We start from the raw sequence: 288,358 nt of genomic DNA, 5'->3' as shown, positions 1-288,358 counted from the left end.
CCAGCTGGTCTCGGCAGCCCCATAAAACTCCCCACTGCACCTACTGCCGACTCACCCCATGGGCTTCCTTTGGTTTGGCCGCATGTTCTGGGCATCTGGCGCCGATCGCACTGTTCTCCCCATATTTGTCCATGTGATCCTTGCTTTTGGAACTCAGTACTACCTTCTCTTCCCTGAGAACCTTTCAACAAACCAAATCAACAGTGTATTTCCACATTGTTAAATGGTGAAGCTCTTTTTGACTCTAATAATTTTTATGTATTAGGAATTTAACATCTTATTTTAGCAACAATGCTTTTATTATTTTTTTCTGGATAACTAAAGAATTAATAAGTGTGCTTGTTGCAAAGTTTTTTAGTACGTTGTTGGTCTGACTCAAAACTCTTCCACAATAGGTTTTGGTATTATTCATTTGCAGATTCACATCATACTATTTTATAAAAAGTGGATGTGTTGCATTATTATAGATTGTGTGTATATAGTAAAGCAATTAGGACTCAAAAAAAGTTCTGTGACTCCTAGTGCTTTGTTACAATTGACATGTTCAGTGAAATCAGTGCCTAAGTGTCGTTGATCATAAATTTTCCTTTCTATACTACAGAATTTTTATATTGCAAAATCATAATAAGAAAACATACAAATATGGCACTGTAGTCTCTTTTCTGTTATTTTCTTATGGTTGTCTTTATTGATTCTGGACAATTACAGTCTAGTTAAGAAATGGAACAGAACACCTGTACCGAAAACACATTGATAGATGCCCCACCCCCAGCTTAAAAACTAGAGCTTTACACTATAGTTAGGGCCTCACAACATACCCAAGAATAATTTTATGCTACACACAACTGTACGAAATGTTGCATTCATGCTGTCATTGTGTTTACAAGTATTACCATTGGCTTTTATGTAAATGGGGAGATGCCCACGTTAAGAGAGCGGAGGAGAGAAAAATTGCTGTGATTAAGTAGAACAAAATAAGTGTCTGTCCAAAAGTCTCTGGATATGCTGATCTGAAATAAATAGGAAAGTATTATCAGTGAGGGAAAAAGTAACAGAGAACTGAGCACCATTGGAAAATTCTTTCCCATCTATCACAACCTAATGACAACATTTAAATGACAGAACTGGGCAAACCCAGCTGCTATAACAAGCTTTAGAGTCAGCGGTGGGGCTGAGAACGCCAACGTTCAGTCATTTTTTGAAACAGTGTTCTGACAGAAATGATCTGAACTCAATTTATTTCTTACCCCGAAAAGACTTTGAAAAGCTGAGAAAGAATGATACCGATTTTATAGGCTTCTGCATCTACTGGAGTCTGTCATCTCTTTTTCTCAACACAGGGGCTAACCGTCCTCCATTGGCCAAAAGAGCAGGTCTGTTATTTGGCTCCTCAACAGTCAACTGCTTAAAACGTACTCTTCGTGGCCTTGAATGTCTTCCTTCTTCTAGTTCATGCATTTGAAAATAAATTTAGATTTGGAGAATGGGTGTTTAGATATCTCCCCTAGTGACGCACTGGGTGCTGGGAATACCGAGCCAGTGGTTATAAAGACATAATTATCACAGTTTTGCTTTTATTCTCTATGGTAAATCATGTGTAAAATTTAATCTAATCCCATTAGATTTAGATTTACCATGCAAGCCAGAATGATTCGGAACCCATATTTTGATAGTTTTTCCTTGATTTGATTACTATTTAACTTACAATTCACATGTGCAAATTAAAAACTCCAATATAGTCTTCGCCCAGTTTTATGATTAACTTCCACTTTCCTCAGCAGCACTGACGTTGTAACGGATTCAGAGCAGCACCTTGGTCAGGATAATTCATTCAAGACAGTTCTTACCTCATTAGCAACGATTAGCATGATCTGCAGACTATACACAGAGAATGCATTAATTAGTTAATTAAAGTTAATTAATTCTATGAGATATGTATCTAGTATTACATTCAGTGTATTACAGATAGCCCCACTGCTTCTTTAACTTAAAAGAAATGCACCATATTTTGTGTGCATACACTAGATGCCAAACATTTCATGGGGGCGTCATTTGACACCTAATGACAAACATTTGTTAAACATTTGTGGTCCACTCTGTAAACACAAACATTTGTTGTCAGAATCTATAGCCACCCTGTCACAGACAAACAGCTCAGGCTGAATGACATTATGGTGAGGTCAAGTTCATAATGTTGACAGAGCAGCGCTGATTTAAATGGTAGACCTGGCCCAAACTGTTGACCAGCAAAGACTGATAATCATGCAAGTGTTAGTGTCAGGGGAAAAAATAACAAAGTGCAATATGCTGGTGTTAGGTTGTGCGTCCTTTAGGAATTGATCAGGTTATGACAATGATGAGCAAGTAGCAGAGGCTGGTGGAAGGTTCTTTTTAAAATTTTGAAAGTTTGTAAACACTGCCGAAGCTTCTGAAGATCAGACGGCATCATGAGTGAAATTTGAATTAGGTGATATTTGAGGGTCCCGGTGACCTCACCAATATTTTTATATTTAATTTTTTTGTATGCCCTCTTTCTCCCCACTTTGCTGAGTGTTTTTATCAAAAATGGATGCTATACCTTATCAAATGCTGTTTTTGAATTTTATGTTTAATTTTAATTTTTGTTTTTTATCATTCTATTAATGAGTAAATGGGGCTAACATGTTTTTTCTCTTTTATTTCAAATTATCTACTTGTAAGGCAGTCTCCAAATAGGAGAACAAAATATGACATTATTCCAAGAATTAGGATGATTAATATGAATTCAAAATCTACAGTGTATTTAAGCACAAATATATATAGGGAGAGATAATAAAATAAACTGTAATGATAGTGCAGGACTTATTTTACATTAATGGACAGATGGATGCATGATGCTCAACTATGCAGGGAATTTCTTTGTTGTATCCAGTTTGTGCAAATAAGACATCAAAAATTTCAAAGTGTTCTTTATATTAGAATATAGTCACATCACAAAGTTCAACAAATCAAGAAATTTTATATTTTATCTATCCTAGCAACTTAAATATTTCTGTGATTAATTTTTAAATGTTGTCTTTATTGCAGTGGTACGGCATTTTGCTGGTGGATTAACATAGCAGTTTCAAAACATTCATTTCACTGGTAGGAAATATAAAAGACAATGTTTCTGTATATACATTTCTTGGAAACATTTACTTTCATCTCTTGACTGATTAGCAATAGAAAACGATATAGCCAATCATAAACTATACTGAAATGAATATTGGTAAAGCACTGATTGATTAATTCAAATTATTGAAAACTCAACAATTAAACAATAACTAAGTTTCTAACTAAAAGTGGGATTATGAACTAAATTCTGCAAAATGCATTTTCATTCTCAGAAACTTCCCTAAATGTTATTTATACCAAATAAACATGCATTTTGGAATTAATTCACCTGACATGATTTAGCAAACAGTTATTTTATAAGGAATGGGGTGGCTTTTATGCATTGCTCACCGCCAGTGTAACCCGATGATTGGAATTGAATTTCTCACTACAGAAGTGTTTTTTACTTACTCCAAGAACTTTGATATTTTTTAACGAGGAAATACATTTTGATGGACAAAATTTATTATGGGATAGAAAATTGAACAGGATTTTAGTGTAATTCATCACAGTTGCCATCAGAAGAAAAAAAAAGAACTTCTAAATTGAGTTTGTTCACCTATGCTTATGTAGATACTAGTCCTTCTGTTGAAAAGCACTCCTTTTCCCTGATACAGTAATACTGCTATGTGCATTGAATATTTAAATCAAATGACACTTTAAAAAATTTCATTTATTTATTTTTAGAGAGAGGGGAAGGGAGGGAGAGAGGGAGAGAAACATCAGTGTATGGCTGCGTCTCATGCACCCCCTACCAGGGACCTGGCCTGCACCCCAGGCACGTGCCCTGGCTGGGGATCAAGGTGGCGACCCTTTGGTTCACAGGCCAGCGCTCATTCCACTGAGCCACACCAGCCAGAGCTAAGGACACTTTTTCAAGTAGCATCTTTACATCTTCAACAAAAGTGATATGCACTTATAACTAGTAATTTTATGGTCTTATGCAAACTATAGTTAGCTTTCATCATTTGTGTTTATGTTCTTATCCGCTAGACTGTGAGTCATGAAAGGTAGACACCTAATTCTTTTCACCCCTCCCACATGAAAACAGTGACTGGCACATACCAGGCATTTAATAATAGTTGGGTCTATCAACATGCCTATCTAGATGAAAAGGGCAAAATAACGGACACCGTCATCAAATTAATTTAACTGGAATCTTTTTTCTTCTTTCATTTCGGCGCAGATAAATCTGTCACATCCTTTATTGCCTTTTCTCCCCCAACAGTGTCCTTTTTCTTGTCTTTTCACTGCAAAATTCAAAGCAGAGGAAGGAGGTTATTAATAATTATTATAATTCCCAGCTCCAACTAACATTTTCATCTCCATTCTTAATCCCATCCTCTGTCTTGTTTCCAACAATCAAGGAACTGTTCCTGTGGCTAAGGGCACAGACAGACAGGCGTCCTATTCAAATTCACTTTGCACAATTTCCTCGGTTTCAAATGTCTGTTATCTCAATCTGTACAGAATGTAATAAACACCTGAAGAATTTTAGTAACCAAACTCTTCCTCCCAATGTTAACTTCTAAAGGGAGATAGGCTTCACTGAATTAATCATATTCAGGACTGATATTTCCTTGAGGAATAATTTGTAAACATAAAGCAAGGAAACATAATTCCAGTAATTCAACTACAATTATAAAATAATCTGCATTTGTACATAATGACACAATATGAAAGAGAAGTTGCCTTGCCTGATGTATTGCTTTCTTTGGCCACATGGGCCTAACAGTAAGATGGATAATTATATTTTATTATATTCCTTTCTAACTCTGGAATACTTAATAAATTTGAATAAGAAAACTTGCTTGTTCACTTGCCATTTTTAAGACATAGTAGGAGTTGGCAGACATGAATATAGTTAACATTCTCAGTAGCTCCCTTGTATATAGCATGTACTTGAAACTGAGTCGTTTTAAGCTTTGTACACAATGCAGTGTGTGGCTACTCAATCATTATTGCAGAAATAATAAAAAGGCTAAAATATCTAAATTTCTATGAGGTTAGAAAATGTGTTCATAGGTAATATTTAATATCATCCCCCACCCAAAGTCTGTCAGTCAGCATGGGCATTATCACCCACACCTTACTAATAAGGGCCATGAGATCAAACTGTTCAAAGACTTCTAGCATTTTAATAAAAATTAAAAGCATGAACATATTTGTTTATGGTTTAAACTTTCTTGTTTTTTATTCAAATTGTAAACCTTCACAACAAAAGTAACACCAAAAATACCAATAATAAAGCAATGTATAATTATTTAAGTATCTTTCTCAAATCAATATATTTTTTTGGATATAGAATGCTGTACTTTTAAGGCAGTTCATGTTAAAGGCTGAAAATCCAAATTCTCCCCTTCTTAGGTGGAGCTTTGGAGTGTGTGCATAGCCTATTGCTGGTTCACTTTGGTTTTTGTTTATTCATATCCACTATCTTAAGAAAAGCTTATAAACAGAACAGAATTATTCCTTCTGTATATTTAAATTTAAATTTGACAATGAGTATCACTAAAACCTAAAGGGAAGAAGTAGGTCAGACCAAGCATTCTCTCTCTTATATACTTTGGGCAGAATACTTGGGCAAATTTGGATTTACTTTTGTATATGTTGCTGAGAATCTGCCAATCACAAGACAGTGATAGCACAGAACTAAATGAACTGTAAATACACTGTTACTGACATTCTGTTATCCAGCCAAACAAACTCAATCACATATCAGTAGACAGACTGAGTCAATATATCACAACAGATGGATGCCCAAAGGTGGTCATGGGTATGATTTAGGAGCAAAAGACTCGATGTAATTGGAATTATTTTGGAGTAAGTTCCAGAGCCTGGGCAAAAATGTGTGTGTGTGTGTGTGTGTGTGTATATATATATATATATATATATATATATATATATATATATATAAAATAAGCTTGTTCTTGAATAAACACTATGTAAAAACCCCTGAGAGATTTCATGCTTCAGTTGTAGAATATGTATCTATCAATATAAATAACATTTCACTATTCCAAACTAACAGGGTTTCTGAGACATAATATAACAATGAACAAATATAATATTTGTCCATTGGTAGCAATGGACACATAAGCTAGTTCAGTTGCTATTTATACAACATTGGCAAATGTGAATAATGAGAAGTCACACAATCCTGTGTCAGAACTAATTGTTAAGACTGCTGAAGTTTTCTAGTATACAGATAGAGATTTAGTTGGGACACAAGCATATTTTTATAAAAAGGATGTTAGTTCAGTTTTGCTAGAAATTAGTACCTCAATCAAGATAAGAGATTATACATTGATTTATTCAGTAGACTTAAAGAGGAGGTGCTGTTGAATCACCTACATATATCTATGTTGTTTTCACTATAAAGGGATGCAAAATAAAATTCATACTTGAGTAGATGCTGAAAAAAATGTGTTAACTAACTGGCAGAAGAGGATTTGAAAATTAATCAACTGATTAATAGATCAAGATAATGCAATCTAAAAACAGAGAATAAAATGGAGAAAAATTAAGAGTCTTAGAGAAATGTGACATGTCTTAAAATGCCCCAAAACTCACACAACAGGAATACTGAAAAGAGAGGAAAAAGAGAAAAAAGCTGGAACAATATTTGAAAAAAATAATGACTGACAACTACATCGATTTTGCTGAAAAAATATTTATCTATATTCCAAGAAGCTCAACAAACTCAAAGTAGCATAAATGCAAAGAAATCCACATCTCAATGGAGCATAGTAAAAATACTTGAAGACTAAGACCAAGAGGCTATTTGTATGGTAGAATCTTTCCCTAGATTATGTAATATCACTAATGGGTTAATGATCCCTTTGGGATCCTCACTCGTCCAAATACTCATTCTTTGACTGCTAAACATGACCTATCATAAACATGTTATAAAATCCTATTTCCTAAATCTGTCACAGATGAATCAAATCTGTCTTTGTATTCTTTGGCATTGTACAGTTAATTCTATATTGAGTCTTGTTTGTACCTCACAGCAAAGCTTTTCAAATCTACTTCATGTTCCTTGAGCTTCTGGGCCTTCTGCCCTCTTACCACTTTTGTTATATTCAAAAGGCTGGTGTCATAAAGCATAAATTCCTCAGCTTATTTTATTTCCAACTAGAAATGTCTTTTGTGTATCTTTACTCACTGTTTTATTCTTATGTCAGAACAAAGTTTCTCTCTTCACCATGTCAAGGCTATTTTCTGAGTTCATGTCCTTAATAGTGTTTTCCAGCTTCTTCATATGTTTTACCCCACCAGTTTTCGAATACATTCCAATTTTTTGTCCCCCAGACTTAACCTGGCCATGTACTGCCTTTCATCTCCATGCAGAACCAATCAGGTTAGGGCTCTATAAACAGACCAACAAACAAACAAAAACTTAATGATATTTTTTTCTTAGCTGCATTTCTCTTGAACACTGCAAAAAAAAATGAGAATAGTCTACCAATTTCGTTTTTGTTCTCTCACCATGCACTAAGGCCTGTTTAATTACTGATCTTGTTTATATTACTTTTTTCCTTCTAATTTCTTTGATTTTTAAAATTTGTTTACTATCTTTCACAGACCAGTTTTTTCTTTTATTATTCTTTTTAGTTCTAACATGATCACAGAACCATAACTGGTATAATGACTATGGAATCCCAGTCATCCTTATATTTGAAAACCATGAGGCTTGAACTTGATTTATTTAGTAGAAAAATAGCTTTATTTAGTATAAAAAGATTGTGTTTTGGTTGAATTATTAAAGAAGTGTATTATTGAGGGCGAAACTTGTTTAATAATAAAATAATAGCAAAATATATCTGGGAGTTGTGAATGTTTATGGTCTCCTAATAAATGAATTAGTAGAGAATCTTGGAAGAAATGTCTTTGCCTTAGATTTAATTAAGTAACACCTGAACCACAGCTGAACTCAGTGTAGTACACAGTGTGAAATAGAATTTTTAATGTAAAGGTTAATGAGTTAATTAGCCACATTTAAATGTTTAATTCAAATAAATGCTCAACCAGTTATCTGTAAAGTTCAGCCATTTTGTTCCCTTTGCTTATTTTTTTCTAAGATTCCTTCCCCTCTAAAGGTTGATGAATGGGATAGCATATAAGATTGGGGAGAGGAAATATAAGAATTTGATTATACCATTATGATGAGGGATATATGAAATCCATGATCAATGCCGGTTAGTGTTAATAACCTGAGAGTGATAAAGAAGTCAAGTTCAAGTCAGCTTTTATAGTCATTGGCATATAATGTTACATTTCATTGAATTACCTTTTTTTTTGTTTGGTGGATTACAAATCATCTGAAAACTAAAGAATTAAAAGATCCTTTAACGAATCCATTTTCTGTTTGTCTTGTTCCTCAAAGTAATTCCACTCCAACCTTTTTAATAAAGTAGCATACCCACCCTCACAAAGAAAAACAAAACAAACAAACAAAACAAACAAAACAATGCTTTAATATATTCCGGGTGTTTGTTCTCTCTCTCTCTCTCTCTCATTATCTCTCTTTATTATTTACTTTTGAAATATGAATAGCTTTATTTCTAGCATAAGGATGTGGGGAAACATCTTTAAAAGTTATACCTACTGATTGTGTAGGGTAGTTTTAGAAATAATTATATACTATACATGATTTGCTAACAATGAGGAAATTATGCTTGGAACTTTTTTATTATAATATGTGAATGTGCATTTCTTTAAATTTCAGTAATAAAAAAATAATATCCTTGCCCCATATCTTACTCATAAAGTGCAGCCTAATATCCATTTTAATAAAATCTACAAATAATTTTAAATGACTACGCAGCTCAACATACCCTCAGCTTTGTGGCTGCTGTTTGTTTCAGTGTCTCAGTTCACCTCTGTCACTTGAGTTTTTGAGTGCTTGAGCCATATATTTTCTTTTGTAACTGCCAGCACCATGATTTTTCATTGTAATGGATCCACGTTAATTAACTCTATCACTTTTACCCATGGTATTTCTTTTATTTGCAAACCCTTCTTACATTTCTGGCTTAAATGAAGTTTGTTCACCAGCATTAAACACATCATCCATAATGCTACACTCAAAAACAAAATTGCAGGATTATTCAGAGAAAACAAGCACTTGACTCCTTTTCAAAACTGTCCTCAATTATTTCTCAATTCAAAAGAGAAAATTGAAGTCTCACTCTTGTTACTATAGCATGGAAGCAGAATTTCAGCAAAGCCAGAAGATTTAGTCAATCACAATTACTTCTAAAATATGATATGAATAAATTTTAAATAAAAAGACTCACTATTTCAAACACACACACTTCAATTAAGCATCGAGGGTTACATTTATTCTAGGGGATAAGAAAAACTAATTTTTGTAACTTAATTATAGCAAAAGGTAGGGCATAAGGTAATTTATCCTCTAGTTCTTTAAAATATTTTATTGTAGTCTTGAAAATTATCAATTACTGTATAGCGGTGATCAGCAGGGAATGGTAGCCATTCTAGGGTTTTCATGTAACCACCAATATGAATTAGTTAATATTATCAAAGCTTCTTATAGGGAAGGAAGGCTAGCTGAAGTTCCATCCCTAATTAATCCTTTCATTGCCACTTCAAATACGTGCAATAATCACAGGATAGGTATCAATTAAAGAGTTTGTTTTCCTCTTACCGCTTTTATTAAATGTCTTACCCCGACCTTCACATAGTAAGTGAACAAAACTCATATGTGCCCCCTTTCCTTTTAAATTTACAGCTAGCTTTCAAACTCTCTGACGTCTTTGCCACCACCAATCATCATGGAAGTGCTTATCTTCCTGTGAGTTACCCTTCTTCCCTCTCTGGCGTGCGTGAGGGAATTCTGATTTCACCCTCTCAGTTTGTGCCCCACTCGTCTCTAAGAGGTGAGCTTTGCTCTCCCAGACAGTTATCTTAGTGCTGGTGATACACTCGCTGGAGAAGAAGAAAGGGAATGAGCCATAAAGGTGTGAAGTGAGGACTGGGAGGGGGAAATTGACGGAAAATCTGGAGGCGTACTTGACAGGACTGAGCAGCTCTGCTTCGTAACGTCACTCGGAAACCAGGCCACGTTTCCCTCTCTCTGTGCCCTACACTTCTTGCCGTGGATTTTGTTCGTCTTGTCAGAAGGACTCACCATCACATCAGGTTCCGAGGCAGGGCTGGTGGGGAGAGGCAGGGAAAGGTGTGCAACTTTGTTTTGAAGATGTATCACAGAGGTTGCACCTATCAGTCCTGTTCATGTTTTATGTGGTAGAACATAGTCACCTGGTTACACAGAGATTCTGGGTGTGCTGGTTGGGATGTAAAACTCGAGATGGTAGTGTCTGTTACGAAAATAAAAATGGAGAGAATAGAATCTGACTATATATTTAAAATATATATTTTATCCACAATTACTTGAATATATGCAATATATTTTTCACTATGCATGTATTTAAAATATAAATAAATTAGTATTTATTCAGGCAATATTATCTGATAAAGAATTAATTTCCTCTGAGTTTTCCTTTCACTCATGAAGACATAAAACATCTTGATCAAAAGCATCTCATTGACCCCAGCTAACAGAGGATTAAGTCAATGATAGCAACTCCTCATAATGTTGCTGTTGATTTTATCCAACAAGAATTTTTGCAGTGGACTTACTGCAGGGACATTAATGCATAACTATCAGCTTTTGAAATTTGAGTCTCAATAGTTCATAAATATGTTTCTTAATAGTTCCATTTACAAATATATTTTATGTCCCAATTTGTCCCAGTAAAAAAAAAAAAAAAAAAAAAAAAAGATACCTGAAAGTATTATTTATTTCATCATTAAGATTTGGCATAATTTTTAAAAATTATTAACTCCAGGAAATAAGGGGCTATATTTATATAAAAATTATTTGTTCTTAATTCTTTGACATTGGTAATATCCAAACCAGTTATGAGAATAGCATGAAGAAAGGAAACCGAACTAGTAATAATATAAAATACACTCTTAAAATGCACGTCTTGTCTTTTTTATTTATTCTCTTATTTCTTGAAGAATACTTCCAGATTTCAAGTAAATACACTACGTAACATACATTGCATTTTAAATGTTAATCAGTTCTAATTTATAAACCATATCTTAATTGTGGAATATTCTGCCTACTTGTAGGTTGCTGGTCATAAAACTTAAAAAATCAGCCCATGCAAGCTCATTAATTATAACTCGCGAGCATTATTCTTCATGCCGAGATTGTAACCGAGACCGCGGATGCCCCCGGCTGCACTGGAGCGCCTGGGGCCCTAACTGAGAGGGGACATCCCTGCATTTGCCATTGTTGCTTGGTAACTGCTTCATTTCGTCTTTGACATTCCCTCATATAAAGATTCTGATTACAAATATGATGTTTTCATCCACCCTGTGTGCTAATCCTAAAATCACTCTTCTAAAAGTTTTTTATCCATGGCCATGCTGCTTTTTTCCACTTCATTTATAATAATAGAATGCGTTCATTCTGAAGTGGCGAAGGATGAATACACTAATGCATACACAATCTGACTTCTCTGGCTTCAGACAGGAATGGAAGCAGACATTGTTATTAAGAGATGATTGATGGAATCATTACTAAACAACAATTCATTCGGGTAGGCTAAAGGGTGCCTCAGCTTCTCTGTATGTTTGCGTATTATCCGTAAACTGTCTTTTGTAAACGTGACATATAGCTGTAGCATTAATAAATGCGGGCTACACCCTCCACCTTTAAATAAAAGTCAGTCTTTATTTATAAAAGGTTATGTAAACACTTTATTCATATTTTAATCAAGAACATAACTGTATTTTACAGTTTTTTCATAATCTCTCATGTAATGTATATTATTATTATTGAATCACAGTTAAAGTGTTTAAAAACATCTGTAAAAACTCAGCTCATTTAGCCATTATGATAAACACTCATTTTTCTAATAAGACTTGTTCATATAACATGTGGACTTGAAACCGGACTTTAAGTGGGTTTTAAGTAGGGGCTGTGTGGGCCTTTGGGATATCTCTCTTGGGGAGAAGGTATGTACGTGCATTTGATCTGCTGAGGAAGGCTGTAGCAGAAGCACTTGTGAAACTGGTTTAATTTCCTCATCATCATACATCGTTAGAAAGAGGTATAGAAAGACATAGGAAGTCTTCCACTGGTAATTGCTTACTATGATTTCTCCAGGGAAATTCTGGTCTTATTTGGGGGGCTTTTCTTGGGACATAGCTAAAATGTAGTGCAGGCCTCATTCATTCCTATTGGCAGACTTTGTCTTCTCTTCCATAGGTCAATGCAACAGAAGTCCGTCCGTCCCTCCCTCCCTCCCTCCCTCCCTCCCTCCCTCCTTTCCTTCCTTCCAGTCTACCTATAGGAGCCAGATTGTATGCAGGTAACTCATAGGGAGGAAGAAGGGACAGATTTCACTCAAACGGGAGGAAGAAGAGGATAGAAGGCGAGTGGGCTGGAGACAAGGCAGGGCGTGGTGAGGACTGATGACGGAGCCCATGGCCTGACGCCCTTGCACAGACCTCCCTGCCAGAGGCGGCAACGCCCACAGAGCAAAATAAGACACCATACTGGCTCGAAAATAGCCCTCAAATATTTTGCATTTGTAGGTCTGAAAGCACGTGGTCAGGGAGCAGCGCTGCGCGTAGGGTGTGAAGAGGCCCGGGACTGGCCCTTCGGGCAGTGCAGTCTTCAGGTGGGACTTGGGGCACCCCCCTCCGGCGCCAAGGAGGTGGCCCTCTCGTGCTGGGTGCTGATGCCCAGGAAACGCGCCGAGGCCTCTCCCGGTGTTGCCAGCTCCGATGGCTCATGTCTCTACTTTGAATGGATAGGAGCTGAAGATTTGCCTGCTTTCCTGCCAGACTATATTATGGTCAAGAGACTTTTCTTTAGAAAATAAGTACGGCTTAAGCCTGTTATCACTGAGTTTATTGAAATGAATAAGCCATAGCTTCAGGCAAAAGTCTATACAAATCAGTTTGATGAACCTAATTACCACTTTTTATAACACCTTTGGGCCCCTTTGAAACAGAGTCCAAGCACCATACTGTGAATGGCTGACTTTCCCCAAAAGGCACCAAGGCATCAATTTAATTGAACTTTTTCCAAACATGGAGCAGTTTCTATTTTTCTTAGATTCCCAAACTATAGGGAAAAGCAGAATTCAAGCGTGCCCTGGAAGCCCTTCGCTCCCGCTCACAAAGCCCCCAGCGCCTTAGATTAGCCTCCTATTAGCGTCTTCAGCCTCATTAGCTGGAAGGTTAGTAGTTTTAGATTGCACTTTCTCTCCGGCTTAACCTGATTAAATGCCAGACATGTGGGTACCTAAAGGGCCTGATTTAGGAGGGCGCCCCTCCGCTCCCCCACCAGCGCTTTGCCGTGTGAACTGCCGTCTGGTTTATTTTGCCAGCTGTCCCAGTGCCGAACCACAGCATCACCTACACACCGCCTGCCTCTACTGTGTCCCTTTCAGATTCATTTTGGTAAAACGGCACCGTGTTGACACCACTCACACTTGTGCATGTAATTTTGGCACACCCAGCTTCTTAGAACCGTTCTGCAGTTCCTCACACCTACCACTCCAGCTTTCGATTGTGTAACCCACTGCTATTCACTATGAATTCAGCCTGTAACCAAACTAAATATTTATAAAGTGTTACTCCAAATGTAACTGTCAACATGTATTTTAATTTTGAAAGTTATCTTTATTGAAGTATAGTACCCTCTAGAAAGCTATTTAAATCATAATATATATAGCTCAATGGAATTTTATATCCTGAATATATTTGTTAAATTAGCACCCAAACTGAGAAACAGAAGCCCCTTTATGACCTTTTTGGTCACTAAGATGTCCCCACCACGGGGGAACATAATCCACAGCACACAAAACGTTTTTGAATTTTAAACTAGAATCATATCGTATATACTTTTTCATGTCTGTGTTCTTTTCCTGAACATTGTTTCTGGGAGTCACTGACGCTTACACTTCTTTCTCTATTTCATCAGCTTGAGTTCTCAGATCTTCACGCTTGCTTAACATGCACAGTGTTCAGACTGCCATTTCTCCGCTCCAACCCCGTGGTCTGCCGGCCTCGCTGTGGGGATTCTTGTACAGCCCTCAAGTCCTAGTTCAAAGGCTTCTCCTGTGAACAGTCCCATCACTTTCCTTCTTTAACCTCTGTTCTCGGCCATAGGGCAGGCCTTGACTGCTAAATAAACATAAAATATTTACGGTATTTTTAATATGATACATGGTGTTTGCTACTCAGTGTTTCTTTGTATTCTGCATTACAAATCAGACACCGTTCTACCGACAGAAGACGGAACGCTGGGACAGGTAGGCCAGGGCCTCCGGCCTGCACTGCGGTTCACGGTCGTGCAGTCACGAGTGCTGTGTCCTTTTCTTACGGACTCAAGGCCCAGGATCGAAACAGTGGCGCTGTCCCTCAGTCCAAGGCATACCTTACGCAACACCCAAGAATACGGACAAGGTGTAATACAGCCCTCTCCTACACATTGTGAAATTTCCTAGAAATGAATCCCAGTCCAGTCAATGTTCCTTTATGGATTTTCTCTTAGTTATTCTTTCCCATCATTGGACCAAATCCAGCCCAGGTGGCCTCTGTAAATATTTTGATATTTCACTGAAGACAAGCATGACCCCCAAGATCCCCCTCCCTGCCCCTGCTACTTGCTTCGGATGTTACAGCTGTAGCAGAATTACTCTTTTACACACTAGGACTGTTCAGAGGAAGCGAGCCAGGCTCCCCAGCAGGTCAGGACCTGACTTGAGAGAGAAGGGGCAGGGGAGAGGCTTGGGCCTTGTACATATTTAGGCGGTAGGGCTGGGGTCATAACTCATGCACACCTGCTGGGACAGGTGTGGCTTCACCTTCTGGCCTGTGTCACAGCAGGGGGCACCTGGATGTTCTTCCCAGCATGCCCTGATTTGAGGAAAGCAGGGGAAAGAGATATGTTGGGGCTTCAGGGCTGTGAGCACTCAGGTGTCAAAAATCAAGTCAGGTTCCATTTCAGTTAACTGCAGTGTTCTCGTGAGGTCTCCAGAACTCAGAATCTCACTGAATTCTTTATGCTGCCATTCTTTCCTTTCAGTATCCATGTCAGAAGAGTGATCTTACTGTGCTTATTGGAGGTAATGTTTGGTTTGATGTTTCCGGTGACTCCATCCTCTAGCAATGTCAGGACAACAGGAAAATTGTTACAGAGAATACGGATTATTAGTTCTGAGAAATAGGGGAAGAGGATGAAGAGAAATTTGCTGGGTTGAGAGTCAAGAACATTTGACTTCTAGCAATAGAATGAAGGAGGTAGAGGGAAATTTTTAAAACTCTGTACTTTTGTAATAAAGTTTCATTAGAAAGTACAAATAATAAATCAGAATATAGTTGTTTGTAGAAATGTTGGGCAGTTAATACAGCCAAGCTCGTAATTTCATGCTTTAGGGCAAACAGGGTCCTTTGCTTTAGGCTAACGGTGGAGAAGTAAAATTTCTTAGTGGTGGTTATGGTTGGTTGGTTTGATTTTTTTCCGTGTGCGCCAGAATTTGGGTGAGGCACTCATGATGGTATAAAAGTTCATGCCATCGCTTTGCCATTTCTGAACTCAGTGGCAGTTTTTCAGTTGATGGTTTTTGTGTTTTGGAGGAGGGTATTTCAGTGATAGTTTTGAGTCAGGTAACTGTTTAAAAACCACACCCCCCTCAAAAAATCATGCATTGAACCTGATTGATATCATGTGCATGTTTCCATGCTGTAAATGTTCTTGCCGTGGTCTGGCTTAAGCCTTCCACCGCACCCTTTCGTATCTGGAGGGATTAGTAACATGACATGAAGTAGCTGGCAGTATTTTCTGAGAGTACCAGGTTAGCAGTACTTGTGGAGGGCTTACAGGCCACGGTAACTCCAAGTCGGGAGACAGCTCTTTGCTCTCCTGAGTCTCCGGAAGGTTCCAGCAGGTAAAGCTGTGGTGAACTGCACGCACTGTCCTTGGGCACAAGCCACATGGAAAGCCATCGAGAGGAGAGCAATGCAGAAAACACTGTGCTCCACGGTTACAGAGACACAGCCTTGCCTGCTCCCAGAAATACCTGGGGGAGACAGGCCGGCACAGTGGGGCCCGTGGGGCAGGCTGGGGCTAAGGCAATAGACTGGTGATACCCACTTTGAATCCACGGTTTGGTGAGGGGACATTTCGTTAGAAAAGTTACGGACATTGCCGCTCAGTAAAAGCAATTGAGAAAAAAAAGATGAAAAAGTAAAATTTAGATTGTCAGTGTGAGTAGAATCCTAATTACAGTTTATAATTTGTGTGCTTTCATGCCTCATAATCCCAAAGTACAATAAGGGCCATTAATTCTTTACATGTGAAGGTTCAATCCGATATTAGATTTAAACTGGTGACATATCTTTTATTTTCATAATTCATCCCATATGTAGTGTGCCCATTTGTTCATGTAATAATGTCACTGCTAATTATTTAAATATTAAAGGACAGGCAATCCTTATCAGCTGTGGTGATGTTTGTCCTTTTTGTGCCATTGGCTGTGTCAGTTAGGCTCTGGGCAATGGAGAAATTAACCAGCAGCGACTGAATAATGAATAGGAATATTTTTTCTACGCGACATGACCTCTGTCGCGAGGTCTTGCGCGGCCAGTGTTTGCTCCCGAAGCAGCACCTCATCCCCTGGGCCTCAGCTCTTCCAGGCTTTAAACCTCAAGGCTGCATGAGGCTCGTACACCTCTGGTAGAGAACTAGTGAAAGAAGGATTACAACCACCACAGAAAAAGATTTCTTCTCTCTTTTGCTTTTGTCGCATAATTTCGTCCATGGTAATTCGTAAAGAACTTGGGTTGCCAGTAAATGCCAATAGCGCTATAAATGGGGGCGGGGGCGGGGGGGGGCAAAATGAGAATTAATGCAGCCAGTGAAGAGTGGTTTGTGATAACTTCAAAAGCAGGTGGGGGAGCTTGTACTTAGTGGAATCACTTTTCAAATGAGGACCAGACTAAATAGTGAAAGGAGGCGGCAGCGAGGGTGGTTTCTGGTTTGCCGTCTGGGCAAGTTGGTAAAGGAAGGTGTCACTTCCTAAGATTAAAAACGCAGGAGAGGAGCAGCCAGCAGAGGAACATCTCATTACTAGGACCATTCCCTTGCCTATCCTAGCACGCCCATTGAATCTTGTATTTTTAAACTCTTAAAATGACTACTGTAGTATAATTTTAGAAAAATATTTGCAGCCAAAGCGAGTCTCCTCAAGTTGCCAAATTGCTTATTTACTTCTTTGGCACTGGTGTGTTGAAGATGTTTTATCATGCTATTTTAAGAAGCTGCTTTACGGTGCTGGAAGTTTAACCAAGTAAGTAGGCTTTCTACTATTCAAGCAAAGGCTCTACTAGTTTTCTGGGATTTGGATAAGATAAGAATTTCTAGAAGTTCTCAGTTTCAGTTACCCTTCTGTGATGTCATGCCTTCTCTTCATGCATGTGTCTATATTGCCATGTCTCATGCTCAAGGAAGCTGTTACATTCCCAGGCTTTATGTTTGGTAGAAACCCTTTTTCCTTTCTCTTCTTTTTAGGACATGTTTTGTATTGTATATAATAATTTTCTTTGTTCCCCAATTCTGAAACCACGTAATTTGTTGTCTCTTAGCAACAGACTAGAGAGGCGACCAGATGTATTTATTTGTGTGCTTGATTTCTGAAGCGAAGTAGACAAACTGCATATCATTCAAGGAATGCCTACATTTAATGATAAAACACCTAATAATTTTTCATAATGAATCTCTTTGAGACAATCTCAAATATTCTGAACATAATAATCCCTTATAATGTTTAATGAAATACTTATTTTTAAATGTGTTTTTCCTTAGTCTATTTTATTATTGTTGGAGAGACATTATCACTTATTAATTTTATGAGTTTTTAATTTAGAAAATGATATGTATCCTGCATTATGAACAGTCATGTAGTATTTGCTGAGAATATCTTACTGAGTTTCCTATTTGTCCTTCAATTTTGTTTTAAATGAAAATAATTTTGGTTGCTTTGTCTTGACATACCAATTTTTACTGGTTATGGTCAAATTGTTCAGTCTTTTTCAAAGCATCTGTAATTTGTGAGTTTTAAAAATATTTCCAAAATTCAACATTTAATTGCCAATCATTTTTTTAAAATTATTTTTACCAATGAATTGACTTCCAATATTAACTATTAGGACTTACGTAATATATATGTCCTTTTGTATAGAGCAATTATATGAATGTTTAGGTAAGTTTATCTTCAAACAAATTATGTCACCATTTTTATCATAAGTGAAGACTAATATTTAAAATATAATTCATTTTCAATATTTGGATTTTGCCGTAATTATTTCAATATAAAACAGATTATGAGTACATCAATTTTCCACATATAACTCTTGAATGCCACCTCTTCAATTAATAAAATTATTGAAATCTGATATCTGAAAGTTAGAAAAAATGTAGTACCATTTGTTTTTATGGGTTTTTTTGTTGTTGTTGTTACATAAATCAGAATTTCTCTGGGATTCATCTAATCCAGCAATTTTCAACCTTTTTCATCTCATGGAACACATAAACTAATGACTAAAATTCTGGAGTACAGCACAAAGGTTTTTTTTTTCCCCAGAAAAAAAAATCTGACCAGAAAATAGGCATACTTTTGATTCTTTCACACCAGATGACTATTGTTTGGTTGGCTGTTTTCATTTTTTAATTCAACAATCTAAGGTGAGAGAGGTCGGTGCTTCTGACTAAATAATCAGGGACTGCATGTTGTAAAAATTCTTGCAGTACACCAGATGAAAATCACTAGTCAAATCTCTGATCTGAGAAAGGTATCTGTTATCAACAGTAAAACAGCACATTTGATGTATGTCCTTAGAAAACTTGACCTGTGTCTCTGTCACCGCAAGTCAAGACTGTTTCTTTTATTCGATCCTGTTGTGACGCCTGTCAGTTATACCAAATGCCCAGCCTAGTTTTACCTGCAACTGAGGTCTATAAAAAGCTTGATCCATTCGACGAGAATCTACTTTATGTCCTACCAGACTGTATCTGCCTCTCACGACAGTGTGGCTAAACTGACTTAGAAAGACTAAGACATTCAGTTGAAATAATTCTGCCCTGTAAATTTTGACTCCCTGCCCTCTAGCTCCCATGATTTCTTGTCAGGTGTACCCAGTATAAAGAGAGCAACGGGGCTGTTGAATATTAGATACAGAACAAAGCAATCACTGCACTTACTAACCCTTACGACTCTCAAAACTCCCTAACAATATGATTTTAAAATGTTCCTTCATCCTTCTTAGATTTATAGATTTCTTTCATAAATTATATTATAAAAGGATTTCTCTGTGTTAAAGATTCAGTTGGTAGGTGAGGGGGTAGATTTAGCCATTTGAGACTTACTCATTGTATATCAATCAACAGTTTCCCTATGTGCACCAATATTATCAGTAAATGGGATGATTTATTAATAAGTAAGAGCTCAAACTAAGAAGTGTATCTGTCTTTTTATGGAATCAACATAGACTTTATACTATCGGTTAAAATAAAGTACTAAGACACACCAATCAGTTGAATACTTACTAAGTCCATACTAGGTAATTAATTTCTTGAGCATAAAATACAGGGGTGGGTAAGAATAAGTTTGCAATTATTCATATGGGAAATAATACAATAATTAATAAATGATAATACAAGAGTAAAATGTGTTTCACATACTCAAAACTGCAAACCTACTTTTGCCCACCCCTGTATATTGGGCAAATAAAACAGTTATTTCACTAAATATGATATGTGCAGATAAAAAAAAAATAAGGAGACTTTAAAAGGCTATTGACAATAGATAGGCATGTAGAGTTAATGGACTGTGGTCTCCACAATCCATCAATTGTCACATAGCTGCTATCTAGTGATGCAATCGATTCGCGTGCTTTCTGATCCAGTACACAGCCCCGCTTCTTTGGGAACTTGAACCTCAATGTGTCACCACACAGGTATTTAAACATCAGAAAAAATGTAGAAAAGCCTCAAGTGGTTTTGTATTTGTAAAGCCTGATTTAAAAATATATTTCTATATTTTTACAGATTTGTTTTCTTCTTACTCATATATAATTTCAAAATATATCAATCTATCAACCATTCTTTGTCAAATTGTTGTGAGTAAATTGTAGCCAGGAATTTTACCACACGTTACATCGAATGGCTAGTTAAATGAATAAATGCCCTGCCTTAAAAAGAGATGAGAAAAATGTATAGTTTCCAGAGTACAAAGAAAAGCTTCCTGTCAGGTATCTACTGTTAAGATATATGATTCGGAATTTCAAAATTAAAGTCTCAGATCTTAAAACACTTCCCTTTAAATTATGTGATTTTCTGCTTCAACACGCCCCAAAAGCAGTGATCTAAAAGTTATAGATGGGCTGAGAAGGAATGTAAATTGAAATCCGATTTATATAGTGTGAAAAAATTTTAGTTCTAAAATAATCTACTTTGGTTTAATGTACTAGGGATAAGGATTTTATAAAGCTCACCCATGACTTCTGGTATAACAAACAGAACTGCCATTTAGAGAAATTGTTAGTCCTCTGGTTATTAAATTGGAAGGAGATTGACTAGGGTTAAGATATTATTCCGTCAGGATGTACAGCTAGAACTAGAAAATTATTTTGCAGCTAATTCAAACTTAACTCCAAATAAAAATGATACAGGTACATGGAATACACCAGAGTAACACAGGACGTGACTTAGGTAATGGCGTCCATTATTTTACAGGCCTGTAATTTTTGATGCTTTCAGCTGGTGTGTGAATCACGTCAACACTCTCAACATGCGTATTTCTGGTAAGTTTGTTGTGCTTGACAATCAGGTCACTTCCCGTTTGGACAGCTTGGCTTCCTGAATACATTTTATATACTTCTCACAGTTTAATTAACTGGATGAACAGTAGTAGAATTTCTACTTCGTAGAGAAAACAGAGGGCTGATTAGAACATTGATTGGACCAAGTGAACACAACTAGGTATTTAGCAAAAACAATGCACGGAATCTCCGACACTTGGTCCTGTTTCCACTTATTTTATTACACTGTTTACCAAGAAAATGCTAACTGGTCATTTTTGACTTACTCCTTCTCAGAGGACACTTTTTGTCTATATCTCTAATAAACATACAATACAGGCAAAAGCATCTATATTTGGAAGCATATTGCTGTAGAAATGTACGTAAGTTCTTATAAGATAAAATAATTGGCTTAATGATTGGACAAGATACTCACCTTGTACTATTAGAATGTGAGGAAGTATCCAGAAAACTTGAGTCAGGATTTACAAAATAATACAAATTTAAGAATTTGATGATATGTGTTAGTTTTATAGGTATTTTCAAAAGCATTATATTTAGAACATTTTCATTATAAAGATAATACAAATAAGACTTCTGCATGTTGAAAGAAAAATAACTTAGAATGTATAAATCCACCTTATTTTCAAAGAACGCTAACTGTATTAAGATTACCTTCCCTAGAGTGTTGGCATGATTACAGCGTAAAATAAAACATTGAGTAAAATATAACAAAAACTGGGAAGCTGTTAGATGATATCTACTCTATAATGCCAGTTCATACATATGTAGAATTAAAATGTAAAATTTCAAAAAGAATGTTTTAAGTTTTAAGTATTTAGAAAATGTTTAATACTTTATTTTGATATTGTTTACTTCCCTTTAAAAATTTTGTTTTCTAAAACTTAAAGTTATATTAGAAAATGTTTTACAGATGTAACTTCTTTCCAAATGTTATGAAAGATAATCTTGGTTATTACTATACTTCCTTTTCCAATGGGCAAAAGTAGGTTTACAGTTCATATGGAAAAATATAATAATTAATAATATAAAAATAAGCTGTTTCACATACTCACAATTGTAAACTTATTTTTGCCCCACCTCAACTTTAAATGTCCTTTCTATTTAAAAAATTTAAATAAAATGCCACCCGTAAGTTTGTTTGGAATAAAATCTGCCGCTTACCAAAAATAAGGTAAAATGTTAATAAACGTATCTTTGAATAAGTTATATTGATTTTATCTAATTTCAAATTTGAATTCTTATGTGGTTTTCTGACCATAATGATGTGTGAGTGATACTATACTCACAACATGTGAATTGTACACTGGCTGTTAAAAGGAGCCGATTTCATTTCCAGTAACATTTCATTGGCCACACAAGTCAGAGTTCATATCCGACTTCCAGTTTCCACTTCAGATGTGAAGAGTTTGCACTAAAAAGCTGAAAAATTGGAAGTCAACAACTCTCGTAAAAATATTCGATGACTAGAATAGAGGTCAGACCAGCGCCCTGAACCTGGAAAGAAAGGACGGTGCGGAGCTGTGGCTTCCCGGGGCGCCGACCGCCGTAGGAGACAGAGTTTGAGGATAGCTGACTCGCCTCTGGGGACCAGTGTGGGCTGGCGTGGGACAGGGAGAGCAGTCGTGGGGGTCCCCTGCACTGTCCCTCCAGGAGACATGTCCGGTTTGCACTGTGAAGATCAGAGGCAAACCCACTCCTGCCTCCAACCGAGGGAAAATGGAACCGTTTCGGAGTTATGCTTGGAGAATCTGGGGCCTCTTAACAAAGGCCTGTCCGTGATGGGAGCTTTTTCACCCGGGGCTGACCCCTGAGGCGAAGGGAACTACGCAGCCCACACTCCCGCTAGCCTTCCTGTCTCTCCTAAGAAGCACTTGTGAAGGCCCCAGCTTAGCAGCACAGTCTTACCCAAAGACTGTGACCTGATCTGGCCATAGGCTATAGAACATGTCCCTGCAGCCTCACCTTACGACCGCATCCGCAGGCTCCTGGTGCGCCTTGTTTCTATTTCTGACTTTCTCTGCATTTCTTCCTCTGAATTTGCTTCTCTCTTCTGTTCTCTCTGTGCTTTATTTACAGAAAGTAATAAAACAATCAGAGACCATGTACTTTACAATCTGTTCTTGTGGTTTTATTCCACAATGAGTCTGCATAAAACTGTAGAGTTCCATAAGTGATTAGCTTTATTTATTTATGTGCTTGGCAAAAATGTAATTAGGATATAGATATTCTGCTATGAAGGAAGCAATGAGGAATACATACTATCTGGAAAAACACTCTTATCACCTACCCTGACTAGGAGATTTCGTAAAATGTATTAATAGATTTATACTCTTTGGGTTATATGTGGGAAAACTCATTTGAGAATAATCAAATTTACCTTTTGACCACAAAAAGTGAGGAAAAGGTTATAAATTATAAATGTCAGTGTTATTGGATAGCCAAGAAATTACATTAAATCAAGGTTACATATATTAAATATAAAGCATATCCATAACTTATTTATTACAAACCATACATTCTATTTGTTCACAGTGAAATATAAATGAGATGGTGAATTAGATATGAATCACTGCCTTTTGAATGAATGCTAATGTTATAATTATTGATTTTTCAATGATTTTTTTCCTTCAAATGTTGTAGAAAATGTTCTTCAATTCCAGTAGCGCTTCATTATTGTATTAAATTCTGTGAATATATGTTTGTGTTATTGGATGTTCTAGTCTACTGGACACTTTGTAGATAACATACCCGAAACATGTATTTTAAACCTTTAGCTCTGAAAACCTATTTTTTAAAATATCTTTTTACTATAACTCAACAGTTTAAAACTCAAATATCTTGATAAGTGCAAACTGAGAGAAGTCAAGACCATAGGGAAGGTAACTAAAAATCCAGTGGGTTGTTGATCTGATCTTTGAGGATATTCTGTTTCTGGCAGTGTTTGACTGCTTTCAGACCAACTCTTCCTCTTAAAAGTCTAGACAACTTATAAATCCTTTATGCGAAGGTAACCAAAAGCCATAAACACAGTGAATGTCTGGGGGCTGCACTCCTGGATTGGAGGAAAGCGCAGAGTGGCAGTCTGGGTGTTTGGGACCCGCCTCCGCTTTGAAATGACCACTGATTCAGAAAGTGAAGGCAGGGCGGACAGGCCGAGAGGCTGAGCAGGGGTGTCTGCAGCCTCACGGGGCCGTGAGGGCCCGTTCAAAGGAGGACATTACCAGTTTTCCAAGCTACTGACCGAAGCCCGGAAAGGTCCATGCTGGAGTGAAAGGTGGAGCATTAACACTCCCTCAGTCCTGAAAGACTAAAGCCCGACCTCACACCATGTTAGTCTCTGACTGGAAAGAGCGATGTAGGATTTACTTAACAGGGGATTCCTGCCTGACGCAAGGAACCATGAATCTCCTCTTAAGAAAGATGACAAGCAGAACCTCAACTTACATGGATTTTTTTACACAAATGAAGTCCATAATTCAGTAAAATAACACCAATCTTAGACCACAAAACTTTTTTCAAAAGGAGAAAAATGCAAAATATTAAGTGATAGGAGATATTTTTTAAGTGTTTTCAGCTCTGGCTGGTATGGCTCAGTGGATTGACCACCAGCCTGCGAACCAAAGGATCGGTGGTTCAATTCCCAGTCAGAGCACATGCTTGCATTGGGGGCCAGGTCCCCAGTGCAGGGGGCGCATGAGAGGCAACCACACGATGTTTTTCTCCCTTTCTCCTTCCCTTCCCCTCTGTCTTAAAATAGATAAATAAAATACGTCAAAAAATTAAAAAATAAAACTTTTCAGACACAGAGTTTTAAATAACTATGACAAATAAATCTAAGAATATGAGAGATAAGAGGAAACATTGCCAGGAATTATAAAGGGGAAGCAAATAATAATTGTTGAGAAATCTAATAAATTGTAAATATAACATACAAAATTTAAAGATATTTAACAGCAGATAGGAAATAACTGAAAAATAGATTTGAAAACAATAGAAAGGCAATTGTATGGAAAATACAGAAGAGATATTATGAGATATGTAAAACAATGAAAAGGCTAATACAAATATAATTCCTGTTGCACAAGAGAAAAGTTAGATTGGGACAGGCTCAATCATTGAAGAAATAATGAGGAAGAAATTTGCCAAATGGACAATAGACATCAAGTCGCACATTAAGCAAGTTGAACATTTGAAAAATGCCACATCTAAGCCTATAAAAGAAACACTGCTGAAAATTAAGTTATGAATGATTTAAGCTTTTCTTATTCTTTCTTTTGTCACATTAGTTTTTTTATTCCTTGATTACTCATCCTTGCCTTATTTTGTATTAATTCTTCAAAAAATGTTTTTTTAAAATTATACTTTAGGGTTTTTTAACCTTCACAATATACATTATTGCTTTTTCTCTGAATTCCATGAGTTAATTTTATACTGTTTCACATGTAATACAGAAATTTTACAAGAGTATATGAAAAAGATAACTCTTGGTGGTTATCTTTATTACTGTTGACCATTATTTTACTTCTTCATAATTATTTATCCCATGATATAGGTTCTTTTTTTGGAAATACAAAGTGAGATATTATTTAATTCCATACAATTTTATAGTTAAATAAATCATCAATGGGAAATGGTATATATTCCAAAAAGAAAGGAGTCTATTTTTGTAAAGTTAGTATGGCCAACTGGAAAATGAGAAAACAAACCTCACAGAAAGCTGTTCTTCGGGATGGTTCATCATAACAGTCCACTGCCTGGGTGAACTGCAGTGAGTTTATCCATTCACCTACTGAACGGCGTGATGGTTGCTTTTATGGTTTGGCAATGGTGGATAAAGTTTCTAAAAATATCCAAGTGCAGTATTTTTCATGGACATGAGTTTTTAACTCCTTTAAGTATATATCAAGAAGCACGGTTGTTGGATCATTGGCTGTGCATATATTTAGTTTTGTAAGAAACAACCGAACTGTCTCCCCAGTACGTGGTGGGTTCCTACCAGCAGTGAAGGGGAGTTCCGTTGCTCCACGTGCTCACCAACGTTGTTGTGGGGCTTCTTGATCAGCCTTTCCATCGCGTTCGCTGGTTGCGCATTGTTGTTTTGATATACAATTATCTTATGACGTTATTCATCATATTTTTAAAGGCGTACTTTGGTGCCTGCTCTACTCTAGAATTTAGTGATATCAAATGCCATAAGAATGTTCCTCCTTGTTTTGGTGGGGAGAGTAGGATCAATAAACAAGAAAATAATTAATACACTTTTCATTTTATAAAATAGCTAAGACTTTATAACCCATGATATAACCTAGGGATCCATGCAATAAAGAAAAGTCTGGGATAAGGAGAAACTGCAAAGAGATTTGTGGGAGGCTACAGTGTAAATGAGAACTGTAGCAGTGGGGCAGGTGGGGTGTTAGCTGTGGAGTTGGTGAACAATGTTTATAACTTTAAATATTGGATTATATAGGTAGTGTGAGGGAAAGAAGCTAAATCAAGGGCTAATTGCAGAGTTTTTGGTCTGAGCAGCGGGGGTGAGGGGCTGCTGTTCACTGAGCTGGGGAAGTCTAGATCCAAGATGTGAGGAAAATCCAAATGCAGGAGTTTTCTTTTGTAACAACTTAAGGTTTTGTAAAAACTAAAAATTCAGTCTAAAGTCATAACAAATTATTATTCATCATTATTTCTCATTTTTCTCATATAGTCTTCAATGATTATTAGTGCAACAAGACAGAATATAATTTTACTACAGAAATTCAAATTATTGCTAGGGAAGAACAGAGTGATAATGGAATTTAAAACTGTTGCCCTGTCATCTTATTTACATTCCTTGCCAAGAGTAGTTTGATATCCAGATGCTTGAGAAGGAAAAAAAAAAGAGCCCCCCCGCCCTCCAGCATATTTGAGACCTGAAGATTCTGTGACAGATTTTTTTTTTTTTAATTTTTGCATTCAAACTACTTCTCATATAGAGGATCATTCATGCTGTTTAAACACAGATGTCTCTTCAGTTAAAACTTTCCCAGTACTGTATTTAGCATAGTTATATATTTTCTGCTCAAATTTAATTCCTTTCTCTCTCTGATTTACATTTTAACAAGATCATCCCGGCAGTGGTTGCTGGGGACTAGACGGAAGCTCCCAGAGTGAGTGCGCAGCCTGAGGCGGCTGGAGGGTTCAGAGGTGAACAGCTCAGAAAATGGCTCAGTTTAATGGTGACAATGCAGAGGTGGAGCGATTCAGCACCGCTTATGTTCGTTGGGCTGTGTGTGGGAAGGGCAAGGAGGAATAAAGGATTAGCCCTAGAGTTTTGAATTTGAGAATCTGGAGAGATGGAAGAAGCCTTTGTATTCAACACAGTAAATTTACATTAAATTTAAGGAATCTACACAAAGTGGGATTTATCACTCATTTGGTTGGTGATAATCTCCCTCCCTCCCTTCCTTCCTCCCTTCCCTCCTCTCCTGTATTCATGTATTTATTTACAAGCCCAGCTCGGTATCCTTGAAGTCATTTCACCTAAGTGGTTGTCCAGTCTGACTGTATGCATGGTGGTCTTTGTTACCTTATTCATAGAATATTGATGGAACCGTTCTACTGCATGTGAGCAGAACTCACCCTTCGAGGTACAATAAAAATGTCTATAAGCCACTTTTAAAAACCATTCAGTGCATTTTTATATCCTATATAATACATACACCAACATTATCAAACATCTTTTTATAACAACAACATTTACAGTGGTGTAAAATTGTAAACAACCTCCTTGGAAACTTGTGACTTAATTTTCACATAACTGTGGAATTCTTCTTAACTTGTAAGTCACTAAGTCATAATGTAGAGTCCAACACACTTCAACTTTGTTTTCCCACCACAAGAAATAAACTAAGTATCTTTATTTGTTCCATTGATTGCATTAAGTAAAATTAATCTTAAATAATACAATTACAAAGCTTTCTTTTCAATCAGACCATTATCGACTTGTACCCAAAAGTGCTTGTGGTTCTGTGTGTACAATATCTAAACAAGTGTCATTATGACCTAAAAGCTTTGTGCCTTTTATGTACTTTAGTCTGAAACGTTTACTACCCCTATCACATTTTGCAATTACAGTGAAGTGAGGCAGAAAATAGCAGTTCAAAAAATGTATTCAAGTAATGAAGTTTGAACCATTAGTTTCCAGGCTGTTGTTATTTTAGTAAATATTTAATCTTCCTAACAGCATGGGTTCCTAATTGATCTTTAAGTATTATTATTCCTGGACATTCCTAATCGACTTCTAATTGCTACACTAAGGCAGTTGGCGGATAAAGTATAATGGATGGTGGAGACTTTTACAGTACACTAAATCAACAGAATGTGGAAAAATGCAGAATTCATTTTTATTGAAAATTGAAAAAGAATACACTAATGTCTACATATTTGTTCATTTTGCTATTTTGAAGAGCTATACCAGTCTCAAGTTTAGCTAATATACTTGATATATGTCAACTTAGATATCACACATGCTGTAACTTTTTAATGTGATTAAAAATATATTTGAAGAGTAGATTTTCTTGTCAGTTTCCAAATTTCTATATATTTCTTCCTAAGTTTTATTTGGGTCATTTTAAATTTCTGTCTATCTACCTGATAGCAGGTCAGCAACTTTCATTAGTGTGTGAGGAATTTATTGAGCATCTATACAATCTTCAGAATGCTGTGAACTAGAAATATATAACACAGAGTCTTCCGCCTATTAATAATCACAGTTACAGGGCCATATGAAGCCAGTTCTCACATCTTGCATGAGATCCTCTTCTGTCTTCCTTTGTAGGCGTTAGTGCCACCAGTTATTTTACCATCTGTTTCCTCCACTGTATGCAGTTGTCATAGTTACTAACCCTCATCCACAGCGACACCGTCGGTGCATCACTGTGTTCCCGAGGGTTTCTCACTGTGGTATCATTTGGCTTGTCCATGATATGTACTTCAAGCCGTAAACTTGTCAAAAATACAGTAGTTCCTTTTCTTGAGAAAATAAATAATTTCTACAGAGAAACGCTGCCTCTGCCGCACTCAGCCGAGGGGGGCTCACCTCAGAGGCATGGAGGTTTCCCTTCAGAGACGGGCACCAGGAAGAGCTATACCTCTGTCTTCTTAAAAAACGACTGTTAGAAAGGAATGCTTTGTGTTGGTGTTCCTGGGGTTCCAGTGTATAACAATGGAGTGTCTGGAACCTCTTTTGTCCTCACGTATGAAGGGTTTACCCAAAACCAACAAGATGGGAGGCCAGAGACCTGGAGCCCAGCTGGTGAGACAGGGCGCTGGGGACTCTGTCGCTGCCCGACTGGCCCCGCTGGCAGGGGGTCAGGCACCCGCCTGCCCACTTCTGCGAGTGGGTCCGTGGGCTTGCCTTTCTTATTTTAAGACAATTTTTGTCACATAAAACAGAAATATTATTTAATAAAATAAATTGGTAGTGCTGTTTAGATTGCTGGCAGGGGGCAATGTAATTTTCTAAAGCTCCTTGTGTGAAGGGCAGGACACCGAGTAGAGAATTTTGTTTTCTCAATTAGAAAGTGAAACATTCTCATCAAGCACGAAAAAGGGGAAGCGTGCGGCTCTTGCAGATGCATTTTTGTTTCTTGTTGCTTAAGTTACACCCATATTGCTGCTGCAGACTGTGAAGATATCAGAAAATATATCAAAATGTCAGGAAGGATCCCATAAGAACCTCAAAAAAGACACACAAAACTGTGGTTGGCACATCGGAACTGAGACATGGGACTGCGAAAAGAAGATAAGTGTGTTTGAACTGGTCCACCAAGATGTTCGAGGGAGAGGTGATCACACACTTTGCAGGGATGGAAGCGTGACGTCCGCCTTCCAAACCTCCGGTCCCTGTAGGCAAAGGCAGGGCGGCCGCTTCCGCCGAGGCTCCCCGGCCCGCGCGGCCGCGCAGAGCGCAGGCGGACCGCCTGTGCTCGGTGTCCGCGGGGGCTGGTCTCCCAGATTCCGCGCGGAAGCGATGCACCGCGCCCGCCTGTCTGCCTGCGGAAGCGGTGGGGGCAGGAAAAGGCACCGACGGCCGCGGGGAGAAGGGTGGGGACCGACGGGCGCGGCGCGGTGGGTTTCCGGGCGCCAAGAGCGAATCTTGAAAGTCCTCCAAACGCACGCAAGCAGGAGCCGTGCCAGGCGGTGCATAATAACTGAACTTCTTCGGGCAGTCATTCCACAACGGATACACACGCAGAACCGTGCCACATACCTAACATACGAACAGCGCTGCGCGTCAGTTTTATCGGTGAAACGGGGGGCCAGAGGGAAAGAGAAAACTACTGGGATGTGGCGAAGGGAAAGAGACAAGATACTCCATCCTTTTAAGGAAAGGGCGACAGCGGCCATGGCCCAGGTCGCATCACGTGGCTCCAGGCGCGAAGAATGAGTAGAACACCAGCACCTGCCCGTTAAGAACAGACGTCTGAAAACGGGTCTTACCCGCGGACCCCAAGACGCGGACTTCGGCTCCTGGCCTCACACGGCCTGGGGACGACGGAGGCTGAGCAGACAACTGCTCTAGCCTCTTAGGGCATCCCCGTGTGTCACGCGTGGCGTGGCTCCGCGGGGCTCCGGGCTGGAAACGGGGCGAGAGGGAGGGAGGAAGACAGAGAGCCCATGGCCGCGCCGAGCCTGGTGGCCAGCAGGGCCCCCGCGTCCTCGCCGCAGACGCGCGCGGACCCGGCCCGCCTGCCCCGCCACGCCGAGCTGCGTCCCGCCGGCCGCTGCGCTGGAACAGAGAACGTCCCGGGCGCTCCTCCTGCCCCTGTTCCGGTGCTGACCCACGCGGCCGTCTACCTGTATTCACGTCCGTCGGGCCTTCCATTCTGAATAGTCGAAAGTTAGAGGACCATGCACTGTAGAAACACAGTGGAACGGTAGAAATGCAACAAACTTTTTAACTGGCACTGGAAATGGGAGGGATTTTTTCATTGCTTTGGCATGGAAGTGGTTGAAGCATAAATACATACTTCTAATTCCAACTATTACTACTTAAATTCAGATAAAACTTTGAGAGTCTCGTTTCCCCAAGACTGAGAAGATAATTTTGGCACGTTTAAGTATGTAAGAGCACTCCCTCCTATGAGTTTATGTGCCTCTTATTATATTTCATAAATTCTTAACACATTAGTATGTTTTAGACTATTGCATTACCTTATTATTTCAGTATCGCTTACTGAAGAATTAATACCTTTTCTTATGACATGACTCACAATATTAATTATAGTTATAATACATAGAAGACATGATACATTTTCAGAAACAAGATAATTTGGTGTTTGACTTTCTTTATAATTAACCTTCACAATTTTAATAAGGATATATAAAAGTACTTGTGAAAGTATTGATTTGTTCGGTTTATTCAGTTGGACAGCATTTTTTATTTTTACCCCTGAATGTTAATTTTTATTGACTTTACTTGCATTAATAATTGTGAATAAATTACATTATTAAAGCTGTCAATATTCATTTTTAAAGTACTGATGGAAATTAGTTTATGGTTGTTTTTCATTTTACTTGAGGTCACTGAATCTCTGAAGTAGATTGTGTTTGTCAATTTTGACCAAGAACTGTAATGTAAACAAAAGCTTTATTTGTGGTCTTTAGGAATTGCAGCGTGGAATCACAGATTTGGGTAAAAACTGTGTTCCAAGGGAGAAAGAGTTTATGAAAACGGAGAAAGGGGTGCCCCCCAAGGGATCATACAAGTTGTTTTGAAGATCCATGGTAGGTGCTGGCAGACTGACTCCGTCCGTGCTGTGCATGATTGATGGCTTGTGTCTATTGCTAGGTGAAAACTTTATTTCCTACTAGAGAGTTCAGTGATGCAGAGCCAGTTCAAGGAACTGTAGCAGGATGTAGCCATTCGTGGTGTAGCCCAGTTGAAAGGTTCAGTCTCACACAGGAGGGGTGTTAGCTCAGCTTCCTGGAGACCTCCTGGCTCCATATTTGATTGCTCTCCTGATAACATAAACTCTATTTTGCTGTTTTTCTTTCATGTGTACCACTATTTTCTTCTGTGAAATTGAAAATAGTACTTAATTACTAATGCCCTCTTCATTTCGGATTTAGATAATCAAAAGTTTCTAGAAACATGACAATATATTATTTGTATAAAAATTCTTCTTTGTAATGTATTAATTAATAGATTTTACTAAACTTTAGTTGAGACTCATATTACTAGATTACAAAATTCATTATTATTATTTTACAGCTAAGTACTTTATGTTCAATTTATGGAGGCAATGAATACCATAAATCTGAAATGATGAGTTGGTCGTACCAATTGACCATTGGAGTCAAGATAAATCTAGTTTTCATGGAAATTGCTTATTAAATCTGGTCAATTTCTAAAAGGTAATTTATTTCTTCATTATACTTGTGATGAGAATAGTAGCTATAGAACTGTTTAATTATGAAAAAATACATGCTGAATAACTGGCTAATTAAAGTCACTAAACTTCTCCGTGTTTTCCCTAATTAAGCCCGGGGGAAATGGAGGGTGTGTTCCAATTACTGTAAACTATATAAATTCCCTGATTGCTTCAGTGTGAATTTTTTCTTTACATCTAAAGATTTGGAAATCATACTTGGTGCATCCAGAGAACAGTAATCCAATCTGATCATTTATTTTAGTAAAGGATAAGCAAATAAGTTTTCTTCTAAAATATGTAAATTTGAAGTGACAAGTTAAATGAAGAAGGAAGAAACATTCTGATTATATGACTCTTGACATGAGAAACAATGTATTACAGCTTTTTAAATGGACATTATCTAACCTAGGGCCTGGTAAGAATTTTTATCATTTTGTAAGGGAAGAAATATTGATCTGATTCCTTAAAATAATCAGAATAGAAGAAAATTTCCAAAATAAGAAGAAAGCATAATCCTGTTCTCAATATACATTAATTAATTAAAGAGTGACAGAATCAATTAGTTGGAAAATTTTAACAGTTTTCCAAAGTTACTAAAATTATGGGTATTTTCTTTAGTGAAAAATTTCTTGGTGGAAATACGTGAGATGAATTTTTAGGTATTGTAATTGGTGTATTTATAAATACTTATATAATACCCTAGAGCTCCCCAAAATAACACGAGATAAGCTGTTAATAGAAAAAAATTAAATTTATCTCTGTAGAGGGAAAAAACATCCTGAAACATTCTTAGCATTGTCTCAGGAGGACTAGTGGAAAGCAAGCCGCAGAAGGCTTCGCAGCCTGTGTTCAGTCTGCGAAAGGCGGGCCTTTCAACGTGGGCGACTGCTTGTCATTGGTACAATTAGTATTACTGTGTGCCATATTATTCAGCCTAAACAGAGTGAGGAAATGAATGTTGATAAACAAACTGGGTTTATTTCTTAGCTATCCTAATATTGTTGACATATAAATTAGTAAACATTTAATGAAAATAAACCATAGGATAAGGAATATTGAATTAAATAATTTATTGATGATATTTAATATTTGATTGATGATCTGATTCATCTACTGTGGAGTACTTTTGTCATCATTTCTATCCATTTAAAAATACTCAGTGAGTCTTCCAATCACCAGATATTATAATAGAACCTAAATTATGATTTAAAATAATCAAACAATAAAAATATCAACACTACTCTGCTGGCAAAAATTTTACCAATAAGACAGAGAAAGTAAACTAACTCTGTTGAAACAAAAAGATGCATTGATTAATCAATTACTTCTGATCATAGACACAGCTGCTGTCTCAAGTATAAAATGATTTGCCGTTTACATTTTTAAGATTGAAGCAAGTTGTGTTTAGGGCATTCATGCGTCACTGGCATTCATGATGTTGTTGCTGCCGATCTGTTTAAACAGGAAGAGATCTTGGCTCACTGAAAATGCTAGGGATTTGCAAAGCATGTTCAATAAACACTGTTTAACAAATAGAGTCCACACAGTCAACTTATCCATCCTGTGGTCAGGTCATTTGTAATGTCCAGAGTAAAAAGAAAACTGGAACTAAAACATTGTTTTCACGTTTAACAAGTCTAAAACACATGTCCAGTCAATATTTCCACTCATTAAGTTTCATGTGTAGAAGTTGACAGAGATCTAGAAGTTGTGCATGTGCTACACACATGGACCATTTGGTCTTCTTCAGTATACATTAAGCCAAGGCAGTTCATCTCCACTTACCATTTTATCCCATTATTAACATGCTGTTCAAGTTATATCATTTAAAGTTGCAGCCTACAAGGAAAAACATAAACATTAGTACATCATACAGTTAAGAAAACATAAAACAAGATTTGAAGTTGGTGGACAATAAACCCAGGAAGAAGAAGAATGAATTGTTGACCATTTATTCTTTCTCATATTATATGCCTGGTCTATAATAATAATACTGAAATGCAATCAATTAGAATAATTAAAAGCCCACACATCATTTTTCTAACAAATGATTTGTGTAGAATGACTCAAAACTGTTTTCAGACACAGGTATTAGGGATAAGGACTTAATGATATTTTAATATATTTAGTGCTAAAAATGCATCGTACAGGAAGAAAATGTTCCCTTTATTTTAAGACACCATCTAGAATGAAGAATACTTTTTAGTGTAGCTGCCAATAAGCTATCAACTACATAGCAACAAGGAAGCATTTTCCACAAAATTAAAACTACCATACATGAATTCTAAGCCATTCTCTGATATATTCTTAAAGAAAATCTAGAAGCCAAAAAGTCTATATTCATTCAGCTGAAAAAACAATCTAAAAATGGGATCACTGTTTAATGTGTCTGTCAGTGCCCATCTCTTCAAATGCATGGTATTTATTAGCAGAGAGCATGCGCGGAAGTCTGGTGGCTTTAGAAGAAAAGATATGTTAAGATACGGTCAGTAGAAAATAATTAATGTGCATTAAGCCTTGTGCCATGGACTATGCTAAAAGCACCACACAAACTGCTTTGTAACATCATAAAAAGTGCTAGTATTTCCTCTCTTCTGACTTCACTTGATTCAGCCTTTTCCAGGCTACCTACTACCTGGCACCTTACCATGTTGTCACTGCAGACCATGAATAGCAAGAATTTACCATTCCCAGAAGTAATTTTTCCCATGCAAGGTTTCTGTGGAGGTTATACTGGGACCTGCCAGTACCCCGTGCCACCTGCTCTTCATGGACATCCCGAATCAGGGTGTCCTGACCTTGGAATTGATGCAGAAGTTGAATGTAAAAGGCCCACAGGGTGTTCCTGATGCAATAGCCTGTTTAGTTAATGCAAGAGCTCTTCCCAGAAATGTATTTATAACCCTATCTGTCAATAGCAGTACAGTCTCAGTGATATGGCCATTTTTAGAGCAAATCAAAATGTAACTGAAATTTTGCAGGCCATGATGAAGAAATATGTTAAAACATTTATAGCCAAATCTTCCACTGTTTGTTTGATTCACCTGAATTCTTGTGGTAATCAAGTCATAAAAATTGTTTTTTATGAAATTTTTAACATGGGACAGTATCGAATATGTATTCAAGGTCTCTTATTCCCTGAATCTCAATCCATCCTCTCGTCTTGACATTTTCCTATAAGAATTCATTAATGTCACCCTATACGGTCTTATCTAAACATGTCAAATAAATTGATGTTATGTAGCTTTTCAGAAAGATCTACAGCCTTAAAATTTTTATTTTCTTCATTTTATTTATGTATTTCTAATGAAATATTTGGAATTGATATTCAAAGTTTTCTGCATGAAGATTTTTTTTAGGAAAAAAGTAATCCATTGACTCGTGTTGAATAATATAGATAACAACATACATGATAATGTAGGTTATTATTGTATGTACTGGTGATACAGCTATGAAAGCGAAACCTCTGGCTCTGCAGAGCTTGCCTCCTAGTGGTGGGGGCAGAAAGCACCTCCAACAAAGATGTACAACGCATTCTGTCCTTACATTTAATTTTTAGCTTTCTACACTCTTCTTCCCTCTGCCCCGTACCTCTGTATCACCAGCTAGTTCATGTACCCTTTTGAAATCCCTGGCATTTCATGGACAGAACCTTTTTTCTGGCTCACTCGGCATGTATGACATGCGTGATCTCATCCACTCTCAGGCCTTGCTTACAGTCCCTTCCTCCTGAGTTATATATTTATAGCCTTCTCCCGAGGCTCAGGGATTTGTATTTACTCCTAATCACTCTTCTGCATTTGCACCTCACAAAGGCATCTCTTGTTTAGTACATTCAAAAACGCACCTCATGTCGGCCACCAAAAGCTCTTGTCAGTTCCACCCAATGTCATGTCGTAAGTTATACTTTTTCCCTTCCAGGTATTCACTGAACACTGTATCTCTCTCTCTCTCTCTCTCTCTCTCTCTCTCTCTCTCTCTCCCCCCCTCCCCCCGCCCCTAAACTGCTTCTATGATCCCTTGATTCCTTGCCATCCCTTGAGACCATCTCAGGCCACCAGTATCTCTCAGTGGGATCCTATCGCTTTAATACGTAGCTCCTTTAAACTGGCCTCTCTGTCTCTAGGCTGTCCCTCTCGTCTCTTCTGTAGTCCAGTAGGGTGGCTTTTCACTGTAAACCTCTCTCTCATCATCTCCGCTTCAACCCCTTGGATGTAGTCCAGGTTCATTAAAACGGTTCATTAGCTGACCCCGGGTTACTTCTCTGGCTTCATGTTTTTTCATTTCTCTGATTTGTACTTTAATATCGGGAGGTACATTTCTCCCTGCTGTCTCTCACATCGGAGCCTTTGACAAGCTCTTTCTTCTTTTTTGGGATACATTTCCTAACTCTTTTCACAAGTCTAATTTCTCCTTAATGAAGTGTATGGCTAAAGAGTACAGAGTTTCATGCCAGACAAATCTGAATTCAAATATTAATTCTGTCATTTGTGCAGCAGTATGAGTTGGAAAAGCGTCTACGGCTCTGTCCATCTCTAAACTAAGGGCAACATGCTACCTATGTCACAGGTTTGCAGAAAATACTGCCATAAATTATGTCAAGGCCTTCAGTGTTTGGTGAAGGGGTGCGGAATATGCCACCCCAAAATATGCCACTTTGGCATCAGGATTATTTCGAGCTTTAGGCAATTAAAAATCAACATATGCAGGCAGGTAGAGTTTCCTGTCAACCCCTTTTCTGCCTGGAAGCAGGACTTTCGTTCATGAAGTGTATTCTCTGTTTGTGGTTGAGAGGAATAATAGTCTTTATTTTATTATTATTTTTTTATCTGTCCCAAGAACATTTTTTTTCATTGCTTTTCTTTTCTTTTTTTTTTTTTTTTTTTTTTTTTTTTGAAAGAGAGGAAGGGGCGGGGAAGGGGAGAGAGACTGAGAGACATCGACCAGTTGCCTGTCCTCTCCGGGGCTCCTCAACCGGGGATCAAACCGTCAACCCAGGCCTGTGCCCTGATCAGGAATCGAACCTGCGACCCTTCTGTGTACAGGATGTTCCAACCAACTGAGCCACACCGGCCAGGGTGAGAGCAATATTCTCATGCCTGGAGATGGACAGAGTCAACACAGATATGAGTATGCATAAAAAGGTCTTATTAAATGTACATAAAATAAGCCTAACCTTTCATTAGTTCCCGCATTGATTCCTGGTGAATTCCCTATGACATTTGTCCTTTAAGGCCCAAAGGCCCTTTCCTTTGAAGAAATGGCCCATGAGTCCTCAGACTACGTTGGCTTCTTTGAGTTGGTCTTCTTTTCTGTAAACTTCTGTGCAGATAATATATTAATAAAATCATAAGCATTCTTTCTCCTTTTAATCCATCTTTTGACAGTTTAATTTGCAGGCACTCCTTTCCAAAACTTAAGAGGATAAAGAAAAAAGTTTTTTTCTTTGTGACTCTTGCTTAGAGGGCAGGGATTAGATCTAATTCATAACTTCAGTGCTCTCTGTGCAGAATAAATAAATGTGTATATTTTATTAATGTCATCTATAAAAATTATAAGTTATTTGATAAAGATTATGTAGATGTTAAAAACTCCTTAAGGAAATTTTATTTCCAGGATTTTTAGCTTTAATTTTTATTTTCTTAGCTCACTAGAAAAGGCTAAAGATGCTTTCAGTAAATACATAACCAAAAACAAATCTACTTAAAACTCTGAAAACTGGGCCATGTAACAGTATCTGTATTATTTGAGGTACACAAATTACTAGGCAACTTCAGATTTTTGACAGTTAGTCAACCTCTTCTTCCGACCATACCACCTTTGAAGGATAAAGGAAAATTAAGTTGTCCTTGAAATTAATGTACCTGGGATGGTTTCTATGGATACTTAAAATAGATGATGGCTTCCTCATGTACTTCCCTCCCTACCCATTGTCACTGACTGAGGGTTTTGTAATTACCTAAGCGCAATGTAAATAGATCAGATCAGCAATTTGATATCACTGTGCAGGGATAAATAGCCATTAATGTAATTAGTGGCACCTCATACAGTACAAAATGTGATAAGATGCCTGTACCTCTTAACAGGAGGCACCTTTAAATCATTTTCTCCCCCGCCCCGTGCATACTTAGGTGGTGAGCAGGAGGAGACAGGGAGAAACTGGTGAAAAACAATACGCATCTCGTTCTAATCCCCCCTCAACAATTTTATATCTATTGTTTAATACAAATATTATCTTGCAGAAATTTTACATTTCAACAGCGCCTCCAATTTGCAGTTCATTTAGTAGCTATGCCTTTGGCTACTACAAATAAGAGGGGGATTATCTGCCACTTTAAGTGAAATTACATTGAATGTAAAGGTTTCATATATGAATTCTGTCTATCACTACTTTACAATTATCTGGCTGCTTTGGTTTCAATAACAGAATGTTTTGCCACCTTCATCCCGTGCGATTCCCCATCCTCGAGGTAACTGTAATGTACAGAGGACTCTCTTATTTCTGGCAAAATAAATGATGCTATTGAAATGCTTTCAAGACACATAGCAGGGAGTTTAGAATTATTGAAAGGTTACTTTATAAGTGAGCATATATCTATTATGGCTACACATCTCTAGTTTCGTGCAGAAGAAAGAGTGAATTTTATTACCACAAATTTAGTGGCTTAAAATAACATCAAAATGCATTTTCTTGTAATTCTGTATGTTAGAAGTCCAACACAGGTCTCCCTGGCCAAAAATCCAGGTGGCCACTGGGCTTTGTTCCTCTCTGCAGACCCCCTGGGAGGACATTTCTCATGATACCTTGCCATTTTGCCATAAAATTCCTACAAGTTAAGAACTTCTAACTCTAGACGCCGCTCTGTCCCTGGACTCTGGGCCTCTTCCCGCCTTTGAAGCCAGCGGGAGCCGGCGGCATCTTCCTTGCGCTGGATCCCCTGGGTGCCTTCCACGCTTGGCTTCACTTCGACCCTCACTCATTCTTCCACCTGGAAAGATCCTTGGGATTGGGTGTGCCATAGCCCAACAATTTAGAATAATCTCATCCGAACTTTAGTCACATTTCTACAGACAAGAGAACCAGTAGGAGATATACACACATCTATCTGTATCTATACTTATTCTAAGGAATTGGCTCACACAACCGCGGGGGCTGGAGGCCTGGAATCTGCAGTGAAGGCTGGCAGGCAAAGACGCAGGGAAGAACTGGCGTTGCAGTCCGCATGCAGTGGGAGGCTGAATGCCCCTTTTCTGAGAGCCCTCAGTATTTTTTCTCTCTGGTCCTTCGACTGATCAGATGTGACCCACCCACATGGTGGGGAGAGATCGGCTTTAGGCAATGGCTGCAGAATTAAGTGGTAATCTCATCCAAAAGATCTCTACAGAACATCTAAACTGCTTTTTGGCCCAATATGTGGTTTCTATGGCCTAGCAAAATTGACACAAAAAATTAACCAGGCAGAGAAATGTAGTCTGGGTGACTTTCTCAACAGAAATGAGAGAGGTAATCATGACAAAAAAAAAGAAAAGATGAAGATATACCCAAGAAAGTGACACTGATGAAAAACTTCCCATTAAAGGAACTGAGAGATATGTCATGACATTAAAACTACAGAGGATAAAATGTTGGAAGCTCATCCAAACTGAGAAGGGCATTATAGTTCATCAGAGCATAGAGAGACACTCACTGTGTATCATAAATCATGCGGTGAGAAAAGGAGACCATTGTTCAAACTTGATAAGGTATATTTTTCTAAACTGGGAGAAATAACCCTATAATTCTCAATGTTTCTTATGTTTAAGATTATAGTGACCTACATGTCTACTAGTTGTCCCATGGTTTTTAAATTATTATTATTCCTCTGTACATATTTGACCAGCAGTTAATGGGTTTTTAATGTCTTAACAAAAATAACCAAAACAAGATTTTTTTCTGGATACCTTTATAGTGAGGTATTGGTTTTCTGCTCACACATTCTCGTAGGTAAGTTTGATTTTGTGCATTACTCTGTTTTTCTGGTACACAACACTCTCAACATAGTTTTAGACATTACAATTGAATGACAAAAAATAAAGCAGATTTATAGATATACATGACAAAATCTACAACTTTGAATAAGGACTGCTATATGTTATAAAATAGTAACAGTTTATAACAACATGCTGGACAACATCTTTATTAATGTCAGCCAGATAAAGTCTGACAAATGAATTAAGGCTCTTTTGATATGCTTACTGCTTTCTCATAATAACTTGGAATTTTAAAAGTAAAATGCCTTGACACAGACAGCAGCGTGGCGGTTGTGGGAGGCAGGGCAGTGGGCGTGGGTGGAAGAGGAACAGGGGATAAATGGTAATGGAAAAAATACATTTAAAAAAGTATAAATAAATTAAATAACTAACTGACATAGAATGCCTACAACAACTTGACTATTTGGGGGGCCCTGGGAGTATGATTTTATGTAGCCTGTCTCACAAATCTACAGTTAGACAAAAAATTCTAATTATCAATTAAAACATGTTATTATATAATCAGAATAAAAATAATAGGATTATTATTATTCAAAACTATGGAATAACTAAGCAACCAACATAGATGCAAGGCCATTCCTTGTAAACAACAATAGAACAGATTTAATAAAAATGTATAGCCCATTAAACAATAACCTTACTAAATTTTTTAATCAAGTTACTTGTTTGAATTCAACAATCCATCAAATTTAGATTAAGAATCTATTTATAGTAAGCCATGTATTTTTTTCTATGCTGATTTTCACCCATTTACTCATATAAGACTTTCTAAATGCATTCAAATTATTTTTGTGTATGTAGTTGTGTTACTGCTTACGATTATGACTCACTGTGAGTCTCTATGGACATAGCTTTGCCCACGTGTTACGTATGCCCATCTTGGGCATGAATACAGTCTCTACAGTCTATGAATTTCCTATTAGCCAGATACAACAACTATACTCGATTAATATGAAGGCAATTGTTATTAATAACCACTAATATTCTTCATTATTTTTTTGTTTTTCATATTCTCAGCTTTGGCAAATGACTCATTTTCTCAGCTCTGAGTTTTTTCAAAACAGGGTACTTGCAATCCTTGGGACTGAAGAAAAGTATATTTCTATAAAATATATTTTCTTTAAACTCCTTTGATGTATGCAAGCTGATATTGCCTACTTTAAATCATTTTGAAAGGTCAAGTTTTGATTTTGAAGTACATAAAAATCCTAAAGAAAGACATTAACATTCCCACATGTATTTTGGTCGAACATAAAATAAGACTATATGTGGGTGTTTATATGTACATAACAGATGTTTTATATCTGTGCACATATTTTATATCTATACATATGCATACCTGTGATATATATGCATATATCGCATGTAATACAAGGAACCAGTTCCTTTTTTGTTGAAATCTGATTTGTAATTGGCCGTCAGAATTTGCAACAACTAGAAATCTCCGATGCCCAGGTTTCTCCTGGCTACATAGATAGGGCTCTCATGCCTTTGAACTACCCTGTATAAATTTAAAGATTTGCAATAGCTTACAGGATTCACAAAAGAATATACTACTGCAATTATATTTTATAGGATAATGTTAGCAATATGGTATTAGCTTTGGAGCCTAGTTTCATTAGTGTCTTCTCTACCAGTGTTTTTAAAATCCCAAGCATGTGTGTTCATCTGAAATACTGGAAGCTTTGTAGGATGTGAGCATTTGGGTTATGCAGTAGGTTTTATTTAAATGATACTCACAGACTACTATCTAAATGGGTGAAACCAAAATAAACACAGGGTGTTCTTATCCAATGATTCCTGAGCTCTGGGCAAAAAAGGTACATGTTATTCTAGCAATACTGCTAGGATCTGCACATTTTTGCTTTTAATGGACAATGTATAGCAGGGAAGCAAAACAAATATTTGACTTTAGAAGGTTTTTTAAGGCTATTAAATTTCCATTGAATTATGACTTATGGCATTAATATTTTTAACCTTGCAAAAGATCTAAAAAACAGACACCACTTAAGTTGAACAAACTACCCCAAATATCTGCTTGTCCATAGTTGACAAATCATTTATTTTCTCGGTTCAATGTGATAGTCAGTAAAAAAATAAGAATGTCTGTTACTATAATTAAAGTGTATCGCTGTGTATCATTCAATGACAGTCTAGAGCATTTTTCAATTACTCTAAGGACATATTTTTTTTGGCAATAGACTCAACACAAAGTGTAAAAAAGATTTAAGAAACGTCTTGTCAGTGCTGAGCTCGGAACTTAGCACCAGATATCATCAATCTCTATCCTCCTGAGACCAAAAGACTTACCAAAGAGTTACATCAAACTTACATAAGTTATTCTGCTTCATAAACTGATACCGAGTTGTGCAAAAATAGAAGTAGCAGAGCAGGAATATATATAGCCAAGGGATTACACTCAATTCATTTCTACTGGATTGTGCTTTGAGCGGGCCCGCCCTGCACGGCATGGTCACCTGTTCCAAGAACCTCTCAGCCTTGTGTCCTTGGCAGCCTCTGGGGCATCTCAATATTTTGTTAGAAATACATCACCAGTGGGTTTCCTTTGATTGAGATTGTCACAGCACAAAGGCCTTTTTGTGATTTTTAAATTACAAAGGGTATTTTTAGATCATTGTGTACATTAACCTTGACCCTAGGACTAAAGGAAATTTCACATGAGTAGAGAGAGAACATTTTAAGATTAAAAAAATACAGTGTGCAAAATAGACTACATGCTCAATAAAGGCAAGCACTATAAACTATACCAAAAAAGTATTACATGTAATAAAACATAAATTAAGCCAAAGTGTACCTAAAATGAACAATGATTCCCCCTCCTTGCAGATTATATTTTTTATTATTTAAACATTTTTAACATTTATTTTAGAGAGAGAGAAGAAGGGAATGAAAGAGGGAGAGAGGGAGGGAGACAGAGAGAAAGAGCTTTGTCATTCCACTTAACTTATACACCCATTGGTTGCGTCCCGTATGCGCCCTGACTGGGGATCAAACCCACAACCCTGACGTATCATGGATGATGCTCTAACCAGCTGAGCTACCCGGACAGGGCCAGAGAGCAAATTCTTAAAGAAATATAATAATTATGTAAAATGATTATTTTAACATAATCTGTTGAAAACACAAACGTCACAATTTTGAACACAAAGTGTATTTTTTTTGTTTTGCTTTCTCAGTGCTGCCAAATTTTAATCAAAAGTTGTTTGTCCATTTTTAGCATACTCCTTTATTTATTTAGGATTTAACACTTAAGCAGGTACAGCCTGTAATATATGCACTCTATTATCAATAATACATGACGCTAATTTTTTAAGTGACATTTGACAGGTTATGTCAGAAGTTGAAGACGTGATATATAAACAGATTGACGTTATGAAAGTGCCTCTCAGCTGTAATGATGTTAGATACATTTAGAGCAACGTAAAAGAGAAAAGAATGACTGCAGTTGACTTTGATGTTTAAAAGTCATAACGATGTCTTTTTAAATTTTTCTGTTATTAGGGTGACATCATTTAATAAAATTGTATAGATTTCAGGTGTGCAGTTCCATAACGCATCATCCATATATTGTATTGTGTACTCACCGCCCCAGTTCAAGTCTCCTTCCATTAAAAGAATCATAATAATGTCTTAAGATAATTACTGGCTGAAACCTAGAAATAGGAAGAAACATTCATTTTATAAGACCATGACGAAGGAATTTTTTGAATGCTAACTGCTAAGGAAGAGCAAAGTAAAGAAGTAAAAAAAAGAAAAACTCATTGATAAAGTCAACTAGATAGCTTTTCTTCACTTTTAAGGACAATGCTAAATGTTTCGCCGTGCTGAAAGTACTCTTTACTGCGATGCGTTTTCAGTCAGCAAAGGCAAGCCCTACGCGCACTGTCAAGGAACAGCGGAGGTTATGGGGCTGTGCTCTTCTGGAAGATCTTTCAAGTTTTCCATCACGAGTCTTGTGCTTTACTGGTGTCTGTTCTCTCTGTTATTCTAGTGTAGTGTTGAAAAGATCACTCAACATATTTCCTGTGTTTCACAATTTGTAAAGATAATTGTTTCTCCAAAGTTTTCTAACAATAAAAGAAAAGTAGGCTTACATATCTGGATATTTTTTAGGGTCAGGAAAGGATTTCATGGCCCACCAATACTTTTATCAATGAGAAGAAAGAGTTTTTAATGCCAGTTTTCATTGACTTCATTAGAATAAGAAGTACTTTTACATGGCTAAATAATAACTATAACTTTGTTCATATATACATGAGAATTATATAAAGTAACTACCAATAATCCCCATGTGAATAAAAAAATTACCTTAATTATTTGATCAGTTTTTGTTCAGCTTGTGATCATACCCGAAGGGAGCCTTTATTAGAGAGATGATTCTCATGATATTCTTGATGGGATATATTATAAATTTATAGAATATAAGAATCCTGTAAATTATAAATTAAAGCCCTTCAATCCAATTTGTCAATATTAGCATAAATAACTAGGTTAATTTATAATTTAGCCACTGACAGAATATGAATGATCATATTTAACAGGAATCCAAAAGTTTAGTTTTATAAATTAAGTAAATATCAGTATATGCTCAAAAGTTATTGAGGGGGAAGTTTGTGTTATAAAAGCATCCAAACCACAGTAGGGAAGGGCATATAAACATAACACAAGCAAATAGCAAAGACTGGAAAAAGTAGGCCCAAGCATTTTTACTTTGTAACAAATCTTGTGTTAACCTTTTCTTTAAAATGTAACCACGCAGCAACTTTCACATTAAGAAAGTTAATGTGAGGATATTGAAAGTAAAGAATTTAGTCTGCTAAATACAGGTTGAAAGGGAAAGAAAGAAGTATATTTTTAAACACAACTATTTGAAATACATATTCAACTCCAATTACTCTTACTCCAATCACATCTTATTTTAAGTTTAGAAGCCTTGGCAATTTCCGCCTTCATTCTGAGGAAAGAACAATTAGATCGCACAGCCTTGTCCTTCTCCCGGTAACAAGTTTAGTGCAGCATTTGGGGAAGTGCTTTGCTGTGAGTAGAATAGAAATGTTGATTTTACATTTTAAATGATGCTTTGAGACACATACAGGGAGAACAGTTTCACACAGGATGTATTTTTCTGCCCATTTCAGTTTGAATGTGAGGTAAATTCTAAATTACAGTAATTGTGAACTGTTTTCATGTTACTATAAAATGTCTCAGATTGCAAGCTAAGTCTTATTCTGGAAGCAGAATCTCATCAATAGAAAATGATTTTCAAAGCAACTCTTATTGCCCTGGCCAGGTAGCTCAGGTGGTTAGAGCGTTGTCCTGAAAATGTCAAGGTTGTGGGTTTGATCCCTGGTCAGGTCACAAACAAGAATCAAGCAATGAATGCATCAATAAGTGAAAGAACAGCTTGATGTTTCTCTCGCTCTCTTTCTCTCTCAGCGTGCACACACACACACACACACACACACACTCCCACAAGTAAAACTCTAAAAATCCAGCTCTTACTGATTTTTAAGTCAAGACAATTTTCTTTATATTCAGGGCCAATTCCAATGATCATGCATTGAATCCAAGGATTAAAATTAACACCATTGTTATACTCCTTTCACAGTGAGATAGAAAGAAATTCACTTGCTCCGCCTTTTTAAGTGGTCATGTCTAGTTTTAGATGGACACCTGTGTGGCTCCGTGCTCAAGGACAGTTTGAGGAAAACCAAAGAGATAACTATTCTAACACCGTTTATTTCTGATCAATATTATTCATCTGTACAGTTCTTTCTTAAAACTTCCACTTCATAAAACTAAAATGAAACTAAATATTGCCAAAGCACAAATTGCACCCAAGATAAATATGTCAAGACAATGTTATTGGAGGCTCTTGCAACAGACGAGAGAACATAACATCTGAACCCAACTCCTTAAAAAGGGAGCAGGGGGAGTTCTGAAGAGTAGAGTTGGGGACTCTCAGGCCCTCAGCGTGGCTTATGGGCCTTAGCAGAGGAAGCGGGAGCTGTTCCTCCAACTTAACTGTGTGTTGCACCCTGAGCGAGCCGCACACTGAAGCTAGGCCCCTCTTCGCCCACAGGGACTAGGGGACAGGGGTGCTGGCCTTCTTACTGATGTCATTCCAAAGGGGAGTGGGCAGGTTCTGGAGGACAGTCCTGAGTTATACAACTGCTAAGAGACTTTTTAAAAATAATTTTTAAGTTCTTTTTGAGATGTACAGTCATCGGTATACCTCACAGAGGCAGAGAGAATTTGCAGTTCCAAAGTTTCTACAGTAAATGCTCCAAGGAAAGAGGCAGAGGTGCTCTGCAGTTGGGCCACGCTCCGTGGGCACAGCGAGGCCCGGGCTGGGGGTCAGGGGCTGTGGGGCAGAAGAAGTCTGTCTGAAGGGCCGTCAGGCTTAGGGGATATGAAGGCTATGTTGGTCAGTATTTTTTCAAATTTATTTTTACAGCTATTGTTTTAGAGCAGATTTAGATTCACAGCAACACTGAGAAGAAGACAGAGATTTCCCACATACCCCTGCCAACACATTCGCATGTCGACGTCCCCCGCCAGAGGGATACATTTGCCACAACCGACAAATGTACACCGACGCATCGAAACCACCGAAGTCCGTAGTTCACGTTGGGGCTCAATCTCGATGTTATACATTGTATGACCCTGGACAAATGTATAGCGACATGTACACATCAGTATGTTATCACACAGAGTAGTTTCACTGCCATAAAAATTCTCTGTGCTTCTCCTACTCATCCCTCCCCCTATCCCAACCCCGGGCAACCAGCGACCCTTTTACTGTCTTCATAATTTCGCCTTTTCCAGAAGTTCATACAGTTGGAATAATCGAGTCCGTAGCTGTTTCTGACAAAGCTCAGGGTCCAGATGGAGGGGCAGGGAGAGGGCGGGGCGGGGGGCGCGCTGTGTGCCGGCGGTGGCCCAGAGGGTGACCGGACTGACCGGAACATGCAGACGCACATCACAGATGGGGGTGCAAAGGTCAGAGGTTGTCTTGTTGCCCCTGAAACTTATCCTTGAAAACAATGTTGAGTCAGGAGACAGGGGCGCAGCCTCGTAAAGGACTGAAAGGAAAAACAAAACCTGCCAACCTGAGAGTTCTGTCTCCAGTAATAATATATTTCAAACATGAGGGAGAACTAAGGATTTTGTTGCAGGCATACAAAAGCTGAAAGAAATGACAAACTGACCTATACCAGAAAAAAAATTAACTGAAAACCCTCAAGCAGAGAGAAAATGATACCAACTCAGATGAAAAACACTGAAAAGAGTAAATGTGGGGAAACAAAAAAATGTTTTTTAGTTATAAATTTCACTATAATGTAACAGACTATTTAAAGAAAAAGTAAAAGCAAAACATTATGGGATTTATAATATATGTAGAAATAAATTGTCTTACAACATAAGCACCAAAGCCAGAAAAGGCACCTGCCAATATATTGTTATAAAAGTTTTATAATTTATATGACATAGTCTATCACTTGAAGATAGATTATGATGAATTAATATGCTGCAATGTAACCCTGATGCAACCTCTAATGCAATGCAGAGTTATAGGGAAGGCAGCAAAGGAAGTAAGATGAAATAAAACATTAGTTATCTTATTCAAAAGAAGGTGGAGAAGGAGGAAAAAGAAAACAAAGATGTAAAACAGAATACAGATGCCAAAATTATAGATTCAAACCCAAGCATATTAAAATTGTACAAAATACAAATCATCTAAACACTCCAATTAAAAGAAAAAGATGGTAATGATAATTTTACAAATGCATTAACTTCACCTTAATTTCAACTGGACAGCGTAACGGTCGCACTGGAGGAGCACACTGCTGGTGGCCGGGGGCTGGCCTTCGGCGCCTCTGCAGCTGCGTGTTGGCGATTCTCCAAGGTGGTAGCTGTAACTACTGAGACAGTTTCTGTGGTCAGGATGCACTAATAAAGTCAGTGTGGAAGTAAAGGGGACCTTGTGGAACCTAATTAGATGAGCAAACCAAACGCCAAAGCACTTTGGAATGGCTCCTGCCACAGAGAAGAAAGTAAAATAATTGTTGAGAGAAATGCATTTCTTCTCAACGTGTCAGGTTGATGAAAGTGAAAGAAAAATGCACGAGTAATTGTTAAGTGCTTTTTCTCACAACTATTTTAATGGTGGCACCATCAACTCAGTAATGTCTTATGTGAATAAATACTTTTTTTTTTTTTTACAACCTATGCACCACTTGGAGACAGGGTTCTATTTGGTGAGGTAGTGGCATAGAGAAGAAACTCCAGTGTTGTAATGGTTTTGAACTAGAGTTTTCATTCCAACTTTTATGACAGTGTTTATACCGCAGTTATTTGTGAGCCTCCAAAAAAGTTCTAGGAACATTTACTTGGGATGTTACCTATGGAATTGAGATAAATGATAGACTTTTGAGGCACACAGTTCATTCTGAGCTGTGAGGCTGACTTCATGGGAGTAATGCATCAATTTTTGCTAGGAAATCCTTACAGAAATAAATCTTTTTTGGCAGCAAGGATTCAGAAGCCATCAATAAAGTCTAGTGCTTTGGCAAGACACTGTTAAATGGTGAGCTAATTGACAAGGATTTGTATAGCAGCATCAACTGAGCGTGCGTGGTTTGGGCATGTGCGGGAAAATACAGTATGAAAGAAAGAACAATCTTTAGGCTAAACTCAAACTGTTGATGCCCACATTCTTGAAGTTGCTACTAGATTTTTTAAATCTATGGGCCTTCATTCTCATTATTTTGTCTGCCTGAAACTTCCTGAACATCTTCAACTGGCTTATTCTCTTAGCTAATTCATGAACCTGCTCACATTATCATCTCAGGAAAAACTTGCATGAACTCCTGTTCTTTAAATACAGGAAGAGGGAAGTCCCTTTCATTGGCTACATGGCATCTTTTTTTTTTTTCCTTTCTGATCTTAGGTCTAAAAAATAAAATGGATTTTATTTTAAATAATTTTAACAGTTGTCTATCGTCATAGAGCTGAAATTTCACTAATGTGTTTTAAATTTCTTTACTCAGACAGAAGTGGCATTTCTTTTATTATTCTTTGGAATCACATAAAATCACCGAACACAACTATTAAATGTAATAGCCGCACACATTAGAAATTCAAGGTTGAAGTAACTAGAATGAAACAGCAGATTTTAAAGGAACAAGACTGTCACTTAGTGTCAATGTTACAATTCCATTTATCAGCTCCATTAACTTAATGGTCAAAAGAAAAGGATTCCTCCATGCTTTAGTCTCCCTGGTGCACATTCGTTCTCAGACACATCTAAACGAATGCTAATAGAGAGGAAAGTGATGCTATCAGCATACTTTTATGTAGCTTTTATTGTTTTCCATAAAATTCTGTCACGGGTGGAAAACTAATGATTTTACACATCTGGTCCGGCCTTACAAAGCCTAATTTTTACTTTTCTAATTTTCATCCACCCCTTCTTTTTCACTCCTTTAACTTCAAGTACTTTTGTCATGAGAGGGTTGAAATATCAAAAAGTCAGAAACCCCATCACATAAAAATAGGTGCTTGCCTACCTCGTGCCTCTCTGTCGCCCTGTGAACCATTCTGGACGCCCATTGACCACCCGGCCCTCAGTTACACACTGCAGGCAGCTACACAGTAGGCTTTCTGGGTGTTTAAGGCTGAGAAGCCCAATCGGTGATGTGTCGTCAAATTTTACTGCTTGTCTCGGTAAAATAAAGAGAGCAATTCCTATACGTACTTTGCAGTTGAAAAGTTCAACCTGTATCTGTTCAGCCAGCTTTAATTCAAGGATAGGCCTCTTCCCACGGACAGGGAAATGCTGAGGCCCAAGCCCTTTATAGCGACCCCTGTGCACGCTGACTACCTGCTGATGCCCTTAATTTCCTTCCGATTCCCGGGAAGTTTCCCTTGTTTTATTATAAAGGACCTTACCTGTGGTGTGTGTCAATAGCTCTTCATTGTCCGGCTTTACTAAGTTTTGTGTGTGGATTAGTTGACAAATATTAAGTATGCCATGTTATTACTCAGTTAGGCACTTCTAAAATTGCATAAAGTCTCTTGAGAGTCCTGAGTTATATCCAGAACATTTAAATAAAATGCATAAATTAATTTTGCATTGATTTGTCACTACAAATCAATGTTACAGATGTAGGTATTTTATTATAAAGGTAATTATCTCGATTTCATTAATGTTCAGCTTTTTAAATACACCAATATATTTTTGAAATATTTAACTGAAGCTGTAACCTCTTTGTTTTTGCCTGATAAGTACTCATATAAGATTTTCTAAGGATATGAAATGATAGAAAATAAAGTCAGTCGTATCTGCCGTGGCTTTATTTTCTTACCTTTTTGGTGTGTGTGTTTGATAGAACTTAATTTTTTTCTTCACCTAAGTGTTGACAAAGAATAACGTAAGAATGGCAGCCTGAAAGCCATGTTGATGCTTTCGTTCCACTGCTTAGAAGCTGCATCCCTTTGGTTCAGTCACATAAAACTTGGTTTGGTGACAGTAATTTTAACTTCCAAGGGGACATAACAACTGCTTATTGTGAGAAATCATGTGAAATAAAATGTAATTTTATTTTTTCTAAAAACCATATAGTATTATAACTGAAAGGCGAAACCTCACCACCAAAATGCATGCAAGTTTAAATATATTTTTTATACATGTAAGCTTTATATTGGATAAAAACATAACAAAATCACATAGTACGTTTGGACAACTGACACTTCCCATCACTCTGAAATGGACCAGTTGGACACAGCGGAGAACATTTCTCTTTCTTACTGAGGCCTGAAGTCTTCTTTTTTTTTTAACAAATAAAATATTTACTTACACATATTGCAGATATTACCAGTCTAGTAAATATGTCTGCAAATGTGTTTGAGGAGCCAAGATCGATGGGGCTTTGGATGGAACGCTATGAAGAATGCAAGTTCTTTTTCCTTACGATAAAATTTCTGAACCTGCATAAGCGAGAAGGTGAGTTTCGAGGAACGCTGGTCCGGGCAGTGCATTTCCCACACGGGAAGGCCCTGCGGGAAATTTGCAGTGCGGCGCCGTCCGGAGGGGCCGCCCCTTATGGTTGTGCTTCCCCTCTGCATACGAAGCAGGCACAGGAGGCTGCTTCATCTGCATTTCACTCAGATGCACTTTTCCAAATAGAGACAGAAAGGGTGAAGCGTGTCTGGTGTCCATTTTTAGTTTCTTTTACCGGGTGCTTTTGAAACTTGCCAAGTGAAATTCTAACCACCTGAGGAAGTATTTGAAATTTGGCACTCACCTGACAATTATTTAAGACTTTGGCTTGCTTGGAGGTCAAACTTTTCCTTATGCATATCCATTCTGCTCAAATATTATTTTCCATGTTTTTATAACATTTTATTCTCCAATAATTGTGGAATCCGTAATAACATTTAGGATTTTCAATTTTGTGATATACAAAATGACTTATATACAAATTTACTGTTCAACATTGAATTTATCATAGCAAAATTGGAAAGAAAAGTGAATATCCCATAAATTCAAACATCACATTAAGCAAACATAAGATAAGGATAGATATTATTACTATATAGTAGAGAAAATAGTTTTGAAAATTATTTAAAATAAGAGAAAAATAGTAAAATAAGTAAAATACTTGGTAATACTTATATTTTACTTATAATAATTATATTTTATGTATAGAAGGGAATATATTTATATTCTTACATGTTAATTCTATATATTTTCCTGGGTGTTATGATTATGAGAATTTTAATTTTTTGATTTTTATATGTAATTGCCAATATTGGTACAATCAATATGTATAAGGTTTAATATTTGAAAATAAAATGTATTTTAGAAGTATTGGGAAATCAAGTGATATGTTCTATAACATAGTGTCACATGAAGAAACGTATTAGACTTTTGTCAAAATCTTCATGTAGTATACAATGATCAGTGTCTATTATACATTTTTGGCTACATTTATTCCCAGGCTCTTCTGTTCACATGCAAGCAGTGTCTTTGGGGGGCCATTCTGAGCGTGTGCTGTATGGAATGCAATCTCAATAATTAGGAATGAGGGGGCAGTAATCCTTCGCGGAGGCTTCCTTGTTGTGTCATCTATTTCTGTTCCATCAGGTGAGGGAATGTCGAGGTGCTGGTCAAGAGGTGTAGGTTTCCCGGTACCAGATGGGCCTCTCCAGCGGTCTGCTGTGCGGCAGGGCCACGGGAGCTGGCAGTGCCTACTCCCTGCGGGGTTCTCGCTGCGTTCACAAAGGACGGCAACCGTGGGAGGTGGCAGGTGCGTTTGTTAAGTAAGGTATTGTGGTCATTATTTTATGGACTGTATGTTTACTAAATCATGTTATACATCTTAAATATATAGAAAATCTATTTAAAGTCTATAAAAATAAATAAACCCCACTAATAGAAATCCAGGCTGTGAAAATGTATTTAAATTGTGTGCAAATGTGTGTTTGTATTTGTGCGTATGTGTGGGTGTGTACGTACCCACACACAGGTATTTAAGGCAAATTCTCAATATATTCTTAATTCTTAACTTGCCCTTTCTTCTCTTGATTTTCCACTGTATCTTTTTAATCAGCTTCAATTTGTTTATTTTTTTCTAACTCGCCTGTTTTTGCATGTCCTCATATTACTAATTTTGTGTTCATATAATAAAACTAATCTTAAGCACACATGTCTGTTTGTGTGTTACATACAGTATAAAGAGAAAAAACAATAATACAAACTAACTTTACTGAAAATAAAACATGATTATTTAACAAAGTAAAATCTATTATTATAACCGTAAGATAAACCACCAGTACATCAGAAAAATAGAAAAATTCAAAAGAAAGTATATCTAATACCATTATTCTGAATCCCTAAATACAAAAGTGCATAAAATTAGATTTGAAAAATCTTTCATTTTTTATGGATGTGGAAACTGTGACTTGACTGTACTGGCAAAGAAACAAGTCTGTATTAATTGCATAAAAACAGGGTACTTCTAAATTTGCTTTACTCATTAATTTGAATTTACATTAGGCAATTTACATGTATGCCATTTTCACCCTTGCTATTTCCATGCTTTAATTAGCTTAATTTAACTGGAATCTTTAGATAGGTCACAGCTCTCAAGTTTAATAAGATAGAGTAAAATGCCTTTAATCAGAATTCATAAATTATCAGTGTTTTTTGGAGTAATATGTACATGATTTATTTCTTCTCAATACCCAGCATATTTTGTAATGTTCAGGTAAATAGAGCGTATAGTGTTATATCTAATAACCTTGTTAGCAAAATAGTGGTGTTTCTTCAGAAAAAAATCTCAGAATACAGGGACAGGGCTTGTATATTACACTCCAAGTTTTACTCAAACAGCACTGAACTAGCATGGCCTTGTTGACCACGCTAATTGAAATAACTCCTCCTTAGGGCTGGTTCTCCTCGCTGCCTTTCCTGCATTATTTTTTATAGTATGCATCACCATCTGTTATACTACAAGATGTTTTGTGTATTTGTTTTTTGTAGCCTCCCCTCCTCCTAATGGCCAGGCAGACAAAGCGGGAGGAGCGGGTCTGTTCCTTCCTCACTGCTCTGTCGCTGGGGCCAAGGACAGGGCCTGGCACAAGTAAGTTCAAAACCATCATGCAGCAGTAACTGCTCTTAACACCTGTCATTAAAAATAAGTTAAAGTTGCTAAAGTTGGAAAAATGAACGTCGTAAAAGCCTTTGATTTACATTCACTAAATGAACATCCTTTTAATGGGATTTATATTTGTTCCTGTCTTTCTGAAATCACTGCTTTTGCTTGCTATCTAAATCAAAGTTCTGCATCTATTATTTAAGGGAAGACATATATTTATAGATCAAAGATAGTGACCATGTCTGCCATTCAGAATTATTTTATTTGCAACTTACTAAAAACTTGTAAATAAAGTTACCAAAAGCTCAACCAGCTTAAAGTATGATGATAATCAATTAGCTTATGCAAATAAGAAACCAAAAGTCAAGTCAGATAAGAATTGATCTGGCTGAAAATATTATAAAAGCAACCATTTCTTTCTGGCTTTCCTGTCTGCTATTCAAAATGAATTCAGCAGTTCACTGCTAGGAACCTCTGTGTGCTAAAACTTTCTCGTTCAGTTCCAGCAGGAAAAGAATAGTTCACTCCTGAAACTACAGGCAGATTCCAACTTAACATCTCTCAAATTAGCCGTGGCTGAACTGGGTTACATGACAGCCTCTGAGCCATGGGTTTAACTGAGACCTTAGCATTGAATATGAGATTGAAACGAATGTCAGTGAAATAACAAGAGGAGAGAGTTTCCCCAACACACACATGCCCAGGGTACAGGCAACTGCGCAGGTGCGGGCGGGGCACCTGCCGAGGTATGGCTCTCCTTGGGGTACGTGGGCTTCTGTGTCCGTCCTTGTTGCCGATCAACAGGTGAAACTGTAGCTGCTAATAATTTGGATGCGATGTAAATAGAAAAGGGCATTTTGGAATTCTGAGGCATTTTTAATTTGACTAGATTTCTCATTCCTTTCTGGAATAATAAAAAGAGAGGCGAGGGGCTCTTGAGAAATTTCCAGAGAGCAACAAGACAGAAACACCTAATGAGTAGAGAATAAGACCTGTGAGAAGGAATTAAAAGAAATTTAATCTACATCAGACAAATACAGCTAATTTAGCATTGAAAAGTAATGGAAGTGTGAACTTTGCCAGCCCCGATTATCCTTTATCTTCCGTCCCAAATTCCGTATCTGAAGGCTGAGTTTTTCAGTAGTACACACACATCAAGTGAGAATAATTACAATAACAAAAATTTCAAAGTTTGAGCACTCAAGAACCATTTATTTTGCTAAGAAATGTATGTCCATTAACTCATGCTATCATTGGAACAGCTTTAGTTGCCATCACATGAAAAAATGAGCTGGAAGCGTTTTTACACTTGCGCGAATTCTGCGCACTGGTGGGCTTGCAGCCGCGGGATTTGATAGCAAATCTTTCAGGCTGCAGTGCCGACGATGCCTCTCAAAATTGCTGGGTGCGGCCGTCTGCCTAGGATGCTTGTCAGATTTCTCAGACGCCCTGTTGTTTTCTTCTCAATCATCTCTGTCCGCTGATCTTCCATTGACAACTTAATAAGTGTGTGTATGCAGTGGCTGAAGTGTGTCCATATTACTCCAGATGTGCAATATCTGGAAAGTACAAGAAAAGAACACAGCCCTTGGAGCAACTCAAAATTTACTGTGGAATCCAAGGAGGTAAACAGATAATTACATTAACAATGTATGAGAGATTATATGCCATTGATTATAGGTGAGGCAGTTGAACTAATTACCCCACTGTCACCAACCAGAAAAGCTGGAAAGAATATAAAAGTTGTACTTAAAGACATCAGCATGCTAAGTTGGTAGCAGATGAAAAGAAAAGCATCTCAGAGGAAAAAAATAACATTGCTTTTGACTTGAAGTTATTTCTGCATATTTTTATGTGCAAAAAACGTGGCCATCAATCATTAGACATATGGTGGAGAGCAAAAACTGTCATTAAAAATAACAATGCAGATGCAAGCATATAAGATCCAGACAAACGAGTAGACACACTGATGAATGTCTTCAAATATCTAAGTGAAATCAAATCACTGTATTTAATAATGTGAAGGGTTAGTATTGACTATTTCAAAAAAGAGAAAAGGAAATGTGGAGGAAATGAAAGGTAATATTCTATCTAAAAATACAACTGAACTTAAGGCCTAAATGTGTGAATGTAGCAGTAGATTTGCCGTAGCTGAAGGATTCAGACACCTGTGGTGCATGTCAGGAACAGGTAACTAGGCTGAAGCTTAGCTGAAAAGGTAGGCAGGAAAGGGGAGGAAGGAACAAAGGGTAAAGTTTCAGCAAAAGTCCAGCCTGCCCTGGAGAGGGCTCTGGAAGACAGACTTTCATACTGATGCTCTAATTATTCATGAAGACCTATCCAGCCAAGGGGAGCGGCGGGTGAGGTGTGACAACTCCCCATCTAGGTGTGCATGGGGACAACGCCACCTAGAAGTCTGGGGCTGTCCTCTGCCTGGAGCTGGAGGACCAGCTATGCCAACAAAAGCCCACCGAAGCTTGCTGAGAGGCATTTGGGAATAGTATGAGGGGTCCCAGGAAACGGGGGGAGTGCGAACAATGCTTGCTCAAGATGGGTGCGCTCTTGCATCGAGAAAGAAGGATAAAGCCATATAGACCATTCCAATGGAGAGGAAGGGACATCTCCAGGCAAAAGAATGAATAGAGAATGCGGGGGAGGGAAGAAAGCAAAGGTTTAGAAGAGAGGCTCACCAGCAGCTAATGAGAATGCTCTCTGATAAGTGGTAGGGAGGGACTTCTCATAGGCTTTCTGGAATTCTTGGAATTCTTGGTACCCAGATGCGTAAATATCAGTGAAATTCATCAGTGAGTTTCAAGAACAACATTCCCTATTCTGTTTTCCTCTACTCTGTGTCTACAACTATTCAGGATGTGTGTGTGTATATATATGTATATATGTGTGTGTGTATATATATATATTCCCTGAGGTAATGAGAAGAAATCAATTAACTGTACACAAAAGATAGATCAGCACACAAAATGAATCCATCAAAAATTGAAGGTGTTAAGGCATATTTAATCATGGAAAATAGCTCTTGCCCTCAAGTGATTCATAGCATTATAAGACAAGACAGACGATTTATATTATAATGAATGAATAAATAATAACATTTCATATGCCAAATAGTGCTGCAAAATCATATAACTAAAACGAGGAGTGTTATGAACTGTTGCTAAGAGAGGTTTCAGGGCCAGCGGGCCTGTGGCTTCATCCTAACAAAGGCTTTCTCGTCACACCCCCCGTCTAGTAGGTTGAGATATGTCAACTTGGTTCCTACTCACTTTCTGAGCATTAATCTTTAGCCTTCCAGGTGAGCTTGTGAGCTTTCCAATACGTTTCCAATAAATCCCTGTCCTTGTTCAAGTTAGCCAAATTATTTAAATCCATCTTGACCAAAGAAGAAATCAAACTAAAAAAAATATAATACATAATAATGAGTAAAATGTTACATACTGAAATCATAATTCCAAAGAAAAATGCAATCTGTATTTGTGTGTGTTGTGAATTAAATAAATTATTTTTCCTAAGAATAATAAAAACACAAAGAATAAATTTTACAGAAGGAAATGTAAATGGTAAATTAGAATTGAGTAATTAGAAAATAAAAAAATAGAAAACTAGTAACTACAAGATAAAGTTGTTTGGGGAAAATGAACTATGTACATTTATAATAATGTAATAATAATAAAAGTGATAATGCCAAGATTAATGACATAACACTATAAAGAGAATTTAGAACCATAAGACAGGACTTTTGCCAACATTTTCAAATCATATGGGCAGGTGACATCAGCCAAAATGGCACAGTAAGGAACTCCCAAAATTCTCTTCGCTATAAAAAGAAGAACTGGCAAAGAGAGAAGAAGACAGGTTGGTGTTCTCAGAGTTCGGAAAATTCCTCATCTAGTGAGCCAACCCTGAGTGCTCGCTAAGGAATGTGCAGAATCTCAGAAAGAACAGCGGGTTTTGTGTCATTCCCGTTTGCCCCATTTCCGACTCTCCCTTCTCCGCTGTGTGTGTGGTTGGAACCACAGCTCGAGCTGCGGAGGAAAACCCGCGTCCTGCGGCCACAGGGCAGGGGCGGTGGGGGCTGGAGCCCCTTCAGTGCCCCTGCCAGAGAAACCCCTTAACTCCAGCAGGGGGTCCAGCCCGCGCCCCAGGATGGCTATGAATGTGGCCCGACACAGGATCTTAAGTTTACTTAAAACTTTCTATTTGTTTTATCAGCTTTCTTTAGTATTTGTGTATTTAATGTGTGGTCCAAGACAACTCTTCTTTTTCCACTGTGGCCCAGAGACGCCAAAAGGTGGAATACCCCGGTAGTAACATGACTAATATTCTTAGATTGAATGACTTAATATATAAGAATATATTTATCACAAAAGAATCTCTGAAATATACAGTACCACTACCAAAATTTAAATTTAGATTTAAAAAAATTTAAACTAGTCTCAAATGTACGACCTAGAACAGACCTATGCATAGCTTGACAATTTTAATGTTGTGAAATTTGAAACAAAACATGGAGTAAAATAAAAGCTAAATGCCCACATGGTCCCAAACACATAGGTATCCCAATAGTTGGAATAAAGTCCTCTGTGTCAGGGAAAAGCTTAGGAATCTCTATCTTCAATATTAAAATGGCTACACAAAAATTCACCAATTTTGATAAGTTTGTTTTTAATTGCACACTGATATGACAGCTGTCACAATGCAATTTAACAAAATGGTTTCGAATGAACTTAAAGACAACTAAGCACAGCTAGAGCCATCTTTCAATAAACCAGATGAGCTTTTTGATCAATCCAATATTTTTAAAAAAAAAACTCATTCTCAGAATAATAGAAAAAATGATTTTTTGTTACTACAGTTTTTATTCATTTGATATTAGTGAGTTCATCAAATCATCTTTGTTAAAATTTACACTTCCGATTCTTTAAATTGCTTCAATTATCTCTATACCATACTCGTATATTCTATTGAATATATTTTCACACACAGAAATTAAAAAATTAGCTGGCATGCCTGTACCTTCTGGATTCTATTCCCATCTATGTACATTTTTTCAATACTTTGGTGTAGAACCAGCACTAAATTTACTTGTTACTATGCCATTCCTTACTTTTCCTTGCTTCATAATTTTTTAAATTGTTTCATGTTAGTTTTTTTTTTCCTTTGCACATATCCCCAACATGGGAAGAGCTCTCTGACTCTTAGTAGGTAGGGTGAGGGACTTGACCTTGAGTCCGCCTCCCTGTTGGCTGGCACCGTTTCCACGTTCTATTTTCGAATCTGTAACAGAAGGGAAGGTTGACGTGCACAGCTCCCAGTCCAATTTCTGGTTTCTGGCAGTTCTTCCTCTCCTGGCCCTGCTCTACTTGGATTAAGTGTTTTTTCTGAACATGGTTTCCAGGTTCTCTGGGCCTGAGCCAGAGAACGGAGCCGGCGTTGTCTGCTCTGAGGATTACACTTGTCAGCCAGCCCCGGGTCCAGGTTAGGTTTGCTTTGCCCTCATTCACAGCACCTCACCTGTGGGAGGGCCCCTGTCCCCGCCAGGCACGGAGCCGTCACCTGTTTCCTCTTCTGCTCTTCCAGTCGTTAGCAGCGATTTGAAGTCTCAGGCACGCAGAACAGCTCCAAAACAGACGGTCTCTGCTTGTCAGAAGTCCTGTGTCTTGAAATCAGTTGATCAAGTGGCGGCAAACTTACGGAGCATCTTATCGTAGCTCAGATAAGTTTTCCGAAAAGTTTAGGAATTCAGGCCATGAGCTGAAGCCTGGTCGATAGCTGCCCACTTTTCCTCCACCTCACTCTAACTCTCTAGTGTCAGTGTCGATTCCTGCAGGGCGCCAATATTGGGTTATCTGTCATAGTTACTACCGAAGGTTGCTAAGGGTTTAACAATATTTTACCGCATCTCCATCCGCATTTAATGAATAGTTGTGGGAGGCTGCCTTGGGGCCAGCAAGCCAGCTGTCATTTTGAACCAGAAATCTCTGATCATAAAATTTCAGAAGTAATGTCTTTTGCTGTAGCTCTCAGTAAATACTGATACAACTGGTACTGAAGCTCTTCTGTGAGGCAGAGATTTATTTTAAAATGAATTTGATATGTCAAAATTCCTCTTCAGCTACATAAGTCAGGGATTTTTATGTTAATTTCAAGAATTTTTCTAAAAAGAGCAGTATGAGAATTTCTTAGTGAAAAGAAATGCGTTTCTAAGAGCATCTCAAAAAATAAGTGGCTATATTGGGCATGCATATATCCTATAGATATTCTTTACATTTTTTAAATAACATTTTAAAAATAATGTCTTACATTATTATCTGTACATTATCTTGCATGTTATCTAAACTTTTTATCAATTTAATGGCTCGGTTTCACAGTACAATTCCCTACCCTTATACCTGTGTTTAAGAAATCCATCAATAAACAGAAATCAAGTATTTTATTGTCCTGCAGAATATATTTTGGAAATTCTCAGTCATGTTGTGTAAACCTGCCTCTCAAGAACAAATTAACAGTAAGCAATGCACTGTTTGGAAGAGAACAGTTCTCTTATTCTGAACTGAATGTGGCTTATGAAGTATCAGGGTTCTTTTCTTCATGAAAATGGTATCCGTCTTTCTCTGATGTACAAGATGTCTGGAAGTCGTAGCAGGGAGGATCTTAAGAATACAACTACTCTGATTTAAAAAAAAATCACAGAAAAACTGATTGTATTCCTCACTTGTTGGGAAAAGGGGAGGTGACAACGGAAAATGGGCACTCCTTACGGTGGAACTGTTTTTCTCTGTTTTTTCATACTTAGAATATATGCTTATAATTTATCCTTTATACTAAACTAAAAAACTGGTAGCAGTATATAAAGTTAACATGTGATAGAAAATAAGAATAACTCTCCAAGTTTTTTATCATGTTGTATGTGCTAAAATCTGTGGGAGGAACTCTTAGTGAATTATCTGACACTTTCTTCTCAGGCACCCGGCAAGGGAAGACCCTGCCAGCCGGGGGTGTGTTTGGATGTGGTGACTCCAAGTCAGGTGACTCCTGAGTGACGTGCCGGGACCACAGAATAAATGTCAGGCTGTATTCCGTAGAGTTAGTGTTGGCTGTTTGACTCTCTAGAATTAGGAGATTTAAAAATATGTAGAAATAATGGAAAAATACATGAAATACTGTTCAAAGTAAAAGTCTAAGCTGTTACTTCACCCTATATCAATCATTATTCACATAAATATTTCTAGTTTTATTCTTAAGTGTCCACATTTTCAGTTCAGTTTTCTTTTCTTTGTACTTGAGACTTCGATGGTTATGTGTGCAATTTAATCATTTATCTTGTAGAATAACTGCATGGAAAATCTCTAAAGTCACCGGTTAAATTGCAACATTAGTCTATTTAAAATAATTATTTCTACTTTTGATTAATAATTGCACAGATCAACTCTATTGATATATAAACCCATAACATGATATCCAAAAATGAAATAGTTATGGCGCTAAGAATTTGCAGTCAAACAGGGAGCTTTGGAATTGTCATTCAAAATATCTGCCAACTGGTTATTAAAAATAGGTATCTTAAATATAGTTGCATTTTAAGCTTTTTCATTTCGTGGTCTACAATAAAATACTTATAGTTAAAAAAGGATTTCACTCAAATTAATAATCTCCATTTTTTGAGCTTTTGGTTCTAGATCCTGATGAAGTCTCTAGTTTAACACTTACATGTACATATATTTATTCAAATGAAGAATACTACAATTCACTCTTTGTAATGTGCGTGCCTCTCTATTAACCCAGAAATCTCAGCATGTTAACACAACAAATGTTTATTTCTAGCATGTGTTATACAGTGTTAATTTCTTAACCTTCCTCCTCTTCACCTAGTTAAATGAACAGCGGTTTGATTCATTTTACCTATAAGGTGTGCTCTCTGGCTCCCTACTGACTCTGTGTACATTTTCTTCCCTAACTAGGTTTACATTCAATGTGCCCATCCCCAATTGTCCTCTAGTTCATCACCTGGTAATCCCCCAAGCCTGGGTGAAGGTAGCCTTCTTCCTTTAAAACACACACACACACACACACACACACGCACACACGCACAGATTGCAGTCATCATACATTCATAATTTGGTATGAACTGAGTTCTTCATGCTTTCTGACATGATGTTGTTCCTAAATAGCTCTTTTTTATTTTCTCCACAGTAGCCATTTCAAATTTCCCAATTCTCCTCAATTTTCAACCTGTTCTCCTACTTTCTCGGTCTCAGAATTTACATTGATTTAAAATATAAATCTCATGATATAGATCCATCCCAAAATCACTTCCAAAACTTTCTTTAGAAGATGGTGACTCTTTGTTCTTTCTTTCTATTTCTGGTGGCAATGAAAAGGGTGTTTCTCATCTGGGAAATTGTAATCTTGATCCCGTCCCCTCCTCCCTTTTTAAGGACCTCATTTGATTGATGCTAAATAATTTTATGTCGCCTTTATTAATCTTTCCCTACCTGCACATTAGCATTCTTAAATTTCTTTTGTGTAAATAAACAAAAAACAAATAATGACAACAAAAACCCAATCACCTTTAGAACTCAATTTTTCTTTATTAGAGCTGCACCCTTCTTACCTTAAGAGAAGACCCATTAAAAAAACAGGTTCACATAATCCCTCTCCTTTGCGGTTGCCACTGTTGCTCCCACCTGTCACAAAAACTAACTTTACTAATAAGCCCAGAAATATTAGCTAAATCCGGACTCACAGCGATGTTGATCAGTTTGGCTACTTATCATTTGTTTCTGACATGATCAGTTTAGTGAATTTGTTTTTCCTTTCTGGTTTTGTCATTGCCTCTGTCTTTTGATAATGAGAAAAAACATCAGGGAAGTTTGCATAATATATACCGAATAGCTCTTACTCTAAACCAGGTAGATTAATAAATATATGTAAATGCGAGTAGATGAGAGAGGATATTAATATATGTCGATGGGGACCCTACTCATCCATTTAAAAATCATATATCGCTAAATCCTCTTAGTGATTAAAAGATGTAAATGATACCTCCTCGATGGTAATCTTTTGTTAATTAATTTTATATAATTATGGTATGAAATATGTTAACCCTTGTTGTCCTGTTTAGTCAAACTTTGTAAAAATGAAGACCATGATGAAACACTATATCAATATTTATTGAGAATACTGTTTATTATTATTTAACAGGTATTGTTGTAGATATCATAAACATATGAATAAACATAGGACTCACAAGAGTATTTTGAAATAAATATCATTGTTGTGTTTGATAAATTTAGAGACACAGATAAAAAAACTGTTAGGTTGACCAAGGTCATACACACCCCCAGGAAGGGGTGGCGGAGATCCAGACCTGACCTGGGGACCATACTATTTATTATAGAAAAAGGAGCTTCTCACTTTTGGGTTTCCTGTCTTTGCTCTGTGATGCTGTGGACTTTGATGCTCTTCTGCTAAAATAAGCAGTACTTATAAAAATAGACATTTAAGTTATTTTTAAGTGTATTTTGGAATGTGGGGCTGCCTTAATTAAAAAGGGGATAAATTTGCATAAGCTTACTAAATGCAGGGCTATAGCTAGTATAAGGCACATTCATGATTTTTAAAGGTGCCTTAATGTGTTTACAGGTTAGACCTTTTCCAATTATAGTATTTATTTCCATTCTGTCAACACCAAGTTCCTTCATTCCTCAACACCAAGGTTATTATTGCAGTGTCGTATTATTTAATTCCTTTCTGTTATTTAAATTTTGGCCACTAATTAATTAATTAATTTGGCACATAACATTAATTGTTATTTAAATTTTGGCACATTAACATTCCTTAAGCTAATAATCACTTCTTACACAAAGTATCTTAATTTGCATTCTCCCATTTCACAAAATGCCCTTTGCATATCTAAATCCAGCTCCTTCCCTACTGTGCTGAGTACAACCCCCTTCATGGTATTATGTACATCTGTTCATGTTATTTGTATCTTGTCTCTTAAACACTGAGGTACTTTAACTTAACCTCATTCAGATTAATATTCCTATCAACAGTTAATTTGATTATCCACATTTCAAAAAGTACTTAGCTCAAATTCAGATTCTCATATCACAATTACCTATCAACATTTTATTCCTATTTAGTATATTCATTTTTACTTAAAAAATCCTTCTGTACAGTATTCTGTTATATGAACATAACAAGTAGGAGGATAGTTTATAATGCAAATGTACTATTGCATCTAAATCAGTGTTCAATAACTTCATTGCTGATTGATATGTCTAAGTATAAATGTATATTTTGGATGCACATATCAGCTTATTGTATTTCTCAAGAGATGTGTTTTATATGAGACTATCAAAACATTTATATAGTCAGTAGTCTTTCTATTTAGTTCCCTAATTAAGAACATTTCCTTTTTTTCTTTTCTTTTTATTCCTTACTTTTTATATATAACTTCCTTCATATTGAGAACTTCCCTGACATTAATGTTGATTCATTTATTGAGAGTAAGAGAAAAAAATAGCTTTCATTATCTGTAGCAATCATATAAATGCATTAAGACACATAAAGACTACAAAACTAAAATTCCTTGTGAGTGTCTTTTCTTATTAAGAGCTGAGCCTATTGAAAAATAAACATCTGAATCGAGAGAAGCCAGTAGCTCTGCTTTGTTTTTTTTACTACTGGTAAGCCCCTTTTAGTCACAATCACAGGCCAAAAATGAAGATGACAAAAGCTGAAATGCTTTGTTCAGAAATCAGATGACATGCTTCTACGACAGAGGTCACAGGAGGGGGGGGGGGTTTGGCTGTCTGCCAGCGTCCGGTGGGTATTTAATTCCATTTCTTTTTGGATCTTCGTGACCTATTCTTCACAGCGACATCAGTGATAAACGAACATCTTATTTTAGTAACATATAATATAGAAACAAGTATCATAGTTTGACACATTGCTAATTAAATATTGATTTGTTAAATGAACTCAGAGACCTCAGCATTTTTCTAATTAGAATAATTTTTCTGTATGCACACAGTTAGGTTTCTCTTTAAAAAATAATAGACGTAGAAACAGTTCAAAAGTATAAATTATTAAGCATATTGTACTTCAAGGTATGTCTAATAACTTAGACATATTGTAATAAGTTCAGGCAAATTGCTTTTATTGCTTATAATAAAGAAAGATTTCGTGCTTCTCATCCAGCATGGTAATGGGAAATGCGGCATTTAACAGCAGGGTATGGCCTTTGGACAACACGTTTACTCAGGAGATTTCGCTCTATTCTCAGGGAGCAGCTATCCAGTTGGGTTAGCGCATGTCATATAAAAATTTAAGAGCCCTCATTTTTTAAAGACAGAATTTTTTTTTCATTTTAAATGGTCATAAATAAATTTCTATCAATTGAATTATCCCTAAGGAAAGCATTATTGCATATAAATAGCATTCACCATGCAATGAAATCTCTTAAACAACTTTGAGTTTGGAAACTAATTAAACATGGAGAAAGTCCACCATATAATAGAGAACATTACCAAGAGAGCACAAAGATAGCTTTGTAAGGCCTTTTTTTTTTTTTTTTTTAAATACAGTATGGGCGTCCCAGGGCATAGAGCGAGCTCTCCTGTAGGCTCAAATGGGTCTTGACCATGAATTGCCCTTTGAAGAATAAGATGAAGCTTAGGAAGCAAATGCAGAAGTTGGAAAAGACATAAAGTTATGACTGTGCTTTAAAAGGTTTCCCAGCATTTATCACTTTTAATCCACTTCAGAAGTATAGGAAGTAATGTGTTCTCTTGTCTTCCTTCTTTTTAAAAACTCTACATAATGGTTTTCTTGTGGACTTTTTAGTTTGGTTGCAATTGTTTCTTAAATATAAAATAAATACAAATATATTTATAAATGATGTGAGATGTTGAGAACAAAGATACAAAAGGCACCATTTTAAGAAACAGAATGTAATTTTTGTCTGAAAAAACACCCATGTCTTCCTTTCTGATATAACCCCTTTCCCAGCCCAACATTGGAAAATACCATTAAGATTTTGTCTTTATAATCACATTGGTTTTCTTTATTTTTTCCTCAATCGTGTTTGTCTCCATAGTCATCATATAATGTCTAGTTTTTATTTTTGAATGATATATAGTATAAGTATTTTTTATGATTTATTTTTCACACAATTCTTATCCCAATTTAGCATAGCTAAATAGAACTATTTGCTTTTGATTCTTCTTTTGTTTTGTTATTTATTTCTGGATTATATTCCATTTTGTGAACATAGCGCAGTTTATCCATTGTACTGTTGAATAACACTTGCATTTTTTCCAGTTGGGGTTACAAAAAAAAAAAAAAGGACCACAGTATATATTACTTTACAATAATCTTTTTAACACACTAGAGGGTTTGGGGCGGGGGGTGTTGCATGAAAGTAGATAGTATTTTTGGATCACAAATATTGAAAAAAATCATAAAAATGTGTAACTCACTTATATCTTAAATCTTACATATCTTATATGACATATTTTTCTGTCTTGATTAGAGTTGTATATTCTGTATCATCTTTTACAATTTTATTGTATTTTTATTCTTTCACATTTATGATTCACTTCCTTTGGATTCAAGTTTTATGCCTGGGAAAAAGAAGCAGTCCAACTGCTTATTTTTTTTTCAAATAGATATGAGATATGGACATGAGTCTATTCATTAAGAAACGTGCTTCCTACTCTGCAATGCCATTTTGTCATAAAACGGTTTTCCGTATGTGTTTAGTTCTGTTTCTATTCTTTTTATATCATTTGTTGCTCTATTGACTCTACTCGTCACATAACCTCTAATCTTTGGCACCTGATTAGGCAAGTTGCTGCCTCCTGTGCACACTGAGTCTGTGGCTGTCACTAGGAATGACTGCTTCTCACCCAACCCTCAGGCTGTTTGGAAACATCTGGTGATATTTTCAGTTGTCACAGCTGAGTAGGGGCTGCCACTGGCACGTAAGAATTAGAGGTCGCAAGCGCTACTGACCCTTCCCGGGAATATCACCCCTCTCTCTACAAGGATGATCTGGTCCAAAGTACCTGTATTATTGAGGTGATGCATTGGATACCTTTCTGAAAAAAATAATTGTGTGTTCCGTGTGAGTTAGTAGAATTTGTTATGGGTATTTTTACTTAAGTCTTTATCTCCTTTTTCATTCTCTTAGCTGTCTTGCTTTTCCTCAGTACCCTTTATTAAATTTTAATAAATCTATTCTCTCTTGCAATTTAGGCTTTATTCCTGAGAGTTTTCTATTTCCTTTCCCAAATGCCCTGAGAGGGGGTAAAAAATAAAAAAGTCTGAAAAGGAAAATCACATTTTCTTTCCATTTGTTTCTTGATTTTAATCAACTCTCCTTTCATTTTCATTTATTCTTAATTTTGTTCTTTTTTTCCTGTCTCGAAGTGATTTTTCCTATCCCTAAATATATATTTGCCTATTGTTATAGGTAACTGTACTGAATATTATTAATTGTTTGATTGCTACCTTACAGTTGTCTTTTGATTTATTCAAGGAGAATGTTTCATTTCTTGAGTTGTATCTTATTTTCTGATACTTAAAAAATCACTTTTCATGGATTTATTTATTTTTCTATTTATTTGAGTCAACTTTTTGGAGTATACAGGGTTCCAACTTTAATGGCATTAATTTCTGACAAGGTAGCAAAGTCCAGATTTCATAGTGGTTAGATCTTTTTTTTAAAGATAGGGCTTGTAATATCCTTTGAATTATGTTTCTCTTTTGTGATGAGAGCCCCTGCATTTTCCCAGCTCAGTCTTGAATGCTAATCAGAAATTCTATGTTATTGGTTAAAAATATGTGTTGATTAACATGGTGGGAAAACCTTCCAAATTGAAGGTTTATTTAGTGTTTATTTATTGGGACATTTGTTCTTATTTTCTTCTCACTCCCTCTTGATATATTTTTGCATTGAAAATTATGTATATTTCTTTAGTCTACATGTATTCTTGTACAGATATGAAAGTTTTACAAGTTTTTTCCTTGTTTGGAATAATTCTTTTGAATACTGTTCATAAATCACATGTATGGGCTCTTAGTATTTTAAGCAAATTCACCATATATCAGAACTTAAAGTTTTCCATATTTCTGCTAATTTTTATTATATTCTTAAGGGAAATTATATGTGAGTTTTTTGAATAGCCTGAGCATTTGAGAAGCATTTAATATGAAAATTATTCAGTTATTATATCATTTATTTCCTAAACAATCACACAGCCACATAGGTAATTGTACCACTGATTCTTAAAGAGTTCATGAACAGTGCCCCAAAGTATTACTAATTAAAGCTTTTTTAACATAATTCAGTGAGATTTGTGGATATGGCTTATTTTCATGTTCAACAATTTACAAGAAAATTGCAACTCTAAAGGCCTTTGTGCACTTGTACAGAAGACTTTCCCATATAAGGTGTTTTATTCAAATGAAAATCAATGCATTCTGAGATATAACACTTCACCCCTGATTAAAAGTGTGCTTTATGTGGTATGCATTTTATCTTTACATATTTTATTGTGCCCTGATTATTACTGCTGATCATTGAAGTAAAAGGGGAGAAGGGCTAGTTTTACCCGTGTAGAGAAACTAGCTATACAGTGATGTATAATTTGGAACTTGTAGTGCTTGCCTTATTTTCTGTGTGTCCTGGGAGTTATTTGTGCCAAAACACTGCTTGAGCTTTATTTCCCAGCTCCAAAACTTGCACTTGAACCTAGTCTGCTGTGAATAAGTCAACTAAAAGTCATCCTTTCCCCCTCAGAAACACAGAGGTGCACACTATTTGTGTTTATTTTCTGACGTTTGTCACTTAATTTGTACTTTAGAAGCACAGACAGAAGGATACCACATTGTAGCATATTTTATAAACAAGAATAAAAAATAAAAAGAAATTTCGACACACATATATACTGCTTTTGTTAAATATTCTTCTATTTTATAGTAAATTATTTTCTATAGTGTAAGTATGCCTTCCCCGGACTTTATGGATTATATCACCATTGATTTTTGTTATTAATTCACCATTGAGTCATACACTACTATATGTTACTATTGTAATCTGCTTCTTGAATACATGGAAATATAATTATATTGAATAGACAGTTATATTAGAAATAACATTTGTTCTAGGTACTTTATATTTCTCGAAAATCAACCTGTGGAATTCTGTTCTTTCCCATTTTCAGCAGATAATGGTTGAATTTACTGAAGATCAACTTGCACTTTAATTGCCATTGAAACACTTGACCAAATAACTAAGGTGCCAAATTAATTTATTTCTTTAAATTATTCCATTTTAGTTGATCCACTTTCATTCTGCTGCGGTAACAGCACTTTAACGAGCTCAGTGCTCTGTGCCCGCTCCCCTCCCCACAGCAGCACTGTAGGCAGAGCAGGTTTTCTCGCAGGCTCCAGAGCTAGGTGATGAGTCATTGTATGTAGTTATTCAGTAAAGCCTTTAACTCAAACCTGAGGAGAAACACCTATCTTCCTAAAAACCGGCTGCAAATGTTTTCCTGCCTCTGTTTGTCATTCCTCCCAATTTACTTTGCTCCCCACTTTCATCTCTCTTCTTCTACCAACAACCCTTAAAAACCACAATGAAAAGTACACCATCCGCAGTAATAACCCTTGCCCTATAGCAGAAATATCTGGGGAGGGGGAAAAAGAAATCACTTAATGGCTCTCTTTGCATAATAAAGACTCATTATTGTTTTCTGCCTGGTCATATTTTAACCCTTTCCCTTCACAGGTTACTTACTGTAAGGGAAAGACAGAAGTGTGAATGTTTATTTTAGCAGGAATATGAACTTTTTCCAATACCTAGGAACATTGAAGAATGTAGAAACACTCTTTCATTAAAAAAAAATTACAAAATTATAGATGTGTATAGAAAATAATACAAAGAGGTCCTAAATCCAGTATCTAGTATACCAGTTTTTAACATCTTATTATATTTTATTCAAAATTAGCTTTATTTACTAGGCATATTTTAAAGTCTACATTAAAAATGAATAGCAATACAGAAGAATTGATTAATGCAGTGCAGAGTTGAAAGCTGTGCTATTCTATTCAGTAGATACTAGAATAGTATCTACTAGATGCAACTGAAATGTGCCTTAATGGATAGTATGTACAATTAAAAAGTCAGTTCCTGGTAGTAAGTGATGACTGTTGACTACTGCTTAGGCAAAGCTAGAACATGACCATGATATTCACTATAGGAATATCTATGGGAAAACACTAGTCAAAAGCATTACAGTTTTAATTTTAGATTTTTATTTTTCTTCTACCCAAATACTTTCAGTAATAATAATAAATTACTGAAATATTACTGATGATATTTCGATTACTAACCATGGGACAAACACAATTTTACACGAGAGATTTGGTGTCAGTTTATAAAATCCTAATAACAGTAAAGTGGATATTGATGCACAAAGAATGAGGAGATTTATTGTCACTTAATTACTGATGGGAGAATTGATGTGTAGTGAAAGTGAGTTAATTTCAAGTTGCAAACCTGGGATTTGAACCCCGAATTTCTTACTTCTGAGTCTTTAAATTTCATTTAATGGTGGTTATATGACCTCTTTAGCTCAACATATCACAATGCATTTGCAGGGAGTAGAGAAAACAGACCTTGCGGTTTTTTGGGTTTTTTTCTAAGTTGATGAGTTAATATGCTAGAGGATTCGGATAAACTCTGAGAAGGCTTTTGGATACGATATTACAGTTGCCATTGAGATTGCATGTATTTATAAGTGCCCTAATTCCAAAAAAAGACTCAGGAAGATGTAAAACTTAAAAAAAATATATATTTTCAAGACCAAGAATAGGTTTGGAATAGGGAATTTTGTTAAAAAAAAAAAAAAGATGGGATTTCTTTACTTGCCAAGCTTCGTAAATGCTGGTAGAATAAATAAGACCCTTGTGCGTGAGAGAAAACATTACACCAAACAATAAGACCATCATGTCACATCACTTCCCTTGTCCCCAAAGTTCCTTGGGGATGGTGAGTGGTGACCCAGGAGAATGCTTTTCCTCCAGTGGCTCGTGATTTTGGTGCAGAATTCTGAGCTTAGGGAACCCCAATCTTACACAGCGCTCCTGGTAAACCTTCACAACCTTTGCTATAAAGACATTACATTTATTCTCGGTCAGGGGGAAAAAAAAAATCTGTCCTTTGCCCAAGAGGAAGGTAGTGTCTATTTTTCATAGCTCTACAGACATTTTTAAAAAGACAGCTTGAGGGAAAAAAAGCTGTCATAAAATATATAGTGACCCCATGGAGAATTGTCCCCTAACACAGTCAACATAATGGAGTCCAGAACTTTCCTCTTAGCTCCACACATTTATAAAGCAGAATCTCACCTATCTTTCTCTATGTCTAATGAAGGAAGCCCAGCTGTTCATCAAGAGAAAGAATTTTTCCTGACCTCGGGCTGTGAAAGTATTATGTGATGAAGAACACTGTGTAATATAATGAAAACTTAGGAAAATGATTTGATTATTCTGTTAGATTAATAAAATGAAATGATATTCCACGTGTAGGAATTTTCTATGTTTTTCCTCTAGAAATGCAAAGACTTCATAGCAAAGAACAGTTGCATATAACCAATATTTGGTGAGTGCAAAAACTGATGTAAGATTTATCATTGATTTATAAGTGATTTGATTGTGTCTTATAACTTCTTTGCATCTTTAGAAAAACATATCTGTCCTTAGCTTAATACTTTCGAAGCAGTGTATTTACATAACTGATAATGTTCTTCCAAAGTAATTAAAATCAATCATCTTGATGCTATGACTTAAAATTGAATCCTGCTTTGTAACCTTTTTGTTTCTTTGCCTTGTTTTAAAGGGTTTGATGTACTGCTCTAAATTAGTCCATCTTTTTTTAAAAATTGTTGTTCGATTACAGTTGTCCCAGTGTTTCCCCTTTGCTCTCCCCCCGCCCCCCGCCCTCCCCCAGGCAGTCCCCACTCTCTTGTCCACGTGCACAGGCCCACTCCTCCCCGAGGCCCTCCCTCTTCGTTCCCCTGTTATCCCCCTCCCCCGCCCCTCTGGTCATTATCAGTTTCTTTTTTCCCTTCTCTGGTTCTCTTTTGCTTGCTTGTTTGTTGTGTTCATTAGGTTCCACTTATAGGTGAGATCATATGGTATTTGTCTTTCACCACCTGGCTTGTTTCACTGAGCATAATGCTCTCCAGTCCCATCCATTCTGTTCCGAAGGGTAGGAGCTCCTTTTTTCTTTCTGCTGCGTAGTATTCCATTTATACAAATATACCATAGTTTTGTTTTTGTTTTTGTTTTCTTTTTTATCCACTCATTCACTGATGGTCACGTAGGCTGTTTCCAGCACTTGGCTATTGTAAGTAATGCTGCTATGAACTTCGGGGTGCATAGGTTCTTTTGAACTGGTGTTTCAGGATTCTGAGGGTATAATCCCAGCAGCAGGATCACTGGGTCAAAAGGCAGCTCCATTTTTAGCCTTTTGAGGAAACTCCATGCTGTTTTCCCCAGGGGCTGCCCGGCCCGTCCCACCCGCAGGGCACGGGGGCTCCCTTTTCTCCACAGCCTGGCCCGCGCTTGTTTGTTGATCTGTTTACGGTGGCCATTCTGACGGGTGTGAAGTGGTATCTCATTGTGGGTTTAATTTGCAGCTCTCTGATGGCCAGTGACGTTGAGCATCCTCTCATATGTTTATGGGCCCTCTGTGTGTCTTCCTTGGAGAAGTATCTGTTTAGGTCCTTGGCCCATTTTTTAATTGGATTCTTTGTCTTCCTGGTGTTGAGTTGTATCTTTAAAACCATAAACATAATAATTTGAATTGCACCCAAATCTTGTCTCAACAGGAGGATATCTTTATGGTCTTCATGAACATTCTCAAAGGATATTATTAGAAAAGGAACATTTTGGGGAGAAAAAATAGTAACAGTGATAAAAAAAATAAGTTAAAAAATGTGTCTAAGATGTTTTTCTTCATAAATTAAAAGTTTTGTTTTCCTACTTATAGAAGGTATTCATTTATGACAACTAACAATATTCTGGCAAAATGCAAAAGTAACTGTCACATCAAAACACAAAATTAAAACTCTCTGTGTAATTAAATTAAAATGCCTGAAATTAGAATTTCAGATTTCTCAGATGCTATTAAAATCTCCTGTTTTCTTTTTTGTATACACAAACCACCTTTACATGATAAGGACTTGGGATCCATCCAACTGAGTGGAGAGGAAATTCATATTTAAGAGTTATTCTAATGTTCATTCATCATTGTCCTACAATATATTTAACATGATTTTATTATTTTCTAATTCCACTTAAATAAAAATATTTATAAGTACACTATTCCAAGATACAGGAGTACTGGAAAAAAATAACACACCTTTATAGGTAAGGTAGCTTTATCAAAATTTTCACTCAAAAACTCATCTAGTTGATTTACAGGGCATACTCTATTGCTTAGAGGGTTTTTTTAGCAAGAGTCACAGTTAATTTACAATCCAATAGCTGGCTGGGATTTTGTCAATAGAAGCATTAACTATACACAGAAGTCTCAATTCAGAAGACTAGAGCAGAGGTGAAATGCTTTTTGTGCACATTTTATTAGGTAATACATGAAATACACATACTACAGGCTTTAAAAGAATTTTTAACAAACAAAGAAATAAGCCATGCACTGGAAAGTACACTAAAACCTCAGGCCACTGGGCACATGTAGCTCAGGAGTGTCTGTTGATGAAATGACATTATGACCAAGTTTAGCATGCCAGGTTTCTAATGCCGTCCCTAAAAATTTGACGTTAACTGTAAGGAATAGTATATGTGATGAATGTGTTTTTTATAGATCTCACAGACAGCGCTCACAGTGGTCCCTTTCTGTACATATTTTACTGCTTACATTTTAGCAAAGAGAAAACGGAGATTCTACAAGGGAGTAATTCAAAACACGAATGTTGGCCCTGGCTGGTAGCTCAGTTGGTTAAACTAGAGCATCGCCCCCATACACCAGAGTTAAGGTTTGAAATTGGTCAGGACACATATAAGAATCAACCAATGAATGCATCAGTTGTGGAACAACAAACCCCCCCCCCCAAGTCAATTAAAAATAAAAATACATTTTAAAGGAAAACTTGAATGGTTGAGCTTATTACCAGGTTCAAGGTCAACCTGCACCACATTTAGCAGTAAAATGCGATAAGCATACACCTGTTAGTTTCTATTTTCTCAGTCTGTTGTTGGAGATGATAATTAAGCTTATAGGAATTCCTGGGAGGTTTTAATATTTTAAAAAATCTATACGGTGCTTAAGAAATGGCCTACCACACAGAAAGGTATTCGCTAATTACTACTATCTGTTTATATGATACTACTGCTATTGTTTCTGTGTCATTCTGTGTTATTTTGTGAGAAAAGAAGCAAATTTAAGACAACTTATACTTTCAAAAACAGAATATAAACCAAAATTTATATTTTCTAAGTTAACATTTTTTGCGCAAATTTCAAACTTTCCAACATATTTCAGATGCTTCTCTGCCACCCACCAGGCATCTCTCTCTTTCTCTCTCTCTCTTTTTAGACCAGTTTTAGGTTCAGTAAAATTGAGAGGCGGGCACAGAGATTCCCATGTGCCCCCTGCCCCACACATGCGCACCCCCACCGTTATCTGTGCCCCCACCAGTGCAGCACATTTGTCATGCTTGGCGGGTCCACAGTGACACATCGTCGTCACCCCATAGTTCATAGTTTATCTCAGGGCTCACTCTTGGCGTTATACATTCAGTGGATTTGGAGAACTGTATAATGAATGATACGTATCCATCGTTATGTTATAGTACCCTACAGAGCATGATTTGTCCTTTTGGGATTCATTTGCTTTACAGTGGTGTTTCTTCTTAAGTGATGTTTTGTGTATGTTTTCTATGTAGTTAGACCATTATTCCAAATGTGTTATATCTTAAAGAACTGTATGTTATAAATCTTTTTAAAATATTTTATTTATTTATTTTTAGGCAGAAGGGAGGGAGAAAGAGAGGGGGAGAAACATGAATGCGTGGTTGCCTCGCACGCACGTCCTTCTGGGGACCTGGCCCACAACCCAGGCCTGTGCCCTGACTGGGAATGGAATGGGCAATTCTTTGGTTCGCAGGCTGGTGCTCAATCCACTGAGCCACACCAGCCGGAGCTGTACGTTATAAATTTTAATGAGCCATCTATTTAAATATAAATTAATTAGTTGGATTAGACCTAGGAAACTTTTTGTTGTTGTTGTTGAATAGTAAAAAAACATCATTATTAGTACACTCAATCTCTTGTATACCAGCAGTGACAGAAATACAATAATGGAGCCAATTAACAGTAAATGTTTACTGTATTGTCTAGGAACATTTTACATATGCAAACTCATATAACTAAACACATGATAGGAAAAAATAGGGATTTTTAAAGTATATTTTCTATTACATGCAAAGTCTCCCTGTTCATCTCAGAGCTTCTTCTGTGATACTTCGCCTCTCTTGGCAGCCGGAGCTGGGCTGCAGAAGCCGTGGAGCTACGCCCCGTGTATAGTCTTCCTTCTAATCGCATGTGCGCTAATTTAGACATATGAAAAGGAGCGTAACCTGCCTCAAGAAGTACCATCTTAATACAAGCTCTGAAAAATATCCACAGGCAGGCTCAAAAATAGAATTATAATTCTTATACTTTCTCTCCCTTGAGTCCTTCTCATTATTCCTGTAAATTCCAGGATAAAAATAATTATGTATCTCACCATGGTATCAGGGCTAAACCTTGAAATGAGTATAAAATAACTAAGCCATGTAATTATCTGTCAAAAGTATAATTAAAGTAGTTTAAGAATTTTCCTTTCTTCTTTTACAAATCAATGTTCAACTTAATAGTGCCCCTTGTTTTCATTTGAAAACAGAGAATTTTAACACACTAGTTTGACCATGTGAGAGACTGCTCAATATTAAAATTATAAAATAAACATGTTTTCCTTTATTAAAATGACAAATGCTGTTGCATGTTTTTCATTTTTACCCTGATACTATAAGTAGAAGGTTCTGCTTCAGATATTTTGAAATATTGATGTTATATACATATACCTTTTTCCACACAACTAATCCTAAACAACTTGCCAATTTTAAGGCATAAGACATTTTTAGTGATATCTATAAAGACTATATATAATGTATTTAAAAGAAAAACAAATTACAGCTATGAGTAGGTCAAGCATTTTTTCTCTTAAATTGTATAAAAATATAGCAATGATTAGCACAATAACTTTTCCATATAACACTGTTATCATAAATACCTCATTTCCTGTCCCCATTTTGGTTTTCCACATTAAGTCCTGCAATCCTCCACTTCCTTCAGTATTTTCAGGCAGAATTCCTTGTATGCAAGCCACAAAGACATGTCAGTTTTCCACAGCAAAGAAGTACCTTTAAAATTTTTTAATAGGAACCCCTTACGGAGTAACTTCCTCATGTCAGGGCTGGCCAAGTTTTAGGTTTTCCCATCAACCTCTTCAGCTGTTACTGTTTCTGTTTGACAGATAAGGCCATTGAGAGTTGGAGATTTTTTATTGAACATGCTTTATAAGCAACAAACAGAGTTGCGTTCACAATCAGGCTTGATGGACCCCATAAATGATTCTTAATCACTTCACTAAACTGACCCTTCAACAGCAACCACTGCCGTGGAGTAAGCACAGTATTTGATCTTAGTGATCGTGTTTCTGTGCTTCTGGGCTGAACAGTTTGATCGCCTTGGATTCTGTGTTTAAGGCCCGTGGGGGTCTCTCAGGTGAGCTGTGGCTTGTGATGTACCAACTTTTCTTACTGCCTTCATTTCACCTCGCACTGAGGCATATAATAAATAGATAATATTACTGGAATATAAACTTACCATCAGGCATGCACTCACATGGAACCTTTATGGCAAGACTCATTGACTGAATGAAAGCCACTTACCTTGTAGAGCTCTCTTGGATCTCAACACTGTAATGTAGTAGGGGGTCAGTGATTGTTTTGCACATCGTGGCCGTGTTTAAGACTCCCATTCATTTCGGATTAGGTAAAGCAGTCTTCATGGAACTCATTTCATTTAGAATGTAGCATTATGTTTCCAAAATGACTGGCTTCATATCAGGGCAGATATAGAAATCAGTTGCTCTCCAGAATAAGAAAATTAGGAATTCCACAGTCCAGAGCGTTGGTCCCTCTCCTCCTTTGCCACGCATTGGAGCTGAAACAATGGCGACTCACACCAACGTGCTCCGGGGCAAGGCCAGTATTGGTGAGGCCCACCAACAAAACAGCATTAATCACGCCCACCTCCGAGGGACCAGGCAGCAGGCCAAGTGCTCTTTATGCGCATTATCTTTAAACTGTGAAATAATCCTTCAGTGTAGGTTATTATCCCTAGTTTATAGGAGAATAACAGAGGCCTAAAGAGAGGGAGAGATTTTTTTAAGAGTTAGTAAATTGTATGTTTGCAATCGGAGCCCTGGGACATTTGTCTCTGCTGCCTCCAAGTGAAGGGATCATGCTGGGAATGCGTGACATTCACAAATATCAGAGAGAAAGAGTCATAATGTATTCTATCACGTGGCATAAAACTCTTTCATAATTGGCATACTAGAACAGTGCTGGGTGAGGTCAAGCTGCTTCAGACAAGCAAATTTCTTCTAAACTAAGGGAAAGAATCTCCAGACCCATTTTTTTACACTTCAGCTCAGCATGTGTCTCCCTTCACCCACTCTGCTAACCCCTTTCTCTCCTGAGCCCGACCATCCTGGTGGTCATGGCTGGGCCAGTGCAGCATCTGACCCATATGAATCTCAGCTCAGACTTCGTTTCTAAGGCCGCATCCATGACTCACATGTCAGAAAATGGTTATCCACCCATGAAGGTATTCTAGTGCTTATAAGGTAAGTGACATTGATTGGATTTATCACTGGTGTCCCAGTTCTGTTCCTCCTACACTGAACATACCTCTGCCTTGTCACCCAAACCAAATATCTACTGCATATCATTAGCTCATGTTTTAACACTAAAATTTCCAATCAGGAACACAGTTCTGTCCATTTTACCTTCTTAATATTTATTGAATCCATTACCTCGCTCTCTTCCCACGAGATACCACTGAAGAGCAAGATTTTCTCTCCTAAGCAGAAGGCATTAGAAGGTTCATTGTGCAAAGCCCTGCCATGAGCAATAAATACAAAGGGTGGACGGACCATGGGATTTCCCCACACGACCTAAAAGGAAATGAGAAGTTAAAGTCCAGGGGTGAAGCTGTGAGAATTTCACCAACGCCCGTAACCTTTGCTGCTTTCCCTCGTGTGTTCCTTTTCCTGTTCCTTGTCTTTTTCTTAGTTCTGATTTATAGGACATACTTGCACTAAGGATTATGTTAGGTAAGGGAGGAGGGGGTTTATGTACGTACAGAAAAATATGGTTCAAAGTTTGGAGCTCTTTTTATTTCTGTTCACACTCTCTAGTTAAATAACGTATTTTCCAGCGAGGCTATGTTTTTAATTTCTTACCTTCTGTGTGCTCCTGTCGCACCTCCCCAAGGCGCCTCCTACCGGTGCGGCGCTGTCTATGTCAAATGGGCTGCATTTTATGCAGTGTGGGATTCTGCCAAATTTAAGTCATGCAAACACAAGCATGTTACACATTGCATTTGTGATTTAGAAATGGAGTGAGGATCTTGAGAATGACAAAATATTGCACATTTTCAAAGATGGGAGGAGGCCCGTTGGAACGGGAAGCCTGCTGGCACCACGGTCACGTGGTCTTGAGATCTCAGTTGGTAAAGGGGAACCGCCGCCGTATTTTTCAGAATTTCTTTAACCCTCCCTGTATTTACACGCATCAGAACTTCTCTGAACATTGTTGATGACAGATGTGTTATGTTAACATTCCCCGTGACTGTCATCAGTGGATTAACTTTTATGTTCTGAGGGTCTAAAAAGAGATGTTGGTTCTCATGCAGAAAATGTGCCGAAACTCAATACATTGGAGACGAAACTTAGAAGTGAAAATGCAGTGAGGAAGGTAGAATAACTGAGATTCTACATTCTATGAATAATTTAGAGATACGGTCTGGAAAATAGAACAGAGGAAGCTGCCAAAAAAAAAAAAAGAAGAAGAGAACCATGCTAAATTTTTTTTTTAACTATGTAACTTTAGGTTTTTAAAACTATCAAGACTAGGAAGAGAATATGTAAGTTTGTTTTGAATGACTTGGGGATATAAGGATGTGAATTCTTTATAAATACATTTCTCACATTAACAGAAATATCCAGCACTAGATGATTATTTTGATATATTTTTAAATAGCTTCATTATTGCAAAAATCTTATTTGACATGCATTTTGGAATGAAAGTAGTTTTCAAATGATTAAAAATAATGCTCCCAGTACGCCTGGGATTTTGCTCTCTGTGTACCTCTCCCTTGTTCTTTCTTTTTCTTTTCTTTTTGTCTTTATTTTAACACATAATTTTTCCGGGTTTTATATTAGCATAGATATTTTTAAAAGCCCTTCAGTATTCCTGCAAAAACCAACCTGAACATTCAACCTACTCTAAATTGTTATATGTAATTACCACAAGAACAAGGAACAATGCTGAAACAGATATTTCCATGAGTAACTAGAGGTCGTTCAGAGTACACTAGGATTTTAGCTCAAGCACCTGATGCCCACATTTTAAGTTACCCATTAACTTACAGATTTCTGAATTTACAAAAAACAGACTTGTCTTTGTTGCTCATGATGTATTCCAAATACTATCTGCATCTCATGGTTTTGAACCCTGGATTTCAACCTAGTGCTGTGTTTGTAATCAAAGACCCTTGTGGTGCCTAGGTGGTCATTTAAAATTGTTACGTAATATACCTCACAGCATGCAGGTTAACTCTTAAACAGAAATCGAGCTATGATTCACCAACCTTTCTATTGTCCATGTTCTAAAAATAATAGTTTTTCTTGAAGTAGAATATAAAATACAATTTAATCCAGGATTTTCTTTTGTTTTATAATTTAGCTAGTTCTTTACATACGATAAATTTTCCTTATCCTCAGATGACAGAACCTCCTTTGCATCAAAGTTTTCTTTTTAACCTTGTGAACGGACACTGTTCTGTTTCTGAAAACAGTCTTTTAGATGAGTCCCAGTAAGTAGTTTTCGTTAACCCTCCTACATATGCTTAATGATTTACTTATTTTTCTAAGGAGAAGCTCAGCCAGGTTCTAATGCTACCGGCAGCACCCAGGCTGAAGGCACCCACGTTTTGTTTTCTGGAGTCTGAGGTGTGCACGGCACAATGGCCCCTTATAGACATGGACAACATGAGCTAATTTTTATAATAGGGGAACAAGCCTCTCAGAGAAGTTTTTATAATACTATAAAACCTAATGTTATGTTAAATTATGTTTTTACATTCAACAAGGACATTAGGAGGTACCACAGTGAAAGGTGTATAGTCTCTTCAATGTTCCTTGTGTTTCATTACCTGTTAATTTGATAAATTTATTATAGGGTAATTAGAGGTTTTAAATTACTTCAAAAAGCAATATCACCCATGTCCACCCAATAAACAATATTTTTCTTAATTCAAGTTATATACCACCAACTTCAGTCCAGTTATGACTGGCATGTCAGTTACATTTAGTATCATAATTAATCCTGAGGAGCTGCTCACAGAGTAGAATACCAGCTTATATTAACTCAACTTCAAAGCCCCCCCACCAACGCACCACGCAAGTCTTACTTATCCTGAAAGTTTATATGTGTACATTGTTGTAGAAATATTAAATATCAATGCCTTTTTTAAAAAATAAATAAACCTTTCATTTTAACATAATACATCTAAGAGAATTTGAGAGATTTCAGGCTATTTGGAAGTGTCTCGAAATTTTTGGCTTATGCAAACATATATGAAACACATTCAACTGCAAGTGCTAGATTTAAAGCATTAAAAACATAGAAAGATATGTGACAAATCCAGAAAAATATTAATTACAAATATATTGTGCAAATATGTATATTTTTACTTATTAAACATATATTTATAAAGGGGCTCACATAGAGTATTTACATAACTTCCTAAAATCTCTAAGAAAGATATTTCTGGCTTTGGATAAAAAAGGCTGGATCTTTTTTTCAGTGGCAGTTTATGCCTTTTTCCCATCAATCCATTGAATTTCATTTTTCAGAGTTGATGCTATTTATGTAAATAAATATTTATGAATCTGTGACACAAATATACATTTTGTAAATATCCTCTTTGAATCTATTGCTTTTCATGCTCTTAGTGGTCTTTTAAATCCACTGTCTATAAATGGTGTATGCATCAAAATTTATTAAATATAGGTTTATTTATTAAATGAAGAGTCTCATGTACTATAAAACTTAGAGATACTTCAAAAGAGCCATTTTATTAAAATTAATTTATTTAAAATTTTATTAAAAATAACTGTAGGACAAATAAAATACCTCTTAAATATTACAAAGAGAATGTTTGAAAATGTCGCCAATCACTAATTATTATGCTAACATTTCTTCTTTTTCTTTCTATGTTGCTGTCTCTAGACCCTCTTAAGCAATATTTTCTTGATTAGAGTAGTGGCAGTCCCCACAGTCTTACACATTTCCCCAGGGTGTTTTTTAAATTTTTTTTTAACTGATCATATTAAGAAGAACCACATATGTTAAAATGTTCACATTTATGACACTCATGAGGAAAGAAAAGAGTCTCTTGGCAGAAGCCAGATGTTATTGCTTAAGCATTCTAACCCAGGGAGAGCCATTGAGGTAAGAGTAGTGTAAGTTAAACTGATTTTGGTTGCTTTCTTTTTTTCTGGTAAATACCATGTCTAGTTATTTGTGTAAAGCATATGGGAAAATATATTTCAACCTTGGATTTAATTTTCCATATGGAAATCCCAAGCATTGCAGTGAGCTCCATAGAACAAGGTGAGGAATCATATTTCTGAAGCGCCTCACTGTAAAGCCTTCAGAGGAAGGAAAACTAGTCAGAAGTTAGTGCTTTAATCTTAATTCTACTTACATGGATCCCTGTGTGTGAATGCTGGAGGTGTATCATTTCACCCAATCTAATTAGTTCTGATACATAATTAGAGATTCTTTTTTTTTATAATGAACATTCTAGAGACAAATGTATATATCTGTCTAACAATATAATATATAATTAAGTTGCTATTTCAGGTCAATGGGTAAAATAAGGCTTATTCAACAGATAAGGTGCATGGACCACTATTACTTGAAATAAAACAAATATAGAACCCTATTTCGCACATTATACAAGAAATATTCAGTAGAGTTAAAAATCAATAGGTAGAATCTAAGGAGTTTTAGAAGAAAATAGAACTAATATTTTTCATGACCTGAGGTAAAATATTCAAACCCAGAAGCTATAAAGTAAATATTGACAATATGACTATATTAAACATTTAACTATATAGTAATATACATATAAAAAAGTTAGAGGACAAGGAATAGAATAGGAAAGTATTTGCAACACATCTAAAACATGGTTCATAGGGGTTTTTTTAGGGAAAAAAGTTCTATAAATCTTAATAAATGGATAAAGAATACCAAAAAGTTATTTAAAGCTTTTTTTTTAAATAAGAGATATAGGCAAGAAATATACTAAAACCGGTTTAGTTTCAACAAATAGTAAAGGAACAATTAAAATAACATCATTGTCACAATCAGATTAATGAGCATTAAAAATATTGGTAACATCAAGTATTGGCAACTCTGAAAGGAACCAGGTATTCATAGAAAATTTTTCTTCATCTTAAAGCAATCCCTTTAGCACATTTTGCAGTGCTGGTTTGGTGGAGGTATATTCTTTTAGCCTTCTTTTGTCTGGGAAACTCCTTATTTCGCCTTCCATTTTAATGGAGAGCCTTGCTGGGTAGAGCAGTCTTGGTTGCAGGCCTTTGCTTTTCACGACTTGGAATATTTCTTGCCGTTCCCTTCTGGCTTGCAGTGTTTCTGTTGAGAAATCAGATGCTAGCTGTATCAGGGCTCCCTTCTATGTTACTACCTCTTTCTCCCTTGCTGCCTTTAGGAGTCTCTGTTTGTCTTTGATATTTGCCATTTTAATGATGATGTGTCTTTGAGTGGGCCTCATTGGATTGTTCTTGAATGGGACCCACTTTGCTTCCTGGACTTGTGTGACTTTTTCTGTCCTCCAATTAGGGAAGTTTTCCATCATTACCTTTTCAAACAAGTTCTCTATCCCTTCCTCATCCTCTTCTCCTTCTGGTATCCCTATTATATGGATATTATTACGTTTCAGGTTGTATTGCATTTCCCTCAATGCCTCTTCATTCTGTTAGAGGATTTTTTCATTTTCTTGCTCTTTCTGGGAGCTTTATTCTACCTTGTCCTCCAGCTCACTGATTCGGTCCTCAGCTTCATCTAGCCTGCTTTCGATTCCTTCTACTGTGTTCTTCAATTCAGAAATGGTATTCTTCATATCCTCTTGTCTCTTATTGATAGTTTCTATGTCCTTTTTCATGCTAATATAGTTTGCATTAAGTTCCTCGTAGTTTTCCTGTAGTTTTTTTTGTAATTCTCTCTGAGCTCACTGAGCTCATTGAGCTTCCTTAGAACCATTGTTTTGAACTCAATATCTGATAGTTTACTTACCTTTATTTCATTTAGTTCTCTTTGTGGGGATTCCTCCTTTCCCTTTGAGTGGGGCGTATTTCTTTGTCTTCCCATTATTTGTGAGACTCTTCTCTTTTGCTTCTGATTCTTAAGTTGATCTGTCTTGATTTCCTGACTTTGTGATGTGAACTTCTATGGTTGGAGACTGCTATTTTTACTTTCTGGATCTGCCTCTGATGATGTCAGATGTTGACCCTGTCTGAGCTTAGGCAGTCTGTTTGAGACTTCCAGTAATCTTCTGTTTGTGGCTGTCTCCTTCAGCTGTTAATATATTCACTCTACACTCAGCAGGGCACCTTAGACAGCCCAGGGTGTGGCGGAGTCCCTCCTGGGGGCGGGGTTATTGGGTCCTCTCTAGTTGCAATGGTATGGGGGAGGAGTTAGCACTGGGATCTCGCCAGCTATTCTCTGTTCTCTCCCCAAAGCCTCCATCTCCAGTCTCTCCTCAAGTGTCGCCAGACCTCTCTGCACTCCCTTTAGCCAGGGATTTACTGTCTGTTGCTGCCACTCTGCACTCAGCAGGCAGCTTAGACAGCACAGGGCGGGGTGGAATTCTACCTGGGGGTGGGGCTTTTGGGTCCTCTGATGTTGGTGCCGCTCAGGGGGAGTGGTCTCTGCCTGAGCAAGACGGCGGCTGCCGTATGGAGATGAGTCAGCCCTGAGATCCCGCCAGCTACCCTCTCAGTTCTCTCCCCAAAGCCTCCTTCCCCAGTCTCTCCTCAGGTGTCTCCAGCCCACTCTGCCCCCACCTTTGCCGGAGACCAGGGTAAGTGGCTATAAATAAAACTTTTGCGTTGGCCCTTTAGAAGGCTCTTAGCGTCTCCAGCTGCCTGTCTCTGGCAGAGAGCAACCCTGCTGCTTTTTGCATCTGGCTGTTATCTGTACTTTTTGGGCTCTGGTGCTATGGGCTAGAGATCCTCACTTTTGGTTTAGACCCCGCTCTTCTCAAGGGGATCCAACTGGCCGTTTCAATGTCCTTCTGGTGCTGCTGCCCATGGGCACCCTGCCCGCCTTCTCAGGTCTATACCTCACTCTTTACCAGTTAGGTTGTGCTAAAGCTGATTCTTCTGTCTCCAAGGTTACAAGGCTCCTCTCTCGCTCTTGTTCAGTTGTTTGTTCCAGGTGATTTCTCCACAATTTAGTTGTAATTCCAGGTTGGTCTTGATAGGAGGTCAGTGTGACTTCCACTTACTCCTCCACCATCTTGATCTCTCTGATTAGAGATTCTTAATATTCTTGCCAGTAGTCTAACTCAGTGATATATTATGACCCAGCAACAAAATTAATAATTATGACTTAAAATGAAAAAAATAACGAGAATTTTGTAATCAGAAAATTGAGAGCACATTTTAAATTCATCACTCAAACTTCATATTTTTAAAATGTCACTTTACTTTCCATTATACTATACTGTTTATATTATTTAATCATTACATTGATAAGCAGCCTAACCAACTACAATGGCTTTTTTTTTCTTCCATTATTCTAAATGCAAGCACTGGAAAAAAAAACATGCTTAAAGTGTTTAACTGTATGTTATGTGCATGATACTGTTGATAGACTGCATTTGACTCTGTCAGACCTGTAACAATGGCATTTTTCCACCTCTTAGAGTAGACTCAATGTTAGAAACCGCACGGCTCTGTTCCCAGAACACTGCATCGCTTGCAGAAAGTTCTTCTAAGGTGTTAACAGAGAAGTTAAAATATATATTAAAAAAGTTCTCTGATTTCCATGTTTCCTCAGTACCACAACTGTTATTTTTAATGCTATGGTTACTTTTATATGGTTAAGCAAATAGCAAATATACCTTTATACAATTAAATCATTTAAAGGTGATTTCTGTACAATTTTTTTTCACTTGTCTAATTTAGCGATATTCTCATTGACAAAAATGGTAAATATTAACAGGCGGGGGGTCCAACTCATGGCCCGCAGGCCCAGGATGGCTGCAGGTGCAGCCCAACACAAAATTGTAGATTTACTTAAAACCTCTTCCTTGCTCATCAGTTTTTGTTAGTGTTTATGTATTTAATGTGCAGCCCAAGACAACTCTCCTTCTTCCAGTGTGGCCCAGAGACACCGAAAGGTTGGACGCCCCTGACCGAGTATCTTCAGGGCCTTTCTCTTATACAGGGTCCAGCACCAATAATGTCCCTTTTTAGGAGCTGGTAATCTATACCAAACCTTTTATTACAGAATCATCATCATGTAATTCTGCAACATGACAATGTCACACTCAAGCACACTCTATGCCATCTTAGGTGCAATGTTCAAATTGCTGTCCATCTCATAGGAGACATTCACGTACTCTACCAGCCACACGGAATGGCGTTACTTCTGCTGGACCCTGTATTCTTCCTGTTTATTTTATTCCTATGTTTAAAAAAGATGATTGCCAGCTGTACTGGGGCCCAGTGGACACGGAGCATACTTTACATATGTATAATATAAACGGTGATAAGCCTAAGCACCGGTACACAATGGGCAACCATGACCGCAATCAAGGTAATGACTGGGTCCCTTCCGGCCCCATGCCCCTTGGCCCTTCTTCCATCGTGGCCCCTCCCCTCTCTCCAGGCAGTAACTGGATTGGATTTCATCGTTCCACACCTGTTTGCATTCATTATATCTTTATATAAATAAAATCAGACATTATATATCCACTTTGGTTTCTCTCACTCAGCATAACTGATACTCATCTAGATAGTTTGATTTTGATGTGCTTTGGGTGGTCTATTTGATGTTTCTTATACTGGAAGTTTTCTTTTTCTTTTTGTTTTTTTTTTATTCATTTCAGTGAGTCAGTGAAACCTGTGAATTTATACTTTTACTCAAATCTAAAAATATCTGGCAATCATATAGTTAAAATTTTCTTTCCACAATCTCTCTACTTCTGGGAATAGTAAGCACACAAATGCTCTATTGTTTTTGTCTAGAATTTTCTCTCTCTGTGCTATTTTGAATAGTTTTTATTGATACATATTTAAGCTTGCTGATTTTATCCCCTGAAATGTTTAATCTAACATTAATCCTATGTAGTGAATTTTTATTTCAGACATAGTTTTCACCTTGAGAAATTGGATTTGGGTCTTTATTGTATTTTTAATGACTCTACTTATTATGTCCAATCTTTCCACTATCTCCATGAATATATGGAATGCAGACTTAGCAACTAGGTTAATGTCCCTGTCTACTAATGTTATTATCTATTCCATTTTTTGATCTATTTCTTTTGATTGATTCTTTTTCATTGTTTTCCTGTTTCTTTCCAAGTCTGCTTATTTTACTGGTTGCCAGAGACTGCGAAATTACCTTGTTTAGTGCTGAAAGTCTTTACAACCCCATAAATAAGAATATTTTTTAAGCTCTTCTGTGTTGCAGTTAAACTAATCTGGAAGAGATTGATCCTTCCAAGGCTTGCCTTAAGCTTTGTGTGTGACACCGTAGCAGCTTTCAGTTTAAAGCTAATTTGACCCCACTTCTGAGCTAATAACCTTATAATTACTCCACTAAATGCCCCAAATTCTTGAGGTTTTCCGCTGTGGCTGGTGGCAATGGGATCTACTTCTGCTCCTGGGTGTGCTCTAGAGACGGGCCCCCTTGCCTTTCCTCGGGGGTTCTCCCCCTCACTTCCGGTAACGCTTCCTCTTGCCGGCGCACGCCCAGCGCTCCGGTGAAGACGGGAAGGGCGCCCTCCCTGTCGCTGTGCGATTCTCTCCTCCGCAGGACCCTTGCACGCTGCAGCCTCCTTGGCTCCATCCTACTCCCATCTCCTTCTTCTTGACTCAGGAAGAAGGCAGGGCTCCGGCTTCCTTCCCTTCTCGCAGGTGCAGCCCGGACGGAAAGGAACGGCAGGGAATCTGGGTAGTTGTAGGACTCACATCATCCGTAGCTGCTCCCTAAAGATCACTGTCCATTGTTTTCTGATTCCAACGTCTGAAAACTGCTCTTTCTTGCATTTGCAGGGTTGTATTTTTTTTTTTTTAAGTTGCTTCAACAGGGGCAAGTAAATCCAGCCTCTATTATTTTTTCTTGGATAGGGATGTCCCTGATTCATTCTTAAAACATAGTTTTAAATTACACATTTATTTGGTGAGAAACATATTTTCCCCCCCAGAAAAAGATATATTAGTTATCATGTTTAATATTTTATATCATTTAATATCATTTTGAGTTCTAAAAACATCCTTTATTTTCAATATAATTTTTAAAGATTTCATGTGTACTCGTGAAGAAAATTTGTAAGTTGTTTTAAAATCGAAAGATACATTTTGGAACCAGGAAAGTTGATGCATATAATCTTTCCTACTTTGGGGGCTGTGTGTTAATTCTTGAGTTTTTTAAACAAAAGTCAATGAAAACTATTCAACTCTCAAGTCTCTTTGAGTTTATGTTTTCTTATTTAAAATTTAATTCTTATAGCACTGGAATAATGGGCAAAGATCCAATTAAGTGTTCCTTTATTCCTTCAGCCGAGCTTTATCATTTGGTAGAATCTTGAGGGATCATAAATCTACTCAGTGAGTGGCACAGCGTTAGACAGGGAGATCAACACTGCAAATACTAAACCCTCAACGGGGGAGATGTTCTCGTGGATATTCTCGGTTTATAACTTGCAATAAAATACATAAACCTCTAGGGAACTACAACACAACGATGATCTATCAGAAGAAAAGAGTAGAGAGCTATTCATTTTCTCTGCACGACAGACACACAACGAGACACTTAAATCCAGACACTGCCCTTCAGCTGGGCTAAGAGCACTGGGAAAACAGCGTGAAGACACTACGTCTGTTCTTTTATGCAAGAGACCGGTCTCCTTTCATTGTACAGACTACCTCTCGGTTCATCAGCTCTGATTCATACGTACTTCAATTATAAAATTACAATAATATTACAATGAAATCTGATATAAGAAAACATACTTTCCATATTTTGAACATTGTTAGAGATAGGGTTATTTCACTACTTACTGTACTCTTACAGGAAGAGATGTGAAAATGCAAACGCCCATTGCATTGTTAGTTCCCTAGGCAGGAACATACGTATATCTAGAGGAGCCAATATCCTGATTGAAATAATAACATAAAATATCAGTTATGGTAATTTGTAGAATTAGTATGACAAATTATTACTTTTATGTCTCTCGGTAAAATATGTATGGAATACAATATTTTAACACTTGAAATGTATATAACAGCCTTTTAATAGTTACTATGTTCTTATTCCTAATAGAATTATAAAAATAATTGGGGATTCTTCTTTCCCTATAATGTGCATAATCATTTAAACACCATTTGCCGTACTTTCCATTTTAAAGAGCTTAAAAATATTGTAGGATTTAATAGAAAACTAATGAACTCTAAAAATTAGTGTTAATTTGACTTGCGATGTTTCCAATTAGGTTTACAGGAATCTTTTATTAGCTGTTCTGCATCTTTATGATCAAGCATATGTAACGGCTGGTGAAGTTACTGAGTTAGTTACTCTAAACACTAGAGTTGACTGCATCACCATATTATTTTACAATTATGCTCTTTCTCAAAAACCCAGAATGAAGTTATATGGCAAACATTTTAAAGTAAATCACTCATATGTAGTGTCAACTCTAAGTAAAAGTACAAAATAATCTAAGTTTTGTTGCAGCGTATTTCGTCTTTGTTTGTATGACCTTCCCTCCTCAGGGACTCACTTTTTCTGCCTGAAGCTTAGTCGTTCCATTTCATATCCACCAGAAATGGACACCATCCATTCCCAGAAAATAAAATTAACCCCGAATACGTCTTTGGGCACACTAAGTAAGAGTAGAAAAAAGGAAGAGATACAGAGGTGAGGAAAGAAGAGAAGAAAAACATTTCTTATTTAAAGGAATTTTTTTCAAGTCAAATGGAATGGCACTTTTATTAAGAAATCTTAAATATTGTAAAATTAGCAGAGGTGTTTGTGATATGTCAATCTGTTTGAATCAGGCAAGACTTATTCTTCCTATGTATTTTTTAAATAATTTAATATTTTTGAACATATACCACGCGTATTAGCCAGAAAAAAGTATGTAGAAGATATATCTTTACAAAGACTTTCATGATAAATTTCAAAGTTTGACAATTTTCATGACGTTTTCCCCTGCCCTTGTTAGTTAGCACCCCCAGTCCCCCAAAAAGTTATGGCATACGTACTTCTCATATTGTTTAAAAATTTATCTTTAAAATATAGTAAAACATTTATAAAAATGATGAATGATATCACTCTTAAGGCTTTTGTTGGAGTGTCTTACAAACTTTATACACATTTCTCCTAAAATCGTATCCAGTGAAAAATGCAATTTACTTAGCACCCTGTTTTTTTTGTTGTTGTTTTTTTTTTTGAAATTATACTTCATGCTGCTCTCAAGAAATTGAGGATGCTACTTGCTTGACCTTTTCTACCAGAATAGAGATAATAATGTTGATATTAAAAAGAAAACAAATAAGTGATAGAATTCATTTAAAAAAGACAAGAAAGTAAATATGCTGCTTCACATTTTAATACTTGTATAGAATTTTGGCAAACTTCTTTTTGCGCTATACATTTTTTGTAGTGAAAACCTATGTTATCTCCTTAGGTTTCAGCAGATTTTTTAAAAAGTGTCAAATGCAATGCTTATGACAAGAAAATAGTATTTTCATCGTGGAAAGATACAAACATTAGCAAATTAGATCCACCAAAATACATCATGCCTGCCTGAGTGGTGTTGATTTATGGAATATAAGTCCAGTTTAATATTCAAACATCAGTTAATTAATTTAATTTGCTAAAGCAAGAAACTAAAAAAAAAAAAAAGAATGATCATTTCTGTTGGTGCAAAAAAGGAACGTAGCAACATTTAACATCTTTTCGTAATAAAACTTCTCAAACAAGGAAGACAGTGAACTTCCTCAGTCTGTACACAAAAATGCTAACCACTAAACCTGTTTAGTTCATTATTGTATATAATCTTTTCTTGTCAGTTGGTGAAGTGTATTTTAAGGTCATAGTTTAATCAGGTCATTTGTTTTCCGATTATTGAGTTTCAGGTGTTCTTTGTATATTTTGGGAAACAACCTTTTGTCAGATAAGTCCCTGGAAAATATCCTCCCAGGGTCTGTGGCTTGTCTTTTCGTGCTCTAGACGTTGCCTTTCACAGAGCCACAATTTTAATTTTAATGAAATTCAGCTTATCAATGATTGCTGTCATGCTGTGTGTCCGGTGTTGTATCAAAAAGGTGTCAGCACTCCCAGCGCCATCTTGGTTTTCTTGTATGTTACCTTCTGATTTTATAGTCTCTTCACCTATCAGTTACTGAAAGTGAAAGGAGAATGTTGAAATCCCTCATTATAATACTGGATTTGTCTGTATCTCTCTGCAGTTTAATCATTTTTTGCCAGATGCATTTTGACTTTATTGTTAGGTACATGCATACTAAGGATGAAGTCTTGTTAGAGAAGAGAAGCTTTTCACATTGTGTACTTTACATGTTACTAGAATCTACTATAGTTCTTAGACACTACAAAGAGAATATGTTGTCATACATGGGTTAGCATGTTGTACCTTTCCACATGTATGTACCTGAAATGTCTAAAATTTTCAAGAACAACATCTCATTTTCAGTGTTTAGCCAGTTGAGTTGATCATGTGAATACAATTTGATTGCTTTTAATTTCACTTGTTTTATATTGTCTAAGTGTATAATAATGGCTATTTTTAAGAACAGTAATTTGTTTTTTAAACTTTAGAATGATGAGATATTAAGGCACGTGTGGTGATATTAAGTCCTAAGTTCAACTGTGAATTATATCCCTATTGTAAAGGGATTTATTTTTGTTCAGTGCTTGTACATTGACATGTATTTGATATGTGTGTGTGTGTGCACGCGTGCACCCTCTGATAATTTAGGTGGCAGTGGATAGAACTGATGTAGTGCCTAAATGGATCATAATCAATCTTTAAAAATGTAGACCTCAATAATATATCTAGATAGAAAAGGTCTCTTGGAAATTATAAACCATGCAGTTATTTACAGTTGCATGAATTTCATCTCATAGCTTATAACCTACATGTGAGCCTGTGTGAGCCTGTGTGTCGGGGGCTCTTGTCACTCATTTGGAGAATGCGTGAAGGCAAATACCTGCATGGGCATTTTCAGTGAAGTTTACTCTGATAAACTTTAGGCAGCGCTTAGATTCTTGGGAAGGTAAAAACTGTGCAATCAATTTGATGCCCTCTGCCTCAGTAGACTCAGTTGACCTTGAGCTCTCACTTGACTGAGATTCAGCCTAAAATTCCTGTGATCCAGCGTGCCTTACTATCTCTTTATGTTTTCTTGGCAGCAGCCTTGATTTGCATTCAAGGCAGTTCCTACTTAAAATGACATAATTTTATATTCTTAACGCTAAGGGGTACAGAAAGTAAATAGTGCATTTTGGCCTCACCCCACCACTAATCTGGCGTGATATTAGGGGATTATGGCCACGGAGACTGCATGGCAGGAGGGCGTCTCAATTTCTTCTTTCCCTGTCTACGAAGGAATAAAAACTATTTGCATATTATTAAAGAGTGAACTGTATTACGAATTCAAAAATGTCATTAAAACAACAACTCCGGGTTTATAAGCACATATGTTTATTGTTTCTTCATCCTTTTTATGTCAAAAGCACTCCTTCATGAAAAAAAGTGGTGCTTAGCGTTCAAGGGATATTGTAATGAGACAGATCATTCAGAGGCGGGTGCAAAGTCTGGTTTCTGCCGCTGGGCTTCAGCCTTCACCGCGCTGTACGGGCGGGTGGTCGAAGGATTTCCTGGTAACCTCGCAGGAGGTCAGTCCCTCGGCGGCGCTGGCCCCAGCCCGCAGGGCCCTCCGTGGTGTCCGCTGACGTGCTGATTCGGATAAGGAAACCTGCCCGCGCCCTATACTTCGTACAGCGCTCAGCCTGTCCTTCATCGTCCGTTCTCTCCCGTTTGACCTGATGAATGCGGGGCCGTGGAGGCGAGGCCACGGGGGCCCAGGGAGCCGGTCACCCGCTCTGTGGCCGTGGTGGGGACAGGCGAGTCTCTAGCTCCATCTTTCAGTTACTAGCAGCCTTTGTGACGGTGAGGCCCACGGCCTTGTTTCTGCGCTGCGAGGGAAAATCGGGTCCATAGGAGTCTGCCCACATTCCATTTCTAGTAAAATACGGACGTGTGAACGGAAAGGTGAAAGATAGCCTTTCTTTAAAAATAGTAACTGTGCATAGAGTGCACAGCACACCTTTAAAGATTGTAAGCGCCACTTGCAAAATTGATACTGATTACAATAAATCCAGACTCATTAACTTCAGACGGCGGCCTGCCCTTCCTAAGCGGCTCCCGGCGGAAGCCGCCGTCACTACGCCGTACCCCGCGCACGTCGCGGACGCGCCGCGCGGCTGAACTCCGACCGCGGGGGCTTCCGGGGCGCGCGCCCGCCGGTGTCCGGACCGGGTCCGCGGGTGCGGGCCCGCTTTTCCTCAGGTCCTTCTGAAGGGAAAACCTGTGTTTCATTCACGTTGTTGGCAGGACAGCGCCGGCCCCAAGCCGCCCTCCCTTCTGGCCCCAGGGCCTCTCTGAATCCCACCTCCGTCTCAAGGAACGTAATGAAGGGCAATAGCGCAGACTCTGCCTGTCCGCCTCACACAGGTAAACCATAGTTTGCATCCCGTTCAAAAAGGAAAAAATATGTGACTGTTAGGCTTGTTACTCACTGTCAACCGCATAATAAATGGGACGTTCCAGTGGGTGTAGAGGAAAGGGAACATTATCAGAGAAATATATGGGCCCCCGCAATGGGTCGTTTCCCTCCTTAAAAAAACGACATCATCTGATATTATGCGTAGTTCGAAGTAAATAGTTACGTTTTAAAGAATTACAAGTATATAATTTACATAGACAAATGTATTGTTTAAACAGGTTTTCTTCAGTAAGTTTGTATATATACACGTTATATTAAATCAATAATACTGAGTAAAAATGATACTCTTAGTCTTCACTTGAGGTCAAACCCGTTTAGAAATAAAAAAAAATTGTAGATTTTTCATGCCATAAAATTTGAAAACGTTAGACAAACTATAATTCTCTGCACAATTAAGATGCCCACGCTTTCCTGGGGAAAAGATAATTGCACGCGTGTGTGCGTGGCTTCCCGTCCGCACTCTGTGTGAGCGGGGGAAGCACATATTCAGATACGGTCCTCAAGCCTCTCCTACCTTATTCAGAACAAAATATGTCAGTCAAGCAAAACGAAAAAAAATGCCATAATTAGGAGACCGTGGTGTCTCTGAACCAGGAGGTCGGTAGGTGGGTGGGTAGGTAGATGAATAGGTCTGTATCTTTTAAGATTATGTACAAAGATCTATCCATACAAGACATTGAAATTGCTCTGATAATCAACAGGTTTCTAGAGGCTCAGGTTTCTAAATATTACAGTGATGGCGTTTTCCTTTTACTCAAATCCCGTTTCCAGCCGTAGGTCATGTTGCTCATACGCACTGTGAAGCCGTTTTACTTCTGATTCATACCACCTTTCGCATTTGCTCTCTGTCAGAAAAATACATGCCCCGTCCCCGTAAATTCTGGCCAGCGAACCTTTTTCTTCACTGCGCTCACCCTGCTCAGAGCCATACCGCTCATCGCTTGGCAGGATGCAAAATATAATGGTCATAAAAGAAAAGTCTGCTAACTTCCCCCCCCGACAATTTGTCAAAAGGCACATTACAAAATAATTGGAGAGAAACGGCACAGATTTTTTAAATGTATGGAGTCATTTTTCTTCAATGCTTGACTGGTCAGCTAGCAAGATACCTGTTCTCTCCATTATTAACAAGCCAAGACTACGGCTTTCACCAAAGAAATAGGACTGCATCGCTCTCCTCCTGCTCTCGGGTCTGTGGCCACGGCCCTCTGATTTATCTGGGAAGTCAACACGTAAAACAGTCATTTAGCACACGACTAGTTTATGTTTTCAATTTTACCTTTCATTAAAATTGTTGAGTTCCCCCCCCCCCAAGCCTGCAGGGAATATCATAAATAGCAACCGGAATGGAAATAAGAAGCTCAGAATAATTTTCCGTCTGTGTCATTTCATTAACAGTTTAATGTCTTAATAAAATTTTAGAGAATTCAATGGCAATTTATGTTCTGTGCTTAGTCTATCATACACAGACCATTTACACCATAGTAGGTTTCAGTGACTCATTGTTACATGATCATACGCTGCTCATGACAACTTAAAACATACCACAAATGGCATAAGTTGATGAATTCCATTAAGAGGTCAAATTAATGTTCTTTGGAATTTTAACAGAGAAAAGCAAAACTTCTAGTTTAGGGACTTGAGGATCTAGGAAAAAGATAAATAGGAAAAAGAAGTCTGAACTATATGCTATCTTATTAAAATAATATTAAAGAGTAAAGATGATTTCTGTATTAAAAATTTAATTGTATTCAGATAAAATATGGATTAATAATAATATTTTAAACAATGAACATGATAAACAATATTGCACAGGACTTCTGCAGCTGCAGAATAATATTATTAGTTAAACTCCAGTGACAGTGATCACAAAGTCATGCTATTCCTGACACACTTATCATGCCATGTGTGCATTTTAAAAATAAGAATAGGGAAATGTTTTCTAATATTCTGAAATGCTAGTTGGTAAAGAATTTGCTTCTGGAAATGTTTGATATTCCTCTGAATGAAACTAATTAAAATACTATAAGGACTAGTTCATGAGTTCTTACTGATAATTTAGAGATAAAATAGAAGTGACATGTATCATTGATGAGTAATATTATTTCCTGTAAAATATTAATATTCATGATACAAGCAATACAATATCCTGTTTGCTTTTTGTTTCATGAGTCCTTCATCTTCTAATTAAATTAAATTCAAGTAAATTAAATCTACACACTTTCAAAATGCTTTCTGGCAGGTTTGATCTGTCTTTAGAAGACTATTTCAGGAAGATAGCACATTCTCCATTGAAATCATTATTATGGATTAAAATTCTATATTAAGAGAATATTGAGTATATATGAAGAAGATTCTCATTTTCTTTTATATTATCAAATTAATTAAATAGTTAATCAATTAAAACAATAAGAAAAACAAATTCAAAACCTCCAGAGTCAGATATCTATTAGAAGGGATTTTCCACAAAATCAATTTATTTTCTTTTCAAGAAATATTAGGTAATGACCCATTATTAAACACATGACTTACATAAGCCATTGATATATGAAATTAAAAATATCACATGATAAATACAACATATTGCCTAGTCTACCTCTAGCAGGATTATCCAAAAGCCCCCTGATACCACACTCATTTGTTTGTCAGTGTATTAATTTTATAAGTTGCCCTAATTTTATTCAGCTCACCATAATGGCCTAAATATTTTAGTAAGAATATATTGAAAAAATAAATTTTAAAAACTTATTGATGGTTTTATACAAAACAACAAATACTCTTACCATATGATTGAGCAATAATACTCCTTGGTATTTACCCAAAGTGGTTAAACATTTATTTCCCCACCAAAGTCCTGCATATGGGAGTTCATAGCAGCTTTATTCACAATTCCCCAGACTTGAAAGCAACCAAGATGCCCATCAGTGGCTGGATGGATAAATAAGCTGTGGTCCATCCAGACCACGAAATACCCTTAAGCACTAAAAAGAAATAATTTATCAAGCCACAAAAAGATATGGAGGAGTCTTAAATGTATATCAGTAAATAAAAAAAGGCAGTCTGAAAAGCCTACATACTGTATGATTCCAACTATATGATATTGTGGAAACTGCAAAATTAGGAATATCATTGTTTGCCCAGGGTAGGTGGGGGGCGGGGTGCAGTGGGGAAGAATAGAAAAGCCACAGAGAACTTTTAGGAAGTAAAAATACTCTCTACGATACCACAGTGGTGGATACATGTCATGATACATTTGGCCAAACTCATAGAATGTACACCACCAGGGATGAATCCCAAAGTAAACTACGGACTTGGAGTGATAAGGATGTGCCAGTGTAGGTCCGTTAGCTACAGTGAATGTTACCCCTCTGGGGTGGACACTGTAAAGGGGGAGGCTATGCATGTCTGAGGGCAGGGGGTATATCGGGGTGTGTGAGGGTCTCTCTACACGTTCTCCATTTTGCTGTGAACCTGAAACTACTGTAAAAAAATAAAGTCCATAAAAATCTTTAAAAATAAGTCACCAGAGTAACAAGAAAATACCATATCAGAATTTATTTAAGGTCTTCTTGACAAATACACTCATATGTCTATTACATATTTGACCTATTTTATGAAGTCTTATATTTTATATTTCTCATATCCTTAAGTTTACTTATTTGATCATATCCAAGTTAGGGTCTATAGCTAGTTATCTATTTAATAATCGTATCAAAGCCAGGAAATATGAAAAATAAATTTTCAGGGATGAGGGTGAGTTAAAATAAATAGTTAAAAAACTGATGAACAATTACTATTTCCATCCTTTTTCTTTACAATGGAAATGCTTTTATTGGATAATATTTTTAATGATAACTTGTAAGACTTATAGAAAAGCTTACTGAAAATAAAAAATTACTTAGAACTGTAGCCCTTGTATCACAGAAGTCATGTTCATGGCTTGATGTTAACAGAGCATTAGCTATACTATACCATTTTAGAAAATCATGTCTACCGTGTCATAAAAGTAACAGACCTGTATTCTAAAGAGTCGGACCTCTCTCCATAAAATTGTACCCATTTGAGATCAGCATCTTGCACTTTTTTCTAGGGGCAGTGTTATGAACTATCCCTCAGTGGAACACTCGTGTCATTTTGTTTTAAGACATATTTAGGAATGGAGCTTATGACATTGGCAGAGTGAAGAGTTTGATTGAGAAAGTCAGTTCAGTTATAAAACGGAGAGAAACATCGGCCCTGAACAGTGGTGCACGGCAGCCCGCGCACAGACCTGCAGTTCTGCTGGGACGGCTCCTTGACGTGGCCTCTCCCTGCGATGCAGTGAAACTCACGTGCCGAGCGTTTATTTTTGCCCGGTCACATTCTCTTCCTGACCCTTCTTGGTCTCTTGTCCCATCACCATGGGATAACAATTTCTCACAGGAATCTGTTGATATTCATCATGTATTCTTATGTTATATAACACAATGGCAATCTATTTTATCTTATATCAAGTTAATATAAGATTAATACCTTTTGGATTAGATATAATCATTTTTCCCCTGTGTTCTTATTTTTCCTTTATAATAAACCTACATAGTTATGTGCCAAATTGAATAAAAAGCAAACATATAAAATATCACCTGATATTATACAGATTCTTTATATTTTTTAACGTCACTGGAAATTAGCATTTATATTTTAAAAAGGACCATAATTAGAGAAAATTCTATATTGTTTTTATTCTTTCAAAGCACAGTGGTAAAGGATATAGTGTTCAAAGTTTAAATACACTACTTCATTACGCTTTCTTTTTCAAGGGAAATTTAGGAGACTGTGTTCCTTTTCAGAAATTACTTAACAGATATGTTGATGAACTGTGATTTGTGCATGGCCACCCTGCCTCAACCCAGTGCTTGTATCTTCACCTGATTTCTTGTAGCTGGGCGGGCCGTTTAGACCGGTTCCATAAGTAATTGCATATTATATTAATCTTCAAACTAGTTACAGTCATGTGAGTTATGATGCATGGTAAAAAATGGACTTGCCTACAACAGCTTTCTCTTTACGCATAAGAAGCCCTCACAGAAAAATCCCTCCATTAGGAAAAGTGATTCCTAAGATAGTCTGAACATATCACTAAAATACTACAGACATTTCATATTAGCTGGCAATTCACAATACTTTGAGTAAGGTTTTCGATAGTATAGCATTTCACATGAAAACATACTGCCACCTACCCTGATATCTATAAAGAGATTTGTATTCCACCACTGAAAGTATAGAAAATTTGACATGAGACAAAAGAATCTTTGCAACTAAAGAAATTAATCCAGTTTTTCTCTTATCTACCTGCAGGCTTTCATCCAAGTCTCTGTGAAACTCTGTGAAATGATATCATTTCGGAGTTCTTGCTTTTCCAAAATACCTTTATATTATGCTGGCATTTAAATACTGTGTTCCATGGATATAGGATCATGTGATCCTAGAGCTTTTCTCTCCATTACTGGTATAGATTATTCCATTGTCTTCAGTGGAGACAGTACTCCCATACTCCCATTCTATTCTTTTCATTTAGGGATTTTGTGTATCTAAAATTTGTACGGGATTTTGATACTTAGACTTAAGAAATTCATAAAACTTTAGGCTAAAAGTCTACTGTTTTTTAAACTTTGCCAAGTTCTTTATATTCTTACAAAAATATACATTTAATCTTGCCTTAGCTCTAAGAAATTTATTCATTTATAGCATTTATAAATATTTATCTCCTCTAAAAATCTTAGAATTCTTGATGCTGCCTGCAAAGCATTATTAACATGTAAAATATTGTCTGTCTTCAAATTTCTAAGGGGATTTTTATGATCACCAATTTTAAGAACTATTGGGATATTTTGAATTATGTCATTCCTTTGTTCGGTAGTTACCATATTTGATATTATGCCTTGATTCGAATAAACCTAAATGAATTCCAGCAAAGATGGTGCAGTGACCAAAAATGGAAAGGCCCTATGGTATAAAATATCATTCACTGATAATTATTTAGTAATCACAGGGCATGCATGTTCTTCCCGTGGGCCACGTGTAGTTGCCAGAGTAATGCCATTGTGTTTGGCCACGTGGCTTGCTTTTTCCAAAGAATGTGAATTAATGTAATAAAAGCCAAGTAGATTCATCTAGATACTTGATTTTGCTAAATGCCTCCCCAAGTGGTTTAGTGTGCTTCAAACCTGGTTTTTCCTATGAGCAGGTTGTTAGATCCAGAGATTTGACCAGATCTAGTTCAAGTTTACAGCAAGACCAGTTTGTGGTTGACAGTGTATGTTTTTTACGGTTGTTTTGCTGTCTTCGTAGAGCACTTTTTTGTGTGAAGTGAGCGAGCACTGATGACCATTGCCTCGCTCTATCGTTTCATTTCGGTGTTGAAAACTATGCTTTTCTTTTTCCCAAACCCTTCCTCATTCTAGTAGCTGAAATACTTTCAGAATGAGAAATTTTATGTTATCAAATATTTAACATATCACAGTACAACTTACACATAAAAACATGTTTCATATGCATTTTTTCAGTTTATTGAGAAGTAGTCAAAATAATGGATCTATTCTCTAGCATAAGAATTTATATTTTTAATATTTAAATGTTCTCTGATGTCTTTAAAGATACATTTGATGTTTTTTAATCCATGTCAGTTATACTTCATACTGGTGTTCCAAGTTGCCCAATTGTGGCCTGCAGAAGCATCTTCAAAGTGGCTTCCATTTACTTTAGTCCTACTTTAAATACTAGTTCTAACTCGGAACCTATTTCACCCATAATAGCGGTCACCCATAATAGCGATAGATGTCTTTTACTCTACTGTGACAATATGCCCTAATATCATGTTGTACATTTTCTGCCTCAGTTCCGAAATTAGCTATATTACATCAAAAATGTTTTTAATGGTAAATTATATTTGAGACCACAATATGAGCTACTCAGTCTACTATTTTACTGTATAAATTATTCTTTCAAGATATTTTCAATGAATAGAATCAGAAATTGTGTGTATGTGTGCATGTAATACTATATTGTAAGTTTAAGTGATATTTGAAATTCAAATAAGAATTAAGGATTTTTATTGGTTTTTCACTTAAATTATTTGTTTTATATTTGCATCTGTTTTGCTTTAAGGTAAAAATCTTGGTTCCTAATTAAATCATTATGACAAATTGTTTCATCCCATTGAAATAAATATGTACATATATGTTAATGGTTTAAGAAGAAAACATCATTAATAATCCTAATGACATAGTTTTAATTTTTTTCCAAATATATACATACACATATATTCTTACCTTCACACATCACCAGTAAAGCAATACACAAAAAACGTGAGCAAACTATATGGATGTGTCCCCTGTATGACTATAGAATCATTTTTACATGTTTCTGTTACTAATGTAAAGCTTTTGCTAAATAAGGCCATACATACTGAATAATATAGTAAGTTACAAATTTCTCTAATGCTACCTTAAAAAATTTCAAAACAAATGTTACCATTCAAATATTTTTTTTATTTTATTTATTTCTATTGTTTATGCTCTTACAGCTGCCCCAGTTGTCCTCCCTCTACCCCCTCCCCCAAGCCCAGCCCCCATTCCCACAGTCAATCTCCACACCGTTTTTCATGTTCATGGGCCACACATGTATGTTCTTTGTCTAATCCTTTCCCCTTAACGATTCAAAAATTTAATTGCTATGCAGTAATGCAGATTTAGATGCAGGGTGTCCAACTTTTCGGTGTCTCTGGGCCACACTAGAAGAAGAAGAGTTGCCTTGGGCCACACATTAAATACACAAACACTAATGAAAACTGATGAACAATAAAAAGGTTTTAAGTAAATTTATGCTTCTGTGTTGGGCCGCATTCAGAGCCACCCCTTGACGCATGCAGCCTGCAGGCCACGGGTTGGACACCCTTGAGAGATTTTCTTTGTTGTTACATTTGTTAAGCAAATTTGCTAAATATTAACCCTTATTTGTAATTATTATGCAGACACACAGCTGAGGGACTAAACACATAAATTGGGTTCTGTCATATGCACAAATATATGCAGCTTTAAATATACAGAGTATACACAGAATGCTCATGTAGTGTAAACAAAAAAGTAATGAATCTGGATGACGCTCCTGTAAATATTTTGATACTCAATTTCATTTGTAATTCAACTAGAATATAGTGAACATAATTTCCTTCCCTTGGGGTTGTTCATGCTATGTATAGCTAGAAAATTTTCTTGTATAGCTCTGTTTTATACTTTTAGCTTTAGTTTCTAAGTAAAAGTCAAGTGTTAACATTCTTGGCTCTAGAAAAAGAAGAATCTACTTGAAAAACCAACATTACAAATTTTTCAAGAATATTTTAATTAATCTAACATCATACCTTTAAATTAGCACATTTTTAAACAGTCTGGTTAAATTGGAATCTAGTAAAATTGTTTTTATTTTCCACTGTGCTTTCAGAGAATAGTTCATTTTATTCTCATGCCCCGTAAAAAAGTGCATATAAAACTAACATACTAACTTGCTAGCTCTTATTTGATCAAGACAGTACATTTGTATATTACACTGCTTTCTTTAATGCAATTTATTCATCTGCACACATTATGTTTAAAGGTGTGAGTATAAATAACTGAATTTTTGAAATATAATTTGGGCATGATATATGCAAATACGTAGTGAATAGAAATATAGAAATTATTTTGAAAGTGAATTGCCAAAAATGTGTAGACAGGATAACTTTATTATGATTATTAATTTTTTAACTATTTTATTTATTTTCAGAGGGGAATGGAGGGAGAGAGGGAAACATTGTGTGGTTGCCTCTCAGGCGCCCCCTACTGGGGACCTGGCCACAACCTAGGCATGTACCTGACTGAATCAAACCAGCAACCCCTTGGTTTGCAGGCCGGTACTCAATCAACTGAGTACACCAGCCAAGGTGTTATGATTATTATTGAATTAATATTTTTGCATTAAGATCTTGAGATTATCAGAATTACAAAAATGAGAATAATAATAGTGGTATGTGAAACAGTTTATATAAATACTTGAATTATTATTTATTAATTAGTTTTCCATATGAATAACATAAACCCACTTTTCCCCTACCCTTTATATAAATACACATGCACTTCAGAACATTCTTTTTTTTAGTGATGTAAAATAAGATTAAAATAATTACAATGGGATTTATTGTCAAATATATAAGTATATTTAAAATAAACATGTTTTAATTATATATAAAATAAGCATATATGTTTGCATGTATATATGTATATGTGTGTGTATAAACATATATATATATAAAATAAACCTGAGTATGTGTCTGTAATAAGTAAAGTCAAATCCGTTTGGAGTTTGATGGGTCTTTGAAAGCACATATATGTGAATTATATTTTCAGCAGTTTGAGTATTTCCTACAAACCGTTGTTGTTTGACTTGAGAGGTAGTCATGATGTTAAATTAAATAAAGTGTATGACACATTGAGTCCAGCATATATCTCTAACAATAGTATATGTATATTAAAGACCACCCCCATTGGAGATGTCTTAGTTAAGTCAGTGTGCTGTGCAAGCATTTTTAATTATACACCCCTTTAAGAAAGAAAAGTTTTGATCCACTACAGTCATTTACAAATAATACTCACTTATTACTGTATGGACATAGTGTGTATGTGTGTGTGTGTGTGTGTGTGTGTGTGTGTGTATGTGTGTGTGTATAAAAGGATGCAGAAAAATATAAAGGGATTAACATAAATAGAAGAATTTCTCGTATTTTTCTCATGCACCCTTGGTATCACCTTAGACCCTTTCTTTTCCATGTTTCTGATTTACACTATTGATTCTCACTCTGATCAATGAGCAACCAAGTTATTTCTACAATGAAACATGAGAAAAATTAGTGAATAGGAGTGTCAGTTTGGTGTTACTTATTTAAAGGTTTGGTTTGATTATATTCATCATTTGAAGAAAACCGTTTTCTTTCATGGTTCATAGTTTACAAGATACTTTTACACAGAAAATCTTACTTGATCCTCACAAGTGCCTTATAGTCTGCATAGAACAGGAAGCACTCACAACCCCATTTCTGAGTCAGCACGGCTGGGACGTAAGGCGCCTGAGCGTCGCTCCGGGCCATGCAGCCGGTAATGATAGCACACCTGATGGTAACCCAGTCTTGCACATGATGGGCATTGGCCTGGAGTCAGGTCTTAGAATGAGGGGCCTCTGGGGGGCAGAAGTGGGATTGGGCTGGTCATGGTAAAGGACAGAGACCTTAAAGCCAGACCCTAGTGGAGCTGGGTCAGGAAGTCCATGCAAAGTCCAGGTGACAAAGCCCGAAGGTCAAGACCCAGGCAGCAAGGGCACAGACAATGAACATGGTGAAGGACCAAGTTTAGAACTGCTCTGTGCAGGTGGTTGACGAGTTTTATATATGGTTGTGTGTGTGTGTGTGAGCACATGTGTTTGCGATTGTGGGGGGTGTGTATTGACGGGAAACGTGCAGTCTCTGGACTAGAAAACAGCTTGTTTCTCACAGAGAATATCCGTGCTGGTGCCCTGAGCCCTGAGCCCGTGGAGTGACATAGTGACAGCGTCGTGCTCCCTGGTTCCTGGGTCAATCCTGAAGTCACGTGATTCAGAGCTCATGGGGGCCAGTTAGTCCTAAATGTCCCAAGCTCATCTTTTCAGCTCTGCCAAAAACGGAAGGGAAGGGACCTTCCCGGGTATTTCCTGACCTGCTGATCAAGCTTTTCAGCCACAAAAAAAAAAAAGTCGTGTCTATTCCATGCCAGTTTCAAATATTATTATCTTTCTCTCCTCCTTTATCCTACCCCCTTATTTATTTTCCAGTTGCATTTCCATAGCATATTCATTTCATTGGACACATGAAAACGTGTGCTTCACCTCCTGCTGCTTGCGACCGGCTACTGGCTGGACATTCCTCATATGCTCTGCATGGGGGCAGCGCCAGAGGGCCGCTTCTGAAATGCCATTGTCTGGCTCTCTGGTGTAACCCAGAGATGGAAGGAGGTCAGGAATGGGGATCGTGAGCAGGGGCCACTCACCATAGGGTGACTCTACTTCATACTGTTGTATTTATTAAATGAACATTTTTCTTTCCCTTTAGCAAGTTTTGATCAATTACAGTAGCTCGGAATTTCATGGGTATCTATGACCTGCAAAATACAATAAGCTGTCAATGGATATGATGAATTAGTCATAAATCTGAGACCACAAAGTCATTACTGTTTAAACATTGACAAAGTGCATCATGTTTTGAAATGAAAGGCTATTACAGAGCATTATTAATAAAAGTACTCTTTTACTGATCAAAGCTCAGGGGTAGTTTTACCAAGTTAGTTTCCACGAAAGCTTTAACAAGATGAGCGGATGTACAACACTGTCAGATGCCGCTAAGGCAAACTGGAAAAGAGCTGACAAAAAAGAAAGAGGCCCAGGAGACTTTCCTCCATTTCTCCTCAGCGCCACAGACGCCATCTGACAACCCGTCCTGTCTCTCTGGTCTAAGAGTTTACATGTCTGACACTGGAGTCTTATAGGGAAATGCAAGACTTGCTTGTTATAAAATTGTCTCTGTAGATGGTTGCAGTATCTTGGCATCGCTTCTGAAAAAGACAAGACATCACAAAGATCGCTAGCTACAACGACACACATTTTTCTTCTCTCCTGCCTCTGAGTGTAGAATTTGCAAAAACTAGAATGCAGGACGATTTTTACCCTGTTAGGTGTGTTTATAGCTTCGTGTCTATGATAACAGCGGGGGAATGTTGAAGGATCTCATGATGCCATATTCAAAAGTTATGCTGTGAATAGAATATGTTTTTACACAGTTATGCTGTGAATAGAACATGTTTTTATTTGGAGGATAGATAGTATTGGTACTGAATTGTAACTGCTCTTCAAACTAACTATATTTTATGAATGGTAAAGTGAATATTAAAATATATTTATAAATAATAAACTATTTATAAACAATGAAGTTACACATTATTAAGTTACACTTAAAATTTTATGATGTGAAATAGCATCATCATGTATTTTTGAGATTTTAGAGACTTGATTACTAGTAAAGGATTGAACACAGAGACTTTATTAGTAAAAGATTTTGAGATTAAATCATAGTCTGCGTTTGGAAAGAACTGTTACAGATGCTATGTCATTTCAGAAACTAGGGAAATGCTAAATTTTCTAAGAAACCCTGTATCTATTTTAGTTGTTGGAGGCTCTCTAACACATAATTCTCAAACTAAAGTAAATCCAGGGAAAACCATTAGCATTTCTATTCCTTAAAAAAGAAGATAGATACTCTATAAAGTCTAAAAAAAATAGACACAGAAAATTGCATATATATAATTATTTCTTTAGTTCCACAGGGGTTTATTGTTATTCAGTTCAGAAATAATCCTTGGGCAGTGAGAAATTGGTTCCTGTGTTTAGTATGTAAAACTTAGAAGACAGTAATAGAGATTTGCATTATATTTTTTATACTTTGTAAAGTTTGCTCTCTGGAGATTTGGGTAACAGAATTTATCAAATCTTTTACTTTGAAGAGTGAAAAGAAACTGAACCATTTTCTTCCTTTTCAATTAGTACAAGTTTTAAAGTCACACACAAAACCACCCGTCTGAATTTGCATTTTTTTATTAGGTCACTTTCTTATTGTGATTCTATTACAGTTGTCCCATTTTTCCCCCTTTCCCCTCCTCCGCCCAGCCCTCCCCCTGCCCTGCCAGTCCATCTCCACACCGTTGTCTGGGCCTATGCGTCATTCATACACATTCTTTGTCTAGTCCCTTTCCCGTCTTTCCATCATTATCCCCCTCCCCTCCCCTCTCCTCTCTGGCCTCGTTCAGTCTCTTCCATGTTTCCATGCCTGTGGTTCCATTTTGTTCATTATTTTATTTTGTTCATTAGATTCTTCTTATAGGTATTAAGTGAAGCAAAACTATAGGCTTCTTACAGAGAAGAATTGGTGCGAGTCTCCTACCGTAGTAGCTTTGATGCAGTCAGATGATCGTGAGCGTTATCTCTGAGGAGCCTTGTAATAGGGGGGAAAATCACAGATCTGGAATGAGTAGCAGATGAAAGCTAGGAGTCTCTCTTCATCTGTGTCCAGTATGTTAATCTCACATATGGAGAATTTAATTTTTGTTACTTTCATTTTTAATGACTTTAACTTTGATATTTATTTCTAAAATTTCCATTGTTTTCAAATATCCATTCCTAGATTTAATAGTGTCTTGATGTCTTGCTTCTGCTTGTGATTCCTTCCTTTATCTTTTAATTACGATGCACGTAATACACTCTGTTAGTGGCAGTTCCGATAGAAGAATCCCCCTGAGCCAGATTCTGCAGGTTGAGTACCCTGCAGACTCTGTCATGCTTCCTTCCTTCTGATTTTTCATGGCTGTTGTTGGAGAACCCATGGTCGTGGTTATTTTGCATGCTGAACGCTGTAAGACTTGGTTTCAGTGTGAATTTGTTGGTCAAGAGCTGTTTGTTTCTGTGCGGCACATAAGCACTCTGAGCCACCTGGCCCTGCCTTAAATTCATATCTAAGCTCAGGATGACTTGCACCATGATCTGGAATACAACTCCCGTCCTATGTGAAAGCCACTTGGAATTGTGAATTCTCAGAGATGCCAAGTGTCCTAAGGGAGGACTCTCACCTAGTTTATCCTTTCGCTGAAAGTACTGATCTGTGGGGATTCATTTCTACGCTGGGTCATCCTGCACTGCACACATGCCCCGTATCACAAGCTCAGGTTCTTATATATTGTCCCCTGTGGAACATGAAAACAAACCCAACAAGGAAATGTCCGAGTACCGTGAAGTCCCCAACCCCCCTTGCGGAGGCTGCTGGCGTGGCGCACTTGTGTTCCGTGTTTGTCTTCACCCTGCCTTTCGGTCTCATGACTTCCCTCCCTCTCTTGCAAGCTCACGCACATATTTTGAAGTATATGCATTGCCATATTTTATCAAGCATTGAAGATTTTTGGAGGAGGTAGGTTTGCAGAATACATGGTCTGTAAGTTCAGAGGAAATTTTGTCAGCTCTATTATGTGGAGTAAAATACCATGATTAATTTAGTGACTTTAAAAGGGGCTATTTATAGATCTCAGGATTCTGTGAGCCACTAGCCTGAATTGGGCTCAGCGGGGCCACTCTAAGTGTATCAATTAATCCCAAAAGCATCAAGAGAGAGTGAGCCTGAATGAATGAGAATTTTCAAGGCATTTCTTCTATCATATTAACTATTGTCCCATCAGCCAAAGCAAGGCACATAGTAAAGTGCAGTTCAACAGTTTAAAAGACTCCACCCTCTTTAGGAGGAGCTTCAGTGTCATTGATAAGTACCCCAGCAAACACACAGAGGAAGACTCATGGCTACATTTGCTATATACCATAGAAAAGAGAATTTCCTTACTATTGACTTCAGTGTGATTTTCCTTTTTATGTGACATTTATGTCACCCTTTTTAATTATTAAAATAGTCATTATTAGTCCCTAGTGATCTTGAAAAATTAATATATTATTCTAGAGCTAAATGCAAGGATAGGTGAATAACATTTTTCACTTTTACCAACTATTTAATTAAGGAAATGTTTAAATATGTATGTATTTTATAAAACTTTTAATTGAAAAAATATTTGATTTTTTAAATATTCATAGGATTCTGTTCTCAGCATTTATCAGCTTGGACATCCTATAAAGCATAATAATGCTTAATTAAATAAACATATATGATAAAATCTAGTGAAAGTAAAGGAAGTAATAAAGGTAAAATTCAGCACAAGAGTTAGTTATAAAAGGGCAAAGGAAGAAAATGCTGAAATCAGGGATAGACCCAAAGAGATGTTACTATTCCTTCTTTTAAGCTGGGAACTGAGTGCCTGAAAGTCCGTTGTGTATTCCGTGATGGAATATAATACTGCAGTATTGTATAAAAGTAGGATATTGACTTTTTTCTCAATAAATGCTACTGAATCAAATAGGTAGCTTTATTAAATGTTGGATTCTTGTCTTCTCATGTAAACCACATACAAAAAAACAATTTTACCATGATTATTGATGTAAATGTTCAAAGAAAAGTAGTAGTGTTGCTAAAACAAAAGAAAAATACTTTCTTGATTCATTAAAATAAATCCTACTTCTCTATTTGCCTTCAGTTAGTTTTAGTGTTTAAATAATTATTATAAATACAACTTGTTTTATTTTGCTTTAAGGTATATGAGTAGATTTGCTGGTAGAATTTTACTATTGTAATATTGACACATTTTGCGAAGTTACTAAAAGTAGTGTGAGAGGTTTGGTTGGAATGAGCTGACAGAGCAGGGATTTGCAAGGGAAGATCAATAAGCCTAAGAATGAATTCTATGTGAAAATAAAGTGTATTAAGTAATAGTAGTAGTGTGCACATCTAAAATAAGAGAGTTAAGTGGTAAAGGCAAAAAAAAAAAAAAAAAGTTAGGTGGCCACACCTAAACACAGGTATTTCAGACTGGTTTTGTAATTTCTGGAACCCAAATACTTGATGACTTCAATATCTTTACCTAATCGGAGACTGCATTTATTTAAACTGTATTCATTTGTCATAGCTATTAACAATTGCCACAAAATGTGTGCCTTAAAAATGATATAAACGCTCCTTCACAGTTTCAAAGACCAGAAGCCAGACATCAGTGCCACAGTCCTATATCAAGGTGTCGGCAGGTAGTCCCTTGTGCTCTAGGGGAGAATGTGCTTCCCCGCCTTTCCCACCTTCGGCAGGCCACACGTGGCGCTCAGCTGGGGCTCCTTCCTCCCCTTCCGAGTGCCTCACACCAGTCTCTGCTGCATCCTCACTCAGCCCCCCTCCAGCTCTCACTTCTGAGTCCCTCTTATAAAAATTGTTGTGGTTCCATCAGCCCACCCTGACACTTCAGGATAATTCTAGAGAACCCATCCCCAGAACTATAATCACCTATAAAATGTCCCTTTTCCCATATAAGGTACCATCCGCAGAGCAGGGATTAGGGCGTGGACACATTTGTACTGCTGGGAGCAGAATCCAGCCTACCCACCAGCAGTCAGTCTGCATATGACAAATGAAAAACTAGGAACTATTTTTCGAGTGTATGTTGGTTTTTGCTTTGGCATTAGTCTTTGTCAATATCAGTAAATCTCAACATCCTGACCTCAACACATTAAACATTTTAATGAAATATCTGGAATTGTCATTAAAGCTTGTGAAGTAACTACCTTGGTGTATGAATATAGAACTAATTCTACAAGGACAAATAATACATTTTTTTTTCATCCTCACCCGATGACATGCTTATTGATTTCAGAGAGGGGAAGGGAAGGGGGAGAGAGAGGGGGAGAGAAACATCAATTCCAGAGAGAAACACCAATTGGTTGCTTCATATACACCCCAACTGGAGAAAGAACCTGCAACCCAGGCACATGCCCTGACTGGAAATCGAACCCATGACTTTCTGGTTTCCAGAGCAATGCTCCAACCAACTGACCCACACCAGCCACAGTAATAAGAACAAATAATATTTTCTGTACAATTTCCCTTAAGTGCTGCAAGTTCATAGATTATCTGATTGCTTCTCAAACTGTCCAGAAATAACTCAGAAGTAATAAAACAGAAAACATCAACAAGCGCAAAAAGTAAAAGATGATGGCAAAGACAATGAAGGAGTTGACCGTGAATGAGTCATAAAATTGGCATTATTTATTCTTATTAAGATAGTGATTCCAGAGGGCAGCATCCATAAATTATTTAACTTTGCATTAAAGTCATAATTCTATTTGGAAAACATTTTGGGGACTTGGAAAGAGTGCTGAGGTCAGAAGATGTTCTTAACGTCAGTGTCAGCTGAGAAATGTAAGGAAAGAAAGTTGCAATCACTTTTAAGATTTAATGTTTTTGCTCATAAACCTATACTAAATTTAACTGTGTTCCCAAAGCTTCCTAATTACACAGAAATTAGAAAAATCTAACATGTCAGAAAAGTAGTTTCTAAAGTCATGAAAGAGAAAATCATAGTAATACATACAAAATAACTGAACGTTCTGGACCTGTGTTTGAATAATTATAACATCCTATTTCAGGCTTTACAAATAAATGAAAGGAAAGCAGTATTGTTTAGGATTAGGAAACTCGATGTTGTAAAGATTTCCTCTCTCTAAATCAACCTATAAATTTTAAAAAATTCAATTAAACTATTATAGAATCTCTGAAAGTTGAGGAAAATAGGTTCACAATTCATTTGGACAATGCAAAAAGAGAAGAGATTGGAAAAATACCTCAATGTGGCGATGACATTTTCCAGCCAGATATTTGCACGGAATGTGCAGCACACTGTACATTTGCAGAAATGCAATGACAGATCAAAGTTAAAGGAAATTCAAGCCACACTCAGGGGGACATGAGAATTTAATACATAATAAGGTGTCATTATCACCAGTGGAGGTATAGGTTACCCAAATCTGTAGTGCAAGTAATAGAAAAGCTATAGCCGTCCTCATCCCTTATACCCAAATGCACTCCATCTAAATCAAATACTTAAATTTCGTAAAGCTACAAGATTATAACAAGAATGGGTGTTTCTGTAAATGTATAAAGGATATTCATTTTAATGCAAGGAAAAAGCCAAAACCAAAGACAAATAATGTGCTCATATAAACGTGTAGCTTCTCACCCACATAAATATAGAAAAATATATTTTAAATATAAACAGATGTTGGAATATATTCTAAGCATTTAGAACGAAGTTTTTGTATCTGGAATGTGGTTAGACAATGTCAAAAATTTTAGATTCAGTAATCTTGCATATATATTTTCATCTAAAAAGTAATAGACTAATCAGTTATTTCTGAGTTGATTTTAGTTGTCCATTGAAGAATAACTGTATTCAACCTTCGTTAAAAACCTCATCATGACAGTAATTAATATATTGGTAATGCATCACTGAGCTAGCCTGTCAAAGAAAAAATAATTAATTACCATAAACTATTGCATGTGTTAATGGGCAGGAATGTCTGAAGAACATTTCATGACTGATAGAAAGGCAAGAGCAGCAAAGCATAAAACTCAAAGGGTAACAAGTGTTGTACAGTTAACAACACTTGAGCACTCAATAGTATTTATTTAGTTAAATTCAAATTACTGGGGATATCCTTGTTTCCAAGCTCAGAAAAAAATTAACTACAAACAAATGGAATTTTAGTAATTATAACAAACATATATAAACTAACCCTTTTGGAAGATAAATACTTTTAAAATCATTTGTTGGTAATCCTACTTGATGGGAAGTTCTAACATGTTTTTTCCACTACTTTGTATGAATAGTTGAACTTACAACAATGTTTGTTAGTCATCTATGCTAGGGGTACCTCCTACTTATCAAAACAAATATTTGGTTATTAAGTAAACTGCTGTTGTAACCACAGCCCCCTAATTTGGCCAAATGTAAACAGGGTTATCTATTAATATAAAATGTTTTGATAGAATTCAGGATATTCTAACATAAAAGACCACATATGTAAGGTACAATTAAAAAGAAAAAAACTCTTAACCTGTCATAAAAAGAAATAAAGAAAATCACAATCTGAATAAGAAAAAAGTCAACTGACACCAACATCATGATAAATGAGATGTTTCAATTTTGTGACAAAGCTTTTTAAAGCAGTATCTGAGCTTCATAATAGACTTTAGAAAACTGATCTACTATATAAAATATCAATAAAAATTCTCAGGTTTCCTTCATATAGTTACTTAATTTAATCACTTAAAACTTAACCATGTTCAAAGTCTTATCTGCTTCAAAAGACTGAATATTATAGAGTATCTTTATTTTTGTTATAAAGCTAAAAACAAAGTTAAATTTGTATTTCTGTGATATTTTAGTCCCTAAAATTTAGCAATGTAAATGCACTGCACAAAAATTTGAATATTATGTTTTATTTTTCACATATGAGAAAATTTAACAAATTAAAAGAAAGTTCTATAAGGATTAATGTCTCTATTTGTAATTTTTACTAATAGATTAAATCAATACTTCTGTGATGCTTACATTGTGGAAGTGCCTTGTTTTTGTTTGGAGAAGCATAACACATGTCCTTGAATGTGTTTTCAATGTGTAAATGCTATTTTTACTGATTATTTTTACATTTAATTCCATCTAATTATGCAAACATTTGGGTATGCTCTCTCATTTTTCTTAACTGCTACACTAATCCTAGTTAATCCTATAAACATAACAGAGTTCTTTCTCCATGAGTTTATTAACATGCCAAAATGTATCTGTTAAGTACATGGGCTTGTAATTTTAACACCTACTATTTTCAGACTTTCTTATTCTCATTAAACATATGCAGCAACTAAGTTCTCAGAAATCCTAGCTATCTTGCTTTGTCCCCTTGTTTCTCTGTACATATATCGCTTTCTTTGCCACATTGCTCTTCTTCTGCTCACATAGAACTTTCATGCGTAAGGTTATTACCATATATGACCTACCTATGGGAGGTTACAGAGCGTTGTGGTTAGAAGTGTGGGCTCTTAAAAGTTGGCTGGAGTCCATGCAATTAAAGCCCAGCTTTACCACTCACTTGCCTCACTATCCTTATGACCTTTGACAAGTTTATTAACCCCTTCAGTTTTCTCATACTCCAAAGAGAGGCAATAAGCTGCCTGACTTGGAGACGAAACAGGTAAAGCATTTGGACCTGTGTCTTACCAGCAGGGGGTGACCTATATACATTAGAAATTATTATTCAACAGAATTCACAGGTACCGCCATGGCTGTAATATATCAATCTGGAATGATAACCAACAGTATGTCTTCGAGGCTGAGGCATTTCAAATTCAAAATGTCCATATAAAAATTACCATTCTGCTCATCCTACAGATTTGAGATTGCTGTCATTAAACATGTATCTGCTTAAATTTTTAGAATTATAATTTGCATTATCACCTCTGAAATAAAATTACTAGCAACATTATATGCAGTGAAATATCCTTCACGTAAAGGAGGAAAAAAAAGCCATTTTAAATTATTGGAAATCTGAGAGAGTCAACATCAGCAAATGCTCACTTAATAAAATACTTGTAAATAGACCATTATAACAACTTCTTAAATGACCGGGGAAAAAACAAAACAAAACAACAACAGACAACCCGACATAAAAATGCATAAAAGACTCGAAGCAGCACATTACACGTAGGAAATCCACCTGGCTAATGATGAATTCTGACGAGCGTGTCGGTGCAAAACTGACCTGAATGGCGTGGAGTCGCCGGCAGAAATCAGCGATGAACGTCACTGCGAGACGCCGGCACTGCGCGCACCACCGTCAGATTACCCAGCTTTCAGGGAAATCTTGATCAATTAAACTGTTTGGTTTGGCACCCTTGGTTGGCCTCAAAGGCAAACTGCCACAATTGTCAGCCTGCCTTCCTTCTTCTTATGTCATGAACATTTTTTCCCACTCTCAGGGCTTTAAACCTATTATGTGATCGCATTATCGGAAGCAGGTTATCATCTACGTACTGCAATCTGTAACGATTTCCAAACGGAGGAAAAACGGATAAAACATCATTGCAGGAATGAAGATTTGGTGATGGTGTTGTTTCTGAATCTCTTGGAAAAAAAAATTGGCAAGGGAAGTAGCTCTAAAAAGCCAGTTATGAAAGAAATGCCATTTTTCAAAAATAATCAGAGAATTTATCAATAACTAGGGAAATTTAGGAATAATTATCAGACATTAACAAGAAAAATCTCTGACCTTTGGATGTTTTTTAAAAATTGTAATTAATGTGAAGAAAATGTGAAAACTTTAAAAAGTTTTTAATGTTTGTAAGGTTCATCAATCAGGCAAAGCCTTAATGTATGTTTTTAGAATTAACAAGTCTAATTTTATAAATGCAATAGAATATATGCGTATGAATTATTATTACAACTATAAATTAATCATTAATATTACCCTCCAGATATGTTGGCACAGGTATGAAAATAGAGGTAAATATTTAATGAAATATCAAAGAATATATTTTTGCCAATTTTAAAATTTTTAATGATTCTTTGCATACTTTTTATAACAAAAATTAAAAATGATAACTAACACTATTATGCTATCATGTTTATAGAATTTGATTTAATAGTTTAAAATTTCAAAAATATAACACTAGATAAAATAATCCTTAAAATTTATTAATCAGTGTTTAATAAGACTATTAAAAGCCTTAAATATATGTTTTAAAATAAGATTACATGAGTACCAGACAAGAGATTTTATTAACAACAAAACATTGGAAAATGGTGGTATCAGTTGTTGGAAAGTTTAATGAGTCAGTCATTTAAAGCAGGTGCTAAAATAGCAGACATAATCTTGTTTGCATTAATGTAGAATAAACAATATCACAGATAATAATCACCTAACAGCAATCCATGTTGCATAACACAACCCAGAAGGAATTTGCTCCTTCATTGGAAACATGCTATTAATCTTTAAACACTGAACTTTACATAGGGCAGAGATCACACTAAATCCTCCATAAAATGGTGAAATTCAGTCTAAAAGAGTATTCAGAAATTAATAATGCAAATAGTAGGCAGTGAGAAATCCATTTCACAGACTTCATTCAAAATAACTGCATGCTTAACAAGACAGACTTCAAGAAAATGTGTGGAAACTGTTTAAATGCTGAGCTGGCCTTCCTCCTTGGGCCCCATCCTTCCCTCTTTCCTTCCTTCAGAAAGCGTGCACCGGTTATCTCTAACGCAGTCAAGGGAAGAAGCATATGTGAAAAACAGAAATCTATGTTGTTGCAAAGTTAAAAAAAGTTCAATTATAAATGAGGTGGAGCTAAATAACAATGCATTCAGTGGCCAGTTTCCTGAATTGCAAATCTTTATGTAAATGTAAAATTCTTTTGGCTATATATCTTTTGAGAGATTTGATAAGGAACTTAGTGGCCTCAAATAAAACCTCATATTGACATTATATAGTTTGGTAAAAATTGTACTACTCATCACATACTAAAGTATAGTTACGTTTTAATTACATGGTTCGCCCTGCACTCATTTATCTATCATGAACCATCTACTATTTTGTGTTGCTGAGACATATTTTGTTTTCCATGATTACTTTGTGATAGATTCACAACCTTTCTGAAGTGTATTTTTCCAAGGTTCATTAAAAAAACTACTGCCTTCATCATGTTTCTGAGACCCCAAAACAGGAAACAAAAGATTTACTATTGATTTTATGTTATATATTTCACATTGCATAGATTTACTACTTTGTAGTCAACTTGATTTTTGCCAGTTAAAACATAATCTTCTTAAATGCAAATTTTTGTCAAAATAACTGTGGGAATTATTATTTAGGAATGAGCAAGAGGACTTTAGGAAGTCTTTTGATTGGGGGGTGGCAGGGATTTTGTGTTGGGTCTAGGTTTGATTACTTGATGTGATTAAATCCCATTAAATAATGTTTAGCAAAGTAGCGGCCGTCTGCCTGCCATGTTAGAGAACAACTACAGGGCAAAAGTAGGCTTACAGGTGTGAGTACGCGTGACACAGTTAATGCAGCTGTAATAACCTGCACATCCCATAATCATAACCTGCACATCCTTCTCCATAGGAACCACTGTAAGCCTACCTTTGCCCACTCCTGGAGGAAGGGCGCTGCCTTTCACCCCCACGCTGAAACACCAAGGATTATGGGGTTTCATTTCTGAAAGCCCTTCTTTTTCAGAAGTCCATCTAACAAATGGCTTTGTTGTTATGTCTTTTTTTTTTTCTGTTCTTTGTATGTTTTCTTGGTAAATGTTGGTGCTAAGTCAGTTTGCAACATAACTTTATTATGGATTTGGTCCTTTTGCATTTTTAAAGAATTGTATTAATATGCATTATTTAATAATTTCCAGTTGCATTTAAATTGTTCTGATAGGGAGATTGGGATCCCTGATAACTAATTTTTGTTAACCTCTGTTCTTCGGCTTCACTAAATCCTTTCTTAATCTTACTAAATAGCTTTATTTTTATCTCTGTTATACACCTTAAAATCATATATTGTTCTGTTATTAAATCAGATAGGCATCTTTCTTTAAATATGTCAGTTTAACCAGTCCCCACCCCCATTTGTTAATGTAACAGACATGTCTAATATTGATTCTATATTTGATACTATTATTATTTTAATGTTTGCTTCTTTCATCTTATTTTCTAATTAATACAATTAGGAAATTATATTGATTAGTGGGAGAGTAAGGTTCCCCAACTCTGCTCCTAGGTTTGAGCCTTTGGAGATTAGAACATGGCTGTGGAGGCTGCGGCAGGCATGGGATCAGCGATAATGACTTACTTTTAAGATAAAACACCCTGGAATATGCCTTTATGCTAATAGGGACGATCAAGTAACACGGATACCGCTGATTCACAGTGTGATTAACAGAAAAGTAAGCCCTCTCAGTACCACTCTGTCTGGAATTATAGTCAGTAATTATTTTAATATATTGATTCCATTCTACATGGTAAATACATTTTGAATTAAAGTGGTATAAATAAGTATTAAATAATTTAAAATAATGTCCAAATATATGCAAGGAGTTGGTGACTTTAGAGCTCTCATTCGAGCCTGGCTGTGCTTAAAAATAAAAATGAAAAGCAATCTGAAAACAGCTTTCACTAAACACCCACGTGAATGTACAACAGAAGAGAATAAAAATAGCATGTCTGTCACCACACTCATAAATAATTTGGAAAAGGTACATTTAATTTAATACAGTTTTTCCTCTTTTTATAAAATTAATTCTTTAACTCTTTCTGAGCTAACTTTAATCTTTCTGTTCCTTTTCATCGTACTCTCCAGTGAATATAACCATTTCATAGAGAATGACCTCCTGAACTTGGTTTGGGCACATGTAGGAAGCAGATTTAAAAGTGCTTGTCAAAATCCTGTCACTCTGTCCGAAATATATTGGTTAGCATCTTAGAAGGGCCCCGACAATTATTTGAGTAATTACCTAATTGTTGTTTTTTTTCCCCTTATTAGACTGTAATGCCAGTGAAAGCTGCGGACCCTTTCCTCAGCAATGACTGTGCTTGGCACAAAATAGTATTTCCATGCTTCTGTGCACATTAGCATGTGAGCATCAGGCCATCTAAAGGAATCGGCTCTGGCTCCCGTGGCCCAGCGATGCGGCCGGGGACTGAGGGTGTCCTCTGAGCAAGCGCTCTGCTCTCTGCTGCTGGAAGGGCCCGTTCTCTCCGGTCCATTATTCCTCGCGGGCGGGCTCCCAGCCCTGCGCTGCGCATCCCTTACGGCTGCAGCTGCTGCCATGTAAGCTTGGCCCTTGTGTGCCGCTGTGTGCTCACGCTAACATACATGGCCGAGAGCTGGCGGGCAGCATGCAGTGGCCTTGACAATTTATGCAACAATATCAAGTAAATGTGTTTAATCCATTAGAAGGAATCTTACCGCATTCTTTCAGAGTCCATGCTCCCACGCTCTTTCCAGTATTCATCTATGTCTCCGTGATAAATTATGTCAGAAGTGGCCCCCTTTAGTAGTTTTATTTTTCTCTAACAGTAGACCTGTTTAATTTGTTTTGTAAAGTTGAAGTGCTCTATCACAGTAATTTTTATCATTTTCTGTTCTTTTTTATAAACAAAATTAGTAAAGAAAATCACTCTTCAGTTTGCCCAGTAAATTATGTTTTTATCTTAAGCGAGTCATTTCACTTAACCTCTTTCTTATTAACATTTTATTACCTCAGATTCTTTACCAGTCACATATATTTATTATTATTATATTAACTGAATCATGTGTATTATTGTCTGCTTAAAATAATTTTTTCACAGAGAGAAATAAATAGTGCTGTGACACCTCTGAATAAGACAACGGCCCCGATGTCTTAAAGCTTACATTTATGTGTAGAATTATTGCTGGTAATATGCTATGGAGAAAATATAAAACAGGGTAAAAGCAAAGCAGGAAGGCCATTCACTTAATGATGTAGTACTTTCTGATGCTGTGAGGAAGAAGATGGGAATGAGAGCCATGAGCTCTCTGAGGGAAGAGTTGAGGTTGCCTTTGAAGTAACAGAAATACATTAGAGCCCCAGGTAGAAACTCACTGTGCATTAGAGCGCCCGCATCTCTGAGTGCATCACTGAGCCCTTGAAAATGAGTGTGTCCACAGGAAGAAGGGATCGACGGCAGAAAGTGCTTAAATTTTGGCCAAAAGGCCTCTTTGGCAATGCAGAATAGTTTATGACATTCACAATGTTATATCTTTGCGAATTTAAATCAATCTTGTTTGTAGCTTCTTTTGTTTTTGTTTTAATAATTTGTTTCTTTGATTTTCTCAGTGATTTGTCTTTCCCTTTTGTTGATATGTCTATTTTTTTCTTTACTGAAAACTTACTTAAGCCTGTTAACTGATAACACCTTCTTATCATATTTGTATGAACTCTTTCTTTTAAATTTAAGTACAGTTGGTATACATATTACATTTCAGCTATACAGAACAGTGATTTCACATTTAGATACTTACCATGTGACCATGGGCCCTTAACTCAGATATGTTAGATCAAAATGAATTCTAAAATGTGATAGCGGGATTTAGGACTTAACTGATTTTTGGCTGACTGGATTTCACAATTGCCAATTAGGACTTATATGCATATGTTTAGCTGCATATCAGAATCCTTAAAAGTTAAAAAAGAGAGAGAAGTTAGAATGGCCTATTGAGTTCCAGGCTTGTTGGATTGTTTACGGCTTTGAGTGCTGGGCTGTCCAGCTGAGCCACGCACATCCTTGAAGTCAGCGTCGGTAGAGGTGCATCCCTCCTCTAGCTGTCCACAAAACTGTCAATGTTTTTTCATAAATTTTTATGGTTGTGACTTTTTTTCCACTGAGGACTAAATATTCTCTGATTTTCCTTTTATTATTTTGTTTAGTTTTTTAAAGGGTTCCTGGCTGGTGTGGCTCAGTGGATTGAGTGCTAGCTTGCGAACCAAAGGCCTGCTGGTTTGATTCCTAGTGCCTGGGTTGCGGGCCAGGTCCTCAGTAGGGGCATGTGAGAGACAACCACACATTGATGTTTCTCTCCCTCTCTTTCTCCCTCCCTTCCCCACTCTCTAAAAATTAATTAATAAAATCTTTTTTTTTTAAAGAGAGACGAGGAAGAAAAGCAGAAGTATATGTTACTTTAACAACTTGCCTTTATTTGGCGATTTTCCTTCATTTTCTACCATACTCTAAAAACATTGATGTTGAAATATCAGAGTTACATATTTCAACATAATTATATATATAATTAGTATATATATGAGTTTGGCTCAAGTCATATGTATGTGCTAATAATCTTTCTTTACTGTTGACTTTGGCTGATCATTCATCAACACATGAAATTATACAACAGGCAAATATGGATAAATGAAGTGAACACTTCAATTAGTGTCAGTTCCATGAGCATGTCCAACGTGATTCTTTCTGCACTGACAAAGAAATATCATGGCACTTGCCTTCACCCAGGGGTTCCCTCCAGCTGCGATGGTTGTGTCTTAGTTACACAATGAGTTGCTCTCCCTATAAAATAGCTACTGCATAAGAGAAGGAAGTTTCACTTTGGGAAACCACTTTGACAGTCACCCAGATAGAACAAGCCCATGAAGCCAAGCACAATGGATTTCTTGGGGTTTGGCTTAGTCTCCTCACATAAGGTGGACTGAAAAGATAGTTTATGAATATAAACACCTTAGGTTGATTCCCTACCCTGAAATTGTCCAGATGAGTTATCAATGACATACCCTTTGGACTTAGTATATTTTCTCTTTTTCCTTACTGAAAATACCATTATCTTTTACTTTAGGTAGATGGAAACGCTGATGAGAGAATTAAAATGAACTTCTGATACTCATGTCTGAAATGACCGATCATTCTGGACTAAAGCATTAAGTGCTAAATGACTTTCACTGTACTTTATAGGAAGTATTTTTCCTTTTCCTAGTTCTTCATCATCTTAATAATCTTCTTACCTTTTTAAATTTCTTACTTGGATAACAAACACTAATTACAAATATTATGTATACTATGGATATATTGCCAATAAAAATATAAATGTGGCCTATTGTCTGTGTGCACTGAGCTCATATTATAGAGAGAGAAATAATCAAGATAAATAGAAAATGTCTGTTTCAGTGGCATGAGTGCAATATTCGATGTTTTTTATGGCTGCTTCTGGATGACTGAGATAAAATGATTATTTTTTTAGTTTAGTGTTATTGTATTCTCAAACTTATGCAATTAGAATTTTTTAATGAATGCGCAATGACTAATTTTTCATTTAGTTTATAAAATTATCTTCAGATACTAACTTTTTTCTATTTTCTTTCATCTTCACTTAAAGATCCCCAAACTAATAAAAAGAAACTGAATTGAGGCAGTTATTCTGAGAATGTGCCCTAATCGTCATAGTTCACACTTATGCAGACCAGACAAAGCATACATATTACAATTACTCCTTACTTAAAGGACAAGGGCAAAAACTCAAAGGTTTGAAACTAATTTATTCCACCAGCGGTTCATCCTGAATATAAAGCAAAAGAATGTTGCTGAACTTGCTGAACTATTGCCAGTCACTTGTCTCAGCCTTAGTTTTAATACTTGTTTGTATTCATAGACTTTCCCAGTGAATGAAAAACTCTTTCTGCGCTGTATTTAGGGAAAAAAAAGGTTCATGTCCCCCCAGGCTGAAAATGAATTTTTGAATTAAATATCTGGCCTATCTGAATTAATCAAATTAAAATCATGTAAGCTCTCCTATTTAATTTACTTTCCATTGTTGTGCGAACAAGTATTTTTAAAATTTAAGTAATTACTTAGAAATCTCTAGTGTTATGTTTTAATAATATGTACAAACTTCAAATTATCATACAGTCATAGTTTTTAATATATTGAATTACTGTATTTTACCATATATAATATGCACTCACATTTTAGGCCCAAACTTTCAGGAAAAAAAACCTTTCATTTTAATTTTTTTAACTCAATTATTTATTTATTTATTTATTTATTTATATTTTGATACTTGTCTTTTTTATTATAAAGGAATTTTTGCATTTATTTTTGAACATATTATGGTACAAGAAATTTTATCTAACAAAAAATTACAAAACACAAGAACAGATACAAGGCATTTTAGGCACTACCCATGTATAATGTGCATCCTTATTTTTTCTAAAAAATTTGGGCAAAAATGTACACATTATACACAGCAAAATATGGTAGCACTATCTTGTTTCTTCTCATTATGGGTATGATAGAGGAAAAAACATGCACAGAGGAAATCAATTGATAAGTTCATTATTCACAACTAGCCATTTCTCTCTTTTCATGATTTTTCATATCAGGTATCTGGTATGTGTCTTTCAGCTTGGATTGTATTTTCCCTTGTCCAAAAATGATTACTGAACAATGTCAAAATTATATTTGCTATTTTGTATTTATTTTAAAAACTACAAAATTCTTTCTCTTAACTAGCAATGACGCTTGATACATTCTTTGTTTTTTTAAAGAAAACATAGACCCTTATTAAAATGGTCTAATCTTTGAGATCACTACTTAAAATATTCTTCAATCTATCCCATGGTAGAAGACAGATGCCATCTATTATGTAATTTTTAATTTTTGACTTACTTAATTTTTTTTTACCAACTACTCCTCAGAAGAATAAAAAGAAATAGAATGATTGTCTTTGGCTAAGGATATGTCCTTAGACATTGTGTAATACTTTTGCAGCTTAGTCGTTTAGTAATAATTTTGCAAGTTAACATTTTGGTGAACTTTTAGGTTAACAGAAAAATTTTCTGTTTAAAGTTAATGTTAAACTGTATATTTTATTCTAGGGAAAGCCGAAAGATTTTCATCCAAAAAGAAAAGGTGACATTTCCATTTTGTTCAGCCTGCTAATAATACCACACAAGCTAGAGTTTTAATCCATGTCAGTGAGTTATGCACAGAGTGATTTTAAATGTAGCATTTTATTGCTGTAGAAAGAAAAAAAGAGCATTTCCTTTAAGTAAGACTAAGTAGATATGCAATGGGATTTTAGTTGTGGAGCTGAATTTTCACACATATTTGTTGGTTTGTTGTATGGAATTCCTGTTCTCACTTGCCCTCTGCTTCCAATCCGGGCTGTAAACACCTGAGGTTTTTACAGGTGTTTACAAAAAACAGGCAGGTGCGGAGACAGCAGGCTGCCACTTGGCCCTGTCTGTGTAAAAGGTCACTGGGCGCTGCAGTGCTTCACACGACCTTAAAAAATCCACAGCTTTGGCTGTTTCCAGGTCTGTTTCATCCTGAAAAGCAATTTAGGTAAATATATCCTAGTAAGTTAAACATACCATAGGGGGGATCATTCTCTTTTCACCACGTGGTTGTCAAAGTTTCATAAGCTAGGGTTAAATAAAAATATATGTGTTTTAAGTCCTCACAGCCATGCACAACATAGCTTTCCTATTCTTAATTCTATTTGTACAACATAGATTTATCTTTGCCATTTCAACAATGTACAAATATTGAAAAGAACAGTGAAAACATTGTATTTCTCAGCAGAACGGCTTTACTTCAGAGGGGGAAACCCCGTAAGCTCCCACTGTACATATTAATCATATTATATAACTTATAGACAATTGGGTTTTGTATTGCTTGATATCTTGTATTTTGAAAACTTTCTTGTCGATATTGTAGCAAAGTCATTAGAAATAGTATGAGTTTTTTCTTGTAATCCTGTATGCCATATGCCACTAAATTAACTTCTTATCACTGGGATTCATACTTTTTATTTAATAATGTTTTGCTAAACTTGTAAATAACATTTGCATGTGATAAATGTCCCTTGGATTTTGAGCCAGTCCTTCTCTATCCACCCCCACCGCCCCACACTGCACACAGACACAACAACCCTCTCACAATCCTATTTCCTGAGGGTTTTGTTGTCATCTCTCGGTCTTCCTTCTTCTCACTGTATTTTATTACCCTGCCAGACAAAAGCAGTCACTCCAAACTGGTTCACCGAGTCCCATGCCTCACTCATTAAACATGTAGTTCCTTGAGCCAGTGTTTCCCTCCGCAGTGGCTTCATGGATGGTTGGAAAAATTATTAATCATGTCAAAAATTATTCTTAGCATTTCTATTAATTTCTCCTTTCGTATTCAAAATGTATATAACATGAGTCAAAGAATGTCAATCAACAAAAGTGCTACTGTAGATTTAGACTGTACGATTTGGTTGGTGATTGAGTGTGTTAAGATAGAAGGATGTGACAATATTATGATATACAGGCCAAGGCGAGGAACTCTAATCCATAGATGCAATTAATGAGCATATATCATTTCTTTATTCAATACAACCATTCTCTCTTGAAATCAATTTAAATTTTAATTAAGAAAAGAAACAGTTTCCTTCAAAGACAGTAGTGAAACAAATTAAAACATATTCAGTATATTAACTAATATCTTTAGAGATGCAAAAACATCTTCAAAAGTGTCCATGGCAACATTTTAGATGATTAAAGATGTTAAATTGCCAACATTAGCAACAAGAAGTCTATTAACTTAATATTTTAACAATTCTAGTAGTAATTTATTATCTGTCATCCGGCAGAGCCTATACCAGAATTAACTTCGTAGTAATTAGGGGAGGCCATCAAAGGCCCGGGCGATCTGTTGCCCCCTTCTCTTCCTATGTCATCGCTCTGTCATCCTGTGAACTTCGGAGCGTCGCAGCCGTGCATTTGTCTCTGAGAGGTCAAGGGCAAAGAGAGGGCGACTACGCACACCCTGATATGCTTCAAAGTTAGAGTTTAATGTATCAAAGGTTATCATTGGCCAAATGCCAACACCTGAAGACCATAGTCCAAAACGATGTAATATGAATTTTCTATATTTTAATATTATTGATCAAACACAAACAAAAGTTCCAAATAGGCACACTGGCACATCAGACGCTCTGTAAGGAATAAACCCTCTTGGATTTCAGTGTTCTCCTGAAGATCCATTTGACGACCCTTTGTGCTTGGGGAGATGCAATAATGGCTAAGGATAAATCAAGGCAAATCTCTTGGCAAACAGAAAGCAAGATCCTGTATTATGTGACTCAGGCCTACAACAACAGTGCAAACCCGGAAAACCTAAACGGTGCTGTCGTGCGGTTGGCCTCTGGGGCTCAAGCCTCAGACAGGCGCTCTCAAAGGGACGGTCCCGAGCAGGTTTCCCAGGATGTGAGCGGGCGGGGGTGTCTGTCAACTAGATCACACCGACCTTGTTTGAGTAGGTCACGTTCCCATGGGTGTGCCTGGCCGTGTGCCTTTCGGTTGGTTGGTGGAACAGGGGTATTGGTGCAGCTCGGACACAACACAGGATAGCAGTTGTCACTGGAAGTTGGCAGAACAGAAAAGAGGGAGACCGTGCCGTTTAGAATTTGGCCGTGCAAAAATTGCGCCTGGAGACACTCTGGGAGGAGCGCTGCAGCCCATCCCTGGTGCTTCCTTTGGCGTAGAAGACGTTTCGCAGTAAAGGAGTGTGAGGCGCATTTGGGGGCTTGCGGTCAGGATGTTCTCCTTTTGGCTCCTTCCTCTTTATCACGGGGACTTGTGCTGCCGGCTCTGAATCCGCAGTCTGTCCCGCCCCTTTGGGGGCAGGCTGCACTTAGTGGGGGACCCTGGTGTTCTAGGACGCCGGCCGTTGACCGTGGCATTCTGAGGTTTAGCTGCAGGAAAACTATGAGCCGTGTTTGGCAGTTCAGTTTTATTGATCTTAAAACTGCCGTGCCTGTTGTACATATGGGTTGGTTTGTGTTGCATTACCTACGCGTGGTTCAGGGTGGAGGTAGCAAACCAGAATGTTTTATATTGGACCTTCAGTATATCCGTTGGTTCCTTCAAATTTTGCTACGAAAGGAGAAGATATTAAGAGAATAAATCAACCTCTTTAGAAGATAAGAGTCCAGCATTCTATAAGATACTGTAAAATAATGAGGAGGTGAATGGAATGCATTAGATTCCTTTAACTAAAAAATATTAACCCCGAGAGTGTTGTTTACCAGCTATAAAAAGCCTGGCCTTTTAATCAGATCTTGGTTTCGTTTCCGATTATCTTGAAAAATCATTATTTGTTTTTGATAATTCAGATGTGTTATAATTATTTTTCCAGGTAAGGCATTTCTATAGTCTTGTGCTCTCTTGAAATTGCAGACTTCATGGAGACTAAACAAAGTAAGACACGTGGTGATGGTAGACGCGCAGGACGAACGTGCCTGCATGTCCGCTTCCCATCTGGCTGACGGGATGGCGACAATGGGTCTGTTAAGGCAAATGCTTTCCTGACAAGCTATTTAATTAGAATTGCAATCTCTTCCCAGAAATGGTCCTTAAAATAAATTATCTACTATAAATAGATGTAAATAAACCGTTTGTCTCGCCCCAAATCTGAAATAAGAGAGCAAAGACAAAGAGTCTTAGAAATACGATAATTTCCAAAGTGGAGATTTGGGAGAAGCAGCTAACAATATTAGGTAACTGTTGCTGTGATTGCAAGTGTTGGGTCTTTTATTCTTTTCTGCTTTTAAAAAAAAGATTTATGTGGATGACAAAATGATAGTTTCTGTTACAAACTCTCTTTAGGCAGGTATTCTATTCACATGCCCCTATTTCAGTGAAACTAAGGGTGACTCAATTTTTTTAAATTAAGTATAACATGGCATAAGGTAAGGCCATATGAGATATCATAAATGGTTTTAAATGATACATGTATTTGGTGTAGAGTAACCTTGGAAAATGCTTTAATCTCTCTCATGGCCAGTTCCTGGTCTATAAATTATAGACTATTTTTTCATAAGATATTTGTGAGAGTTCTAAAATGTAACACCACTTAAAATAATTTCAAGAAAAGTATAATATAGAAATAAATAAAACATACATATTTAAATATAGCATGTACATCAGCTTTCTGTTGTGGTTGTTTTGTTTTTGTTGTTTTAAATTTTTAAATCTTTTTCAGAGGAGAAGGGAAGGAGAAATTGAGGGAGAAAAACGTACCCGCAGCCCAGGCATGTGCCCTGACCAGGAAGGAAACTGGTGGCCGTTTGCCTTGCGGGAGGGTGCCCAGCCAACTGAGCCATACCGGCCAGGGCCCAGCTTTTGTTTTTCATGGACAGAAGTGTAACGAGGCTTGTCCTTGGTTTGTGACCACATCACTCCAGGCTGATAAAGGGTGTTGTCTCTCTTTCAGACTGATGATACAAACTAAAACAAACACACACTAAATTGTCACCACTTCAGTATACCTGAGCAAAGAGAGGGAGCAGACTACTTGGTGTAAACACTGTGTGTTTTATTTTCTCTTCTGAAATAGAATCTGTGCAAATATTTAACCACAGGGTTCCCATTTCTTATTTTTAAATGGGTAGAACTTGAGTGCGTGTGTGTCTATACATGGCGTGCAGCATGAAGGCTGTTAACCTTTCCCGTCCCTCCACCGTGCCTAGGGCTGATGGGTTGCCGTCTTACTCTGTGTAAGTTAGTTCTGCTGTAGAAAATGCCCCCAACCCCTCCTCCCCCCAAAAAAACAAAAAAGCCCACATCATGCTTATGAAGTAGCCATGTGCCACCCTTGGTATAATAAAGGATTATTGTGACCAAGGTATTTAAAAGGCTGAAGATATAAAACACTGGTATAGGAAAGCTAAAAGAGGGCACATTTCTTTGCAGTGGGGAACTGAAGGCACAGAGTTAAGAAGTAGAAGCAGCTTATTGACAAGAAAGGTTTTTTGTTTTTCTTTTTTTTTGTATGTCTGGGTTTTGAGAACTAAAGAGAGAAGAGCAGGAGATGGAAGCTTTTCAAAATGTAGAATTGGATGAGTTATAAAAATTGGCCAATTTTCACAATAGTAACTGTTCTGCAGATCTGTAGGATGGTGGGACATTTCTTTCCATGTCAGTGGTAGAGCTATCTCTCTAATGAGCCAGGGAGATATAATTTTAAAACACACGCAATTGTCGATTTCATTATGCATGGCTAAATCAAGTGAAACAGACACAGCGCACACTGTACGGGAACAGCGCAGCGTGCCTGACCTTCACGTAGCTGATTATGTCATAGAGTAACAATACGCTTTGAAGAAACCACTGGAAATCTTATGAATTTGTGCTTTTTGGTGGAAGTCTTATGTCTTAGAAAAAAGGACAATTTTTTTTCTCCCTGTGTCTTGACACCAAAAGCAGTTTGTAGCACGCTTATGTGTTTCAAGGGACAACAGTGACACCTTAATATTTTGGGGGGGGACCAGCACTCATAATCATAAGATTGTAAAAACCTTCACCTCCCATATAACTGACCACGAAAATACCAGACTCCATTATTACTATAGTGGAAGAAGCGGGGGCACGGGTTTTTCACTGAGGAGATGTAAAGAGGGGAGCAGAAAGGATGCAGGCAGAATTGGAAGCCCTTGTCCCCCACACAGCAGACATGGCACAAAGCACAACTTCTCTGCTGGATTAACCAAAATCCTCTCATTAGAGGCCTTTGTATGGAAGATTCCACGACCCTACAGGACATGTCCAGTTTCAACAAAAATCACAAGGCGTATCAAATAGCAAGGAACAAACACAGTTGGAAGAACGCAGTATCTGTTCTTCATTTACCATCTTATTCCATGGGCAATTGGGGCCCAGTCTTCTCCGCAGAACCGCCCTGGAGTTGAGCGTCTGTTCTGTGAGGGGAGACTGGGCCAAAGACAGGAGCTCCCAGATCCTGGCTGAAATAGCCTGGAGCTGAACCTCAACAGCAGGTAGCCAGGAGCAGGACGAGAGCGCAGATGCCCTGCCCCTGCGGGGATGCTGTTCTCTGCCGGGGGCCTGGGCAGAGATGGGTCGTGGAGTCCCTGCGTCTCACCAAGATGGGAGGGGGCTGGTGGGCACAGGTCTTGATTCCAACACAGTGGGATTCAAGGAATCATTGAGGAGCGACTAAAAGACCCTGAAACTAGGTCGTGATGATTTACATATGACCATGAGTGAGCTTTAAGTGATGTACGTTAAACCTCAATAATGCCATTGAAAACTTAATTTTGTGATGTGCTGGTTCTGTGTGCCTGTAGATTTTACAAAGCATATAACCCCAAACAGGCAAATACGCACTGACAGTCTGCTAAGTCAGTTTTAAAGGAGTTGGTATTGTGCTTTTTTATATCCTCAGAAGTGATTTTATAGGCAAACTCTCAAAAAAGCTGGAATCTCCAAAAGAAAATATTAACACTACAGAGAAGTTCTACCCTGTGGTCTCTCCTACTGTTTTTTCATCCCCATACATCAGATTTAATAAACCAAAATTTTCAAAGAAGATAGCAAACTTCAAATTCCAGTTCTTAAAAGTTTACTTTTCCTTAACTTTATTCACTATTTCAAAACTCCCCAAATGGCATTCAACTAAAATAAAAGTAAATGCATCTGTCAGCAAAGACTATTTTAGAGATTGATGTTTCAGGGTAGTTTAAAATTTAGTAGACAGTCGTCATAACTTGGATTCATGCATACATACATAGGAAAACCTATCTGGTATTTGTCTCATCATTTCTGTTCCCTTGCATTCATCTTATTAGAATAGAAAATTAATATTTTTATTCTTACCTAGTTTCTGAGTCTACTTGTCAACAGGGAAAATATGCTCCTTGATTCTCAATACTTATAATAACCTTGCTAACCTAAGTATGAGGTATTTTAATGTAAATTCCAGACACTGCAGCGTCATCTGATGTGGAAAAGGGGTAGGCAAGGACAGAAGTGGAAACAGAATGATAAAGAGATGATTACAGGCGTTTGGGTTAGAGATGGTAAGAGCCCCCCTCTGCTGCGCGGGGGAATGCTGGAACGGTAGTCTCCACATCAGTGCGCCCTGATGCGCGGGTCTGGTCCACCAGCAATGGAAGGCAAAACGCCAGACAGACAGTTTGGGAAGCCAAAGTGATCTTGAGAAAGAAGAACAAAGCCGGAGGCATCTCTTGTATAATTAAAGGACTAATAACAAAGCAAAGGGGTAAGACCAACGACTGCAATCAGTACGAACAGTGTTTGAACCACGGCAAGGAAGTCTTTGTATTTCCAGCAAGGGGGTAGCCTAGGCTTCCTCCTCCCTGCTGACCGAAGCGCCCTGAGTCAAGACAGCCTTCAAGGCCCCAGGGGATGGGTGGACCTGGCAGCACCTGGGGAACCTCAACTGGTGTCACTGGGGACAGGGCTGCCGTGCGATGCCTAAAAAACACTCCTGAAAATGTATAATCAAGCTTATATCTCTTTAATGCTTTAAAAATGACACCTGGGACATAGCAAAGATAATTTTTAAGGACTGAAGTACATTAACTTGAATTTAAAAAGTAAGTATCATTGAGGATAATCTTGTGAGAGTATCTTTCATTGCAATTCCTTTCTAATGCTTTTTTTTCTTTATTATTTTATTAAATATGAGCCTGCAGTAAAACACTTCTTGATCTTCCCTTCTCATGCTTTGGGACACCTCAATTCTACCTCATTGGGCCCCTAAGTTCTGGCCTCAAATTTTCTCACATAGTAAGCAAAGTAAAATTGACATTAAAGCCAGGGAAACAGTCTTGTCTCATTTATATTTAGTATTTCTATTCTTAAAGTCAAGGAAAAAATGTGTGTGAACGAGAGCATCTTCGTTTAGTTTTTCTAACACAGCGACTGAAGTTATTTCAGTATTTTTACTTTTGCATATTGATACCTATATACACATACCGAGCTCTCCTTTGACTTTTTAAGTTAAAACCTTATTTCAATGTGTCTTAGTATTTTAATTAGTCTGAGGAATAAGTCTTATCAGAACTGATACTTTTAAATGCAGGCTTTAATGGTGTAGATATTATAAACTTTGTCCTTTGAAGAAGATGAATAACCATAGGGATAGAAGGGTGGTTAAAGAGTGTTTCTGTTTTTTAGTATTACACCAAGGTAACATATAAAAACAATTATCCATGAGATCATGGGTTCTTTGACATATCAAACTGCTAAAACATACATCCCATTTTAAGTAAGTTTATTTGAATAAGAGCGTAAAAAAGAATTGGGTATTGTATTGGTTTCAAGTGAATTTAACGATTTTCTTTAAAAAATTCTATATTAAACCAGAGTCCTTGTTGCATTATTCTCTTACCAAGATAATTATTTTTCAAAGTGAATCAAGATGATGTATGTTTTAATGAATCGATAATTTTGATCATTTTGGCTTTATTCATTAAAATCAAAATTTTTACATAATGTTTATTTATATTAAAAGTAATTTGAAATTAATATTTAACCTATTCTATAAATAAATGAAAAAGAAAACTAAAAAATCAGATAATTTTGTTCTATTATTTCTATAATTTATTCTATAATTTCTATTGGCCAGCATAAAATTGGAAAACTTTCATTGTGCCTACCATGTAGGAATGCTGCATTTCATCATTACATTACAAGTAAGTTTTGTGCTTACAGACCTTAAGTTTCCTTAATTGAAGAACATTCTTTTCTGCAGGTCAAATCAAGGGTATTGAAATTCCAACTAGGTTGAGAAAATTGCCCCAAATCAGAGAGTTTGTTAATTATTTAATGATATGAAATGAATTAATGAGGAGTTTTTCCATCTAAATAAAGCCCTTAGAATCATTAGATATTGTGGTTAATGTGTGAGAAGAGGTGAACTATGTCTTTTTACAGCCAGCATAAAAGTCCTGTTCATACAAGAACGGCGTTGTGCAAAACTGTACACACACACACACACACACACACACACACACACAGTTTAAATCACCACACAAGGCAGATAGGCAGGATTTGTGGGTTTTTTAGGTTTTGTCACTTTGAATTCAAACTGATAAAAGAAATCCGAGTTAAATCCAAAGTGGCAGAGAAAGGAAGACAAGAAAAGAGCCAGCGACAGGGTGTAGATCTGAAAACCCGGGGCTTCTCTGAAGTCCGGGCTACCCTGTGTTGAGATGGTTGGAAAGAATTGCAAGGGCATGGATCCTGAGTCCTAAATTTAAGCACATGCCAAGTGATTACATCCCCAGCGTACATGTGCACACAATTATTTTATTAAAACCCACGTAGACTCAGGAAGGGGACGGAGTGTGATGGCTTGGGCGTCTTTGGTTGTATAATCCAGGAACGCAAAACAGCCCAAGGCAGGCCTAGGGCCTGTGGTTTAGAGTATCACTGCCTACCTCAAATTCTCTCTTCATGTCAAACATAAACCCACGGGGACTCCCCAGATTTCCCCATAGACGCACTATCTCTGGCTACTGAGCCTGGGGGGAGGAAAAAAAAAATCTTGGAAAAATCAAGTTGTCAGACCGACGAGAAAATAACCTGGCAAACTCAGTGACTGTGTTCAGAGACTAGACAACCTCAAGTGGACAGTTGCTAAAATTGCTGCATTTCTAAGGCAGGAATTGGTGACTCACCGGTAGCCTGCAGGACGCCGGCCAAGCGGCCCATGGATGGAAACAGCGTGCTGAGGGGAGACGCGGCCCTCTCTCAATGAGTTCCAGGTTTCTGTCTCCGCTCTGGGCTGGGGAAATGTGTCAGTGACTGCATATTTTCTGTGTATGGTGCAATGCTTGTCTATTTAAAAACCGCTGTACTTACAGTGCTTCAGAATACGTGTGTTTGTGAAATGGGAATGCCTGAATCATCCAGATTTACTTAGTGATAAGGAAATACATTCTATGAGGCAAGTGAGGTCCAAGTGACAGAAGGCAGTGCCCCTAACTCAGGAGACCGGCTCTGCTGATTATGCCCAAGAATATGGGAAAGAGGAAAGAACCAAAGAAATATTAAAGCAGGAATCAGTTGAATGACCAAACCACCTTGAAATCTCATGTTTTTAAGTGCTTTTCCTCACTGCGTTCTTACCTCTGACCAAGTCCATGGTTGCCTCTCTCTGAATCAGGCACCAGGAAGCTCATGTGATGGAACCATGCCTACTCCTAATTGATTTCAATCTTTTACACTTTAATCTATCTAAATATTTAAAAAAACACACACACAAGAGACACAATTATTCCATCCATTCGTATTAATCATTACAGGCTCTCTTTAGTCTCCATTCCCTACATGCCTATGAAGTACCCTTGATCAGAGATTGATTGTTCTTGATCTTCAATGTAAAATATCTCATGGGGCTCACTTAATTAACAGTTAAATTAAACAACATTTATCTTTGGATGTACACTTAGCAAGTGAAATGACATCAGCCATCCTCAATCAACAAGAATTAATAAGATACAACCATTAAGTATCTTAATTAGAAAACCTCCAAAGCCACTATCATATCAAAGTTGACGCTGACCCAACAACCGTGGAAAAGCAAACAGCTTAATAAAGTAGATAACATCAGGGAAAAAACATATTTTTTTCTAGATACCTGGAAACAGCAATTGTTGCTTTCTCTTTTTCATATTTGTATATTTTTATTGTATTTTTCTTCTTACTAATGTATTGAAGAGTTTATATTTTAACTCAGTTATCATTTTGCCTGTTATTACTAAAAATTTCCCATTAGCTTTTACCTATTTTTTTTCCTTTTAGGATCCCTTACAGAATGTCACCTGACATAAAGTTGCCATGTTCCTTAGACTCACTCTTACTGTGACCATTTCCCAGACTTGCGCTGTTTTTGATGACCTGGGCACGTTTGAGGAGTACGGGTCAGGTGTTCATGCACTGTCACTCAGCTGGGATTTGTCTGGTTTTTTTGTTGATTAGAGTGTAGGTTTTGGGGCAATAAGATCACAGAGGTAAAGTTTTATTCTCATAGCATCCAATCAAGGGTACAAATTATCAACCTGATTCATCACTGTTGATGTACTTGACCATTGGGCTGAGGTAGTGTTTGTCAGGTTTTCCCACTTTAAAGTTATTTTTTTCTCATCTATACCATGAACTTGGGAAGGGAACGGCTCGGTGCGACCCTTACCTGCGGGGAAGGAATTATGTCTTTGTGGGCAGAGTGCCTCCGTGCATCATTTGGAATTCTACTGAATGGCAGATTTGTCTGTGCTCTGTCATGTATTTATTTTTAAAATTATGTGTTATATTAGTACGAACTATGGATTTTAATTATAAAATTGGGTTATGAACCAATACTTCTTTTTTTTTTTATTTTGTTGTTAAAATCATTCCAGCTTTGGCAATCCAATCCCCTTTTGTTCAGATTTTACTTCCCCTTGACATGCATCATTGTGATGTTTTCGTTGTTCCTGTTTTCAGTCATTTCTTAGTGTCTGATGCTACAAGTTGCTTCATGCTACTCTTGGGTATTTTCTCTCCCAGTCCTAGAATCAACCATGTCTCCAAAGAGACTTGGCTCATTTTTTTGAAAATTGTATTAGAAGCTAAATCTGTGCTCTAAGTGTGCTCAGTTGAATGTCAGTTTTTCTAGAACCTCTCAGCCAACAGAGCAAGAGAATGGATGTAGGCATGATAACCCCTTTATATGTACATGTCTACAAACATTTGATGTAAACATCTGTGTCTATATTAAGATAAGCATGAGTTCATACTGAAGTTTCCAACTCTAATTTTCATGTGAATTATTTTAGTCTCTCCTTTCTTCTCTGTAATTTCCCAGTAAAGTAAAGATACTGGTTCCCAGCACCTGCCATCCAAGTATTTACTTACTCCATTTCAGCACACAAATGCAGCCACGTCAGAATTTTCAATCCATACCCTTCTAGGAAACAACTCTATCAATGAGAGTGCAGTGCTAATGTAAAGATTTCACCATGAGCCTTATTGATTGCTCTCATTCCCAAAGATGTCTAGTCAGCAGCTTTTCCCTCGCCCCATTTGCTGAGGATGGGTCAAACATCTCCAGCAAGTTTGCTGTAATACTTTTCATTCCCTCCTGAGGACCACGGCCTCTGACGTGATTTTCCGAAAGTTGCCTAATTAAAGTGCACTCTTAGCGCTGTCAGGGTCTGTTGATGGGGGTTATATACCCACCATCAGAGCCTCATAACGAAGAGGCTCAGCACCCTGAAAATATGCCTGTGCCTCCACTCTTCAACGTCGGCCACCCTGGCCTCCATCCTAGTTGTAGTCTGTTTGCTGTCTCTATGATTATGGCATTTTAGGAATTGCATGAAAGTGGACTCTCACGGTACTTTGATATTTTAGATGGCTTCTTTCACTCAGCAATATGCTGTCAAGGTTTATTCATGTATTATTTGGCTTGATGGTTAGTTTTCTTTGTTGCTGAATCATATTCCATTGTATGAACATACTATAGTATTAGATTTTATGTTTGTTCACCCATTGAAAGGCATCTTGGTAAGTTCCAGTTTGGGGCAATTATGAAAAAAGCTGTTATAAACATTTTCATGATGGTGTTTGCATGGACACACTCTTTTTTTTTTTTAATGTGTGATTGCATGCATGTTTGTGTTTATCTTTGTGTGTAATTCAGTTATTTTTAATAGTTTAGTTGAGTTCCATCAAACCACGTTTTCCTGTTCTTACAACTCTCTGCTTCATATATCAAGCTTACTTCAAATGACTGTTCGGTGGAGCAATGGAAATTTTAACTCAAGCTCTGAGTTGGAAAGCGGGTGTTTTTGACTGGCAGTTAAGCTTTAGGGAGGGTGAGCAAGATGGGTCTTGCTCTTACTGTGCTGGATACCTATGCACAAAAAGCAACTCTAGTTGGTTGGTTTTTCCATGAGAGATCAAACAGTCTAGAATAAAAATCTTTAACTTTTTTTTTTTTGGCATGTACCATAGTGCCTGAATTATAGAGTCAATAGGCTTTTGATGAAGGCACCAAGCATACAGGATGGGGAAAGATAGGCTTTTAAATAAATGGTCTTGGGGAAACTGGATATTGACACAGAAAAGAAATCCATATGAAAGTAAACCCATATCTTACACCTTTATCTTATGCACAAAAATCAACACAAAATATATTAAAAACTTAAATGTAAGACCTAAAACCGTAAACTCCTAGCAGAGTACATAAGGAAAAAGCTCATTAACATTGATCTTGGCAATGATGTTTTGGACATAACACTAAAAACACAGGCAAAAAAAAACAAAAATAGACAAATGAAACCACAGCAAATTCAAGACCTTCGGCTCAACAAAGGAGACAATTAAAGGAATGAAAGTGAAATGTACAGAATGGAAGAAAATATTCGTAGCTCTTATATTTGATAAAGAGTTAATATTAAAGATATATAAGGAACTCTTTTATATGATTATATTGTATTTGGAAATAGGTAGCTGAGCATAAGCCACAATAGTAAGACTTTTAAGTATACTTAGATCCACAGAAGCTTAAATACACGTCTACATATTGAGGAGCACAAAATGAAAAAAAAGTTTTTTAGTACTAATACGAATGGTGTTTGATCTACTTAATTAATCTGATATGAAGTTATTTCAGTAGGAAATACATTATTTATATTTGGTTTTACATAATGAACAACAGAAAATCATTTTGGTGGGGTACTACAGACTGTAGCATTTCAAAGACAGCAATTCGATGGTTTTGTTATACCACTAGGGTTCTTCAAACTGCCTAGAAATGTTTTCTAAATACACCATTAGTTATTGGTATGAAGGAGCACTTGTTTTCCATTTTTTTCCAATTCATAACCAGCTTCTATCATACAATCGATTTTTGTGGGAGAAGTTCACTGCTGAGTAAGCTAACTTTGATGCAATGGTACAGTTTAAACACTGTTCTGCAGCTCAATCCAATTTGTAATACACATATTTCCCACTGCTTGGGAAATTCTAGGGTTTACATTTATCTTTTTAAGCAGAAAAATGGTCGTGATATTTAAAACATTCTAGATGGTAAACTAAGTAATTACTGTACACGTTAAATGATAAATGGGAGCAAAACCACGTTTTCTGCAGCCTTGACTAATCACGTGGGGCCGTGTGAGATGGAAATGGTTTGCAAATCACTCTCAGAGCTCGTTTCTTAAGAAGTTTCTCCCGGATATGAGAGAATCTTATACAAACCTACTAAGTCTAACATCCTTTGCATTTGTCATGATTAATCCCAGCAAATGATTTGATATAATTATGTTCTCAGGTAATTAATCTTTTAATTCTCTGTATTATGTAGAGAAATATAGCATACAAGAACAACATATGAGAAAATAATATTTGAGGTCTGAGCAAATTAAAAATACCGATATCAAAGAAAATTGCTCAATAATGTGTTTAACAGTGTTTATATTTTAATTGTTATGGGGCATATTTAAATATTTTCTCTATACAGTGAAATGAGAAAAAAGTCACAAATAAGCACAATAGCTATAAAGAAAACTGAACTTTGCAAAGTTCAGATTTTGTAAAGCATTTGTCATGAATATGGCTGATTGCAAATATATTATAAATAGTCTATTTTTAATAGAAACTAAACCATATTTTAAATAATTGTATATTAATTATATATACATTTATGTCAGATGGCAAAAATTATAAATGAAAGGAGGTGATAGAGTTCATTAAGCGGACCTTGTTTTCCTAAATATTAATACACTTGCTTGAATTTTGCACTTCCCAGCTACCTGTTTTTCTTATCCCATTGCAAGCACATTTCTCTTTATTTTTTTAATCTACAGTTATAACACCTAACCTGTATATAATCTATATATCAAGTGGTTGAGTTTTTAAATTTATTTAATTTTATAGCATTTTAAGCCACTCATGTCATATAAAATTATTCCCCTCAATTAATAATCATATTAAATCTTCTTCTAATCTTATATTTGAAAATTGTGTCCCTAAAAATCACAAAACTTTAGGCATCCTTTTTCAGACATTATTGTCTTATCAAACTATGACACACAATTTTTAAATTTGCTTCACAGTGCAGAGAATGAGAAAGTTTGTTCTATTAAAATGGATTCAGCACAACTCCATTATGTTTCTTGGGTTGGTTCAATAGTAATTGTCCCTGAAAAATTAGATATTATCAGAAATACTTTATCAAGGAACTAGAGCTAGATGAGGGATTGGAGTTTCAATTTTAGGATCACAGAGCAAGTTCCTGACAGGTGAGGAATAGGCAATAGGTAGGTTTGTAATGATCTGATGAGGTCATACCCCGTTGGGTGCAACGAATGGCCTGCATTTCTCAGTGATGTCCTTGTGCCGCTCGTACAGGCTGTAAAATTCTGGGGGAGAGAGAGTCTGGTTGGTCAAGCAAGAACAGGCCAGTACAACTCACCTGGACTGAGGATGTTGGGGAGAAAAGAAAAGACCCTGTAAGCCAGTTTTCTCACCAACCCCGTGCACAGCTGGGGAGAGGGAATCTCCCAAAACGAAACTGGCGAATGTCCGAGGCACAGCCTAAATATGTCACAACTAGAAATTCAAGCAGTTGAATAAAATGCAATCACTTTTACAAATTTGCAGAGTTTTTGGAAAACCAAGATAAATATCTTTAAGAGGTGCTAGTATATTTTATTCAAGGCAGTGCAAATGTAAACATGTTCAATGTGAGTTCAGATATTAGTCATGGAGTAGTTTTCTTCAACAAAAGGGAAGGAAAAATTAAAAGAAAACCTGGGAGAGATTTCAAGTTATACATTCTTCACACGTTAATTATGGAGTTGTTTCTACCACTGAAGCCAGATGAGCTGTATCAAAGCATTGCCTGAATTTCAGCTTTGACTTCAAAGTACAAGAGGATGCATTGCATGTCTGGAATTCCTAGGTCCCTACTGACTGGTGCTGTCACATGGACAAGTAGCAAAATGAAAAGATTACCCTGCCCTATCCAATATTGACATGCTTGAACAGGTCTGGTCTGCAGATAAGATTGGGATGTGATAGACCAAGTGAGGCAGAGGGTTGCAATGTTATTTCAAAAATTCCTACTACAATGGAATGCTAAATTAGATCAGGACCTAAGACCTAACTTAGCTGAAAAGCCTGGAATTGGAAATCTATTTTGTTCATGTTTATCAGATAGTTATAAAATGTTTCCTTAATTTAAGGCTATGCTCACTTTTTCTCAACACTCTTAATATAATGGCAACAATACTGTGCCCCCCCCCCAAAAAAATGTGTTTTGTTTTTTGTTTTTGAGGAAGCATCTTAGGATGGACTTAGGGTTCACTGTGGGAGCTAATGCACTGGGTCCTGAGGGAGGGATCCCAGAGGGAGGTACAAAGAAAGAAGAGACACAGGGACAGTTTCTCTGTAGTGAAGATTTCACACTAGACTATCTCCAGCCAGAAGTATTGGTTTACTCTCATCCACTTTCTTTCAATGCCACTTGAAAGTTTATTTGACAGAATATTTATGAGTGATACCACTAAAACAGATTTTCGGATAATATTGTCCAGCTGATAATGAATAAATCAACTCCTGTGGAATTTATGAAAAGGTTGTCTATATTATGCTAGTCATGCTACTCAATATATTAACATTGGTTACCAAATTAAAGAGTTACTTGACTTAAAAAAGTAACCTCATTCTTTATAGAAACTCAGAAATAGAGTAAATTATATCCAGTTACTCAGAAATCAAACTGTTTTACAAAATTAAGTTTATGCCCATTTTTAGAAACTCTACCTTGCCTTGCATAATAAATAATCTTGAATAATAAATGAGTGAGAGTTCATGAACTCACATTTTAAAAATTATGATTATATATTCAAGTTTGTAGATTTTGTTACCAAGTGTTTTAAATATTATAATATGTTTTATGTAGCCCTTGGTCTTCTTCCCCTAAAAATAAGCAATATTATCATTTTATATGAAAAACAGATTTTTCAATATTTGGATGATAGTTTACTATGTTCTATTGATATACAGAAAGTCATCAGTGATAATACAGGCAAGATAACAAGCAGCACCGAGAGCTCCTTAGTGCAGTGAGAATGTAACTCTGCTGTGAAAATTCATGACAGAATGGGACAGAAATGGGATGAAAATGGAGAAATGTTCAGAGGTGGTTTTCTATTATTCATCACATTTCACCTCTGAACATTTTCCTGATCATTTACTTATTTACTAGAGTTTGTGTTTTTCTGGGGGAACGTTGTTTATATGCTAACGTGCAAAATTTTCAGAATAAGTATGTAGGGAAGGTAATTTTTAAAAATTAGTGTGCCCTAAAAGGTGAATCCTGTTGCTTTTGAACTTGGTAGAGATGGAAAATTGAATAGGATGAAATAAACATCAGTCTTATGCAGGACATTGTTCAGGAAAGTCTGTTGCATATGTCCTGATAGGTCATGAGTGTTTGTACCATATTTTTGTTTTATTTTTGTTTTTTAACTGCCATGGTAAGAGAAGATCTTTACTCACAGAATTAAACGTTCAATGAAGTTATGTGTGAACTAGTTTACAAGACAATGAAGATACGCTACAGGGGTCCCTCAGACATTCTTCGGCCCCCAACATTTCTAAGACTTTTACCTTAATTCATAAAATAGTATGAACTAGTGTTGGTGCCCTGGGAGGACATGGAGCCACCCACGGCAGGGTTGCCCGTCCAGCCCACGGGGACGCCTCTCCTGCGGGGAAGAGATCTGCCAGCGCCACGCGCATGAGCTTGGAGGTGGCTGATTCAGTCACAGAGACGGTGCGGACAAAGCCAGCCCCAGCTGGAAATTTTTCTGCAGCCCACTGAGAGGCCCTGATCCAGGACCACCCAGTTAAATTGTTCATGGATTTCTGACCCACCAAAAGCTGAAATAAAAATGTTTTATTTTGTTCTGTTTTTTTAAGCTGCTAAATGTAGTGATTTGCCTCCGAAAACCTTCATGTCAGAAATGAGTCACGCATGCGATCTCGGCAGGTGGCCACCACGCGGGGACGAGTAAAGTTTGAAAGACAGAAGAAAGGAAGGGGCGTCAAGCTGCTCATCGCTGGAGCAAGTGGGTCTCCAACAGGGGACTCACAGAGGAGCCATGTGGAGTGTGTCTCAACTTTTCTGCTTGAGAAAGAGAAACTACTTGTACACCAGCTCCCAACCATCATCTTAGATGGTCTACCCCGCAGAAGGTTAACTGCCTCCCGTTTCCAGATTTGTGCGTACATCAGACCATGAGACTGCTGATGCTCTGCGCCATCCCGTGCGGTGGCAGAAGAGGAAACAGAAATATGCTAATCACAGCCAAGGGAAGATGCCGGCAGCCGTTGTTTACCACAGCAACAAGGAAACGGTTCTCTGTAAAAGATGTGCAGAAGCCCAGGGCCGTCCACTACTATTTCAGCTACCAAAAGAGACCTAGACTTCTAAGAAACAGAAAAAAAGAAATAGTATTTTATAAAATAACCTCAGATGGTGATCAATACCTTGAAGGGTTCCAGAAAATTTACATTGTTTCTGAGTACATAACCATAATATTTTTCAAGAGAAATATTGAAGACTTTAAAACTTTATGACATTAAAAAAGACAGAATACCATTGCCATTGTTTTCAGGTTTATTGATAGCACGAACACTGCTCTCAGGCCGAAAATCACAGAAACATTGATGGCAAGAGTTTTCATGTGTAACAGCTGATGACTTACACTTGGGGATTTGTTCTGCCAGCGAAATCCCGAAGGGAAGGGGCGGGAGAATGTACCTGAATGTGAACCAATGTTTACCAGAGCTAGTGTGGGGCAATTTTTTTATATTATGGATAAGATGTGGCGCACACCATGTCAGAAGCAAATGAGGAAAATACACCTGAAAGAGAACTAGCCAAACATAAAAATAATTGAAAATATAACCACATATTTAAATTTTAATATTATTATTATATTCCAAATATCACAGTGATGTCTTATGTTGAACAGGAAATGCATTTTCTTTTATCTGATACATTTCACATTGTGTAATAGAGAATGTTTTGCTTAACCAACACCTGATATTTTATTGCAAGCTGCTGTATTTTCAAAAGATAAAGGACTGGAAAAAAGTCTTTATAGAAACAAGCTTTAAATGTGTGGACATCATAAAGAATTCCATGCCATAATATACACAGAGCCAAAAGGGGGTGAAATTGCTGTTTGCAGAAATAAAATAGCAGTACTTTATGGATTGGGGAAGTTTTATGATCCAGCCTAATGATTTCCGTTGTTTGGCTGGTGTACGAGCGCTTCAGCATCCACAGTTTCCACGTCTGATTGACTAGTCTGTGCATATGCATGGCCTGCCTCCAGTTATTTTATGAACCTCAAGCTTATTAGATTTCCTTGTTGAAAATGCTGTTTCCCCAGGTTTAAGGAGGCCAGCATCACCGCAGCGGAGACCATTTCTTTCAGGTTGTGCGTGTATTTAACGACTGTGTCTATACATCACCAAAGAAAGTGGTGACTTGACAACTCCATATTCTTTTTTATTTCATTTATGGCTCAAGAAGGAACCTTGGAGGTCTAACTCCGCCACAACCAAAGCTACTTAAAGAAAAGAAAACCAAGAGGCAGGGGGGTTTCAAAAGTTTCTTCGAGGTCTCCTTGTTCTCTCTTAAATGCAGTTTGTCTGCCTCCAAGATACACTGGGTAAATTCATAGCTCAAATTAACATAAGGAAGATCACACATCACCTACAGTGACTAGAGTAAACAAAAAAAGTGTGAAAATATCATTTCATCTTTAAAAATCCCAAAATTGATTAAGATAGAAAATGTAGGACCAATTATTTCAAAAATCTTGAGTGTTTATGTGTAAAAACATAAAGCCAGAAGTGTTGTGTTTCAGAAACACACTGCTGATAGAAATTCTATAATTTAATCTTAAAATATTCATGTGTGTTGTTCTTTGTATTACAGCAAAACAGACCTTTTAAATGAGTATATTTAATGATTATATGAATTAATAAAATACCCTGAATGTCTACATTTTTCTAATAGCATCTGTGATAACTGCACATCTAAGTATAAAGAAAATATAAATAATCTATTACTCCATTACTTATCTCAACTAATTTTCTCAGAAAAAAGAAAAGATTATCTATACTTTGATTCAATAACAAATGTTAATTTCACTTTATAAAAAAAGCTGTTTTTCAATCAGAAAAATTGAAAAACTGACAAATTATAACAAATTAAATTTTAATGTTAAAATATTTTTAAATGTGCAAAAAAGAAAAAAAAAGTTGGGGGAGCTCCTCCTTGGCAGCTCGGAGATATCTGGAGAAACAAATAATAAATGATAATAAGAAACTATAACCTATTTGTCAGAACTCAGGAGAAAAATCTCATGGAATTCTAGAAAAGCCTATCATGCAATGAACATAATCTATTAATAGCATATGCTTGTAGACAGAAATCAATACTTGGAAGTATCAATCTGTGTCAAAAGGCATTTTCAAAGATAAAATATGTAAAATATCTTTACAGATCAGCATTAACAGCACTTCAATCAATCTTGAGCATAAGGACTACTAACTTTGAACCCCAACCAAGCAAAATACTATTCCTCCCAAAATAATTTATTTTCAGTGGATCTGTATTACAAGAAATAATTAGTATTATTTTTAATCTTATCAGTACAATTTGTAGAAACCTGGCCACATAAGTACTTACGTAGTATCCCTCTTTCTGTCTTAGCCATAAATGCCTACCAACACCTATTCTAAATGAATTATTTATTTTGGAAGGTATTAGTCCTTTTACAAGATTGAATGCAGTGGAGCAAATATGTATTACAGGTTTATTTCCTCAATGATAAATAGAAAAGTAAGAGAATATCTACAGGTCTTGGGGTGTAATCAAGTCATTGTCTGTCACCGTGCTTTACTGAAGTTATAACTTAACAGTATCATCATAACTGATTATTGCAGGTTAAATCCTGGTAAAGTGACCTTGCACCCAATATCTGTAGAGATGACAGGGGAGGAGAGATGGGTGAGTGTAACTGAATGGAATTAGAGTTACTGCTTTGGCACAGCAAAGACTTCATGAGCCAATCAAAACACCTACTACGTCCTTGGCAGACAGTGCTCATCGTGGTCGTGCTGTGTGAGTGAATGTCTGATGTGTCCTTGCATAGTATCATTTGTACTTAGCCCTGCTAGTCACTCATTCCTGACCATAGAATGTGAGGATTGGCTGCACCATTTCCAACTCTCATTCTCTTCATTAAACTTCTGATAACGTAGGCCCAACTTGAAACTATTTACAGACACTGTATGAATTGAACTCATTGAAATACCTCATATTAACTCAAAAATATGTCAGACCTTTCAAGTAATCTCCTGTTTTTGTTTTTGTTCTTGTTTGTTTGTTTTTTATTTTTTTAGTGGAATTGAGAAGTAGTATAACAATGTGAGCATTCTGAACTTTGGACTCAAGCAGACTTCAGATTTTATTCCAATTGTTCTTAATAAGACATAAATTTGTCTTTATAAAATGGACATAAAAATTCCTTCTTTGTGGAATTGTATGTATGACTAAAGGGAGTAAGACATGCTAAATAATCTAGCATAACGAGGATACTAATCTTGCTATTCATATCTGACAGTTTTGTGCTCTTTTTAAAAAAATCTCATGCTTATTATAGTTGTTTTTAGGCCCATTCTCTTTTTATTTTTTCCCTATTCCTTGATTTTTTAAAAACTTAGGTCCATCTTCCTCTCTTTTTTTAATTAAACAGTTTCCTTTTTTTAATTAATTAATTTATTTTTCCAAATACATTTGTCTCCACCTTCCGCCCACCACTTTCCCCTGCCCCCCTCCCCTCTCTCCCTCCCTCAATCCTTCCCCACTTTGGCTTTGTCCATGAGTCCTTGCTATATGTTCCTTGACTTGCCCCTTCCCTTCCTTTTCCCTCGCCCACCCCTCCCTCCTTCCCTCTTGTCTCTGTTGGTTTCTTTTTCTTTCAGTGTTGCTGGTCTTATTTTCCTTGCATCTTTGTTTTGTTGGTTAGGTTCCACTTATAGGTGAGATCATATGGTATTTGTCTTTCATCCCCTGGCTTATTTCACTTAGCATAATGCTCTCTAGTTCCATCCATGCTGTCGCAAAGTGTAGTAGTTCTTTTTCTCTTTCCCTGTGTAGTATTCGCGAGGCTGTAGAGAAAAGGGAATACTAGTACACTGTTGGTGGGAATGCAGACTGGTGCAGCCATTGTGGAAAGCAGTGTGGAATTTCCTCAAAAAGCTGAAAATGGAACTGCCTTTTGATCCAGTGATTCCCCTGCTGGGACTATATACCCTAAGAATCCCAAAATGCCAATTCAAAAAAACCTATGCACCCCAATGTTCATAGCAGCACAATTTACAATAGCCAAATGTTAGAAGCAACCTAAACAGTTTCCTTTTTATGTCTTTAAAAAGTCTTTGATTCATAGCTGCTCCTCAGTATATATGATCCATATGGCATATTTTCTTAAGTCAAAATGTATTATATGATATAGGAAATCCTGGAAGTAAATGTGTAAATGCTGCCTTTCATTTTAACCTGTTGAGAAGAAGGTACAAGTATGAATAATTCGTAATTAGAAAAGTTAATGACTGAATTGCCTAAGGACAAAGATAAGTAATTTGATAGATAAAAAATTTACTGTATTTTTAAAAAAAGCTCATAACAATCAATTGTGCTTATATCAGTACCTTGCATTATGTTAATTAAAAATATAGTATTACTGTTGTAGATACTAAACATTGTGTAAAAAAAAGAAAATTACCTTCAGAGTCAATGCGGAGAGATCCCATATGCCCCAGGACACATCCCTTAACATTGAAGAACAGAGGAACTGGGGGCAGGGAGGAGTCCTCTCTCAGAACAGAACTGATCACACTGCATGTTAAAAGAGGTTTAAATTATTATTATTAAACTAAGAAGAATAAAGTATGAAGTTCAAAAGTACTTTTCTTAAAACTTCCAAAAATGTAATCTGGAGCAAGAGAAGCAATAATATATGGGCAAGGATTAGCTAATTACACAGCTCAAGGTCCAAATTACTGGGCAAGTTTAAATGGTTTTTTAAAGAGGAAGAAGAGGAAGGAGAAGCAGCAGAGAGGACATATGTGGTCCTGACAGCCTAGGATGTTTACTACACTTTTTACCGAACCACAGTTTGTGTCTCTCTCATATATGGCAGATATTTTAATTCTAACATGAATGTGTTTTTTCTATCAATCATTAGTTTGTATTATCATTTTATAGATTGTGATTTAGAAAACATTGAAGTAGGTATTTTTTGTTTAGCTTCAATGAAAACCAGTGATGTACATAACCGGCTATAGTAAGAAAATATAATGTTTCCTTATACACTTATATATCTGTATATAAATATATGTATGATGTTTCATTTATATAATCACAATTGGTACTACAATTATCATAAGCTTAGTATTGCAATCTAAATTATTGGGAAGTAAGTCCTGTGTAATGAATCCTTGAATACAAATTATTCGCAAAACAGAAACCCGTCCCCTGCACTGAGTGTGCACTCAGACTCTGTTCCAGATGTAGTCTCGCTGGGGGTGAGCCTGGGGAAGAACAGGACACAAAAGTCCCCTCACCGTGGAAGTTCTCACACAGCAACACCACCGCCACCCACAGCAAGAACACCTGCTGAGCGTTTACCGCTGTCTGGGCCCATTCTGTGAGCTTTCCGTGGATATGTAAGAGTGCCTCGGAGATTAGCGCGGGTCAAACCGAAGCTGGCTTCGGCCCGCCGGGGCAGACCACACGTGCAGAAAATGCTGCGTGGGGAGGTGATTTTCGCATTCCATCCAGAAGACCTTTTGTGACTTGGTCTAATGGCGGGCGATGCTTATTGTAGAGCGGAGACATTACACTCCTGTAATATCCCTGGGTAATGTCGAATGGCAATTTTCTTTTTAATTATTTTCTCTTAAAAGTATTGTGACAGATGAGCTTTCCAAGAGGGAGTGACTGCTAGCGGGCTGCCAACAGTTCACCAAACTGTGCCGCTCAGATTTCCTCGGGGCCTCTTGTGCCGTGGCAACTCAGCAAGAAGTTTGGCGAACACGGGTACTTGTGCCAGCTATTATGTTTCTTATAAACACTTTAATCTGCAAAAGAATTGTTGGAGCGTAATAATATATAAATATTTCAGATTTAGGGAAGATTAATTTTAATCATATTCTTAGTATAAATAGATATTCATCCTTAATATACTCTTCCACTGACATTTTCCCTGGAGCCAAATTGTATTTCATAATGTCATAAATCCATAAGAAATGTTATATGATCGCCTGTATTCTTATATCAAACAGAGGGAGGAATATATTATCAGTGAAATACTACTCAATATGACACTTTTAAATAGTCATTAGTCTGCAGAACCTCGGCGTTCGTAGTCTGGTTGTTGGGAAAATCGTCAGAAGTGCCCCTCAAAGAAACGCAGGCCCTTTGAACATATTTCACAAACAAATGATAAACTGTCTTTGCTCATTCATGTGTTGAAAAATAAAAAAAAAAAAACATTTTAAAATAAGGGCCTATTTTGGGGACAAAAACCACTAATAAATTACCTGTCTGTGCCAGTTAGTGTTACTCTCGATCCGGCCTCAAGCCTAGGCTTCTCAACGCTGCTTTGGGATGTTGGGGTTCAGACTCTGCCTCGCAATTCAGTTTGTCAGCGAAGTCAGGTATGGGGAAGGCTCCACCAAGTGAGTGTTCTGGAAATCTGGGCAAAGGGAATCAAAGGTCATGCCCTTTCCCCGGTGGTCCCAACCCTGCCAAAGTGAACTCAGCGATGGCCCTTTGTCCTGACAGAGGCACTGAGGTCCGGGATCCAGGGCTTTTGTTTGTTGTTGTTGTTGTTTTTCCTGCTCCCTTAACCAACGTTAAAAACAGCCTTCCGATACTGCTCTCTCCCAAGTGCCCTGGATGTGAGCGCCCCCTCTCTTCTAGGGTACCGGCCCCAACAGGCATCATTCCCACCTCAGGGGTTCCGGTCCCGGTGCCACAGAAGCTCTCCTCCACGTGCTAGCTTCTAATGACCCAAATCCGTCCCTTCGTGGCCAAAGAACAGCTAGAATCACTGTCCATGGGTTTCTCCGGATTTCCCTCTCAGTTAGCTTTTCAATTTTTGGTTGATGATGAGTGGTTAGTTCTTTATATTAATTCTTGTTTGTAAATGAATGATGTAGTGTCTCTTTGCACTGTCTTTAATTAAAGACTTCCCCTTTCTTGTTGAATGGGGAATTTTTTATGCTAAATAAAAAGGAAAGCAGAAACAAAAACATTTTTCTTAGCGCCTTTTCCCTATACTCGATAATAATTTTTAAATGATCAGTAGATAGGAAAGAGAAGAGGAAAAAATGTGACTCAGCGATGTACTTTTTACCTGGCTGTGTCCCAGTTCTTAAATTTTTTTATGTTAAATTGTTGCATATTAATATTCTGATTTATAGGACATGCATTATTTATGAACACACTGCTCAGCATTTTGAAATGGTGCCTGGAACCCAGGACCTGTGTATAGAGGAAGACGAGGGGAAGAAAACAGATTCATGCAAAAATACACAATGCAAGTGAAGGTGTTCTGTTTTTGAGCAGTCAGTACACAACAAAAACATATAAAAAACCGAAAATGACAAAAGAAGAAATTCCGTAAGTCTTCGGTTCTTGAATACAGGTTCACACCCAAGGTGTGTAACACACTTGGACATAAGATATAAAGTTTTACTCTGCTGTCTAAAAATACTGGTTCTGACCACTGCTTTCATGCAAACCCCCTCATCCTTTTGTGGGAGAAATAAAGCTCCACAAAGTAAATCCCTTCTTCGGATTTTCCTCCATTCGGCTACAGTTCAAGATCCATGGGTGCTCTAAGCCGGGCCCTGTTGCACCGGCAACGCTGCCAACAGTCTCCACTGCGAACTGGCCCCGTGGCTGTTGCCTAAAGCCGGCCGTCCTGCTTATCCCAGATTCTGCCACCGCCGGTGCAGGCAGCCTTCTACAGTGTTCGTCTCCCTCTGCGTGACATTGTCACTCTTTCACATAGGGATCCTGGATACTGTCATCTGCCCTGCTTTTTCTAGGGACTCACTGGAACTTCCTTACTTGGGACAAAAGGAAACATATGTGGTAGATACAGAGGGAGGAACTATGCTTTTGCTGGCTTCTTTTCCAGTTTGTTAATTTTCTTCAAAATAAAGACTCTTACAGGAACCAACTGTCAAGGGTTCTAGCCACATATGGTTAACTCCAAGCTCTACAACCTTTCACAAACAGAATAGCCTCTCTTGCTCTTTGGTTATTCAGATTTAATGAAAGCATTTGGATTAAATGTTGTCTATTTTCTTGGAATTCTAACATCCCCTATATTGCAACTTCCTCTTGAAAGGTCCAAATTAATTTGTATTTAACTATCGGAAGTATATTTTGACTTGTCAGAATTCCCCCTTTTTTCCTCTTTAAATTAGTCTTTGCCTTTTTGTTTCAGGGCAGTAGTCAATTTGAGCTGAGCAATTTTGCAACAGACATACCCACCGACAACAGTAGAATGTTTGTGTTTGTGACGCTGTGCTGGGGACAGTCACGCTGTTGGGGTCATGGAATGCAAGGCCTGGGGGAAAGCCAGCATTTCTGTGTTTCCGTTGAGAGGCAGTTACGCTGTGCAAATGGCCTGAAGAATGGGAGGCCCAGACGCTGCGCACAGGCCGTGGGAATGGCAGCAGCGCTTCTTCAACGGACGGTGGGACTGGAGGGATGAAGCTGGGACATGAGAGCGGAATCGGGGCGATGCAAACTTCAAGAGCGTTTCCCACCCGGAAAGGCCGACGGCAGAAGTGAGGGACTGGGTGAGGGAGACCGTTTTGAGGGGAAAAATAACAACAGCGTGGCCAGAGGTGTCCACTGAGAGTCGAAGACGACAGAGAAATGAGGCAGGCGGGTGTAGGGGTGGGGCTCTCACGGGCCTATACACACAGGCGCGGACACTGTCCTGCCCTCAGTCTGGCTAGATCTTCTTAGGGGCTCATTTTTCTAAAGAAGATAATGCTTTGTTTTTAAGAGCAGGCATTTGTGTAAATGCTAATGATACACTGAAATTAATTTACAGAAATTAATTCCACAGGATTAGGAAAAAATCAAAGTTTTAAGGCAACTTCTCCACTGTATACCATTCATAGCTGTATCTCATTTACACTCTTGAGCTTCACTTAAAAATAACTACGTGCCACATAATTTCAAATGGCCTTTCTCATCACAGCACGGTTATTTTTAAAATTCTATTTGCATTAGCATAATTCTAACTGACATTTAAACTGCAGGTCTTTACTTTTCTCATGGTGTTAATTTTATCTCAAAATGGTAAAGAATATATCACTACTCAAGTCAGTGATCATATATGAAAATAAATTCAATTAAATTGCAAGACAAAATATCATCCAGATATCAAGATAATTAAATTGAAGTGTGATAGATTTGAATTTGAGGTATCTGTTATTTAAAATGCTTTGAATATGAATAGTAACTAAATTTGTACCCCCCCACACACATCTATGCCAAGATTTTCTCATGACAAATCCAGCCAGTCAAAGACATACAGAGATCTATCCAACCAAAATTAGTTGTCCATAGTCAAGCCATATGCTATTTTCTGATAAAAATCCATTAGTCTAGCAATCAAAATAATTAATTTGATTATTTGTAATCTGGGTGCACATGGAACCTGAAAAAACAGTCGTATAATATATAGTATTTGAATTTAAATGTGAAAATTAGATCAATTTGTGTGCTACTTTTTAAAGAATTTAACATAGGGATGAATTAAAAATGTAAGGCATTATCACTGCTCACTTTTTTCAAACAATCTGTGAATGATAAAGGAAATTTTTAATTATAACAATGAATTATATTTTAATTATAACGCTGAATTTGAATTATAAAAATAATTCAGATTACAAAATTATTTGTGCTGTGATTTAGCTGTCTATAATGCATATTTCATCAAAGAATCTTAAAACCATCTAGACTCTCAACAGAGTTGCTTTGTGGCCTGCCTCTTTTTCAATCTACCTATTTGTCTGTCTGCTGTGAACTCATCTGTTTCCAATCAGTCCCAGATCACTTGCCCCAGCCAAAAGATAAGATAATGTCCTGCCTTCCCCATCAAACTCTTTAACTCTTGGACCCTCTCCCACTAAAGGCAGGGACGATTTTCTCTGAGTCAGCTTCATTGTCTCCAAATGCATGCTACTTCAGATTCCTCGTAAATGTAGGGCCATGAAGTATACATCTTTTTGTGTCTGGCTAATGTCACTTAGCATAATGTACATTTTTATTAGATGTTCAGCATTCTAGTACTGCGTTCCTGTGTTTCTGGATGTTGAGTTTCTTTTGTTTGTGGGTTGTTGGCCTCCTGGAAGATGCAGAGTTTTGTCTTGACAAGACTTTCCATTACTTTTTGACCATTTGAATTATTTTGAGACTCGTTCTTAAGCTTTGTTATTGATATGAAAAAACAAAGTAGAATAAGCGCTGCTAAGAGAGTCACATGGAGTCGGGACACTACTAGGGAGAGGGACCTGCATGCACATTGTGCCTCAGTGCTCAGGGCTGCTCTTACTTGTGAACCTGTTGCTAAACTTGAACAAAAGCTATTACGTGGACATATATGGAGTTTGCTTCCTTCTTCTGGTTCCCACTCCTTCATTTGCATTTTGGAACTAACCAATCCCTGTTCACCTAGCCTGATTCCTGTCATTTGCATGAAAGGATTGTACTTTATAGTTTTGGCCTTGTAAACCCTGCCTTTCTTTGTTCTCTTCAGAGCACAGTTTAAGTTGCTGCCTGAATCTGTGTCTGATTTGAATCCTTGAAGACCCCCAAATAAACTTTTCATTTGTTTTGCAGCCTCCAACCTTTCATTGGCTAACACTTTTGTCCCAAGATTAATTTTCAGTTCATGTGCAGCTCATTTCTACCACCACGGTGTGACGCCTCTCAGTGGTTACTGTTGGGGGATTTCCCTTCTCTTGCTCTCCCTCGTGTGTTTGCTGGGGTTGAGCACCTCCAAGGTCTTGAGCGTGGCAGAGGTGAGGATCGATAGCCAGGAGAACCTGCTCTCTGGGGAGGAGACGTCGTACAGGCTGCTATTACATAGGTCATTATACTTTCATTGTGTGTTTATTATGGCAGTTAGCAAAACTAATAATGAGATTAATTAAAATGGGGTTATCATTATATTTTTTCCAAGCAATTAGTTGCATGTTTCAGTATCATTTATTGAATGATTTATCCATCCACTTAAGTAATAATGAGGTTATCATTTTTCCAAAAAATTAGCCACTTGTCACATTACAATATTGAATGATTAATCTACCCCCTATTTTGAAATATCACCTTTCCACATAACACATTTTCTTTCACAACAGAGTCTATTTCATTACTTTTTAAAATATTCTGTTTACCCTTTGTGCTTCTGTATCAAATGAACACTATTTAGCATTGTGCTTCCTGCAGGGCCTTTACTATTTGTTGGGGAAAGTTTACTTTATCATTTAATTATTTCTTTGGTTATTCCTACTTCTTTATTACTCCAGGTGGTTTAAGAATTTTAGCAATTAAAGCAGTATGCCCATTAAAATCATGTTTAATTTATAAATAAGTTGGGTGGACATTTTTATCTTTCAAATTATTGTATTGCTTTCTAGAAACATATTAGGTTTCCCATTTTAGGACTTTTTCTAATTTCCTGTGTGGCAAACACTCATTTGTAAAACTCCATGTGAAACATTAATAATTGAAAACCCTGAGGTGTAGAAAGAGTGCAGAGAGTAACATGAAGGCCGGAGTAAGAGTAAACTTGTCTTAGAGCAAAATCTTTGATTGGATGCGTACACCTGCACAAGCAACGCCAAAGTGTCCTACGTGTGTTGGAGAAACCCAACCGCCATAGGGGCGCACTGCGAGGCCGTGTCACAGAGACGAGGAGCGAATTCCTGGAGCAGCACGGACAGCCCGCCTCCATGCCTTCCCCGTGGGCAGCGGGCGGCAAACACCGTCCCTTTCCCTTTTGCTCCAGTAGCTTTTTATCCTCACCAGAGGCGTAGGTGCGACCTACGGAAATCCCTGATCTTAATTATACCAGCTCCCAGGACACTATCCCAAAATATCTTCCTTGTTTTTTCTTTCTCTCCAATATTTAAAGTAAGACTTCTTCCCACTCCTTGTTTAACCTCAAAATTGTATGTGTCACGTCTCAGTGTAAAGTACATATACTTAACGTTTGTTTCTGGTTTTGAACTTTCAGTAGTTCTAGATTTGTCCAAATTTCCTCACTTGTACATCCACCTTTATCCTCTGCAAATATTCCAAAAAGAATCCAACTGCTTTCTCCTGTAGATAGATAAACAGATAGATATAAACATATATATATAGATATAGATGATATAGACATAGACTTTTTGGTCTTCTGATTGTTTATAACAGAATTATCAGTGTTTTGCGCTACCAGACAGAACTTTTCAAATTGCTTCTATTTCTGCTTCTTTTCGTAGACTCCGCTTTCATGACAAACCCTTCCAAACGATTCCACCTGTATTGTCTCCCAGATGTGCCCCCCTTTCATCAGTTTTGTTTCCTCAGCTCAGGCTGCATTTCCTTTCCCTTGACCCCCTTTCATGAGCCCCAAACAGTCTTGGCGACTCCCGGCTTTCCCTGAAAACATTTTTTTCCCCTCAGAAACATTATTATAATCCTGTGAATTTTTAATGGTTCCAAAAGGCAGCCATTCCTTTTGGCTCCAACCTTCTGTTCCTGTTCTACCCAAAACTATCCACATATTAATCTATACCTTACTCCAAACACAACATAAATTTTTAATACTAGTAATAATGCTCACATTTCTCCCTTGGCCTGAAATATTTGAAAATGTGAAATATTTTCAGTTTCTTTTTTTAATAGGTTTAACAGATCATTTTAATTATCTATTCCCCTCTGATTATTATGTTCTTTTTTTAGCTATTAAATACAAAATCATAGTTTTATTAGAGATAAAAACAAAGATGATTCTGATAAAGAAACATTCTCTCTCTTCCTCCTGGGCATAGAAGAATCTATTTTCCCAGGCTCCTTTGAAGTTTACTGCCAAGTGTATGAGCCGAAACAATCAGCGTATGTGCCACAACGATGTTGATCCTTTCTAGGTGTGATATGAAATCTATGTAAGCCACCCATGCGCTCTTGTCCTTTGCCACGTGACTCTGAGTGCCATCTGTTTGAGATGGCACTGCTACCAAGTGGAGGAGGGTAGTCTGACCCTCACCAGATTTTTGTAGAAAGAATAAGCCTTTCTTTCAGCAAAAAAATGAGCATTGGAGCATGCCTTTCATCCTTTGCCTTGCTTAGGGATGCTAAATATCTCAGAGTGCCAATTCACACACAAAGCCCCCAATTATTAGTGAATTAACTAATTGCAAGTTAACTACCTTATTACTTACTGTTTTTAAAATATTTTGACACACTTTAAAAAAAATTATATATGAAAACATTTGAAACTTCACAATTTGAAAACACGGACTTACCTAAAGTTTAAAGTTATTTTTTTGGTGTACCAGCTCTGATATTTTAAAAATACATTTTACATCCAAAATAGAAACTTTCATGTAACACATAGGACAAGTGTTACATGAAGTAGAGATACTGTCACGTGTCAGTATTTCTTCTCAAGAAGGACATTTCCTTCTCCTGTAAGTTTAACTTTCCACTGACTTAGAAATATTTTTCTGAGTAACTTCCCTGGTGATAACATTCAGGTAATTTTAAATGAAACTCTTCATAAACAAATATTATGCCAAGTTTAGCCAAAAAAAATTGAGGCATAAATTAATGTATGTTTATTTTGTTAATAGTGCTGCTTGTCCAATGTGTCAAAATTATTGATGAATATTGAATGTTCTGGAATATTTTGTTTATGACACTTGTTTCCCTTCTTTTCTAGATGCCATGGTAACACAACTCTGTCCCCAGAGCTCTGAATTTTGAGGGTGACATGTCTTGGTAAGAATTTCTTTTCATCATTGTTCTGGGCACTGTATAAGGCTCTCAATTTGGTGATTCAAGTCCTTCAGTTCTGTGAAATAATCTGGATGAAATATTCAATAGTTTACTAATGCATGTTGCATTTTATCTCTTCTAGCAAAAAAAAAAAGTGTTCAGATATTTTTACCTCTATTTTCTCCTTTGCTCAATTTTGTTTTGTTATTGTTGCCTAGTAGAGCATCTGGGAATCATCCTTACCTTCGGTTTTATTATCCTATTTCAGCTTTCATTTCTGAGATCTCTATGTATCTTTACATATGTGTCTATATTTCCAAAGCATCTTTCCTTGCTGTTCCTTACACAAAATTCTCTGTCTTCTTCTGCGTATAAAATACCTGCTCTGAGGTGATTAACCACAGATACGTGGGTGTGTTATTCGCTCCCTCCCGTCACCTCCTGCCCCCGTGCAGCTTCTGGTTTCTGCAAATCCCTTTTTCCTCCTTTCTGTCATCCGGTTTCTGTTTTCTGGTAATTAACTAACCTCCCGGATCTGATGTGCCTGAGCTGCCTAAACCTATTCGCTTGCGAGGAATGAAAAGCTGAATGAATTCTCCCTGTGCAAAGCATCCCGACTAGGGAGCCCCCATTGAGGCCGATGGGTCTGGACCACCTTCCTGAGGGGACGTTGTTTAAGACGGCCTGTTAGTTTTCTTGCAGGACGGCACTCAGGTCCCCCTGTGGGAATTCTCCTGCCTCCCACTGCGGGAGGTTCGAGTCTGGCTGTCATTATTCTCAGTACTGATGGGCGATGGGAAGGGCTGTCCTCAGGTCAGGATGGGGCGTTTCATTGATCTCCCATCCCTTTTCGGCCTGATCTCTGCTGTGTTAAAGTCCTGGTCCAGCCCCTCCACGAGGTCAGTCCACACTCAGGCTGTGGCAGAGAAAGGCACTTGTTTTAATATTGGCTATAAGGGAGGAAGCGTGAAAAATCCAAGAGCATTTGCACAGGCCTCCCCAGGTTATTCTGGCCCGCAGCTCTGTGTCCGGTGTCCACGGTCACAGGCCTGGATGGCCCACCCTGGGCCATGCAGTGCAGACGTGCCCACCTCGGCGGCACTGGCTGCTGCGGCGGCTCATCGTCTGCCGTTGACAGCACCTTGCCCGTTTCCTTCCTGTCTCTCAGTGTGGCTGCTGCCACTCACTGTTTCATTTCCATCGTCTTCAGGTGTCTGTGCGTTAAATATTTCTTTATAATGTTAGTGGGGTGTGAGAGGTAAATTGTAAACATTTTCACTTATTCTTTTGTGTTAGGAGAAGTACACGAAATCCTTCTAAAAATTGCTAGGAAGGCAAAGCAATGTAGAATGCAATTGCTGGAAATGAATTGAGGGTGTAATGTTTGTATGTTTGTTTTTTCTTTATCCCCTGCAATTATACAATATATTTCCTTAAAGAAACACTGTTTCTAAGACATTTCAAGGTTAACCTGTTGGATGGTCCAGTTTGCATTTAGCATGTGCGTATCACTAAAAATAAGACCAGCAATATCTGGCAGAGAATACAGCTCTTTAGATGTGTTTGCATCAAACAGCACCAGTTCTTACCCGTGAAGTTAGACCATGGGCCTTGAGTTGGGCTAAGAAAGAACCCAGAGCCAAGAGCTCCGACTCTCAGAGAAAGTTGCTTTAGAAAGTCACAGCAGTAGTGGCAGTGAGCCAGCCGGGCTGAGTGGGTGCAGGAAGAAGTTACACAGGCAAGAGAGGGGCCTCGGGGCTCCGGAGGAAGAATGGAAAGGGACGCACCTGCGGAGAGGAAGCGGGGAAGGCGAGGGCACGCTCCAGAGACAGACAGCCAGACAGACTGACGGAGGACGCGCACAGGCCCCATCTCTTCAGTGACATCGCAGCTCCATTGGAAGTGAGTCTATGGCAAGGCTTATCCCGTTTTATCTTCTCTGTTACTGGTGTGAACAACCAGAAGACAGTGTTTTTAATGTATAGATAATTTAAAGAAAATGGTCTATTTTGCCTGAAAAGTATGGGGACCTACTTGCCCACAGAACGGAGTTAATTTTCAGTTGAATCTGGCTTCCGCAGTTAATTACACTTGTCTGAGTGGAAACTGACTCTTTCACCTCCCCGGTCCAAATCAGAAGTGCAGACAACATCCAATTAACTGAGAAATTTTAATCCACTGGATGAACTTAATAAATGACTGTCTCATTAAACTGACAGCATAAATATGCCTTTTTGTTTACACGTTAAAAATATTCTATCCAGGGAGGAAAATAGATGGATTTATAAAATGTTGAAAGGCAGGAATTGTATAGGGAGATCATTTCAGTTTTGGAAAAAAGTATTATAAAAAGCATAGAAACTTAAAGTTAAGAAAAGTATCATTTCAAAATAGTCTTTACAGAATTCTATTTTAGGGTTGACTGATTTGAATTCTCATTAACTATATTATAGTTGATTATATAAAGTTATCCAATCTTGGGTCAGAGAAGCAAAGGGTTTGAGTTAGGTGAGATGCATTTTGTCCCTTATATTTATCCTGTAAGACATTTTACTTTACCATCACAAAATTTCTATCAAATATTCCCTGTTTACAGGTAGGGAAATGGAGTCAGAAAATTTAAGTTAGGGCATGATTTGTAGCCAATATTTGGCCTTAAACAGGTCCCCCAAATCCTGGCCTGCTTATATTTCTCTAGCCTGCAAAGTACCTGTTCATGTTGTGAAAAATAATATAAATGGAGCCACTTCTAAAGGGACTTGGAGCTGCCATCCCAAGCGGAGATGCCTTGCGGGTCTTCTGCTGCACACCTTTGGGACATTGAAACTGGGCACAGACACCTTTGGACTGGGCGTAAGGCAGCAGTGTGTCCCCAACAATGTCAGTCATTTATACGTGGAGATGCTTATTAAACCACAAAACTAGGTGTAACCACTGGAGGAATGAGAATACAAATGAAAATAGAAGAGAGAAAGAAACTAAGTCCAACAGCAACCCACTTGGAGAGGCCGGAAAGGTGGAGCGGCCTTTGATGGAACTAAGAACCCTGAGGAGGACTAGAGTGTGCTGAGTGAAAACTAGGGTTTTCGAGAAAAAGAGGTTGATCAACTGTGCCACATGCTGCTAATGTGGATGAGGACTAAGAAATTACCATTGCATTTAGCATAACCATGCTAAATCGGAACAATTTTGGTGGGTTTGGGAGTAATGGTAGTATGTTTTTAAGGTGGCAAAACCCAAGAGAATTAACAATTAGTGATGCAGAGGAGGGAGAAATAGCCAAAAACCCTTTTTTTAAGTAGGAGAAAGGGAATGCGTTGTTATATAAAATGATAAGGGAGCCATTTCTATTTTCTCTGACAGGTTTCCATGGTAATAATGAAAAAGAAATATGTGAACACTGATCCGTGTAGCATGATAGATCCATGTGTGGTGGTTAGATTTCCTCAGTGAACTAGGGAATGGAGTCACCAGCTTAAGGGCAAAGCTGGCGAATGCGTGTGCGGCGCAGAGGGTTTGAGAAGACTCAGCAGGAAACAGTCAGCGCGGGCGGAAGGGCAGTGAGCGGATCAGAGGGGCAGAGGGAGACTTTGTCTACATTAGGTGTTTTTCTGATCCGGACGACCATATCTGTGTGTTTCCCAGCATCTAAAACTGTAGGGGTTGGTAGGGCACAGGTAGAAAGCTGGGCTTTATTAGGTTTTCCCCTTGGCTAAGAGGAGTAAAACGACTAGGGGACATGCAAGGGTAATTATACAGTGAGTGTAGGATTTATCTGGGAAAGAAGATTAAGATGAAAAAAGATTGAGGATTAATGATAACATAGAATGATCACTGGGTTCCTGCATATTATTTTGGGTTTATTTCTAATTTTGTCTTATATTGACTTAATGTCTAAGTAAATAATAGATTGTTGATAAAATCTTTCAGAAAGAATAGCATGGCCATATATAAAATACATATATAAATTTACATTTAACTTAACAAATAATATGTGATTAGGATTATTAATTATATACCAGTACATATTGAAATTCAATAAAATAGGAATAAACTCATACAATATAATAGTTAAAAAATTCTAAAACATATTCAGTAATAATACATTTAAGGACCATGGCATCTTTGCAGATACCTATAAATATCAGCAACATCAGACACATCGTCATGTGGACAGACAGCTTTGATACTTTTGACAAATTGTTATGTTTGGAACTCTTCCCAGACCCATTCTGCTTTGTGCATGCAGATTCCATCTAAATTAGCGAGGGTCTGACCTGTAGTTACATAATTACAGCTGGGTATGAATTAAGGCTCACTGTTTCAGGGAAAGACTTGCAAATAGGCGAAAATGTAGAATATTGCTAACGATCATTATTTATTCAAAAGTGTTCATTTCAGATAGGAAGAAATGAATGCTGAAATACACAGATTATCCTAGAGCTGCATGTGAATATGTCTCCAGAAGCTTTAGGACCTCATTCAGTCCTGGAGTAAAAATAACTGCCAGGCGTTTTCAGAGTAGGGTGCGGGCATTAGGGACGTTTTGGCCCAACAGCAAAGACCAGCTGAGGGCTTCTTTGATGCCTTCATCTCTCACTTTACTTCTTCCATCTCCTCTACATATGTTAGAAACATTTAAAATGTAAATGACAGCATTCTGACTCTTAAGGAGAAAGAATATAAATGAAAAATGAAATTGCAATATAATTCCCATTTAAACTGCAAAATAAATGTGTAACCAAGTTTTATAAAAGGCAGAAGGCTACCTATAAAGCCATTCCCAATTTTAGGCTGTTTTATAGTTTGTATAAAGAATATAGCTTCTGTCAGTCAGATTAAGAATATAGTTTACAGGCAGAAAAAAATGCATTTGAGATAAAGTATATAATAAGAAGTACGAGTCAAATGATTTAAATCAGTCCAGTTACCAGTGTTATTTCCCAAAGGTCAATGTCATTAGAATCATTTATTTTTGATAAATAATAATATGCTATGTGCAAAGTAGCAAGCTGATGTTATACTTAGACACTTTATAGTATATGCTGGGGTTAACTTACTTTGAATGAAACAAAACATAAGGCCATTATTATTTATATGATATTATGTAAACTATAATCAAATCCAAACAATGTGGCTTTTCCTTAATTTGTCGATTTTCTCTTTCTAACTTTCCTGAGCAATGTCCCCAGACAAAGGTCTGGAGTGATTGTAGTAGTTCTGCACATATACAAACGTATATATTTAATGAGTACTTCCTCACCTAGTTTAACCTTAATGTTATTTATGAGAAAGAGCAAATAAATATAATTATATATATTTTATATATATAATTAATTTATATGTTAATATAATAATTAATATATAATAAATATAATTATTTATATATAAATAAAGGTAAATTATCTGAAACTTCAACTTTTACAAATGGGGTCTTCAGGATACATCTTGAAGGTTTAATTTTTGTAAATACAAATGGCACATACTAATAAAAAGTCTGTGGATGTGCCATAGAATACACCTTGGGGAGTTTTCTATTCCTTGTTTTCTAATTCATAATACAACAGTTATAAATTTCACTCCTTCCATAGTCCTCCCTTGGGGAAAAAGCAGTGGAAAAATTTCATACCCTCAGTTCTTTGGAGGCTCCCTGACACAAGGAACAACTTAAGGCTTCAGGGAAGAGACATGTTTATAGTAAAACATCTCCTGATTCAGAGAGATTTGCTGCCACTTTTATTGAATTCCTGAGGGCTTTATTCCTAAAGCCTTTACTCTTAAATGTACCAGCAAGGAAAGACCATGGCCCTTTAACACTTTAATGTGTCTCTTCATGTAGATGTTTGCTAAAGCCAAGCACACTGCAAAGCCTCATAGTCGGGTTGCTTTTTATCATTTCTTTCAGCTCCGTTTCTCCCGGTAACTCAGAAAGACTTGAGTTCAGAGCCTTTCTTTACCACCCCCTTTCTTTCAACCTCATATAAGTAACTCTGTCTTCCTAAAGGCATTTCCTATTGGGATAGGGGGATAATCACGCTGACATGATAGTGTTGGCTTTGGGTTCAGGGAGATCACCTACCAGAACAATTTATCAACGGGCCTGGCCCAGCGCAGATTTTCAGTTATGTTTATAAGCGTTCCTTCCGAATGGCTCCTTTCTGCTCATTACTTTTCTATTCACTCTTTCCATTTTGACCGTAAATTTATCTGAACTTCATCAATGTCTCTCAAAAAGAAGACACTTTATGTGGTGTTTACCATCCTTAGCCAGCTTCATTTTAAAATTAAACAAATAGTCTTTGGAGGAGATCTAGGGCAAAGGGAAGAGTCTAATTCCCAGAGGTTTCTTTCCTATTTGTGTGGCTATTAGACAAAAGTTTGTTGTAGCCACATAAAATTAATATAACTCTGATCTCTCAATTTAGGTGAGAAAATTTAATTTTGGTGATGTTATACTATTGTTGGAAAACCGAAGGATTTCCTAAAAACAAGCAAATATGTAGAAAAATCAAGTTTAGCTCATTTCTACTCAGATACAAATCATTCCTGCAAACCCTTGTGGAGTTTAAAAAAAGCCAGGCCTTCAGATGAAACACGTCTCACCCCTCACTCCAGTGCAGAGGGGCAAGGGCCGGGCGCTTCCCGGGGGGGCAGAGTTTCAATTATCGAATTGACTTCAAGTCTGGACCAAAAGACTCACACTCTTACACTGACATGTTGTGACATGAAATCTCGAATAATGAGATGGTCAGGACCTCATTTTTATGTCTCTGTGAAATAGTGCACAGAATGGCATGCTATTCTGATAATTATGCTAAGCAATAATTACCCCACTGGGTTATTAAATCCAGCAGGGTGAGAGGAAAACTTGTACTGGGCTGGAAAGGAACAGGTGATTTAGTCCCTGAGAAAAGCTTTATTTTATTTTTAACTTCATTATACACTTGCCGCTGATGGAGGTTGAAGGGTCCTTTCAGTGTGCTGTGCACCGCAGGTTAACGAAAGATGTGATATTGGCACAATTATATACCTCGCCGTCAATCCTAATACTATGACACAGAAACAGATGGGTGAGAATGTGGCAGCATTGATTTTTCATTATAATTGTCCTACATTATTGCTTCTAACTTGGTGATGACTGCAGATGCCACTTACTGTAATTCAGCTTTGTCCCCAAGTTCATTGCTCTGTCTAGAAGAAGAGAGAAGGGCTGCAAGTACGATGTATTAATAGCATACAAAGATAGCCATTCCTTTTCTTTTATTCAAATGTGTTTGCTATCACTCAGTTACAGCAAATCAGTGACATTAATAAAACTGGAAGATTTGGAAAAACTAATAATGTGATTTTAGTTCAGCAAAAATTTGAGAAATTACTTTGTTTCAGTTGTATCTAGGGTACTCAATCGACAGCATGTTTTCCAACCTTGTCTACCATAAAATCGAATATTAGCTGTGAGGCAGGACAAGCTATTCCTCAAAAGTAAGTTTTAATTCACCGGTATGTTAAATATTCAATTACTGTATACAGTTCAAGTAATAGGATAAGAGAAACAGTGCTGTTAGGAAACACAATGTTTTCTCCTCTACGCCCGCTCTGCCAACCACATCATTCTTTTGTGCTGTGATGCTGGTTTGGCACAAAGATGTCCACAATGGCCAGAAGACAGTGCTCACTTCCAGTGCCCTGGGCACCTGGTTGAAGCGTTTCTCTCCTGGTTTCCAGGTGTTCCAAATCTACCAAGCCCAAAGCATGAAGCCAATAATTTTAAAAAATTTTAAACAGGCACTAGGTGTATTGGTGGGATGGGGTACACCTAACTACATCCTTTTGTTAGGGGGCCTTTGCATTTTGGGGTATAGAAGGTCTTCCATCAAATATTGGCCGTTGTCCTAAGACAGGCTTACACTGTATGCAGTAGCTACCCTGCCCCTCAGAATGTTGTCTCCATTGTAGGGAAGACCTTTCTATCAGGCTGGGCGATGGAGCTCATACTAAAACCATCAGATTCCATTCTCTAGCTCATTGTCACAGCTCTTCACAATAAGATGACACTGTGTGCATTATCACAGCAATAGATACGACACTAAGTTCACAGGGGAGACAGTGGCAGGCCAACAGGTAGGGAGGACAAACCCACAGCTAAAATGCGACTGTCCCTGTGAGCACAAGACACTGCTCATTCCATGTCAGAAGGAATCCAACAGAACGAGTCCGCCAGCATGTAGACTTGCTGTGACCCTTTTGTGCGTTGGCCAATCAGCTCCTTGAGATGGGGAAAAAGTCCCAGGCTTGTAGCTTTGCTGATTTCCATGATGCAGATATTCTCACCATTACCAATTCTGTGCTACCAACATGATGTTATGGTGGGGAATGTGTGCAGTTGACCTTCTGGTAGGAACTCCAGAACATCGCACTGCTGATTGGCATGTTGTTAGTTCACGTTACGATGGTAGCCATCACAGCCATGGTGAGGGAAACACATTTTTTTTGAGCCCATTTCTCTGCCCCTCAAATACATAGGCCACCAATTCCAGAATTCATTTTGAGAATTGATTTCCTGGAAGCAGGAAAAAAGCATTTAGAAGGATGAATTATGATGTAGAAAGCAAATAGCAGCCATCAGGCACATATAGAAACCTCAACTAGCAACATCTAGCAGTGAGTGATTGATTTAGAGTCAGAATTTGAACAATATGACTCTAAAGCCCATTAACTGAACTGTGCTTTGTTTGTTTTATCATCTCTAAAATAATCGGTATATTCATACTCTTTGAGATGGATATGGATATATATACACAGACATATGAGTATACGACTATATCTGTGTGCTGTGTGTGTATATAAAAGGGTTATAACTAATTCAGAGGAATATAACATGCCCATTTTAATATTAGTTCACAGTGCCTTCTATGCTATGCAAGAGGAAGAAGGACAAATTGGTGGCACTATTGATTACTCCAATATAGCTTATTGAGAAGACAGATATACTATGGAATGGTAAAAAGGTTGAAGTCGGATGTGATAAATGAGGACAAGTGGTTTATATGATATGATATGCCCAGCAGTTTAAACTGGCACATTGGTAACTCTAAGATCGCTTGAAACATCTATCATTGGTAAAAAATGACTTAATACATATACCTACTGGTATTGCTTTAATCTTGACTGATAAATTTACCTAACTGAATGTAACCTTAGTTTGTTTTGGGCTGTGCACGGGATTATGAAGTGCCCTTCAGGAGCCCACAGTACATTATTATTCATCACACCTCCTAGGAGTAAGAGAAAATTAAGACACTAAAAGACCAAAATCAATCTATTTAATTAAGAGACTTTTATTGCACACAAAAAGAAATGCATGCAAATGATAATCAGAAGTCAGCGACCTTCCTTTCCTTTCCATGCTCTCCCTGCACTGGGGAATTTCCTCTCTGTGATCTGCCTGGAAGTGCAGGCTGGGGAGGGTGTGGGCAGTTTTGGGACGCGGGGCAGAGCTTGCGGGCCTGCGGCCCCCCCAGCGAAGTTCTTTGGGGAACCGGAAAGATGGAGTGAACTGAGTTGTTAATTACTTTCCCGAGGGCAGAAGGCAGAGAGCTTGCGGTTGATAACAAGAGCTTTTCCTAGACTTTCAGAACTTAATCCCGGTGGATGAGGTTTTGCCAAGGCAAATAGTATTGGACTTAAGAAGGAACAGACATTTCTTACAGTGTTATGACATAGATACAATAAGGAGAGGCTGAAAATTATCTAAATAATCACATTGGATTTACATGTATTTTTAATATTTCCTCAGTTCATATTTAGAAGCAAAGTGCCTCAGTAAATAATATGAGTAATATATTTATTGTCAATTCTGAGTGTTAGAGAAAAAAAATTGGCAACATTTTGAGGTACTACTTGTGTTGTTTGAATGCTGCTTATTAAGTTTAGGCTTTCTTGTACCAGTAAAATACAATTTCCACTGTAATGTTTTTAAAATAGGAAAATGCAATATTTTCAAGTTAAAAGAAAAAGGAAAAATATGAAAAATATTAGTGATTGCTTTTTAGTATGTAATTTGTTGATTAGTCTTTATGCAATTTTATGCCATTGTATTATCGCATGTGGTAATTTCAGACGCAAGTCACTTCCCCAGCGGGGATAACATTAGCTTGATTAGCATATTTCACCAGTGAAAAAGGAGCTATAGGAGCTAGTACTGCAGTGATGGAAATGTAAACAATGTAGTGTCAAAAACATTGGAAATTATGTTGGAATAAAAGAAAACCACAATTCTATACTAAAATTAAAAAACAGTAGGGATGAATTATGTATTTATATATTTCATATATATATAATTTGATATATTTTTCAAGAATTAAAAAGGTTTTTCACAATGCTCCCATTTTACTTTGTAATTTAAGGCCTGGGGCATAAATAACATGATTATTTGAGCCACGAAAGGGATATAAATGAATATATATGTATATACATACATATATAATGTATGTGTATATATAATGTGTGTATGTATGTAATCTGTATATGCATGTGTTTGTGCATATATTTACTTTTATTATTATTTCAGTGTGAAGCAGAACAAAAATATTTGCCTAGGGCAGAGTACAAATATTCCAATTTGATTTCCAACAGTAAACAATTTGTTGTTTAAAAATATATGATACTGTTTCTAACTCTAAGCTGCTTAGGAAATGAGAATCACATGAAACAAATAAACATTATTACAATGAGTTTTCCTGACAGCTGTGCTAATAAATTATTCTTTTATTTGTATTATGTGTTCCAATTTCTTTTTTATTTCCCATTCCTCTTCATTCATCTACATTCTTCTGCATTAAGGAAGAAATTGAACTAAAGTGCTCAGGAAATATTATGGCACTTGCTTCCAATCATCCACAGAATGACTTTTCTCTTTTTCCACATAATTTCTGTACTCAAAAATCTACTTTAAAACATTCCAACTGTAAATCCCAAAAGGTTCATATTTTCTTCTTAATGCTTATGACTTATTTTTTTCCCTGCATTATGTCTTGTTAGTCATTTAAAGTTATTAACCTACATGTTGAGCAACCTCAGCCAGTGTAACAATTCGCTAGGCGCCGGGTTGGTTCCGCCACCTGGTCCAGTGAGGCCGGTGTCCTCGTTGTCTCCAAGCAACCGCACTATATTCAGTGCTGAACCACAAGTCTTTAACCCAAATGGACAACATCTGTAAACTCCTAGATAATGTACCAGATAAGAAAGCAGCATTTTCTTGAGGTAAAGAAGAGTCAAGACAAATGAGTTCAATATTGCTGTGGTGTTTAAATGTCACTAACCCAGGCTGTATGTCATTTGTGAGGTATCACGGGTTTTGAGAGACAGGAATTGGGCTAAATCTATAATGAGTAATGAGTGGGAACTCAAAGTAAGGCAATTTTCAAAATTCAATTTTAGCCTCACCCTTGTCTCTTAAATTATACGTCTATTGGCTAACAGATTTTAGAACATTAGAATTATCTTAGATTACTTGCAATCTATTGATCACTTTGAAGCGCTTCTTCAATTGCATTCTCTACCCATAAAGTAGTCACTGACTGCTGATTGATGTGTATATCTTTCTGGGTTCTGCCAAATGGTTCTGGAGGTTGCTAAGGTTGTTCTTTGATGTGGCTTCAGTGATTATACTTGATTATTATTTGATTCCATTTCAAGTATACTAATATAATTATTTGATTTTTGAAATGAGTATGCTAGTAAAATTAAAGAGATGAATGTAAGTCAGAGAAAATCACCTAACTCCAAACTCCCCAGCCAAGTGTGCCAAAATTAAACGAACTTGCATTGAAACAGAAAAGCAAACTTTTGCTGCAGGCTGCGACATTTTCTTCTCAACATCACCATGCTGAGCTGCAGTTGGCTGAGCGGGTGGCAGTGTTTCTGGAGAAACATTGCCGGATGAGTGTGACACAATAGATTCACGCAGAAGTAGAGGCCGGCTGGTATGCAGCAGGGCGCGCACCTGGGCAGGGTCGCCCTTGGGGAGCGGAGATGCAGGTGCCACAGGAACCTCTGGCAGCCAGCACTTTATCAGCTGTCCAGAAGAGATGAGGCCCCCGCGATGGTGGACCCGCTGCCTCTCTGGTCGTCAGGGGCTGTCATCCGTTGCAGTTTAGTTTGTAGAAATAAACAATAATGTAATCAGGCTTGGCCTTGAGTGCTGTGGAGCAAGGCTTCATGACGCGTAACTAACATACTGCTGGGGTCCATGGAGGACTAGACCCTGGAAACGACTCTAGCGGTGTCTTACAGGTATGTTGGCCTTGTGTTGTCTCAGACAGGGCATCTCTCCCAGGTAGAGAGTGCAGTGCTGGGTTGTGAAGACACCTGTGCAACTTCAGAAAGTGTGTCTCACTTCTCTGAACCTGATTTTTGGGGAAGAACATAGGCTTTGGAGCTGAATCACACCAGGGTTTGTAACGAGACTGTTGACCTCACTTTTCTCTAGTCTCAGACAAGTTTTGTAAAATCTCTAGGTGCCATTTTCCTCATATAAAAAAATGGTAAAAACTATTTCAAACATTTCAAATAAGCAGATCACAGATGCATATACATATATATAGTCATCTTACAGACATACATATACCTGTATGTTTCTCCGTAATCATGAGCATGCACCTCAGTCCAGCATCCCTAGTTGGCAGACATGGCATCGAAAGACCTGTTTATGTTTTTGTTTGTTTGTTTTTGAAAGGCCTGTTTTTATACGGGACCCCGACCCTTCAGGGTTTCAGCCCTCAGCCATCCAATTCTTCCTCGGTGACCCGTGAATATGCTGAGTGTAACTAAATGGCTGTTGCAAAACCACTATGATGTTACTCATAAAGTTACTGGGAAAAATACTGCATTTAAAGAACAGTATCTAACAAGTTGAAAAAAAAATGCAAATGTGTTGTGAAAATAAAACTCCATAAGTGCATGTAATAGAGTAGACAAATAGATATAGTCAGACATATCTGAGCAGTGTTTATTAATGATTGATTGAACCATAGGAAGTTATTTAAAATTTAGGACAGTTTAGAATATGCCCTGTTATTCTGAGCTTGATAGTATGTTGGCCACATAACATTCTCTTGTGCCAATCGTTTCTTAATGCTACTGTTAGAAACAAATACTTGGCTGAGAGGAGAATTAAACAACATGGAATATGTAGTAACTCTGAACTAAATATCTTTTGATTCTGAATGTCACTTGTTTACCTCATGGGGTGTGAGTAGGGAGTAGAGGTAGAACTTAGCTCTGGAATTAAAACTAGGCCAATATGCTGAAAATAAAATCCAAACACCAATGCTTATGAGCAAATTACATTCCACACAGAAAGTAAAGATGAAGGGTTTGCCAACCGAGAGCTGAGACCTTTATTATTCAAAAGTGCAGAATGGCTTCTTCATGGGGATTTTATAAAAGATGAATATGAAATAGGCCCGACTACAACAGGCAAATCATAAGTCAGAAGTAGACACTTTAGTTTCATAAGTCATTGGCTTTGAAAACTGTCTTAGCGGTGTTAAGAACAAAAAAGAAAAAGAAGAAATGGCATAGTAAAAAAAAATTGTGTATCTATCAAAAAGTATGTCGGCAAGGGTAAAAAAAGAGCAAGATGCATGGAGTCGGAGAAACACAGAATTCAATTTGTCAGGAAAAACTTCTCACACCTGGCACTTTTTTGACACAAAAAATTGCATTAACAACATTTTCCTTCTGAGTTAAGATCCCAGCATCTATGAAAGATAACACAAGGATCAAATAGCATCTATGAAAGATAACACAAGGATCAAATATTAGACATGAAAGAGATTTTTGTGATTAAACTAATATTTTTAAAGTTAAGTTATAACTTTCTCATAAAACATTATTTACTAATTAATGTGATGATTTCAAAGGAAAGCATGTTAAATAGAAAGCATTTTAACAGTAGCAGTCAAGGTAGGTAATAAAATAACTGCAGAATCTGGTTCTGTAAATTTGGTATTATGTCCTGTGACTTAAATATCTAATAATATATTAAATCATTTCATCTAATAATATATTTGCATTCCCACTATATTACTAATAATAGAGAAAAATGGAATCAGCGCTGCTAAGATTGTCACTAGCGTTGGGAGGCTAGTAGGAAGCAGGGCCGGTGTGCACCTTGGACCTCAGTGTCCAGAGCTGCTCTTGGTGAACCTGTTGCTAGACTCAGCTCAAGGCTGAGCCATCAACCCCCTGGAACAAAAGCTGTCACATGGACCCGTGGGGACTTTGCTTCCTCCTTGTAGTTCCCACCCCCTGTTTTGCATATTGGAACTAACCAATCTATGTTAACCTAGCTAGGATCCTTCATCTGCATAAAAAGAATTATACTTTATAACCCTGACTTAATTTATTCTCTTCAGAGCACAGTTTGGATTGTGCCTCAATCTGCACCTGCCTGATCACAGTCCTGTCACTCACGTAAATGTTTTTCTGACTTTTATTACAGGCTGGATATCCCCTTTGGTTAACATTAAAAATATGCACCATATAGGAAAAAAAAAATATATATATATATATATATTCATATCAACACAGTTATGATGATTTTCTAGTTATTTTTCTTTCCAGCCTCATTGAGGATAACTGACAAATGAAAACATGAATATATTGGCAGTATACAATGTGCTCTGATATAAGCACACCTCGTAGAATGACCTCCACAGCCAAGATAATTAACACATCCATCACCTCACATGGAGTTACCATTTTCTGTGCGTGTGGTGGGAACAATTAAGAACTACCGTTTTAGCAAATTTCAAGTATACAATATGTCATAGAAACTAATGTAACTCAATAGCAAAAAGAAAATAATCTGATTAAAAATGGGCAATGTACCTGAATAGACAGTCTCCATAGGAAACATACAAATGACCAAAATGTATATTAAAAGGTGCTCAGCATCATTAATCATCAGGGAAGTTCAGGGCAAACTCACTATGAGAAATCCCCTCGCACCTTTTAGCGTAACTATTATGGAAAAAAAGATGGCAAGTGGTGGCCAGGGTGTGCAGAGAGGGGACCACGCAGGGGGCCTACTGTGCACTTGCTGCCTGGACGCGCACTGGTGCAGCTGCTGGGAAACCGTGTGCAGTTCCTAAGATTTAAAGATGACCCATCCCCTCACCTCTGGGAATATACCCAAAGGAGGCGAAATCAGTATCTCAAAGAAGTGTGCGCCTTCCATGTTCACTGAGGTTTTGTTCCCAAGAGCCAGAGTGTGGAAACCACCTCAGCTTTCCTCGCCATGTAGTGTCCTAAGTGAATGCATGAAAAAGTGTGACATACTATTATGCTGCCACAAGAAAGAAGGAAATTTTGCCATCTGTGACAGTGTGGATGAACTTGGAGGATATTATGCTAACCGAAATCAGCCATACACAGAAAGAAAAATGTTGCATGATATCACACATACATGGAATCAAAAGAAGTTGAACTTGGAGAAACGGGGAGCAGAATAGTGGTTGCCAGCATCCGGGGTGTGGGGAATGGGAAGCTGTTGGTTAAAGAGTGCAACCTTTCAATTAGAAGAAGAATAAATCCTACAGTTCTACAGATCCAATGTACATCATGGTCACTGTAGTTATCAGTAATATATTACACACTTGAAATTTGCTGAGAGTAGATCTTAAGTGTCCGAATTATTTTCAGACACATGAACACGGAAAAATAAATAAAAACTAGTAAGATTGCCTAGCTTTTTGACAAGAAGGAAGCCCTGAGCTACAAATTTAGAATAAACACATAAAAAAAGAGAACATTGAATCAGCATTATTTTTTCTGATATCTTGCCCGTTGTATCTTGAGGAAAGAGGGCATTTTTAAAGCCAGGTCAGAGAAGTCTCCATGTAATACAGCAACAAATTCCAGTACAAATCAAGCACATCTCTGGTTAAGTTATGTGTAATTATGACAACAGGCTAAAGGTCATAGCAGTGCAGTACCTCTGAGTGGGTACCCAAAGAACCACATGTAATTATGCAAACAGAAACAACATTTTCAACTAATACAGGTGAATCAAAAATAATTAAGCCCTTAAAAATGTGCCTTATTTTCAAAGATTTGGTTAACGAAATCTGCAAAGACACTACCACTGCCTTTCTGTAATGCCGTAAGTGATCGAATGTGCCTCCTGTGCCAATGGTAAACTTCAGTCCAGAAATCTAGTGCAGCTTTTTGAAGAGTTATTGTACACAGTTTGGGAAAGATTTTTTTTTTAATCACTTTCTAGAGTCTATAATTTACTCCTTGAATCTTATTTGGTACAAATTTAGATGATAGTCAGCAGTCCTAAACTTTGAAAAATAGTTTAGGAAGATTATCACACCCCTAGTTATTAGAAGATTGTCATCTTCCAAGGATGAACTTAGCCAGAGTCTCACTATAGATTGCTGTGTAAACAAAATATCACCTAGGGCTAAGATTTCAACGTGCTGCTTAGCATTCTGTCACAACACATGAGTGCATGAAAATAGGAAGAACAGAAATTCTAACTTGTTACAAAACAAATACGATTTAGACACTGTGCCTAGAAGGGAGGGTTCTTAATGTAATAAGTCACTAATTACATTTCAATGCGATCAGTGCCACAAAGGCAGCAGAGCACTAAAGGAGGCAGGCCATGGACCTGGGAGTCACACCCAGGTAACAGGAACGCCTCCTGGAAGAATTGAAATGCTTGGACAATTCCCTCCAGTTGAGAAGCAGTTAGATAAAATTCTTGGGGCAAGACACGTTACTACACATGGTCACAGGAAATGGTTTGGGGTGTGGTAGAAATACTCTAAACCTGGATTGTGGTGACTGGTTGCACATTACTGTAAATTTACTAAAAAGCATTGAATTATGCACATAGAATGGGTGAATTTATAGTGTGGAAATTATATCTCAACAAAGCTACTCTTAAGAATAAATAAACTGAAAGAGGTAGGAGACTCACAACAACATTTTGATTGCTCACAAGCTTACTAATTTTCTCATTGACGGTTTCAAAGTATTTTGAAGCTTACAAAATGTCATACATGTTTTCTTTCACAAAAAAATACAAACTATTTCAAATTTGTTGGGCAAATAGCTCTCAGTATTGCAATACCTTGCACAGCTTTTTGAAAAGATAAATAAACCTAAACCGTATCTTTAAAATAACATGTCATTTTTTAAATGATGGGTGATAGAATACTCAAAAAATCTTCTGCTGTGCAGAGTATATTTTTTTTTTAAGTGATTGTCTGGAAATGTTCCAACATTATGTGATTTTCTTGCCTAAAATGATTAGCAGACATTTTACTAAACTTATAGTAGTTGGTAAGAAATTTTCTTTGGATTGAAAAAGTCCCAAATGTGTAATATTAGAGGTTACTTAACCGACTTACTACACATATTATAATTTTTTTAAAAATGGCATAGTTTTTACTGGTGGGACTCTAAGACTGGCACGTCTTTTGTATTATTTCCACAATATCACACATAGGTGTTTGCGTTGCACTTACTAAGTCTTCACCAGACAGATACAGTCCAGCTGTTTTGGTCAAAGGGGGTCCATAGGAAGAAAGTGCCTATGTTCTCATATTAAACCAGAATTAGAAAAATGGGTTGGCTTTGGAAATGTATTATAGGTAAAAAATTGGAGGGAGAGAATGTAGATTGTTTTTCAAGTAACTTTGCTAGAAATCAGACTGGCAGAGAGTATTTGCAAAAAACACCCTATCTGATGAAGGACTGCAATCCAAAATATACAAAGAACCATTAAAACTCAGTGGTAAGAACACAAACAATCCCATTTTTTTTTTAAATTGGCCAAATACCTTAAGAGACACCTCACCAAGAAGGTACTACAGATGCCAAACAGGCACAGGAAATAATATTCCACACTCTTATGTCATTAGGGAAATGCATACAGAAACAACCGCATCTATTAGAATGACCAGAATCCGAACACGGACCACACCAAACGCTGGTGAGGGTGCGGGGCAGCAAAACTCATTCTCTTCTGGTGGGAATGAAGACGGTACAGCTACCTGCATCCCCACGGACACCCTGTGATGTGGCTACTGTTACCGCCGCCACTCAGCAGAAAAGGAAAAGAACATAGAAGAAGGTTAAATTAGATGCCAACTGGCCAGCCATAAGCTGCCTACCCCACACAGCCATGCTTTTTGAAGTGCCATCCTCTTAGTCATGCGTTTTCCATTCTTATATCAGAGTGCCTATTTTTGAGCATTTGAACATTTGGCTTTCTACGTGCATGCAGATCATCTACAAAAATAACATGTTGTCAGAGTGTATCCATAGCTTAAGTGTGTTCAAACAAATATAAGGTTTCGCTGGTAACATACTTTAAATATTATATATTAAACAATCATCTATATGATGTGTGGATTTAATAGTTTTATACAGTCTCTGTCATTGTTTAAAAATCATAAAAAAAAGAAATCTAAACTTGAAATGGTCAGTTTGACTCAGTTCCATTTCTTTTATATTCAATTGCAGAAAAAGAGTTCTAAGCCATCTGGCTCCTCAAAGAAAGTGAAAACTTGCATTTTATTTTGTATTCTCTTTTGATGGCAAGCTTTGCCTTTTGGTTTGTGAAGCATATTGCAGACTTCTAAAGCAATGGATGATAGCTAATTACTAGTAGCAGGTGCAGAGACTATTTATCAGTTTTGTAATACAAAAAATACATTAAGAAAATTGTTGATTTTTAAAAAATCATTCTGTTATTCTCTCATATGAATACATTATTATGAAATTTTATGAGAGATAAAGGCTTCATTCCTAATTTGTCATTTTTGTCATTTACTTAGCCTGCCAAGGTATCCATGGTGATTTCTACGAGTAAGTGTGGCGACACATGCATGGTGTCATGCCTGTCATACGTAAGGGCTGCAGTGAATGAAAGCTCCTGCATTTATGGTTATGATTTGAATGAAAACTATAGCAGCTGTTAAGCAAATGCATAGGCCATGATGTACCTTAAACACTCGATTGGGGTTGGTTTCATCTCACCCTGCTATCACTAGGCTCACACAAGCCATTGACTTTTTCTCATATATAAAATATCTGTATGATGTGTATTGAGATGTTTGAAGAGAAAAATATGATAACTGTTACTTAACATTATTGCATCTAGGAACACCAAGAATATTCACATACTGACATTTATCCACAAGGAATTGCTTCTAAAATAGTATCCTAAGCATATTATAATGGACATTGTTTTCTTGCAAGCCTGGCATTATTTTTGTTTCTTTGATTTCACCTTTTGAGATGTATTCCGGTTTCTCTTTTCTTTCTTTCTGCTATTTTGGGTGTTAGTTGTTTGGTTTGAGAATAGAAAATGATAGAGTATGTGTAGGTGTATATTTTTAAATGTTCTTCAATTGAATATTGGTAATAAAAAATTGTCCAAGTGTTCCCTTTTTAAAATTAATTATAATGATAAAAAAATGGAGAAAATTTCCAACCAAACAACCCCATATCACAGATTTCATTGTACTTTTTTATTCTTATTATTTTTTAATTTTTGGTTTTCAAGAAGCCTGACAATGAAAGTTTCGGGAATGGCCTTTCACAATTTAATTTCCAGCGTGCGCGTGCTGACTTCCCGTTTAGCTGCACTAGGGGCCTCCCGCTAACGAGGCAGCAGCAGGCACGCGGCTGCGGACACAGCCCGTCTCGGTCGCCTGGCTGTTCTGCGGTGGGAAGCCTCAGCAGGGCTTGGCGGGGCCCCTGCTGAGCTGCTCCTGAGGTTGCAGCCTGCTCCCAGCGGGCCGTGGCCTCACTGGAGGCTGTACCTGCAAGGAGCCCTCCCGCCTTTCACGGCGTCTCCTCGCAGCTGCAGGACAGAGAGGCCCAGCCCCTGCGGGCTGGAAGCTGGAGGCCTGTCTCAGCCACCAGAGGCTGCGCGCAGGTCCCGGCCGCGAGCGCTCTCCCGGCGTGGACACTGAACCCCTCAGCAAGGACAGTCTCCAGGGCAAGGCAGCCAGCAAGAGGTCTCACCTAGTGTAGCACAGTCCCCACCCAAAGTGACATCCCAACACCACTGCCACGTTCCATTGGTAGGAAGCACATTACAGGACCAGCCCTGGGAGGCAGGGCTCCGGGTGGCTCCCTTTGAGTCTCTCTTATGCTGAATATAAATAAATACATAGAACTTCCAGAAGCATTTTAAATGTGTAGTCTTAGAAAAAGCAGAAACTATTAGAATGTGCTTATTACCCAGGATAGGAAACATACCTAAGTAATATCGAAGTAGGGGGGCATGTTAGGTTTTCAAATACCAGCCTGGAGCACGACAGAGTTCAACCACAGTCATCCGATGTCAGCTTTCTATTAGAGACACAACAGTAAAGTGACACACTGGTGTTACTTGACTGGTAAAGTAGTAGAATTTTGAAACTTTATAATTGTACATTATCCTTTTTTTTTTTTAACAAATACTTTCTTTTTTAACAAAAGGGCATGCCCTTAGGACACGCATGCACACACACTCCTCCCAACTATACACGCAGCACAGGCAACTTGTGGATTTGTGTAATTGTTAAAGCAGCTATAGAGGAGGCTCTAATTTCGGTTTCCTCATACTACAAAGCCTGTTCCATTTCGAATCCTCTTTACACTTGCAGGCTAAGGGGGGAAAGCCAAAGGAGATTTTGGTCTAACACATAACATTGAAATGTGATCAGGAGGAGAAAAAAATAAGCTTAAAAGGGAAATAAAAACTGATTTAAAATATAAGAACAAGCAACACTTCCTCAAGACCTGTCATGAGGAAAAGATGAAAGAACCAAAGCCCTTTCTAAATTGCTATCTGAAGAAAGGATTAGGAGATTATGGTGGTTCTTGGGTGGGGGGGTGGGGGCGGAATCAGCAAAAACAAGACCAGCTCAGTGAAATGTGCTTAGGAAAAAAACTAGATATGAATAAAATGTCCCTCTTAATTCTTATGGGAGACCACTTATTTTTTACAAAGATTCTGAAAGTTTTACAGTGAGGGAATGTTTTAGGTTCTCAAACTGGAATTGAAACCATCCCATTTCTTTTTTCCTTCAAGTCATCACTGATTTGTCATAGGAGAGTTTGACAATTAAAAAAAATACACTTCTGAACGATGACTTTGAAAGCTAATAGTTTCGGATACATTATAATATTAAATATCTTTTAAATGAATATTCCATGTTAATATCACAGAACATTTCATCTGTCTAAATGCTACTTTTTTGTGGCTTATTCTAAAAAATGGTACTTCTTTGATTGCTTGGTAGTTCTTTGGATAGTTTATGTTTAAAATATGCCCAATTGAAAATGAAGTGAAATTTGTAATGTAGACAAATCTTTGTAAACAATAAAAAGCAATTTTATATATGAGCAGTTGATATTTATATCAGAGGAATAGTATAAAGAGTAATTTCTTCATCTAGATTCATAGTGTAAACAAGGTTTAAAATTATTTTAATTAAATGAATTTGCAATATGTTAACTTTAACAATATTATATCTTGGTAAAGGCATTTCAAAAGTAAGACATTTTGCAATTATCAGATTGACAACAGACTTGCCAATAAGCATGAACTACAAGGGTACATAATACTCTTCTACAGTCAAAATTATGCTTAAACTGCAGAGGAATCGAATTCACTAGGAGATTAAATGAGCGACTTTATTCTAACACAGGACTACATTACTGTTCTTTCCCTAGAAAAAAAATACATAATTTTAAATTTTAAATAAAATATAATTGTTAAGGGCAAGAGCTATAAACACGGCAGCTGGGTTTGGCTTTGGAGTCTGCTAATTCTCTTGTGAACTCTTGGATGAGAAGTGCCTCCTTTAGCAGGATCAGTTTTCTGAGCAGCAAGATGGGATAATATCTAGACTGGGGGTTACTGAGAGTGGTAAATTAGACTTATGCTTGTCAAGTACTTGCCAGGATTCCTGACACATAGTTCAGTGAGTCGTTGTTGTTATTGTTGTAGCTGTTAATACCATCTTCACTAAACGTATGCTAAGACTCTGAGTTATTCCAAATGACAATTAATATGACCAAGTAAAACACTCATGATTTCAGTGTCCTAAAACAAACCAAAACAAAAACAATTGGTCTTTACTCCCCTCAGGCAAAATGTATGTGACTCCTGCTTTTTTGAATATTCCAAAATGTGTGTCATGATTTTCAGATGGAAGGACAGACAGTAAAAATATTTGGGGGAAAATTAAGGAGGTTTTCTTTAATGTTCTTATTTAAATAGATACCTCCCAATAGACTTTTATGACTACCAAACCATGTGAATTTTTTATATTGCAAAACATATAAAGGTTTTTTATCTACTAAACTGGTTGTATTATATGTTCTGTTCTTGTATTACCCAGTGTGAAATTATTTTTAACAAAACAAAGAAAATAAGGGGAACCATGTAGAATTATTCACAGGATCGTAGATTTACAAGGTAAAAAAAGAACGTTGAGGTTTTAACTGATGAAGAAAATCGGGGTGAATTGGCATTTCTTCAAAGCCACCCCATCCTTAATGCTGAACCATTTTAACCTTCCATAGCACATTCAGTGGGAGTTCCATATAAAGACATTTCAATTTAATTTAAATTGGCTGAAACAATCAGATTGCTTTTTTCTCTCCTAAATGACTTGCTTTTGCAATGGATATAAAAGCTATTAGCTTTTTTTTTTCTTAAAGCAGGTATGAGGTATGAAGATTTGTCTCTTGAGATACACGCTGATTATTAATAAAGAGCTTGGGAAAATTGAACATGACTTTCAGCCAACATGGTCCCACAGACTCTGTTAAGTGACAAGTGACATCAAGAGCCCTTGAGAAGCAGGTCTCTGTCAGAGGAAGGAGATTCATGTTAGTGTAAAGGGAATAAAATATCACCATTATGGAGAACTTCAATTTGATTTCTAACCTGAAGATGATAGCAAACTAAAGAGAACTTGTTGTTGGGGAGATCGCTATGACAGCTGATTGGGTTAGACTTCTGCCTGACCTGGCAGTCTTCTCAAGGACCCCATGATGGTTTTCCATTTTCTTCAAATTCTTTAAAAGTGTCTTCAGTTTTCAGCTGTGCCAGTACCAAACACATTTGTAAATGACAAAGGAGCCCGCTTAGCCTTTAACAAATGCATTTGTGCGCGTGTGATATGTGGATCTCGGGCAGTATTGGCACTTCCTATCAAGGCCGCCGCCTCCATAGAACACAGATCCCGACGGTGCCACAGGCACAGGGCTGCGGGGAGCACACAGCCCCTGGCGGGTGCGGCATGTGCATCCAACGAGCTGGTACTTGATACATTAGTGATAGAGACGTTATTAACATTGTCTAACTGGGTTTTATTAATCACCGTCTCTAAGCTTCGGCAGTATTTTTAACAATTATTTTATGTAATAAGAAAAGCTATATTGTAAAAACTATAAAGAGAAATGAAATAATCTGTTTAATGGGGGAGGTTACTGTCTGGAAAACCACAGTCCATGGACCAAATCCAGCTACTACCTGTTTCATAAATAAAGTTTTATTGGGACACAGGCACATGCAGTGATTCCTGTGTCGCCTACAGCTGCTTTCACAGCACAACAGAGGCGAGCAGCTGTAGCAGAGATCATGTGGCCCATAAAGTGTAATATATTCACTATACAGAACTTAATATATTTACGGGCAGAACTTAATGTATTTACTGCTATAAAGCATAATATATGGTCAATATCAATTTGTCAGCCCTCTCCCTCTCCATTCTAACAAATATTTAAATTTGTAGAAATATCAGTCAATTGTGAATTCTATTTTATATTACTGATATGTAACATATATCGATATTAAATATATTGTTTTTATCATGTTCCTATATTGGCAAAAGTGTCACCATTTAAATTAGTTTCAAGGAATTATATTTTCTAGTATCATATGCTTATACATTGTCAATAATGGAATTCTCTTCAGGTTTTTTCTGATTCCAAAACCAATATTCTAATGTTCTTTGTATAACAACACAATTGCGTTAGAGAAGAATTATTTTTCCAAAATATTCAGAGAGAATTTAGATCCCTATTCTCTAGTTAAATAATATTAAAGGAAATAACAATTACAATATTTGCCAATGACAGGTCTAAATCAAGAAAAGGAATTTGTTTCTTTCAAAAAGAACACACTGATTGTAAATTTTTGTTTTCTTCAGATAAGAAGAGAAAGTTCAGAAATTGATTAAACAAACCATAAACCTATGAAAGCCCTGAGTTTATTATATAGATCTCAGTGTGAATCATTTTGACCTCGTATACTATGTATTAACAGTCGCACTTTTGTTTTATCTTGCAGTCATTTTGTTGTTTGTTGTTTTGAAGTTCCCACTCTGCTAGTTTTCCAACAATATTTTGAAAAGCAAAACAAATATGTAGATCATTATCAATCATCAAAGATACAGCTAGCATTAGCAGTATGCAATTATTTCCTATAATGCACAATTGCAAATCATGATGTATCACTTTTATAATGGCCTGCATGTTTTTAAAACCCAGAGCATATGTTTGGAAACTACAGAAATAACAAAAGTGCATTACTTGGTGTTAGCTTTTTCTGTTGATTATGGAAATAATCCATTAAGTAAATACATTCCTAGTACAACTACAAATCTTTTGGAGGAAAAAATTTAATGATTTAAAAGTTTGCAATATTGGAAATATTAAAGCATTGCTAATCTAATATAGGTTCAACAATGACCTAATATTATGGCATTTTCCTGGCTTTTTCTAATATTGAGAACATCACTTTTTCACTTGTTCTGTAAAATAACATCCTGTTAATTTTTAGAAGCAAGATTTTGCTAGTTATTAATAATATGAATTTCTCATAAATACATTATGAAATTTAAGATGTGGTATTTTTATTGTTAAAAATGGATAGGTGTAAATAAATACCATACTTGGTTTTAACAGATTTAAAAAGAAACAGCAGGCACTTGTGACTAAACAAGGTATCAGACAGTTTTAGCTGTATGGTCTTTATCCGCGCACTTAGTGGTCATAGTTCTTGTATCCACCCAACTTTCTGAATGTCCTCCATTCCTTCCCCCAGCAGTAAAGGGAAACCATAGAAGATAAACCAGAAACAAATTTAAACTCATGATGTTATGACATTTGGATCAATGGCTAGCACTCTAAAGATAGAAAAATCAACTTTATAGAGCAGCTTTTTTAACAAGACTGTATAGTGCTCCTAAAAAAAATATACAGTTTCTGATACATCAGGGATGCAATTAATAATAGCTGAAGGGTTAGTGTTTCAGCGAACCACTACACACCAGCAACGAAATTCTGTAACTTAAGTGTTTCAGGAGGGGAAGGCGCATTTGAGGAAGGTTATCAACCCATTAAGATGTATTCCAGTAGCTTTGGATAATATGATAGCTATTTTTATTTAAGCCAAATTCTGTTGTCAGTGTTTTATCAACTTACACAGATGAGGTTGAAAAATGTTACATAGTCCCAGAAGTCATATCTAGGCAAAAAACTAAACTTGTTAATTGATAAAAACGTTCTCATTGCTCACAGTTGTTTTTTTTTTTCCTGTCCATTTTCACTTCTATATAATTTAACCTTTTCCACGTCAACAAATTTAGCAAAGCAACACATTTTCCCTTGTACTATGTTCTAAATAGAAGGGTTTTATATTTTCCATTATGTTCTTTTTTTCCCCTACATAATTGAAACATTTAGTACTGTTTTGCAGGACAAGCAGTTTCTTTTGTTATGATGTCTGGCTTCTTTCGATTCTTTAGATCCTAATTGTGAACATTGTGAAATGTTCCCCAGTCACTCTGTTTACACAAGGTAACTGAGCATTCTTCTCTATTATTAATTGCTATAGTCTTCTTTTAAGATTTTTTATTTTCAATTTTGTACTTGTCAGTTTATTATATGCTTTTCTCCAGTAGATGGTGACTTCACAGCAAATGTAATACTGACTGTTAAAGTCATCAATGAATATCAGTTGTGAGAATCAGAAATGGCATGCCTGATTAGTTATTAAGGCATAGCACACAAGCCACCATACATGTACATGTGTGCATGCATGCAACTGTTACATAGATGTGCATATGTGTTATATGCACACAAACATATATGTATGTCATAAAGATGGCTCCACCATCAATTTAAAAAGGTGTTTAGAAAATTGAAGTGAAACAAAAATGTAACTCTTCATTATATGATTTACTATCCTAAGCTACTAGAAGGAAATAGAGAAAAATATCCTTGAAAACAAGGAATGGTCAACACATTTGAAGCACATCAGATGGCAGCTGAAGCCAGAATCATAGTAAGACGCAGTGTAAGTACACTGAAGTCGAGGCTGGTTAAATGAACCAGGAGACAGAGAATGTTTCCAGACCAAGATCGTCCCAGGGAAGGACACTCCCCTTGCCTAAAGTCATTAAGGAAATAATGTCGGAAGACTAACAAAAATACAATTTTATATTTCACCGAACATGGCATAACTGTGAAGCTGGATGAAGTAAAGTGTTGGTAGGATTGTGGTGAATAATAACTCTAATATTATTGATCTTCTTAAATGTAGCTATTTGAGTGGATAGTTTTTAAAAACTGCTAGAAATATCCAATGATGTAAGGATTTCGTACATATCAGTGAATCTCTTAGCTCACAGGAAAATTAAGCATCCCATAATCTGTGACCCAGTGTTTCCATTCCTGAGTAGGTGTATGAACCAGAAAAATGACCTTGCTGTTCTCTTGGTCCTCTGTCCCAGGATGCTCATCCCATTGTTCTTGGTGAATCAGAGAGCTGCCATCTGCATTCATTGTTCAGGTAAATATTGATGCATCCTCTGGAGAAGAATGGAACAGCTAGAATTCACGGACTGTCTGCTGAAGCGGCCTCCTAAACTGCGCAGATACTTAAGAAATGGACTAACCCCAATTATCCAGACACTGGTGAGCCAGTAAACAAAATGCAGCATGTCCATGTGGTTGAATGCCTTACATGAATAAAGAAGAATGAGCATTGATAACACTGAGCAAAAGCCTCATGATAAGTGAAAAATCCAGATACACATAGATGCATATTATAGGATTCCATAGGATATAGTGAGAAGATATGACATTGTGGATGGTGGAAGAGGAGCAAGCAACAGTCCGAACGCTGCCAAGAGGAATGACAACACCCATGCGCTGTTATACCTCATGTTTGGGGAGGGTAGGAAGAAGAAAGGTAGGAAGTCTTTCTGGAAAAAGTCCAGCCATTGTTAACATAACTAGAATGGTTTATGCAATACTGATGTAACCAGGCAGCCAAAGAGAGTGGACTGAGATGCACATGCGTGAACAATGATGACTTCACTGTACCAGTCAGTGGGGGGTGTAGACATCGTTGAGTGAGCGTGTACACTGTGTGGCCATCACATTCAAAATGACTGAGTGCGTAGAGCAATGAATCTGCGTCAGATTTTGTGTTAAGCTTGAACATTCCTCCATGGAAACTATTCGGGTGATACAGAAGACTGCAGCTCTGGGCAACCATTGAATGGCAGCTTCATCACGACAGCATGCCCACTCATGCATGTAGTCTTGTGTAGAGATTTTGGGCAAAATGTCAAATCACCTAGGTGACTCAGGCCCTCTACAGCCCAGATTTGGCACCCTGCAACTTCTAGTTTTTCCCAAAATTAAAATCACCCTTGAAAGGGAAGAAATTTCAGACCTTCAGTGAGATTCAGGATACAAACAGGGCAGCTGATGGCGACTGGGAGAACTGTGTGAGGTCCCAAAGTGCCTACTTGGAAGGGGACTGAGGCGTCATTTACCTTTGCCCAATGTTTCATGGATCCTGTATCTTCTTCAAAAAATGTCCCTGTTTTTCACAGCACATGGCTGGATACTTTATGGACAGGCTTCATAGTTGTGATTTGTGTGTGTCTCTCTCTTTTAATGGTGCTCATGGATAGTTTCTATACTTGATGTGAAATGTCATTTCACAATTGCTGATGCAAACATAACTCTGCGGTATTGCAGCTGCTCGACTCTTTTGGGATCAGGACATAAGTGCGATTTATTCTCAAGCCGGAACTTCTTGGCTGCTTTCCACCTATTTCCAGAAGGCAGAGATGTGCCCAGTGAGTGTGTGCTGGTATCAATTATCGTGCTAAATGCATCAGGGAATGTGACATCACCTCTTTCTACCTGTTCCGAAGGGTTTTCTCATTGTAGCTCTGTACAAAGGCTGGGGGTGGATCCCAGCAGAAACTCACTCAGGGTGATAAATAGTTTACATATTGAGTTATTAGCCTATGATTCATTGGGTTCATTGTGCCTGAGAGCACAGCACTAGCATAGCTAATGGAGTGAACTTGTAAAGAAAACTTCCCTTACATTAATTTAATATAGTCCACTTTCAGTGCTTCAAAATGGGTGCCTTTCACCTTTGTTTCTGCTTGATATATCATGCATTTATTTTCATTACTTTTTAGAAAATTTTGAGCTATATTGCTATTCTTTTTACTCAATATCTTGTAGATTTACATTTCCTTTTATGCATGTGGTTATATCGAAAGTTACAGTCTCGATCGCCTATCCCGTTCAGGAGAATTATGTTAATTATACTTAATGCCTAATATCAAATGAAGGCCAGTGCATTACAAGAAAATAAAAATAAAGAACCATATGCTATGTTGTATTCTAGGAGTTTCATAGTTTTGCATTTGCCTTTTCATGCCCTGGCTATTGTGAGTAACCATGAAATGAACATGGAAGTACAGCTACCTCTTCAAGACCTTGATTTCAATTTCTTTGGAGAAATACTCAGAAGTGGGATTGCTGGATCATATGGTAGTTTCATTTGTTGTGTTTTATGATGAACCTCCATACTCTTTTTCACAGTGAATGTACCAACTTAAATCCCTCCTAATAGTGTCCAAGAGTTCACTTTCCCCATATTCTCACCCACATTCATCTTTTCATTTGATACAATTTATCCCAAAAGGTGTGAGGTGATAGCATATTGTGGTTTTATTTTGCAGTTCTCTGATGATTAGTGATATTGAGAATCTTTTCATATATGTATTGACAACTTTTTGTCTTTTTGAAAAGATATGATTCATTCATTTTGTCCATTTATTTTAAATTAGGTTATTTGATTTTTGCTACTGAGCTATAGAAATTCCTTATATATTTTTTATGTTGACCTTTTATTTAATATAGTTTGTAGATATTTTCTCCTATAGATTGCCTTTTCATATAGTTAGGTGTTTACTTTCCTGTGAAGATGCTTTTTAACTTGATATAATTACTTTTGTCTATTTTTACTTTTATCACCTATGTTTTTGGTGTCATGTCCAAGAAATCATTGCCAAGGCCAATATCTAGAAGCATTTTCCCTATTTTGTCTTCTAGGAGTTTTATAGCATCAGATGTTACATTTAAGTCTTTAATCCATTAGTGACTATATTTTTTATAGTGTTTCTTTTCCCATTCCTGGCATTAATTGAATTGTTGCCAAGTCTGGATAAAGGTCATTTCAGTGCTTGTATAACACATTGTAACCTGTTGTACAACTTCTACTCATAGGTATTTTAAAATTAAGCAATATTCAAAGGTGAATATTTTGTGATAGATATGGTAGATATTAATTTTTCATGTTTGCAACACAATCTTCCTAAAATTAGTGTGTAGTCCTCTTTTTAAAAGTTTAAGAAAACCAAAAAACTCCAAAATGATTTGATCACTCACTTATTCCCGTAACTTTAGAGCACCTACTGTTTTATGAACATTTAATTTAGGATAGTAATAAAACTGTTTAATAGCAAATCCTAACTTTAGTAGAAATAAATGCAAGACCAGCCATTTTAAATGTTATGGGCCTACCCTTGAACAACCTACAGCATCAGCTGTCTAGACTTCTATTCATATACAGATAGCATCCTTTTGGCAACTCTCAAAGGCTTGCTAGAGCAGCAGATACTGGAAAAATTTATGTTTAGGTTTATTTTGTTAAATATGGAAGAGAAGTTTCATAGATACACCTGTATGCCAGAAGTAAGCAAAATTTGGATAAACTTCCAATTTGATGCTTCAGATTTTGACATAGATATTTTTTATGATGTTCTGTTAAGTGATTGAGAAATGAATATTTTTAGGCAGATGATGATGTGTTATAAACAGTAATTAAGTTAAAATAAATTTCTATAAATTAGCAAGATCTTTGGATAGTAACAAAATGGTATTAATAGAAATCAGAAATATAACTTACTCCATCTCTCTTATTTTCTCTCTATTTTACCTGTAAAAATAATGGGGGGGGGCATTAAAAGAACACTAGGGAAAATATAACCATTTATGTTGTAATGTGACAGATACCGCAAAGCAAGACTGATAGAAACCAAAACAGTGGAAAGCAATATTCCAAGATCAATGCTTCATTTTCAGTCCCTTTCAGAGTAGAGTATGGAGCAGAGTTGTATCTCTCAGTCTCTGAAGACTTTATCTTGATGTCTTACATTTATTCTGGGAGCTGGGAAGCAAAGATACTTGCTAAAAATAAGGGTGTATGTCATATATGTAGAGATGTTAATGGTTCCATTATTAGTTAAGGCACTTTCATTGGGGACAAAAGGGAAGATTATTAAGTGGAAGACATAATACTTATACTGGAAGTAAAAGAAAAGTTATAAAAGTAATGAAAATCTGTTCCTTAAAATGACATTGTTGATTCTTATCACTGCTCATATTTTCTCAAAATGTATGCAGGATTAGTCTTAAGAACACAGAAAACAGAGATAGGATGATTCTGAGAGAAAATCGGCTAGATAAGTAACAACAAATGTGGATAAAAATTTAGGAAAAATGGGGCAGGATTGATTAATCACAGGGGAAAGGTGAAATCCAGACAGGAAAATTAAATTCAATTACACCCTTTAATTTTAAATTAGACGTATCGATATGTATGTTTACATTGGTTTTAAATGATCATAAAACAGGAAATGACATCATATATCCTAGTTTATGTAAATTAGTGATCTCAGGCTATGATGTTGAGAGAGAGGCAAAAAAAAGTTATGAATTAGTCTTTCATGACATTGCATTTTTGTGCACTTTTTACAATGTGGTGGTCTAGTTTTTGCTTGGTAATAGGATGCCTAAAAATTTAGACGAAACAAAGAAAGGAGAGGTCACACCAACTGTCTATTTATTGTGGCGTTGCCTGAGAGTCTCAGGCTCTCGCCACTGTCTTCAGTCTGTGCATTTCAGGAGCTCCAGGCGCAGGTGCCCCGCGCCGCAGGAGCACAGAGCGCCTGAGACAGGCGGCCGGCTGCCTCCGGAGCAGTGCCTCCCGGGAGGGACGCCCTGGGAAGGCATTCTGTATTAGCGAACACACTTCATCGCACAGCATTCAAATCTGTTTTAAAATGAGGGGACAGGAAAACAGTTTTATGAAGTAAATTTCTTGAAATTTAATCTCCCAGGCATTTTTCACACTCTGATTAAAAGCACAGCAATTTAATATGAAACTCTTTGAAAATATTATATCATTTTTCAGAAGTAAGGGCAAAAGAGTTAAAGGTTTAAGAAATGTATTTTTGGGAGACAGTGTTTATGTTGAAAGTTTAATTGTTTACATTACTTGAGCTACCTAAATAGTCCTTTCTAGTAAGATTACAACGTCCGGTCATTTTGTTCTCAGTATCCATTTACTTGCTTTCCCAGGCCATTTTTGATTGAATTTAACACTCAGATTCTTGCGTGGCACAATAAGTAGCTATTTAGTGTCATATACTAACTTCAGAACTGAAAAGCTGTGTGATTAAAGACAATCCACTTAACTTCCTTATATGTAAACCTGGAATTATAATTTTCTTAGAGGGTAGTAAGGATTTAATTAAATTTTTCATTTATATATGTATATTCTAAATCACAATTGGGTTCTGTGTGTTTAAGTTCATTTACCTCCCTTTGCCATAACTTGGCTATTCTTTTCTTCATTTTACATGAACAAAGTGATGGATAGGTCCTGAGAAGTCATAACTGTACCCCAAAATTTCACCCAGTGAGCTTAAAACATAGGATCAGAACTTTGATTTGCATCTATAAATTTTAGGCTTAGGAAGTGGTAACGGAAAAATGATATAAATATCATCAAAAACTCCATGTTTGACTAGGTGGGCGTTTAAACTACCAATATAACTAAAAGGTATGCATTATACTCATAGCAATAAAAAAGCATTGTTAAAGTAACAGCTAATAGTTCTTATAAGGATGTAGTAATTAAAAGGCATTGGAAAGAAAAGGGGAGTATGGAAGTCACTGAATGAGAAAAGAGATGGGGGTGGAGGGTAAGGAAAGAAAAAGCAATGTTAGAGAGACGTAGCAATAGGTCACAATGATTTAACGCTTATAAACACCCTATCGGTAAGTTTATAGAAGCCCTGAGTATGATCCAACAGTTAAAAAGACTATCCCCCCAAAACTGATGATTTTATTGTACTTTCTACCGTTCCTTCAAAGAATAATAAATCTACAGAATAAAGAGGAAAACGGGGGGGGGGGGGGAGATTGAAAGGGAAAGGAAAAAGAGAAAAAGAGGGAATATCTATAATTTAAGTTATATGTTAATAGGCAAATCAGTCAGGGGTTGCCTGAGAAAGGAGAAAAAAGCTTTAAGAACATAAATTCAGTAAAGGAATATAAAACAGTTCACTAAATAATAAGCAAGTACTTTTCCCCTGAAAACATGAAGAAGGCTTAAATCAGAGGATCCGTTAGTGTTTCCGTGTGGCGGAGACTGTCATTGATGCCGGTATCATCCGCTCCTTCCTCCACATGACTCAACAAAACCAGCGAGAGCCCCAGCCCCACACCCCGGGCCGCTAGATGTGTCCATGTAAATCAGTTCTACATTTTCTCTTCAGGGTGTTTAATGGAGAATTTAGAATTTATCTATGTAATTAAACTGCATGCAGAATTTTAAATAACTTTGTTTTACTCTAGAAAATGCATTTCCTGTCTCTCTAAGCCATGAATCTGGCTGTTTGGTAGGGTGTGCATAGTTGATTTCAGACAAAGAAAACAATTGTCTAAAATACTTGAATTTTATTAACACTTAAAATTCAATTATTTCTAATTTTAAAAGAAAGTTTATTTAATGCTTAAATGTGCTAAGTGGCTGGCTAGCCCTTGAGCAAAATGGCCCCACCCTTAGCAATGATACATCCCACAGAGCTAGAAAAAGAAGACCTTCATAACCCTAATTAGAAAAATGAAGTAAAACATGTTTTCTGTGTTCCTGGCTCCTAGTAGTAATAGGTAACGCTATTTGTGTGGAGAGATGTCTTCACAGGAAAGATTTATATGATAGATCCTTTGAAGATGACACTGATAGATCCTTTGAAGATGATACATCCAAGTCCGATTCATGCACTGTTTTCATGGAAACAGTCACACTGTGCCATTCTTATTTATAAAAATGACTTGGCTTTGTCCATAAGCACATTTACTGAGTATAGTGGCTGTGCCAGTAACACACGTTGTGCGCACGCCCTTTATGCACAAATGAATACGCTTAAAATTTACAGAAAAGCTACACCCATCAACTAATAACACAGAGTAAAGGAAACTTACGTAATATATATTTAGCTAGTTCCATAAATAAAAAATTTGAAATAGACACTAAGTTATTTAAATAAGATATATGTAATTTTTCAAATAAATGTATTTATTTGACTTCCAGTAAATCCCGTATTTTAATGAGATGGTCTTCACTAGATTATGCCTGAAGATTTTTTTAATTGAATATGAAAAGATGATGTATTTACAGAGGATGCATTAATAAGTTCTCTGACTTGCACATTATACTTGCTCAAGATATGGTACATGTCTCACAATCCGTTCTAGAACATTTCTGAAAGGCAGTTTGAAATACTGCCTTTATTAATGTTCTATGAGACTTTGAGTGCTTATATAGACATGTAGAAACTGGAGTTGTTTACCCTACAGGACGAGCAGACGCTATGACATATGTCCAGATGAGTACTTTGAACTAGAAATTCAAATCTCCTTCTGGAAAACTTGTCCTTCTAACATATGGTAGACAATGAATCCTAAAAAACATTGGCTATGGGCGTGACAGAAAAAATGAGATTAGGATTAGTTAAGATTTATTTAGAGTGTAATCAAATTGAGCATAGAAATGACTGGAATTGGCTATAGTCCTCTGATTTTCAAAAGATTGGCAAAAATTCATTCAATTTTTTGCAAAAAAAATTTTTCAACTCTCTGAGATGTTCATGCAGCATAATTTTTCTAAACACATTTTCTATCTGTTTTTGTAAAATCATATGGAACACTTTGCCTACAACATCATAAACAGTTCTAAAATATATAAATCTGTAGCCCCAAAACTGTGGAACGAAATGCACCAATTTGGATAATTTTACTTTTTCTCCTTTATCATAAAAATGATGGATTCAAACCATAACAATATCCGCATTTAAATGATATCAAGCAAAATCATATCCTTTCTCTATTGCTGATGGTAATTACATATAAACTACCTCTCCATTTTTGTAGATTTACATTTATATAATTTAAAAGTTTAAAATAAGAAGTGCAGATCTGTCAGCTATTATTTTAAACAAGCTCAAACTTATATAGAACATTTATGCATTTAAACAAGATGTGAGGCATGTTTGGTTTTTATTTTCTTTCTGGGAGGTATGACATGTATACGTGGCAAAAATAGTCATTTCTAATCATTCTTTTCTCTATTTGAATACCATTTTTTCATTTTCTTGCTTGCTTGCTTGCTATTTTTTTCATAGGTTATGTTTTCACTGGACAATAAACATGTTTTGAAAAAGCAACTGATTCCCAGGCTGTGTTTTCCAGACCTTCTGCAGAAATATATTAACTTTAACACAGCCATTTCAACAATGGATGACATATAATAGTTCCATTCCTCATATACTTGGGCAGTGAAATTAGGGATAAAATGTGAGTATCCCATGCTGTATCTGTCTGAGAAAGACTGCCCCATAGCAGTGACTGGTTTGGAGAGAACAATGATGGGTTTAAATTATCCAAATTTCTAATGGTCCCTGAATTAATCTTCTGGGTGTACAGTTGATGCTTTAGTTCCTTTATCTACAAAGCGTTAAACGTCTCCTGTCCTGTTTTAAACTAAGTATTAAGGAAAAGTGTATCCAACTCCCCTAAGGAGCTCTGGGCCTCCTAATTAATTGATGACAGTCATAAAGAAGAACGTAGCCATTAAAGTTCTGTATGTTCCAGCCCAACACTTCCTCGCAGACACACTCTGCTGGCCCAGGATCCTCAACAGTTACAGAGGGCGCATGCAGCGGTCCCTAGTGTAGGCAATAAGAGTCACTTTGAACCTTGCTTTTGTGTAACTGCAATTGTTGCCCTGGCCACAGCTGCAGGCAAAGGTGTGTTCCTTTACTGTGGACCCATGGCTCCCATGCTGCATTCTTATTTATTTTGAGTACATGTGGGGAGGTGCTTCTCACGTCTCTGAGGTCCCTTGAGAATCACTTTTTCTAGGTAGATTGGATCCATCCCTACTATTCTTTTCCTGCTTCTTGGCGGGTTTCTGTCTTTGAACGATCCTTTACTAAGTGGTGAACATAGTGAAGTGTTTACATTAGTTCTCCTACTTATCAACTTGCTTTTTCAGGTTTAACAGGGCACATTAAAGTGTCATAAAATTTAACTACACCTGCTAAATTTAATTTTTCTAACACTTTACAATTTGACTGGAATACTGAAAAAAGTATGTTTAAGAAACACATTCACACTGCAACGTAAACTCTGCCACTCAGTGGCTATGGGGCCGTAGGCGAATGATTTAAGCTCTCAGACACAGTTTCTTCCTCGGTAAAAAGGAAATGACAGCATCATGTCTCCAGAGTCGGGGGGGGGGGCGCAGCCCCCGGTACTCAGTGTTGGGTAGTTTTCCGTTTCTGCTTCCAATCAGTATCTCCTTAAAAAATAAAACATTGACCCTCCCACACTCTGAGTGTAAAAAATAAATTGTAGTGTCGCGCTGAACTGAGAATCCATTCACATTGTCTTCTACTTTAATTGTGTATCTTGAGATTACAAAAAAATGCGATAATGTTAATGAGTTTTCAGATGAGATAAATGATGGAAAAAACAAGTATTTACTATCAAAATCAGACAAGTCCATGCCCTGTAGAGATGCTTCAAGGATATTAGTGAAAGATGTTTGGAACATTTTGATGGTCTAAAAGACATTTAATTAAAAATTACACTGCATGACTAAATGCTAAAAGTACTAAATAAAAAATTAACTGAAACCTACATAGTCCAATTATATTGTTATTCCTTGTATTATTTCTCTGCTAAAAGAAGTCAATTTCAAATTGGTTAAAACTGTATGAAAAATAAGGAAGTCCTGGCAGAGTTGTGGAGAGGAGTCATACTTTCAACCATGCCATACAGCTAAGCACAGCCGTGCTGCCAAGAAAGGCAATGACAAAGAGACATCTGCAAGGCAGCAAAATACTGCACTCCGAGGAAAAAGGGGAAAGGCTTCTCTCATACACACACAGGCTGAGAGACCTCACCGCCAACACATCGGAGCTAAGAATACGGAAGGCTCCTTGTTACCTAGAATCGGCTTGACGCTGCCATTGACTACCTGGCAGCTGGTGGTCCAGGTATCAGAGATGCACTAGCGGTCATTTTGTGAAAACCCAGAAATGTGAAACTCTATGATTTTAAAAGATGGACTTCATGCAAAGTGTCTAGTTTAGAACATGGAATTGAAAATCCATGGCAACTTACTCTATGTATATAAATAAAGGCAGTGACGATTATGTTTGATGTCGTGATGGTGGGTGCCTGTCCTTGTGCATTTGTCCAAACCCATAAATATACTCCAGGTGCATCCTAATGTAAACGGCGGACTTTGAGTGCGTATGATGTGTCAATATGGGTCTGTCAGTTGTTACAAATGTACCTCTCTGGTGGGAGATGTTGATAGTGAGGGAGAATATGCATGTGTTTTTATACATAGGTACCTATGCATTTTACACATAACATATGTGTATGTATACAGTGTATATGTTTATGCATATATGCACACATATGGACTTGTTTGTATAGAGACAGAAAGCTGTCCAATGAGTGGATCTTACTAGGTAAAATAAAAGTTGGACATTAGTAGAAATCATAAGGCAATTTTTGCTTTCGGACCTCTCTTGTTTTTGTATACATACAGAATCAAGGTGATTCCCAGAGAGCTGTGCTCTGAGAACATCAGTGAAGCATAGGAACAAAAATTGTCTGATGAGTCAAGCAAAGCCAGACAGTGCCACCGGAACACAAATGTTGTGACAGGGAAGACGGAAGGCTGGCAGCAGTAGTCACTGCTGTAGTTTATGTAAAACAGTAGCAAAGTTAACTGAAGTGGTTTGGAAAAAAAGAAAAAAGAGTTAACAGAATTGTATGCCATGAAAGTTTACATATGAATGAAACCAGACTGTTTGAGGAAAGTCCCTGTCAGAAAATCATTTTTTAAAAGAAGATAGCCTGACTAGGATTGAAGTCTGGAATGAGGGTTTATAGCTGCCGCTTGGGGTGTGGGGGCAACTGCAAGTCCAAAGCGCAGCTCGGTTGTCACACACACACCGCGCACATGTCTAAGGCTTCGTATTGGTTTTTGTCTCGTATAACATTTAAGCTGGGCAAGATTATCTGGAATTGGACCATTGTGAAAAGAAGGGATTTATCCCTAAGTAATCGCTTCCTAGGAGAGGAAGACCAAATCATCATGGAACTGTTCCATTTTTGTCTTAATGTATTTAACGTTGAACATTCCCCCCTTCCTTATTTTCATCCAATGATATTTTAAGGAAAACACATTTAAATTAAAATAAATCTAATCAGTGTGCTGAATTTGAGATTGGACACACTTTATAATTCCTACTAGGAGAAACGAAAACAACCTGAAATAACAGAGACTAAGGAAGGGCCTACAGCCCACGGATACAGATGATTCCTCTTTGTAATGCACGTCTGTGTATTCAAGATATTACGTAACATGTTACCTGTTAGCAAATACTGCTACCATTTCATGCAGACAAAAATGTTTATTACTGCTAATTCTTGAACAGAATAAGAGTCCATTAATTCATAAAGGTTCGCGTCATCCAAACAGCAGCAGGATAACTGGTGAATTAACACTTCACATTAAGTGATCTATAGCACGAGGAAATTTCCTGCTCCATGCAAATAAGACTGCCATGAGTTTCAACAGCATTGCTAATTGATTACAGAATTAGAGAGTCATAGGAATTTGTAGCTAAAGATGCCTCCCTGATTCCTTAAAAGACACGAAGGATTACACAATTTAAACTCAGACAAAATCACAAAGTCATGCCACAGGTGGGAAGAACTAGAACACACAGCTTTGTCCTCTTTCCAGGGCAGTAAGATGATGGGCTGCATTATGCGATTTTAAAGGTCGCTGTTATTCTGAGAGTGCCCCCAGGAATGGAATTGTGGGGTCATGGGGGGAGGCGCTCATTCAGTTTTAGTAGATCACGTAAAAGAGTGTTCCCAAATAGACGTTCACACTGTCACCAACAGCAATGCCATGACAACTCTGCTTAGTCTACCTCTGGCCACAACTTAGAGTTGTCTTTTTTTTATCCTCATTCCAGTGATGGTGTAGTCATGGAATATTGCGCTTCACATTGTCGTTCTCTGATGGTTAATGAAGTGGTATGATTTAATAGTTACTGGCCATGTGGGTCACTTCTCTTGTGAACTCTCCATACCATTTGCTCATTTTTCTATCAATACTTGCCTTTTTCCTTGTCATTTTGTAGAGATTCTTCACATTTTTAATCTTTGCCTCTTGTCAAATCTGTGATGATATTTGCTTTTATTCTTGTCATGGGTATTCTCTTCCTTCCATGGTGTATATTGATAGGGCATTGGGAGTATTGTTAGCTACAACACTATGTTCAAGGTATTGAGGATGAGAAATTTTAATGTCTGGTAAGCATTCAGTAAGTTAACTTGGTAACACAAAGTCAAAGGACTAGGACCTGCCACTTACTAGCCATAGGCTTTATTGAGACATTAAAACAAAAGAGGTCCACTTAATATTTCCATTAGATCTCATTATAAAGCTTTGTTCTTCACTGAAAATGATTTGTCTTCCCTTTTAAATACCATAGTGACAACTGCCTTTTCTGGAGGAAGATTTATCACCATGTGTGCATTCTCAAGACTTCTTACCTGGCATGGACCCTTTTCAAGATCCTATAAACCTGTCCCTACTCATGGAGTTAATGTGACACAGCAGGTAAGAGAGTGAGAGCAACGAGTCACCAAGCAACTGGTGACATGCACCAGAGCTTCCTAATTGGGGAAATTGTAAGAAGAAATGGCCATAATTCATTCTAGTAACAAAATTAATAAATTTCTAGTCAGCTAAATCACAAGATTGACAACATTTTGCCCAATGTATAAATTTCCAGAATATTAGGCATTATAATATCTTTCCACATTGAGAAATTTAGATAAATCATGTGTCTTGAATGGGAAAAGTATATTTTTATGACTTTTGCAAAATTTCAGACTATATATATTAAGAGAAATTAAATTAATTAGACTGTTTATAATTAAATATTCCACATCATTTTTCTAATCAGTTGTGTATATCTTAAGAACAGATTGCCATTGGAAATAATTGTTACCTGAATTAATAGCCAATATTAAATAACCCCTTAAATATGAAAGTAAAACCCATAAGAAGCAATGTTTTAACTAAATTTGCACTGTTCATTCTTAGGAAAAAATCAGTCCAGCCTTCTGTGTAGAACATAAGAATTCTCTCCATGAATTGCATAATGTGACAGATTCATATAATTAATGTTTTATAAAGGAAATTTCAGAGCCAACACTTGAGGCTATGAAGTTTTATTATCTCTGGATATAATACACCACATTCTCTACTTATTACTTTAGATTTTAGATCTTCTCGTGCTATGGAATATTACCCCAAAGCAATAAACATTTGTGCGTGGACTGCGTAGACCTAAGCTCCCCACGACAGACCACTTTTCCCGTCTTATTTTCTAAAGCCTGGGTAGAGCTCGACGCCTCTGCCTCCTTCCTGGAGGCCTGCGGGTCCTGTCGGCACGGCCTGTCTCATCCGCAGCCAAGGCTTCCTTTGCATCCCCACAGCCACTCCCCTCGCTCAGCTCCTTCCCAGCTCACAGTTTGATGACAGAAACTGGCCCTTCATGGGTGGCTCTGCCCATTTCTTTTATCGAGGATTTAGAGCATCTGCTGGTATTTCCTTAATGCTTTAATTTCCTCTCTCTCTCAGAACAGAACACAAGGACAGGAGTAACACTTGGTAGCGTTCTTCCTACAGAGCAGCACGTGGGCTCTTTCACAATCTGAATTCCACTTGTATTTCAAAAATTGTCTTCCAACGTTGCTACCAATAAACTATTAGTCTCTTGGTATCTCTGCTATGTTTTAGTAATTCTGAGATTTTCACATATAAAAATGTTCGTTAATTCACTCAGGGTTTTCTTCTTTTACCGAATTTTTTTTAAGTTCTGACAAATACCCCGCCTTCTTCTTGATATCTACCCAGACCACCCAGTGCCTGAGGGAAGTTTTTCTCTGTAACTCCTGTAGCACACCTACAAATGAAAATGACAGTCCAGCTGATTTCCTAAAATCTGTGCCATTCCAATGACTTAAAATAAGTCATTAAACAAATAAAATAAATAGTCTTTAAAATCTTTGTTTTGGTTTGTGAACAGTTTACACGTAGGAAAAGCGGCACTTGGCTGATGGAGTGGGATAACAGATGAGCTGGGTTTTCTGCCGCCCTCTCACAGGTTGGTTAGGAGAAGCCAGGATTCATATCAAGCCTCATACAAAAGTAAATGTGAGAAAAGCCCAATAGATAAATCTCAGTTACACACTTAATATGTTCCAAAGGTAAAGCAGAAAAACCTAAATCTGCACACAAATCTAAACGACAGAGTGAAATTGCAGGCAATACTAGAGATTGGGGACAAGATAGGACTGATTAGCTCAAATGTAGGGGTGACCTAGGAGACTGGCACTCTTGGTATGGACGGGTTCACGCCTTCCACATACATAGCTCATCGCAGGCTGAATACGACTCAGCAGTCCTAGTTGGGTGCATTTCTCCAGGCATAAAGGGCAGGTGTAAGAAGAACATACATACGTGAACATTAGCCTAAAAATAGCTATTGATATAACAACATATATAACTAAATTCACTTCATATTTTTTCAAGTTAAATATCTGATACGATCATTTCCAGAAAATTTCCCTGCTAATATCTGTTCTCTTTTGACAGGACAGAAAACTAAAAACTAAAATAAAAGCCTCTCAAGCCTATGTTGAAGGCAAAATGAATTCCAGACTTAATATAATCACAACATGTTCCTCCATCATATTCAGAAAGAGGAGTAATTTATAAACAACCACTTAGATGCCAGCCCCTTTGGTACATATTACATAACATATATGATATGTTAGGTAACACGATAATACACACAAAATACCATGAGCGGTGCTTCATTACCCCCAAGTATTTCACATATAATTATTCAAACACAATAATGAGAATTGTATTTCTTGGGGTAGTAGTATTTTTTTGGAATAAAACCACAAAACTTCTTTTAATGACAATGGAATGGCAGAGAATCCTTTGCCAAGTAAAACAACTGTAACTGGTAATAACTACAAAAAGGCAAATATTTAAAGTGTCTGGATTTTGACTCAAGGAAATACAACAAAGGAAGAGAAATGTTTTGAAGAGGGAATCTACTAAAAATCGGTAAGACTATCATGAGATTGTAGCTCCCACAATCTCATGATAGTCTTACCAAAAAATTGGACTCCTTTCTTTCTTTTTACAATTGCTTTTCACCTTTATTACTTCCCCCCTGCTTGTGAAAATGCCTGGACACAGCACAGACAGACAGGAAGGGCAGGAGAGTGGGCCATGTGCACGGGTGTGCCTGGGCTGCCACTCCTCTGTAATTCAATTGTTTTAAACCTCAAAAGAAGACTGTTCCTGCCACGGAGGCCCTCCAAAGTCACATCCTGCAAATGAGCTCACTGCAGCCACATGGCAGGGATGGTGGACACAGAGCCACTGGCCATCCTGGCGATGCCAGACCAGGGTCACTGGCTGGGTGGTGGCAGGCTGACCTGACCGCCCCAGCCCTGGGCGAGGCAGCCGTGGGCGATGCAAGCTGTGTCCCTTGGACGACGTGGACCCGCTGGTTCAGGACAGTGGTGCGGAAGGGCTTGCTGTACAGCTGGTGGCAACCCATCTCTTCCATGAGGCCAGCGGGGGCCTGCGGTTCCAAGGAAGTGAGGCCTGGATGGCAAATCTTACTGCAGACCTCGAAGACCGCATGGCCGATGGCCTGCCTCAGTTGCTCTGCGATCTTAATGATTCCCTGTGGTCTCCCTTTGAGGTCCTCCTGCTCCACGGTGCTGCTGGCGCCCTCTGGGGAGTCTGCGATCCATCTGTAGGCTGGCACATCAAGGTGGTTTGTGGCTGCTTGACACCAACTTATGGCTTCTCATTCGATAGGTTTTTGGCAGCCGAAAATCCCCAAGACAAGCATGACCCCGGGGATGGCATCCTTGAAAGCAAGTCGGAAACAGACTAGGTGGAGGCAAGGCCATTGACGCCTGCAAAGTGCTCGTCACATTAATTGCAGCACCGAGACTGCCAGTGCAAAAACTACGCAGCTGACCTCTGCGCCCTTGTGCTGTTTCTTCTTTACCCCCACAAACTGCTAACCCTCTTACCCACATCAGTTATGCACATTCATCCATGTTAAATGAAATAGATAGGGGTAAGCTTTCAGAGAAGAGGACAATTATGTAATAAGTGTAATATTTACTTAAAAACTAGTACAAGCTGTATGCCTTTGTGTAATGGGTATCTTAATACTCCGGTACGATGTTTTCCATATCTAACCACTTCATGCTACCCTACATGAAATTACTTTATAAGTAGTAATGACTAGTAGTAATGGTGGAACATTGAAGGTGATAGAAAAGATGAAAATCTGTAAATATCCAACTGACAGAAATATTACTATTATCACAATAGAAGGTAAACGTCACATACAGATCATATCACGAGTATCTCCTATGACTGTTCTTGGAGAACTACCACTGTTCTCCTTAAGAAGCATAAATGTATCACTAGGACCATATTCTTCTCTAAGAGAAAAATGGAATGAGTTGCTACCATGTTTTGGGGGTAATTTGTCTCTGATACTTATTAATAATGTTTTTCTCTAAAGCAATGAATTAAAAATCAGAGAGCATGCTTCCTCACAAAGCCCCTCTGTTACTCGCTCCTGAGCAAACCACATACGGGAAGCCAGCAGAAAGGCTGTTTTCATTCTATCCATCTGCCTCCTCCACCCCGAAAATCCCCCCGAACTCATATTTTTCCTTGAGTATCGTGCTTCTCAAAACTTCTACTATGTAGAATATTTCTCACTAGAGACAACTAATTAGAAATCATTATTAATTTGATAAACACTATAAATAGTTTAGGATGCTAAGTTAAGGATTATTATGTATCATTAATTTATTCCATTTTATGATTCTTTTGCATAAATATAAAAAGGTTGGAATAAAGAAAGCATTAAGTGCAGCTATGCATTAAATGCAAAGATTTTATGGCTATTTCTAGTCCAAGTGGAAAATATTAAATAAATCTATACCACCTGTGCATAGAAAGGAGTTTTAATAATTAAAATGAATTACTTTTCCCATATGCTTGCAAGTGACTTTTTTTTGGCCTTCTAAAATATACAAAGATAATCAAATAAATTATGAAAATATAATGCCAGCTCCATATCCCATGCTATGGGAATGCTACATTTTTAAGGGGAACATGAATAAATATTTTTTAGTTTATATTCTAAGTATAAGTTTATGGTCTAGTTTAGGCTCTAATTCTAATACTTGAATCATATTAATTACAGGTTTACTAGATCTAATTTCCTAAGAAAACTATAACTTAAGTCAATATTTTCCTTCAATGTCCTTACATTATGCTTAGTGTATAGAGGAGGGAACGTTATAGCTGAATGTCTGCGTCCCCACACAACTCAGCTGCCTAAACCCTGCCGCATGCTACGGGGTGAGTAAGTAGGACTAGACGAGGTGGGGGGGCCCTGATTAAGGGGAGGGGGCCCCTTCAGGAGTCAGGAGAGAGCCTGCCTCTGCGCTCTGCTCGCTGCCAGGCGGGGATACGAGCAGGCTTGGCAGTCCGTCGCCGGGAGAAGGGCTCTCCCAAGAACTCAGCCACACTGGCACCCTGATCCCGGCGTCCGCTTCAGGACGTGCAAGAAGGGCATTTCTGCTGTTTTCATAAGCCGCCCACTTCATGGTGTTTTTTTAATAGCAGTCTAAAGAAAGACAGAGGCTTTTAAAAGTGATACTCTTTCAAAGTCCTCCAGTAAAGGGTTAGTTAGTCGTTCCATTTAAAGCATTTCCTCAATCATTATTTATCTTTAAAATGAATCTTCCTGGCTCTGCCACTTGCCGTGTGACCTTGGGCAAATCAATGTTCCCTGCTCCTCGGTCACCTTTAGACACTGTTTCAGACCAACAGTTGAGTGTAAGAGCTTAGATCCTGGAACCTGCTGCTGCACAGATAGCCTGTGAATTCTTCTGTAACTTTGTTCCTTTAAATGTGTGTGTAGCGGGGCACGCCAGGGGCTCCTTAGCTTAGGCAGTTTGCGGGAACTTGCCTTCCACACACTTAAAATGAGGACCAAAATCAGCTAACACGCAAAATAGAAACAGACTCCTAGCTGAAAGAGAGGAAGAGGCTAGGGTGGCCGTGTGAATAAGTGAAGGGACAATAGACAGACAACTGTGGTGATTACCAGTGGGAAGGGGGAGGGGAGGCAGAAGGGGGGGTGGGGGGGGATGGAAGGAGGCATGACCTGGGCTGCTGACCTCTCAGGGCCACACACAGATGGAGTGTTACAGAACTGTAGCCCTGGAACCTATATAGTTTTATAAACCAGTGTCGCCCCAATACATTCAAGGAAAGGATCTATCTTCTACACGACAAGATTTCATAGTATCCTGTGTTCTTGGTAAGTTTAAGTTCCTTGAAATATTCTTGTGATCTCAGTTGACATTTTTGCTAAATTGTAGAAAAATGATATGACAATAAATGCATGCTCAAGTAACCAAAAATGTACATATTTACTTAAATGGAATTTTAAAAAAATCTATAGGACTTTAAATAGTACTTTTGTGAAAAGTCAGCTTATTTATTGAAACGCATTCAACAACTTGCATTTTTTGAGGAGAGTTCTCAGTTCCTGAGGTCTTTAATTTATCCATATGCATTAAATATATTGTGTGTTTAGTATCAGTAAAGTTTTCTTCAAACCGAATGTCAGATGATAGGAATTTCAAATGATGCTCAGCTTTTAATATGTCAATCACAGTAACACAGAAAAGCAAAACTCTTCAAAACTGGGACCACAGTGCAATGTTCAAAGAATTACTACTGAGAATAGGTTTACTACCTTTATCCTCTCTACTACTCTCCTCGTTGCTTGCCTAAGCATTGGGACCCAAACAGACAGATGATGGATTGTTAGATCATTTACGACAGTAACAGGTAGGCAGATAAATGAAAAGGTAAACGAACAACCCATTTTCAAAAACTGTTGCAGTGTAATGTTGTCGAGTCCAAACTGTAAGAACACTATTGCTATGATTAAAATTCTTTATCTTTTTAAAATGCATAACGACAACTATTTTTTAGAACTTGGCAAAGAATTTCAGAGCTCTTTCTCATTTCAGCTTTTAAATTTTTGCAAGTTGAATGTTTAAAAAATGGACCCTAAATAAGTTTGGGTGGTAATACAATATTGTCCGATGCCTTTACATAAATGTGATTAGCAGCCGCTTCATGCTGGTCTTAATAAATCATCCCATTCCAAGCAGATGTGCTTTTCAATAATTCTAAATTTAATTTCTTTCTTCTAAAGTATGTATATTGTGTGTTCAAAAGCATTCAATTTCATATCAATAAAAATATTTAAGTGAATAAGTTAAAGAGTTCCTTTTAAATAAGCATTCTAAACTACTATGAGGCTAAATTTGAATGTGAATTGCACACCTTTGAAAAATAGCTGTATCATTAATCTGTAATCAGCCACTGACAGATTCATTTGTTCAAGAGACCAGCTGTTAGGAGGGCAATTTTCATAAAGTTAAGAAATCAATGTTATAACCATACGCAGTGTTTGATTTGATGCACAGGAAAATTAGTAATAAAACTAAAGTATAGTAGTTCATAAAGAGATGACATTCACACAACCTTAACCCTTTACGCAAATAATTCTGAAATTTAAAATGTTTATACTTAAAAATAGTTTTCTTCACCTTCCAACATATGTTCTGAAAGTTCTTGATTTCTGTTTTGTAGAAAAGTAATACCAGAAAAACATAACGTAAAAGAAAAAATGAGCCAGCAAATACCATGTTTCTAATATGAGTGCTTGTAACTATATTAAAATGAATTCAACAATAATTTATAAATAAAATTCTACATCATAGGTCAGTTTTGGATGAGAAGATAATGTAATTACCATAAAAAAAGGTTCTTTTTTTTTTTGTATGAAATGATCAAGTTATTTCTCTTAAAAATAAATCTTAAACTTTCAGGAACCATTCAGGTTTATTTTAAGTTCTATTTTAAAACAGTATGGGGAATTTTTGCTTTTTTGTGTAACTTTATAATCCTAGGTAATTGTATTGCAACAGACCAGATAAGACTAAGGGGGTGGAGCAAAGGGTTTAGATTCAAAACCTAATTAGTTTGTGGAATCATTAGCTTTTGATGGAGATGTGGAGGTTAACAAGGAGGGATGAGGCTAATGTGACTCATGGCCCAAGTGGTAGTGATTATGTCTTCTACCAAGAGAAGGAAACATTTGTGAGGGCGGAGAGTTCTGTTTCCAACATGCTGAGCTTGTTGTGGCCCCGGTACATCACTTGATGCCTAGCAGGCAGCTATAAATCTTTAGGTATGAACTTGGGAGAAAATCCCTGCTAGAGAGGGAATTTAGGGCAGTAGTCATCAATTGATACTAAATACTTACTAACTCTATATTTTGCTCAAATGAGTCAACATAAAGTTATAACCTATTCTTATAGAAAATAAACACAAATAATAATACAAGATCACTTTTATTGGCTGGTCTGAATACCTTTTTTGAAAAATACTATAATCAGATGACTTCTGAAAGTGTCAATCAATTGTATCCATATAATTTACAAGAAGTATAAATATATATGCACATGTATTTGTCAAAGGGTCTAAAATTAGGTTATTTAATTCAAACATAGGGAAGATGTGATCATAGAATTAAGATATAATTAGAATAATGTAATTACTAGCTTGAAAGAAAGAGCTCCACAAGTGTTATTTGATTAAAACTAAATTCTTTAAGAAAGAAAAGCCTATTAGAGTACGTTTCATGTTGAATAACAAAAGAAACACCTTCTTAGGTTTCTAAATTGTTTTTTTATAAATTCTCCACTAAAACATTGAATTGAAACATGTTAACCCCTTCATTCATAAGGAGATGCAAAAGGTCAGTCTTTTTCTTACGTGACAATGAGCCTCCCCCATGCACCTGCACATATTCTCTCTCAGAGAAATGAAACTTTATTGATGAGACCGCTGAGCAAGCGCTGGCTAACTGGGACAGGGAAATTTAAAGGCTCACATATTGTATCTTTCTGTGCCCAGGTTTTACAGATTCTTCTGCAGTGGGAAATTTCAGGAAAACCATCACAGAGGGGGAAAAAACCTCAGCTTCAGTGCTCAATCATACACATGCTCCTTCAAATCCCCTAAACCTTAGTTTCAATCCTGCAATTTTGCAACTTCAATTTCCTTAATAACACTGTGATGGTACAATAAAACAAACAAGCAAACAAAAACATAGCTGCAAATTATTTCCCATTGTTCGCATGGGGATTGGGGAGTCTGTTTCCTCCTCTGGAGTCTGAGCAGGACTGCTTCTGCTTTGGTGCCTAGAATATGGCTTTTTAAGTCCCAACCATCCTCCACGCTCCCATAAAATGTAAAACTTATGAGATAAGGAATACTTTCTGATCTGCCTCACAGCAATGTGTCTGGTAATAAGAGCAGCAACTTCAGTTTTTTTAGAAGGGATATCAATTTCTTGAATAAGCAAATGAATAAGCAAATGAATAAACAAATATGTAAGGATTGTAGCTGGGGCCCCCGATAAAGTAAGTCTTATCTTTCTTGTAAGTGAAAGAATCATATACATTTCTAATGTATATGATTTGTGAAAGATACATTTCTAATGTATATGATTTGTGAAAGAATATCTACATGCAGATACTAACTTTAACCCAGAAGGAATGCGCATTATAACAGTGCATTCTCTTCATAAATATTAGTAAATCAAAAACTTACAGTGATGCAACGGTACACTGTATAAAAATATTTGTGAAGTAAGATACACTGTTTAGTTTTACATTTTTCAAGTTTGTATTGTATTTTTCCATCAATTGCAGTCCCCTCTACCTTCCCTCCCCGCCCCCCACAGTCCCCACACTGTTGTCCACGCCCACGAGTCCTTTTCCTTTTTCCTCGGCCCCGCCACTCCCTACCACCGCCCCCTTAGCTCTCATCCTGCTCCCTATCTATGAGTCTATATCTATTTTGCTTGCTAGTTCAGTTTGTTCCCTAGTTTTACATTTTGTTCAAATTAATTTTATTTGAATACAGGAATTAGAAAGTATGTTCATCTGGCTTTGATTTTTTCATTTAGTAGGTGTCAGGAGCTCAGCTGAGCTGCGAGAGAGCCTACCTGCCCGGCGTCAGCTTAGCAAGTCACAAAGCACTTTAACCACTTACTGCAACGGGATAAACAAGATACTAAAACAGAAAGTGGCTGACACCCCCTGTTCCATTTTTTCCTTGGAAGGAGCTCCCTGGAGGGGCAGGCAGACCAGCCCAGATCAGCTCACTTTTTAGGGTGCCTTGAACAAAGCTTCTGGCAGCTTCATGGCCCCTGAGTTGGGAGATGAGTGAGGGGCACATCAGAACCAAAGAGTGTTAGGGATGGAAAAGGACCGGGTATTTAGTCAGAGCTGGAAAAAGCTTCTTCAAGATTTCCCCTTCCTCCGCAGCCTCTCTCAGCCCAGGACCTCAGAGGGGACCGGCCTACGAATTTATCATAAATATGCTAAGAACAGGGTCTGCCAGAATGCTGGAGGGGAGGCACCTGGAGCCAGAAGGAAATACGTAAGTGGACCATTCTTTTTCTTTTTGTTCAAAATGTTTCAATTATAGTTTACACCCAGTATTATTTTATATTAGTTTCAGGTACACAAGGCAGCGGTCAGACAATCACATGCTGCACCAAGCGTTCTCTCTGACACTCCTGGCGCGCATCTGGCAGCATACGCAGCTGTTACGGCATGGTTGGCTCCGCTCCCTGTGCTGGACTTCACATCCCCGCATTTTGGGACTGCCCGCATGTGCTTCTCAATCCCTTCCTCTTTTCCACCCAATGTAACTGTATCACTCTTAATACTGAAAATCAGCTCACATTTATTGAGGAGGTGCTAATCCCAAGTTTCACACACATGATTTCCTGTTTGGACTTGAGTCCTCGTTGCAGCCACATGGGGCGCGTCCTGTGTCAATCTTAATTTTAAAACTAGTAAAGTGCAGCTCAGAACGGTCATGGCACTCACCCTAAATTACCCACTAGTAAAGGGCTGAAGCCAATTTATCTCACGTGTGTCAGGATTCAGTAACATTTTAATGCTGCGCATCTGCTCAGGCCACAGACTCTCGAAATGATAAATAATCCATGACAATGTAAATAGCTGCTCTGTACACATTTCTCTCACTTTCTTGAAATTTTTTTCACCATCGAGAGACCTCTTTTGAACCTACCGGAAATAGCAGGCATCCAGTTCAGAGGGGTATACTTTGTCATGATAAGAAAATGATAGACCTGCTATTTTTTTGTTGATACTGGTTCAACCATTTTTCTGCTGCAATTTTAATACAGGCTTTTGGTGGCACTGAGAGTATTTATTTCCATTGTATGGTAATAACTCTGTCCTATAGTTAAATACGCTCTGGAACTGCATTTGTTATTATGAGATACGGTCCTTAAAGAGACAAGGATGCCCCTTTGGGTGCTTAGTTAACTGATGGTAGTGTCTGGTGTGTTTTCCTCCTCGTACCTTGGTATCGATGAATGTGGGAGCTGAGAATAGGAAAAATGAGCAATACATTGCTTCTGTTCTCAGGTAGCTTAACATGCAGATGGATAAATCAAGAAGTAACCCAGAAATTAGAAAAAAGAATGAATAAGAAAGCAATGACGGGCTGCCATTGGAAGGAGTAGGCTGGGAACCAGCATGTGCCTAGGAAATAGAGGTGTTTTGTGCGCAGGGACCCATCCGGCCAACCCCGGCGCCGTCACTGATCAGACTACCAAGGTTAGAAGGGTTTTTACTGGTAGTACAGCCACAACACAAGTATTGGACCAACAAAGCATGATAGTATGTTTTGTGTACTAATTGTAGAAACCAAAAGGATAAACACTGAGGGTTATTTGAATCCAAGGATAGTTCCTAAGCATAGCCATTTTGGGACGTGACCAATGATCAAAAATCACTTCTTGTGCACCAAGTAGGCTCATGGACACACAAGCAGGGCTGGATTTCAAGGACGCTTTGGCGAGGACCAAGTATCCCCTTGGCCGTTGGGACAGGGTCACGTGCCCTGCCATGAGGGTCAGCTCTCCTCACATCATGCAGTCGGGCTGTTCACAAACACTGTTTTGATTCTTTCTTCAATGTCTGTCAAGCACACCACTGTTTTTTACCAGTTCTGCTGCCAGAAGTCTGGTCTCAGTCATTGTCATCCTCTTCCTAGTTCCCGCAACAGGGCTCGGTCATTCTGCCTGCTTCCACCTACCTCTTCTCACTCTAGCTGATTTTTGAGTATGACATAGATTGATCTTTTATTGAACAGTAGGCAGATGGCAATGCAACATCTCTTCTACAACTACCGTGATACTTCAGCTCAATCATAAGTAAAGCCGAAATCCTTACAATTTCCTATAATTTCTTATATTATAGTTCCCACTAAGCCATGCCATTAATTCTCTGACTTCACCCCCTACTAACGACCCCTGATTTCTAATTCCAGTCTAACCACACTGGCTCCCACACTTCTCTGCTTTTGATTTGGTATCTCTGACACATTATATAATATTTAAATATGGGTTAGGTTTACTGTTAATTGTCTACCTCCTCCAACTAATATACCATACAGAATTGGAGGCTGTTTGTTTTTTGGTGTTTTTTTTTTCCTGTTAGACTCTCCGATGTATTCCAGGGACAAAGATACCTGACACAGAAAAGGTGCTGAATAAATATTTCTGAGTAGATGAATGATTTATTGACTACAAGACTGTTTGATGAATTTAATGGTAGGAGAAAAGAGTTTAATAAATTGTTTTTTTCAAAATAACCTAATTTTAAAGTTTGATAATAGTTTTGTTTTTTTCTCTCAAAGACTGCTGATTTTATGCTGCAATTATAAACAGTCTCAAAATCTCAGTGGCTTCACCTCATAAAGGTTTAGTTTTGCTCACAGTGCATGTTCAAATAGGATTAGAAATGGGAAGTTTGAGTGTACTGTAAATAAATGTTCTCCGTCTGGGATCCAGGCTGTTGGAACTTCTACCATCTGGAACGCCATGATGTCAGGGAGAAGAGAGGATAGATTCTTACCTGTGTGTTTAAAGGAGCTCTGAGTGGAAGTGGCATTTTATTGGCTTTAAAAAAGTCGTGTAAATTCAGGGAAATGAAAACATTGTTACTGTGAGACTAAAAAGATCTTATACATAAAATGTAATTTATGAAATAATTCCATTGGGTTTGACTTCCTTATACATATTGTTGTCATCGTTAAGCTTAATTTTATATGAATTACTAGAAACAAAAGATAAAATGTTTATAATCCTCACTTTTTTACTTCAAAGGCTTATGAACTAAGAACAGTTGCGAGACCAAAGAGTCTAAATCTCTAAATCATAAAAACATGAGTATTTATATGAAAATGTTTTCCATAATATGAAATTTAAATGTGAAGCACTAATTAGAAATGAGACACAAAAGAAGTATATCCAAACAAAATTTTACTGCTTTTCCAGAGTACCAAAATACAATAATTCAAAACTAGAAATTAGTAATTTGAAGTATAACACAAACTTTGAGAAGAATTTAGGTTTAATGACAAACAATGGCCTTTTTTTCTTTTTTTAGTTTTTATGTGTGGAGGGACATAGACGATTTGGATTAGACACTTGGATTCTAAATCATACATTAACCACTCTCTAAAAGAAATAAATAGTTTGACATCGTTATTAATAATTTAGAGTAGCTTTTAGTACTTGTAAAAACTTTTGATTTTAAAAGTACTGTTCTCATGTTTTTACTTAAGCTAATTCAAGTACAGAATTACTGGAGAAGAATAACATTTGATACAGAAAAGTTTCTGAATTCAAAACAATACTTGACTTTTTAAAAAATCCCTTAATGGGCAGACAAGGATAAATGGGTCAGAAGTGCCCCTGAGCTCTGGCTGTTGTCCTCCCTCCTCGACTGCTGTTTGCCAGACAGAAGTCGGTGTGTGTGGCAGCCACGCCAGCGGCTGGCCGGACGCGGCGACACCACGGCCGTGCCAGGAGGGAACGGGGCTTATGGCAGTAGCTGGAGTCCCTCGTTCCTGTGCCAGTATATCTTAAAGCCAGTAGTGGAAAGACCTGTTCTTTTATGCGTGAACATACGTACTGGACATCAGTCAAGCCATTCAGATCGACTCAAAGTCCCGCATGTGCACACGCAAAAAGCAGATGCTCATAAAACTTACCCAAATATACAGCTCATCAGGGCAATTGTATCTGAGACCTGTTAATTACTGTCTTCATCTTTCCAGGCTGCTGTAGCAAAATACCACAGACTGGGTGGCCTAGGAACTACAGATGTCATTGCTCACTGCTGGGAGACTCACAATGACGGCCCTTACCCTCGCTCTGTGGCGGGCTGCTGCCTTGTCACTGTGGCCTCGCCTGGTGGAGGGGACTGGGATTTGTCTAGGGGCTCTTTCTTTAAAAGGTGCAAATCCCATGCTTGAGGGCTCGGCCCTCCCGACATAACCTCCCAAAGGCCTCACCTCCAAACACCATCACATTGGGGATTAGTTTTCAACAAACACATCGGGGTTGGGGGGCCACAAATATTCAGTCTGTAGCAATTCTCAAATACAAAATGGAGAGAAAAATAAAATTTGGAGTATGCTTAATGTAAGATACCAGCAAGAGCAAACCTATCCTGTTATATTCAGCCAAGAATCTAATATAATTCCTACTTTCAAAAAAACTAGAGGACTCCTCATTAATATCCTGTCCTCTAATGAGTCATCTGGGAGAGTCTTTATTGTTGGTCCTTCCTGTGATATTAGAGATCTGAGGTTATTATTCAACAGTATTACTATTAGAGACATTTCAGTGACTTTCAGCCCCTCATCGTAACACACAGGCTGTGCATGCCTTAGTTCCTGTGTAGCAACCACCTAGCCCCATTTCTTGTCAAGGCACAGGGGGGAGACTGTTGCTCATAGTAATTGTCCCAACTGAGTCATGCTTCTGTGTATCTATGCCCATGTATAGTTCTCTGTTGTCTACATTATGGTTGTCAACGTTAGCAATGTGACGCCAGCAAAGGCTAGGAAAGTCCTCCTGCGGCAGGACTGGCCTTCTCTTCTTCCTGAGGATTCTTCTGGTACCATGTGCCCAACCCTGGGCTGCCCTTCTGGTGAATGAGGAAGAACATGAATTGAGGTCCTGTTCTACCAGCCATTCAGACCCCATGAGAACACTAAGGGAGCCCAGCAGCCAGCACCCGCAGCAAAGGTAAGCTAATCCAGTCGGACCCATCACAATACGAGCCACAGAATTGTGAGCAGGAAAAAAAAAAAAAAAAAAAAAAAAAAGACTTGTTTTACGTAACAAAGTTGGGGTGATTTGTTATGTAGTATTAGAAGATCAAACAAATAATGACACCCATTTCATAAGCTATAGCTGTTGCCTTAAACAGATTTTTTTCCTATTACCTCAGTCATTTTTCAATACGCAACCTAATCATTGTTTTCAGAAAGATTTTCTGGAGTTCCCAGGTGAAGTCTAATTCTCCTATTTTCCCATAGAACACTCAATATCAAGTTACCTAATAGCTTCTTAAACTCTATTAAATACATTAATTAGTGATAGCCGTGGTGAAATCTCTAAAAACTGCAGCATTAAACTTACAAAGGTCCCCTTTTATTTATCCTCTCCTGAAAATAAGTTTTATTGATTTTAGAGAGAGAGGAAGAGAGAGAGAGAGAGATTGATGTGGAAGAGAAGCATTGATTGGTTGCCTCCCAGATGCACCCTGCCAAGGATCCCATCCACCACCTACATATGTGCCCTGACCAGGAATCGAAGCTGCAACCTTTTGGTGCACAGGATGATGCTCCAAACAGGTGACCCACCTGGCCAGGGCCTCGCTGCCACTTTTACGTGACCTTTACCCCTGACTGAAACAGACCCAGAGGTGACAATCACATTATGATTGTGACCCTTTTGAATTTTGTTACACTGAAGCAGGAGTTCTCAGCCTTCACTGCCTATTCTAACCACCTGGGGAAATGTTTACAAATACAGGTGTCAAAAATTCAGTTTCCAGTTCCATTTTTAAATAGTAGGCACTGGCATTTTTAAAAGCTGCTTGAATAATTCCGTTGGGCGGTAGTGCTGAGAATCACTGTTTATAACAACAAAGGCTATTAGAGTTTATAGTCATGTCAGCTATAAATCACAGCCACTAATGATAAGATTGTGATTATTGGTACATTCATCGTATTCACCATAATTCGCATTGTAAAGGGGGGCATAAGACTTAAAATGGTCTGCAACTTGGTTAAGTGGTAGAGCTAAGGCTTATGCCCCGTTCTCACTAAATACATGCTGATCTTTGTATTAACCATGCATTGTAATCATAGTTATTTTTAAATCTAAGGTGCTACAGTCTGCCCCTCGTAACCAATAGCCAAGCAGAAGTGCTTATTATATATCTGACTGAAGACGTCGTTATGAAAGAATTTGGAACCACTGTGTGTTAGTCCCCTGTCTCCCAGAAAGATGGCTGTGTCCCCCTTAATTCATATCATTTCCAATCCTAGAGCGTGTAAGTATTATAAGAGGCATAGTGTGTGTGTCTGTGTGTGTGTATAGTAAATATGGAATATAATCATTATTAAAGGAAACAAGCTAAGAGTATTAGAGAACTAGAAGGATATCTGGTGTTTTGTTTTTCTTTTTTTAACTCGAGTGAAATGAAATGAGACTGCCCCAGAATGCATTAGAATGGAGTTTCACTTCATTCTTAACGAGCTATGTTGACTCTCTCCAGCGGGCGAAGGAGAAACGCCCCATTCGTGACCGCTTGCTATTTGGCAAACAGCGCACTAAATGCCTCATACACATTAATTCACTTAACCGTAGGTCATGGAAAAAACTTTTTACAAGATAAGGACAAGCTTTTGGCTGCTCTGTTTAATACATTACATCTTTCCATTTATTTAATCGAAATTGTGTAAATAAATGAGAGTTATGAAAATTAAATGTTATGTTATAACTAATTCATTTTGAAATAATTTAACAGGCATTGGATTTTACACTAATTGCTTTATGAGATTAATGAATTTACATAGTTATTTAAGTCTCATTACTTGGCAGAATACAGAAAAAGAAGCTAATGTACTAGTCCAAGAACTTCATTTGGCCTAAAGGAAGTGGAAAAAAAAAATCTCCACCTTAAAGCAGCAGCAGCTTCTATTTTATATAGAAGAGATGATCATAAAATCCACTTTTTCCTGTTTCATGAGCAACTGTGACCAAGGCCCCAACTGGAATGAAACAAAATCACACACAGCATGTACTTTCCTATGTCAATGTAAATCATCAATATTAACTGCAGTAGACTATTCTACACCTGGGGCAGCAAGTTTGAGAAAGAAAACAAAGACAGAGAACTTTACGCCGGTTAAAGCACAGACATACGCCGCTTGGATAGGCTGCAGGCTGGCAGCGATGGCAGGAAGAAGGACTTGAAGTGAGGGTGTAATTTAAAGGTAGTACCGTTTTTCTGGTGGGTGAGTTATTTCAGGTGTATGGCTCACTCTGTATAATAAAAAGGACTCCTTAGGTTGAAGCGATAAGTAATACACTGCAAGAATGAGTCTTAAATACTGGCAATAAAGAAGATTATTCAAAGCTTTGCTGGAGTCACCAGTCTTGAAATGTGTTTAGCCAAGATCTGCGTAGTATAGCAGACAGTAGCTTTATTAAGTTGTATCCAAAGCGAAGGAAAAAAAAAAAAGTAATGGCACCTGTGTTATCTTTCGGTTCCATTTTTCTGGACACAGCAGCTCGCCGTGTCAGCATGCGGGCGAACTGTGTGCGGCCACTTAGTGAGGTTCACATTGTCCTTTGCGCCATGGAAAGAGCATGCCGTTGGATGGGGTCCGGTGATGTTGCGCTCTCTTTGGCCCAAGCCGAATTATGTTTTGTGTAGGAAAAGTATGAGTGTGCCAGATCTTTTCATGTTCCTCTAATTTCTTAGGATGTAAATATTTAAATCCTTGGTTTTAAACTGGGGTAACAGATATTAAAATAGGTAAGTAAGGAGATAGGGGACCGGTCAGTAGTTTGTCTTTTGTTCTTTCCTCCTTTCCCCCTCTATCCTCCCACTTAATTGCATTATTCCTTGTTTTCCTTCCTTTTTTTTTTTTTTTTTGAATAGTGTCAGTTATAGTTACTGTCGTTCCGAAGACAGGAAGATGAAGGAGGCGGTCACACAGGTTACTTCATGGGAAGCAAAACCCTCTTCTGGTCTCCTTAGTCGCTGTCGCCTCACTAAGCCACCACTGCCTGTGGAACGATGCGCGCTTTTTTGGAGATTGGAGCGGCCTTGGCAGAGAAGGGAGAAGCAGTCTACAAAATGATGCTAATGTCAAAACGACGCAGAAAAGAGGCGTTGACATTTTGTCCGAGTTTACTCTACGCGAGGCTAGGTGCCAGCGAGCGTGGGCTATGGGATCCTGTTTGGTTCCGTGGGTTTTGTCTCGGACCTTACGGCGCAGGCCGCCGCCTGTTGTCACTGTGTTCACCTTGGCGTCGCGGAGTGTGGGAAGAGGAAGGGGCCATATCCTAGAAACAGTCACTGTGCTCACCTTTAAGACTGGCTTGGTTTTGCTACTAACTGCAGACCTGGCTGCATCCCTATAGACAAGAAAACGCCTGGAAGTTGATTTCCAGGAAGACAGAGAAAAAGCAAAGATTTGATGTAACATCTGTGTGATGTTAGACGATTTCTAGTGGAGCACAAATAGCAGTTCCCATCTTCACTTTGTTTTTCCCCATCATAGGTATAACACCATTTTATCTGTCCGAGAGGTATCGACGAATCTACGCTTTCCCAATCTTCCACAATAACTGGTAAGTTATTTCCTTTTATTAACTTTTAGTCATTGCCTCCTTGACCATGGGTGAGAATTTGTCTCAAGTTACAGCATGCTGAGTCACTTCAATACTACTTAAAGGTCTTTGTGAACAAGTACTGATGATGTTGCCAAATGACCTGACCTCAAGGCCACCGGATTTGCATTCCCAAGGCCCTAGTGGTGACTGAAAATTGTCTTGTGACAGGAACCAGATGTGTTTGCTGTCCTGGAGCAAAAATGGAGAGTACCTGGCTATTTCTGTAACTTTTGGCTCCTGATGATACTCAAAACTCATATCCTCATGACCTTGAACTACAGGCCCATGGGGGAATGAGTGCTGACATTTAACATGATGAATTAGTTGTATGTTTCAAGGTTGCAAATGGCTCAGTGAGTTATTTCAAGAAGTTACATTTTTAAAAAATTTTTACATGGTAGATTAATGTGTCTACCTAGAGATTTTATAAAAATAAGTATTATTAAGAAAATCATTTAAATGTTGTCAAGAAAACCAAAACCAACCAAACAATAAAACAACAGGGAGACAATGGTACTGTAAGAATCCAAACAATTTATAGTTTACAAAGCAGCATTGATTTCAGGTCACCGGTATTCATGGAATTTTAAGGATTTACCTTCCAGAAGAAAAGTCATCTGCCATTTCATTATTTACTGAAACCTCTGTGTACCCTGTGCATGTATTTTCTTTTTTTTTTTTTAAATGTAAAATTAGTAATATAAAATGAACAGTTTTGCCTGTTTTGTTTTTTGGTGTTTGTCCTTGGAATCACTAGTATACAGGTTAACCTTTACAGAAAGGATGGGTTAAAGTTACCTATGTAATACCTTTTGCTTAATATCAAGAACTATATTAAAATATTAATCTTGTAGAAATATTCATTCTCAAACATTTCTTTTTCCTCCTCTGAATAGCACCTGTTAGACGTTTTCATTGACATGTCACTGTTATATCCCTAAGCAACCCTCGAATTTTGAATTATTAATCATCGTGGTAGAAATGCAAAAACTGAGGTTTAGAAAACTGAAGTAATTTATCCAAGCCCATACAAACAGTAAGTGGCATTGTTTTCTAATTCCAAGTTTTATGGCTATTCTCATTCACATCATTCCATGAATTAAATTGGTATGACATTTTAATCCATGAATATAATTAAAGGCTAAAAAAATCTCATGGCTATTAAGTCAAGGAAAAGGTAGTGCTTATATAAAAATCAATGGATAGGTCTAACAGGTAGAATTAACTCAATATTTCTTTTTCTTACACAAAGTAAAATATAGGATGATGAAACTGAACACTCAATGGAGCTCATTCTTACTTAGCCCTAATACTGGGGAGCTGGTGGAACACTTGTGACGTTTTGGGCTGAGATAATTATAAACGATGCTTCATTTATTTTCACTGATTGACACGTTTTATCCCTGACAGTGGAACAACTTTAGGACAAAGAACAGCATTGATTAGTTGTCATCTCATCCCTTTTTCCCATGGAATACTGAGCCATGTCTGCATTTCAAATGAACTAATGTTGGTCAAAGGGATCACATAATGAAAAAGCATTAATAATCAAGTACACTGCTCCATTAACAATGAGGAGAAAAATTTTAACAAAACTATTGCATGTCAACAAGCAACTTTAAGAGGACAGATAATGAATATATGGGGACTCAGGACTTCAAGCCTGTCTGGGTAAATTATGTCACTATCATTATCAAATTATTGCACAAATGACTGACAAAGGAAAATACTTTGCCATAGATTTATTGATGAAGAGATAAATTATATATTTGAAAATGGAAAATAACATTTGCATCTTATTAGATGAGATTACAAAAGAAATATAATTGGCAATTATATAATGTATATATGGGCATGCATTTTGCATAAGGCACTCACTAAGTTAATAGTTTTTTATTCAAAGGCATTTATTGTCATTGTCAATACATTAAAATATAGTTATATGGTTTCATTAACTAATGTATTAAAATAATTTTATGTTAAAGTCATTTACTTATTAAAAACACATTTCAAGGTTATATTTCATTTAGTTTTTAAAGTAGAAACTTTTAAAGTATTTCTTAAAAATAAAAACAGATACAGATAGGCTGCTTGCCAGAATGTTTCTTAAGTGAACATTCTTAATGGGAGACCATCCCATTAAACATGGCTTAGGTCATATTTATTCCAGGGGAATGTTTTTAAGGTGCTCTTCTTGAACGTGAATGCCTGATCTTTACTTGTCCATTCCATGATACCTTCAGCTGGCTTTACTACATTCTGATGCCAGAATGAGAACTCGTGTAGAAGAAACCCACTAGGAAACAGTTTCCTAAGGAGACTACTAAGGCGGTGTGGGGAGAGGGACAGGGAAGGCTTCAAACATGAGCCGAAGTCCTGTCCAGAGCGTGACATCATCAGAAGATGAGGATGTAGTTCTGGAGCACCCATCATATCTGAAAATTTAGGAGAGGGCGCTTAGGGGAGGTAGACGAGGGTCAAAAGGAGGATAAATGGTGACGGAGGGAGACTTGACTTGGGGTGGTGAACACACAATGCCATATACAGATGATGTGTTAAACAATTGTACACCTGAAACCTATCTAACTTTATTAGCCAATATCACCCCAATGAATGCAATGAAAAAATTTGGCCTGTCTTGAAAATAGACAGCTGGGTTTTTATAGCCAATCAGTAACTGGCTTGAGTACATTCAGTGGACTGTACACTTCCAGGCAATTTCATTTGCCTGGTGAATACAAGCAACACAGTTTCAGTAGCCCAAAGGCAGCCTTCAGAAAATCATTGTGGATGTTAGACGCAAAGCACAGGGAAGATGAGGGTTTAGTTCATAGAAACTACAGCAGTGATCTGAAACATCTATAGCACCCACCACACATGGCCTCACCCATGCTCAAGAGCAATGTCTATTCTTTGTCACATATCTCCATACCAAAAAGCAGCTCTATCGATAATGATGAAAATGTGGTTAGCTCTCTGGAACTCAATCTCTGGTGTCATCTATTAGAAAGCACCTGGACCAACTTGGAACCTTTATTCTGTTGTTTTGAGATGAATGTAACATTTCAGGTTCAAACCGAAATGCTGCACAAAACAACTAGTCAATGATAGGTAGATATTTGCAGAGAGAGAAAGAGAGAGAGAGAGAGAGAGAAAGAAATGTCAATTTATTGCAAGGATTAGACTTTGTACAATGGTAGGAAATGATTACTCTGTTTACACACAGCTGTTACTTTTACAATTGATGCTGAGCGAAGTAGCAGAGCAGGAAAGATTGTGGGGGCAAAACAAGTAATGGAAGCCATATGGATGAACTGGGGCTCATTTTGGTCACTCACTGCATCCAAGCCTCCAAGTTCAATGATGTGTGACCTACTGGAGAACTTGGCACCATGTGTCATGAAACTAACATGCCTCTCTCCCAGGAGAACAGGACGACAGTGGGGGACCTTCAGCAGGAGCTGGAGGTGCCCTGGGCACCTCCCATTTCAGCAAGCCACGCCAGGCATCGGAGGCCAACACGCGAGCCGCTACAGCACATGACCTTGCACTGACCTTGCTGGTGTGAGAAGAAAATCCACAGTGATCTCCCTGAGATATGCCTGCCTGAGCTTTAGAACAAGAATAGTTTGCCAGAGACTCTCTTTTTCCCATGGAAGACAGCCACGTCTGCATTTCCAATGAGCTAATGTTAGTTAAAGGAATCACCTAATAAAAGGGCTCTTAACAAAATATTAAATGAAAAGGCATTAATAATTAAGTACATTGATCCATGAACAACGAGGAGAAAAATTTGAACAAAATTACTGTATGTCAACAAGCTACTTCAAGAGGACACATAATGAATATGTGGAGACTCAGAAATTCAAGCATGTCTGGGTAAATTATGTCACTCTCATTATCAAATTATTGCACAAATGACTGACAATATATTTATGCATTTGAGAAAATGGATGCACATATGAAGGAAGTGGGGGAATGTAATTCAATCCTCAAAAGTCAGGTTTTTGAAAAACACTCTCCCCCTTTACCTTTGGGAAATTGATGTGCGTGTTATTCCTCTAGTCTCACTTGTACAATTTTTCTGTGGCTTTGCTGTTTGTGAGTGCAGATTTTTTTGTGCTCTTATGCCCTTGTCTTGTGGACAGCATGCCCATCAGCCTCGGTCCTCAATCCTGAGAATGGGGAGCTTGCAGGGTTAATGAACAGATGGGCCTAAAAAGTCTCAAAAAGGTCCCCAGTCCTCAGAAGACACAGATGGGCCTAAATAGTATCAAAAAGGTCCCCAGTCCTCAGAAGACACAGATGGGCCTAAAAAGTATCAAAAAGGTCCCCAGTCCTCAGAAGACACAGATGGGCCTAAAAAGTATCAAAAAGGTCCCCAGTCCTCAGAAGACACAGTGAGAAAAAAACTCTGATAATTTTCTTCATTTTATGATAATTAACTTAGAAACATTTCCATAAGAATGATCATTTATACGTGTGTGAGTTTGAACACTTGCGCTTCACTAGAGCACTGCTGGGCTGTCATAGTGCTTTCAGGTGAAAAATGGAAAGTGTATGATTTATTTTAGGAAATGAAAATTAAAATAATAAATTAAGAAATAAGCCACAAATGCACTTGATCTTCTATTGCATTTATATGTAGAAAGAGCATTATAATAAAACAATTTTGCTGAATGAATACTAACATGTTTTTCATGGAAAGCAAGAGTTTTTTAAATCTTAGTTTCCTAGCATCATATAGATATTTTAAAAATGCTATTTGATTGTAATTAAACAGGAAATCTCTAAGGCTTCAGGATTTCTTTATAATTAGTACTTTGATTCCATAAAAAGGATTTCATGTTTCTGCCAGTATTTAAGCAGATATGAATTTCAAGATATACTGAAAGGAGCTTCTAGAGGATAATTAAAATACTCATTTTTAGAATTTTGTAAACATATTAATACTTAAACTATGTGTTTTATATAATTAACATGAGTAATCTTTTTCAAACTCTGATGCAATGTTGAAATGCTACCTCAATTGCTTATTAGACCTTGTGATTTTCCACATGTAGCTATTTAAGAGGAAACAATATGTCACTCAGACACATTGAGTACCTAAGTAGTACCTGGAAAATCCATGGCAATAATACTACTGAATAGAGATAAGGGGGTTATATTATTATACATACTATAAATAATAAACCCTAAATATAGAGAGTCTATGCTTATATTATTATATATAACATGCATAATACATATATGATTCCATATGTGTGTGTGTATAAATGTGTGTGTGTGTATTCCTAAGGGTTGAAAAGAGTTCCTGACTTAGAGGAGTCTGAATCAGATGTACTTCATCTAATATATGACAAAATAGAGACATTTTTTGAAAGATTTTTGATGTAAATTTAAACAGAAGGGCACTGGCTCTTTGTTTTGAGTTAATGGAGGTAGTCAAGGATACACATAGTTATACATTTTCAAATAGTATAAATGTGAGATGCAGCATTTTCCATAAATTAAAACAAAGCAAAACAAAATTGATTACAGTTCTCAATACTTTAAAATTCAATATATTTTGCAGGAACTCTATGTACTCAGTTACTATCAAATAATCCTTTTTGTGTCTGTAGTATATGACACCTCAAAATATAATACTAGGTTGTCATCGGTATTTGTAACCTGGTCAAAACCAAGTGGCCTGACATTGGGCTAATCCATTGAGCCTATGGTGACTCAGGTTTCTCAGTTGTTAAATAAACATATTGGGTCAGATGATGCCTACTGAATACAGTCCACGGCATATTTTACAGAGTAGTTTTTAGAATGAGGAACATAGGTTTTTGATGATTCTGAAATATGTTCAATTTGCCAAGTAATTCAAACCTCTGTGAGACTTGATTTATAAACACCAAAAAGGGGATAATAAAACAGGTAATGAAATAATAAACACATGTTAAATTTATTTTTAATGAATTATCTCATTTAATCCCCATAAAAGCCTTAACATGGATACGTGGTTAACAAATTTTGAAAATGAGGTTTGAAGAGTATCTAATACCCAACTTATTGAAAGTCCTAACTAATGATAAATTCTCTCTGGCTTCAAGTAATTCTTTCAGCAAAACATAAGATCCCATATTTACCTAATAGGATCAAATGAAGTTGAAGTACTTTAAAACTGTAATTAATTACCCAGACTTTAAAAATAACAGTTGAGTCCAAGGTACTAAGTCTATATATAATATATGCACCTTTCAATTTTATCATAAAATAATGTCAGGATTCCTAAATAATTAAAGATAACCCAGTTTATCAATGTATTCTGTATATTAAAATAATATACTAAGCATAATTGATCACATGCTACTTTCCAAATATCTTTCTACTTGTAGTTTTAAGATCATACTTCACAAGTAAAAGTAAATTAAAAGTCAAAATACGGGTTTTATAAAGGGTTTTATAAAACTTGCAAGTGTTTCAAAAAGAAATTATACTTTGGGAATTTTAAACTGTGCTCACATGATAGGCTCTGTAAATGTCACATGCTGTTAGAGATGTGATAGTGAATAAAATGATCAAGTAATTTAATTGAAAAATATCAGCCTCAAATCAGCAGTAGGAAGTAACCAATCTGGAATACCAGATGGAGAATTAACTACAATTCAATTATCTATATTAAAATTACTCCTAGGTGCAATTGAAAAAGATACAACATTAAAAAAACCTGACCTTATGTAGCTGGTTAAAAATAATGGTTTTTCATTTCAGACTGAATGATTGTTGTGCATAAGGCACTTGTTTTGTCATAGGAGATACATATGAATGGGATTCTAGTCACACTGTCCCGCTCTTGGGAAAAAGACATGGTCCTATCCTGGTAAATTTGCGATTTGTTCATTCCCAACTCAAACAGTTAAAGAACAAGACGTTTTTGTATAAAACAAATTTTGCCCCCATCCCTATTCCAGTTGAATTTCGTAGTGATTGAATGAGGTTAGAAGAGTAGAATTTAAAGAAAAAATAAACTAATAACTGTGACAGAATACTTGGAATCACAGGAACCAGAAGATTCAGGTTGACACAGCGATGCGGTGCTTTTATCGCCTCTCAGCACAGGATTAATTGAATTGATGGTGTGTCCAATTGTAGTCCTGGTGCGGGCAAACTGGGACTGGTACTATTATATAAAATTAATGGAAGTATGAATTTAACAGCATGTCCTAGGGCAGTTCGGAAGTAATGATCGTATTTTAACATGTTCATTTACTTTGGATCAGCAATTCCAGTTCTGGGAAGCAATCTGTCAGAAGTATGCTTAATTACCTATGGAGATATATGTACAGAGGTGTTCATTGGAACATTATTTATAGTGGGTAAAGATTAGAAAAATGTGCTATCCCAGTACTAGTAAATGTTTTAAATTTTTTAAAAATATATATGGAAAGAGAGAGCAAACACATGAATATAGCTACTGTGGCCAAAAATGTGTAACATTTTTCACCTCCAAAGTGGCTGAGAATACTTAATAAATGATTTCATTGTGAAGTAATTAAATAATGTGTATAAATAGAAATGGAAAACATTCCCACCCATGTAGAAATAAGAGGACTAGTAGTAATATAAACAAATATAATTGATTCACTGATTATCAATATACTTATTAATATAGGTAATTGAGTAGGAGATTATGTGTATGCATGTCCAAAACATAAGTCAAGTCACATGTATAAATTAATAAGTACCTGGACACTTTTCTTTTAAATTATTTTATTTGCATTTTTCCATTTTATTGACCACTGAGCAAAATATTACTTTGAAGAGCTGCATACTAACAGGATTTGAACGTGTACCTACTGTTGAGTATTTTGTGTTTCTAATTTAAAGGTATAAATATTAAGTTTGGGATGACAGTGTACAAATATGTATCTATGAATCTGTTAGCGTATCAGCTTTCCCATTTTTCAGAGTCATGGAATACTAACTGATACGTTAAAGTTTATGAATGTGTATTAAAGTTCTCACAGAGTATGATCAGGGTGTCCTAAAAAGATTGCAATGTTTGCAGATGGTGTTTGGTGATGGGTGTTTTCATTGAGTTTTGTGCTTTTTCCCTTTTTTGTTATTTTGGTGGGTATAGAATAAAACCTATTTAAATTTACTTTTATGACTATTGATGGGAATAAATCAAACTTCAAATGTTTATGTATTTACCTGTGGAATTATTAATTCATTAACCATTCATTTAGTCATTTAGTTGATAATCCTTGCCTTTTTGCCCATTTCTCAAAAACTGTGTTTTGTAGGTAAATTTGTATCCTATAATGTTAAAGAAAAGGAAAACAATGTGCTGCTAGTGAGACAAAAATTTGGATAGTTTAAAAAAACTAGTATTTGGTTAACTCATTACAATATTTGGAGATTTAATTTACTTGAGCTAAATAAACATATTTACTTGTGGTTCTTGGTATGCGTTTATTTTTCCAAAAACTTGTCGTTCTGGGTATGCATTTATTTCCCCAGTACTATAAACCAAGCATTTTTCATGGCACAGTACAACAGTGAACCAAATAAGCACATGCCCTTGCTCGCATGGAGCTAACATCGTAGCAGGAGGCGACCAAACATAAAGGGAAGAGTTAAAAAGTATACAATTTTAGATAGCAAGGTATACTATGGAGACAAATAAGACAAGACATGGGACATTTTTGCATAGAGAGGAAAGGTACCACTAAGGTGAAGTTTGAATAGAAACCCAAGGCAGATGAAGGAGAAAGCCGCCTGGACATCTATGCCAAGATGCTGAGGGGGGTCACAGCGGGGACTCGAAGTCCAGTGGACTCTTGAGGCGACGGGCCAACTGGCGGTCCCTTACTGCCTCCCCCGTCCTTGGAGCGCGCGTCCCCCCACCCGCGGCTTTCCTCACACCAGGTGCTGCTTTACGGCCTCCACCTGTTACGAATTACGCTGACGAGGCCCACTGGCCGGAGCACGTGACTGAACCCAGGCAAGGCCTCCAAATAAACTTCGAGATCTGGCAGGTGGGTGCGCAGGTCCGCTGGACTCATAAGTCCCCTTCCCCGCCCCCTCCCTTTTTTAACTAAAACTGCTACCTACCAGTCGGGCGTGGCCTTCCTCTTTCTTCTGTCTCTCCTGGACCTCGGCGCGCAGGGGCCACTTTGCCAAGCGACGGAAGAGCCCTTGAGGCCCAGGACACTGTCCTAGCCCTGGCTGGGCCGAAAGAGCGACGAACCGTGGAGGTTCAGGGCCAGCCCACGTGTGGCCGCGGGGGTGCAGGCGTGTCCACGCACCCAGCGCCCGTGAACGGCGCGTGTCCCCCGAGCCCCACGCCCGGCGCGTCTGCCCCAGGAGGGGGCGCTGCGCGAGTCGCCGCCGCCGCCGCCGCCGCCGCAAGTTCCAGCGCGAGCTTCCCGCGCGCGCAGGCGGCCGCGTCTGCTCCCTGGTCCGTTTCCCGCGGCTGCTGAGGCCCGACGGCTGGCCCGGGAAGCTGAGACGCGAAGGCCGCCGACGAGGGAGGTGGTGCCTCTCACCTGCGCTCCGCGAGGCCCAGGTGCACCCTGAACCAGGTAAGAGCGTGGCCGGGACAGGAGCGCTGTCACCTGCCTCCTGTCCTAAAACCACTGATGAGACGGCGGTCTGGGCGACAGGGAGACTGAACAGCAATGTGGCCGGTGCGGCGGGAGGGGCGACCCCGGACAGGGTTGCGTGGGGGTCGCCCCTCCCGAGAAATGGCCCGGAATGTTAGGAACTGGCCTTCTCTAAGCAGCTGGAGGGACGGTAACAATTAGGGAGAAGTGTGGAAGGAGGGACGTATTGCAGGGAAAACGCGCGAGGCTTCTGGGTTCGGAATTGCCGGTCTGAACACACGCGCGAGGCCTCCCCTGGGGATGCCGATTCAGGTCTCATGCGCAGGACTCGGACCTGCGGGGCAGAGGGTTACACTTGAGGTTTAAACTTTGAGTTGTTCACTGTGACACGCACAGTCTTGAGAAAGGATGAAACTGCCGAAGGGGTAGTAGAGAGACCTTTCCGAGAACGATGCCATGTTTCACCAATTTATCTAGACTAGGGAATGGAGCGCTAGCAGAGACACCTGAGAAGTCGCCCGTATGCTAGGGGGCGATGCAGCCCTGAAGGAGCACTTGCCAGGATCGATCATTGAGGACCACGTGGGCCTGGGCTGGCCGTCCAAATCCATCCTCCTTGACTGCTCTGTGCAACCGGGATCCGGATTCCTTAAAATACCCTTGGATCGTTGTCTTTAAAACTTTGACCTTGGAGGGCGCTAGAGAGATGACGCAGGTGGAAAGGTGTTGCTCTCTGGTTGGGTTCCGCGGCCACTGTTCTCCGGCCCCAGGCTCGGCAGTGACCCGGGACAGGCCACTCCCCCCAGTGCCCCTCTCATCTCGTAGTCAGTTCCCTTGGATGGCTGTTCTCAGCGCGGGGAGAGCCTAATGCCCACAATTCCAGGAGGCATTCCAGCAAATTCTGCCTCGCAGCAACGTCTCTGCAACTCGGGAGCTAAGGCCCTGCCCTGTGTTACCAGGTGCAGAACTCAGCCCTGCGGGTGTGGTCGGGGAGGGTATCTTTGGTCCCCACCTCAGCCCTGGGGCTATTCTCTGCTCCTTATACCTTCTAGGCCTCTATTCCTCAGTTTTTTTTTTACTTCTTAATAGCCAGGCCCTTTTTAGGCCAATCCCCTGTTACACAGTTAATCATTTTCTTTTTGTTTTCTTTGGCTTTTCCTCTCCTTTTTCCTATTATTAATGTATTTTTATTGCATTTTTTATTACCATTTACCCCCCTTATATCCCACCCCCTGCAAACACCACATCTATCCTCTGAAAGTTTACTTCCCACAGCTTAGGCCTGACAGCTCCCCTCACAATATGGCAAGTTTCTCTGCGGAATTCTTGAAGTGTCTCTAAACACACCTCGTGAAGGAATACTGCAGACTCTTTTACAAATGTCTATATCTATCCGTTTATCTATCTGTAAAAGAATGAGTAAGGATTGTGAGTATAGAAATACATTTACACATTTTAACTATATTTTTCAAGATTTCATCTGGGAGAGTATTTCCCTTGAGGTTTCAGAGAAATCGCACAAGCATGAAGTATCCTGCATATATTCTCCTTATTTATTACATCCATTTATTTCTTCTGCCCTTGCTTTTGTACCTCTGACAAATAACAACAATGAAATCCCCAAAACTTTACCAAATGGTGGAGAAAAAGCAACATTTGCTTAACACTGCAGACCCTGACACTAAAACATCACATATCTTTCATTGCTATTGTTGTTGTTGTTGAACTAAGTAGGGTTTGTGAACAGGAGGGGAACCGTAGGTGTCATTTAAAGCCATGAGCGTGATTGAGGTTACCCATTAATGCGGATGGAGAAGAGGACCCGGCACGGACCTCTTAGTCGTCAGGGAGTGAAATTCCTGGAGGTGAAATTAGGGAGGACTCCTCGATGTTGGCAACCACAGCCCTCGGGTATGACTCTTGGGAGGAGAGACAGAATAGGGCAGAAGAGGACAAATGGTCAAAGAAAATTGGACAGTGTGGCAGAAGGAAAACAAAGAGAACATGTGTCCTGGAAGCCAAGTGAGGAAAGGTGCTTGGTGTTCGGAGGAAAAGGAAGTGCTTTATTCTGTCAAATGCTGTTGATGGAGCAAGTGAGGAACAAAGGAGTGAGCTGCTCCTTGAGTGACAAAGGGAGAAAGACAACCGGGCAGTGACGTCCTTGAGAGGCAAAAGGGCGTGGGCCATAGTGCACAAAAGATACCGTTGGGTTTAAATAGGGTTAAGACAGTTCACTTGGAGCAAAGGTTATTACCAGGGATCCACAGAAGGGGGCGGGGGGGGGGGGGGGGGAGATCACAGTGCTTTTGTTTTGAAATCTGTGTTCTCTACTTAAAATTACATTTGTAGACCAGTCTTTAGGAATAGACTGCAACTGTTTTTTATTTAATTAGTAAAGAAGCACACCTATATAATGCTATATTACACATTTTCAGTATTTTGATAGCTATATTTCAGATTAATCAGATTCCTTTTTAATCCTATGTGTTTTAGTTCATTTACTTTTTTTTTTTTTTTTTGGCTTCTGAAAGAGGTTCTTTGGGGGAAAAATGATTGATAGCACAAACGTGGGTGAGAACGTCCCATATTCTGTAAGAATAGATCAAAGTCAGTGTATCAGGATGGATATTATGGTGGTAGAATGGACGTGTTTTGTGACGCCTGTTAAAGGTTTCTTCTGATTGATTCGGTGTTCTCAGGAAATTGCAAGGTCATGAGCTGAGAGTAAAGATGGGGGCATGGATTTAGAGATGCGAGGAAGAGGACACAGGTGAAATTGTCACTTGGGAGAGAGGGAGGCTGAACTGACATGGGGCATTCGGTGTGATCGGACAGTTCAGGATGCAGGGACCCGCGTGATTCACGTGCGACCGCACTCAGCCGCAAACCCCAAGTGCCTACGCACTTTATCCCCACTACTCCCAAAGAGTTCTGCAACAGACAGAGAACGAAGGACAGTACTTTCATGGGAAACATTTCCTGTTAAGAAAAATAGTAATAAACAAGGCAGTGTATAGTGAACTTTGTTGTTTAGAATAGTCTTCTTGTTTGAGATAACACACTTGGATGCAAGGATTATGTGAGTTCAAGGCACCTGTTTGAAATCTGCTCACTGGATATATAGCTGTGAACTTACTCTTTAAACCTTTATTGCAAAATATTATCATTATGTATAGATTCATTGAAAACCAAATTCACATCAAATTACAATAACTCTTAGACTCACTTCTGTTACTTTTATACAGTTCCTAAAGTTGGCATTCAGAATTTTAGTATTTGTGCAGTAGCTAAATAATGTTGTGCATCTTCAGAAAGTCTCCTAATGTAATTGACATTATGAGGTTTCAGTTTAAACCGAGGGGGGATTAGAGATCAGGTGCTGTTAATTGACATTTGGCTAGAAACATAAATCCAATTCTACTCTACCATCACACCTGCCCTGTGTGAGGGTACAAGAGAGCTATCACTATGTGGAATGACAGAAACTGAGGATCAGTGTCCTGCTCAATTACCAATTAAGTGTAAATACAGTGCAGAGGCACACAACTCAGAAAAAAATTGGGATAGGTAATTTTAATAATAACTGATAGATCTAAAGAAGAGTTGATATTTCCTGTTAAGCCTGAATCCAAACCTTTTGATTTTATTCCTTTATTCCTGTTGTGTCATATACAAACCAGAACCAGTGCATGTAATTACTGGACGGTCATGGTGGGGCAAACAGTGAAGTCAAGTGGGGGAGGGGATAGAAGAAATGAAAGGTAAAAGGAAATGAAAAGATGAGAAAGGGAGAGAGAGAGAATACGGTAGGAGAGGGCAGACGAGACTCAGCTCAGGTTCAGCAACATGACTAGAAATAAAAATAACTGATTTTGGCCTAGGTAACTGTCTGGACTCCAAATAATTATATCAGCAAATTCTCCTAGAAGTGAAAGGACAAAAAGGAGCAGAGCTGAGCTGATATTTTATGTGGACTTGCCTGCAAGTTCCTCGAGTTTTTTGCAATGTAGTTAGTATACTGCCTAACTATTGGTTGAGAATCAATAACTACTTTTTAAATGAATGCTGAGCTGTTTCTGCTGTATATATCATATAATTTAGAGTCCAGTAACTCAGAAAAGTAGACATTATCTCTGAGTTACAGAGGAATAATCTAAAACTCATACACCGAACATCCTAAAGAGCTGTTCAACAGTAGATGTAGATTTCAGGCTCAGAACGGTAAGACCCCAGATACGAGGCCTTTCTCACTTCCTATTACTATTTGATCTGCCACTATTGTGCGCACTTGAAGAATAATTAGCCTCAGGTATGCATATATTCAGATAAACTAGTCCACTGGAAGAAAATAAGGGTAGTCACATTGATTTTGTTTAAAATCTAATGGAAGCAAAGAAAGACTCTTAAGTTACTTGAAAAAATCATAATTCTAATTGTGTTTCACAACCTAATGCATTTCAAAACAGCATTCTCTGCCATTTTACTTTTTTTCTTAAGTAATATCTAGTTTGGTGGGATTTTGTCAAATTTTCAATGGTGGTGATTTATGTGTGTTTAAATTCCTTTGCCTCATGAAATCGTATTAAGTCAAAATAGAAAATTGATGTTAGGTTAAATATTCAGAAAGTTTATGTTTATAAGAAACATAGAAATTTTACTACTAGAATGGGCAGAAGTATAAAACTTATCTGTCTGAAAAACAATATGAAATATAGGCATTTCCATTAAGGAAAATTTAAAACTATCAAAGGTTTTTTTTTTTTTTCCCCCAGTTCAATGCATTTTGCCAAAAATTGAACATCCATACATTGAACTGTCTGATACAATTAAAAAAAGAAAGAAAGAAACCTCATGAGCAAAAATTCAGTAATGATCCCAATGAATGCAGTCCTCCTAGACCATCTATCTTCATTCACCAGCCAGGAAAGAAAAACATTTCAAAACTCCTGTTGTATATAGATTTGGTTTCCAGAGAACATATCAATGCATTACTGCCTTTCTTCTTCAAAGGGATGTGTGGGCAGGTAAGATACAGTGAAACCTGCAGACGCCCCATTGGTGACGCAGGGCGATCCGCTCTCACGGAAGAAACCTTCACGGTGCCTTGTGAAATCGCCGCCGCCTCTAGGCTTTGCCATCTGGTCTTTACCCTACCTTTTCCAGCCCTTGAAATGTACTCACTGAGCTGTAACTCTCTCCTTTGAGATTCAAAACATCAGGGCACAACCTGTTTATGTTTCCAGGGACTAAAAATGCCAGTAATGATCACAATGATAGCAACATAGTTACTGTCATATCATAGCACACAGAATAGGCACCCCATTCTCCTGCAGGTTTTTCCCAGCATGCCAGAAGCGTGTAAAAATGCACCATTGTTTGCGATAAAACTTTGAATGGTGCTTAATTTCAGCTCTGCAGTGAAATCTTGATATAATGATCATCTGTTAGTTTGCATATAATTTTTAAAATTCTATAATACATAGGACTTTGAAGATTAGAGCAGTAAATTTACAAGGTTTATTCTGGCAATGTGTATTTTTATATATTTTTCTATGTTTTACAAATTATAATGTTATAACTTTTTGTGGCATGCAGGTGACTATGTTCAATTCCATGATTAAATTAAACCCAGTAAAATGACAGCATGCTCTTCTGTGTTTTTTATGACATTGATTTTCATACCTCATGAATATTTCTCATTTCCTAATGTACATTTTGTAAGGCCATTATATTGAAATTTTCCTAGCCAAAATAGTTAAAAATATACTGATTTTTTTAAAAACTGCTTTATCAATGTACACTTACTTCAAAAGTGGAAATTCCAACTTTATGTTGATAAAATTAGTGAAGGAGCAGGTACACATGTAAGATGTTTTTCTTGAGAAACACTGGAAAATTTATATTTTCCTGTTGGCTTGAAAGACATTTACAGAGGCATTAAATGTTATCTTCAGCACTATCCAGAGACTAAGGTATTTTGCTGTATGGTTACGGGAATGGGCTCTGAAGCAGGTTGTCTCTGTTCAAGCTCTCAGACTACCACTTGTGTCTGTGTGGCTTTCAGTTCATCTCTTAATTTCTCTGCACCTCACACTTTCACATACTTTATCAAGAAAAAAATGAAGCGTGGATGGACAGACAGATGGACAGGAGGGAGGGAGGGAGGAAGAAAGAAAGAGAAGAACGGAGGGAGGGAAGAATTCAGTGTATTCATTGCACAGAACACTGAGATCAAAGTGGACCGTGCTTAGAACTGTGCTTCCTGCAAAGTATGCTCTGTATAAATTTATGCTGCTGCTACTGCATATAATAAGGCAGGGATGGCGACCATTGCATTTTGCAGATTAGCAATTTTATGGACATTGAATTATAATTTATTTAAAGTCAAACAGTTAATCTATTGCTAGGAATAGATTAAAATCCACCTTATACTTTATATAAAGTCACTTTTTAGGGAGAAATTTTTCTCTATATTTAATGAGATACTGAAATTGACAGTTCATTTCAGTGATTTACAACATCAGTGATATCTCTGTATCCTTGATCTCTTTAAATAATATCAGGAAATACAAAAGTAGCATCAGGTTTATGTTCGACTACAAACAGACTAAAACTTGGATTTTAAATATGTCTTTTAATACTTTTGCACCTACCACTTTCTAATGAATGGCTATGGGCAAGAGGTTTAGCTTCTCTAAATCTTGATTCGTCATCTGAAAAAATAATGAAAACATTCTTCATGGTTTATTAACTAATTCACTTGTCTTCCAGAGATGTATTCATAATTTGATATTGAAATACACAAGGGAATATTTATTATAGCTTTATGAGAGTAAAAAGTATCATTGAATATATGGATATATCTTCCTTGATAAGAAAATAAATATACATTATTTTATTGTTTGAAAAAGCTCTAGTAAACCGGAAAGAATAGTTATCTCCAAAACAAAAACAAATCAATGCATAAAATAAATTTCTTTTAAAGTGAGAGAGAAAAGAATGCTTACTCTCATAGATAGAAGATGGACAGATTTATGTGTAGACAGACATAAAAAATACAGTAGTGGAAATGGTACAGATTTCTACAGGGTGGTAGATAGCCAAGGTTAAACCCATCTTTGAGATGCAGTAAATGAAGTGTTTAGGAATGTACAGGGTTTTTTTTTTTTTTTTTTTTTTACAGAAAAAGAAATATGAATTTGTTTTAGAAGGTTGAGTGGGAATTCCCAACGCAGAAAAATGGAACAAATCCAATTATGGCTGAGAGAAATAACAATTTTATTCAGGAACATTCAATCCGTTTTATGTGGTGGGAAAGGAAAGTTTGGTTAGTTGTTGTTTTTTTTTAAATCTCGTATTCTTTAAGTAGCAGCCTCCGTTACTCTCCGCGGAAGAGGCGCCGTTCTGATACTATTGAAGATGAGAGTCACAGACACGACTGGAAACGCTGCCGCCGGGGAGTCGGCGGCGACGGTCGGAGCGGGAGCAGCCGCGCTGCGCGCACTGCTGCGCGCTTTCCTCTCTCTCTCCTCTTTCCTTCAGTATTAACATTGCCTAAACATTTCAGAATACTTTTATGTCCAAAAGTTCTACAGATAGAGATAATTAGGAAGATACATGTGTACTTGGTACTTTATTACACATGATTCCAGGGGAGCCCCAGGAAGCCTCGGAGTCACGAGTAGTTCAGCCCAAGCTTATTTACAACGGCTCGTCCCCTCATCCCTCTCTCTTACGCTTTCATCCCCCCTGTCCCTGGGCCTTACCCTCATTGATAAAACAAGTGCATTCTTGACTGTCTGCCGAGTTACCCATCAGCTTTCACTCCGGTCCCACCCAGTAGACCCCTCGCGTGTCGTAATTCCAGTTTCTCGCTGGCACCGCCTCCTGCGATCCCGGAGAGCTGACCGACCGCTCAGGCACTCGGGGCGGCCCTGGCCCCTGCCTCAGTGCCAGGAAGGATGCTCTGCGCGTCTGAGGACGAGCCGGAGATGCAGGAGCCGCCGCCGCCGCCAGTTCATGCTCTTCCATCCTCAGTCGGCTCTCCGTCCTTTCCTCTACTTCCCCCATAGCAAAGGTGGGACCGTCTCGGGTCCTCGTACAGGGTTTTAAGCAAGAGCGTAAGATTTTGAGTCAGAATGACATATGATACAAACACAGCCCCGTTACTTAAGAGTGGTGTATCTCTGGACCTCAGCCTGCATCTAGGAAAAATAAAATAATATGGGAATGCGGACTGAATAGCAACAGTGGAGGCTTTTGCAACACTTACAGTATGTATTAGATAATGCTGCTCTTAGTATTGGTATTCCCCACAGTGGCTATCAAAATGTGCTTACTGCATGAATCCCAAATTTTCTCTTGTCTCTTGAATAATACCTGGTGCTTCGGTGACAAAATAAAGGGCATCACGAGGGGACCCTGGGAACTCTCCTGCTTTTGTCATTCCCTGTTTCCAGACCGCCTTTGTCTCTCCAAATGGATAAACGCCTGTGAGTCTCCCTGGCGAGCCCCTCCACCTGTGTGCCATGCGCTGTGCCCGAGTCGCCCGTTATATCCCCATTGGTTCTGCGGGGGAGGTTTTGGAGGGCGGATGGTATTTCAGTGTCTTTATATTTGATCAAGTCTGTAAGAGCAATGGTTTTTAAATTAACGATACAAGCCGCCTCCATCAGGGCAGCCGCCTCACCCAGCCTCCTCCCTGTCGCGCCAACTGCACGCACCTTTCTTCTCCCTTCTCTTCCACTCATCCACTGCGTTCGCCTCCGTTCTCCTTACAGCTACTTGAAGCAACAGCACAGGCCATTCTTCTGCCGATAAAGCTGATGGAATTTAAAAAGGCCTCCCCTTACAGAAGCCCCCATGTTTACTTCACATTTGCTAAAATGCAGGCGCTTTATTTCTTAGAAAACCCATGGATCCCCACTGAGAGCAGATTTACTCTTGTTTGAGACATATTGTTAATTTTGGCTGTGCCATTGTCTAGCTCAGTGTACATCGATAGGAGTCAATTATCTGACTCAAAAAGAGATTATTTATGTTCTACAATACCAGTGGCAGATGACTGAAATTAAGGAAAAAACATCTAAAAGGGATCTAATGATTAGTATCCTTAGTGATTATTCTTAATAATATAAGAAACTTTAATTATGCTCCAATCATTCAAAAGGTAAAAAGTGTTATATACTTTTAGGGGGAAAGATCATTTTTCCCCTAGTCCGTGATTGAAGATGTGATATTCAATTACCTCTCACCACACCAGATGCCATGGTTCTGTCTTTAAGCTCATCTAGACAGTAACTTTATTTAATTCCCTTTCAGCTCTGACCCTTCTTTGAAACTATTTTCTTTACCTTTAAATTTTACTTCTAATTATTAGGAAGTTACATCTAACCATCTACTACTGCAAGTCTGAGCTGCCTACAATGCTGTCTCAAACTCAGTGTGCATCAGCTAAACTCATTTCCTCCTTCCAGCATGCCCTTTGAACACAGCCGCTCGTTCCGGCTCGGGAATTCGCACTTTTCCCTTGCTGTTGCAGCTGGTAGAGTTCTCTTACCTTGTACTGCTGACTGTTTTTGTCCAAAATGTCCCCATCCCTATATCAGGCCTGTCTTCACCGGACTTTATTCGAGTGCCTCTCAATGTGGGGGGAAAAAAATCTTTTCACCTTATATTAGTCTAGACAATCTGAGCAGATTTTTAAAGAACCATTATGTGGCTCTGTTGCTACTATGTTTTCCCCTGATGTGAAAACAGGTTTGTCTCCATTGGGAGCTACTATTTCATCCTAAGTTCTAGAGTGAAGCGCCATGAAATTTAGACCCTAAAATCATCCCTGGGATGAAGTCAGTTTGCTGTAGTTATTTGTTTATTTACGGACAAACTAGTTTCTTCTTCTACATATAATCATTATTTCACTGAATATCATCACTGTACAGTTATACCCGAAATATGGAAATCATTTTTATCTTTCTGTTCTTTACTTATGTGCAGTTAATATTCTTAATAATGAATGAAGCTAATAATGTAGGCTCTTGGAGCTGACTATTTAGGTTCAGATCACAGCTCTGCCATTAGCTCTACAGCCTCGGGGAAGTTGCTTAAGCTCCCTGTGCCTCAGTTTCCTCATCTTAAAATAGTAACAAACATCTGTCATAAAGATAGAATCTGCATCTCTAATTTCATTCTTATCTACCCACTTTTGTCCTCATCACCCTGAATTAGCTAGGCTTCCATCAACTTCATTTGAAATATTGAATTGTTTCCTAACAGATATACCCAGCAACCTTAATGTCTTCTTCAATCCTTTACTTTTCTATTACTAGAATCATCTTTCTAAGACACAACATTGATTATATTACTCTTTCCTTCAAATATCTGAAGACCTTCCCTGGATGACCAGCTTAGTTGGTTAGAATATCATCCTGATATGCCAAGGTCACAGGTTCGATCCCCCATCAAGGCATGTGTAAGATTTCATCCAATGAATGCATAAATAGGTGGACAAATGATTCTGTCTCTCTCTCTCAAATTAATAAAAACAAACACATACATAAAAAATCTGAAGAGAGGGTCCAGGATCATTGAGATGCAAAACCCTGTAGGAAGTTCTGCTGCTCTGTGTAGACATGTTTCCTCTCATCACACAGCTTGTAATTGTGCTCAGACTGAGAGAGGGGTAGGGTGCAAATCTTGGAGTCCTGAACCCAGAGCCAGCACTGTCCTCCAGTTTTCTCAAGTTGTTAAGTCTACTGTGCCTTCAGCGCAATGTCAGAATCTCGTTTCTGAGAAACTTCCAGCAGGCATACTGTTCGGTAATAAATTTAACATGTTTGCTAAACATGTGCTTCCCTTTACCTTCATTGAGATCATTTAAAATAAACAATTACTTAAGTGATTCGTGATATACTGATATTACAGTAATCTATATAGATCTATAGAACTAAATATGCCCTAAGATTAAACTGCAATTTACCCTGGGACACACTTTATGATGATAGTTTTATTTCACGTTTGAGTTCAGAGCTCATGGCTAGTTTTTATGATTATATCAGCATGCGTCTTGGTGTGTGTGCCTTTTCAAAACGATTATATCTCCACCTTTAAAAAAGTAATTATTCCAACTATATTGGATGGAAGGTAGAATAAAGTACAGGAATAAATTGATTATTTGAAATAAAATTGATGTGCTTTAGTTGGCTATTTTAATCTAATAAGTTTTAAATAAACAACTAGAAGACATGATGTGTTTATCCATCTATGCATGGGTGCCTGTCGAAAAGATCTTTCCGAGTTACCATTGGAACACTCGACACATTTTTTTAAAATGAAAAGTAGTTAACCATACAAATTCATTGGAACTCAACTTTGTAATTGTTTTTTTATTCTGCTATAATTGATGTAACTTCTTATTTTTTAAACAATAGATGGGAAGAATGCTTATATATTTTTTTAATAATTGGATTTGAGATGGAATTACCTCCTACTGTTGATTGCCAGTATCTTCTCCAAAAGCAGTGGGGAAAAATCTGCCTTCTACTAATTTTTAACTTTTGAACATTTGTATCATTATTTCAGGATGAGACTCACTCTATGAATGGCAGAAACAGATGCATATCACCATATAAAAGTTAGGTTGACACATTTTAAGAGGCTGCGCAAAGCTGGTATTTTATCAGTTAAGCACATTATCTTCACCTCAACATCATCACACTGAGGCCTTCTGGGAATTTTAGTGAATGAATGGGATCAGATTAGAAAATCTATAATTATTGAGCAAGCTTAAAATTAGACAATAAAAATGCCTTACAACTGAAAAAAATGTGATCTTAGCATTCACAGGTGATATAGATGATATCATGCCATCCATTTGTTTATTACTGTCCGTATTAGATGTTGAGGAAGCTTGGATGTTAAATATGTGACTAGCCTCAATTCTAGCACTAATTACATAAAAATTCTAATTTGAATGATAGCATAGAGGATGTTTTGAGTATGAAACAGTATTATTTTTGTAAGTTGGGGGGGTTTACACATGTGATTAATGTTGAGGTCTTATGTATATGCTTTATATTATTAGAAAAAAATATAGATGTGTTATGCTTTTTGTTTTGTTTTAGAAGCCCCCTTAGGGAAAGAGAACTGGGCTGGGCAAAAAGAAAATTCTGGATTCTAGACCTGTGTTTGTCACTGACTCACCTTTATGGGTTATTTATTTATTTATTTATTTATTGCCTGTTTTGAATGAATTCTTCAGCCATTGATATCTGTGCTGTCTTCCCCCTGAATTTCATTAAGCGTAGTCATTAAGGAATGCTCCGAGCTAGCGTTGCCGTTCTGTTTCTTGATAAAATAGTCACTGAATATTAAAGCATCAGTAAAGTACAAAATTTCCTGTCAGCTTAAATTTTTCTCCCAACTTTTCTATTGTGCATTGTATGAAAGACTATAGACATAATTTGTCTTCTAGTATCCAGAATAAGGTATTCAAAGAAGTACAGTATTTCAGCTCTAGGTTGGAATTTAAATTTAAGTTGTCCTAGAAAATATTTTATTTCAGTGCCAGAATATATAGCCTATGCTAATTTTCATGAATAAATTAAATCATACACATATTTTTTGTCCTTTTTTCCCTGTAAAATTTAACTGTAGTGCGGTAGCTGTCATGCTTCTTAGTTTTCTTCATGCTAAATGTACCTGCTAATTAATTCATTTAAAACCTTTCTATTTTAATAGATTTGTAAGCAAATTCTGGGGAAAAATGTAATTCTAACCAAAGTAGTTGGCCATAAAGTAAAATTTTAATTAACATTTTAATGAATGACTTTAGTGAAGCTCATTTACAAGGATGATGCAAGTGATGGAAACTTTAATACACTACAGAAATTTATTTTTTCCATTTTATTGAATTTATTAAGATTGGTTAATAAAATTACATAGAGTTCAGGTGGACAGTTCTGTAACACATCATCTGTAGGTTGTATTGCGTGTTCACCACCCCAAGTCTCCTTCCATCACCACTTATCCCTCCTTTACCCTCTGCCACCGCCCCCACCCGGAAATTTAAATAATCTGTACCAGGAGTGATGCAGCCAGGCCAGGATGCTCAGTGAGAAGTACAGGCGGCGCCGAGGAGCAGCGCCCTGGTAAATCCCGCCCCCGCCACTAGGGCCAGCGATGTCTGACCGTTGCCGCTGGTCTTTTGTGGGATCTACTTGCTTAGTCGTTTAGGGATGAAAAATAAAACAAAGTGGTAATGTTAAAAAAGAAACAAAAACGATGGCTGTTTTTTGTAGCCATACAAGCTATTGATTCTATTAATTTCATTATATGTATCAAATCAGTAAGAAGTGAAATAAAAAATAAAAAGTTGAAGTTGATTTGAAAAACTGGGGATGTTTTTTTACATATTTAAACTTTTATATGAATCCTACTTAGATATTTTCCAGAAAAGTCTTTTATTTAAAACCTATCCCGTGATTATTTTAATCCCATATATGTATATAGCATTAATATAATCTATTTTATGTTATATAGCATTAAAATAAATACATGTATTTCTCATGTTTTCTCATGGCATCACAAATTAGTAAAAATTATTTCTAACATGAACTAGACATTTTTTAAGCAATGTAAAATCCCTTGTGCCCTTGGTGTAGTTATATATGTGAGCGGATAAAACAGCACAAGATTCCAGAATCTTTGATATATTCTAATTAGAGTAAGTCTACATAATATTGTTTAGTTAAAAATGATGTTTTATTGAATTTTGGTGATATAAATAAATATTATTGTTTCCCTCACTAATTAATTATTGAACTGAATTAATTTTAAAAAATATTTGTAAGGGCTATAGGCCATGTACAAAGTTATATTTTGTAGGGGCACATTTATTTAATTTAGGTTTTTAAGTAATTAGTGATGAGAGGGAAAATATAGGAATTTTACATTTCCACTTCCTTGTTTTTGGGAGCATGGGCATGAGTATATAGCTTTATTACATAAATATAGAATATATTATATATTATCAAATATAAAAATCCTCAGTGTAACACAGACTATACAGATATTTGTATTTATACATTTTGTAAGATACATAAATCAACTGGAGCTGGCTTACATTAAATAACAATGTAAAAAGTGAGATCTCTTGTAATTATATATTTTGTTTTACAAGGCACTAACAATTTTAATTACAAATATTCAAGATTGACCCAATTTTACACTAATCCTCATGATATTTAACTTATGAATTGGCAATGTGCTTTATTTTATGCTATTTAAATATCACATAATTTGATGTAAAAATTGGTCTCTCTTGGCAGTGAAAAGTAGACCATTACTGAGAAAAATGTTCTTGATTCCTTCAGGATTTCTGCTTTATGATATTTACCAATCACAGATGCTCATTTTAAAATATCAACATGAGGACCATTCATTATAAATGATTTTCATGAAAGATTAGGTAAAATGTAAACAGTAAAGTACTTAATGGTAATAAATGAGAAATGTTAAACAGTATATTATAAAGATAATAAAAATCAGAGCATGTTACTAAACTGAACGATGATTTTGAGTCAATCTGATCGATGTTTTTTAATCCATTCACGTTTATTCTAGAACTATTTTTAGAGATAATTGTAGGGACTTAATTTACTATAGTAGTTGAAATTGGCATGTTAAAAATAAAGCATTCTATTAAACTCTTGACATAATAACTAACTCTACATATTATACCTACTCATTATTTCTAAAAAGCTCCTGGTGGGGATACTTTACATCATCTCTTATGATATCTAACTGCTACGTGGCATAATTAGACAATAATTTTCACCTGAATTTTCTAAAGTATGTATGTTAAAGTTCTGACCATCTAATTTCCTGGTAAGTTTCTCCTCATGGTTCCTTTGTTTCCTCTTTTTCTCAGACCACACCTTCCCAGGTCATTTTACCTCTGACTCCAGAGTATATCCACTGTTGTTCCATTACGTCTCTCTTTTGTGCCCACACTAGACATTTATCAAGGTTATGAGTACATTTCATTTACACTATTATAAGAGAGTCCTGTCTAATCTCCCTCCTTTAATTTTTAATGTCCTAAAATGACTCCTCCCATGGCAATCGCCGTGACCTTGTGAAAACGTGAGTCATTCCCTTTGCCCTGTTGGAGCCTTGCAATAGACCAGGGGGTCTTTTCCTTCTTCATATGTGTCTTTATGGCAATGATCACCATCTTCCTTTACGTGGCGCGTTTGCAGCAGCGCCCCCATGCTCGGAAGCGGGCCTTGCCTGGCACGGCTCCCCCTGGCCTCGCTCCCAGGCTGGACCGCGTCACTGGCGTGGGCACGCGACCGAGGCGGCTGCCCGCGTGTGGCCTTGGAGCGGCGTCCCCGCTGCTCCACGCTGGGGTGCGAACTCCATTAGAGAGGACCTGGGCTGCTTGGCTTACTCTTTGGCCCTCAGCGTCTTGACCAGTGCCTGCCTCACAATAACACTATAAACTTGTCCTAGCGCGCATGCACGAGTAATGATAACTGCATCCTTTACAGACAAAAGTGTAATTCTAATTAGAATGCCATAGGCTTTTAAACTATATTAATATATCAAAGTCCACCTGATTATTTTCATGTCTGTGAAGCGTGCTTATTAAATAACTATAATTGGAAATTATGTTGCAAGTGCACAACTAATACAGATTTTATTTATTAAAATTAAAGTTTCTGGCGTTTCCCTGGGAAGTTGTTTAATTTAAAAAATTTTTCACATTTATTCTGTGATAATGTTATTACAGAATACAGAATTTAAAAGAAACTGAGAAGGTAGGTGTAAAAACAGTTTGACACATCATGCTTTTTTTTTTTTTTAACAAAAATGCAAGACCTTTTAACTCCCTTTAACACTCTATGTAACATTCATTTTGTTAATAGTAAAATATTTTTCATTTATTTTCATTGCGGTATAGCTGACGTAACATTTGTTTCAGGAGTACAAAATAATGATTGGATACTTGTATATGTTGCAAAATGATCACCGCAGTAAGTCTAGTTGGAACCTATCAACTCACATAGTTATAAAATTTCTTTTGTGACACTGAATCTTCAAATTCTGGAATTCCACAAACATTTTAATTGCACGTTGCAGGCAGACCTTTTTTATTCCCTTTAGCAAAACCCTATAATTCTGTCCCAGCTACAAAGACATTAGGGGACTATACTCAAAACTGCCATTTGCTCAGCTCCTGATGTATTGACTATGAAAGACAGACATTGAGGTGACGAAGCGACCAGAAAATGCACGGTTCCTGGTCTCTGAGGCATCACATGAGCCAGGTGTGCTCTGGAGAGTCATCAGAAATACCCAAAACGTGCGTTAGTGTAACACAACTCTTTGTTGATATTTAAGCATTTCATTGCACAGCCACATATTCTATATTTTAATACATGAATTGGGAAAGGAAGTGAGGTCCTATGATAGGTAACTAGCGCTGGTTGAATGGTCACGTAGTAGACAATGAGAGAAATGGTAATAGAAGCTGAAAAGATAGAACTGGATGTAATAGAAGGGCTCCCCCTATGAATATTTGGAAGGTGGGCTATTTGTGATGAGTGTGCGCCTTCAGGGAAAGAGATGGGAAACAGACACTAATTTATCCTGCTGACCATCCTGCCCCTTAGGAGTAGAAATTCTGCCATGTGCTCTGTCCTGATTCCTGGCCTCTCACCTTAAGCCGAGGTTGGGCAAGTGTCCTAAGAAAATATAACAGCGACAGTAGGCCAATGCACTGATCTTAAGTTCTCCCCTCATAGGCACGTGGGCCCTTCAAGTTTTATTTTTCTGGCACACACAACTATTTGGTGTGTGTGCATTGTGTGAATGCCCGACTTTTCGTAGTTGTTCAATGTTAGAACCATGGTATACTAAAGGCTCGCCCATCGTAGAACTAGAAGTCTAAATGTTACAATGTTAGAATGTTAGAATGCTGTAACCAATCAAAGAATTAAGTAATTAAGATAAATTAGACTTTAAAAACATGTTTCCTGTTCTTTTCCTAAAAGCAGTCTATGGGCAGCACCGAAACCACTTTGAGGTCATCGGTCATGAACACTCCATAGATTCATTCCTCTGTGACTCTTCCACTGTAAGAAACCAACACTCCATGAATGTGTGCGTAGTCCACAGCATTAGTTAGTGAAAGCAGGATGTGTCTGAAACACCTGGAAAAGTCCCAAATCGTATCTTTATGGGCACGGAGACAAGCAATTGAAATTCCTTATTGTAGCAGCAGTGGCACTAGCCATTGCCAGTTAAAAATATTTTTGTAAGTTCCTTAAGTCAGAAATATGCAGAAAGTTCAAAGGCATAGCACAAGAATGTCAAATGATAAGTTCATACCAAATAAAAGTTCATACCAAGTAAAAGTAAATATGATAGTGTATGTTTAATATTTGTGAATGTTAATAAGTAAAATATACATAGGTGAACATGTATTTTTGGCGGATGGTTTATAATGCATATATGTATATATGTGAATAACCAGATAAATATTAATAGACCTAACAAAAATGTAAAGGTCTAATTATCACCAATCATCACAATAACTGATTTTTTTTAAAAAGTTTGAACATATGTGACAAAATGATGAATTAACCACATGTTCCAAAGAATAAAATCAACTGTATGGGTTCAATCCCTCATCTCCATACAGATGAAACATCTAGATACCATATTAATTATCATGAGATTCTGATTAGGTAAAAAGAAACATCCAATAAGACTGAGATGCAAGAACCATATATCATAATGACAGAATAATGAGTTTGGCGATGTTGGTCATGTGAAAGTGAATGTGTGTATCATTCCCCTAAAATAAATTAAGTTTAAAGGATTAAATATGTGTGAAAGTCACAAAGTTGTCCAGCCATTAAACTAAACAACTGAAACTAACATTTGCTCAGGGCTAGAAAACTTTGGAATAAAAGCTGGGTCCTTGACCCCACGTGAATGAATTGGCTGACCTCCTGACCTTGCAGGAAAGGCTGTTATGAGATTCCTGTTACCTTATTATAAGATTACTAGGACACCTGGAAGACTTGTAAGGGATAATTATTTTTTTATGAATTCCTTATGATTTAAGGATTATATGCTGGGGGGCAGCAATCTGACATTCCTCCTGGTTGCTTCTCCCTGTGTGGAAACACCAGGAACCAGGGCCAGAATGATGGAGGCCCCATTGCTCTCAGCATGACGTGTCCAAAGGGGAGCCTCCACCTGAAGGGTGTGGGGCTGCGGCAGAAAGAGAGAGGCCCCGCGTCTTGACAACACTCACTTAGGCTGTAGCCCCACCAACAAGCTCAAATGCCATCTCCTGGCAGAATTCCTCCTCGCTTGGGGGAGACGCGTCTTCGATCATTAAGATCAACTGATTTGGATGAGGCCCACCCACAGTATGGAGGGCAATCTGCTTTCCCCCGAACCGCCAATTTGTTCCTCTCTCCCAAAAAGCCCTCAAAATAATGTTTGACCAGTATCTGAGCACAGGGGCCCAGGCAACGAGACACCTCACGTTACCTGTCACAGTCGGCGAAGCTGAATCATCTTCTTATATAAAGATATAAATGTAGGTTTTAAAATGTTATGCTTGTCTTCAAAACTGAGCAGCGGTCCTAAAATCTATTAAAACAAAAGGAAGGAAGAAACCAGATGTAAATAGCTGATGTATTTTATTTGACCTCACCATTTTGGTGCATTGAGTTTTTAATGGTAAACATATATAATCAAGAGATTTTTAGGTCAGTATCCAGATACGTTGTTCTTCTGAAAAATCGGACCTGACGCCCCTTGGCAGCAGCTGACCCCCTGCTTTAGACTGGCCGTTCTGTTTTATTTGCCGCGGCCCACACTGCTCTGTCACAAGGTTAATACTGAGGCTAGGGTCAGTTGCTCATTATTTTCTTACACTGCGTCTTTTCTTATACTCAGCCGATTTAGGTTAAATGATTATTCCATGGATGCATTTCAGCAACTTACATTATTTAGGAAACAAAATCGTAAAGGTATTAGAATTAATTTATTTTAGAAAAACATGATTTCATAAATTCTTCCTGGATTTGTTGTCATGCTTTCTGAGACCAAAGGAGACCCTTTTAATTTGGGGATTTTTTTTCTCTGAAGCGACTTGAAGTATTCTTTTATCTGTAATACTCTTGTAGAGCATCACCAGTCTTTCAACTTTGATCGAACCTTTCATAGCAGTCAGGATCAACTGAAATGATAAATTAAAAACAGAGCGTCAAGCTGCTCTTTAACGTCAAGGCTCATTTAATGTAACTGATCACTATGAAAGCAAACAATGAACAATTAAAGAGAGATCCCGTCCATATAATGTATACCAAGTATTTTAATTGTCTTCATTAGGGATGCATGAAAAAGCCAAGATGTGTTGTGGTTGTGGAAAGTAATGATCCAAGATGCAAATATATCAACGTGGGAGAAAAATAGCACATAAAAACCATCTCTGATTTGTCACCTGGAATTAGAAGCACCTTTCCATGACATAAAATTGTCAAACCTTTGGTTCAGCTATTAAATGTGCAGATGATTAAAGTACAGGCTGGTCAAAGAAATCCAATTAACAGCGTAGATTAGTCTCAGAAGTGAGCTAGTACATTACATATATTGTGAGCAACCTAAAATGCTTCACACTGAGGGAAGTCTTGATGCTAAAGGAAATTGCAGACAGTGGGCATCGTAGTATAAGCCATATCCATTAAGACTAAATGTTTCAAAACCAGAAAAACTAGAGCTTTCAATCTCCAGACTGTTGACAGTGGTCCAAGGAAGACTGTGTTGGTAGGGGGGGCTGTTTGTGTGAAGCTGCCCTGTTCATTGTAGAATGTCCAAATAAAAAAATGCTCCTAGGTATTGTCAATAACCCCTATGGGGAAAAATCAGCTCTAGTAGAGATACATAGTTTAATATTATATCTTCGTAAATATTAAAACACAAACCCTGTGAGTATTTTAAAAAATAGCAGGAAATAGAAACATACACAATAAACATATTTAAAGAACATAAGAACTTAAAGGAATAACTTAAAATTTAAGGTCTTAGAAGATGGATCAGAAGGTACACATCTGAAAGTGGGATAGTGCCCTTAACCTATATTTTATTGTATAACAACTTAACAAAAGTCTTGCAATATACAATGTGCTAAGTATTAAGATACATAAAAATAATAAGGCAAGCTTTTGTCTGCAGATTGGTTAGGGTCTCATTTATAATTTATATTATTTTTCATGTTGATATTATAAAATGTCTAATGATTTTGCAGCCTTTTTGAGGTTAAATAGATAAACCATATATTGCAATATTTTATTCATCCTAACTGAAGAAAATAATTCTGAGGACAGCTCTATTTACTCAGGCTTGGATTATAAGAATTTTATGTGGAATATTAGAAAATGGTAATTGGCACTGAATTAGTCATGTGCCATTTTGGGCAGAGTTAGTCCATCAGACCAAATGTGATTGCTTCCCCAAAGGGAAAAATTGCCTGTTAGAAGAAAGGAAAAGAAGAGATGTAATTGGTATTCAACAGTATTGCTTTTACCTCACTTGAGATAGAAATAAACACTATGATGTGAACCCACATTTTCAATAAATATGGGGTATGACCAAAACATCATTCATGATAGAAATTAGGAGAATTAGACACTGAGACTCCTCTATGTCTAATAGGGATATTTCTTTTATATACATGGTCAATTTAGTAATTTTGATTTATAAATGTCATTGAACACTGAGACAAGACCCAAAATTCCCCCCAGAACCTGTGAAAACATGTAGCTTCCATTTAAAACATTTTGGGGGTTGTGCAATACTGGAGGGCTTAGTTTCAACTGACACCAGAAAGTAGAACAGTTTGTAATGAGTCTAAGGAAGAAGGACGTTGGTTTACTATTGATTTGGGTTGGAGAATTCCACAGAAATAGAGAAGGGTTAGGCTAGGTCTAGGATTAATCAAGAAAGACAAAACAGCAATTTAAGAATAGACATTCAGAGGAAATGGATAATAAAGGAATCTATATAGTGGGTAATTAACAAAAATGACAAGGATCGGTGGCTAATGAAATTTGATGGTCTGAAAATGTCAAGTAGGAATAGAGGGTGGTTTAATTGGAACTGCAGTCTGCGTTTCCAAATTTTGAAGGAAGGTCAAGCATGTAATCCCTGCCAGTTCTCCAGACACTGATGTTCATCATAGAATGTTTGCGTACAAACAAATTAAAGCAGCGAAAACTTAGTCATAGTCAGTAGGTTCTCCAGAGAAATAAAACCAGTAGGATGTGTAGTGTGTGTGCAGTTTTTTTCTCTTCTTATAAAACCTTTAAGTTTTCTAAATTTTATAAAATGAGCATTCATTATTTTAGAGAAAATTAATATTGAATCCAAAACAAGTTCAAACATAAATAAACCAACGGATAAAAGGATTTCTACTTGATATTTAAAACATTTAAAAGCAGCCTTGTCCAGATCACCTTCTTTACTGTGCCTTTCTTGCTCTTTGGTAAGGGCCGAATTGTGCCCCACCCCCAAACTCACATGTTGAAGTCCCAACAGCCTAACACCTCAAAATGTGACTGCATTTGGCAACACAAATAAATGGGCTCATTTCCTTTGTATCCAAACCAAGAGATTCTAAACATTTGTGTTCTTTGGCAACCAGGAAGTTAAAGTGATATGATAGCCTCGGTTAAGTGGGAGCCAATTTGTTGTAGACCATTTCTTCCCTGTTTAAATTTGAAACATCTCCTTCTCATCACCACATTCAGCTTGTTTCTAACTTATTGAGAAGGAAGGAGCAATGAGAGGCCGTTCACTGCTCCGGCCACCGTGTTTACCTTGCCGGGCGCGCCTGTGTTTATAGTCTGTTCTTTTGCTTCTCTGTTACCAGGGATGTTAGTTAAGACCAATCCTTCCATTTGCTCAGTAGATCTCATTTCAGGTTGCAATTTCTCTCAGTCATGTGCATGCCGTTGCAGCAAGTCTCCTCAAAGTAAGAGTATGTCTGTTGCTTCAGTTCTTCATCATTTTCCTTCTCAATTCGGATAAATACAACTTTCAACGAAACAGATTTTTACCTCCGAGTTGCTGTTTCCAACAGCTAATACTCAATCTTACTATTCTTCCTTTGGGAAACACTCTTTTTTCCTCTGCACACCACCAAGTATTTCTTATTCCTTCTTATGCAGAGTTGGATGTTCTCGAAGACCATGGTCCCTTTGCTGATTTCTTGCTGTCTCTTCACATCCAAGAGTTCGAATGATACATGACTTCTATTATAGCAACACTTTATTAGTGATTCATAATATCTTATGGGCTTAAAAGCCATGCTTATGTTCGTTTCTTCACTACAATTCCAACTGCAATGCACAAATGCCCCCTTAGCATCTCCACTTGCATTTTCTCTCAAACTGCGTAGGTCTAAACCCAAATCATGTTCTCCCAATTCAAAAAGAGCTGCTCCTACAACAGTTCTCAAGGAACTAGGAATGACTGTTAGCTATTTCTGAAACTGTTGTCGCACAACAAAGAACAATAAACCGACAGAAAAATGATCTTTTATTTAAAAAATATTAGATTGTTCTTTACTTCCATGTCTCTGACAGTACCCAGAGGTGAGGTGGGAGGGGGGAAACGAGGGAAAGAAGGGGAAGGTTGATCAAGGAACATGCGCGAAGGCCTCATGGACAAAGCCAGGGGAGGACCGGAGGTGGGAGGTGGGGGTGGGTGAGGCGGGGCGGAGTAATTGGGGGGCGCAGGGGGGATGGCAACAACTATAATTTAACAACAGTAAAAAAAAGAAAAGAAAAAATATTACAAAAATCACTCCTAAATAGATATTATTTCTTCAATTGCAAAGTAAAGTCATAAAACATTTTATAAATAGGAATTTGGGTCAGAATAAGTAGGGAGACTACTCAAAGATGATGATCCTGAAGCATCAGCCGGGTAGCAAAGGCATAGTGCAGCCATTAACTATATAATGTTAGAGCTGGAGAAACACCCTCAAAACACAATGCCCTCTTCAAGTGCCATAATAAAATGCAAGGTCTTCCTGCTTCTTTGGCTTCGTCATGGTCAAGCCAAATAATAGATATATAAGACTTTTGTACATCATGAAAATCTTTTCAAATGTTTATCCCTCTTCTCTCTCAGGCAGACAGCACTTCATACAAAGGTTCTCCACTCTTTAGGATTTCGCCGCTCTCAACATGAGTCTTAATTTTTCATCCAGTTGTTTTTTCAACACTAAAATGCTTTGTTGGCTGAATAGATCTGATTCTCTAAGACACTTCAGAGAGCAACTTACCTGGTGAGAATCAACTGTACGCTGCAGTATTGAGAGATGAACAGGGGAAAGGAATATACTGTCATAATAACCATCCTCTCTTTAGATGCTGCATTGGGGGGGGGGGGGGGGGGGGGTTGTTTTTCTATTCGATCTGCAAATCTTCTCTACCATAACAAGACCTATTTTTTTCTCTTCAAAATGTCAGTTTCATATTTCTCCCTTAGTTGAAGGATTACCAGTGTCCTACTTTCACAAAATTATGCAATTATAATTCAGGATCCATTTACTTCCCCGTAATCGGAGTACAGCCGTCACTGGGCGTGAAGGCAGGGCTCGCAGTTGAGCGTAAAGAAGACAAGCGCATCCCACAGCTTGTGGGAAGGGGTGGAACGCTGCCTGGCCTCAGTGACCCTGAGCATCAGCGTTGAATCCTAATTGCAGTTTGGTTTCCTTTGCAATAAAAGAGCAGGTTCTAAACATGTTTGAATAGAACTAACTCTGAATCCAAATTAAGGCTCCCACAGTATGATGTCTTCAGTTGACATAGCTAATGTTTCATGCCCCTCCCCAAAACAATCTGTAGGTAATACTGTGCAGTTATGTAGTATGCGTACTTACTGGTATCACAGGTAACATTTAAATCAATTCAATTTCATTGTGAAACTGTCTTCATTATAATTTATGGCACAGACAACACTGATCATAAGTGTTGTCTGACCTGTTTTTATCTCCTTACAGCCTCATACTTCTCTCTAATGGGGAGAGATGCACCTTTGCGGGTTGATATCACTGCCAGTGCCCCAGGTCTAACAGCCCCAAGACGGGATTAATTACATTCTTAGAAAGGATCCTTACTTATAACTCGTATCTTCAACAGGCGAAGAGATTCCTTGTGTGTGGTGAAAGCCATATTTAAACAAAGATGAGCATATTTCAGCCAGTTACTCATTAAAAATAAATTACTTTGGAATTCATACAGAAAGGGAACAAACCAAAGTCCTCATTATTTTCTCCATAAAAATGTCTCCTCAAGACTACTCCCTAAGGGTAAGATAACCATCAGTCCCTACATAGGTGACCTACCAACTCTGACATGGTTTTCCTACCCAATTCTTAGATCTGTGTTGTGTTGTGTTTCCTTTTTATTGAATTCATTGGTGTGACATTGATCAGTGGCATGACACGGGTTTCAGGTGTACAGTTGTATCTGGCACATCATTTGTAGAACGTGCCGTGTGCCACCGCCCTGAGGCAAGTCTCCTTCCGCCGCCACTTCGCCCTCTCTCCTTCGGCGGCCTTCCCCAATGTCCGCTCCTTCCGGTCATCCCTCCCTGCGGCCTGTGTCTGGGAAGTGGGGTTTGTTTGTTTTTCCCCCCACCATTTGCTTGAATATAATGATCAGGTGATGTTTTTTCCCTTCCTTTCAGAGCATATATTGGAAATTAGTTTCATCCTAGAGTTCATATTAAATGACATTAGAATCATAAAAGGTAAAATAAGAGTACTCAGTCAAAGGAGAGTAAAAAGAAAATCTCCATCCTATCTCCAGATATTACACTGATTGAGAAATTTGGCAAATAAACCTCCTGAGAAAATGACTGGCTTTAATATAGAGAGGAAGTATTTCATCATACAAATTATAATTGTAGATTAACTTGCTGGCTTTCTATGGTTCTACTTACCTTATGTAGCTTCTGTGTTTTACCAATAAAACTTCTTTCTCTGTGTTATAAATAAGTCACATAACAACAGAATTTATGTTGCACACATAGTATATGTTCTCCAGACTTTATAATTCTAGCATTTTCTTCAAAAGGCAATAAAATATTCAAGTAAAATATGCAAATATATCCACAGTCATACACATCTATGGCATCCCTTAGCACAATGTGGCTGTATTTCCTGAAATACAAATCCCAGATGTTATTAAATACAAGCCATGTTTCTGACTTGGTGAAGAGAAATCTGAGTTGTAAGCTCTAGCACACACATAACATGCTTGATACCTACCTCTAAGTGAGAAAGAAAAAGTATAATGAACTAATTAATGTGGTTTCCTAGTTTTGATTTAAGTTATCCCAAAACTAGTGTTAACACAACACAGCTGTGTGAAAGCAACACAAATTTATTTTGTTACAGTCCTGGAAGTGAGAAGTTTGAAATGGGGTCCAATATAAGGGTTGGCTCTAGGGGCGAATCTGTTTCCTAGAATTTTCCAGCTTCCAAAGATTCCCTCCCTCGCGGTGGCTCATGGCCCCTCGTCCTTCAACGCCCGCAATGACTTGCCGGGTTGTGCTCATGCGCAGAGCTCTGACCATCCTGTTCTGTAGTCACGGCTCCCTCTTGCCCCTTGAAAGGACCCTGGTAACTAAATTCAGAGGGCTCCCAGGCGGTTCAGAAGCATCCTACTGAGACACGCAAAATCTCTTTCACCAAGCAAGGTAACTCAGTCATAGTCCCAGGGATTCGGGCACTGACATGTCAGTAAGCAATATTTAGCCTGTCACATAAGGCTAAATCCTTTTTTCCCCTCATGTGATAAACCAGCATCCCTCTGGGGGGAAAACACTAACTGGTCATAGCGTAGCGTGCATCTTTCATGTTGTTGGATTTGATATGCCTCAGAATCAAATTAGAGATGTTTGCCCATGTGCTTATGGTAGATATGAGTCTATGGTTTCTTTTAATGATTCTGTCTTGCTATCAGAATAAAACTGGCCTTGGAAAATGAGGTAGAAAATACTCTGTTCTTTTCTAATTTCTTGAATAGTTTATGTAGAACAGGTATTCTACATATATGTATTCTTCATATATATTTGCTACAATTCAGCACTATGTAAAAAGTATAATGCAGTTGACCCTGCAAACACAGCTTTGAACTGTGAGGGTTCATTTATATGTGAATTTTAAAAAAAAAAAAATCCTGTACTGGTTTTGATCCATAGTTGGGAGTTTGCAGATACGTAGGGCCCACTTTTTGCACTGATCTGTGCCATTTTCTATGAGGGATTTGAGAAGCCACTGATTTGCGCATTCATGGGCGTCCTGGACCCAGTACCCTAGGGGGACAACTGAGGTTTTGGGAAGTCAAAATGTATATGCAGATTTCTGACTGCCCTGGGGGTTGGCACCTCTAACCCCCTCATTCTTCAAGCGTCAACTTTACAACATGAGCAAGTATAATTTATACCAGAAGTACACAGTTAATTCAATATTCAAAATTAAGTCAATCGATGAAAGTCACTTTATTGAGATAGGGAAAGCCATTTCTTCTTCACTGTAGATGCAGTAGAAATCACTCGAAAGTTTCAACACCTATGCATAATAAAAAAGAAACTTCGGGAACTGGAAATAAAGAAAGTATTTTCCACATAAGGGGGTAAACATATTGTTCTAGATGATACAATTGAATGAATCTACTACTTTTGACAACATTGATTATTTTCCAAGGCGTTATGTTAAGTGTAAAAATACTGACATGTAAATAATTCATGCTTCATAAATTCTTGTTGATGGGTAAATAAGATCTGATAGAAATAAGAACAGTGCTCACCTGTGGATGATAAAAAAACTAACTTAAAGGGAATATGAGAAAACAGTCGGAGGGGAAGGATGTGGTCTATATGTTGAATATATCTTTGGTTGCAAACTTGTTTAAATTAGTCAAAACTCATAAAATTTTACACTTAAAAGTTTCTGCCTTCCCCTGAACATAGGTATAACTGTGTAAAATAAATAAGCATTAAACTAGAGTTAAATTTAAAAAAAGACTGTGTGAAATCGTTTTTGATTTACCAGGATGTTGGGAAGTAACATAGATTCGATTCTGGACTCCTTTTGTAGCATGAGTTAATACTTCTTATGTGTGCATTTATCTTGTGTGCATTTATTAGTGAACTGCTTTAAAATGTAATTAAAGGAAGAAGTAAATCTATTTTATATGGATCACCAATAACACTTTTTATTATGAAGGTATTAAGGAAAGAGAATAGATCTAATAAGAACATCTAGTTCCCATTTTTTTCAAATATACAGCTATGCTATAAATAGGTTTTGACAGAAAAACTGCTTATCAAAGTTTGAGCAAAGAAAATCTCAAATGTCTTTTTTTTATTATCCAATTGAAACTTTGTGATTGAAAAGTTTTCTTTCATCATTTTTTTCAATATCCTATTAATTTACCCAATTTCTCTAAAGCATCACCAAAAGTCTTTGTTTTTGGAGAAGACCTCCAAGTATTCAATTCTCTCAAAACTTACTTTTCATTCTTTTTAAATTCATTCTCAAATCTTTAAAAAAGCATTTTAACTACAGTGTCAATTAACCCTGGAGTCTATTACAATAAAGTTATTATAACCCTAAGTTAAAGTATACGAAGGGTATTTCCAAACTAACATGCTCTTTTCCCTGTTGCTATTTCAACTATTTTGTTGTTGTTGTTAGTTAGTTAGTTCAATGAGAACGTAATTCTGTTTATGACTCATCTAGGACTTAGTGTTCTATTCATGATATAGTATATGGGTTAATGAAAATGCAGCACATTCTACCTAATATATAATGGAATATTACTGCATGTTATAGGCACATTGTTATCCATCCAATTTTACCAGTTATAAACTTGAAAACAGCATAAGCATGTCCCTTACCAGTCCCTGTATATACTTAGCCACAAAGTTTGCTTAATTCTGTGTCCTAGATCTTTTTAATGGCCATCGCATGATTTATTTATACTTCTGATCCAATTATCTCTACTTTGTGTTTATTTTCCTCTGCTTAACCGTGCGTTTTCACATCTCCCCTATATCCTTCCACTCTACATAAATTTTCCTATGTCCCCAAAGCCTTCGGTGATGGTTTCTTATTTTTGTTTACTTAATCAGTCCTGCTAAGTTGCTCAAACAATAATTAGGAACTAATAATCTCGAAGAGTGAGAAAGGACTGTGTGTGACATGATTTACTGTTATAATGACAGCAGGTATGAAAGTAGTCTGCTAGTAATTAAGGGATGTTGATAACATATATGAAGGCCAGCCATGTCAGGTTCTTGAGAGTTATAATCATTTGTTATTGCAAAAGACAGACTAATAACTTACTAATTGAAGAAAGGAAATTAATCCAGTGATTTGTGTGCTATGTGAACATTTAAAAATACACTTTCTGTGTTGTTGGCTTTGTCTGAAAAACTTTAAAGATAGAGCTCTAAAATATGTATATAGAAAACGTGTATTGTTCATGGACTTTATTTAGAAATTAAGAGACTCCCTACTGTGCTATACTATATCCAAAGTACTCTTTTTTGTTCCTTTATAATTAATTACAACCGTAATACTTTTAATTGCAGTTAAATAATTGCCATTGCATATTTGCATAGACATAATACTTTGGGGCTGTTTATAAATTGATACAAAAAATACAATATGTATGTTTCACTCTCTTTTAGTGTATCAGTATGCAATGCAAGTGTATAAAGCAATTCAGAAAAGTAGGAGGGAGGGAGAAAGAAAAGGAGGGCCCGATGGACACTTCGAAGGAAGAAATAAAAACACAACTACCTGTTCCCCGTGCCCCCAGTCTCAAGTCCTTGGCCTTTGTCTGGTCATTGCTCTCTGGCTGACAGTGCATTCGGTCACAACAGCATCTAAGACTCAGAGGTCTACGTCAGTCTCTGAGAGTCCATCTTGCTTCCTCTAAGACAGTGTCTCTCCGACCAATCTACGCTTCGACGTTGCTTGGTAAGCTCTTCAAAAAATGGGTCGGTGCCCACCTCACTTCCAGAACAATTAAATCACCAATATTGCAAGTGGTGATACATTGATAGTTTGAAAGCTCCCAGGTGACTCTATCGCACATCAGGATGAGACCACTGGCTTTAAACACCCTCCCTGCTCCTTCCCCTGCCCTGTAGAACCGCATCTGGGGGGACGGCCCCCCTTCACAAATGCCAGTGCATCTAAAACAGCTTTCCGTCAAATGCCTTGACTTTTTACCTCAAAGGCCTGATGATAAAACTAGAAGTTTAATTTTTAGTTCAAGTACTATATCAGCTTACGCAAAGTTGGATAAATTATGAGGAAACAAACATTCTTTTAGCCAAATCCTGCTGGTCCTTGGGAAACTTTCTGATCTACTGTGTATTTTAAAACAAAACATTCACATGATTTAATACTACTTTCTCTTTCCCACTCCAAAACGGAGGAAATCATAATATAGTCTATCCAAACTCCTTTTGCTCAGGTCTATAATGATGGTAACTTTTTCTCATCTTTTAGGGTAAAATAATCACAAATAGCTTATTGAGAATTTGCAGAAAATCATTCTTCATTTAGAATAGGAATGATACTAATCATAATTATTAACATAGTAAACACATGTCATATTATAGAATATTTAAGGACTTTTAAGTAAAAATCTCCAAATTGTTAATACTGTTAAAACAACACATATCATATTTTACTTTATAAAATCATGAAGCTACTGAATGCATTCATATGGTGATCTCAGGATTCTTATAAACCCTATTTATTTGTAATAATTTTTATAAGTACAATTTTTCTTGTAATTCTAATTTTTAAAAAAATTCTTCCAGCTATTAAGGAAACAAAACTGTCAGTCTTCTGTATGCGAGGCACTGGAGTTATGTTAGTGCTCGTTCTCACAAGGACAGCTGCTTACTGGCACATCCAGCTTTGTAAGGCAAAATATTTCATAATTTGGGAAGAGTATTAAAAAGAACCTGTTAGCGTGTTGTGACAAGATGGCGTTAGAGCATCTAGAAGAGCTAGGGATGTTGGGAAGGCTGACCAATGGGGACATCCTTGAGGAACAAATGCCCTTTTTATGTTCAAAACACTTCTCTAATGTAGACTATTAACTCCCTTTCACAGGCGTGGGAGCAGGGTACATACGAAGTTCGACAAACTGCCGAATACCGCAGGGGATGTGCACAAGTCTGCTTTACGCCAAGATCTTTCTCTCCCAAAACAGACTTTGCCCCCATGTTTTCCTCCGTGTCCATGTTGCCTAGTAAGGCGGTGGGAAGCAAGGACGGCGTCCCACGGCCTGGGGTTGGCAGCTGAAAAGACACGTTTGTCTTACAGCCTCTACCCTCTTAAATTGTACTGACTGGGAAAAAAGGATAGATGCTCTGCTGCCTGTGAAATTTCATTTTCCCTTTGGTCCACCCTGAAAGATCACAGAGTGGTCTGGTCTAATTGCAAGAGTGACAGAGCGGAGGCTGTGAGAAATGTGATTAGTATAATTTCATCAAGAGATTTTTAAGTGGTCAAATATTTTGGCAATTATCAAAGCAATTTCCCACACTGGCCTAAGTGCCCTTTTATGAAAACACATTTGAGCCACAACTTAGAGAGGATATTCATGTCCAGGAGAAGATATCTGAGGAAAATTTCATTAGGAGGAAACTTCTAGGTAGAAATATCAGGAAATAAACCTCAGTCTGAAATTGTCTCTTTTAAGTTGACCATCACCTAAAATTTGCATATACAAAAACTACAAAACACTATGGCTTTTTAGGATTCATTGTCTTTGGTAAAACTGAAGAAGAAGACTTCTTAGAGAATAAGAAATGTGTTTACAGGTTTTATTTTTACTGTATAAAATGATATCTCATGCATAGAAAATTAATAGAAGGACATTTATTAAAATGCTAAGCAGAGGCATCTCTGATTGGCGAAATGGTTTTAGTTTCTTCTCTGTATTTTTTCTGTACTGCTCAAAACCTTGTGTGCCCACTTTTTGGTTAATAAATTCCCAAGTATAATAACAGCTGCCAAAAAGCCCCCAGCTGCATGCTCTCTGAACTGTAGCAGGCCGGAGCAGACCACATGGGCATGCTCCTAGAGAGATTTTATTTTCACAAGACTTCGGTCATATCTTTCTTTCTCTCTCAAAATCTTTTTCTCCACTAAGCCAAGTGTTTAGCAGACGCATTCTTCTCCCAAACCCTCCCCCATGCCTCATCGTAGACGTCGTTCTAGCTCTCACGTGGGCGCCTTCCACTCTGTCTAGAGCACCCTGCCATCCCTGGCACCTTCGCAAGACAAACTCCCATCGCGGAGTCTTCCTGTACGTGTCGCTTGCCCTCCCTGGCTGGCCCCTTCTGGGCGCGCACCCACGAGTGCCTGTGCTTCCTATCTTTAACATCCTTAAAATTATGCAGCGACTACGGTGTTCAACCTATAGAAAGCGAAGTAGTCAAGTGGGGCTTTGGCTTGAAATGGTGCCGCTAGGCACTTCATTGGCCTTCACAGCCGCCCCAAGCGCCAGAAGCAACCAGAACACCCCTTCACCACGGGGACGTGCGGGAACACGGGCGTCGGGGTTGGCGCTGGCCGCGGGGGCAGGGCCGCGCTCCCCGGGAGAAGGAGGCCAGGATCCGCGGGGGCGGGGCCTGGGGCCCTCCCGGGGGGGCGTGCAGGGCTGCTGGCTCTGGCCGGGCTCTCCCGCCCCACCGGGACCCTCGGCGCCCGTTCCCTCTCTGAGCGCAAAACTCCCATTCGATAAACTTGGAACGTGGCTGGGGAAGGCTGGGTCCTAGCCTGTTTACTAGCGCGGCTGGCAAATGGGTGTGAACCATTCCCGTGGACTGCATTTTTTTTTTTTCAGCGAGAATTTTAAAAACCTACTCTATTAGCAGCTTTGAAATATACGTTACAGTGATGGATGTGTTAACTGCCCTCACTGTGGTAATCTGTCACAATCATTTGGCAATTAATACAAATCGCCTATCACATTGCACACCTGAAACTTACATAATGTCATATGCCAATTATAGCTCCTTAACAGGGGAAACATTTGTGAGATATCAGCAAACACTAATTACATTTATTTTCTTATATATTTATATGGCTCTTTGTAACAGTCAGTAGCCCATGAATTTAATGTATACATTATCATTTTTTATGGAAGTTATAAATGGGGAAAAAACAGAATGTGCAAAAATTCAGAAGGAAAGTAATCACTTATCATCATCAAATGACTGAAGTATAAAAATGGGGTAATTGCCAGAGTAATCCATTTTATTTTATTTTGAGTAGGTAACTTTAGTAACTCTCATATAGAAATAGTTTAAAATGATGAAAATAGGCATGCAGGTAATTGCTTTATAAATGAAAACAGTAATCTTGTAGAAAATTTCTCTTTTTGATATTTAAAACTCTGTAATGCAATGGTACAGTGAGTAAAGATTTAAGAATCAAAGATGTATATCTAAGGAACCTTTATAAAGCTCATTTGCAAAATCGTGTAAAGTCAACTGAACCTAAGAAAGCATTTGTCCCACTTAATCCTGGCTTGCAGACTTTTGATGCATTGGCCATTATGGACTGTTTCTTATAATGGTTCTATATCAAAATTTCTATAATGCGTAGCTATTATTTTACTTAACAGCCCAAGCACCAAAATTTATATTGATGTAAAGTTGCACAATAGCCTGTAGATTTTCACTGAAAATATGTTACATTTTTTATAGAAGTGTTCTTAACATTTACATCTCTATAGACCAGGAAACTTTGTTTCTCTAGATTAAGTCATGTCTATATATCAAATTTGAGTTAACTTTTGAGATAAAACTATTTGGCAATTAATTGAAGTAGTAAGAACATACAGAATATGCCTGTGAATGGTTTGTTCATTGATATTGATCTTAAAGGACTATGAAGTCAATGTTAATATTTTAGCCTGTTGTCTTTATGAAGCTCTCAGGAGGAATATTTTTTCCTCTGCTACCTATTTTCTCTCCTTCCATACTAATATGTTCAACCAATATTGAGTGCTTATTGTAATAATAATACTGGTCATTTTTCATGCTCTTTCTCATGTCTTTGCACTTTAAATTCTCACTAAAAAGGATGAGATTAATAAAGCAGATATTTGTGAGTAGGAAAAAAAGGAAACAAAACAAAGACACATAATAGTAATAAACATTAGTCTCCATCTTAACAATTAGTTGTTTAAATTAAACTATCAATAACAAAAAACAATAACAATAACACCTGCCATTTGTGGAGTTCTCACTGTGTGCAGAAGCAATTTAAAGACATTATCATGACTGATCCCTTAGCCACGGAAGTTGCTCTTGTTACGTGCAATGCCTGGCTTCAGAAGCCAAGTTCTTTGTCAAAGTTCACATAGCAAAAAAGTATCAGAATCACAAAAATAAGCCTATCATCTAATGACCCCAAACGATATTTTTTCTTATTCTACCATGCTGATCTCATTTGTTTGCTTTTTATTTAATTGTTGTGCTTGCATATTTTTACAAATAAGGAAACAATTTTACAAAGATTGCTTCTCAGCTTATATCAGGTAAAGTTAGAATTTCAATTTAACTCTCTCTGATACCAACATGTAGAGTCTTTTCACGTGAATGATAATGGTGCAGGTGTTCCAAGAAATCAGGCAGGCAAGATCCTGTCTATTAGACATCTCTCAGGGACAATGATCAACGATGGCCAACGATGGCCATCAGTGAACGTAAAGTGCATGAGGCGAAATAGAAGAGAATGCTAGTGATACATAGCGTGTTTTGGAAGAGACCAGTGGAACCTGATCCCGGGTGTTGGCGGATCACGGATAGTGTGTGGCATCTGTGGGCTTGCAGGCACACCTCCTGGATCACATGATTTCCCCCCAACACCACGTGCTGCGGACCTGACTCCCACAAGCTCAGCGTTCGGCTTCCTGCCTTGGGGTTCTTCCTTCCCCATCGCTCCCTACAGCGTCCTGAAGCACGTGTCCTGCGTGGGTCATGTTGCGCCATTCTTCCAGGCTTGTTTGAGCGAGGAATGTGTCTTCTCAGAGCCCAGATACCTGATCATTTCATATATGATATTGCTCTCAACAATTTACTTGAGAACGTCAAAAACCTGTAGCACATTGAAAGACACGAGTGGGTCCGGTTTCGAAGAGATCACAAAAGGCTGAGAAATGTACTGGGTTAACATTTAAGTTATAAAGAAGAAGAAGGAGCAAATGTAAAATTCCTTTCAGGGAGTTTTCTCCGATTCCTTGATTGTAAGGTATACCTGGTCGATGTTTATATTAAAATAAAATTTGGTAGTTTGCAAAGTTGCTAATCTTGCTTCAGGTGATGTATTTCCATGGACATGGGTGTGAAAGGATCTGGTGTGTGAGAAGCTGCAAGCAGTTATTTTTACCTGGACCGTAAGGTTCAAGAGAAAGCAGAGGGTCATAGCACACAAGAAAATGTTAGAGAATCATTGTTACTTAACCTTGGAAAAGGTGTGTGTGTGTGTGCGCGTGCGTGTGTGCACGTTCGCTGTCTTCAACTACTTTCCTTTCTTCAAACATGAAAGGGTAACACTTCTCCAAAGGATATAGCAAAGGCCAATGAGTTTAACTGAGAACATCATAGAGGCACAATATTAGAACTCTCTAATAAGTTTAGCTGCTTAAAAAAATGCTATAATATTCACTACAACTAATGATCTTAAACTGTCATGTAAATCAGTGAGAAAAGGTAGAGTGAATACAGTCTTGAGGTATTAAGAGATAATGAGTATTTCACTAGACAATTTCTTAATTTTCTAATTTTTTATCCTCATAGTGAGAGAAAGCAATATGAGAACACCTTGAATTGATTATACATGTAAATATCAATCTAATACCTTGACTTGTGTAAAGGTCTTTAGCATTTTTCTCTTGCATTCCAGCAGATACGGTTTCTCTGAAGTTCCGGACTTCCCAGCTTAGTGTTCCAGCTATAACACCTTGCTTATTAAAGGAAAACAATCTTTTGAAATGTTTTTTGTACTTACTCTGTAAAATCTGTCAGGACAAAGAAATTATTATGGAGGCAAAGTATAGAAAAGCAATTAGGAAGTGACATGTTATAAATAAAAATGCAAGTTTTTATGAGAATGTCAAATTTAATATTCATATAATATGCCAGTTTAGAAAATGTTGCCAAGATGTGATACCCAGGTCCTGTCTTCTTGATGAAGTTAAATATTGTGAATTACTTGAGGTGAATATGTATATAGATATTTTTATATTTTTTTACACATACATTTCTTAACCCTTAATTCCTTTTACCAAATTAGAGGCCACACTGCCTATTCCATACATGTGCAAACTGGACATTTGCACATCTCACATTCTAATCTAAATACTGCTTTTTTTCCCAGAAAATAGGATTTAGTGCAATCAAACCACTAATACATATCATGTATGCTTGTTAGATCATGATTTAGATATTATATGCCCTAATTTTAGATTCTGAAATAATGTACAGCCTACTTAAAGGTGAGTTTCATCTAACTTTCTCTGAAATATTCTATTCTGGAGAGAACATATATCTTTGACTTACATAAAGGTGTCCCACGCAAACCTTCCCAAATATGACAGTTTTTAGGTGCCTTTTGTCTTGGCCTAGGTGGACGTTTTACACAAACACACTGCTTGGATTTGCAAGACATTAATAATTTTTATTTTATGTTTATTCACTCTAACCGAACCACTTCCCAACCTTTTGCAAAACAACTGAGTTGGTAATACATTCCTGGAGCTCATCAATTTTTTGAGGTGCATGAGCATATCCATTATCAGGTTGAGACCGCTCTACTTAGACCCAAATATGCCTCTGGCTGTCCCGGGATCTATGGGTCTCTTTCAGGGTGTGGCGGATAGGACTTTTGAGTAGACTCAGGAGCAGGAAGACCGTAAAATATTCTGTTGAATACCTGCCCGCATAGATGACAGGTGTGCAGTTGTTGCTTCCTTTTATTTTTAAGTCAGTTCCTGAGTTCTGTCTTAGCATAAGCGCAGATATTTCAGCGGACCCAAACACAATGGCTTAATAATATTTGTCTATTAGCACTAGAAGTGAATATCTTCATAAAAATTTAAATTATGCATTTTATGTAAGAATTGGCAAATAAATCAGCTTAAGGTATTTTAAAATTTACTTATTATATGAAATAATATTTCCTGAATTAGTTCTGGGTAAAGTGTAAACATGATTCATGAATGGCATTTGTATACTCAGCATTTCCGAACTTTAAAGAAAATGCTGATGTGTAGCAAAATTTCTAGCTAAACTTTGTTTTTGCTCTAAGGTCATTTAGGTTTCAATGATTAAAAATGCTCGTGGATGCACTTCATATTAATCTTGGGAGGAGCAGAGTTTGACTGACCTCTGCTAAAATTAAATATAATTGAAAAAACTGCATCATTCTTAAAAAAAAAAAGCTTTATGAAAAATGCTCATCTTCACATTATTTTTCATCTCATTACTTTTATATGTATTTCTTGTTTCCATTTAATAGATTATGCCCTACAAAAAAGAACATTGATAAATGTATTCCAAATGGATGTAGTTTCATAACAGTTAACAAGAAAACAGAATTGCCTCAACCCATATGGTTCTTCTCTGAAATTTAAAATAAGCTTGGACAATAGTTTTTTTTTTTAATCTGCAAAATATCCCTGAAAACATTGCATTATTTTACTGTTGAGGTTATTGCACCAAGGTCACATAGCAAGAATGAGAAGGCTTGTATTTTAATATATTCTAATATATACTTTTCCACCCTAGCCATATTTTCTTCAATAAAGTCAGAATCTAGTAAAAAACATATCCAGAATATGTTTAAAAAGAAAATATATTCTTTTAACTTTTGCTAGCTATTAACTAAAGCAAAATGAAGCTAAAACTAGACTCCTGGATGTTCTAAAGTAGTAAAAAAAAAAAAAGGAAAAAAATCATGATCTTGTAGCAGAAATGCCTGCCAACTCAGACTAATAGCTGGTTTCCAGACTTTCTTGGAAGCATTAATATAAAGTGATTTTTCATGCTACTTCATTCATGTATTTTATTAAGCTCCATAGAGAGAAAATTTCAACACGATTCTGATGCTCTGAAGGTTATAATCTCTCATGTCTGCATCTGGAAGATGTCGGGGAACAGGTGCTAAACATTTTCATATTTTACTTTGACAGAAATAGAGACTCTCTGGTGTCGTTATTGTTGTTGCTGGTTTGCAGGGGCCGTTGAACATTTTTGATGGCATGTTTCACGTGGGGACCTTTTCTGAGAAAATATGTGTGACAGCTGAGTTCAGACAAAGAAAATCTCTTTGAACTATTAACAGCTATGTTTGATGAAATCATCACTGAATACCTGGGTGGTAGGTAGGTCAACTGGAATATCAGTCCTTGGTAAGGAAGGGATTTGATAAGTCAACTGGCTTATCTTTTCTACATCCTCACTAAGCAATCTTTGCCTATCCCAGGACACAAAGAAATTGTTCTCTTCCAGAAGCTTTATTGTTTTAGTTTTATGTTTAAGCCTTAATCGATTTTTGAGTAAGGGATTATATATGGGGTCAACTTATTAAGTCAACACAGAGATATTAAATTGTTCCAGTGTCATTTCTTAAAGAGAGTTTTGTCTACTGATTGAATTGTTTTGTCACTGGTTTAGAAAATTATTTGACTGTACATGTGCATATCTAATATTTTTATATTGATAGGTTGTCTGTACGGCTTCCTTGAGCTGTGCGTCTGCCGTTGCACCAGTCTCAAACTCTTCTACTTGTAGTAGCTTTACCTCATCTTTCCTTTGGTGTTCTATTGCTGCATTGCAAACTACCATCATTTCGCGGCTCGCCAGAACGCCCATTCGTTTTCTCCCAGTCCTGTGTGTCAGAAGCCTGGCATTACGTGGTTGGTGTCTCTGGATTCTCCGCTCAGAATCTCATGAAGCTGCCATCAGGGAGTCAGTCCATTGCGTTCTCACCTGCAACTCCAGCTCCTCTTCCCAGTTTTATTGCCTCTTATTTGTCAAATTCAGTTTCTTTCCACTTTGGGATCCCTGGTAGGCTGTTGACAGGGACTTATCCTCAGCCCTTGGCGGCTGCTCTCTCATTCTTGAATGCTGCCCCATTTTCAGCTTAGAAGTAAACAATGGAAAGCTGAATCCTTCCTGGGGTTCAGGCTTTGAAACAAATAGCTGGCTCTCGGAAGCCATCAAGAACTTTGCTAACCCTTCACCCAATCTGATCAGCAATAAGAGAAAACACAAATATCCAGTAGAGTCCCAAGAAGCCATCCAAATAAACTCTCAAATGACATCAGATCCTATTTTTAATAACTCAGCATTCTCTGACAGTCTTTTGAAAGTCAACTACATGAATACTTTCATTTGAAGTCTAGTGTACTATTTAAAATAAAACTCAGAACTTTAAAAGCTGGACTTCTGCCAACTAAAAAGTGATTCATTTACATCTATCTCATTTTATTTTTTTTGTTCTTGTTGTTAAACCCTCTGGAGAATACAGTTCTTTTCTATTCTAACCAATTGATTCAAGAGAATAAAGTTAATAAGGGAATGAAAGAAGAAGGAAGATTGTAATTCCAGAAAGACATTGTTATTGAAGTCCATTTATTTTCTGTGAAGTCACTGGAAGAGTGCTTGCGCACACACACACGCACACGCACACTCACACTAATAGATTATAAGAGCGCGTCAGAGATTCAGGTGCCTGTGTGTTTTCTAGAACTTGCCTTGTGTCAGTGGCCTATAAATCTCCTCTTCCATGTAACATGAACGTATTTTCCTCACATGACTTTCTGCTTACCCTTTTACTCATGGTGTTCCTTTCAGGTATTTATTTTTACTCATTTACCAGTTTAATTGAATGCTATGTCTCTATTCTTGTTAATAACGTGTCATTTTCCTCTTTTACCACCACTGTTTTATAAACTCTTTTTTTTGTTCTTCACTCTAGCGTCTGGCTCCTCTTAACTATGTTATTTTTATTTGTCTTCAGTGTGGTTCCATTGTAATTGGTTTGTTACTTTGAAAACACACACACACACACACAGACACACACACACAGAAGCAAAAACTGAACACATACCTCAGGCATAATTTTTTGTAGTTTTTTTGTCTTAGAATGTTTGCTGAACCCTATAATGAATAAAATGAATTTTATCTTCTCATCCACTATCCTCAATTCAGCATTGGTAGCCATGTAACTATTTCTTGTCCACCACCCCTGTGAGTATGTGCCTTTCATACCCTGAAATATTAAAAATAAGAAGAGGAATATGATGGATTATAACAAAACATCAATTTAAATAACTTTATGTAAAAACATATAAGTATTTTGTTAGTGTTTCACTGTAAACAAATAATTTTCACAATAATCTTGTTGTGAGCCATAGAATAAATGGATGTGTGGGAACCAAAATTATTCCTCATCAATCATAATAAAATTCTTTGCTTTAATGCAGCTTGGGCCATTTAAGCATTAAAAACTAATTCCTTGAAGTGCCCTATTGTAATACTCCATAATTAACGGGGTGTCATTCGGCGTACGGAGCTCAAGGGAAAACGCAAGACGGGGACAGATGATAACTGGACCTTCCTCCCGCTGCCATTCTCGTAAAGCACATAGTTTAGCTTAATGTCTTGAAGCTGTTGATGGCATTTTCTTCTGAGCACTTGAACGTTAAATATCTGCCTGATAATACCCTAAGAAATATTTTTAAATGCAACAACCTCTTAAAAGATCATCGTAAAAATCATTCTTAATTAGGTTTAAGAAATCAATTTAAGTATCTATGTAAATCAAATTTTATGTAATGTCATGGTGAATGCATGGTCAGGTCTTAGGAAAATAGACACTTATAATATTCCTCAGCAACTCATAGAACCACTAAGTATTAAAATTGATTTTTATGAAAATAAAAAGTTATTATTCCAAGAACCTCAGGATTTAATTTACAAACTAATAATTCTGAATAATGGCTATATGATTTGGCGTCACTGCAGTTAGCGAGGGCATGGTTGCCACTGTCAGTTTAAAACGACAGGCAATGAAGGGAATCCCCTTACGAAGAGCATAAAATTGCAACATTAAATTGTATAAGTATGATGCTTAAATAGTGTTCTATTCAGGAGCTCACTTTGTTTCTCAAGAGCTCCCTAGATCACCGAGGTGACACAGAGGACAAAAGCCAATGTGCCTCAGGGAAGCCAGGATCTTTGGTGGAAGTTTTGTCCTCTTGCACAGTGAGGACGTTCATGGCAAGACAGAAGTGACGCTGGAAATGATGAGGGTATGTTTCCCCCGCAAAGAGAAAATGCTTGTCCTTGGAGTTAAGTTGAATTTATACATACATACATATATATATATAACATATATATATATATTCCCCCCCATTGGGTGGGCCATTATTATCTGACAACTTCCATCACTATATAACACATATATATACCCAAAATAATCCTTGGAACCATTTCTATCACTATATTCCTAAAAGAAACCGATCAAATGAGCTATTAGAAGGTTCCGATTTTCCTGGTATACTTTAATTTCATAAATTAACATACTTTAATGAGAACTATCAGGAAGCTCTGATTTTACTGGTATATTTTAATGCCATAAAAGCTCAGCGACAAAATATTCTAAAGTCTCTTCCTACTTACTGTATTACTTAACTATATTGCTCTTTCTTTTATTTAGAGTTGCCTTTTCATTATCCTTAACCGTCTTTTACCTTGAAATAAAAACCCTGCCCGGCGCCTTTAGACAATTGCACATTCTGCCTTGTGTTGGCAGGCGGGGCGGCGGGCGTGGGCCTTGGCCTTGACCCGCAAAGACATATGTCTACCCAAATCAGTCCCCCTGCCAATAGACAGTATCGATTCATTTTGTAAGTGTGATATTGTTTTCTAAATATCTACTAGCTCATCCAGAATGTTCCGATGACTCACAAACAAAATGTGTCTCAACACTGAAGTCACAAATATTTCATTAATGCTTATTAAATGCCAGGTTCCATGCTTGGTACTCAAAGTGAAAACAAAAGTGAAAAATGAATATGCAGGAATTTGTTCCTTTTAGGAGCATATAATTTAGTATTAGATCAAATATAGCAACATATAAGATTAGTGTCTATATAAGTTACAGAACTGAATGGAAGAAAAAAATTAAACTATATAAAATACATAACACTTCCCGGAGGATTTGTTTTTGATAACAAACTTTTCATAGGTAGAAGTTGTTCAAATAAGCATTCTATCATTTTTACGAATGGTAATAAGAGATATTTTAAATATATGATCACATATTCATCAAAGATATCACATCAAATTTAGGTGGAAACAAGGAAAACGGAGGATGCTATAAAAGTTAATTTGGTCAAAAGTAAAAGGCATGTTTAGAGGCTTAAATAAATAATACTTGGTTTTTCTATATTAAACATTATCACTTTTCCTTTTTCTTATATAGGTTAGTACCTCTCCACACGAAGTGATTAGCTTGATATCAATTACTGAACATAATAGCCCAGGAATAAACATTATGGAAGAAAGAGAGAGACATTACCGATTATGAGAATGATAAATTCTGTTATGAACTCACAAGGCTACTCCACTTGCTAAAACAGCTACCTTATCAGACAGACCAAAGTAGATCAGTTCAAACTAGGTGTTATCGCCACCACAAAGACGGTTCATCATGAGCAAACATTTCATCCCCCCCCCGCTCCCCCCCGGGTGCGATGACCGTGGCGCGCCCCCGTGATCGGCTGCTGCTTTGTGGCTCACGGGGCAGGCAGGCACTGGTGCCGGCCGGGGTGGCTTTGGGGTGGAGGGGTCCTTGGTGCCTGCCCTGCACTCTTTTCCAGCCCTGCCTCCACGGGCCTCCCGGTGCGGAGGCGGACACCCGCACCGCGGAGACCGGCTAAGTCAGGAAGTCAAGGATGGCGACAGAAGAAGCCAGAGAACGCAGCCAGAGGCCAGATAGATCAGCCTGCATTTTTAAAATGCTGAGATTAGTTGGATGCGTATGTTCCCTTTGAGATATAACCAACCACTTCACTTGCTTGTAAATGAGTGACAATGGCAAAGAAAATACCCTGAATTGTCAAGGGCCGTGTGTCTGATACTCTACCACATTCTACACTCACACCTTAACTTGGATACACCAGGGAAGTTTTCTGGAGAAGGTCAAACCCATACAATATGGGAAAAAATATAGGAAAAACATAGAAATTCAATACAGAAAAAAATTAGAAGTTTGATATAGAAAGACAGGAGCTCAATATAGAAAAAATCCTCTGAAAACATCCCAAGTTAAGCAAAGGAAGTGGAAGTTTGCAATCTGGCCCATAATCAATATCATTAACTTAAAATATGAAGAGTCAATATTATTCTACACTGTAGAAAAAAAAGAAAAAATAATCATCTTACCATATGCTCCTTTCCCTCTTCTCATCCTAGTCTGTGGCACGTAAAATCATGTATTCAAGAGACAGCGACACAACCTTAAGATTGGAGGAAGCCCGTCTCCGGTGCGGCGGCCGCTGAGTCTGCAGGCTGGGAGAGGCACGGCCCCCGTAAAGGCGGCATGTAGCAGGGGGCTTGCTCTGAGTTCCATTTAAGTTTAAGTGAAAGAGAGCGAAAGATGTTAATGAAAATATGAGCAGTCACTGACTTCCATGAAAAAGTCCAAAGACAGAAGCAAGCTGTTCGCGAGGCGGCCCCAACGTTCCTGTTTCAACCTGCTCAGCACGCGCTCGTGGAGTGCGCAGCTGGCGGGCTGTGTGAGGTTTTGCAAGTGGTTGAGAGGGCAGTTTCTTGTGGGTGTTTTCCCACCTGCTTTTATGAGCCAAAACAATGTCTTTTCTATTAGTTACTCGTCAGTGTGAAATGTCCTCGCCTGAGCCAACTTGTCCTTGCGCTTTTGTTGTTTTACCTCATCGCTCTTTGATTTCATTATATACTGAAGAAACTATTCTGTCTCCAACACGAATCCCAATATGGATTATTTTTCCTGAAATGTCATTTATCTTGCTATACCTTATGAAATTGGGTTTGAACTCTATTCAGTGTAACCTGTTACTTCTCTTTCTCCTCCATACAGGTGGATTTATGAACACCAGGGACATTTTCTCTGCTGTCCGTTACTGATTCCAAGTAATCAGTCAGCTACTATTGATGATCTATCCTTTCTCTTTCTTAAGTGATAATATTTGCCTATGCCACCTCTCTCAAACATAAGGCTGAATTTCTATTTCAAGTGCTATAAATGATGCTCTATAGCATTAAAGACTGGGGATAAATTTATTTTTCATTATAACATATTTGAAATACAACATGGTATAAATTTAAGGTATTTATCATGTTAATTTGATATTTATGTATTTTAATATGATTGCCATTGTAACAATGAATAGCACATCTAAAATAATTATTACACAATTATCATTTCTTTTTAGTGGTTGGAATGACATCCTAGTCTCTTAGCAAGTGTGATGATTATAAAAGAATATTGTTGTCTGTATTTACTATATCATGCATTAGATCAATAGGGATTATTTACTACTCATTGTAAGTTTGTGCCTTTAAGTGACAAACTCCTCCCTCATTCCCCAGTCCCTGGTGACCACCATTTTACATTCTGTTTTTATGAGTCTGGCTTGTTTAGATTCTGCACGTAAGTGATATCATAGTTTTTGTCTTTGCTTGATTTGCTTCACTCTGTATAATTCCTCAGGGTCCATCCATGTTGTCACAAATGGCAGGAGGCCCTTCCTCATGGCTGCATGATATATGAATGATAGCGTGTTTCAGGTTTCTAATTTCTAACGTGGGCTATCAGTGCCCATCGGTTCTCATGCCCATTCTTATTTTAATATCAACTGCATCACACTTTATAGAGACGTCAAATCACACAGCCTCTTTGTAGGTTCAATTGATCTTCCAGTGCAACCCTAGAATCCCTTTCGTTCACATGTAATCAGACTCGTGGGGGAAAAAAACAAACTAGTCAATTTGTATCCGTTTCCTGTCCAAATGGTGGCCGTATAAACCTAGTTGCAGAGAGCTCAGTGCCGACCTACGTCATTCACTTCCCGCCTCTCCCCATCAGAATTATAGTGGTCCTTACAGATCATTTCCCTTTCTACAACCCCTGTTTTAGATGACCTTACCTTCTCTTTTACCGAAATAATTTAGGCCTACAACACTAAGTTAAACTGTTTATTCTCAATGTCAGCATTTCTGTGTATCTTTTTTTTTTTAATCTCATGATGAAATTGTTTTTGTCTTTCTTTCTAAGGCTGTAATCTCAGGATAGAAACCATAGTGGGTGGAAAAGTTGTTAAAGTCAGAGCTGTGCTTTCAGTCCTGCTGTGTCTATTATTTTGAACAACTCACATTACTTCCTCTGACATTATATATTTAGTTAAATAAATGTTATTACTCTCATGTGGTTCCCATATTTAGTACTATTACTTTATTATTTAGCATAGAGTTTGGGAAAAACATGCTATACTCTAACTTTTGCTTGTAAACCTTTTAGATAAAGGAAAATCGTACAGCTATTGAAGTAATAAACATAAGAATAATATCCTTAAAGCATTTTAAATTGCATTTATCTTTATTGTGCCTTAGGAATACCATCAATTCTTTAGGACTATAAAAAGATTAAGCTATCTGACTGAATTCACTTGAGTAAACAATGCCATCCCAACAAATCTTTTAGTGAAATATTACATTATAAAACTTATGCAACAGATATTAATTAGACAGTGAATATCTTAAATTGCTGGTAAATTTTTAACACTATTATTCCATAGAATTATATTTGTATGATACACACACACACACACACACACACATTCATTCCATAGTTATTTGAAAATTATAACACTGAATGGCATACACTTTTCTCTCTCATTGGCTATATATATGATATTAGCATGAAATGAACTCCATAACATTAATATTTTATGCAATATTTGTGTTTAATATTCATGTTGACGAGGACTCTGAATGGCATCCTCACACTATCTAATTCTTACATGATTTTCTTTTTCTCAACAGGCATGCCTACTCCACACCCAGGAAAGAGGACTGACCGCAGCAAAGCAAAATACGTAACAGTGAGTACAATAAAATATGTTGGTTTTTATGAACATTTAAAGATATTAGTGTAAGTGCTGTTGAGGTGACACCTTATTATTTTGCGAATAATAATGATCACTGAATGGCGATCAGTTGAAAAGCTGGAAAGAATTACTCCCGCTGCTCATGGCATGACGTCACTCTAAAGGCGGGAGCTGTGTCCTGACGGATTCTTCCCTACTCCAATACAGGTCATAGGTTACTTCCGGAAATACCCCCAGATTTTCTTTCCCTCTCTTATTCTACTAAACCAAACACCAAATTTTTGTCAGTGTGCCTTCAGCTCATTCTTAATATGTGTTTGTGTTTTTGCCAGCCTATGCCTCTTACAGATGGATACTAAACCTGTATGTCCCCGTATAAACTCCATTCTGGGTCTGAGAACAAAAGGCACCCTGCCTCCTGGTCTGTTCGTTGAGCTCCGTGTCTGAGCACGCTGCGCCCCCGCACCCCGCCGCCCTGTGAGGCAGCTCACTTACCATCTCTGACTCTTCAAACTGGAGTCTTCCCACAGCCCACACTTTGTCCTCTTTCCAGTATGTGGAACCATCATTATTGTAAAATATTGATTTTTACATGGACTGTAAAGTGCTGTTAACATGTCCTCTCCTGTAAAATCAATATTTCACAATTTACTACCCCAAGAGGCTGAAATTCCTTAGCATAGTTAAACCTAGTTTAAAAGGCCCTTCACAATTTAATGTAGTCTTAGCAAAATGGGTTCTCATTCGCTTTGCAATGAGCAACTCCTAAAATTTCTGCTGCTTTTAGTTCTCCTTTATGTTTTTATTTCAAAGCATTATTTTTTTCCTTTTTTTAAAAAAAATCTCTCCTACTCAATTTGTATACTTTCATCCAAAATCATGACTTTAAAAGCTTTATAGATTAATACAAGTTTTTCAGAAATAAGGTACTTACTATATAAGGCAATTATTTAGAAGTAAGCCTTCCTCTACTTGCTGAATTCTTCATACATGTTGTCTCCTATAATACAATTATGGACTTAATTAAAGTCATCATTTGTCCAGCAACTAAAATTGCAACAGAAAAAAATGTTAAAGTGAGTTTATACCTCGTATTTGTTGACTCCCCTAAAGAGAATTTATATTATCTCCTCTCTTTTTCTGCCTTCTCGGGTTTTAACTGAACATTTTATAACTCTATTTTCTCCTCCTCCTTAATATGTTACATTTCTTTTAATTTTTTAATTATTGCTATGCCACTTCCCAGATTCTGTAGGTACTTCATAAGAATATTTCCAATTTCTCCCTCATATCCCTATCCTTTGTTGTCATTTATTTCATTTATCCATATACCAAAGTCACCCAATACATTGCTCCTAGTATTTTTTGAGCAGTTACCTATTGCATTCTTATTAACCCTAAGAAAAATAAAATATTGTGTTTTACTTTTTTTGTTTATCTGAGAATATTTTATTTCTTCTTGCCTTTGAAGAATAAGTTTGCTTAATACACAATTTTATGTTGGTGGCATTTTTTTCTCAACATTTCAAATATTTCAGTCTACTCTTTTTTGTTTGCATGGTTACCAACCAAGAATTCAGTGTCTTTAATTTTCTATGTTTCTTAATAGTTAAGGTTCTTTTTCTCTGGCTTTTTTCAAGATTTTCTTTTTGTCTTTGGCTTTCTGCTGTTTACCCTAGGACCTCACTCTCTGATGGGCCTTTAAAAAAATCATTCATTTTCAACTCGTTCATATTTTTTCCCATGTGAATGGGAGTGATGGCTTCTAAGTGCTTTACTGTCAGCTAAAGCCCTCTTTGCATACACAATTATTCTTTATAAAATTATTTTATTTCCCAAATAAATAGCAAATACGATTATAGGGGAAGAATGCTATAGGACGTAATCTTTGATTTACCATGACTTCATTAAGACATCCGTGTGAACGTGGTCATTTAGCATGCCCTAAACATGTACATGTCATGTTTTCAACGTTCAGATCTCTTCTATATAAAGAAGGAAGAGATGAGTAAAAACAGTTGCATTTGTACTTAATGTGGTCAATCCGATGTCGCAGCGGCGTTGCTGGCCCCCAGGAGGAAGAGTTCCATAAGCTGGCCGGCCGAGGGCGAGCAGGGGCTGGGCTCTGTCACCCGGGCGGGCTGGCGGGCTCCAGCCCACCGGCCGGTCTGCGCCTGTCGGCCGCTTCTCGCAGCCAGGGCCCGCAGAGCACAGGGATGCCGGCTCCCTTGCGCTCTCCCGAGCTCATCCTCTTCCTCCTTCGGCCAGTTCTGCCTGGGAACTGTAGAGGGAAGGGGATTCTGGGAGACGTAATTCCACCTTAGCCAAATCGACACAGTCCAAAACCACTCCAGTTACTGTTCCTGGTCAGTGTTTTCATGCTGACCTTTAATCGCATAGCTGACCCGCCGATGCAGCGTGTGCGAAAACAGTGTGGGTCTCATCGGAGAGGAGACATGAAAGGGAGACTCAATTTTTCAGACTTGAGCCAAGTGTTCCCGAAGGCAATACGACACCCGAACGGTGTTGATGTATTTTTCACCGCGTTAGAGACACCCTCGGTCTAGTCCCTCAGCGCTCCTTGAGGAGTCAGTTTATATGAATGTAAAGACCTCATAAGAATCTGAAAAACGCTCCTCTTCTCCAATATACAGCAGCACTTCTATTTGACTCTAGGCTTAGTGTTTGGTGGACATGGGTGAAAAGAAAAAGCTTTGGGATATTGGAATAGTATTGGACTAGTATTCTTGACATCTCCTATTACCAGCTATGTGGAGAGTTGTCTGCGAACATGATGGTCCTGGGCTCCTTCAATTCCATAACTCACTCATCGGCAGGGAAGGAGGCGTGATTTATGTGACTGGTGTATTTGGAGCAAAGTCTCAGGCGCCTGCTCCGCCACTCCATCATGATTGTCTTAGGAAACAGTTGTCCACAGGAAACATGCTTTCCTCTGGGGACGCGTGTTGTTTTACACCGTCACCTGGAGCTGGACCAATCTATCTAGTTCTGGTGCTCAAAAACAGAAGGACCATGCCTTCTGATCAAATAGGCTCACCGTATGCCTGTCTGCTTCTTTCTATCCATTGCCTCAGAATTTGGGCAGGAAAAATCGTTGCTATCCCTTAGTCTTCTCAACCCCAAGATGATACATTTTGTTACTTAAAGGCAAATTTTGTCCTAAATAGCAAAACTCTCTTCTTCTGGGAGGTGTTATCTCAGTGGCTCCTGCTAGGTCGTTATGTCAAGAACCTCCAAAATACACTGCTTTAAACATGACAGAAATTATTTTACCCAGGACCTAGTGCAAATGATTGAGGGCGATATTCAAAGCACAGAGTCCCCGCACTCCTCCCTCTGCATCCTTAGGCTTTGGCCGGTGGAGGATCAAAGACGCCTAGTTCTGCATTCTGGCCTGTGCATGGGGTGACTGGAAGCAGGGAGGGATATGGGACAAAACCCAAAGTTAGTCACCTCTTCTCTCCCTCGGCTGTTTGTCCGACTTAATCATGCTGCCACATTGCTGAAAGAAAGGCTTTATCACAGTAGTCATTTTCTTAGCTTGATTTATTTTATTGTAGAAGGAGAGGCGGATTGATATGGGAGGAAAAAAAATTAGCCAGATCTAACACAATGCCTGGCCTGGATTTCTGGCATTATCTGATTTGGTCCCGAAAGGGTGACATTATTTTTCTCGCTCTGCTCTGTAAATGGCTGGAAGCTAGGTCAGCGCTCAGGCTACCCCCCTGGAGGCCGGCCAAACAACATGCCTCTTCTCGCCCAGCCCTTGCTTTTCTGTGTCTGACAGCGTGTGCTGCAGGCTGCGGTGCTCTATGTGCATAAATTTCAACCGATCACCAGCACCAGTCAGTTTGCCAGTTGGTGCTAACATGCAGATTTGGGAGCAGGTTTTTCTGTTGAGTTGGATTCCAGTCTCTGACCTTCAGTTTATAAGAAAAGGTATCTATATTTTGGTGGTTCACTAACCCTTAGGTGTATTTTCTGAATTTTTTCAGAAGCTGTGGAGAAGAGAGGTATAATAAGTACCACTCCAACTCCAATACATATTCATTTATTTGGTCCTGACAATAGGTGCCGTGAGTTACGTAAAGCACTATATCTCCCCGTAAATATAAGGAGATTAACATCCGGAGAGTTAATTATAAGGAAAATATATAGATGTTACATCAAATCAGAAGGTACGCACTTTGGGAAATGCTAGTACAACTTTGATTAATTACTCATTTGCTCAAAACAGTACAGAGAAAGCTAACTGAAAATATTTTTAAGGCAGAAAGACTTTATGGGAACAAATGTAAATGATTACTGATGCAGCGAGAAAACATGGCTTTGGAGCACGACCTCACCTTTTTCACCTTTTTGACTCAGATCATCCTCTTCTTGCTCGTAGGAACTTGGATAAGTTACCGAAACCCCCAGAACTTGTTTTTCTATTCAGAATGGGTGTTGTGCTATTGCTTCATAAGATTATCAGGAGAATTATAAGAGGTAATATGAAAACACCTACTCCAGGATTTAACATATCACCACACTTAATATAATTTAATATTCTCCTAATCACATAAACCCAAAGCAGACTTGAATGAAATTAAGAACTTGTGTGCTTTATTTCATAATAGAAAACTGTTGGATTTAAATTTTAAAACAGTGGGCATATATCAATGTTCATTTTTTTAGTTACTTCCCAGTAATAGAAATTCAGTAAATATTCATTTGATGAAGGGCTTGAGGATTTTACACAAAAGATATAAATGTATAGCCTTAATCATATAAATAGTTTGAAGGTGTTAGTTCATTAATATGAGAACAATTCTGAATATATATGGCTCGAAGTGATAAAAATAAGACAAAATTTCCGTAAAATTTCTTCTATATGATTGTTTTTCTCTTATATTCGGTTCACAAAGATAATTTACCATTTTGGGGAGTTAACTTTTTTTTTAACATATTGTATTGATTATGGTTTTACAGCTGTCCCGTTTTTTTCTCTCCCCTTTGTTTCCCCTCCGCCCTCCACTGCCACCCCCCCATTTCCTCCCCCTCTTAGTTCATGTCTATGGGTTGTACATGTAGGTTCTTTGGCTTCAAATAATAAAAGCTTGATGCTCTCTGAGATTTTTTCAAGGGTTAAAACAATCCATATTATAAATTGCTGCAAATATTTCTAAGGAAAGATTTCCCCCCCTTTCTTTTCTCAAACAAGAGCAATTAAAAAAAAAATTGATACTGTGCAGGAAATCATTGCCATTTAAAAGAGATGATCCCATTAAGATGATTATCATTTACAAAATAATTCCATTTTAACATCTCTGATAGTTTTCCTATTGATGTGCTACTCTTCAGTTCCATCCTTGTCTAACTTTTAAGATTTTGTATTTCCTGTATGTTCTTCTAAATGGATCCAAATAATCAATATTATACTTTGCTTCATAGGATGTTACAGCAAACATATTTTATGTTGGGCAAGAAATTGTTTTTTTTTTTCCTTATTAATAAGCAAAATAGGTCTAAAGGGAAATGTACAGAATAGGATTATAACCATAATAACACACATTTCTGACAGGAAAAAAAATCCTTAAAATGGTTTTATGTGGGTTGAAGGATATTATAAGATTAGGTGAAGAAACAGGAAAGACAAAATCACTAACAAATCTACCAGTGACCGGAGACAAGGAGCTGAGCACAGGGAGGGGCAGAAACAAGGAGACTGAGGCAGGAAAAAAATGGTTAAGTGATAGAAAGGAACCTAACTCACAAGCCGTCAGCATCCACAGCCTTAGAAAAATCCAGGGAACATGAGAGCACAGAAAGCAAGCCCACCTGCCGGATCCTGAAAGGGCAGGGCAAACTCCAGCGTGAGGTAACCAGGAGGAAACAAGAAAACACACATCACACTGAAGCTGTGTCCAGGGGAAAGAAGAGCGTGGTGAAATCTGACTGGAACAGGGTAGTGAGAATACCCTGACCCTTGAATAATGAGAAATTAGATGTAAAATATATTGAGCACATTTGCTATATAAAATGTGATTGTATTCAGATCAAATAGAATGGGATAGATGAATGGGAAGGAAAGGGAGCAGGGAAAAGGACAAAAGGAAAAAATCATCTTACACTTACTAGAAATCATCTCTTGGTAAATATAAGTGCATTAGTGTTAATACTTTAAAACAACGAAGTTGATCCTTGGAGAAAATACATTCTCCTCAGTCTTTGTTAAAAGGAGAAAGTGGGCATGTAGAAACACAAGCAGACTGTCAACTGGAATAAAGGGTGTATTTCAAAAGAGGAACCTGCCCAACTTAAGAGACAATCAACTGCCTCTATGGTTAGAAGCATTTAGAAGCATTTGGAAGGATTTCTTTTTTTTTTTAAGATTGTATTTATTTATTTCTAGAGAGAGGGTAAGGGAGGGAGAATGAGAGGGAGAGAAACACTAATGTGCGGTTTCCTCTGACACATCCCCTCCTGGGGGCCTGGCCCACAACCCAGGCCTGTGCCCTGACTGGGAATCAAACCGGCAACCCTTTGGTTCACAGGCCAGCGCTCAATCCACTGAGCCACACTTGCCAGGGCTGGAAGGATGTCTAAGGGAGTTATTACTGGTCTATCCACAATAAAACTTACTAGAAGTGCCCTGTCTCTCAGCAGTTAGGGAACCATGGTTCTAACTGCACCTGAAATACTGTTCTTTGATCACAAAGGAGCCTGCTTGTAGCCTGATAGCCTGACACAGGTTATCTCTTGTGCAAGAACTGTTTGTTTTCTGAGTCGTTACTGAGTTTCACGCACAATGTCAGGCACTTTGAACGCTGGAGATGAAAAAGCAGAGCCTCACTATGAATATATAATCAACTAATGGCAAAGCCAATGGATACATTTGAGAGATGCAGAGCTAACATCACAGCAGACCTGCACTTGACCTTAGACTTTAAAGGCGAGTTCACACTGAAATAAAGAGCTTTATTATTTTTTGCCCTGATATGAATGGTAGAAATCTTGCAAAGAGCTCACTAATCTACTGATTATAAGGTAGAAATTAATCATCCAACTTTTTATTGAGTATTGGATTTTATTCTAAATAACTTGAGAATATTAATTTTGAAGCTGCATAATAGGATGCAGAATATTATTATAAAAATGACACTTCAATTGAGTGTGTCTGTGGCACATTTGCATAGCATTTTCTCTGCTCTGAGCCAAGTTTATCTAGATGTATAAGATTAGCTTAACCAGGGAGAGGAAACTGAGTCCTATGCCCAGTGCCTGAACTTTGCCAACTCACGTGAATTGAATAGCCTGGACTGTGGCAAAGTCTCGTAATGACCCTGTTACTTGTCCTGAATGAATACTGAATACTCAGAGGTTACCTGAAAAACTCCACTTAAAGGGCATATCAAGTAGCGCATTGCTTCAGTTAGAGGACACAGCTATACTGTGCTATCTACTAGACAATACTATATACTACTATACTGTGCTATATACTAGACAATACTATATAATACTGTACTGTGCTATATACTAGACAATACTATATAATACTATACTGTGCTATATACTAAACAATACTATATAATACTATACTATTACTATATACTATGATATAGTGGGTATGAATATTGCTTTATGTAAACATAGTATTAAAATGAGCTATTGAAAATATCAGGTTTTTATTTTATCTGTAAATTAAATTCCCAGGAGAGCTGAAGAATTTACTATCAAATGTATGGTCACAAGACAGAACACACTTATACACACACATACACACAGACGTGCACATGCCATTGAAATAGAAAGAATTGCAAATTGGCAAAAACAGAGTTGTCTCCTTTTCATTAAAAAAAATAGCAGTGCCACCAGTTTAATTTGAGCTGTTCAAAATATGAATCGGAATTTATCTTCTCAGGCTCACATAGAATTCACTATAGCTCAGGCACCATTTTTATACCTTTGTGAATTTAAAATAAAAGCTTTTGAGATTGAAGTGAAATATTTAAGAAATCCGGTGTAAGTGTGAAACACTTGTCTTCAGAGGCTGTACCAGTTTACCTCCCAGCTAATACTATGCAAGATTTAAGGTTGCATCGCTTCCTCCATAACCTTGGTGTTGCCTGTCTCCTTAATTTTATCCATTCAGGGGTCTGCGTTACGGTATCAAGGGTAATATCAAGTCTTAAATAATCACAGGATTTTTTTGTTTGGGCTCAGTTTTGGGGTTTGTTTTTTTTTTGGTTCTTTGTTTTTATTTTTAAATAGGACAATACTTTCACCAACCAGTCTGTTTTTATTCTATTGGCTTCTTGTCTGTTTCATATTCCCATAATCACCCCCCAGTTTACTTAATGAGATAATTTTCACATCAGCCATGATTACTGGTATTTACCACCCTTCCGTCTTTCTCTTTGTACTCAAAGGGAACTCCATGAGGGCATTGTCTTTTGAGTTGCGGCATACCCCTCACCTGATCTATGCCGTGCATTGAAAGACATAATTTGCTTAGTGCCACCCTTATTCTGATATTTATCTAATGCAGGATAAGTGGTTGACATGTTTAATTGGGGTTCTGTTGCTTAAAGTCTTTGTCGTGCTTACAGTGTTGTAGTTCTGCAAAAGTTCCCTTTCCCAATCTTGCAACATTCCATTTTTCTCGAATCTCTTATTCCCTTTCATTTCTGCTTCTAAAGCTGTTAATAAATATACACAAGTGAAGTCCCATGGTCCAACCTCTTTCTCTAAAGCCATAGAAGATGCATGGAATACAAGCATCATCTTAACAGAGTTTGTCAATACATAACTCAATCAACCTATGCCTAGTCTGCAGTATCACCTTTTGCCCAAGAACAGCTGACTCGTGGTCATGTTCCTACATGAAATAGGCGGGAGGGGCTCTGCTCCGGGAGTCACAGGGCGACCTGACTGAAAGAGGGTCTCGCCGGGCTGTGACGCCCGCTCAGGCAGTAAAAGCAAATGCAAGATGACAAAACCAAACTGTGGGCTGGGTGTGCAGTGGGGGCTCTAAGATCGTCATGGAAACAAGGTTTCCTTCCGGGTACTTACGTGGGACTTTGTATTTAGCAACTAGCCAAGTCTTTCATTGGGTTCATGTTATTCACTTAACAATAAAAATCAAAGTAATTTCCTTATAATTGGTATTTATATAACTGGTGCTTAATTATCGTATATGTAGGATTTGTATGAACATTTCAATAAGGTATAATTGTTTAATGTCCAAAAATGGGTAGTCATGTACTCTGAACCAAAGTTAAATTAATCCGACTTTTGAAGGGGATACTAAAAAGTTATATTTTTTAATCAATGAAATGACAGTTTCTCACAAGTTTAAGAAATTGAACAATATTTTTAATATATAAAACTTCACATCATTCATATACATAGAAAAAGAGGACATTTAAAATGTACCTGGAACTTTACTAACTTAATATTGTGTAAAATCAGTAACCTCTGCTTTTTAGACACATAAAAGCTAAAGTGAAATTGCTTGAAACATAAGAAATTGACAAAACATTAATGAAGTTTTTAGCATTCATGCCTTGTCTTTTCTGAACTGAAAACCAGGCTCAATTTGGAATGCATTAGGGCCATTAGGAAGATATCTTTCATTTTTTTGCTAGAAATATTACTTTTTACCTGTGTGTAAATTGCTTTTAAATCTCATAAGGACCATGTATAGATTATGTTATGTGATGTTATGTTAGAAAGGATTTTTATTCCTTCTTTTTACATATATGAATGTTTAGTTTTCATTGCCCCAACCATATGCTTATATATTTATTTTTTTTATTTAAGCAAAAAAAATATTTGACATATTCTGATCCAAATAATCTTCAATAAAATTAGTTTACCTAGAGTTTGAGGCTGGATGGAGTACTAGTAGAGTGATGACTTCTTAGATGTTTGGGAAGCTGTGTATATAAAAATAATGCATGGTAACTCCCATATAGTAATGATCAATGTTTATATATCAATGTCTCATCAACTATACCCAATTTTATTTGAGAATCTAAAGATTTGAAGAGTTGTCACCTAACAAAGGAAAAAAAGTAAGCTGGAAGTGGAGAGTTCTAGAAGGGACTAAAATTTCAATCAAGTAATTCCTAAAATTGGATTAGACTGACTCTGGAGTACAAGTACGATAGCCGTATACGTCCAGAAGTAGACGTGTGACTATGGGCACAAGGGAATAAGGATGGAAGTGTCACTGAGGAGATGAGAAAATGATGACCTTTAAATCAGTATGTCAATGTGATACGTATGTGGACAACTAAAACTGATCTCGATCTCATGGCAGAGGCAAAATTTCAGATGCACTGTAGATTAAAATTTCAGTGCAAAAAGTTCTATAAAAAAATATGGAGAACACCTCCATGATTTCTTGGTTTGTAAATGCAGGATATAATGTTTATTTTTAAAAACATTTATAAATTTATACATTAACATTAAGCACCTCTGCTTCTCATAAGACACACAATACAAATAAGTGAAAAAAAGAAAGCCAATGGGGAAAAAGTCAACATATATACGTGGCTGCTCACACACACATATTTATATATGTAAATATGTATTTACATATAACAATATATGTATGTATCACCTCTTTAAAAGAAAGAAACATAAAAAAAAAGCTGAAAAGTCAGCAAGAAATGTGGTTGGCTATTTACAAAGAAAATATTTTTGAAATGGTTAATAAGCATGGGAAAAAAATCTCTGGGTGCTCCTAACACCCAGGGGGTAACGAATGGAAGCAGAGCGAGTTTTCAGTTCCCATTGGGCACTGGTGCCGCGGGTAAAAGGAAGGAAAACGCCATGGCAGGCGCTATCACAGGCAGTGACCGGTGCTCAGCTGAGTACCCGAGGGCGGCGCTGCTGACCTCAGGGGCCCTCTCTTTGTTCCCCGCTTCCCAGGGGCCTGTCCTGCCAGTTCTAGCAGACTTGGTCTCAGCTTCCTCTCAACTCAGAGAGCCTCTGGGGCTCTGCTTGGTTCCCCTCCCCTGGACTAGGCGTCCTGGGCGTCTCACAAGGCAGCAAGTCGGCACCAGCCTAGGGCTCATCTCATTATGTCCCGTCTTTCAGAGATCACATTGTATCTATGTTGCCTGCCAACCGGTATCTCAAAATCATTGTCAATTATTTTGTCTCTCTTGCTCGCTCTCTTTTTGGTTGTTCCTGTAAGACAAGTTGTTCTTTCTTAGCCAGGAGCAAAAGGGAGTTATCGCTAATTTTTAAATTATTTTTCCCAGCATGGCTAACCGTAGAGATATCTGCTCCTGTTGACAAGTGAAAAAACACTACCTGGTTTTCCATTTCATGCTTTATGTCTTTTACTGTTTTCAGCAATCTGACACTTTTAGATTTTATTTAAAAAAAAATAGAATAAAACGTAATTGGTCATTATCTTCTCCATGCTGGGTATCTGGCTCAGGAAAATAAATATTTACCAAAGAAATTCCAGTTCAGCCACCTGAACTGTCACAGTGACCTGATGTCTATCTCAACTCGCAGAGCTATTATAGAGATTCATACTGTTCCCTGAAATCTTCACCTCCCACATAACTGCGGCAAGTGCTGAAGCATTCTTATAATAGTTGATTCAGTGTCGCCTAAATGTGGAAATTCCACATTGCACATTTTGTAATAAAACTATATCAGATCAAAAATCTTGGGTTTGTTCCCACGACCTGGAAGTTGAGGCATTTTCTGATCATTTCAGGTTTTCTGATCTCTCAGTCAGACTTCGAGTCATTCTTTAATCCCAAGAGACAGAGATGTTATCTAAATAGTGAGCATTGTAACACCAGGAATTTCCTGTTCTTCTGTGTTATAAACAGAATACTAATTTCCTTAAGCCCTACAGGGAGTAAAATTTACTTCATGAGAAAGAGTAATCTCACCGATCTCTTTTAGTCGTTCTGTTCTAGGGACCAGATAAGCAAGCCACGTCTTTTATGGGAGACATCCAGAGAAGCAGCTACGCGCAGGAGTTAGGGCAACAGAGTGTTTGACTGTCAGGCGCAGTGGGGTTAAATACAAAGTTTCACGTAGATATGAGGTGACTCATCCGGCAGGTGTCCCAGCCTCCACTGTGGTCTGTGCAGGAAACAGAGCAGACCGTTTTTGCAAGCTCACTCCGGAGTGTCCCAAGTGAAGGGCGCTGTCCCCAGCCGGGGACTGCAGGAGCCACCACCCCCGCAAGCTGCAGCCTGCAGGCTGGAGCTTCATAAAGCTGGTCTAATAAATGGCACCACTTCCACGTTATAGAAACTTGCAAGATGAACTTATCTTGTACTACCTTGATTTTCATTGTTTAGTCTTATTGGTATGATTGTTATTCAGTCTTAATTAAATTGTTGAAGGTTGAAGTATTAGAAATTTGGAATGCTTCTTATCCACTTACACCATGGGAATAGTCATAGGGCTTTCGTTTATTTTATCATTTCTGTATCAAGTTAGCCTGATTGACTAATTTATCTGAGTACAGTGGCAGAGCACGTGGTGACATTATTTTCATATCTATACACTCTTGATATTCTGCTGTCTGTAGAGTCAAAGATAATCCTCTTTTCTCTTGTACAGGACTTGATTCAGTCCTTTATTTGATTTTTATTACACTTGAAAAAAATTTAAGTCACTGTAATTCTACTGCCACTATTACTACTGCAAATAGTATAGGTGATTAGAAAAAAATGCCTTATTATTAATATTTCTGCAACATATTTTTATTGCTTTTGTCCTTTTTATAAAAAGACCAGAAAAATTACACATTTTTAGGTAAGAACTTTGTATGAAATATAAGGTAACATATAGATTTATAGTAACTGTAAGATAGACACAAGCCGCTGTCTAATGTGTTTGATAATTTAAAGATCCTTGGCTCAAAAACTCATCTTTTATCATAAAGCTATAGCTGACATTTAATCCAGCATACATCTATCATTTTAATTGCATGGAAAATAATTATTTAAATAAATAGGAGATAGGTTGGTAATCAGCCTGGAGACAGCAATGTGGCCTGTCCAATTGTCGGATGCATTTTCAATGTCTAATCTAGGCGCTCATTGTATTTAGTCGGTGTCTCTATTTGATAGGTGGTTATTTAATTTTATTTTCAATCAGAAACAAATAAGATTATTATAATTTGGTCTTATCTCTACATTCCAAGTCAGCAACACTGGTGTCTTGAAAAGTCGAATGTCTGATATGCTTACAAGCCCCACTCTTTTACAGATAACACACTGAGGTAGAATGGTAAAGTGATGTAATGCATGTCACAAAACTCAATAGTTTGCCTCTCCCAATATGGATATTTGTCATATCCTTGAGTAACTCAGTTTTAGTACAAAAATTTTAGGAGCATGATTTAGAGTTGTATTAGTTATAAATATTTAATGTGACTCTGGATTTTTATACCCAAAAAAGCAACACATATTTTACGCAGGAGAAGTCTGAATGCAAGAATAGAAATCTGGTATAGCAATGAGTTTCTCAGGAACTCAATCCACTTGACCATCCCACCTCATTTAAGGACTTCATAGTACGTCAGCCATACTACAGCAAGTGTGGGCTATCCGCCTCAGGCCTTGGCCGCCAAAAAGCCAACCTAAAGGCTACCATTTGAATATCGTCCTAAAATAAGTAGAAATTAAAATCTAATATGTAACTTCAGTACTGGAAAGGGTATTGCATTGATCATCTCTTCCATAACTGGTAAATATGCCAATTCTACCTGATATATATAGGAGTATATATGCGTATCTCTATACACACACATATACATACTTATATGTACATAATGCTTATATATGAAAAATATATATACAAACACACATATATATGCAGTTATTGCCTTTCCTAGTAAAGAAATAACATTCAAAAACATAACTTCCCATGTCTTCCTCATCTTTTTTTTTCTATTTTCCTACTGCTGGCTTACTCTCCTAATAATATAAATAAAATTTTTAAAACTTTTATTTGTGAGCCATAACTCAGGTGATAGAGGTGGAACAGTTTTTTCTTCATGCAGGGTCCCCCATGTAGATATAAAATATATGTATTTTAATTGACAAAATTAAAACTTGTGCCAGCCATTGTTTATTGCCTCTTAACTTGCAAGACACCTGCCGTCTGCGCTATGAGAGTAGATCTGGGCCCTTGCAAGGTGTTTCTCTGCCAGCTGTCCCTGGAGCCTCGTTTGGCAGAAGGCACAGAGGAGACGTGGCGAGGAGGGAGCCTTGGATCCGGGTACAGGTGTGCTCCCCAGGCAGCCCCCCCGCCCCAGGTGGCTGCTCCATAGCCCGGTTCCTGCGCACGTCTGTCTCCCTCAGCAGGACAGGCTGCTCCGGCATCTGCTCCTCCTATAGATTTTTAGATCCCTCTTTGCTTCTTCTTAGCCAAACCCTTGTTTATCCAATCCCCTGTCATGTTTAGTTTTTAAATGTTATTTTATTTTAAACTTCTCCTGTTCAAATTACCTTGTGGTTTCCCCCTCTCGTTGGTTCCAGATATTATGTTTTATAAATAATATGGGGATATTATTAGTAATAATCTACTTACTGTACATCCCTTCTGTTTCAATAGCTTTATTTTGAATTTATACTACACCTTCACAGCTTGCCTCTCATGAAATGTATTGCAGATGGTATATATTATGCCACTGTTTTCTCTCTCCTTCATTTTGCAAAATCTCAAGCTCTCCGCACATTGATTTGTTATTTCTGTCTTTCCCTAAATATCTGTGTCAGTTTCAGCATGGCTTTGGTGCTTTGGTGTTTAGGGCCTCTTCTGATTAGGTTTGTGCGCCCTTTCTCTCCATACCTGGCTCCTCGGGCATGTATGTGTTGTGAGTTACCTTTGAATGCAGGAAAGGAGCAGCGAGCTCTCTTCCCACTGGTAACCAGCTTATAAATCGTCGGCCATCGATCCCAGGCGCCAGGGACACGCTTCTTTACCAGCTAGACTCCTATGGCCTCCCAGCCTGATGCTGTTAACTTTTCTTCAAGAGTATAGGGATTTCTGATGAGTCAGTTTTCCCCTGGAATTTTCCATGTAGGGAAAGCTGACTCAAGGCAGTGAATGTCACGGGAGAGTGTCCTCACTCATGTGTTCCGGGGGCCACCTACCTCTTGCCTCTGCCTGTATTCGCTCAGCGAAGTGGACAGCTCGGAGTTGTAGATCAGATTAGAGGGAAACCAATAGGAAGCAACCCACAACCCCTCCACATTGTGCAAGATATGTTTTTGTAAACACCTACGGACTGACATGTGCATTAATAGCTGTATCTTTCTATAGAAATCAATCTAGGGAGAGATTTATCTCTCCTAATAACATTGCTAGCGTCCTGTAACAACTATAAGTTGTAACAACTATACAACTTATGTAGCTCAAAAAGCATCTTTACAAATATCTAGATAACAAAAAGATATATTTGTTATAATAACCCTTTATGAGCTTTTTAAAATTTGACTTACTCGATTTATCGGTCCAATTAATTTCCTCCAAAATACTCTATGTTCACAAATACTCCCAGAGCATTTACTCACTATATATCTTTTAGAACACAAAAATGTGTTTGTATTTTAGTGTATAAAAGTATATATGAATAGATCACTTGAGCGATGTGTGATTTATCAGAGTTACCTACAAAATGCTCTATTAGCCCTAAGAGCACAAGCAAGAAAAATAAAAACCAATGTAGCTGGTAGGGTAAAAACAAGGAATTTCAACAAAATCTTGCAAAAACAGTCAGACATTCACTAGTTATTCTGTTGATGCCTGTTGGGCTTTAATAAGATGAGGGGAAGCATGGGAGACAGGAAGCTGGGACAAGACGAGGAGGCAAAAGGGAGAATATGGGAAAAAATAGGACTGCTCTGTGGTTAATTTTAAAAAGGGCCTGACATCATTCAGATCTCGCTGGGTTTGGTTTCTTCTTAGCATTATTAACTTACCTCTGCTTTGGCTTTCAATTCTATTGATAATTGGGATATTTTGAGGCATGGTAGAATAATACGTCAATTGGATAAGGAATCTGAAATGAAGTCCTTTATTTCCTGAAATAAACTGTGCTATTTCTCCCCAGGATTAATGCATGTGACTTGGAACATCTAGATAATTTATCCAAGTGAAAAATTAGGGACTAAATGAGCCATGTAGTGTGTTTGTGCTCCTTAATGTATGACAGACTCAAAGGCAGAGCCGCCTGCGTGATTTTGCAGCCCCCGCTCCCTATTCATTTTGCTTCCTCCCACAGCTCCAGTATTTCTGAGCCTAGTCGGAACTGTGCCTTCCTATTTCCTGTGCAAGCTTTCCAAAGAAAAAGATCAGCAGGAATACTAGCATTAAAGAATATAAATTAAATACTTTCTTTAGGAGATTAAAATGATCACAGCAGAGATGTAGATCTCTCTCTCTTTGGAGGATCTGGTGTTGGCATAAATACTTTTTAAATGAACAGTTTTCTCACTGACATTAATCTTACAAATGCAAATTTAAAATGGTAAGAAGAAAGAAGGGGAAGTTCAAAAACCATGCTATGAATGTGGTGAATTCCTCACTAAATTGTACTAATTCTGGAGAAGATGGGGCTGCATGCCTGCAGGGCTGAGCCCGATGCTATTAAGAAATTATTTTAGTATGTGTTATCTAATATATCATTCAAAATAAGAAAAACAGAAGGCTTGTTTTCTTTGGCTTAAATCTGAATAGCATGTACTGTAAAAGAGTGTGTTTATCCTAAAGGAAGCTACCTATTTAAAAGATAGAATAGACCTTGACAGATTGTACCTGACCAGACCGAGTTACCTTTCCTTGCCTTTTCTATAATTATAGGCAACGTTTACTTTTCAATAGTTTAGAACTCAGTTTGAAGCACAGAAGAACAAAAATAACATTTTGGCTGTCAAAACCATGACTATGGATGAAATTCACCTATGCAACCAAAATTATATATTGAATGCCTATTTCATGACTAATTATGTACTAAAAAGGGGCAACCCAACCATGCATCGTTCTTATACTTCTAAATTTCATCATATATAGGAGACTCTTTTTACCCTTTCTTAGATACAATTAAAAATAAGTTTACTCTTGTGCATTTCCACAGCACTGTGTTCCTAACTACTCGAATACCTCTCATCAAATATCAGATTCCTGTAGGAATGGGGTGAGGCGGAGTCAGGCAGCTCCCTCGGAAGCGGAGTTGGTCCCAGGTGGCCCAGAACCCCCACCTGAAATCACATCATTAGACTAAATAGTACGTTCCTAAGCCCCTAGGTAAGCAGACACTTTTATCTGTCAGCACATCCAGGGCCTCGAAGATCATGTCCCAATATCCAAGTATACAGACAGACCTCTCTTTTGGCAAAGTGAATACCTTAAAGCACAGTTATCACTTTATTTGGTTGTATTTTGTTTAGAAACTCTCCATTGCATGAATGAGTGAAGAGTTCAGTGTATGATGGAGTATCTGAGTCTTTAAAAATTGAGAAAAGCTCTCCCTAGTATCTCATAAACCAAAGTAGAAACAAATACGGTATCATTGTAACTCAGTGAGAACTTAACCTGATTGAGTTGGAGTGGTTTGTACTGAGAAGTAACAGGAATAATTGAAGCAAATAGGAGCAAGCTGTGGGCAGACAGTTAGGGTCAGCCTTGAGCCATTTGAACTTAGCTGATGAGTTTTAGGAAAATGTAGTTTCCTCAGCAGAGCAGTATCAAGAGGGAGGAATAATTTTTCTGTTGCATTTCAAATAGATTGATTATATAATACAGTATTATCAAATATATTCACCATGCTATACATTATATTGTCAGAACTTACAACTGACAGTTTGTACCCTTTTTAACGATCTCGTTTTATTTCCCACATCCCCTACAGTTAACCTTGATTGATGAATGAATAAGTTTATTTAGACAACATATTGCCTTTAATAAGGTAACTGTATTTAAAAAAATGAGAATCTTCTTCCTCTATCCGTTATTTTTAGATTTCATCATTTCCCACCTTCTACATGCATCGAGGTTCTCATCGCTAGAGATGTAATTTCAGTGTTCCCACCATGGACATAGTGGATACTACGAGTGAAACCAGCCTGCATTATTATCCAGTGACCTCATTTCTCTGTGAACCAGAGAGTCTTCTCACTTCTCACCAGGGTGAATATTAGAGTGAGAGCATTATACACCTAAACTCCTTTTCAAATACTTTTAATTCATCCCCTGTCTTGTAAAACTGTCAAACCAGTATAAACATCCCAAAAGCAAGGACAATTGATTAATAATTGTATTACCATAATCATAAAAGCTGTCTTTATTCATATCAAATTAAACAGCCCAGACATCATATGCCTGGAATTGTGAAAAGAAACTAAATTTCTTTAATGGTGTATCTGCATGGTCACTTACCTCTTACCTGCGAAGCTCAGTCTTGTCATTTATTATTTGGTTGTTATAGGCAAGCTTCTAACCTTTATACTGAAAGCATTTTACAAAAGCTGACAAAAAATAAATCTATTAAAAAGGACGTTTAAAACTGTACAACTTGCTTTAGTCTTTGAATTCTATTGATTGCATATTTAGAAAATTTATTTTGTCCACCTATCTTTGACATTAATTTAGGCAATCCAAAAGTAAGCAAAAGAAAACTAATTCTTAGGTGATTTCATAAAATTACAGAAACCTTTACTCATAATGATTTCAGCTATGACATAATTAGAGAGTACATAGGAGAGAAATATCTGGTCTTATTCATGAAACAAAAAGCAGAATTAATTGGTCCCAGGCTGAGGTACTTTCTTCCTTTAAACAACAAATATTTATTGAGCAACTATTTTGAGCATAGCTGTCTTGTATATACCAAATATGATACCAACATGTCCTCATTATAATATATTTTTATACTGTGTTTTCTTTTCTTTCTTTCTTTCTTTCTTTCTTTCTTTCTTTCTTTCTTTCTTTCTTTCTTTCTTTCTCTCTTTCTCTCTCTTTTTCTTTCCTTTTCCTTCCTTCCTTCTCTCCTTCCTTCCTTCCTTCCTTCCTTCCTTCCTTCCTTCCTTCCTTCCTTCCTTCCTTCCTTCCTTCCTTCCCTTTCCTTTCCTTCCTTCCTTCTTTCTTTCCATTCTGTTTAGAGAGAGGGGAAAGGAGGGAGAAAGGGAGAGAAACGTCAGTGTCTGGTTGCCTCTCATGCGCCCCCAACTGGGGACCTGGCCTGCAACCCAGACAGGTGCCCTGACTGGGAATCAAATCGGCGACCCTTTGGTTCACAGGCCAGCGCTCAGTCCACTGAGCCACACCAGCCAGGGCTAATTGTAATATATTTTAATGCAATGCTAAGATCTTATCTGGGGAGAAGTAACATATTCACAAAAGTCACATATACAACATACACCGAGAAATGAGATGCTGAAACAAAGAATGCTCCAAAGGCAGTGAGAATGAGCGAGACCTCTGCTGCGGTGGAAGTGTAGGGAGGAGGCCCTGGAAGAAGGAATGTGATGAGGGAGAGAAAAGGAAAAACAAAATGAAAATGTCATAGACTTCGCAAGAGTCCCTGCCGGCCCCTGCACCCATGAGTTTATTCATGTATTTTTCTTTCTCAGAGCACAGAAACATGAGCTGTATCTTGTAATTTAGGTTTCAGATAGCTAGTGGGACTACTCCAAGGCCTGACTGATAACCTTAAACTTTATCCTTTTAAACATTGAATGCGTTACACTTTATGTGACTTCTCCAAGAATAACCAGTCAGGATGTTACAACTGCTTTTGAGATTTTATTCAGTTTCCTCTGATTAATCTTCATTTAAACTAGTTTCCTCCACATGGCAAACACAGGTGGGCATACACACATGCATGCATGCACACACATGCACTGAGTAGTTTTACCTTTTTATTCAAGAGCAGTGCATAAACTGAAGACTACTGGAATTAATGACTTTACCTTACTAGTTTTCTGTTAACATTTCAGACCCTGATTATTCTATTTTTTATACCTCAGTCCCATTATTATTTATTGTTTAATACTTGAGATTCACTTGAATCTTAGGCGTGCTATGATGCAGAAGTCAGTATACACTTGAGCACTGTAATTGAAATAGTGAACCATTTTTTCACTTGATGAGGGTAGTTAAAAGAAACAGTTTATTTTATGTTTTAATTTTCTTTGTATCAAGTGTGTGTTATTAAATAACCCCAGTCTCCTTACAGATGTTATTTTCTGTCTTTGAATAAAGTTTTAATAATATATTCAGGGATTAATTTTCTGTTCTCCAAAAAAAAAAAAAAAGAGTATTAACATTTCTAAATATATTAAACTTCGGGGAGTTGGATTCTTATTTCTTAGTCGAGAGCTGCCTCTTTCCTGCAGAAAACAGCTCCCAGGGACTTTGGACTTTCAGAGAATTGCTGTGGCCGCGTCAACCATCATGTAGTCCCAAGGTCAACAACAGCAACAAAATGCCACATTCTCCTCTGCGTTCCGTGGTGGTTGAGAAACGCACATTCTAATTTTTCTTTTCTGTGAATGCTTACTAATTCTTCTCAAGGAGATGAATTATGGCATAACTCTGTAACAGAGCCCTAAGCACCACGTAACAAGGGAGGGAGGGATGATGCTTATAAAATTCGATTGCTTGTATAATTCCAGTAGCGGTCGCTCCGTTATGTATAACTTTGAAGGAAACGCTAAATTTCTGACTCCTGGGCAAAGGCCCCTGATCCACCTATGGGAGTTCAGCAGTAGCCCAGAGTTTGGAACAGTTGCATCCCTTTTAAAGAAATGTTCTGTGTCAAATTTACTAAGTTTAGATTTAAAAGAAACAGGGTTGAAAGCATAA

This window comes from Pteronotus mesoamericanus, unplaced genomic scaffold (genome assembly GCF_021234165.1).
Source record: "Pteronotus mesoamericanus isolate MK-2021 breed Mesoamerican mustached bat unplaced genomic scaffold, CSHL_Meso_final contig_347, whole genome shotgun sequence".
NCBI classification, from domain to species: Eukaryota; Metazoa; Chordata; class Mammalia; order Chiroptera; family Mormoopidae; genus Pteronotus; species Pteronotus mesoamericanus.
This window is presented reverse-complemented; position numbering follows the sequence as displayed.